General features: G+C 43.7%; 3 protein-coding genes across 12 annotated transcripts in view; all 3 read right to left on the bottom strand.

Moving 5' to 3' along the window:
• Positions 1–10982: 10982 nt before the first annotated feature.
• On the bottom strand, positions 10983–35276 carry mdfi (MyoD family inhibitor). Of its 2 annotated transcripts, none has more exons than XM_019256422.2 (5): positions 34779–35276; positions 33237–33444; positions 22384–22521; positions 13762–14133; positions 10983–13080 (listed from the first exon to the last, which is right to left on the bottom strand). In XM_019256422.2, exons 2-5 carry the CDS (start codon positions 33391–33393, stop codon positions 12827–12829), a joined length of 921 nt encoding a protein of 306 aa, XP_019111967.1. In that variant the 5' UTR covers positions 33394–33444; positions 34779–35276; the 3' UTR covers positions 10983–12826. The 2 variants fall into 2 exon arrangements, with proteins under 2 accessions (XP_019111967.1, XP_019111977.1); XM_019256432.2 differs by having other exon boundaries at positions 33237–33410.
• An 8189-nt stretch (positions 35277–43465) lies between these two features.
• Positions 43466–234837, bottom strand: foxp4 (forkhead box P4). Of its 6 annotated transcripts, none has more exons than XM_027279838.1 (18): positions 234599–234836; positions 101462–101641; positions 85272–85361; positions 74354–74476; positions 71223–71363; positions 67630–67768; positions 64834–65035; positions 64295–64393; positions 62757–62855; positions 59802–59889; positions 58543–58626; positions 56459–56684; positions 55840–55916; positions 55631–55732; positions 52093–52214; positions 51424–51490; positions 50222–50394; positions 43466–49324 (listed from the first exon to the last, which is right to left on the bottom strand). In XM_027279838.1, the coding sequence occupies exons 1-18, from the start codon at positions 234647–234649 to the stop codon at positions 49177–49179; spliced, it is 2211 nt and encodes a 736-aa protein (XP_027135639.1). In that variant the 5' UTR covers positions 234650–234836; the 3' UTR covers positions 43466–49176. The 6 variants fall into 6 exon arrangements, with proteins under 6 accessions (XP_027135639.1, XP_027135640.1, XP_027135642.1 ...); XM_027279839.1 differs by having other exon boundaries at positions 49177–49324; positions 67630–67765; positions 234599–234837; XM_027279841.1 differs by lacking the exon at positions 234599–234836 and adding an exon at positions 136120–136861 and having other exon boundaries at positions 49177–49324.
• A 12180-nt stretch (positions 234838–247017) lies between these two features.
• The window catches only part of LOC104925237 (protein FAM72A), a 9111-nt gene continuing 1662 nt past the window's right edge, over positions 247018–254466 (bottom strand). Inside the window, exons 2-6 of one of the 4 annotated variants that reach the window (XM_027279741.1) lie at positions 254303–254380; positions 253588–253712; positions 253409–253499; positions 250522–250670; positions 249854–249909 (exon numbers count right to left, since the gene is read on the bottom strand). In XM_027279741.1, the coding sequence (XP_027135542.1) occupies positions 249869–249909; positions 250522–250670; positions 253409–253499; positions 253588–253712; positions 254303–254380 (484 nt within the window). In that variant the 3' untranslated portion in view covers positions 249854–249868. Of the gene's footprint in view, positions 247269–249853; positions 249910–250521; positions 250671–251061; positions 253500–253587; positions 253713–254302; positions 254381–254466 lie in introns of those variants that run through there. The other 3 variants (XM_027279743.1, XM_027279742.1, XM_027279744.1) reach the window with 3 other exon arrangements.

Below are 254466 nucleotides of genomic sequence, written 5' to 3'. Positions count from 1 at the left end.
GGTTAGTCAAGTTTCATTTTTCACATCTACTTCCTTTAAATCTCAGGGACAGGTTTAATACTAAAGGAAGGATTTCAGTGTTTTTGAACAATTCATTTCACCTCTGCTTACTATGCTATTTTGCTCATGTATGCCCGCTACATGGGACTATGCAGCAGGAAATGCAAAACATATTTTAAATGACATTCCAGTGATCCCATAGTCTATTTGCATTGAATATTTGTGTAGTATTAATGTATCATATGTTTTTGATTCCTCCACTACAGGCAGGTCCCACCTTTGGTAGTCTGACCATATCTTGAGAAATATTAACAGGGTTATTCTATGGTGGGGCTCAGATTAAAGTCAGAATTTCAGTGTGGATACTTCCAACACACAGAGCAGCAGAGGTCCGCTACAGATGCCACACCGTGGGCTTGGGTTACATGGATGCACTGATCTTCTCTCACACGCCAAATATGAGGGAAGCAGACGTGGGCGGTCCCTACGACTTCTACAACACACACACCCACACCACACACCACACACCACACACACACACCACACACACACCACATAGGCTAGTTTACAGGTGGTCTTACTGAGTCGCGGTGGTGATGGTCCTTGCCACCACACGCCCCCTAACAATTGCGCTTGTCCTCCGTTGTCTTCCCGTCTCGCTCGTCTCCTCCCCCCACCCCCTCACGCCGCGCGTCCGTGCTCGCTCCCCCACGCCCGCCACCCCGCCACGTCGGCCCTCGGGCCCACGTCGCCTCTTTTTTTTCCCTCCCCCTGGTTTTTGCCGCCTCCGCCGCTGTTGTTGTTGTTGTCCCTGCTCCCGATACTACCCCCTCACCTCCACTGACTCAATCCCACTCCAGCTCAATCTGTGCGTCCCCCCCCTGGTAAAAAAAAAAAAAATAATAAACATTTGAAATACAATAGGGCTTCGCACGGTTTCCGTGCTCGGGCCCTAATAAAAATAAAAAAAATAATAAACATTTGAAATACAATAGGGCTTCGCACGGCTTCCGTGCTCGGGCCCTAAAAATGACTGTTCAGCTACAGACAGGGGGCAGGTTTAATACTAATAGGAAGATTGCAGTGTTTTTGAACAATTCATTTCACCTCTGCTTACTATCTTTTTGTCTTATTATGCTATTTCATGCACGCTACATGAGACTATGCAGCAAATATTTCAGGAAACTTATTTTAAATGACATTCCAGTGATCCCATAGTCTATTTGCATTGATTATTATGTAGTATTTTAATAGTATCATATGTTTTTTTAAATGAATTTATTTAATAGATTCCTCCACTACAGGGAGGTCCCACCTTTGGTAGTCCGACCATATCTTGAGAAATATTAACAGGGTTATTCTATGGTGGGGCTCAGATTAATGTCAGAATTTCAGTGTGGATACTTCTAAACACAAGAGAACAGCAGAGGCTCAGCTACAGATGCCACACAGTGGGCTACTATGGGTTACATGGATGCACTGAATCATTCTCTCACACGCAAAATAACATGAGGGAAGCAGACGTGGGCGGTCCCTACGACTTCCACACACACACACACACACACACACACACACACACACACACACACACACACAGAGCTAGTTTACAGGTGGATCTTACTGAGAATACAGCAGGTGATGAGATCAATATGACACACACAGCAACCCTAAAATAACAATGCGCATTGTCCTCAGTTGTCTTTAAACGTCTCGCTAGTCTGCAGACCACAACACACCAGCAGCAGCAGATCAAATGCAGACTACCAGCAGGCCACACAACACGCAACAAAGTCGGCACTCGGGCCACAGATCGACTCTATAATTAAAAATATATTCAAACTCACCATGTGAAGTTTTTAAAGCAGAACAATCCACCGGCTGTTGTTGTTGTTGTTGTTGATCCATGATACAGTATCCAAACTCACTCCACTGACTAAAAATAACAACATCAGCTAATCTGTGCGTCCACCAAGGTGTGCTCACGTGAGTGACGTAGTGACGTGACGTAGTGATAGAGTCCCCGCTGATCTCTGCCTCACCTGGGAGGTAATGAACGGCGGATCTGCCTCTGCAAACCAACATCTGCCTGCAGCACCACTGGACCTTTTAATATATATAATATATTAATTTATTGATAATTTATTAAATAATTTAATCGAGATTAATCATATCGATTAATCGCGATTAATTAGTTTTTTTTATCGATTAACAGCCCTAATATATATATATATATATATATATATATATATATATATATATATATGATATATATATATATATAATTTCCCCCTGGAGTATTAAATTATTCTGATTCTGAATCTGAACTCAGACCCTCATTACATTCCACTTTATTACCACGACACCTGAAACTCAAGAGGACAAAAAGTGTCGTTGCGTCAGTGGCTGCACACCTCAGTCCAACTTCTCACTGAGGTAACCAGCTCCTCACAGTGCCCTGCTGTTTTCACACTCATGTTGCGTGCTGCGTAAAAAATCAGATCATGGTTGCTCACGGATCATAGAAAAAAAAAAAAAAAAAGCCAGTAATTGCCTGACTTAACAGAAGTCTGTTTGATGCCCCTAAAACTCTGGGACCTGTAGCATTAAACAGAGATGGAAATGTTCAGACATGGAGGATCTTAATGTGCTGTAATGATTTGTTTTCATGAGACACAACTGCTTTTTTGTATTTTCAAAAAAAAAAAAAAAACCCAGCATGAATTTGACTTTGCCCAATCCCAGCTGTGATGGGCTCCAGCCCCGGCAATAAGGAATAAGTGCTTACAGAGAAAAATGGGATGAATGGATTGTTTGACAGGCAACCTAAAACAAACCTTCGCGTGACTTTAAAATCACCTGGTCCACACTGACATGGCTGACACTGAGCACTGAAATGACGGCTGACCCCAGCTGAACCGAACCAGTTGAAGCTTTGGAGCGAAATCAAAAATGCTGTCCATGATCACAGCACTCTGTGATGGATGAGCTGTTCGCTGTTTTTACTTCTTCTTCAGCTTCCTCTCAGGTTTGAAAAGCCTCCAGGAGCATGTGATCGCCCTCAAATAACTTCCTCTCTCTGTAGAATGTCACTTAACCATTTTGGCCGAGGGCTAACACCGAGTGCTACTTGGCCGAACGTGAAAACCGGCTGAGCAAATTAGCGCTGATTAATTATCCATTATTAAAATAAATTATAATGTCAGTAGCATGAGTTTTACTGTTTTTACAAGGCCTTGGGTGAGTCACCGGGCCAAAAATACAAGATTTAAAGCAGCAGCCAAAAAGCAGGAATAGCTAACGGACGGGCCAACTTTTAGGCAGTGCTTTATTGTCGTGGTGCCAGCCCTGGGTATCTGGCATGTCCCACCCACACAGATGAAAGCCAACTCTTAAGTGGCAGTGTCTGCTCTGCATGTACCTCCCCTGTCTGACACAGGAGCAAGAGCGAGGAAGGGAGCGCCAACAGCGCGATGGAGCTGATTGCATGTGTGTGTGTGTGTGTTTGCAAAAATGCCATTCATTATGTATTCAGTTAGGAGTTATATCTCCCCCCCTATTTTTCAATTTCTCCCCTTTTTTTATTGTTTGCCTTTCTCTCCCTTTATGCTGCATTCACAAGCAGCTGGGATGGATAAAGCATTTTAATGATCCCCGACTGATTTCTGCGTTCGCTTTAAACTCGCCTTCAAGTCGAGGCAAGGCTAAAGTGTGGTTTGAAATTTGCACGAGTGATTGTGGCCGGATTATTACCCCCGAAATCTTCTTCCAAAAGTTCAAGTTATGTACATCGTCCCCGCCTTGCACTCTGGAGTATGTTTCATTCAAAGCAGCCTGATTTATTATTTTCCAAAACTCAGCACTGATCATATTTATAACCCGTTAGATAAATGTTACGTGCTGCGGTCAACAATCTTTTTCATCTTGTTTCAGATACAGAAAGCAAGGGAAATGACCAAACTGACCTCAGATCAGCACTTTGCACTGACCAGGTGACGCCTACTGCAATACAAGGTATGCAGAGCCTTTAAAGATCTCACTAAACTCCGTCTCAGTGAGATCTTTCAGGTGATTCATCAGTGATTCATGATCTAACGGATGCTCTGACGGCAGAGGGATGCAGCTCACTAGATTAATCTAACTGTCATCGACGTATAAGGAAGATATATGGTCATTGTTAGCAGAGCAGGGATGAAGTAAGGGAGCGGGTTTGTATCAGCACTGGACATAGATATTTGTAATGAGAACATCACTCTGAGATCATATTGGAAGTCAGGGGCTATTGTGTTTCTGTCCTCTAAGGAGACATTTAGCACGAATCCTCCACTTTCAAAGCAGTTCTGCTGAAGCACAGCCGTGGAAAGCTGCTCCTTGTCACGTCTGTCACACCCACTGACGACAAAACGCACATCAGATGGTCTGGGATACGTTTTTTTTTTTAAGGCTCACACATGCAAATGGTCATCTATCCTCCACCCAGGCTGTGTTCCACCCACTCCTCTCACTGCTCAGGCCCACCGCTCCGCTGCTTCTGCTGCTTCCGTGAGACCGAAGCAGAAACAAATGTCTCAGCCCTGCCAACTCTGTGAGTGTGTATATGTGGGGGTTTGTGCAAGCGTCCATGTGTGTGTGTGTGTGTGTGTGTATTCCATGAAGGCCCACTGGGCTGTGGTTCCCTCAGTAGTCCTGCAGCGGCAGTAACTCGATACAGTACACACACATTTTTGTTGCTGATCCAAGCTTGTCTGCTTGCCATGATTTTGGTTCAGTTCAACTTGTTGTAAAACACTGCTGCGCGCCGTTAAAGAGGAGAACATGTAATCAGCATCTAATGAACACAGTGTGCCATGTTATGAAAGATGGTTATATGCACTTTAATGAAGTTGATTTGTTGCTGTGGGCTTTGATTTCGCATTTTAATGCTTCTTAATCGTGCTTTAATGTTTTTTCTCAGTAGTTCAGAAAAGTAAATGGTGAAAATATTATCTGAGCCCCGGATAATCTCAGCAACTCTGCTCCAAAAGTTACAGCATGCCGTATAATACGCAGTGATGACGAAGTAACGCCTTTCTCTTTAGTACTCGCTCTCTCTCTTTCTTTCTGTGTCTCTGCCCCCCCACCCTCTCCATCGCCCCTGACTCTCATGTAGGAAGAAAAGATGTTTCTTTGTAGGGACTCGCTGGCACTCGTTCCACTGACTCACACAGCTGCCCCAATAGAGCTCTCCTCCCTCTGATTTACAGTCGGCGGTGGTATTATAGATTTCTAGATGTTTTCCAGAGTTTTTTATTTACTGGCACTTTCGAGCCATCTGTCTCTGTTTCCACAATTCGTGCGGTTTTCTGTGAGATGTTTGCACTATTTCAATTCTGACATTTAAAGAAACATGTCGGCCGAGGACGTGACAGGGCGTGATTTATGGTGGTTAGGAGAAAGAATAGCATCAGAACCCTGCCCTTAAAGAGTTAAGTTGATTTCGCCATAATGTTGTTTGGCTTGAATAAAAAAAAAATAAACTTCTCTTAGAGCGGATATTCAATACCTAGTAGGAGTTCTGGAACGTAGCTCAGACTAGTTTTGTATTTTTTAATGGCCATTTAAGCTATGGCCCAATTTCTAACCAAAGGCTTATTAAAATATCTGTGGTTAAGTCTCTGCACATAGGCATGTGAGCCCGAATGCGAATGTGAATGTGAAGGTGTTGAGGTGTCACATGAATACGCATTAATTCCAGAATAAGAGGTGGAATGTGCTTCGAGCTCCGTGTATAAAGATGATCTGTTGACGTACAGTGCAAAGCTAAAACTGAACAAATATTATCTTTAAAGAACTTTCAAAGATGTGCATAACTGTGTGCAGGCGCACGAGCCGCAGAAACAGGTACTAGTCTCCACTGGGAGAAAAGTTTTTGCTGTCTGATTTTTAGGTGAGATTGAAAAAAAAACAAAGTCTATTTTATGCTCCATTGCTCCTTATGAAGGTTTAAGAACTGTACACTTCAGAAAAGATGTCCTCCCCTCTCTGCAGATCATTTCTGCTTGAATGATTATAAAAGACCTGTGTTTTAGAAAAACAGACCTTTTTGTGACAGAATTTATTCATAGAGCTCGAGAGGAGGCGACGTATTAAGTTCACAATGTAAAAATTAATCTTTTTTTTGAGAGAGAGAGAGAGAGAGAGAGGTGTTGTTTCACCTTTTTGCAGGTTGTGAGCCCGTGTGGGGTGCTCACATTTATGTGCATTTAATTAAAATAAACAATTTGCAGTCGTGAGTATGATGTGTGAGAACAATGCAATCTGACTTTGTGATTTCAATTTCGACACGGGGTGAAAGAGCGAAGGTAGAATCATATTCAAGCTCGCAGCAGAATGTTGTCTTCTTTCCTTTGTGTGTGTGTGTGTGTGTGTGTGGCAATGTCAAACTCAGCATCGGCTACGGAGCAATTCATTTTTGTAACCACAAACTGTCATTCGGAATAATCCCAAAATACTGTACGAGCGAAGGCGCTAATGAAAGGAGCAGATTTGAATGGATTACAAAGGATGCAAAATAGTCGACATTGTAATAGAGAGATCCCACGGGAACACTTTAACAATAACCCCTATAAATGTAGCCACACATGAAGGTTACATGGCTGTCGTCTCATACAATAGTCACATCAGAAAAGTATCAGGCATATTGTATGAGTTCTGTGTCTGTTGTGGCAATACTTTGACCCAAAATTAATAATAAATTGAGTATTTCCTTCTCTAGGTGTCTTTCTGACTTCAGTGGAGGAGGGTTGTGTTTGGTAGGAGCCAAGGGCGAGTGGCTTGTCATGTCAGGGGTATTAATTTATGATTTCCATCCCAGCTTCTGACCTCATCACCTCCATTAGAATGCAGCCTTTGTAATTTCATGGTTAATATTCAATAGCTACTTGTCCCCTGCGCCCGCTTTGTGCATGCAAAATTTCTAGAATTCTAGAGGGGGTGTGTATCATTTTTGATTTGTTGAATGTGTGTATGTTTTTGTGCAAGTGCATGTGCGCACGCGTGTGTGTGTGTGTGTGTGCGTACATGGAAAAGGAAATGAGGGTCGACGACAGCGTGGCTTCCTGCAAAATAGTTGCAGATGTCCAGAGATGTCCTGTCTCTCTGCTCCCACTGAGGAGCTTGAATTGCTTCTCTGTCTGACCCGAGTCATTCGCCTCCTTCATACACACACTTTTCTCTCTCTCTCTTTCTCACACACACCCACATGACTGTAGGCACACGCGCAAACATACAGTAGCCGACTTCTTTACAGGCTTGCATGCCGCGGGGCCAAATTCTGACCCTGCTATCAGTGAAGTCTGCACACAAGAAACAAGAGGCCAAACGTTTCACACCCAGTGGTCAACACTCACGTACACAAATATTAAATATGTTCGCGAGACATAACCTCTGTCCGCTTTTAAGATGCACCGAAGAAGGAAAATAAAAAGAGAGGAAAGATTAAAGCAAGCAAGAAGAAGAAGAAGAAGAAAATCTCAAACAGTAAAAGTCCCCTGCATTTCTCCACACGTTGATGTATTGGCCCGAACACACATTCCTACTGAACGACTTTGGCAAGCCTTTAAAAAAACACATTAAAAGGCTCTGTTCTGCATGAGCCCAGTTGTTGCTCTGTTTTCTCCTTTTTTTTCCTCCCCTGTTTTCTCTCTTTGCTCTTCTCAGCTCGGAGACAGCTAATCTGGGGAGGGGAGCGGGGGGCGTTATGGGAAAATCTGCACATGCTAAAAGATGATTGTGATAATATATTAATGGAGGGAAAAACTAAAACGCAGCAGGGGGGAAAAAACAAGCAACAACTCTGTGAAAAACAGGAGAAAATTGCCCTAATGTAGACCTGTGTAACTTCATTAAACGCTGCCGCACGTTGGACACGGACACTAACTGCTTCTTCTGCAACATTTTATTCTAATTCTACGTTGAACTGCATGTTGTTTACTTTGTTTTGTGTCCGTGGTTTCCTTTATATTGTCGGACGTCCCCCCACGACCCTATAGGATGAGCTTCATCATCAACCTGTCAAGCTCCAAATATCTTCTTTCTATACGATTAGAGATGTTCATGCATTTATCACCATTCGTTATATAAAAGTGGATATCTTACCAACATTTTCATATTTTCTGATAATTATTTCATCTATGCATCCAGCACTTTTACTGTAATTTAAGAAGTATTTCAACTTCATCTATCTATTTAAACTTTACTGCTTACTTCTTGTCTAGCCGTCACACACACTCACTCGCAACATGTGCGTTACTAACTCAGGCTTGTTGAAGTATGCACAGTGCAGTGAGTGTTGTACCTGGTAGCTGGTTAAAATAAAGATAAGCGTCACACCAATTTGTAATCCATTTTTTCCACATCACAAATATGGATATATTTTTTTCAAATCAAATTATAATTCCTATTTTTTCAATTAAGTTGAGCCCCTGGGGGTTCAAGTAGCCCTCGTTCTGAATCATGTAAAATATGAAAAGACAAGCAATACATGTTGTTTGTATTTAGAGCACATTCGTTTTTGACTGTTTTACCGTTGCTGAAAGCTCAACAAAGACTCTGGATGTGCTGGATAGTCGGCTTGCCTGACAATCAGCTGAAGAACGAACGCAAAGATGCGAGATGCTCGTGTATGGGGGTTAAGAAAGGACAAGAACAGCCATGTAAACTGATCCCTGTAACTCACATTTGGTAAGTACATTTAAATTTGAGCTCAGAGGAAACATAGAAAGTCGATGAATTGGAGAAGAAAGCGATGATGAGCGGCTGTTATTACCATTATTTTACATCCTCTGTAGTAGATGTATTTAGTCTTACAGAAACTCATGCAGGTGGTCAACGCTTAAATTTTGTTCTAAGGTCCAGTATGTAAGATTTTGTGGCATCTAGCGGTGAAGCATGCATACACCTCCCCTCACCTGTCCCTCCCACTAAGAAACTACGCTGGTCGTGAAACATGCAACGGCCCCACGTAGAGCCAGTGTTCAGAATAATGTGTCGAAACATGGCATTGCAACAACATGGTAGACTGTAGAAATAAAAGTAAAGAAAACACAACAACTCTTATTTTCAGGCGATTACACACTAATGAAAACACAGCTAGGAATATTATATTCCATTTCTGCCAATAGGTCCTTTTTAAATGTTACAATCTGGACCTCGTCCTGTCCACGTGTCGAATAAAAAATTCTTTGTTGCTGTATGGACATTTTTACAAGTCTAGACTACAGTCGATAATGTAATGCACGTGGAGCGTATGTGAGAATGAAGAGAGAACGATAGGTGTGTAGCCAGGAGTTCACATTGTTTATTCAGTATTAAACAAAGAGTTTTTAATGTGACTTCCAGGACAGCAATTCAAATGTGACATTAAATGGGGGTAGTGTAAACAAAATGACATTATAGTGGACTACAGTCTAGTAACAATTCAGCTGGGCTAGGCTAACTTTCAGAGTACTAGCAGAGGTGACCAGCCCTTTGAATCAATATCCAAATTCCATCTCATAATCGGATAATACATCCATAAAACAGTTAGAAATTTCTGTGGTCATTGGCAGTTCTAACAAAAAATACTGATAATAGTGAGTATGCAAAACACTGAAAGTAATCTCGAGTTCAGTATTACTGAAATAGCTTGACTGAAATATTATGAAAATGAGATGATGACCTGTCTGGTGCAGACATAACATCAAATCCATGTTTCCAAATCATCTCTAAAATCCAGAGAAATGCATGACCGATGTTCATCTAGGGACTTTCTATGTCCAGACCAACCAAATTAGATTTTTCTATCCCTCCGCACTGCCTCCATTCCCAACGAATTGTGAAGCACTACTCAGTATGGATATAAAGTAGTATTTAATGACTAAGTCATAAAATATTATTCCAACATCATTAAATTAAACTTAAATGATGTGTTCACTGTTTTCCAATCCAGGCCTTATTAAAATGTTGTTTCACATGATTTATGTTGCATAGCAAAGCCGCCTTGCTGTAGTCCTGACAGACTCACCACTCTGCGCTTCACAGTCCAACGGGGAGAATTTTGACCTCTTCAAAAGAAGCCAGGTGAAGCTACTTTTGGAACCAGACGTGTTTGTACGATCTACTGCTAAAAAAAGAGTTTCAAAGCCATGCTGTCTGTCGCAGGTAAGGTTTTGTTGACTTTATTTCTCCAGTAACACCTGCGCTGGAAGCAGGAATCTGAGCAAAATGAAATCAACTCAACATAACAGAATCTTCTTCAATCTTTCCCCTGTTATGAAAACTGCTTTTATCCTGATTTTGAAGACCTCTTCGGACTGTTTCTGAGAAGCTGCAGCAGAGTGGTAAGAATCTTGAAACTTGAGCCGAAGTTAGTGAGGCTGCGGTTATGCAAAGTCATAAATGATAGGAAACAACATGTCAATTGGGTTGGGTTAAAAAAAAAAAAAAAAAAAAAAACACTGACCCTATTGTTTTAGCAGTAAAATGAGCCAGTAGGAAACATATGATAATATGTATTCATATTCCTGCTTGCCTGAACAAAGCAGTTTGCATGAAAGCAGGGTGCTGTTTGTTTTTCTAACGGCGAACATGCAGAGTAGCCTTGCCCTTGTCAACAGCAGAGATCAGTGGAGATGGCTAACTAACATATTGGGAGTAATATATATTGTATTCCAGTTGTACATAATTATTTGTAATGATTACCCTCTGTTATTAACAAACCAGTGTTGTGAAGGAAGGAGTTTTAATCTATTCTTTTGGTATCAAGGCTTGTCTGATGACAGAGAATATCTCCGTAGATGAAGCAGCAATCTGCGATATCTTGTTAATCCAAACAACATTATTATCACCTTTATACATTACATTATATAATCCAGTTCTCCCTTCATAAATCTCTCTGTACTGTAGAATTGCATTGTTTTCCAGGGCTCTCCAGGATTTTGTCTCCGTTCAAACATATCCCCCCAACCCCCCCCTCCCAAAAAAAAAAAAGAAAATATCAAGTTGAATTAGTTGAGTCCCAAAAACTTGCATTTTCTGCTTTGGTGTTATCAGTTTGATTTACAGCCCTAGTGTTTACTTTATCAACAGTGTTATATATCAGCCCTTAAAATAGGGTTTAATCAACCACCGCCACATTAGCATAGCAAAAACCCTTCAATGTACAAGTAAGGTCCAGTAAGAGGAAAACTCTTTGGTATTTCCAAGGAAAAAAAAATAATAAAGATTGCACAAACAGTATTTGATCAGAGAGCAGAGAGATTTGTATCAAGTCATTTTTAAAATCCACAACAGATCTAGGTGACATCTCAAGAGGTATTGGGTTGGAGAAGGTATGAATCTAAGCGTATGAGAGTGCAGGCCTGTTATCAAAAGCGTACCATTCATACTGCGAGGACATGGATCTAACTTAGCATAATGTTGTGAGATTTTCATTCAAGGAATTAAATTAAATGTTGAGCAATGTCTGCTTTTACAGAGAGAGCCCGGCAAAAAACCCGATAACACAGAAATGTGATTTTCACATTGGAGGAGAAATGCAAATATCTTAACTAAGATCTACAAAACAAGGATTAATAGAGATTTGGTAAAGGCGAGGAATCTACTTGAAAAATTCAGGCCTTAAGCTAAGCCAAGGCCATTTGTTCACATAGCAAGAATGACAAAGAAAAATGAAATGTATTTTAAAAAAAAAAGAAAGAAAGATGATGCCTTCCAATCCTCTACCAGTCCTTTACCACTTCTGCCCGTTCAGACGAGGAAGAATTCACTGAACGCAGCCGAAGTCCCTCAAAATAAAAAATAAAAAAGTTAAAGTAAACAGGATGTGAAACATAAAACGAGGAGAGACGTTTGATTAGGAACTCTCTCCCTTCACATGTTAAAGTAGAGAATGCGTCCACGGTATCAACCCTTCGCTCTGTGATGTCCGTCGCTTACAGTACTCGTTTTAAAACGGGACCCATCCTCGCTCGTGAACGTTCTCCTCTGAATAAGTCTGTTAAGTGAGATGCATATTAACAAAAAAAAGGAATTGATTTTGAATATTGCCACAAGCCACCGTTAATGTTTTTTTTCTCTATCTTGTACATTGCAACAAGGACAAAGACAGCAGTGGATTCAACATCCTCCACTTAGGGTGTGTGTGTGTGTGTCGCAAAGGCCACCGTATGCAATCAAACTGGGAAGACTTTAACCTTGCCAAGGACAGGAGGACAGACGACATTTCTACTGAGATCTGAGCATCCATTTTCCCATTATGCCACTGCTCTTATCTACAGAAACACTAAAATCCGGTTAAATGGAGCCATTTTCTCATTTGCCTTTTGGAGGTCATTTTTCATGCTTGGAGAACTCCAGTCATTCCGACGGCACAAGGGGCTCCATTGTAATAATAGCTTCGTTCTGTGAAGGTCCAGAGGCCTGTTCCTGCACAAGCTGGCGGACACTCATTGACCACAGCTGGAACTCACTCTGCACTATATACCCAGCTGTGTAGCAACGGACCAACAGCAAAGACAAGGCAGGGAAGGCTACTGTCCCATCCCTTGATCAATAAAGGAAGGAAGAAATCACCAGTGACTGCTCTGAGCATTAGATCACATCTTTTGCTTGGCAAACCCTGTATGAAAAACTGGACGTACTGTAGAGCCAACTAGGCCAGCCAATATAGCGTAAACCACCGAGCCCAGGGAACAAAGACTGGAAGTAGCGCCTCTCAGCTTCTGATAAGACACCGGTCGAAGTCGTTCCCGGGGTTTGTGGGAGTGTGGACGTCTCGCTTTGCCCCTCGTGGTGGTGGCTTATAGGGGCCTCAGGAGGAGAAGCAAAGGCTGCAGCACTCCATGCAGATCTCCAGGCAGTCTGCAGACTCACAGCAGGCGTCGATGATGCCACAGTCCATGTCGCAGGGCAGGTCACAGTCACCGCACTCCTCGGACACGCAGCAGCAGCAGAAACACGAGTCGTCCCCCGCGCAGGAGCCGCAGGTGGCACAGTCCAGCACGATGTTGCACAGAGTTAGGAACTCACAAAAGAGGCAGGCCAGAATACAGTGAACACAGCAGTCTGCAGAGGAACGGAAACACAGAGTGAGGTGTGACAATGCTTTTCTCACAGTTTGTATACTAATCAACTTAAGTGGGATTAGCCATCAGGACACTTCCTCTTTAATAGGAAGCAACAAAGAAACAAAGTTCTGTTTGATAAGCCTGTCGAGTATCAGTGTCCGTCGCGTAAAAGACATTACTACCTGTACTTTTAAGTATCAGTGAAAAAAGAAAATGTCTCTTTCACCGCGTTACCTTGAGATGAACACGATAAATGCCATGCCATTTGCGGGTTGTCATTACTTTACAGGCCTGCTTTCTTCAAAAGACTCGCACAAGTTGACACAGCCACTCAAGTTATGACACGAGGTGGTGGAACAATCCTTCATTTCAGGACAGAAGACTGCTCATCAGAAGTTATTAAAAGGAACGACAAGGTTAATATGGCCGAGATATTTCCCGTGATATTCCTGATTCATCTGTTTTCAGTCGGTAAACAATGCATTAATGTGATTCACGTTCTGAGTGGGCACAAAACAAAAGTGACTTTTGTTCTTCTTCTTTTTTTTGTGTTAAGGCTTTCCATGTCTTTCTGAGAAAGTGTGCCACTCTGATCCTTTTCTCTGACCAGAAAAAAAACCCCCCTGCTATCTATCCCTCCCTCTCCTGCTGCCCCCGGCCCCTCCTCCCTGTATCTCACCGTCCTGTGCCTCTGTGGGAATCTGGGAGCTGTTGCTCTTGGAGCTGCTCTTGCTCCTCTTGCTGCTCTGGGAGGTGATGGAGGGGTTTGACTGCAATTTCTTGGTGTGCTTGGGTCCCGCCGAAGAGGACGAGGAGGTGGATGAGCCGCCTCTCGGGAGGGAGCCCAGCTTAGGGTGCTCATGAGTGCCCCCGTTCCTGACACCGTTTGACTGGAGGGCATGTGTGTGAGGCGTGTGCGTGTGATGTGGACAGTGCGTGTGAGGAGAGTGTGTGTGTGCGTGGTGCTTGGCTCCATTGCGCAGTTGGCTGCTGGGCTGTGTCCGACATGGCTGGGTGTGGTGGGCCGGTGTGGATCTGGCTGCTGGCTGAGCTGAGGAGGGACAAAAGTATTCATTTAAACACACAACGAATACACGGCTACGGACAATAAGCAATTCTTAAATTCATACAAAAGTTCATATGACTGAAACTTTATACAAGGATTATTTTATATAATCATTCCTCAAGCAGTAAATCTGTATATTCCAGGAGCTGGAAAAAGGAAATGTCGGGAATTTTTGCTCCATAATCGATTTTAAAATAATCAGTCATAATAAACGGGCTAATCAAATGCAGCAGTGGTTCTGTTTCTTACTATGCGGCTCAGCTGACCTGCTGCTGACCAGCTGTGCTGTTTCTGTTTCTGGTGAAGTTGGATCCCGAGTGTAAGATGAGTCACTTGTTATTCTGATTTTATGATGGGTTCACATTTTTTTCAAGCCTGTCTTGAAACAACATTCACATGTCCGCACCGTTAGTTGAAAGCACATTTGTTTGCTTTAATTGGCCCTCCTGTCCGTGCTGGCCACAAAGACTTTTTCTTCAAAAGAAACTTTAATGTAAGAGAGTCCAGTTCATAATTAAATAGATATCTACCAATTACAGACTCTTTGGCTTTAAGAAGGAATCTCTTTGTGGCCGGTATAGACCGATGAAACAATGACAGTGACCGACAGTGCTTTGAATTTCCATATGGACGATATACATATAGAAATATGAACCTATCATTCAAGCGTTTATATTAAATGTATTCATGAGATTGAAATACGTACATGGCGTGTGAGCAGGCTCTGCAAAATGTAGCTGATCACTATACAGCTCTGTGTGTGTGCAGACTTGTGCTGATGCAGCGTCATGGGGAGGGAGGCTCTGCGAAACCGAGCCCACCCTAAAGGCAATAGCTCACGGGGGGGAGAGAGAGCTATGTATTTACTGAACTGACCCTTGATCCTACTTGTCTAGACTCTTACACAACTCCAAAACGAGTGCAAGGGGATGAAAAAAAAAGATAGATGAAGAGTGTGTGAACGCGGAGGAGAGGGGAGGTTTTTCTGTGGAATAACCTGTCCTTTCAGAGTTTTTCGAGAGGAATGCAGATTTGATAGAACATAACGCATGCACATTTTGTTAATCTTGGCTCGATGTACAGCTCGGTATTTTTTTACCTCCAAGTGCTACCGAGTACTAACTACTCAGCTAGAGAGAGAGAGAGAGAGAGAGAGAGAGAGAGGGAGGCCTTCACCTTCGCTGCCAAACTAAACACACACCCTGAAAAGAAGAATAAAATGGAAGCCTGGCTTTTATATATTATGGTAGTATTTAATACCATCCTATTGAGGCCCTAAATATTTTCTTGACCTGAAAGCTTACGGCGCTGAGAGGTGTGGTGAGAATTAACAGGGCAGGGTAGAGTACAACAGACCCACAGAAAATCAAAGCGAAACCTCTGTGATACACACACACACACACACACACACACACACACACACACACTGCACTGAGGGACAAACAGAGTGTGGTCCCGAGCTCTTAGCTATGAAACACGACTGGTAATAAAAGCGTCCGTTCGATAACCGCTCTGAGACAGATAACCCATCCAGGCCTGTTTTGATTGGCTGATGGCCGTGGTCACACAACCAATCCAGTGTTATTAAAGATTCTTTCATTCAGCGTTTTCTAACTTTGCTCCAGATGTTTGGCAAGCTGCGCGGCCAGTGTGTGTGTGTGTGTGTGTGTGTGTGTGTGTGTGTGTGGGTGAATGCATGTGCAGGGCGAGCGAGAAGAAGCCATAGTTTCTCCACCAAAGTATGTCAAAAGTCAATACCTGCTGCTCTGCTGTGTTATGTCTCTCTCTCTCTCTTTCTCCTCTTTTTCTGTTTCCCCCTCTTTTTTTTTATCTGTTAGCCTTTTGGACACTACTGTATTTTAACACTTTGAGGTGGTCGGGATGTAGGTCAGTAAGAGAAGAAGGGGATTAGAGAGAGAGAGAGAGAGAGAGAGAGAGAGAGAGAGGGGGAGGGAAGCTGTGCACAATTTTTTCAGTATTCCCTCTGGGTCTGCATTGTCTAGAGGATTGTGAGCTGTTGAAAAATTCATACTTCTCGAGAGTTTGTGGTGCGTGCGTGTGTGTGGGTTTGTGTATGAACACGGTACATAGGCGGATTTGGCAGGCAGAGACAGACAGAGAAAAAGAGAGAGCGAGAGAGAGACAGGGAGTCAGAACTGTCTCCAAACAGAGCTTGAGGTTAGGCCCACTCAGACATACAAATATATGCATGCAAGAACACGCGCGGACACACACACACACACACACACACATACAAAAAAAACACAACGTCCCTTTGTCTGAGATCAAGAAAGTAAGGGAGAAAGATGGGGCGAGAAAGAGAGAGAACAAAGTTGAAGAAATGGGTTGCTGCTTGTGAATGTTGGGTACAGGAGGACGCATGGGCGCGACTGATGGACACAATGATTCAGCAGCGGGAGATAGTTAAAAATAACGGCCGATAAAAGATGACTAACGCCAAATGACTGCGGGATTAACATGATGGGATTGGGAAACCGCAGTGTTGATCACCGGGGGGTCCTGTGACCTCGGGTGTGTGTGTGTGTGTGAGGATGTGTCGGGGCGACTCAGCGAGCACGAGTGAGTCATCATCAGTTGAGTGCAGCCCATTCAAACACCCTCCACCTTCTTCCTTCTCTCCTGGCGTCTCGCAGCTACCCTGTACTTACACACCTCCCTCCTAGACCAGAGGACTGCTGTTCATCTCTCTCTCTCTCTCCGTCTACTGATCCACTGCTGGAATGAGTCACCAGAATGAAGGTGAAGTCTGTCTGTCTCTGTTGTTGAAGCTGCTTTATCCCACAGTCTCCTCTGGTGCAGTTTGTCTGTCTATGTAGGTTATGTTAGGTTAGAGGAAGAATGGATGATGCACGCCTCATTTACACTTTTATCGAGCACAACAGAGCAGAGGCAAACTATCTGTGCGTCCAGCTGAATATTTTCTGCTCACTCTGAACACTAAATGCCAAAACCAAGCAGCAAAACTTTTGGCAGTAAATACAAACACTGTGCCACTAATGATAAAAATAAAGAATGATGTGGGCTTGGCTTGATTGGCATAAAAAGAAGTTCTCAGAAGTCTCACAATATTGCACAACGTTTCAGAATCCGCTTAACCATTTTGAAACGCTTTCTGAAAAACATCCATTCACCCCAGTTTCCCAGAAACGTCTTACCCACTGACTCCCTCCTGGGTTTTTCTTGCATAGTTGCGTTGTTTTTAAACTGCAGGCCAAAAGCCCAAGTGACAACTGCTGAAACTGTGAGAATGACAGAAATGAGAAGTTGCTGCTGTATAATTTAATTTAAAACAGTTTTCAATGAGATTTTTTTTCCCCCTAAGCTGCTACAGAGCAGGCCAACCTTAAGACTGCAGTGTTTAATGAGGCTTGTTTAGCTGCAGACGCTCACTTGATTGGAAAAGTCGTGTGGATGCAGAGTTCAGTCAGACGCACAAGACCACACAATTAGGTACGACTGCCAGATTTCTTATTCCTTATAACAAAAATGAAGGGTCTTCATCTTCATCATCATCCCTTCTCACATGAACGTACCTCTGTTAAAATTCTCACCAGTCTCAGTTGGATCCTTTTTTTAAACTGTGCTATTGCTTCTAAACTTTCCTGTATCACTGTGTTCATGGCATAATTAAAGTGTAAAGATAATAAAGTGAAAATTGATCTCCTGTTGATCCAGCTCACGTGTTCTCCACTTGATTTGCTCACAGTATTAAAATGCCAGCAACCGCAAGGTTGTGAAGTGAATGGATACTTTCGTTTCATATAAATAAGTATGATAACTGATAGCTTTGATGGATCACTGACATCAGTGGTGCCGCTAAACAAAGCGTGCACAAAAAGACAGAGATACAGTACAGTTCAGCTGTTGGAGCTTGTTTTGGTCCTTGGGTGTGTGTGTGCGCACTTGTACTGAAGTTTCAAAGTTTTTTCTTATTAAAAATTCAGAATACAGAAAAGTGTGACATATATTCACTCGCTGTAAATTTAATTAAAAAAAAAATCAAGATATTTTATAAAATGCTAATTCTAGTGATATTCTCATTGACCTGTGAAGTCGTTACATGCAAGATCAGTATAGATCCGATCAAACTGTCTCAGCACTCAAAGGGTCGACTGATTGCAAGATGACTGATGTGTTCGTGCCTGCACACGTTTGCAGAAGAGCCTTTTCTATAGCAGGAAACAGCTGTGCATGGGCATTTTGTTTTGTAATTTGCCACGTATGTTTTGTTTTTGGTGTGTGTGTATGAAATATGATTAACAGATGAAAAAAAAACAACAACAACAAACAACTTGCCCAATGCCCAAAACCTGTGGGTTCTTTTTTTTTTTACATCCAGACATCCAGACTGTTGGAAAATCCCTTAAATTCACTTTGTGACTCATTTGTGTGAATTTCACCTGACAAATGAATGGAAACAGTGTGCAAATATTTCAAACCTATATTTGGAAGAAAAGAGGAAAAGACGACAGACTTCTAAAAAGAGAGAGAGAGAGAACACGACACACACTTCAAAACTAATCTCTGCGATATCAAGCAACCGCCTCATTCTCACTGCATGACCCCCCGACGTGACCCCTGAGGCATCACTACCCACAGCGCCGGACTTTCCAAACCTCAGCCCTGCGTCACCGTTATCTAACTGACAGTAAATGTCAAGTGTGTGTGTGTGTGTGTGTGTGTGTTTCTGACTAAATGTGACCAACAAAGAGATTCAGAGGAAGTCAGAATAAAACAACAGAGATGATAAAGAGGCAAAAGGACAGAGATGGAAAACAGTTTCAACACAGTGACTGGTCTCTAATTAAAGGCAATGTCACAGTCCTGTTAGATTTCCCACCAACACCTCCCTGCACACTCCCCCTCCTCTGATGACAGGATAATAACAAACACGCGCTTTCCCGCCCTCATTCCCTCGTTCTCGCATGCATAAAAAAAAACGACCTCCTTCTGTCTCGTTCGCCTCGTTTGGCAAAAAACAGTTTCGAAACCGATAAAAATAAACAAAGTGGAAGTGTCATAAATGCTACCGCGATGCTGTCAGTGATGAATTACACGTGTCATTGTTTCCTCATGAGTCCGAGAGTGTGCAAGCAGTTAAACATCTGCGAACATGTGTATCCTGCTGTGACTGTGACGTCAAAGACGGCAGTTGTGTTCATGACATCACTGACAGGCAGTGTGTGTGTCTCTGTGTGCAGGAACACACACTCCCATATGTTACCAGCTCTCTCTGCACATTGTTCTCAGACAGCTTGTCATAGGCCCTGGGCCAGACACATACTACAGCTCTGATGTCACCACTGCGAAACGGAGGACTCGTCTGATTCCTGCTTCTGTTTTCTCGTCTTCTCACTCGCAAACACGCATGATCCATTCGCAGATGTCACACACGGGCATGACCTCACCACAGATCTGAGTCACAGCTATTTTGTTATGTCTCCGCCACTCACATTATGAAGCAAGAGCAACACACGATGATTGATTGATTGCAGATGACACATGACTGTATTTAAACAGCGTTCGAGTTGATAACGGCCTTATGGGGCGTGCAAAAGACACACAAACCGAAAGGCAGAGACAAACATGTCATTATGCAGACACGCAGGCATAAACTGTGCCTGCTCACCTGAGAAAGGGATTAAAGTTTAGCACTGTTTAGTTTGTGGTCGAAGTCCCATGAACACATGTGTGATTGTGTGAGCTGTAGACGGAGGAAGCTATGGATGAAAGGAGGCGGATGGAAGGCCAGCGAGGACTGGCGGTGTTCATGGCGGTACATTTTGTCCAATCCGACTGAAGTTGCATAACTCTCCCTGCACAGCATATGGAGCTGGTGGGTTTCATACGTTTTTATTGGGATGTAAAATAAAGCAAAGAGAGAGAGAGAGAGAGAAAATCAAACCCAAACCTCTGAGCCTTGCAGCCTGGGCCTAAAATAGACACACACACACAGCAAATGGGACAGAGACAGAAGACTTTCACACACCTACTCAACTCAAAACACACTGCACTCACCTACTCATCCATTTCCTGACTGCTGGTTATTCAGTTACTGCAAACTAGCTATTACGACAGGGCAGGTCTGTGTGTTGGTGCATGTCACCCACGGCTGGTCTTGGATTCCAGGAGAAAATGCTCCCAGCTTTCTAACACATGCTCAGATGTCAGCTTGCTCCACTATCTTTGCACTCCTCAATCCCTCCTTTCATTCACTTTGCGCCATCCCACCTTTTCTCTTAACGACAGGAAGGACGGATTTAGACAGCTGTAGGGCCATTTAAAGGTTTTACAGTGCTTTAAGGTTAGTGGGCGAGCATTGAGACAACTTAGCTAAAGTTTTGTGGGTGTTATTATTGCGCAGCTCGGTCGTCTGAGTGAATAAATGACATGGCAGGACTAGTTTGAGAATTAGGTCGAGACTCTACTTATTTCATACTGGAGTGAAAGCAAGAAAAATACGTGTGGTCGGGTAATGACATAGCGTACTTGTGTAACCTTTGGCTTTAATACAGAGGGTTGGAGCGACTGCACATCAAGGAGAGTCCCTCTCCAGCTGAGACATAACTGTTGGACTTGTATTATAAGGGCGGTGGTGGTTAGTGATACGATAAGGAGAACCAGGAGATGTGACACTCCTCAGCAGCAGAGGCTCAGAGGCACTGCAGCATCCAGAGGGGGAGTGTAATGATTGGACAGCTGGAGATTTTTGGGACGTAGTTTAGACTTGGAGAGCTGAGTGTAAATAAAGCATGCACAATATGAGAGACACATTCATCTCTCTATTCCTGCAATTTTCTGCAATCAGTGCAGCTGCCAGCTACAGTAGCTATTTTATGTTGCAGCGATGAGAAATGTTATTGGCTCCAAAACATGTTTCACAGATGAAGGAACGGGAGAGTGCAGGTCAAATGGGAACTTCTGGAAAATCACATTGGCATTAACGCGGATTACTAAAAAGTAATCCGGTCCTGGAAGGAAGCCACGCTAAACTGTTTGTCATGTTGTTAAGTCTACGTGTATAGACAGGGATGATGGTAATATTGTTGTTTATTTAACATTTCTGTTTTAAGCAACCTTCAACAAACATCATTTCACACGAGCCGGGATTAAACATGACAAGCTTGACAAACTACAGTGGAGAGGTGAGTTCTGTGAATGGACAGAGAAGAACAAATGACATCGTCTTTATCTTTCTTTTTAAAAACGTTCCTTTATTTCGAGAAAGGAGTGGATGACATGTAATGATGGTCCCTTGAACTGGCAGTGTCATAATAAATTGGTTGCCATCTTAAAGGTCCATTGTGTCAAATTTATGGGATGGACCAAATGGACTATAATATGCATGTTTTCACCTGAAAATAGTCATTGTTATGTCGTTTGTTGGCTTGGAATGAGCCTTTTTCATCTTTCATGGAGTCCGCCATGTTGAACCACCGTGTTTCTACAGTAGCCAGAACACACAGACTGTAGACAGGACCTTCCGCTTCTTGTTTTTGCTTTTCACGACCACTCTAGTTTCTCCTACGTGCTTGGAAGTAGAAACTGAGTTTGCAATCAGCGGCTGAATTTAACAGAATCCATTAAATCCTACAAATTGGTCCTTTTTTCAAAGTGTAGGTAATCAGGATTCCAGCTAAAACATCAGAAAGGTGACATGAACACAAGAATGTGTGAGTGCATTGAGTTGAACTTGTCTAAGCAGTCCGCCTGGATGTTACATGAGACTTTTAGGGGAATTTATTTTGATCATACTGAGACCAGATTGAGAAATATATGAAAATTCCTCAGTGCCAGTCACTCTCGCCTAGTGTTGCCATAGTGATATCTTAACAATCCCAGTCTCAACAGACAGACAGACAGACAGACAGACAGACAGACAGACAGACAGACAGACAGAGTAGCAGAAGACAGTGCAAACAAGGAGGAAATGTGTTTCATTTCAAGTGTGAAGATTCGGAGCAGACTTGCTTTTCTTCAGATATCAGAAACTTAACCTACTTAGATGACAGCGTAGATATTTCTGTCCGTGTGTATGATTACTTGACCTATTTCTTGTGTGCGTGTGAAATGTATTTGTTTAAAGGTCAGTACAATGTGACTTATCAGACCAGTAATCTGTAATGGAAATAAAAGTCTCACCGACCTGTGTGTGTGTGTGTGTGTGTGTGTGTGTGTGTGTGTGTGTGTGTGTGTGTGTGCTTGTTTACTCACATGTGACACTCCTGCTGGGTGTTGTGAGCTCCGTGTGTGAGAGGCTGCTGTTCCACTTGTCTCCATCGCTGCCTTGCAACCTTTCTGGGGTGCAATTTACCCTCAATATGAGGGGCTCAGTATAGATGTGGGCCACATCTAAAAAAAAAAAAGAACAAAGAAACAATCAAAAGACGATGTCATCAACAGTTTTACGTCAGACCGTAAAGTTTTGTGCTCATGTTAAGTTTATCTTGAAGGTTTTTGAGCTTTTCTTTTCCGGATGACTAACCGCCCTCCATGTGGATATGATCAGGTATCAGCAACAAGCCGTTTTCCCACTTGTAGTAAACTTGTCTACTCCCATGTCATTTCCCATCCACTAGCACTTAATTAATTTAAACAGAGTAGTTCTGCTGACTTCAACAAAGCAGAAGATTTTGTCTGTATGTGTTGGTGTGTGTGCTCTGTCCTGAACGTGCATCTGGAAGCAGTTAAATCCAACCCCTTGGGACTGTTTAGGGGTCTATGTGCATGCTTGTGAAACCTGAAATCTGTGTGGCTCTGTGTGTGTGTGTGTGTGCTGGTGATGGTGATGGTTGTTTGTGTTCCAGGGTGGATGCATGCATGCGTGTTTTAAAATGAACACATAGGAGGATGTACATATAATATACATACAGTAAATACATGTCTAGGTGTTTTATGTGTTCACCGGTACCATGCAGTGCTCTAACGAAGCTGTTATTATGCACACGCACTCGTACATACGTACACACTGCACAGAGGCCTTCAAAGCAGGGCAGGCTTGGGCCTCTGAGAGGTGCAGACTCATTCCTGGGCAAATGGGAGCCAGCTGGGTTTGATAAACACACACACACACATACACACACGCACACACACAAACCAAACCACGTCCTGTGCGTGGACTCAACACTTCCCGGCTATGTTTATTTACTCTATCCACTCTTGCTCACTTCTCTATCTGTCCCCTGCCTCTCACACTCTTCATCTCCAGTTCACATTCCCATTCTCCACTCTTACAAATAAATGCCCTCACATATTTGGCATAACTCTATAGATTAATTCCCACTTTGTACGGCTGAACAGATTTAATGCTTATGCGAAGGTATCTCAGCTGTGGAGAGTTGAATGAAAAAAAGTAAGCAGGCTCTGAAAAGATGTAAATAATGGGAGGCAGTTTAGTTCATCAAAGGAAAAAAAGCAAAAAAAAGAAAAGTGATTTCTGAGAATCAGCTGACTAGTCGGATTCCAGTTGTCTGGTTCTGATTGCATTTTTATTGAGAGTGTTATCTTAGGAGTAATTCATTAATGTATGAGGGGAAGCAAACATGGTGCATGTGGAGGTTTGGGTAGGAACATGAATACATAAGCTGATCATCAGCTGAGCTGTGCTGCGTATTTACTTACAGCTACGATTTAAAGTTTCAAGTCATTTAACTTACTTAGAGTGAAGACTAGTTATAGTGTGTTCCTGTAATCAGACGACAAAATGACAGATCACAACAGATTCAAAACTTTTTTTTCTTAATTATTCTTCTGCAGCAATGAATCATTTGGTCAGTCAAGAGAAAATACACAAGCAGCTATTTTGACAATTGATTTATTGTCATTGTTGAGTAAAAAAAACTTTCCAATGTGAGGACTTGCATCATCTTGGATTTTGGAATAGTTCTGTTACTGTTTTTTCTATTATTAATTATTAATTTATTGATTAATAAAGGCAATAATCACCTGATTAATCCATGATGCAAATGATTGTTAGTTGCAGTCTGAAAGCATTCTGCCTTAAGCTTTATTTTGTTTTGATTATTCCATTTTGTTCCAGTAAAACATTTATACATGTTATTTTTAATACAGGAGAAAATACTAACAGATCAAACTCTGTGATGATCTTTGCAATGTTGCTTCCGTATCGACGACGACTACTTTGAAACGTAACCGTCATGTTGATAAAAGGAGCGTGTGATGACTGATGATAGCTACATATTTCGTTCATGTGCTGTAATAATGTCTGACGGAGGAAGAGCTAAAGACTCTGATACAGTGAAGCATTGCCACATGTTTTTTTAGTGAAGTCCATACGTGTCTGTTTGTGTGCATCGCGTGTCTGTGACGCAGAAAACAAAAACTCCAGCCAGTTCTGCTGATTATAGATCTTAATATGGCAAACGCTCTGGTTTGGCAAGCAGGCACTGATGGCTGTTTGCCAAGCTGAGAAATATTTCTTAAATCTCACGTCAGGTCATCTTTATACTGTCGTTTGGTAACACATTTTAATTAACATCATATTTATTTGCAGCCCTCCCAAAAAGCAAAGCGTTGACACACTAATTAAATATCATAACTAGCTTACTGAGGCTTACATACTGGAACTGTTTTTTTTTTTTTTGTTGTTGTATCTTGAAACAGTGAACCAGAACTCGTACTCTGTGTAGCTAAACAGGATGACTCCACAATATTAACCACCCGCAGAGTTCCAGGCACCTCAGCCCGCCTGAGGGAACGCTATCTTTATTTTCAAAGAAAACAAAGTGAATCAAAGCATGAATCACTTGCTTATTTAAGGTGGTCTGACCTTGATGAAGAGGAACAGTGTTTCAAGCATTGGCGAGCGTGTGTTTGCCTTTTACTTTTTTGCAGGTATTTCTGTGTGCCGTGGGATTTCTGTGCGTGTGAAGTTGGAAGAGACGTAAACAGGACCTGAAGGAATGGGAAGTGCTTCCTGCTCTTCCTCTCTGTTAGACGGTGGCACAAACACCACACACATACCAGCGCACTCAACACACACGATCACTTAAAACACGTATCCTCCAATGTTCCTGAATCTAGTACCAGCGCTCTCCACGCACCACATTTGTCTCCTACATGTGGAAGCCATTTCTAAGGCCCATGTTGTATCCATTAGTCTCAATCAGCCAGCTTCAGATATGAAAGCCACTAGTGAGAACTGTTGCCCTCGACACTGCCAAATGTCTAGTTTAGAGATATGTGTGTGTGTGTTATAGGCTGCCTATGTCACTGGCAAGAAGTCATCTGTCATTACATCCATTGAGCAATCCACCCTTATTATTATTACTTTTAATAACACAGCATTAAGTTTAGTAGAAGACAATATATCTAACTGCACACATGCATCCAGCCCTGTTAGCCAGCAAAGCTGGCCATACACGTAATATTTAAACCCCATGTTTAATATTGCCATAATCGGTTAATCGGCTATCAATTAGCCCATCAAAATCAATCATTTAACTGTAATTGTCCTTTGTTCTACACAGATGGTATCCATTTTATCAAAATATTGAGGAAGGATCATAAAAATTAATATTTCACCATGTGCTGGCGGGCAACAATTGACTTTAATGATTGCAGACAGTTGGCAGGTTTTTTGAAAATATTGAGATCTAATATAATTCAAACAAAAAGCGCTTTAGGTGGCGTTTATCGGTTCTACTCCTCCAGCTCGTGTTTTTTTTTGTTTTTGTTCTCATTCTCTGGAAGCTGCTTTCGGGGGCAATTATGTGATTATCAAAGCCACACGAAAGCCCAGCGTGAGCAAACTTTGGGGAAGGAAAGGACAGTCATCTCAAGTGGAATGGCCAACGACTCCACAACAATCATTTCAGAGGAATCCGTTATTGCCACATCTGAGAAATGCATGTTTAGCTGAACTAGCATAACAACTCCTTGGACGCGTGACAAAAGTAGTGGTAGTAGTAGTCGTCGTCGTAGTAAGGATACCAGAGTACTGATGCCACTGTTGGAAACGTGAATGTTAAAGATAAAAATAGAAGATATATTTGAACGTATACGTACAACACCTGCACATTACTACTGACACATTCTTTACTCAAGTAGAAATACAGATACTTTACAAATACTTAAATGTACTCGAAGTATAAAGGTAAAAAAAGTACTCTCTTGGTTTCTCTGAAGGATTGTTCGGCTTGTGTTATGCGCTATGTTATCTGTCTGTCATGCATGATATGCGTTGGTGTTGATGTTGGGAAGGTTTGCAAAGATGCAAAGATAAATAAATACTACTACTACTAATAATAATAATAATGAATGAATAAATTAAATAACATGTAAGGAGTAGAAAGTACAAATATTTGTGTAAAAACGTTGGACGTAAAAGTAAAAAGTTGTCAGAAAATAAAAGTATAGACACCTAAAAAAATCTACTTAAATATAGTAATGCAATATTTGCACTCTGTTATTTTCTTTCTCTGTCTACTGAGTGTCAATCATCAGGTAAGCTGAACCTCCATACTTTAGAGTAGTAGTCTCATTTGGACTCCTGCCGCCAAAGGAGTACTACGGGTTAAAAAGTGTGTAGGTCTTGTGACTCACTCAAAGCTTTCCCCTCTGTAAACGTTCAAAACCACGATTGTTGGAGCTAAACACATCCCCACCAAACTCATATAGTGCCATCCAAGCAGGCCTTCAACCAATTGTGTGCTGGCATCAGCATCAAACCACCAAACCGCGCGACCTCAGAGCCATTTCTGAGATCTGAGAAAGATGAGCCTCTAATTCAAATCAGACCAGAGCAATCAAGAGCCGCTGAGGAGCTCTGGCTGTGTGTTTACACGTGTGGGTGAGTGTGTGTGTGTGTGTGTGTGTATTTGTTTGTGAATTTGCTCGACTGTGTTTGTGTGCGTTTGTGTGTTCATGTATGTGCGTGTTCATGTGTGTGTTTGTAATTTGGTGTATGTACACGTGTCAGTGGCCCTGAAGGGGCGATTCAGAGGAATTTCTAGTTTCCTAGTAAACAAACAGTTAGCCATTAAAACAAAAAACATATGTATCATATAGGGCAACACGACACGCATGCACACACACACACACACACACACACACACACATGCATATTATATGAGCTGGCAAATGATGTGACATATCCTGGATCACCTGAAGGGGAGTGCAACCTGCTGGTCCTCTGGGTATGATCTCTGAGGGGGATTGTTGGTTCACAGAGCACAGAACAGAAGTTTACCTGCTGCCTTTTAAATTACCTCGACCCTGTTTCTACTGTTTGACTAGAAAGGCAGACTTCGGATGTGTATACGAGAAGAGGGCTCTCAGGTGTGTACAACCCTTTGGCAAAGGCATACAGAACATATGCACTGCACCAGCAGCCGCAGACGGGAGCAAACAGGCATCCAAAATACACGAGATACAAGTTAATAAAGTCAAATTTTAAACTTTAGAAATATGCACAATACCTTGACTGTATAAATAAACTGTGGCCAAAAGAAGTCTGGTGGTGCAACTCCAGCAACCATGATGTATGAACTATATGTAGTGTGCATATATATAAGTATAATTCATTATATGTACAGTAATATCAAGTTTATGTGCAGCATATGTAATATGGACACACTGACACAGTAATAAAACAATGCTGTGCATTATTTATAATAACATTAAAAGGATGCCATGATAAAACATATAAAAGCACAACATTGTACAGTTATATAGTGATATACAGAGTATAATGGAACATCAAATAAAGTTGCATTAGATATGTTACTACTTCACTGTTTTTACTGCTCTCTTTGCTATTTTCGGACATTTAACAGACAAAATAATTAAGTGGTTGAAAAAAAACCCCCCAACAATTAATCAGTAACACAAATGTCACTACGTTCGCAGCTCTACTTGAAAGTGCACCATTCAAGGCCGAAATGGGCGCACGCATTCACACACCCTGCTGACTCATCTTTAAAAACATAATGATAGAGATAAGAGTTGAGAAAATTGGAAAGAAGACACAATGGAGATGAGGTGAAGAGCAAACCGAGCAGAATAATGTTCAGCAGAGCGGAGTTAGTGGAAGACGACGCAGTAGCAGCTCTCTGGCCAGCACTAATGACTGGAACTGATTAAAACCACACACACACACACACCCGGTGCTGGGGGGTTCTGACCAGGACAAAGGATAATACAAAGAACAGATCACCGCTGCAGCAACAAATATACACATCCATACGTGCACACGCTCAAAGGAAGGGGAAAGAAGAGGCAATTGTTTAGCTGTAACCCAGCCTGCACAAGTTGAAAGCACACATACAGAAATACATACTCCCCCTCACACACACACACACAAACACACACACACACACACACATTGCACAGAGGGGCTGTGAGAGTGCAGTACTGGAATATGTCCAAAATCAGAGATTATAGCTGTTGTGAGAATGAAGCAGTGTAAGCTCATTAAAGACAAAAACTGTCTGCTGTTGAACAGGCTTAAGGGGAATTTAATTGTGTTACTTTGTCTCTGAGATTCCTCCGGTCCCTGGGAAAATATACTGCGCAGCTGCTTTGTTGCTACACTGCTGCATTCATCACTGACACCGCCAGCAGACTCGCGGCGTACAGCGCAACATATGGAAACCAGGAACAAACAGTTCTCATAAACAGTAGAAGGTAAACATGATTTCACATTCAGGAAGTCAAACGTAAACCGTAGTAACTGCGAATGTATATAACCCAGCTCGAATGCAGATATTGTTTGTATTAGATGTATAAATATGTTGCTATTAGGATGCATGTTGGCAAGCCTGCAAAACAAATACTGCAGCAATAAATGATTTAAACCTCAATTACATAATATACACAACATTTTTCAACTATAAAAACAATATCTTCACGCATGTTCCTGTCACAAAATGTTTGTTTCTGATTTGTATTATTCATATGTATCAATATCTGCCTAAAACATACCCTGACAGGTAACTATCAAGTGTACCTGTCCAGCAATAGGCCCCTGGCTAAAGTGTCTTGACGAAACAGACAGTTTCCTCACTAGTTTGCATTAGCACACCATGCTGACAATATCTGTCAACAGTATATGACATGGGTTATGAGGGTTTGGAGACTCTGCTCAAGTTAGGAGCCAGAGAGAGGAGGAGGAGAGAGGAGGAGAGAGAGGAGGAGAGAGAGACCACCGGCAGTAGCAGCAGCAACGGTTTCTCAAATGTTTGCGAGGTGGTAAAGAGGGAAGAAAAAAAAAAGAAAAAAAAGCACGCTCATTTTCGTAGTTCAAATATGCTGTAAAAATGCCTCAAATTGCTCCAAGTTTATTTCGATCTCTGTGAGAAACCAAATTAGACACAAGCCTCGACAAACCTCAGGGACTAAAAAGGAACAAGTAGGCAAATAGCAGCATCGACACACTGAAGCGATGAGAGAGAATAAACACAACATAAACACACTGTGATGTAGACAGAGGAATTATTCTATATAAGAGAACAGCAGAATGAACAAAGAGACGCCAGCAAACATCTAATATAGGCTAATGTAGTGACAGCACTGCTGAAGGAATTGATGAAAATATCTAACAGCAAATTTTTTTTCAGATATTTTCAGCATTTTCTGGGCAAACGAGGCAGCGATTTACATGATTTATATTCCATAAAGTAAACTCCAAGCATCATCACAAGCTTAGTATTTTATTTTTACATAAAGGGAATGCTTGTCGGTGAATATACTGCATCTGCAGCGATCACAAACGTCTTGACGATATAATAAGCCAAAAGTTTTTATGTCTGATGATCCACCGTAAATCAAAGCTTTGCACTTGTTGCTTGCTTCACGGCGTCACATCCTGGAGGGCCTGATCCAGGAATGATGTACCTAATATGTTTCTACTCTGTACTGTAGTTATTGAATACATATTACAAGGCATTTTTATTAGTAACATAATCGACTAGTTTATCTATCTTCATCTTTAACTAAGGAGACAGATGCAGAAAAAAATATTTTCTTTCTCTTTAAATATCTCAAAACATTTTAAACACAAATAAAATTCATTTTGCATCTTTAACATTAACAGTTACTCAACCAATCTGTGATTATTATCCAGTTTTCAGTGTTGAGGATTATTATTGTTGTTAGCATGGCTGTCCACTGACAATATGATGCCTTGGGTTGAGTCTGTCAACCCATCAGAGACATGCAACACATTGCACAATAATAATAACACGAGATTTACCCCCATTTCCCTCTAAATGTACAGACCCTAAGGGGTTAAAAGAGCAAAGATTAGAAGTATTTTAAAGATGTAATCAAAAAAGTAATCTGTTTTTCATGGTTTCAAATGTAATCTTGGATGATTACAGTCACTTATTTCTTGTAATGTGATAACATAATCCTGATTACATGTTTTCAGTTTCATCTAACACTGTTTATACTTGATTACTAAGGAGTAAACAGCACGCTAAGATAATATTATATTGTTTGACTCACTTACAATGGTGACAAAACCATCTTTATATGAGCTTAAAAAGCACAGACCAGGTCTCCAAGGATCATATTAGCCACAGCATCAGCCAATAAAAGCCTTTCACTTCCTGTGGCTTGTTGAAACACCGATAGTTGTTAGTTAGAAGCATATTTCTAGTGATCTGGAAACTGTTCTTTCAATTTTTTAAAATTTATAATAACAAATATGTTCTAATACAGAGTGAACGCAAGAAAGATAAACAGAGACAAAAGAGCAGAGGGAGAGAAAAAAAAAAGAGGAAGAGAAAAAATAGAGCGAAAGAGATGCCAGTGGTGAAGGAGAATGCGGGAATCTAGCATGTGGTGGTAAGAGGCTCCTATATAAACAGACAGCCTCATTGCATCTTCATGCCTGAGTGAGAGCAACACTCACAACAGCGAGAGGCGCACATCTGTCGACGCAAACACACACAAACCACCGTTCAATGGCCTTGTAATGACTGAGCCGAGCTTTATTCACGTAGAGTAGAAAATGGGGTGGACAAGAGGGCTGAAATTCTCGTCTGGCGCGCTTTGATTGGCTGGATCTCATCTGACGCTGCCTGGTCACTGCCATAATTAAAGCATGGCCTCAGAAACTAACCACAGACATGAATCACGACACCGCTTTGACAGAGTGTCAGCCTAAACTGTGCAGAAAGATTCACGCGGCCATAAAAAAAATTGCATTTGATTGATGTTTATGACAGGAAGCACCGAGTGTACACAAAACATATCGTGGCAATAAACGTCAATTAAAAGAGCTGCTACTTCAAGAAAGATCAGAAACCCAGAATGCATCGACAGCCAGTGTTACAGACATCTGATTTGAAGATTTGAACAGCAAACAAGAACAATTCTCTAAAAAGCAACAGCAACAGAAATAATGCCTGCAGGTGTGGACGACATTGTTGTTGAAATACGGACATGCTTCTTTGATCAATGTGAAATATCTTTCCCTCCTCTGAGCAGCTGCAGCAACTTTGATTGGAATAAATCCTGTCCATTTCTAATAATGAGAAAAATTGATTCAAGCCTGCCTGAGTCAGATCTCCACATGCCTGCAGTGTTTGTCCCAGAGGCCTGCACTCTGCAGGCTGAGGGTGAGGGGGGGGTGAAGCAGAGCACTGAAAGCCAGGCCTTGTTGCCCCAAGCCTCACCAATCTTCTCCTCCTCCCCACCCTGACTCACCTACCTACCCCTCAGCCGACACACACACACATATATGCACTCACACTGGACACAGTCAGCCAGACAGGCAGTCTAACTTTAGTGGGAGAAGCCACAGTTATACTTTGTGTTGGCTTGCTGAAAAAAGCGAGCTCAGGTAAAAGTCGGCAACAGCCGCGAGAACATGTTCAGGCACAAACCGAGCGTTTAATAAGTCTAAAACTCTTTGCAGAGGTATTATCATTATATATCCGATGCTGTACTCGCAGTCATCATGGTAAACCGCAGTGTAGCAGAGAGGGGAGGTGTGCGTGCGTGGATTCTGTATTTTTTTGCACAGTTGATACAGTAATAACCATGGATTGGGTTGAGACTCGTCTTTTTACAACACAAAGCAAACTCCATCAACCATTGAAGTTGCAGGTTCCCATGGCAACAAGCCACTTAAAATCACTGCACCCTAACTGTTTACCACACCTACCCCCCAGTTACCCCACAGGACCTGCACTCTGATCTACAAGGCTGCCGTTTTTCTCACTGGATCTTGAATCACTCCGGCTGAATCACTCTGGCTGAATCATTCTGGCTGAACCTGGGTGAGTCATTCAGGCACAATACTGCCCTGAGTCGGTCCGCGTCCCTTTGCTCCCGCCCCAGTGTCAGTCAAAACCTCACCGTGACCAATCACACAAGGGGGAAGGGTCAAGGGTTCATTCCCAAATTCCCAGGTGTCCCATTGCGGACTTTAAACGTTCCACAGCGGCGCTGAATTGGTCCTGACCCCCTAAGATCATCTAAGGCGGCATGTCCTCCCCCCTCCACACACACACACACACACACAGACAGATCTCAAATCACCTCGGTACACAACTGTTTTGTCCGTCAGTGAGAAGGCAATCGGACCTAATGAGTCACAGAACGACTTTTCTTGGACTTAGTGGCACTGACCAGAGCACAACCTCAGTCTATAACGATCACTAATTACCAGTCTTTAAGTTTTAAACAGCGACTCAACACTGCACCACTTTGGAAAAATAACACGCTTTCGTGAAGATGGATAAATCGCTCTACTCTTGTTTTGGGGGGTGAGAAGTTCTCCTGTAGCTCGTGAAGGAAGGAAAATGTGTTGCATACAGCTTTATATTTACACACACGCAGGCCAACTCCGACCATAATGAGTTCACACAAATGAAAGGGCACGGAGAGGTCTTCTGTCCCAGCAGTGATCCATGAGCTCCTCTCTCTCTCACAATAAACGTCTTGATCTCTTTATAACTACTTTTTAAACATTAGCTTATTCAAGTTCAAACCCACAAAGTGTTTGTCCAAATCTCTTGTTCTTTCTCCAACACGTATACACGCACACAATAACACTCGAGGAGTCAGGACAGCTGTTTGTTTTCTCTCTCGCTTACCTTCACCTTCACTGGGACAGGGCTTTGGGTTCGGGCAGCTGTTTGCTCTCTCTGTGGTCGAGGTTGCGTGGGAACTGGGTTGTGGCTCCGGTAGACTGGGGTCCCCATCATCAGGTGGCTCTGGGGAGATGGCAGGGGCACTCCTCTCCTCATCCATGGGCTTGGGCCTGGCTCCTATAGGAGGAGGTGGAGGGGCCAAGGAGTGAGCCTGATGCACAGAACATATTAGGACACATATTATTAGAGATGACTGCACGGGTCATGAATGATCTCTCATTTTTTCAAATTGAGCAACGAGCCAATAGTCATAATCTGACCGAGCATGAATCCCTCTTTGCTATCACGAAACACCGGTGACACAACGGAAATGCCTTAACCATAGTCTCCTCTTTTGATTAATAGTTTCAACACTTTGAATAATAAAAATAATGGTAGTCTTTATTTCTGTGTTTATTTATACAGCCCGCAGCATGTCTAAGAGTTCCAAGGTGTTTTACTGGAGCGAATCAAGATGAGTCATTCAGTCAACACTGGAGATCAACAGACACCTGAAGAGAAGCGTAAAGAAAACATTCATTAATGAAGAAAAGATCCCGAGTTTTCAACGATGGTCAGTCACGCATGAAAACTGTCACTGCAGATTAAAGTACATCACTGAGTTTAAGAGTGAAACTAATTTATTAAAAGTCCTGAAACAAGAAGACAGGCAGCAATCATGCCATGTGTGAAAGACTTGTAAAGAATAATTCTGCATGTATCCTATAGCTCTTAAATGGTTTCCAAGCTCCTGTCACCTGTTTTGTTTTATTACCTGTAATCAGGTCACAGGTGGGATCCGAGCCAGCCAATCAGAGCACCGAGCACGCGCCTATAACTCATTATGAAGAACGTGGGACAGCTTCATTGTATGTGTCACGTGCCAACGTGTGTTTGGCGCGCGCCCCTCTTACCCCAGCTTGTCTCAGCCCAGCAGACAGCTGTTTGCGCGCTCCCGCGGCTCCTCGCTCCGCACTCGCTGCCCCCCAAAAAGTTTTGACAACCTACAGCTACGTTTTTTTTTTTTTTTTTTTTTTTTTTTTTTTTTTTTTTTAATGAAAGCGCTCGATGAATTGAAGTTCACCGTGTTCATGTTCGACCCTCACAGTTTCACTCACCTTTTAATTGGCTTGTTTTTTTAAAAGGCTTTTTGAAAACGGTTTGAAAAAGTTTCGGGAAAAGAGAAAAAAAAAAGACGCACCTTTCACTTTTAACCCGTGCCAAAGATCTTAATGAGAACATTTACGCACGGTTTTACGCACAGTGAAGTCCACGTTTTAAAAGTTTAAATTTAGTTTAATAACTGAATGTCACTGTTAACTAATAACGGGCGTATTCTGTTTACCTTTATTGCATGTCTGCGCTCTACTTTCCCCCAAACGAGTCCCTGCATGCTCGGACCGAGCTCAGCTGCAGTGTGGGGATCCTTTTTCTGCCTGGATTTATGCTTCACAAACAACAACTCGCTTTCATCCACAACAACAACACAGGAAAACAACGTCTTACCTTCTCTCTGGCTGGGACACGGTGCAGCCAAAAGCTTTGCCTAATTCATTCTCTGACCGCTCCAGGTGGACTTCTCACCCTCCAAGACCTTTCCCGTCCTCTTTCCCTCCACTCGTGTCACTTTATACAACCACCAAGTCAGTTTTTTGGCTCATGTAGATGCCCCTCAGACTCCAAAATTCAATGCATTTTTCTCCAGCGAGGATAGTTTTCTCTCCGCCTCCAAAGTTTCTCTCTCTCCGGCTCGCCCCGTCCTCCAGCACACCAGATGTTGGGAAGTTTGTGTGTGTCTCTGCAGGCAGCTCCGCTGAATGCTCTTTGTCTTGCACTGAGGCTTTTCTCACCTTCTTCAAACAAAGTCCAAGCACAGCACCGTCCCAAACGTGTTTCAACTCTTAAAATGAGCAATGTGCGTCCTTGTGCACTCGGTCTCTCTTCTCTCTTTTACCCCCACTATAGTTGCTTCAGACTTCTGTGCTGCAGCTATTGGACAGGAAACTACAGTCAGCAGTGATTGTGCTTCCTCCAGGCTAGAAACTAGTTGGGCTGAACTATACTGTCATATAATTACCCCTTAACCCGAACCAGACACAGCACTAACACAGAGTGGCTTTCATCAGGATTTATGAGCCCAGAAACCATATGTTTTGTCATTAATAATAGAGCAACAGTTTGTGAATATAACTTTTTATGTACAAGAGCAATACTGCTGGTACGACTGCAAATGCTCACAGCATATCTGTGGGGCTCAGTCATTTTAACGCGTGTTGGCATTTTAGTCATATGATATTGCCCCTGATATTATTTGGAGTTATTGCTGTCATATTTCTTTCTGTTCCTTAAAATACAATAGTGCACAGGAAATGATGGTTGCTATTTTCAGCCGCTGCTGTTTTCTTTATTTCAACACAGAAGACTCTGAAAACATGTTTCAGTTGTAATTACAGCGCAGGCCGTAGTGATTTAGTATGAAAGTCTTCATGCTCGTCACATTTTGCTTGATAAGATGTCAAGTACGTGTATTGTTGCTCAGGTGGTCACTGTTTCTACTTCACACGAGCCGTGCTGACTCACTGTGGGAATTTTCTTCATTCATTTTTGGTTTGCACAAGGCCTTTTAAGACGTCCCAGTACAAGACCAAAGTAGGTAATTTAGTCAAGGATGACTCAGGATTCATGATCGTGCACCCAGATGTAATTACAAGAAACCTTCCAAAGAACGTCCCCACCTTAAACCGACACACCGCTGATATCAGATATAGTTCTTTTAAAAAGTACAAAAAAAAAAAGCAGCTGACATCTGTTGTGAGTAACCCACCCCACAAACCAACAAATGACACTAAGCCAAATACAAACGAACCAGGTTAAATGGAAGATAATATCATATTACAGGGTGAATTATATTTACTCACACACATATGAATATAAAAGAGAGATGACTGTTTCTCTGTGAAACTCTTAGATGTCAAACCTGTTCCTACGTTTCTCCAAATCAGGTGAATCAGAGTCACTTTCATTGGACAAGAATATGACTCCGGTATAACTTTGCTCTCAGTGTGCATACACAGATAAAGACACAAATTCAGCTTAAAAACAAGGAGCTCTATAGGTAAACATAATATTAAACTATGCATGAATGCAAATATGTAGAAATATATATGATGAATGTATTGGCCTTTGACAGTCTTAGCTCACTGATGAGGTTTTCAAGAAATGACACTTGGTACATAGATGAAATAATGCCAGTAGACGTGGCCGTCAAAGGATTTTTTATACAGCAAATAGATAAGAAGACTCCATAAACACAGGCTTCTCCAAAAGAGTCTAAAAAATATTTGTTTTATTTTGCAGTAAGAGCAGTTTCACAGTCAGTCCAACAACAATGACACTAGATCTACAAATTACAGCGAAAACATTTTTTTTATCTTTCTTAAAAGAGTCTTATTTTGCATTATTTTGCAATGAGGTAGGTGGATTCAAACAAATGGACCAATGCAGTTAGTTAAAAGTTAGTCGTGTTTCTTGTGTTTGGCGTACAGCACATGACAGACAGGCCCTGTCTGCTCATGCTATGTTGACATCTGGCTGATGAGAGTGTTTCCTGTGATTGACTGTTTAAAGGCGTGTCGGGCGGGGGGGCGCGAGGTAATTCACAGCAGCAAATCTTCTACGCGAGACAGGCCTCATTTTTACCAACAACTTGATAACCTCCTATTCAATTTGTGTGTACAGTCAGTCATTTTTGAAACAGCCAGGCTTTGACACTGAAGTATTTGTAGGATCTGCGCACTGTGGGGGCTTAGTGTCTGTCTGGGCACGAGGGTCAGAGCTTGTGTGGGCAATCGTAGCGTTAGAGAGAACTAGTTCCAGCAGGATTTTTTCTTTTCTTCTCTTTTTCTGCTTTGTTTTCTGGTTTTGTGAGAGCAATCCAGACATAGTGTGTGTTTTACTTTGGACAGCTTCGGTACAGTTCACCATAACCGACCCACTTTAAGATTCTTAAAGGAACAAAATGAAGATTTAGCGAGGTTGTCCTCATTTATGGTTTTAACAAAAAACCTCCCACTGGATGGATGCACAGTGGAAACAAGCAGCAGCATTTCAAAGTCTTTTTCAGTTAATTCATATCAACACATTTCAAACAGTAGCTTTCCTCCCTGCTGCTTCACATGCATAACTTACCAATTTGTCATCTTCTGCAGGGGATTTTTTAACAGGATGGGACGGGGGCACTCCCCAAATTTGTGTCGAATTAAAAATTCAACCTCGTTTCAACTCATTCACAGGATCACAGCGTGTTAAACGTGTTAATGAGTAAATTCTCATCTTTTTATCGGATCACATCATCACACCAGCCGAAAAATGAAACGGTACAATTAATGCGTAATAAAAACAGGAGACCCCGGGTAAATAAACCCCAATGAAAGCTTCAAAAGACTCTGAAGTCTGTTGACATTACAATCTGGCTACATTAAAGTCTCGGTGTGTTTATACAAGATTGAGTCCCCTCCACCTATTCCAACAATGAGCGTGGAGAAATTTTCTTGTCATCGGCTTCCTGAAAAGCTCTGTGCTCTCTATCCTCTTACTTCCGTTCATGACTCACACACTTCACCACTCACCGCACCCACAAAGCTCTCTGCAGTGCAAAAGTCTGATAGCTTTAATTTCTATTACTTACTTGGTATTTACATAATTATTTAAATGAATCACCGGTACTCGAAGGTAATTTAATTGAACCTTTATTTAATGGTCATTTAATCATTTCTGAACACATTTGTCACAGTGTGCGTGGTGCTTGCTGCACACCTTGCAGGTTAGCTGCTTCTCTTTTTGTTCTGGTTTTAACGTGGCGGCTGTGAAGGCGAACGAGAACTGTTTGGACCGTCCAGGGTCTAGTGCAGCAAGCAGACTGAATATGGCAGTGTCCTTCCACATTCCTCACCTCCCACGGTGTTATCAAATCAGCTTCCAATTATGAAACGGGAGCTGCTGATCATGCACACACACACACACACACACACACACAGACGCATGCACAAGTATTTTTGTGTGTGCAGAGGAACAGAAATAACTACAACAACAAGAGCAGATTAAAGCTGCAAGCAGCGATGGTCAAAACAAAATTTTGAAACAAAATGGACGCCGTATGCGTCGCTGTAACACCAAGAGACTTTTTTGTGTGTCTCGGTATGTTACATACTCCCTCCAAATTTCGTACACGTGGATGAAACCGTGGCGAGGGGCCCCTCCGAAAACGTACATCTAGGTGGCGCTGTAGAGCCATTTTTGTACGTCCATGTGCGAGAGCCCTAAAATACCTAATTTTACAGCCGACTTTGGAGGGGTAGGCAAATTTGCGTGAGTTTTCGATCACAGTTGTCCCTCGCTATAACGCGGTTTAATTTTCGCAGACTCGCTGTTTCACAGATTTTTTAGTGTAATTTTGCTTGCTTTTTGTTTTTACAGCGTACTGTACAGTATGAACGCGCATTGTGTTCTGCGTCCTAAATTGGCTAAGGGAGAACCGCGTCCTGAATAACTAAGGGAGTACTGTACAAAATGCGTGTAAAAAGGTGTATAAAAGTGTGTGGTTAGGGGTTTTACGGCCTTAAAACATGTATAATAATTGTAAAACTTACTTTGCGGATTTCGTTTATTGCAGGTTATTTTTAGAACGTATCCCCCGCGATAAACGAGGGACCGCTGTATATATAGGCCGTCTAAAATGCGATTTACTTTTAGGAAGATGAAGAAAATAATTTTTAAAAAAAACAAAAAAAACATTCGAAATTCAATAGGGCCTCGCACCGCGTGCTCGGACCCTAATTATATCTTGCCCCTGATCCTAACCAATGCGTGACCTTCAGAGCAACAGTTTGAAATAAAAAGAACGTGTGTATATCTCATTTGTTTAATCTGTTACCTTTTGACAAATCGAGGCTAGCTGTTTACCTGTTTCTAGTCTTTATGCTAAGCTAAGAGACGCTCTGCAAGAAAGCTTCAGTCTTATTTCCCACAATGTTTCTTGGACTATTCCTTAAAGTGAATATGACAAATTCAATTTCTTGCTACAATATTTTACCTTGCACCTTAAGTCAATGATGTCACCTTTTTTATAGAATCGAATGAATGGATGAAACGAGGTTTTTTCACTGTGAGAAGAGAACCGGTATTATATTAAACATTTTAAACCCACACCTGTGCTTCTTTTTTGTGTGAAACTAATATAAAACGTGATTTCTTCCACTTTTGGTTCACATCTTTGGCTGAAAGGTCGATTTAAGTACCAATGCATAAAGGTTCTAATTATTCTGCTACATACTGTACCAAGGGCAAGTTGTCCTCACAAAGGCAATCATGCCATGCTTCACTATGTTGAAAGCAATTCTACCTTTTGCACAGCACGTAGGCTCGTTCTTTGTTTGGCTTAGGCCTCTGAGGCTTTAGAGGCTTTCCAGTCCGCTGAGAGAAAGAGCAGGTTGCCTTCTGCAGCTCGCCAAGCGCCGGAGGACTGAGGTGAGAGCTGCTCCACCGCTCCATGTTCTTCTGACCAGAGATGCATGAGATGCCACATCCAGACCCCCGTACCCGGCATCAGATCAGCAGACAGACAGGCAGGGTGGGAGAGGAAATGTAGAGCGTCCAGACAGAGAGGCAGAGAGAGTGTGGGTAGGTGTGTGTTCACAGGAAAGTGAAACTGGAGCCACACGCACACAGTGGAGGATCTGCTGAGACCGTCTCCGTGTATTATTCTAAACTTTTGACGTTGATTGTTACAGTGGTTCTGAGCGGTGTGGTGTGACTGGGAGATAGAGAGAGAGAGAGAGAGAGAGAGAGAGAGAGAGAGAGAGAAAGAGGAGGGTGAAAATGTGAAATGTGGTTCCAATCACTCACAAAGATGCTTTTGTTCTGTAGCAGGGGCCCTCTCTCTCTCTCTCTCTCTCTCTCTCTCTCCCTCCGCCACACATCCACCTTCTCATCAGACTTCTCTCGGGAGCATAAAGCATACCTGTGAGACTCTAACAATTAGAGGCTACTTATTTAAAAACCAGGGCAATGACCCAGCATCTGTGGAAGTTTGATGTTGCTTACACTGTGTAACTTTTTTTTTTTTTTTTGGAAAAGCATTACAGAGCTCCTTCGCTCTCTCTGTCTGCCATGTTTGCTTGTGAAATGCACGAGAGTATTTCAGGACAGTTGTTAGTCTGAAGTTGGTTCAACACATGACACGTTGATTACTGCTACAGACTGATCCAGTTCAGTTATTTATTTGCGTGGAAGATGAACTGGATGAACTGATTTGTGTTAAATCAATTATTGTCATTTTTAAGACCAAACACTTGAATGTTCTGTTGCTCAACGTTTCATTATCACTTTAGTATTTCATTATGAACTGATGGCATGTTGGTGGCAGAACGCCCCCTACGAAATATGAAACATCACTTGGGTCAGTTATACCCCAAAGAGGTCAAACAAGTCTAATTGACCCAAAAAATCTGTAACATCACAACATAATGTATCATCTTCACCTTTGAAAATGAATGTATGTTTGTTTATGCGTGACATATTTGTAATATTAGTACTTACTAATCGTTTATATCATCAAAAGTGCTTACCACTTCAACATGCTTCTACATATTTAATATTAAAGAGGTCAGAAGAAAAGCTAAAAAGTTTTTAAAGGCATACAAACAGCAGTGTGGTCTGTCGAGAAATAAGAATGTAAAGCCAATCGCAACAAAAGCCAAGGTTTGATACTTTTTTAATACTTAACCGGACGTGCTTTGAATGTTATCAATAAGAAAAATAAAAAATGCACGTAGACACGAGAGAGATTCTTCAGACAGAACCAACACGTCCACGTGGATGCATGCAGCATCAGATACACAGTATGTTGTGTTGTTTTGCGTGAGTCAATAAGCTGTTTGGAGGACAGCCCGGGGGAAGACGGGCGAGAAAGACGATGACAGAGCGAGTGAACGGGGAAAAAAGAAACGAGAAGCGGGAGATGTTAGCATGGCTCTCAGTAAATTTATTTTGTGACTCATAAGGTCTGCCTGGACCTCAGTGCTCTCCATGCTGCTGGGACTAGCACACCCCTCCACACCCACCCAATCATACACACAGACACACACACACACAAACACATACTTATTGATTTAGCATTGCATGTCCATGCACATGCACAGGCAAGCAGATGCATAAACATATACAAATCCTTCTCCAGACACACAAACAGGTCTGCAAACGCACCCACTCGTGTGCACACGCCCACTGCTTACTCCGTCCAGATGAGCATTAAGAAATATATGCAGAGCTTCAGACTTTTCAGGTTCAAGCCAAACAGTGCTGCGCCACGCCAAGAATAACCTCTTTGTGTGTTGCTCTGCACCCTGGCTCACCTTCTATAAGTATATAGCCTTAAGTTTCTGCTTAGTATTCATGATGTGTGCATGCCAGCGAGTGTGTTTCTGTGTGCGAGCGTGCGTGTGTGTGAGATAGGCTTAAGATGGGGTCTCTCCCAAAACCAAATGTCACAGGGATTTAAGCGTCGAGAGTGAGTTTCCTCCCAGCTGACTAACGGCGGAGTTCACTAAAAGCACAAGATTAAACAAAGTTTCAACTTTCCAAAAAAAACAAGCAGCCGGTTTCCATTTTTTTTCTCCCTGTGGCAACACGTCCACGATAAAGATGAGCTGCAGGGCATGTGCCAGACACAGGTAAAGCAGGAGACGAGAACTTACACATAAACTAGTTTCTGCTACATACAGCATCTGTTCTTTAGTCTCATAAGAACTCCAGTCACCTGTGTTCATCACATACAGGCCCTACAGGTAGTTCACTCAGGGCTCGTTGCTCTTCTGTACTCTCTGGCCCACCCTGTTGGTCAGACCATGTCAGTGGAGCGCTGGCATGTTTGTTGCTGGGGTTTGTGTTTATGAGATGCTTGCTTTGTGTTGTCCGGTTTGTTTACTCCTCCTGGTGGCCACTCTCTGTATCACAACACCACAACCAGCCGGCCTCTCTGAAGGCCTGCAGGGCCCGACACAGGCGAACTCAAGGAAAAGTTACCATGTGAGCAGCAGTTTGTCGTCTAATGAGATTCACATTTCAAGTAGGGTTGATACTATACTGTGAGGAACACTGCAACATATTCTCCTATATGAAGACTGGGTATTAAAAGAAGTGTATTTTCTGTACAAAGGCCACAGCTGTTATAATAGCTAATGATTAGGTTGTATTGTCCTCAAGACAGCTCCATTTATAATAAGTCCTAAACAAATGACAGAGGGCGTCATTTTAAATGTTACGTATAACTCATCATACAGACTTCTGACAAGAAAACTAAGACTTTTCAGCACGTTATAAATGACTAGTTTGTTGTTTCAAGTGTCAAATGTTTGTTTTTCTCAAATGAAATGGCAGTGCAATTAAATCTGTTTTAAGTAAGCATCATTTTCACATGGACATTTGTCGCAGCGCCGATAATAAGCCGAGTTTTCTTTCTGTACAGCGAGACTTAACTGGATGACGCAAAAAAACATTCAGCGTTCCTTTTTATTATTAACAGTAGTTGCCTTGATTCGTTTCCTCTTAATTATACCAGTCAGCCGCTGAGAGAGTAAAGTGTTTATATGACAGGTAGTCTGCCAGAGGTCACAGTTAAGAATATATCTGATATTATATATTTTAGACTCAACTCGTTAGATAATACAATCATAAACACCTCTGACACGGTCTCGACAATTAAACCTTTAGTGTAGCGATCATTGTAGGGCTTCTGTATTGAAGTCTATCATTCTGCAGACGTGTTAGGTCCAATTCATGTGTGTATATATATATAAAAAACAGCTTTACTTATACATCTGAATGAATATATTTCAAGATAACTCTAAAAGGCCAGGCTGAAAAGAAAGCATATCATTGTCCTATCTTTTGGTGTTATGACCCCTTAAATGGAATTAAATGAAGCAATCTGTTTGCAGTGCCTTATCATGGGCTGCATTATGTGTAGTAGTTGTGAATCATTTTTCCTTTGCAGACCTGTATGAGGTTAAAAATCATCTAGTAATCAACAAGACAGTGAAGTCAGAAAAATAGATCTATCTTTATCTTGTGAGTCCCAACCACTGCTGAATATTACTGGAGAAGAAGAAGAAGAAGGAGGAGGAGGACACAGCGTGTGACAGTGTAATAAGTATTTTATTGCATTTTATAATGCCATTGTCAATAATTAGTACAGATTACATGCAACTAGACCTACTGTACAGATTTTTTATTGTCTGCATGAACAGACACAAGAAGATTCAGGTTACAAATACACAGATATATGTGTGTGTGTTTTATACAGCATGAAGGAAAAGGGCAGTGACTGGCATTACATGGCTACCCGGGGTGGAGGGTCAGAGGGCTGGGCTCCACTGTCTGTCTAAAGCCACCACCCAGTCCCTGTCCCCGCCTCTTCCTCGGGTCACACTTTCAAATAACAAGAAACAGAACAAAAAAACCAAAGGATAAAGAGAGGTAAACAGGTAAACTGAAACTAAGAAACAATTCAGAGAGTCACTGCTGAAAATGTACACACATTCCTAAGGTTTAACCAGAGGAGAGCTGAAGTGGTAGTTCCATCGGATTCTGGCTGTCTACTTGATAATACCATCAGGCAAAGCTCCACTTATTTGAGAGTCCCTTCCCCCTCACATGACACCTCAGAACTGTCCAATCACGCGTCAGGATTTGGGCTCCCTGTGTCCTTTCGAGTCAGTCACCAGCCAACAGGATGCAGGCCGGTCCAATAACACCATTACGTGGATGTACGAGAGATAACAGCTATCAGTAAAGGTGATCAGTGAAGTCGATGAAGAGTTTTGGAAGTAGCTTGGCTTTTGTTTGGTTAAGGTTGTGGCATTGGTTTGGTTACAGTTTGGTTACAGTTCAGGAGTTTGGACTAAGCAAATGTTTGCTTGCAATGCCTTTGGTAGTCAGAGGATGAGCCGCATCTCTGCAAGCCACTCCACATTTTGGTATTGAGACTACGCAAGAGGAGGAGTATCAAAAATGCAACAGTGTCAATCTTTGATCTGCCTCTGTGGGAGACTGGGAGATGAGGTTTGTTACTGGTCACCACCTGCCAGGTGTGTGGCTCAGTGACACCCCCATGGCACCTGCAGATGATTGACAGCTCTGTGGGTTGGAGTTCAGCACAGGAATGACAGGGGTCAGGGGTCAGAGGGAGGGGGTCACAGGGAGCTCGGACACATATTGGCACCTGAGAGGACCAACAGCAATACCTTTCTAGAGCTCCGCGTTTTTTTTTTTTTGTGTTTTTTTGTTTAAAGCAAGAGAGGGGGCTACATATTCTTACATTTTTTCCTCTTTCTCTTTTTCTTTTTCGGAGGTTTTGGTCCTGTCTTTGAGAAAAAGTCCTTCTGAGGTATCAATACATAATGAAGTAACTTTTTTTTAGTTTGTTTTCCATTTGTTTTGTTTTTTTCTTTCCTTAAAAATGCATAAATGCAGTACAGAGACAAAAAAGTATCAAAATAGACCTAGCTAAGATAAATATACAAACAGGTGTTACCTAAACCACTGATCTAACTTTTCTTTTAATTTTCATTTTTTTCTTTTTTTTGAGATAATACACTTAAAAAAATCAGCGTCCCAGACGTTTTTATGAAGAACTGAAAAAAAAAGAAGTGAAAAAACGAACGAAACGAAACTAATAAAAACCAAGATACCTGCAGCACTTAATATGATAAATACATATACTTCAGCATTAGCAGTACAGTATAGGAATCAGAGCTGAAAGCTTTACAATAGCTAAAACAGGTGCAGAAAAAAAAAGGAGGAAGAGAAGAAAAATAAACAAAGAAGAAGAGAAAAATCAAAAGGACAAAAATGAGAAAGAATGCCCTGGAGAGATAAAGTCAAGCATTAATATACAAGAATACATCATGTTATGCCAAGCTGGAGAAAGAACAGAAGTGTTACATGGCGACCTGTGAACAATCTACATCTTTATAAAACAGCTTTGTTTACAGGTGTACCTTAAAGCACAAGTCAGAGATCATCTATGTACTGTATGCAGCAGTTCCTCTTGGTTTGGATATTACTAGTAGTAGTAGTAGTAGTGATGAGTTTCTTTTTAAGTGTGTGTTAGTCCTCTCAGCGTCTCTGCGAGTGTTTTGGTGAAGCGGGTGCCGCTGTGTTTGTGGGTCTTTGGATATCTGGATGGTCAGAGCCTCCGTTGCACTAAACCATAGCCCTGCTTCTATGCTTCCTGTGTGTGTGTGTGTGTGTGTGTGTTTGTGTGTGTGGTGGCACTGATATATTCTGCCCATCGTTACGCCTGACAACCAGCTCCCTGCTTACACCAGATAGCCATTAACAGCCAGCTTCTCATTGGCTGCGATCATGAATATGCACACATACAGTCAAAAGCACACAGTCGAGAGCATTAACCGGGTGTTACGAATATGGTCAGTTTTTTTTTTACACAGCTGATAGAAAACTTTTCATATATAGTGAGCACTTCACAACACACTTTGAGACGTAGAGAGTGCTTTAGATGTGGTTTAAGGAGAGGTAGTCATTTTTAATTCCATGGAAAGTGAAAACGTCTCTATGTTTTTGGGCTTAAGCAGATGTGTTAGGGAGTCCAGATAGCCAAATATCTTCTTCTTTTCTTTTTTGTGTCAGTCATACAGTATGTGTAACAACAATTTTGGCATTCATTATTATCATCCAGGAAGAATGGAGCAAAAAAAATAAAAAATAAAATAAAATATTTAAGAGAGTTCAGTCTCGCATTGGCTATGTGTTGAACCGTTTTGAAAAGGAGGTAGTGTTATTTTTGGTTTTTTATCTCGTTTCAAGATGTCCTGTCTGCCACTTTGTACTTTGTTAGAAATCAGTCTCTAATGTGACAGGGAACAGTCCTGTTTGAACACAAAGTCATCAGAAAGGTTCTTTCATTAAATAAGAAAAATCGTCTGAAGTGCAAGAGAGTCTGAGGAAAAAGTATGAAAATATGAACCCGACTTTAAATTACATGATGTCCCTTGGTTGTTTTCCTCTTACATTGGTATATTAATATTTTTTTCTGTTGTTCCCTCTTTATTGTAATATATATGTTTTTGGAATAACTCCTCCCTGTCCAGAAATGTGACTTTTCTAACCACATTACAGTACACGTCCTCGTCCTGTAAACACCACATACAGATTGGTTCAGATGTCCATTAACGGCAGCACCAGAAAAAGTAAAGCCAGGTCGTTTTCGAGGGAGCAAAATCTTCTCGTTCTGTGTTTAACCTCAGTTTTCATTGGCATCTCAGGTTGTTAAGGGACACGCGTGTTCAAATGTCTCACTTAGAGCCTCGTTTTTTTTTCCCCAGGCCTGCTCATGTCGTAGTAAAGCCGGTCCTGGCATTGTGTTTGAAACACAGTTTTAGCCTGAGCATGGCAGAGACAGGGTTTCACCTCTAAGTGCTTTTCTCTTGTTTTTCAGAGGAACTGTGCGAGGTTGGTTAATATTTTTTTTTTTTGGCCTCATACCTAATGTGAGTCACTTGTAACCGCTTATCATGTAAAAAGCTTTGATGTCTCCAAATTCTAGTTTGCCTTACACACTTTGGTTTTTGGAATGGTCAGCACTGTAAATCATGTGTAACTTCCAACACAATAGTTATATGAATACAATAAGAACAAAAAAAATAAAAATCAAACTCCTGGTTTGTTGTCTTTTGGCCAATTCTTAAAGAAGAAGAAAGAAGAAGAAGAAGAAAAAAAAAGAAACTCAAAAAAGGGCAAAATAAACTACAGGGTTTTTGGTTTTCTACATATTTCTTTGGTTACCTGTAACAAAAATAAAATGGGAATAAGCAGATAATAGATTAAAATAAACGTTAAATTTGGTATGGCACTGTAGAGAAAAGTAATGCTTTGTTTTTTTTTCTATGCTCATGGAAAACAAACAAAAAAATAAATCTCACGTGCTATTCCTTTTAACACAAACTCACACAGTGAATTGCAGATAGCTTCTACACAGTAACTATTACAACCATAGAGCTTTGAATCCAAGCTGAGCAGAGTCGCCACATTTTGGTGTCCCACAGAAAAGAATTCCCCCTTTATTTGTTTATCAATTTGGACACAGTTCCAGGCAGAATCTTTGTGGGATGAGGTATTCTCTGACTGCAGTAATAATATATATATATTTTTTTAAAGCATTACTGATAGTTCTCAACTAAATACACAACCGAAAACAAGTGAATGAGAGAGAATTAAAAAAAAAAGAAAAATAAAAAAGGTTCAGCTGTTAAATAATCTGTCTGGATAATGGCAACTTTAAGTGCTATTTTCCAAATTTCTTGCCTGCTACACTTGGGGCAGAAAGGGGGAGAGAGGGGCAGGAGTGTGGGGGACAGGTATCACAAGTTGGGACAATACTGCGCTTTCTTCTTTTCTTTTTTTTGTTGTTGTTGTTTTGCCAATACTCATTTGGAATGGTGTGAACAGCCAGAGTAAAAATCAAACAAATCACAAATACAAAAACAAAACAAAAACAGCATCGAAACAGAACGCCACCGCGGAAATATTGATCCTCCAAAAAAAACAAAAAACAATGATAACATCAAATAAAAAAGAAAAAAGGAAATGACAAAAGCTACCACACGTTTTTTTTTCTCGTTATATTCCATAATTATCAACAGTTTTTTCTTTTCTTTTTTTTTTCTTTTTTTAGTCACAATATTTCTGTAGACGCTTCCTCCCTCGTTTCTCTCTGCTTCCCCTTCTCAAAGTGTTCCAACCTCGTCTTTCCGTCTAGCAGACGGAGAAGAGGAGGACAGCACCGAATGGTCCTATTCCTGCAGTCTTTTTGGGGTGTGGGGTGGGGAGGGATGGAGGCGGGGTAGGAAAATGTCGTCTTCTTTTTTTTTTGTCTCACTTAGAAGCAAAGAGTTTAAAAGGTGTCTGTCACTAAGTGTCTTGCTTGGGGCGAGGGATGGAGGGGAGGGCGGGGCAGAAGTTTGGACATGGACCAGGGCCACGCCGCCTGCCTCCGTGGGGGTGGTGGGGTCAGCCTCACCATGGGCTCACACAGGAGCCTGCTCTGCAAGAAGTGATGGAGCACTGTTGGAGGTAATCTTTGAAAAAGCGCTCTTCCTTCCTTCCCGTCTTGAAGGCCAACAGTTTCATTTCAATCAAATCAAAGAAAAATGAAAAAGCAGGTGATTGACTCAAAGAGGGGGGGGAAGAAAGAAGGAGAGGTATACTGCACAGCCCCTGGTGACTGCTCCAAATCTATATACACATAATCCGTGTGGGTCTCTCTCTCTTTCTTTCTGACACACACACACACACACACACACCTGTGTGTCCTCTAAACTGACGTGGAGATAAAAACGGTTAGCCCGAGACGACAGTGTGTATGCAGAGCGGTGAGGTGAGGGAGGACGGTGCGTGTCCAAACCTCTCGGAGTCTCTACACAGAGGCTGTTTCTTTTGACCAGGGAGGATGATGGAGACATGGTTTGACAAGTGAATGAGTGTGTGTGTGTGTGTAAGTGTGTGTGCGTGTGAGTGTGTATGCATTGAGTGGTGTTACACCTCTGGGCCACGTGTCGGAAAAGAAACACGTGGAGGTAAAGCAGTGCTCCATGGCCTTGTTTTTGCGTCTGAAAGTTAACGGAGTTCATCTTAACCCTGTTTGGAGTTTCTCAATGTCGTCCTTGGTTGCTTGCATTTTCTTAAAAACAAACAAAACAAAAAAAAACATTCTCTTTTTTTTCTCTCTTTTCATCTTAAGTGTACTGAAGCTATCTTTTCCTCTTCGCGCTGACGAGGGATTGATCTTTCTGTGTCTCGTCCCTCTGGTCCGTCTTGGTTCTTTGTCCTACTCCAGCTCCTCGGTGGGAAGATCCTCCTCGAGGTCGCGCTCGTCGCTCGGCAATGGCAGGCTGTGTGTGACACCGGCCAGGAGGGAAACTGGCCGACTGTCCTCCTCCAGCTCAGTGGGCTCCTCCTTCACATGCACCTGGTGGCTGGAGGACAGAGAGCAAGCGGCTGTTAGTCGAGTGAGGCGGTGAAGGTTTTATGGTAGATAACAGAATTTATTATGCCAAATATTTTTTGGGGGAAGATTCGAAGAGGTAGTTCACTAAACATTCACATAAATACAAAATAAAAAATGTTTTTTTCTCTTATCTCCACTGTTTCCCACTCTCACATTAGTGCAGTTAAAGTTGATACTTTAAACACAACGATGTCGTCATTCCGGTTGGTGATGGTGGATTTTCTGCACAACTGTGTTATTGTAATTCTTCTAAGATGAATTCTTGATTTGTGTAATATATTTTGCGGGACGGTCGGTAGCGTAGTGGGTTAAGCGTCCGCCCCGTGTGTGGAGGCTATAGTCCTCGCTGCAGCTGGCCCCGGTTCGAATCCCGCATCGGACGCCATTTACTGCGTGTCACTTCCCCTCTCTCTGCTTCCTGTCTATCTTCAGCTGTACTATCAGAATAAAGGCATAAAAAGGCCCAAACCAAAAAAAAAAAAAAAAAAAAAAAAAAAAAAAATATATATAATATTTTGCAAATTATAAACGCAAAACTAACATTCTAATTTTATTTTTATTTTGGGTAAAGATCCTAATCTGAAATCTTTTCTCATAAAAATTGCTTACATATAATAACAGAACATTAAGGTTTCCTTTTAATGTTTTCGGTAAAATTCTCCTAATATCACTATCACCATTATACCTCCATTAGGTGGACAACACTGACCCGCTCATAAAAATGTCATATTTGGTCGAATACACTGGCCTATGTGTGGACAGTAAATGTTAAAATCCTCAGTGAATTAACATGACAGCAGTTTTCATCTCCATGTTTCTGTGTATCTACATGTGTGTGTGCATACAGTATGTTGCACATGCATACCTGTACTGCTGAGGGCTGAGCGTGGGGCTGCAGCTCCCGTTGCTGTTGACCTGCTCCACGGTGGAGCTGACATCATCGTGGCCCACATGCAGCATGTTGAGGCTGGCTGCAGACGGAGGGCTCAGCAGGGAAGGGCTGTTCAGCAGGGACAGACTGCTCTCTGCCAGAGCCGCCTACACACACACACACACACACACACACACACAGAGTTGTCACTTTAAGTAGGAACTGATTTACATTAAAGTCCTTTTTTCTTCTCAAAGTTAGACGTATAAAATAAAAAAAACTCAATGATAACAGCAAAGGAGTTGTGTGACGTCATGAAACGCTGCCTGGAAATGATCCATCCACCATATATAACGTTTATATAATTGATACATAACAATATGTGAAACACAATATAATAAATGTGAGTTTTTCTTTATGCACCGTTAAGAGCTCTTCCATATGGAGCCACTAACTTGCTAGTGAACTTGACAAACCACTAGGGGGCACTTATATACAATACTTTCCCCATCGTGGCTTGTGCTTGTACATTAAAATCCCTGTCCCTAAGTGTGTGTGTGTGTTAAGTGAACCGCAAACTCAACTTAAACACACACACTCGTAAACACTGTGAAACATCAATGTCTGGCAGATGAGAAAACGACTGAATCAACGTGTGGGGGGGGCAGCTTCTGTCACTGGTCCAAACCGTTCACATCCAGTTGTTTGCAGATGAGACAGGTTGGACACTGAGTGAAAGTCTCACCCCGCCTCCCCTCTCACACAAGGAGAAAAAAAAAGACAAAAGGATGGGAATTCTCACCGGCTCAGACATGGATTTTCTGGGACAGGCGATAATTTTATGCCGTAACCTTAATTGACGACTACTTGACGCTATAAATCATCTCAGTCACAAAACTGCAAAGTGTGAGAGTGTGTGTGCACGCGAGTTCGGTCTGAGTGGGTGTGTGTGTGTGGGAGAATGGTTTCTAGTGTGCGTTTGTGCGTAGAGGTGCATGTGTAAGAAAGTGAGGTGGGAGGTGAGAGTGTGTGTTGGTGTGGGAGGAGGAGGGAGGCGGTGTGAACGTCGTTAGGGAATCTGCTAATTATAAGAGGGAATTGATATTAGTGCCCTTGATTGCGATTGGTTGCTGTGTGTGTGTGAGAGAGAGAGGGAGATGGAGAGAGATCAGGGGGGAGGAGAGGGCATTCCTTACCTGGTAGCTGGCATTTAGGGATCCAAAGCCCAGGCCTGAAATCATGTTTTTCACCAGAGTGGGACTTCTACACACACACATGGAGAGAGAGAGAGAGAGAGGGAGGCAAAGGGGGAGAGGGGTGAGAATCACAGATTGAACACACATGTGAAAAGATGTCACCTCGGCCAAAGCAGTTTGACAAATCTCACAAATATGTTTGTCACGAGTAGAAACACACACAGACTGTAAACAGATGCTAAAACACAGACACATTTGAAAGTGTCTAATATCTGGCGTGCAGGTGTGTGTGTGTGTGTGTGCGTGTGTGTGTGTGTAATTATCCCTGCTTTCTCTGGCGGTTGGAGAGAACATCTGTTTACATACGCTAACAAGGTTTTTTCCTCTCCTGCATCTCACACAGCTGCTTACTAATGGTGTCGACAAACAGGGAAAAACACACATGTACAGTACAGTACGTACACGATAAGCCCCGGCGGCCCCCCCCCACCCCTTTTCTTTTTTTTTCCTTCTTCTTCATTTGATTGCTGAGTTGGCCTCTTGGTAATAATAGAGAGTCCATTTAAGCAATCATGGTGCCAGCACCCATAAGCTCACACTCACGTCAACCTCAACTGTGCACCAAGAAAACAAATGTGTGTGTGTGTGTGTGTGTGTGTGTGCACTTACCCGGTCATCTTTGGTGGTCTCCTCTTTTGGTATTCAACTTCATCCACAGTCCACACGGCCCCCTTCACGTTCTCAACACGAACAAAACACTTGTGCAGACTCAGGTTGTGGCGAACAGCATTCTGGGAGAACAGAGAGAGAAGAGGGAGAGTTTTACTCACGGCCGGAGCTCGGTTATCAAGCATGTTTATGTTTATTTTGTTGTTTAATTCAGTTTAGTATTTAATTTGATTTCTTTTACTTTCTAGTTTTATTTTATTCTGCAGAAAACTTTGCTTAATTCTGCCTTTAAACTTGCTTTCTTCTTGGTTTTCATCCAAAGGGGCCGAACAGTTTGGCTCGTAATGGAGAAAAATATGCATTCTCACTTTTATCTGTGAAGTGACTCATAGTTTACCCACTAATATTCCCTGATGTCGCCCGTTCATTTCAGGATTTTTCCTGGCTTAAATTGTCTGAGCCTACACATCTAAAATTTAATGATATACCAGGACTTGCATAAAGCGGCAAACGTTTCCTGAAAGAGTAACTCAACACCAGCTGAAATCATTATTTTTTTTGTTCCTTTTACTTGAAGTTCTTCCCTAGCTGGAGGTAAGAACACTCATTCAGGGTGTGTTCAGTACAAACAATGCTTTCCAGCTCGGTGTTAAGTTACCTTTCAAGTAGTGTGACCCGAGGATAATAGTGCTATTTTTACCCATCGCGTTTTATACACACACATGACTGTAGCTCCATGTGCAGCGCTCATACAACGCCGCGGTACTCTAGTAGCGTTGTTTTATCTCCCAATTTTTCTAATCAGTCATCATCAGCACACACACACACACACACATCCACAGGCACTCAGACAGGCAAGCAGGCAGGCAGGCACACCGCTATCTTCGTCTCACCCCCCCAGGGACAGGCCTCCCTTTTCATCTGCTATTTGTAGTTTGTTCATGCCCAATTTCATTACCAATTTTAATTCGTCTATAATTAAATCCTGCATATTCTCTCTGACACGCTGTTCTAAGCCGAGAGGGAGGGACAGGCCAGGCATGCATCACTCCTCGCCGTAATTACACACACGCAGATACACACACACACACACACAAATGTACGCACACACATACACAAACACACACACACACGTAATTACACAAGCCATAATCAGCGGAGGAACCCTTTCTCCCCCGCATCTCCTCAACCCCCGAGCCGTGATGCTAAGTTTTGTAAATGAGTCTGACCCCAATCTGCGCCCGCCACCCTGACAGTGCAAACACACACACACACACACTAACACACACAGACACACACACACACCAGACACCAGTGCTATTGCAGTGCTATTTGCATTCGTCTCCGTGATGAAAGCCTAATTCTCCCAGTTAAAACATTAGCAGTCATTTACAGTGGGTCACAGCACATGTGCCACTCATCTCCACTCCCTCCGGCTGAGGGGGGGGGGGGACGACTGGAGGCAGAATTTGGGGAAGAAGGATTGAATTGTGTCTCACAAAAAAAAAAAAAAAAAAAAAAAGAAAGAAAAGGAAATACATTTATTTCAGAGACACAGGTGCTACTGGACATGTGAATGTCTTTGTGCTTTGTGATCAGTCCAGTTGTGTTTCAGCTGCTGGCTGGTGCATGCTGGGACAGAACATATGACTCAAGTTAAACTATATATGTATTACATATTATATTATATACTATTACATATCATACTGTCGATAAACCACATTTTGCTGCTGTAGTAGGTTGAGGTGAAGCTAATTTGAACTATTCGATGTCCTATTGTGTAGGTTAATCTATAACAACATCATATTTTATAAGATCAGTGTGTGTTTTGTACCTAAAATCTTAAATCTGCAAAGTAAAAGTACAATATTTTCCTGTGTTGTTGTAGTAGTAGTAGTAGTAGTAGTAACAGTACTAGCTCAATCTTTTTTACTTAAGATACATGACAGTAACGTCACAGTATTGGTCAAAAATAAATATTTGTAGAGTTTGGATTGCATTTTTTAATATTTATAACAGGACTCGATGACGTGCTGTTTTGCTGTCACGTTAAACAAAAATAAAAACCTTTTCTTTTAGGCCTCCCAGCTCATCATGCGACACCTTGAAACAACTCTAATTTCCCCTCCTCCCTCAATCATCCCTCTCTCTCTCCCTCTCTCGTCGCTTCCACATCCTCTGTCCCTTCGTTTTCTATGATCAATGACTTCCACTCCCTGACACCGCTGCTGTCCTCATGAAATATAACGGCTTATTAAAGGACATACATCTCTACGGCCCTATTTGACTCTCTGAGCTGCTATATAAATACATAAGGCCATGCCGAGCTATATTTAAAGGTCTGCGAGGCCAACGGCGCAGGAAGCAGACACCAGACATTAATAGTTAAAATTCATAAAAGTCAGATGAGGAGGTAAAGATATTCCTAGCTGCCCCGTCTCTTAACCTTCTCCACACCCCTCCCTCTATCCCTCCATCATCACCCCCACCCCTCCGCCCCCCCATCTTGGTTTTAGGGCTATTAGAGGAAGGCTGGGGTGTCTCCTAACCCCTCCTCCTCCTCCTCCTCCTCCTCCTCCTCCTGTCTCTGTCACTCCTTTGCTCATTCTCTCACTTTCCCTCTCTCTGGAGGAACTGACACTCAAATTAGTGTGAGCTTTCTGTAGAAATGGGTCAGCACCTACAATAGTGGGATCAGGCCAGGTGTGTGTGTGTGTGTGTGAGAGAGAGAGAGAGAGAGAGAGAGAGAGAGAAAATTCAGTGTGTGTGATCATGAGCAGTTTGTGTGTGTGTGCATCTCTGTAATGAGGCTATAGAACGGCTGGATGTGGCTCGGCCAGGCTAAGTGGGGCCGGCTCTCTATGTGCCATGCTGGAGGTGAGAGACTTGTTTGGGTCTGAGAGGGAGAAGGAGACACAGAGAGCAGTAGGAAAGTGTCTCATGAAGGACACAAACAGCCAATGTGTGTGTATGTTTATGATTCTGGGTATGAATGTTAAATTTCAGGCCTTCAAAGTGGATCCAAATGTTCTAAATAATACTGAAAAAATCTTGTTTCTCTCATTGTGGTCTAACAAAAGTCAGCAAGCATCTGCTCGGGTTAGGGGCTTCATCAGCGGGCAAAGACCACAACAACACTGCAGTCAATTAGATCTGCTTTTACCCAGTCGGAGTTGTATACCACATTTTAGTTCAGTCAAAATATTGTTGCTCTGACAGAATGGGCTTTTAACCAGTCAGAACCGCAGTCAACACTTTCATTTTCTAAATATGCCGCTGCTCATTTTCCACCAACATCTAAACAACTCCAGACTAGTTCGCGAATCGCTCCGGTCTCCATGCTCCATTAGTTGATTCTCAGTAAAGTTTTGCAGGATATTTACATTAAACTGGTTCTCAAGGTAAATATGCAAAAGAAATTCACATTTAGTTTCACCTCTCTTTATAGGTTGCATCGTTTCTAATCAAATCCAACCCATACAATGTCCAGAGAAGGACAACGAACAAGAGAGAGGGTGCATATCAGAAGCGTCTTTACCTTCCATGTGGCTGTGTTTCTCCTGAAATAGGCAAACTTTCGTGTAAACCAGTTGTAGATCTCGTTTAGAGTCAACTGTCTGTCTGGGGACTCCAGAATGGCCTGAGGACGGAGAAGGGAAGGGAAGGAGAAAATGACGAAGATTTAGACAACGACAACACGGATGAAGAGAAGTGACGAGTGAAGCGGACCACTTGAGAGAGACTTACATGACGTATAAGAGAGGCGTAGGTAAAGGGAGGCCTGACATCAGCGTTCTTGTAGAACTCACAGTTCTGAGCCAGCTCTGGGAAAAAAAAAGACAATTTCAAATTAGCTGACGTAAACTTTAATATGTGCGAATTTTGAGCGTGGAATGAATTTCAAATTTAAATGATGACACAGAAGTGGCATTTTTAAAGTAAATAAATCAGAAAAATAGTCGAGAAAAACGAATATCTTCATAGTATTCAGCTGGACACGTGATATTATTCTGTTTACCAAATATAAAGGTATATAGAATATCTCATATTTGTACATTGCTGGATGATATATACCTCTAATATGTCTCTAAATGTGGCTACAGTCATTTTATAAGGAAGCCAAAGGGATAAGAAAAGTGAGTGAAAGTGATTTGTGTATCGAGTCTTGAATTATTACTTATTTCAAACCGGTGGAGAAAAAAAAAAGCACATCTCAACACCATGCAGTTTATGTAAAACCTAAAGTAGTCATTAACACTTGATGAAACAATATATAAAATCGGAGCCCATTATAAATCTATAATTAAATAGCATTAATAATGACATAAAAAAGGCAGGTAGTGAGTCAGTGTATGTTAAAGTCTACCTGAGGCGATGGGGGTGCAGTACTTGTCGGAGTTGCGCCTACGTATGGGCCCAACGCCGTGCGAGTGGGAGTGGGAGTGTGTGTGCAGACTGGAGGAGCTGATGACCGAGGGTCCCTGGCGCAGAGGGGTGATGGGGGTGGCAGCTGAGGTGGGGGGGTGAGGAAGACCCTCTGGGTAGGCGTCGCTGTCCCGCTTTAACAGAGAGCCGCTGGAAGCCAGGTTCAGCTGGAGAGAGACACGCAGAAATTATTATTTGAGCTTCTGTGTCCGTTAAGGAGGTTTTAGAGTTATTCTACCTGTTTAATCAGCTGGGAAAGTTTCACTTTTAATAATAAATAAAAATCATGGTGGATAAGGTGCTTCTTCATTATAAATATATAAAAAATGAACAATTTCTGCACTGAGGTTGGAGAATCGTTTTATTGCCGGGACATAAAATGGATTTTCTTGATGACTAATGCTTCCCCTCGTGTTTACTTTAAAGCTTCACCATCTGCTGAGTGCTGCCGCTGTTTACAGAGATACACAAGGTAGGATCAGAGTCAGGTGACATAAAAGCATGAATGCTTTTATGTCACGCAAGAAAACAAACCTCAGCTGTTCTAGCCGTGTAAGAATATTAATGTAGTTTATAGCTTCTACTACTACTGCAGCTGTACTTTTCACATTAACTAAAAAATAAAGGCTCCAACACTACCTATGAATCTGTGCCTCTATCATTTACCAAATGCAACCTGCATTCTCGCTCAGAACCACACACACACACACACACACACACACACTGAACATGAACATATATTTACACACACAGCGCTGGCTGCAATTAACCCCGCGCTTACAAATACCAAACCACACGACAGCACGTTTGTAAGAAGGGAACACACACATGTACTCTGCGGTGGCGAAGTCTTCACGGACCAATACGGCCCAATTAGGCAGAGCCTTGCACACAGATGCACACACACACACACACACACACAGAACCAGTACTCCCAGTCTCTCTGGGACCACCATTGTTGGGCTCTTAGTTTAAGACTAATTAAAACCACTGTATCTGTTTGTGTGTGTGTGTGTGTGTTGCAAAATGTGTGAATCGTCTTCCTTTTTACTCTGCCCCGTTCTCTCTGTACCATTTAAGCTTGACTTGAGGGGGGCGGGGCTGTTTAACAGGTACTTCATTAACGCTGAAACCATGCCACATCACCACGGCAACAGTCGAACCCCGTTAATTGAGGCCAAGCTTTGTTTCCATTCCCGTCGCCCCTCCCCTGCCCCCTCCTCCTCCAATCCCTGACCCCGAGGCTCGTCTCCAGCGGTGACAGAACACGCCTCTTCCTGATTTCCCATTAGATGTTAATAGCAGCTGATCCCCCTGCGATCAACACATCACCCAGACACACACACAAGAACACACAAACACACACACACACACACACACGTTCGGCTGCACCCATTTATATCCCCTCAAATTAAGACACTCTAGCTCTAATTGACAATTAATTTCAACATCTTCATATTTTAATAAGACTCCTCGTCAATCTGAATAATGAAATATTCATTAGATACCTAATAACAACCTCACCAAGCAGTGTGGACACACACACACAGACACAGACGCACACATCAAATTTCTATCCTTTTTGTTGGAAATATTGCGAGAGACTGTTCTCTCTCTCTCAGACGGGCGGGGAGAAAACGCAATATTCAAACGCCGAATCAAACACGAAACTGAAGTTTAATTCTGGCACAGTGCGACTGGCTGGAATTTACCACTTCCCCGTGGAAGGACAACACTATCAAAGCAAAGTTCTGTCATGCACCGCGTCACGAGAGGTTTAATAAAGAGCGAGCGAAAGGGAAACAAGATAGAAAGACCAAAAGGAGTGTGGAGAAGAACAAGGCAGACAGAAAGTAAAAAAAAATAAAAAAAATAACAACACATTAACCCACGCTGGTCAACAGGGGGCGTAGATACCAAGCTAGACAGCAAGAGAGGAACGTTTAGGGATACAGAAACTGTAGAATCATGAGAAGGATTTGTAGGTGAATAAGTAAGAGTAAAGATTTTGGTGTGTGTACTTACAGGTTGGTTAAAAGGCTTTGGCTCTGAGGGGCGCATGTGCAGGTGAGCCATCATGGCCTGGAGTCGCTCGCTCTCTTTTGCCAGCTGTGAAACACACAAGGATGGAGAGGACCATGAAAAAACAACTTTGTCTCATTCTGTAAGCCCTTTAGATTGATATAATGTGGTATTGACACAGAATTACAATTACAATTACACCTCAGGCAGAGAGACTGAATAGTCAGAGTCAGCCGCCTCGGCACCCGCAGCTCTCTCACACACACTTACACTAGCCCGCAGACACACTCGTCCCCGTTTGACATTGTTAACTGCCGTTTAATGGGCGGCGTGGAAAACGCTGCATCCTGCATGCGTGTTTGTGCGTGAGAGAGCGAAGCGGAGGGGGGGTGTGTGTGTGTAGCCTCCAGAAACATCGGATCTACACTTAGACTGATGGCACCATTAACATATTCACACACTCCAGCGATGTACAAATATGAGATATTTAAACACAGTGCCTGTGTGTGTGTGTGTGTGTGTGTGTGTTGTTGGGAGTGGTGAGCCGCCTGTGGACCACTGAGGGATGAAGTGACATGTCAGGGAGAGAGAGAGGGAGAGAGAGAGAGAGAGAGACGGCCGTCCTGATGTGATGTGACACCAGCTGCCTCTCTGTCACTTTGTGTTCTCTGGCGGTGGCTTCAGGGGCTCAACTAAACGCTGTTTACCACCACCACCACCACCACCAAACACAATGTTACCCCCCCCCCAATACACATGCAGTGATGTGAAAAGGGTTTTCAGAAAACTATGACAAGGTGCCTGTGTTGAAGAGGCAGCCTTTGTGTTTGTTTTTTGTTTTTTTTTGGTGGGGGGCAACTTTCCTTATGTAGCAGCTCACTTCTTTCCCAGTGTGTTTTGCTTTTGATGGAGGATTGAGATGTTTCAAGAGCATTGTGTGCACGAACCACTTTAAGAAACAAGAGAGGCAGCCTGGTCCTCTGCTTTTCTAGCTCATGTCTCTCTCCCTCCCTCTCCTCTCTCTCTCTCTCAGCACTCGCTCTCTCTTGCTGGTGACCAGAGCAGCTTTATAATTGGAGCAGCGATGGCAGCTTCCCTGCCGACTGCTCCTTTTAAATTACAAGCTCCACTGCTCTCCATAAACTCTGCCCTGCCTCAGACAAGTTACTGCCATTGACTGGCTGAAACAGTCTCCGTGACTTTGTGTTTGCGATCCGATTTTTAAAATTAAAGTGCGCGTACAGTACGCGCCCGTGACTCACCTGTATCTCCAGCTGCTGAACCACCTGCATCTGGACTCGGCACTGAGCGGTGCTGCGGTCATCTAGGGCGTGCTCGTTGTTCAAGTGCCTAAAAGGTGACGGGGGGGAAGGGAGGAGAGGAAAAAAAGCAAGAGGGGTCCGTGTTCAATCATTCTTTGGGAAATAAGTTCACAAAAAGCATCACAATTTGGTGATGATTTTTAACACTGAGTCAACAGGACCGCTGTCAAACCAATTCACAGATCCTGAATAATGAAGTAACAAAACCCGACTTTTTCGCTTTTATTTCAACTGAGTTATGAGCTGTTTCAGCACCATGAAAATAAATCACAATCTTGGAAGTTTATTTTGTCTAGTGGAGGACGCAGCAGCTGTGTTTTGTGTGTGTATACTTCATTGGTGCTTAGCGAGCCATGATCCAAGACAACCACCTGAATATGAGCTCATCTGTTATCACACAAAGCCTTATCTAAAGACTTTCTGTTAGCTAAACTCCACGTATTAACGTGTGTGTGTGTGTGCGTGTGTGTGCGTGCATGCATGGATGTGTGTGTACACGTGAATGGTGGCGCTGTTTGTTTCCTCCACTGTGGGAGGACCCGGGACCTTCTGATCTTTCCCAGCCCACCCCTCCCTAGTCTCCCTTCCTCCATCCCTTTCTCTCTACTCTGTCATCGCCAAGGTTATTCACAGGTTGCCACTGTCTGCCTGGTGTGTGTGTGTGTGTTGTGTATGTGTGTGTGTGTGTGTGTGTGTGCTCATGCATGCGTGTGAGTTTGTGCATCAGTAAATCAGAGAGAGAATTTAGCAATATCCTGCGGTGTTAAATTATAATCTGTGTAATCTTCATAAAGCCACTTTCTCTGACTTGTTTATTATGAAAATGTATGCTACACAAGGAGGTGCGTGCGTGTGTGTGTGTGTGTGTGCGTGTGTGTGTGTGTCTTTAAGAACGCATAAAGTTAGGCAATATCAGGCAAAGACTAGAAATGAAACAAAAACAATGATGTCATGGCATGGCTAATCCAGGCAGATAGACGGCTCAACACAAGTGCACGATAATAATAACAAAAAAACATGATCTCACCCCTCTCTCTCTCTCCTTCACTCTCTATTAAGCTCTCTCTCTCTCTCTCTCCCTCTTCCTCACTCCTGTCCACTTTCCCCTTCCCACTCGTCTTCCCCCGCAACTCCCCAAATGCCTATGATTCACACTCATTCCAACCAAATCTGCCCCCCCTTCCCAAAAAAAAAAAAAAAAAAAACCCTCCCCTCTCTCTATAGCTGGGCCATAAACAGTAGCAGGGTTTTTTTTTTTTTTTCTCTTTCTCCTCGATGTGTCCCGACAATGAGGCTCTGTTTACTCCTCTGAGTGCTGGCAGACAAGGCTTTAACCCACATTACACCCAGCTCCACCGACCACAGCCAGAGTATTATACCAGAGGACTAGGAGAGGGAGGGGAGGTGGGCAGAGAGAGGAGGAGGAGAAGAGAGGAGAAGAAAGGCTTGAAATAGTGGAGTGTCTCCCTCCTCTGTTCTTCTGCTCTACCCTTTTCCCTCCTGGGGCGATGACTAAGGCTGGCTGGAAGGGAGCGCACTGTCGGACTGACGGCATTATCTGTCACTGCCTGGATTTTTTTTCCATCTCTCTCTCTCTCTCTAACACACACACACACATGCACGCACACACACACACACACAGTCTTTCACTCTATCTCTCTTTCTCCTACCATCTGCCCTGGGGCTACGTGAAATGAGACACCAAACAACAGCTTTCCTCTCCAAACTTTCCCAGCCTGCCTGCACGCTTTGATCTGACTGTCCGATGCCATCACAATCACCACGCACACTTCTGTGATTATACATATATGTGTGTGTGTGTGTGTGTGTGTGCGTATTTCATCACCCCGGCTTATTAATATCTTCGCTGTTCAAATAGCTAAAGTTCCACATAAGATAATGAGAGTGTGAGTTTGTTTAGGGCTTCATTAGGAGGCATTCGTTAGCAGCCACGGTGCCATGGGGAAGTCCTCTTGTACTGTCTCTGACAGGAGGAGGAGGAGGTAGCAGAATGTCAAGGCCAGCCACTGCATCAGCACACCCCAGTGACTCCAAAACTGGCAAATCACATAACGGACGCAGAGTGGGAGTGAGAAAGAAGTTATTTGATGCCTCCGTGTGAAAAGGAGAAGATGTGCGAGTGGACGATCTGATTATTTTCTATTTAAGCAAAGACACAAATCTGTGTGACCCTTCAGGGCAGAAGCACACAAACACACATGAGCTGACTTAGACTGACCACGTATATTAAACGCACACACACACACAGCCAATGAAAAAGTGTGCATGGAATGACAGAGGAAGAGGACGCCGTTTTAGAAAGCCCTCACACACACGTCGAGTGTATGTGTGTGTGTGTGTGTACGCGAGCGCCTCGCGGCGAACGTGATGTAACAAGGCTGCAACAGATGAATCAGTGAGGTAATGCATAAACGCCACGCTCCGAACGTTCTAGCACAAACTGTAGCTTCTCTCTGCCTCATCCTTTGTCCCCCTTCTGCTGATCTAAATCGGAGGAGGAGTCTGTTTAAGTAAAAACCGGAGGACGTTTTTAATGTGGTCTTCAATTTGGTTTGTGGTCAATAAGAGTGAAGTGTGCGACTAGAAACGTTTTTTGAACTTGGAGAAAAAAGTTTCCTTCATCCAGCAGCCGCTTTAAACAGAAGTGCTGGTCAGGACAGAACTTCTGCCACTGTCTTTTTTCCAACTCAAGTCTACAGCATGCAGGCATGTGTAGTTTGGAGCGTTCCTACTTTAACTCAATGTTCTTCAGTTTGGAAGGCAGTCATCCTTGTCGAGCATCGCCGTATGTTTCTCATTGTGCCGTGCATTATATTCATCTGTAACCTCAACCTATGCGTCGTATATCATATTTCTGCGTGGCTGTTAACTTACTTGATGAACTGTCCCATGTCCTCACACAGTGCTTCACAGCCAGGCCACTTACACTCTCCATGGCCGTAGAGAGGATGGGAGCCGGCATGCTCCTCATGACTGATGGGGTGAGAGAGAGAGAGAGACACACACACAGACACACAAAAAAAAGAGACAACAGTGAGATAGTTTTACATGTTGTTAAAATATACAGCAAAATAAAAGCAGCTACTTTTCTCAGAATAAAAAAGGCAAAGCGGTAATATGCCACACACTGAAACTCAAACACACACACGCACACACACGCAAAAACTAACTGTAGCAGCAGAAGCATCACTACAGCCATCTGAGTCTGGTTAGCAGTCATTAGTTTGTACAGTTCACGAAGCCAAGTGCAGAGAGAGGAGGATAGAGCAGAGTGGGGTCAGTTACAGAAGCCAGGCAAATAAGGGAATTGGTCCAGCAACCTCAGAGGCACATTCTTTAAGTCCATGACCTGTCTTTCTGTCCTTGGCGTATGTGTTGCGCATGTGTGTGTGTGTGTGTGTGTGTGTGTGTGTTAGTGTTGGTGTGTGTTCTTACGTTTCAGGAGTTGACACAGAGTCGGCACAGGACCAACCAGCCATGACTGATTGGCGGCGGCTGCCGTCATGTGCTGGTTGTTCTTTTGTGGTGAGCTTGTGCGTGTGTGTGTGTGTTTTCGTGTGTGTGTATCTGTGCATATTTATGAGCGTGTGTGTTTGTTGTATGTGTGTGTGGCGATGAAAGACCGGGCCAGGTTTGGTTTGGGCCCTGGGTAAAATAACTGTATCTGCGCATGTGTGCATGTGTGTGTGTGTGTGTGTGGCAGGTCCAGTAGCAGATGTGGTTCAGACCTGGACCTTCGCCGGCGACTGCTGTCTCCACATATATTTACATGACTGTGTATGTGTGTATCTGTATGTGCGTGTGTGTGTGTGTGTGGACTGGGATGGGGATTCTCCCAAATCAACATCAGAAGGTTGTCTAACAAAAACCATTTGTCTCGCAGATGGAAACATGTCTCTCCCTCTCCCCTTCGCTTTTTTTTTTCGCCTCTTTCCTGATCATATGTGCTGGCTGAGGTTGGAGGCTTGTGTGCGTGTGCGTGTCTGCACGTGTGTGTATGTGCGCCGGCTGTGGTTGAGTCAACTCAGAAGCAGCTCAGACAGCAGACATGACAAACTGCTGGCAACCACATTCCCCCTCCACATCAGCCATGCATTAGCTTAGCAGGCTAACACACACACCAATGCCACCTCCTCCACACAGCGTCTACCGAAGCCGACTCTGCAGCTGCAGCATGACAGTGTGAGGCGCATATATGATCAACTAACAGGAGCTGCTTTTAATAAATACATGCACACACACCCTGACCTGAGGTCAGAGGTCAGGGTCAACCCCTTGGAACCAGCAGTGATAAGTGCTAAAAGACACTGCAGACCACCCTCTAATAGAGTATCCTTCTGTCTCCGTCTCGTCCACCACTAATGTGTGTGTATGTTTGAGTGTGTGTGTGTGTGTGTGTGTGTGCTACTCACTGGCTGCTGGGGGGTTGGCTGCCTTTGGAGTAAAGGGGGACATGGTCATCTCCGCTGTCTGCCTTGGTGAAGGAGGATATCCACTCAAACAGTCTGGCTCTTAAAGACGAAGACAAGCCCATGAGCAGCCAATACAGCCATGGGACACACACACAGCCCTCATACGTTGTACAGCAAGAATTCATCTCCATCTCTATATGCATGACTCCAACTGAATTACATCCAATTTCAACCAGGTGGTCTGCGTGCACCGTCCCTTCCTCTCCTCTATGCCGGCATGTGGTTGACAGCATACTGACAGAACACACTGAACCCAACACACCTCCTATCAAATGAGCTGAGAGACGTTTGCACCCTGGTGATGTGTGATATGCTGCATGTGCATGTTTTGTTCATGTGTTTACGTGCGTCGGTATGGAAGAAAGGCTACAAGTTAAAAGTCCGAAAATTGACATAACAAGAATGTGCGAGTAAGAGACGCTTACGGGGTCACAGAGAAGACAGACCGTCACAATGTGGATATTTTTGACATACTGTACCTGTCTCTCTTTGGGGTGTGGCTCTGTCCGTTGACCAGGCTGTGTAGTGGGATGTGAGCGCTGGCAGCTTTGGGGAAGCCTGAGGTAGAATTGGAGCCGTTGGTGCTCAAGTCCAGGCCCTCGGCCTGTTTCAGGGCCTCCTCACTGCTCTGCACCCCCGACACCTCCTTCCACAGCTGCTGGAGGTCTGACGGACACATCGCTGCAGAGAAAAGAAAGCGGTTAGAAACTTGCACCTTAAATCAGTTAATCGCACGCTCAATGCAAATGTGATTATGAGACATTTAAGTTAAGCTCATTCAAACAGAGCTAAGAAGAAACATGGTTAATAATAAGTCGGATGAGGCAATATCTACAATGCCGCCCACATACAGGCACACTGTAAATAAACCGATGCCACAGAGAGCTTTGGCTAACTATTCTAATAGAGACAAAACACACATGCATCTAATACAGACTCCTGGGAGCAGTTAAGAAGGAAAAATAGGACAAACTAAAACAGACAAGAGGTTAATTTTTGCATGTTTTTGTTATTTTTTAACACATATCTACTATTTCCCAACTATTTACTGATCTCTGTTGGCCACAGCTACCGTCCACCAGCACCACTGCTCCTGTCACTACCACTATTTGTCTGAACAGGGTGGGTGCACACTTTGAGCTCTTTCTAGTCGCAGCTTTGTTATTTCTGCTCCAATTTCACAGTGTGAGAGACGCCTAAAATGCCACAGCCTACTCCAATGGATCTTACCACGCACGTACGCACGCACGCAGCCACACACAGACCCATGCACACACACACACACACACACACATATACAGAGAGAGAGACCTCGCAGCAATCCAAATATTATGTCTGCTTTGTCTGCATTCTTCTGTGGTCCCGCCAAAACAAAAGTTCTCACTCTGGAGGAATGAGGCGGTGTGAGCATAGATTTCTTTGCATTTGAGCACATGTGTGTGTGTGTGTGTGTGTGTGTGTGTGTGTATTATCCAAGAAACCTGACCAATCTGTGGATACGCCCTGAGAGTGAAAGTGTAAAGTTGCTAAAAGATTGTTAGATAAAGTGTTTCCTCTTTTAACTTATATCAGAGCAGCTCATATCACATCCACCCATTGTAGAAATACAAGAAATAAAAAAGGAACTTTTGGGACAAATAGTTTGTTTACCGAGCAAACTCAAGCTCAAGCTGTGAGCAGATTTGTCAACGGAAAAAAAATACAGATTGTTTTTGTGCGTTCAGGTGAATATACGTTGTTACAATGTCCTCCGGCTTGTGTTGACATGTGTACAAGTGTTTGAGAGGCTGAGAGTGCTCTCACTAACCGTTAAAAGTACACACCCATTGATGACTGTGATGTCTGCTGATAGATGAGACGTTACTTTTACTGGATTTTTGTGTGTGTGAGAGTGAAGAAGCGGTTAAATCCTTTGCACACTCTCAGAAAAAAAAGCACTCTCTCTTTCTTTCTATCTTTCTATCTAATCTATTTTTTCTGTTTTTTGCCATGAACTCTGACGTCTACAAAGTGCCTCCATTTCACCGCGGTAAAAGAAATAAACAAAAACCATAGCAGGACCCCCTTTCTTGTCAACCCCACCGCCCCCCCAACAACTCTCCACCGGACACAACGGCCCTTTGAGGCGGGGCATTAGTGTGTGCAGTTGTGTGTGTGTGTGTAGGTGTGAGTGTTTATGCATGTGTGTTTGTGTGTTTGTGTGGCATGGCTGGCCAGAGGAATGCTCTGGCTCACGCCTGGCTGAGCCGTCACAATGGACCGGCTCTTTCACACTGCAGGGAAATTCCACTCTGATACGGAGGGAGAGAGAAAGAGAAAGAGAAGGAGATGCCAAAGCCGAATGGTTGCAACTGTCTGAAAAATTTACACTCTTCAATCCGAAACTGTAGCCTCTGTCTTTTCATTTGTATTCAATTTGCATCTCCTCGTTTTTTTTTTTTTTTCATTCTCTCTGTAAACTGGTAATTCCATTTGCCCTCTGGACACACACCCCAACCCCCCCTAAGCATATAAACACACACATGCACAAATCCCACTTAAGTGTAAGTACAAGTTTTTTGGGCTTATTTGAAATGAAATAAATTGATTTGATTGAGTGTATTTTTGTGTGTGTGTGTGTGTGATTGCATGTGACTGCACACGAGAGAGAGAGAGAGAGATCAGACAGACGGAGGGAAGGAAGCTGGTCTGTTTGGTCAACTCAGTCAGCGCTTTAGCAATGTTACGGCCACTTTAGAGGCCCTAAAGCATTCTTCGTGTGTGAGATAGTGTGCATGCGTGTGTGTGTGTGCACCGACAAAAGTACAAGACAGACACACACGAATGTTCACTAAGGGCGGGCCAGTCAACAGTCAGCTTTTATCGTTCTAAAACCATGCTGACAAAATGAAGGGACTGTGGGAGAAGTTACATATAGGAACAAAAAAAAAAAAAACTCTTAGTGGGCACGGCAATAGCAAAACGATGATGTTCTTGCGTCTGGCTATTCTCAAGTACACGCACACACACAGGCGTACGCGCTCTCATGCAAGCACATACACACCCTCCAAGCAGGGGGCTTTGTGGCATATTTTACCTATTATCCAAATGAGTACCTTCCACAAACCCACCAATCAGGTTTCCTTTTATCTTTTATAGGCTGATTAACTTAACAGGCTTCACATGCGGCATCGGGTACAGGCCTGTGTGTGTGTGTGTGTCCGTGTGTGCATGCATGTTTGTTAGTATGTGTGCCTGGTTTGGGTTACGCATATGATATGTGCGCGTACACGTACCTTGCTGCAGAGACTGCATGGTGGCGGTGGGCTGCAGCGGGACCAGGCCTTGTCTCTGGAGGTTGAGGATGTGTTGCTGCTGTAGCTGCTGCATCTGGATCAGCTGCTGCTGAAAGGCCAACTGCTTACTGCCTAACTGCTGATCAGCAAGAAGACAGAAAGAGACAGAGGATAGAAAGAGTTATTATTTTTTTTAAAATCAGAATCTGAACCAGTGCAGGCCTGCAGAAATCAGTTTGGACCTGAAACAAAACTTTGACCTGCTCAGCTCATGTTTTATTTAAACTCTTTAACATTTAAGTTGAAGCTTTGTCTGTTTGTCCCGTTACATCGCTTCATAAATACCATATAAAACGAATAAAACGATTAATTTTCTGCTGCTGGGAAACAAAGTGAGGAGTGCAGCATGACGTCTGAGTGCAGAAAATTTGTTCAGTATTAAAAAAGGGACGAACAGCCTGGAGCTGAGCTGTGAGGACCCCGAGGATGAAGAGACAGTGAAGGGAACGAGGGAGTTTGAAGGGAGGGTGGGAGAGACTACACGGCGCGTGGCGATAATGTCGGTGTGTGTTACGGTGATAAATGTCCCCCCTTCCTGCTCTCCCAGTCTGGGGCAGACCTGGTCTGGTGCTAACGCTGTTTGAAGTCCCCTCTGACCAACCCCCATGAGAGATGGACTTTATCTCTCACAGATAACTAGAGGAGGGGAAAAATAAATAAATACAACTTGAGGAACTGTGCACTGTGTGCATGTGTGTGTGCGTGTGTGTGTGTGTGTGTGTGTGTGTGAGACAGAGAGTGGCAGCCTGAAACTCTTTGAACAGAGAGGATCTCACAGGAAGGGCAGAAAGGTCACTTCCTTTCAGACTTGGTGCCTGGGGAGAAGAAGTGCGATGGCAGTATGTTTGTGTGTGGGAGGAGGAGGGTTGTTAGGGAGATGCTAAAAACTATTCTTCACAAAAGAGGAACGGAGATGGATTAAAAATGGGGAAAACTCTTTTTAATCTGCAACTTGTGGGCACGGCTTGGGGTGGCACGAGCAGGAGCATCTGTCGCAGCGACGGCATTAGTTGTGATTAGTGAATTAACGAGAGAAGGAATTATTTCATGTTACAAAATACAGTTTGAATGTTGGTGAAACGTGGCCCCTGATTGTGTTTTAGTAACATAAATAGATGAGGAACAAACCCACACTGGACAAAAAGGTCGTGATTCTTTTTCCACGGTGCCCAGATTTATTTTTTATTTTTCTATCTACACCTGCAAATCCAAACAGAGCTTCCTGGTAATTCGGGTAGGACACAGCTGTCACGGGTCAGTCTATCCAGTCTATTATTTACATACAGTCACAGCTCCGGTCCACGACACGGACCTGCTGCCCTGTCTAATCCTCAAACTAGACTATAGTCAAGATCTCTTTGGCTTTGTGTGGGCGTTGTGTCATATTTACAGAGTGCAGTTCTTGTGAAGTGAATTACCTAATTCTCATTTGTCGCAATAAATGAGCAGAATGTCCTGGCCGAACCGTTTCCTCCCATCCTTCTCCTTTTCTCTCGCTTTCTATAGCCCTCCTGCCCCTCCTTCTCAACTTGCCTGTCCATTTTATTTCTTTCACCCCCCCAACCCCAACCCACTGTTCCCTCCTGAGATATGGCTATGGTTCTTTAAAACACACATTGTGTGTGTGTGTGTGTGCGTGTGTGTGTGCCTGTGTTCTGTTTACATTAGCTGTGGCTGAGTGGCCAAAGCTAGCGCAGTAACAGGCTGTCAATGTGATTTATGAGCACATCACACACTGTCTGAGCCTGCCAGTCACACGGACGCACACACACACATACATACAGAAGGACACTCACAGACAGACACACACACACACACACACATGTACTGTATAGATACAGAGGGACACACACACACACACACACGCACACATCTCTTGCGATGGTCAGAGTCACTTCATTAAGCTGACTCCTGACCAGTCCCAAAAGCGCCCGGCGGCACACACACACACACACACACACACACACACACACAAACACTGACTCAACATACACGTACGTACTCTTTCTTTCAATGCATCACTTCCACGCAGACAGGAAAGTGAAGAGGAATCGTAGTAAAGAGGGAAAAAGGGCAAAAAGTCACAGCCACTCGAGCACAGACTGTTTCACTCCCCCCTTCTTCTTCCTCCACTGTCTCCTCGGTCTCTTCCTGTTTTCTTGTTTTAAGGCCTGCTGGCTTCCAAAGCCGGTTAAAATAGTCTCACACACTTGGTCTGCTTCACTAGTAGCATCTCGGAAGGTTTTAGATGAATGTACAGTACTTTTACATAAACGAAACACACCCCCTACCTCGATATCTGACAGCGCCTGACAGAGACATTAGAATCGACTAAAAAGGTGTTTTAGTGCTGATTGATGGATGCAGCAACTGCAAAAAACACAGCCGGAAATGGCCTTAGTCATATCAGCTGTATGTAGCTCTGTAGGGAGGCATACCCACCCACCCCCAAGTGTATGTGTTTGTGCAGTGAACCGTCACACATCAAGCCCGTTCCCTTGCTGCATGTATGTGTAACTGTGTGACCAGTGTTTGCACTTGTCTAGTTGTTACAGGACAACAAACCTGAAAACTGGGACAAGCGGGCAGGAAAGAAAAAGGGAGAAAAAGGGAAAGCGATTCAGACACCCTCTCAACATGCGAGTCAACCACAACTGGTTTGCTTTGGTCACGGTCGAGTTGGTTGACCGCTGTCGGCGAGGAGTTTGGGTGGAGAGGCAGGGGGTGGGGGGGGTGGATCTGCCCACTGGGATATGGGGATGAGGGAGAAGAGGAGGAGGAGGAAGGAAGAAGGGGAGAAATCTAGGATGTGTCTTCTCATGCGTTTATCAGAAAAGTCTCATGAGGCCCCTTTTTTTCCTTTTTCTGTCTCCGGCTCGGTCCCTCTGTGTGTTCACCGTAATTTTGTTGAATGAGCATTCATGTAGCAAAAAAATGTCTCCATGATACACATGCATGCATAAACAGGCGCACACACACTCTCAATACACACACACAGGTTATGACGCTAATCTTGTCTGATCGATCGAGATCCTCTTTGTTGTGCCACGACGTGATCCTAGTTGATCCTCCGTTATCCTACTGTACCACAGCTGTGGTTAAACCGGGTACAGTGTGCGTGTTCATGTGTATTAGTGTGTGTGTGAGAGAGCGAGAGGAGGGAAGGCTCCTTGTGCTGGCGGGGTTAATTGACAATTAAAAGAGTGGCGGACCCCTCCTACAGAGAGATTTCACCTCGGGCTTTGAGCTGAAGGCATGCAAATGAATACTTTGGAAGACGAGCTTATGACTTCTTCACCGTCTCTACGTGGCGTTAAATTAAAAATCTATTTCACCTTTGTTTTGAGAGACACAAGTGCATAGAGGGAAAGGAGGATGAGGGCAGAGTAAGAAAGCATGTATCCTACATCCTATACGTTACGATTCGCTCCTTCTGCCGGCTCCCATGTCAACCGCTTTTACTGCGTTTTAAGGGTACTTGTACACTTTAGAGTGTACTCGAGCTGAGTGAGTGTGTACTTGGTGAAGTTCACCTCTTTTGCCGCTTGCTTCCCAGCCTGCTGCTGCTGCTGCTGCTGCTGCTGTTGCTGCTGCTGCTGTTGCTGCTGCTGCTGCTGCTGAGTCAGAAGCTGGAGATGCAACTGCTCCTGCTGCTTCTTGTAATACTCCTGTAACTAGAGACAGACACAGAAAGGAGAAGGGGGGGGAGAGGCGGGGTGAGGAGGAAAGGGGGGGGGGAGAGAGGAAGAAATATGAGGCGAGTGAGTCACAACACACTTTGTATCAACCTCAACAATACCACAGTCTTCCAACAGTGAAATGCCCCCGCCATGGTCTGACATCATAACTTGAATGGGAAGTCTGGAGGAATGCAGCCTTCTCAGTGAAGGCCGCAGTTTATTGTTGTGGCAGTGTGCGGTTTTATTGACAAACCACACACAACAAGCAAACACAGACCTGAGAAAGACGGCTGAGGAATATTATGGGGTTATTATGGTGTGTCAAGTGACTGTGTATGTCAAAGCTACTGTATAAGACCGATCCTGCTCGGGTTTTATTTACATCCCAGTCGAGGCGCCGCAGAAAGGGATCCGATTGTGGCACAACACAGCGAGGCAGAAGAAGGCAACAGACCTGTAATACACCTGCTCACGTGCTAAAGCGACTGGAAAATATAGAAAAAAATAAATCAAGGACTGTACAGGAGCGTTCTAAGCCTGCAGGGTGGAAACGTACGTGCGGATATTTACAGCTTTTACTGTATTTACTGTACTGCTGTCAGAAAACACCTGCTGGGGCCGCTGCGTTGTGTGTTTCCAGTCAGTAATTCTCAAATGGGCTGTTTCTATACCACATGCACATAAGAGAAGTAGCCCCGGGTTATGTGTGGTTATTTATAGGTTATCCATCCATTGCCACAGTAGCAACCAGATGGCCTTTAAGTGACTGAACTTGTTTTTTTTTTTTAACGTGTTCCTCACCTTTACAAGCGTTTTCTTTCCTGCTGTAATTACGCAGATAATATCTGGACTGCAAGTGCTAAATGCAATAATTTGAAATTACCGGATTTAGCATTGCGGTCTAATTTATGGAAACACACACACATTAATTCATGATTCGCATGTACACACACACACACACATGCACATGGTCTCCTCTGACTGGCCACAGCTTGTCTGTTTGTTTGAGTTGCTAATCACTAATTTACTCAGGAAGCTCCATTAAGATTATAATCTTGCTGAGAGGAGAGCGAGGCGGACAGGAAAACTCAAACTGACCACAGTGTGAGTTTGTGTGTGTGTGTGTGGTTATCCTCTTGAGAACAGCCTGTACATGTGTCCCGTCTGCAGTTTGTCTTTGTTTCATGGTGCGTCAAATGTTCAAAGAGGCTTTTCAGCAGGGAATGACTTCACAACGTAGCAGTTGTTTCGATCTCTCATCCGTCTGACCCCGCAGTGAGCAGACTACACACCACTGCCCGTCCTCGCCACGCCGCCCCGTGTAATGTAATAGTCTGGCTCTCTTTGTGCCAAGCTGTTTTTACATTTCCAGTTTCAATCCTATCCCAGCCATAACTTACATTTTGCATAATTCACTGTTCTTTTGTACGACGATGTTCTTTTCTTGTCCTTAATTTATTTTAAATGCAGGGCTCATTCCTTCTCGCTGCTCTTTCTTTTCCATCTGTCTTTCCTCTGTTTTATCGCTCCTTAGGCGGAGTTAATCTCTCTTTTCCGCGTCACTAGCCCTGATCGCCTCCTCATCACACAGACAAATGCATATGCAAGCACACACAAAGGCACGCACACACACACACACACACACTGTGGGGCTGGAGAGTGGTGAGTTGAGGGAATAATTAAGTGATAATTAAGGTCTTTTAATGATTTGATTCAGTGGCTCTGTGCATTAAGAGTATGTGTAAGTGAGGCACTCACCTCTCCAGCCTATTACCATGACCTTGACTTTAGTGAACACACCAAGAAAAGAAAAGCAGAGCAGCTGTAGCATAAGTAAAGGTTAGAGGAAACTTAAAGGTTAAAACACACGCACACAAACACACAACTGCTGTGTAGCAACGAGCCGGAAACCTTACTTACACACCCTTACACAACGTTGTATTGCCATGGGGATATGAAATTTAATGCTTCAGTGAGTGATATGTTGGTTGATTGTTCTCTCTGTGTGTGTGTGTGTGTGTAAAAGTGCCTGATTTGCAGATATACACTAAGAGTAAGTCCATACTGTGGTTAATTAAGTGGGAGAGCAATGTTAAACTCAGTGGTTTTAATAGTGGGAATGTAATGTGTGTGTGTGTGTGTGTGTGTGTGAGTGAGTGAGTGTGCATTATCATCAACCCCCTCCCCGTCTCCTTTTTCCTCGTTAGAGAAAAAAAAAGAGCTGGTGAAGAGGTTCTTAACCGTCTGAATGTCTGTTTCCAGAAAGCCAGCACATTTCACATTTCCATTATGATACATGTTGTCAGATCTTCCCACTGCAATTTATACTCTCGCCTGAAGCTACCGCTCCTTATTAAATCTACGGTCTGCTCTGGTCTCGCCTTGCCTGTGTATGTATGTGTTTTCTAGACACCCCCCCTCTATGCCACAATTACTCTATCTGCGCTCGGTTAATAATCCTCTTCACAGCCTTTTACAAGGTCGCCCGTGTGTTTGGCGTGTGTAGGTAGGAGGTCACAGGTCGGTGTGGTCAAGTATTTGACGGATCTGTTGCACATGAAGAGTGTTTATTGGTTTGTGTCAACATGGCAACCCCCCCCCCTCTATCACCTGCCGGGCATCGACACACACACACACTTCTGAATCACTATGATTCACGCGGTGATGCTAAAAAGCCTACGCCTGTGTGTGTGTGTGTGTGTGTGTGTGTGCACGTGTGTGTGCCTGCAGGCGGGATAATGCACATTCTCCTAGCAACAATGCTAAAGAGGAGGTACTCGAAATGACAATGTGTGTATAAGTGGATATGTGGATGTGTGTTTATCTTCAAAAGATCTCAGAGCATTGAATAAGACACATCATCACGCCCAGTGTGTGTCAGCACCTACTAAAACAGACACATCCAAACATGCCGGCCTGGGACTTTGTCCAACCAGTGTGTGTGTGTGTGTGTGTGTGTGTGTGTGTGTGTGTGTGTGTTTTACCTGCTGAAGCATTAGAGCCTGCTGTTGCTGCAGCAGAGCCTGCAGCTGAGGGGGAGACAGGATCTGTTGCATCTGCTGAGGAGTGATCATCTGTGGGCTCATCATAGCCATGGACACAGGCACCTAAAACACACACACACACACAGACATGTATTTAGATTATTTACACTTTAGATACAGGCTTGCAAAAAGTGAAGCAGCTCAATCAATGGGTTAAAAAAGGCCCAGCCAGCTCGCTGTGCATGACTGTGCCTGCAAACTGAATGAGCTCAGCTCAAAACAAACAATCTGAATCAATCTGGAGCTTGTACAGTATGCTGGTACGGACAGGTAGAGTTAGAGAGGCGTGTTGTCTATTATTCTCTGTCGTCAGTCACGGCTAAGAAAAGCTGGCAGCATCAGAGAAAGATAAATAGACATATTTGTTGACACTTTTCTACACAAGACTGGCATTGTTCGGTTAAAAGAGACAATTTCTGTGACAACAGGCAGATAAAAAAAGGATAAGATATGCAATCTCCCTGCGAGATATAACATTTTATCTGCTTCCATAAACACATGATTAGGACGCCTCCGATTCTCTTTCCACACCAGTCAAGGCTGGCCAAAAAAGAAAGGAACAACAAAGTGACTCTATCTGATGAGATGTCTATCGCATCAGATGGAGCTGCAGGCGGGCAAAGACGGAGAGAGAAAGAGAGAGAGAGAGAGAGATAGAAACGTGGTGAATCTTGCAGAATATGTTGTGAAAGCACTCTTAATGCAAGCACCCTACCCACACAGAAATGTTAATCTGATTACAAGCACTGCACAAACTGAAGACTAAACTCACCACAAAAATCATAAACTGAGTCACTCGTGCATCTGCATAAACGCAGGTGGAATATGTGAAGAAACCACGCGGCCAACCCCGCCGACTAAGCACATCAGTATTTATTAATTAAGGTTTGAGAAAACAATGAGGGGGGGTGGTAAAAAGAGACAGAGCGGTTCAGACACTGAGAGGTATTTAGAGGGAGTGATCGAGTCGGAGACTGATGCACATCAATAAACTACACTGCCTCCTCAATACAAATAATCCTGTCTGTTAAGGAGTGATGGCTCTTTTACGGAGAGATACAAGGGTGAGTTATCACCATCCGAAATTGACCATTTATCTATATTCACTCCGTGGTGGAGTATCAATCTCTCTCACGGTCGGACCGAGCGTATGCGTGGGGGGGGCTTGTGTATGTGGGCACGCACAAGTGCCGGTGTGTGTGTGTGTGTGTGTGTGTGCGGAGCTCTTGTCAGAGCCGTCTATCTACTCACCACCTGAGGGGATGGCAGGTAGGGAGGGTGATGCGAGAGTGAATTGTGTGGTCGAGAGCAAGAGAGGGGACGAGCTGTCACTGGTAAATTAAATCTGTAAAGAGCTGATTTGACTTTGTAAACAAGATTGGCCATAAATACTAACACCCTCTTTCCCCACCTGGCCCCTGTCTCCCACTTCCCACCTTCCCTCCATCCATCTCTGTCTCTTTTTCTCTGTGTGTGTGTGTGTCAGTGGCCCCCACACTCTGCCTTTTTATAAAAAAAAAAAACAGTATTCTCTATCTAAACACACTCCCAGCCACACAGCCAGTAAGGGAGGTGGAGAATAGGTTATAAAGGATGGAGGCAGATGTGTGTCTGGGCTAGGAACATAGAAGAGGAGGTGTGTTTGGGGTATGAAGATGAGTGTGTGTGTGTGTTTGAGCTGAGGGAGAAGAAGAAGAAGAAGAATTAGAAGAAAAGATGAAGTCAGTGTGTAAAGTGAGGCAGGGGAAGGGTGGCGTCGTGGCGGTTGGTAAAGGAAAAAAAGGCAAAGAGGGGATGGGGATGGCGAGCAAAGGTGGGGGGGTGGTGATGGGTGCCGCTTGGCGTCATGCCAGGTTGCCCCCGCCGCCGGGCCTTGTCAGTCTAAGCTGCCAAATGAAAAGCTGTAATTAATTGCTCTTGTGCATCCCATTCTTCCTCCCTGACAACTCATACATTCTATTTTATACACACCGCCATTGACATTTTCAAGTCACAGGCGTAATAATTACTAGAGTTATAGCACCTTTCTGTGTGTTGGCTGACGCTCTGCCGCCAGAACCAAAAGCGCGTCCATGTGTGTTGATATACTACACTGGATGTGTGTGTGTGTGTGTGTGTGTGTGTGTGGGTGGACGCGTGTTAACGCGCACGTGTGCATGTGTTTAAGGCTGAGCGTGTGTGTGTGTGTGTGTGTGTGTGGCAGGCTGAATGCTGAGTAGTTAAGGTTTGACGCCATTAATTGCCCCTATAATCTAATATCACAAAGCGTGGTGATTATGGGGCATGCGTTGCCACCGCCATACGACACCGCCAGCCTGAGAGCGCCGCCACAAAACAAAAGCCTCGCCATTAGCGATTTGACGGGCCAGGACAAAAGCACCTCACAATGCGGAATTATATTTTCATTCGGCTTTGTCTCTTCCCGGTGAATGATTTCTCCCCTTTCATTGGACTGTGAATAGGGAGAGTCTGAAAAGCCGGGCGATTTGAAGTCAGCCATTTATTAAATGCATTTAATTTTTTTTTTTCCCCCCGCTGTCGTCCCATTTTTTTTTTTTCCTCTCCGTGTTGCATGTTAATTTAAAAGAGAGAGATGCGTGGTAGATTAGTGGGAGAGAGGTGAAGCTGGGAGGAGGGAGTGAGTGGAGGGGCGAGCAGAGAGCGGGGAGGGTAGGAAGGATACTAGAAAAGAAAGAAGGGAGGGAAGAAGGAAGGAAGGAAGGAAGGGAGGGAGGGAGGGAAATTAGGAACAAGAAAGGAAATAATACAGAGATGTGTGTGAAGAGTCAGAAAGAGAAAGTAACCCTACCCAGCAGGTTTTTGGAAGGACAAATCGTGGCCTAGAGCTCGTGACGGCGGGTGAACACAATCATCACAATCCCGTGCCGGTCGGTGTTTGGTAAATATGAAAGTTGAACCGCTGACAATAGTAAGATTTCAAAGATGTCACTCATAATCATTAACATGCAAGAATCAATCATGCACACAAAGGCATATACATGCACACTGCTGAGGGGTCGGTGGCTGACAGAGGTCAACCCCTGTCTTGGAGAGAGGGAGCTGGAGGTGGGGGGGAGCGAGCTATAGGGGAGGGAAGGAGGCAGGAGAGGAGAAGCGAGAGACAGCCTTGTCGTTTACAGAGAGTGGAGGAGTAATTAGAGGGGTTGTTTGAAGAGGGAGTTTAACTGATTAACAAAGGAAGAGAGGGAGCGAGGGAGCGCCCTAAAGATGGGAAGAAGAAGGAGGAGGAGAAAGGCACGGAGTCCCAAAGGAGCTAGGAGACAGAAACAAGGGGGATGTAACTTGCATTTCAATGAGGTTCCATCCCTCTCTCCTTCCCTCCCTTGATGACTTTTCATTCTAACGAGGAGGAAAGCCCCACTTTCCATTTCAGATGAGACCTCAGGAAAAGAGGCAGGCTGGGCTATCTGATATTAAACCAGCATGCAGCCGCAGGGGGGGGATAGGCCTATTGCACCTCGGCGGCATGTTTATATAGAGAAAGGGGCCGGTTAAATGACTGCAGCTTCTCTGATTCAGGAGCGAACTTTGGATTTTACACCTTCACCTTCTTCTAATTGAGGTCTCCGACACTTTGGATTTTACACCTTCACCTTCTTCTAATTGAGGTCTCCGACTACAAAAATGCACCTAAAGACACGTCGTTTAATGACACACACCAAATTATCACATCTGAAATAAACAGAGATGATCTAAAAGAGAAAACACACACACACACACACACACACACACACACACACACACACACACACACACACACACACAGACACACAAACCATGTGACAGTTTCCCTCAACACTCCCTTGGGCTTCAACAAGCAGATAAATTTACTGCCACAGTCATTACAGTCATTCACCTCATGCTGGCTCAAAAGTGTGCGGCCGGTACGTGGTGTGTTACTGTGATGTGTGAGTGTGTGTGTGTGTGTGTGTGTGTGTGACGGCAGTGAGTGGGGAGAAGAAAGGAGGCTATAATCAGAATCTAAACAGGCTCTCAGTCTAAATGATGCGGGCCCTGCCTCTGGGTCTATGGGGACATGCAGGAGAGAGGGATAATTGAAAAAATGACAGAGGAGAAAGCAGGAGGAAGAGAGAGAAGCTGACACAGACCTCCTCCTCCTCCTCCTCCACTCCTCCCCTCCTCCTCATCCTCTTCCTCACCCCCCCTCTCTCCTGGTAGGAGCAAACCCCAGCGCTGTTTATCCTTGTCACTGAGCATTACCACCTCACCCTGGAAAGGGACGCCTGCCTTTCTGTCTCTCATCCTGTCACACACACACACACACACACACACACACACACACACACACACACACACACACACACACACCTAGATATAAAAACAGGCCTGTAACTTTGAATCTTTTGTTCGCGCCATAATAAATTGCCATAACGTTTTTTTTTCTGGCATCCTTTCTTGGAAAGCTTTAAATCTTTCTCGGATGTCACTATTGTCACAAACTTCTCCTCTTCTTATTGGACCAGTGGCAAAAGTGTGACACGTTAGCAGCAGTGGGAGAAAAAAATATCTGCTTATTCATGCACATGACCCTCCTCTGCCACTGTACAGCATCTGCCAGCAGGCTGGGGGGTAAACGAGAGCCTCCCCGTTTAAAATACAGTCAGCACTGCGTCGTTTTTCACTGTGTAACGGCTCTAATGGCGTGTGGTGAACCCACCCTACCACCTCCCTGCCTTCTTTTTTTTTTTGTTTATTCACCAGCTATCATCACAATCGCTCCTTCCCTCTTTCAGTCCCTCCAGGTAAACAGCCTGTCCGAGCTCATCACGCCAAGAAACGAGAGGAGAACACGGGGCGGGGGAAGCGAGGGGGGCTAGAAAGAGAGAAAGCGGAGGGGTGAAAAAGAGAAATAGAAGGAGCGCCTACTGTGCTGAGAGCGTTGTTTGGAGCTCAGGGCCAGGCCTCCACTGGAAGTAAAAGGGCCCCATTGTGTTTAGTGAGTACCCCTCCTCCAGCTAATCTGCAGCAGGGCCAGGGGCCACATTACTCTGGAGGAGGGGGGGACTGATGAGCGAAGCCAGGTGGGGTTGAGGATGATACAGGCGTCTTACCGCCTCAAACTTTTTTTTTTTTTGCCAAGTAATGTTTCTGTCCGAGTCTATAAACAAAAACCTCAATGTGACAAAGGTGTTTTTGTTGCTGTTACCAACGGCCTTCAAATCAAGCCACAAGTGCAGGTGTGTAGAGACTGAAGTCATTACATTTTGTGATTTTGAATTTTTGCGATATTTTTGCGAGTGTTTTCTTGTGGAATCCTCAATTTGTCAAGCTGAATAAACCATTTAAAAACCCCCAAAACAAAACAACAAAAAAAGCAATTTGAAAAGTCCAAAACAGGTTTGCTTTTCTTAGCTCATGAAAAGTTGAAATTTTTGAAATAGACTGTGCTGTTGTCACGGCACAAACATAATTCTTTCTCTTATTTGAGTGTTTCACAAACTCGTAAAATATCCATTTAAAGTTTAACTATGTTTTATCAGTTATTATTATTATTTTTTAAATTTCATTTTTCCAGTTTAAGTGATAAATAGTTGCTATAGGAAGTCATTTTAATTGTGAACTTGTACTGTAGACGTGAGTTGATGCTGCAGTTCATTACAACTTGCTCACAGCTGGCTGGCATATACTTAATGTGATAAGGTAGATTTCACATATTTACATCAAATGTGACATATCTGGCTTTATTTAACATAACACAGCAGGTTTCTAAGAACAAACCGATGGGGAGATAAGGTAAGTACAAAGGGGCTGAGATGGAGGTTTGAGGATGGATGCGTGCGTGCAGCGGTGGGTGAACAGATGAAACGATAGGTGTGTGTGAAGAAAGTGGAGGGACCTGAGCTCGCCGGAGGAACGCAGGAACTGCTGCGAGCGGTCGGGGGTCTCAAACTGGCTTGAGCCGGGCCTCGTTCTACGCTCACGTAAGCACACATACACTATGCATGTAACGCTCGGCTCGTCCCTGACAGAAGCCAGACAAATGAAAAAAAAAAAAAAACTTCAGAGAGAGGACAGTAAAAGACCAGTAAGTTCAAGTGGAAAATCCTTCTCTCTCCACCTCCCCCCACCTTCTCCCTCTTTCCCTCCCTTCTTCTCCCCTTGTCCACCCCCCCCCTCCCCTCCATCTAACGCCCCAGTGCTTCAGAATAAAAATGACAACACATTTCCAGAAACACACACACACACAGATACACACACACACGCACACACACATTCGGGGCATTTCATTGGGAAGTGTGAGAGGCCGTTATCGACCATATTTCATTACTGATTTCACTCATGTTTCAAATCACAAAATAAGAGTTTCACACTCCAGTGGCCAGACCCAAACCTCTTCTCTCCATCCTTCCCCTCTGCCTGTCCACCCTTCTGCCCAGAGCCAAACCCATTCCACTGGCTACTCAGTCTCCTCCCATACACCCTTCACAAACTGTCAGGACCCCATACTACCCCCCAACACACACACACACACTAACCTTCACACACACGTGCGTGAACACACAGCCCCAATTCCCTCCACATCAAATAAGAGAAACTGCCAACTAAGCACTTTCATTGAGTGGACAAAAGGAGTGCTTTGGGAAAAACACTTTGAAAGGAAATAAAAGAGAACGAGAGAAGGAACCGCTCCAGTACCGCAGACTCTGGGGGGCTGCACACTCATCTTTCCACATACTTTTGTTGATTAGTTAAAAGACTTTGAACCTGCCTCAGGATCCTTATGTTCAATAGTTTTTTTCCACAAATCTGTAGTGGTTCAAATAAGGCAGCTGGGGAGGGTCAGAAAACAATTTAGCGGCGTATATACAACTGGTAAATACGGCTGATTCAAAAATATTTTCATTGAAATACAGTCTCCGCTTTAAGACTGACATGACTCAGTTTCTTCCTCCAGTCTTTCCTTGCGTGGCTCCCTCTCTCTTCCTCCATCCCAGTGTGCCGGTGCCAGCCCTCTCCAGAGAGAGAGAGTAGAGAGAGGCGAGCTAATTAACATATCTCTAATGAGTCTTTTCATTTTTTTCCTAATTAAAACGAGCTCCTCAATAATACATGAAAACAGGACACCGCACTATTCAATTACATACGTATGGGCCACAGCCAAGCACGTGTGCGTTAATCTGTATGTGTGTATGCCAAGTGGCAGTGTGTTAAGTGTGCCAGGCGTGTGTCTGCCAAGTGGGTGTATATGTGTCTGCCCACCCAGTGTATGAGCGCGTGCCAAGTGTGTCCATTGTAGAGAACGTGTGGCGGGTCATGCAGGCGTGCTACGTATCATGCTGGGTAATCCGCCAATTGCCACTCTGTCTGCCAACTTGTGTGCCCACCAATTCACTCAGTGGCACGCGTGCCATGACCAATTAAGGTAACTGTGGCCAATTATGTCCAGCGCCCAGTGAAACGATCCAAATACTGCAGAGGGTGAGGACATCTCTTCGAGTGTAGTCTCTTACACGAAGGAATCCCTTGAAATTATTCAGAAAAAGACTGACGGAGCTTTCATTCACTCTTTTTTTCCATGATGCCAACAACTAATGTCGTACCTGACAGAGTTACTGCTGTTGAATTTCCAAGCCAGTGCAGGATTGAAACCATATTTTCTAACCTCTTCATTACCAACCCACAATTCCATGAAATAAAAAGACTTCTGGATTATCCATTAGACATAATACTATAGCAGGTGACACACCATAAGACCACAAGCATAACAATCTGTGTTACGTATTTATTCAAAATGACAGTTTTCTCCTTTTTCCAGACTGTCACTAAGTGTCACCATCGTCTACCAACATTATCAGGTATTATTTCTGAACTCATCAGTTATTATTCTGATTATTTTCACCAACTGTAGCTGCTATTTTTTTTTGTTGCACACCAATCCATTTTTCCTTGCAAATGCCCGTCTAGAGACTTGAGCTATTGTCGAGTTTCTCCCGAATGTGACACGTGACAGTGACACACACACACACACACACACGCACAGTGGATTGATATCATCTCACACAGCCAGCCAAACACAGAGACCATCTCCGAACAACCAATCAAAAAGCAGATATAATCTCTGAGTTTCTTTTGCTCTCAGCTCAGATCCTCCCCTCTATTATAAATAAAGAAAAGAGGAGAAATATGATGGGGAAGGGGTGGGGAGGCATGAGAGAGGGGGTGGGAGGAGGGAGGTGCGGAGGTGGGGTGCGGGCTTGTCAACGCAGACCAAGGCTTCTCCAGAGAAGTCAAGACACAAATAGAAGTCTTCCCGCTCTCTCCCTGTCTGCCTCTGTCGTTCTCCCTCAGAGAGAAGGGAAAAATCTAATTATCGAGCTCCTAAAGATCTCATTATTGGCTGAGGCTCATTTGCATGTGTGAGAGCAGCCCAGCAGGAACCCAACCTGAGGACGGCCATTTTGTGCCCGATGTGAGCCACTGTGTCACTGTACAGTTGCTTACTGCCACCTTTTTTTTTTTTTTTTTTTTAAAATGACCAGATTAAATGTCTGGCTTTGCTCACTCCATCGCTCATTCACCCTCTCTGCGGCCGACGGATGATTGCTTCAATTACAGCGACCGAGTTGAGTCGCTGCGATTTAAAAAAAAAGAAAGATCATAAAGCTGAAAATGACTGTGATTAAAAGAAAGTCTACGCACCACCTCAGTGGTAGTCCGGTTTGTTGTGAGGTCTAGTAAACAACTTTAGTGCTTGCTACACACAGGTACACAAACAACGCTCTGTGCTCTGTTTGTGTCTGTGTTTCTGACTCTGAGGTACAAACACACACACACAAATGTAAATCCAAGTGTGTGTGTGTGTGTGTGAGTTGGCAGGGTGTGTAGGGGGCCATGTGATCTGACAGCTCAGACAACAGAGATGTAGCACTGATGCCCTGGAGAGTACAGAGTGGCCAACCAGGCCAGGCACCAACAAACAAGACAAACAAGACAGAGATAGAGGAGGTGGAGTGTGTGTGTGTGTGTGTGTGTGTGTGTGTGTTCAAGACAGGCAGAGAGTGAGGCCAGGGGAATGTAATACTCCTTTCATATAAGAGATGTGCATATGCGTGAATTCAACCTGCATTTGATCTGGTCTGTGCAGAAATGCTCTCACAGGTTAACCTCTCTTCCCAGCGGCTCTGCTCACACAGACTGTAGTTTCTTCCACCTCATTGCAAAACAATGGATTTACATCGCGTGCAAACTTTCCGTTTCACTTCCCCCCCCATATGGTTGCTTCCTCTCACTTTCCCCACTCTCTATCTCTTCTCGAGATGAGTCGGGGTGAGAGAAATCAGTAAGGTTAAATTAAATTCCCATCCCGTGATAGAAACACCAAAGAAGAAGAGCGGTGTTGTGTTTGTGCTCGTGTTTAACTCGGGTCAATGTCAAAGCTAGAGACAGAGATGACTGTGCTGTAGGTCACATGTGCAGCATTTAGCTTTGATTGACATTATAAATGCTATTTTAGCAATACAGATCTGATATAAAAGAATATTCATTTCATTCTTTCACTCCTTACAAGTCACCATGTAATTTCTCCAACTGCCAGTTTCTATCCAAAGTAAATAAAGTGATTCTGATTCAGGGTTTGATTAAAGTGTAATCCGCAAGACATGTCTCCTTTTTTAAAATATTTTATTTAATTTTTTGACATCTTCTAGTAATAACTCATTAATTCTGTGGTTTTTTTTTGCACTTCCCTGAGGTCACTCGACAATTAAACTGTGTGGCCGACACTGCAAAATCCTTTTATTTGGTTCATCTGTTGATGACGTTCTATGTGATTCTTCTGCTCCCTCTCCTCTCATCTTCGTACTACACTCGGCTTTTACTGTGATTGTTCCAAACAAAACCGTTTAGCGTCTGCTGGAAATATTAAAAGTCCGTTTCTTTGCATCGCAGGAGTTGTCCTGGAAAACCACGAGCCAACATCACGTATCATTTACATGTAAATATAAGCAGCATATCCCTCTACAAACAAAAAGTTGCAAATAATTGCCTTTTATCTAAAAGGCCTGCGCGGTATTATCATCTTTAAATGTGAAATGTTTTTCCCATGAGCACCTTACTGGCTGTGCACACTGCAAATGAAATCTGACCTTATCCCTGCTTCTGACTCACATCCATCTTTCTCTCTCTTTCTTCATTTCCCATACTGTGATGGCCCAGCTGTCTGTTTTTCATGTGGCACGTTAATGAGAAGAGCAGTGCAATAGCCAGACTGCTTGCTGCTCTAGTGGACCCATGGCCCCCGCTTTATTGATATGAGGCATGGGCCACAAATCACACTTCTACATGCACTCTGCACATCACATAATTGTGAAGAAGTGCCAGAAGTAATGTCATGTGTGATATTTATCAACATACACTGAAAGTAATAATGTGTGCGAACCATGTGTGTGTGTGTGTGCGTGTGTGTGTGTGTGTGTGTGTGGAGTGTCTTTCAGTGGGGATCCTGCACTCCAGCTAACCCCACTCAGTCCGCTTACTGTGGAATTCAACTCTGAAAACAGCTCACTCGCCGAATTACTACAAAGACCTCATTCACACACGCACGCACACACACACACACACACACACATTAACAATCTCACATGCACTCACAGAAACAGAGCGAGAGACAGTGTGAGAGAGAGAGAGAGAGAGAGAGAGAGAGAGGAAAGTATGTGCCTATATCATACTGTAGTGTAGTTGACGTGGCAGGTTGGTGAAAGCAAAGCTGCAGCGGCTGGAGCCTTAATATTATACAGATTCTGACAAAGCAACACTTGGGTTGTGCATTTGTGTGTGTGTGTGTGTGTGTGTGTGTGTGTGTGTGTGTGTGACTGACCTGCACAGGGCTCTGTTTGACCTCGTTGCTGCCAGGGGAGTTGAGTCCAGAGGCTTGCTGGAGGAGGAACTGTCTGGCTGCCTGAAGCGCCTATGAGGGAGAAACAGATATGATCAGATGTTCATCACACACACACATACACAGACTGTCAGATCATTATTTATTAAACAATAGCACAAATCATCATTTAAAAAAAAAAAAAAGCAGGTTTAAGTTAAGTTTCAGACGACACACACCCCATACTATCAGACTTTTTTTTTTTTTTCAATTTAGATTTTTTAAAAAAAGCACAGAAACACTCTCATGCTGACTCTTTGTACCCTTTCTCTTTGCCAAGCTGTCAGGTCTCATTTCCTCAACCTGAGACGTCCTCCTGGCACACGAACAGCACGCTCAAGTATGTATATCTTCACTGTGTGTGTGTGTGTGTGTCTCTCTGCGTGACTGAATTCATCCCAACTCATTCAAAACCTTCTCCAAACTCTGACCATCTCTTCTTTCCATTCTTTATTCCTCTGCCCTCCCTCCCTCCCTCCCTCCCTTCCTTTCACTCACTCTTCCACATCCCTTTTCCCCCCTCCTCCTCTTCCTCCACCTCTCCATCCGAGGAAGATGCAAAGTAGGTTTTCCACATCCTCTGAGGCAGAAGTGTGTCAGCATATCTCCATGTGTGTCACTTTGCGCTAGTGTTTGTGTGTCAGAGCGACGCAAGGAACCGTTTTCCCTGTCGTGACCTAGAGAGCTGTGACTAACCACCGCCCACCTCTTCATTCTTCCTCCTCTCCCCTTTCTGCCCTCCAGTGCTGACCATTCAAACCAGTGACACCATCTCACTCTCGCTCCGTCTTCACTCCTTCGCTCGAGTTGGTTGGCGAGTCATCCTCCTGATGCTACCTCAGCCGACCCTCCCACGGTCTGCCCCTCATATCATCTTTCTCTCCCCTCTCTCACCGTAATCACAATAAAAGCTGTATCAGTGTATTTCTTTCTCTGTTTTCTTGTGTTGCTTGTGTTAAAGACTCAACCTCTCCATCATCAAGACAAATCAGCCCCAGGGGAACGGGCATTTTTGTTGGAATGTCTGAACTGCTCCTAAAACAAAACAAGAAAACACCCATCTCAAAACACAAGAGCCGCCTTGCACTTACTGTAAGCGCAGAGTCACACACCCACACACACACACACACACACACACCCACACACACACACACACAACCTCATGACAGAGGGTTAGAGAGGGGAGACAGCAGGATGCACATTTGCTTCCTCTGACTCAAAGGGGAAAGGTTCCTTAGTAAATATTGATTTATGAAAGTCTGTGTGTGTGTGTGTGTGTGTGTGTGTGTGTGTGTGTGTGTGTGTGTGTGTGTGTGTGTGTGTGTGTGTGTGGGCTGCTGTATGTGTGAGGGTGTGTGTATGTGTGGACACCGCAAATTAACGGCCAAAATGAGGGATGTTCTTTACCATGGAAGCTCTTACTCAATCGCACAGCTCCAGAAATCTGTTCTACTGCGTCATTTCATAATTTCACAACTGCAGAAAAATCGTGAAGCTGTGAAACAAAGTGCAAGCGCACACATACTGTATACTGTCGCGCGTTTAATGAATTGTCACATTAGAAGCTCGGGCACATTAAGTAATGTTTAATTACAAAAACAGAGAGGGGAGATTAGAGGGAGACAGAAAGAGAGAGAAGTTCTCTGTGCAGTCAGACTGATGAAAACCATCTGTATCGAGCACACTTGCTACTTTTGCTGAGACCGCAATTAAAACACACACACACACACACACACGGACGTGGCTTTAGCCGTGCCTATACACACACTTGCACGTGCGCGCACACACATACATTTTAACACTTTAACAAAAATCTTGGGAACCCCCCTCCCATTTACTGGTTTGACCTCAGCATTAAAGCAGGCACAGACACACACACACATAGAAACACCAAACAAAACACACAAAAAAAACACAACCGCCCAGTTTGTTGGCATGTGGTGTGAATTACTCCTTGAACACCCTGTCTGCCCGAGAGTGAGTGTGTGTGTTTGTCTGTGTGTGTGTGTGTGCGTGCGTATGCGTGTGTGTTGGCAGGAGTTGGGGAGGCATGTCTGGCAACAATAAGGGACAATTCCACCCAAATTACCACCCTGATTACCACTATATTAAAGAGCCATTTATGGCTTTCATAAACGCTACAACCAAGCAGAGGTGATGCCTGTCTCCTCTCCTATGCCTGCATTTCAAGGATGTGGGTGTATTTGATACAGCTCATAACATAAAGACATAAACTAGCAACAAAGCATGTGATTCTCTAGACTTTTAGACCAAATCTGTCCCGTTCCCAGTTCAATCAAATGTGCCACTGTACAAAACTGCTGAAATAAGACGCTATAAAGATTTTTTAAAGCGTAATTTTAGGTAATAACCAGAAGGAAAAACTATTAGCTGGTAGGTGATACAGGGGTATTGATATACGGTATATAGAAATGTTTTTTTTTAAGTTATGTTCAATGCCTTAAATCATGTTTAACAGAAGTATAACACATGATTCCAGTGAAAGTTAACCTGTTGCAACTCGCCGTTCACTTAACTAGTGCGCGAGGCAAACAAAACCGCGGGTAACCATAGCAACTGTGCATCTATTTTACTTCACGTATCAATTAGGTCAGCGGTGACACTACAAACAAACCTTAAAAAGCGGACGGCTGTTAAAACACATCCTGTTCTTTTCCTTCGGTGAGGGCAGTGGTACAGTATAAGTGCGATAACACACTCTGAAATGTTCCAATATGGAAAAATAATGCACTGGGGCTGAGGAAATGTCTACAACTCCTTCATTCTCTCACATCGAGACATCTTCATGTGCTCCTAAACTGGTTCCTTTTAACATTTAACACACATCTCAAAGCTGCAGACTTGTTGGATTCGTCTCGTGTGTTTTCAATTAGTAAACCCGTATTAAATTGTCAGTTAGTTACTGAAGCAATGTAATTTAATTGACACACAGCCGCAAACACACCCACACACACACACACACACACACACACACACACACGTGAATACACCCGGAGCCAAACTCTCTCATATCTACATTGTCAGGAAGCACTCCTCTTTTTGACCCTTCTCTTTTATTTCTCCTCTTCACACTCACTCCTCGCCTTTTTCTCTCCGTGACCTGGGTGAGCTGTAGCATTGTAAAGCATGCCCCCTCCTCCTCCTCCTCCTCCACCTCCACCTCCACCCACCAGCTCCTCCTAGACTCCCCCCCCCTCCTCTTACCCCTCCAACCCCAACTCCCCACTCCCCCTGTGGCATTCTTGGGGGCGCACTGCACCTTTAAAGAAAATATGAGGGAGGCCTAAGAGGGAGGCCCAACAACAGAGTCTTTGTGCTGCCGCGGAGCGCACACACACATACACAAACACGCACGCACACATATACACACATCAGTGGTGTCAGACAGGTTTTATTAGAGTGAGAGAGGGAGGGAGGAGGAGGAGGAAGGGGAAGGAGGGGTGAGGAGGTCACTGCTCAGCTTGGAGGCCTGAGAGCACAGTATGAGTGTGTGTGTGTGTGAGCTCGGTGTGTGAGTTCTTCTGACTTGTCATCGCTCCCCTCTGTAAATCATCGCCTCTGACACAGCCTTTAATAACGGTGCATTTTTTAATTCAGCAGGGTCACTCACACACGAACACACACGCACACACACACATAAACACACACACACACACACACACACACAATAAAGGCTAGTTTCTCTCCTTAACAGGACTCCAAAAAATGGCTGACAACTTTGTTTCTTTTGTAAGGAGGAGACTTTGTGATGAAGTTAGATGATCAAATAGAAGAAAATGATAGAAGTGTACTTTTGCTACATGTGTATGATGATTTTGCAGTATGTGTGTGTGTGTGTGTGTGTGTGTGTGTGTGTGTGTGTGTACATGCTCATGTTCATTGCTGAGTTACGAGCTGGTATTCCGGATAAGAACCAAAAAGTAACAATCAACATGTTGCAAGGCCAGACCTCCTTAACTATATATGTGTGTGTGTGTGTGTGTGTGTGTGTGTGTGTGTGTGAGTATGGGTGAGTAAGGGTGAGTGTGTGTGTGTGTGTGTGTGCCTGTGCCTGGCTTAGGTTGCTAAAGCAAACAGGTCTGTGTGTGTGATGAATCTGGCCTCTAATCCGCCCAGCATGTTTGGGTGAGACAGGGAGAGAGAACGCAGGAATAAGCAAAGAAATCTAAACAGAGAGAGAGAGAGAGAGACGTAGCAAAGAAGGAGGGGGAGGCAGGGAGGGAACGAGGGAGAGAGGGAGAGAGAGAGGGAGACAGGTGGGTACCATATGTTGGAGTAGTCCGTCAGCACAGACTGAGGTCCATTGTTGACGGCCAAAACGAAACAAACCGGTCCCCCTCTCCTCCTCATCTCCCCCCCGTAGATAAACAGCCTCCGGGGCAGACAGTGGGCTGTCCTTGAGGGAGAAGGAGAAGGAAGAGGAGGAGGAGGAGGAGGGGAGGGAGTTAGGAAGGGCAAGGGGGAGGCAGGTGGTATCAGATTTCTTTGCTCTTAGATCAAGAAGAAGCAAGCACAAAAAGAAAAGGAGCGCAAGTGAGGGCGAGAAGCTCATTGTTTCATCACACACACACACACACACAACTAAACTAGGATAGTTTCAGACGTCGGACGCAACAGATCTCTCCAGCTCCGGACAAGTATCCCCCCTTCTCCGCCTTACTAGCTCAGCAGCCTGGGAAGAGAGGCTCGTGATGTGCCGCTTTCTCCATTCCTAAAACCCCCTTTTCTCCCCCCAGGAGAGGGTGAGAGATGGCGAGAGGAGGAGGAGGAGGAGGAGGAGGTAGATACAGGGTGAAGATGTAGAAAAAAGCTTGTCACACCCAGCTGCTCCTCTGCAGGCCTGCACGCTCTCTGATTTTGGATCAGTGAGAGAGACCGGGTTCAGAAAGGAGCGGTGGATCTTCTTCTTTTTTTTTCTCCACACTTACTTCCCCACTTTCTCTCCTTTCTGGAGTGCTGTCATTGAAGCTGAAAGCCAAGCTAAAGCTGTTTTTCGATGCTACCATCCTCCTGGGTCGCCCCTGTGATCCCCTAGTATCCGTTTGCACCGTGCCTCCTTACTCTGGCACCAGGAAACACCTCCAAACTCCAATAAACCCCCCTCTCTCCTACTTTAATTTACTTTCTCCCTTCTGGCTCTGGTCTTTGCTACTTCTCTACTAGATTTTCTGCCTCTAAATCTTTCTTATCTTTGCTTCCCTCTCTCTTTCTGTGGATGCTCAGAGGGAGATCACGATCAGAGAAGAAGATGAGACGAGGCTGAACAGATGTAACACAATCTACAAAGCATGTCAATTTGTTAAAAAAGGGACGATGATACCACAGTGCCACCCACTCACCTGCGTGTTCAAAAGCTATTTACACCGACATACAGAACACACTGTACACAAAGTCAGATTACTGGGGGGGAGGTGAGAGTTTGTGGGATTGCTATATGACTTTGGGGCATATATGAGTGAAGGCTTGGTTACAGCCGCGGTGGAATCTCACGAATCAAATGCATCACTGTCACTCACCACAAAAACCAGATTGCTTTCCCAGATCACTTCTACTTTCTTTCTCTCCGTCTATATCACCCGATCTGTCTCTTGCCTTCACTCTGCCTTCCCCGCATAATGTATAACTCGCAAAAAGTTTGGCTGGCATTTCTCCAAGTGCTCTGTCTTTCTTGTGCCCTGCACCCCCCCACCCCTCTCCTCTTGAGAAATCTGTTACCCATACCCTCATTCGCCACAGTAAATTCTGAGAGCAGATATGGGTTAGACGGAAGCCTAAAATAGATCGTCCAGGCCAATGGAAACCAAGCTTTGTGAATGCAGCTGTTGGCCTTATGAGGGGGGGACCCCTTTGCCTTCTCTAGACTGTCTGACAAAGACCCACTACCGCTGTCTGCAGCTGTGGGACCGGGATAGTTAGTTTAAAAGGTAAAAGCTGCGTTTAGGATTAGCACATCAATATTCAAGATATGGTTAGATTAGATTTGTAGCATGTGGCGTTTAAATAATAAAGATAACCACTTTGTACAGTTTTGTATGTTACCGTTTAAACTGACAGCCTTGCAGCTTGTTAAGGTTGTTAACAATGCACCGTCGGGGCCAAAGTCTGGAAGTTTTTATCCCAATCAAACATTACAGCAGCTGATGCTCATGCTTTCTACCAGAAGTTAAAAACAATAGGAAATCTGCAGGATTATGTCAGGGCAGGGAGGTAAGTTTAAGGAATACGTGAAGAATTTGTGGAATGTAAAATTGCCTAATTTGTTTATATAATTTAGTTTTTTTGGCCGAAATACATTGATTCAAGACGCATTTTATTTCTTTATAGTTAGTTTGTGTATATATTTGGAGTGATCAAGGGTTTCCAGGGGGTAAACATATAGGGGTAAGGGGCAGCCTGAGCCAAAGCCTGCTAAAGCCGTTCAATTTCACGGTGGGTTACAAATAAACTATGCCCTGCCAAGACTTTGCCCCTTTCCTCAGAGTCTTCCTCACGTACTCCTTCTCTTTTTCTGGTATTAATCAGGTCTTTCCGGCCTCCCTCCACCGGCTTTCCTGGCCATTTGTTTTCGCTCATAGCAATGTGGACTTCAAACCAGTTGCACACCAATATAAAGTGAGCTTAAACGGCATTGAAATACCTCAATCTGTTTAGGCTGCCGCCGAGCTGGAACTATCTGGGACACCTTCAGAAACGCCAGCCAGCCGCGATGCCGTTCATGCTATTTAATGTAATGTTTCCGCAATATAAAGGCACCGTTCGAGAGCTGAGGTTTTAAAACGGCTGAAGCAAGCTTCTCTGGGCCCAGACTGACCATTAAAAGAGAGGAAAGACCGCGCTCAAGAGCCAACGCAATAAAAACTCACAAACTCCAAAAGAACTTCAAAATATGCCGTAATGTTTGAAAAACCCTGGCTGATTTTAGATTTTTTTTTTTCACATCCTATTTTTCACAAAAGGGACCTGTTCTAAACTCCGGAGACCCTGCCGTTTTCCAGATGGTTCTCTTCAGTTCAGAACTGTTTTGTGAAAACGAGAAAACCTCTCCCCTTCAACTATGTCCCTAAACTCATCTAATGTTTCTATTGATTCACAGGGGTATACGCATAGTCATAAAAAGGAGCTGACTGAATACCCAGGACTGCTTTATATCATGACACAATTCATCATCATACACACACATTTCGAACACACACACACACACACACTAAAGAGATGTCAGCTTTTTTCTGTTAAGTGAAGGGAAAAGGGCATCGAGAGATAGACAATTAAGGATAATGATGAGGTGAGCAGGGACAGAAAGAGAGAGAGAGGAACTCCCTTCCTGAGAATATAAAAGCAGCTCCCTCTGTATTGTTGGCCTCATCTCAGTCCAGGCCGCTAATTGATGGCAAATAGCTCTACAGCAGTTTCCTTCCACACACACACACACACACACACACACACACACACACACAAATACACGTCATATATTATATACACATATGCAGTTTCCCTGCGGTTTTCAACACAGCTCGTTTGGCAAGAGAGGAAGGTCTCACTCCAGACAGACCCAGCCCACAGCGGAAAACACACACACACACACACACACACACACACACACACACACACACCCAAACACACAGCGTACCTTGTAATATTTAGCCCTCGTCTTGTATAAGGTAGGACAGTTAAATAATTTGGTCATGCTCCCGAGAAGATGAGGCCACTTCGGTGTTAGGTGTTAGCTGGGTGACCTCCAGATGTTTATGCCGATTCTCCCTGCCCGACCCGGAGCAACTCCTGAGAGGGGAGACTGTGCGAGGGCCAGCCCATGATGAGGATAGCACTAGCCTGGCAACCAGACCTCACATATGGAAACCGTTTAACTGTTATTATTAATATCCAAAAAAAAAAAAAAATCAAACTAATAACACATGCAAGACACTGCCAAGACTCAGCTCAGGAGACAGAGGGAAAACACATACATACACAAACAGAGACTGTCTGCCATGTGCACATGCATACACAGACACATACGCACATGAAGATAAATGTACACACACAAGACGCCTATTGGTTAAACAGAAAAACACGTTCCTAGTCAGTGGCCTGTAAAAGTATTAGCCTTGCCTGCCCGCTTCGAAGGGAATAAAACTCTTTCATGTCTCTGGTTCAGAGGGTTTTTACACCTGGCTGTGGCTGTGGCGATGGAGATGGACACACCCTTACACCCACCCTTACCACACACATGCACACACACACACACACAAACACCGGAAGTGGGCAGGAACAACAAAGGCTGGCTGCTGTACAAGAAGTTAAACTTCTAAACAAGCACAAAATCTTTAACTTCCCCAAATGAGAAGCAGGGGTGGGGTGTGTTCAGAAAAAGGGGAAATGGGGAAGTGTGTGCAAGCACTGGACTATGTTATTTCCTAACAAGGTCAATCCAACCAGATGTGAACGGGCACATTTTTAAATTGAAAGTAACTCAAAGTATGGTATATTTTTATCTCTATAATCACTTTTACAAGGAGAACAAAAAGATTTGTGGAAGTACAAACAAAAATAAACAATCTTAAAGCTTAAAGAAATTGTGAGTTTTGCTGGTTCAACTTTGACCTACTGTGTCTAATGTAGCTGCGTGCACGCAAAGCTTTTCACCTCTGTTGTCACAACCAGTAATTGATTGAGATAATAGAGTTAGGGCTTAACCTAATCTGATATCAATTCTAAAGCGATAAAGAAGGTGAGTCAAAATCTCATTATATAAAACAGATTTTTCTTTTAATTGAATGAGCATGAATTCAGAGCAGCACTTATGACATCTTAATTTTAGAAAGTTGGGTTACAACAGAGGAAAAAATGCTTCTAATTAAGTTTGGAGAAATTCCCAATTATTATATTACATTATTGAGATGAAGCAGCAAGAAGAAACAAAGTGCTACCTTACTTCATCTCAAATGAAGTTTCACCATACTTAGATGTTTTTCATATGATTTTAGTGATGGAGAACTTTACTGACACGACAACAAATGCATTCTGTCTGTCAGATTGGAAAAAAAAAACAGGCCGTCACACACTAACCCCAAAAACTGGAGAAGAAAGCAAAGAAGAGCTACATTCCTCTCCTCCTCCCTGTTGACTCTAATCTCTCCTTTAAAATGTCTCACACAAAGAACCAGCGCAGACTAGCTAATTAGCAACACTTTAGGCCTGTGCAGCTATTGTGTGCGTGGTGTGTGCGTGTGTGTGTGTGTGTGTTCATTGTGTGTACCCCGGGCTCTCGACTGTTTCCAGGGTAACTACTTGCCTAGCAGCCTTGTAAGGGTTGCACATTTAGTCTTTTACTCTTTACTTTCTCTCCATCCCCTCTCTGTGTCCATCTCTGTCGACAGAGTGAGGACTTAAAGAAAAGAGAGGAGACTCGGACCAAGAGGGATTTTCTGAGGCTCTCTCTTTTTTTTTAAGTGCCTTGCCCTTAATGAACTCTAAAAACACTGCATCTGAGCACATGTCAATTAAAACCAATTACAGCTGCTGCTTTCTGATAGAGAAAGCAATAGATGGTGAGCACTGGGAACACACACACACACACACACACACACACACAGTCACACTCCAGTGTCATTGACCAGGAGTGGTAATGAGGTCGTGCAGCTTTGCTCGCTGACCTACAACCTCTTAAAAAGGCTACAGTCGCCATGGCGATACCTTCTGAAGAGCGAGAGTCAACAATCGACTTTTTCACCCTGAGAAAAAACAGAAACTTCTTCATGAGGAGTGTCCGTCCCTGCTCGTGTGTGTGTGTGTGTGTGTGCGTTATGTACCTGACAGTGCAGCTCGGCCTACCCAGTGTGAGTGCTTTCAAACACTCCCATAGCAACCAAACCCAACCTAACCCCTTCAGGTGCCCAGGGATGTGTGTATAACACAGTCTCCACAACAGAGACAGGACAAACACACACACACACACCCCGACACACACACATCGACACACACACACTTCCTTCTTCTGTTGGTATCTTGTCTATTCTTGTCTCTGAGCCTCTTGGCTGGTTCGGTCAACCAACCGTGACTGCATCCATGCTGGCTGAGCTGGCCTGGTGGACCATGTCTACTGTTCGTCTACTCTTTATCCACAAGACTTGTAGCACGCTCCTTTGTAGACAATGAACTTTATCATCAAGTAGATATTACAGTTTCAGTCGAGTTATTGCGAGAATTCTGACGTCTGTCAGCCATGACTTCATAAACTTGTAAAACCACGGCTGGGCCTCATGAACATTACTCTGTAATTAGAGAGTGGAAGTGTATATGGAGGTCATGGAGCAGAGAAATACACAATGAAAGGAATCAAAAGGACATCAATAGTGAGAACAAAAATCTGCTCTCTAACTCTTCTCCAACAGTCAATGGCCTGGCCTGGAAAAAGCAGTAAAGAAATTTTATGGGCCCTCATAAATACAACATCTCAGCATCTCAGAATTAGGTCTCAACGTGTGAAAAAAATCACTGAATGAGAAATATGAGGAAGGGGACTCATGTGAAATACATTACTCACCATGAGATCTGCAGGTGTGTGTGTGTTTACATGTCTGGAGTGCAGGAATGCAAAAAAGTGTGTGTGATTAAATGTCTCAAATCCCCCCCCAAACAACTCTCAACAGTTCAGACAATGAATGGCTGTCTCAGACATAAATATTCAGCATGTAGTACATTATATCAAGCAGATTCATATATAGAGAGTTCAGCGGCGGGAAATAAAAGTCAAAGAAGACAGATAAAGGGAGATGCTGGTGCTTTTAAGACTCCTAGAGGAAGTTGCTGTTGTATGGGTCTCTTTGTATCGCCGCGGTAACAGCAGTGGGTGTTCTGTGACGCTAGGCAACCCAACTTTGCCCCCTCCTCTGTCTCAGCATGACCTCTAGTGACCTGTGAACTATACTGACCTCAAACATAAAGAGGAAGGCCTGGCCCAGACCAAGGGAAAGCTTTTAGGGGGTGACAGCACTCAGAGAGAGGGCTGGGACTGATTTACTGGCCCGCACACACGACAGACGGACGGACACATGCACACACACACACACACACATGCGGGTTATGCATGCAGACAAGACGGCAAAATGACAGACGCAGACACATATGGACTACAACCTGTCATGCAGATGCGCCGAACACGAGGATAATGTAATTAGATGAAATCCCGCCGTGCTAACAAATGGGAAAATGGGTCTGAAAATTTCTCGAGTCACCCCTTCACCTCCATCTCCTCTGCACTTCTGACCTGAAAATGAACCCTAGAGGAGAGCTGGAGGTCAAACAGGACATAACTGTCCCAGTGACCAACATTCACCTCCCATAATTTAGCCCAAAAAGACCCCTAGCAGCCAAAGCTGTGGGATTATGTGTGCGTCTCGAAACCTCCCCACCTCCATCCATACCGCCAGCAATTACTAAGTCTCGCCAATCTAACAGGAAGCCATACGTTATCTGAATCATCCAGCAGCTCTCATTGTCCCGTAACACACACACACACACACACACACACACACATACCAATCTCATACATCTGTCCGCAAAAGCACTCCCGGCATCAATACCAAAACGCACAGCCTCGCACATACACACAAAACAGCTATCTTTCATCAGTGTTTGTGTATATCTGAGATCTGTATCGGTTCCCCCTGATCTCCAGTCATCACTGTGGCTCCTTAATTACACCCTTCATTAACTCACATCAGCTCTGTGCATGTGTGTAACTGCCTGGGAGTGTGTGTGTGTGTATATATGAGAAAAACAAAGATTGTCAGTATGTGTGAGAGCATTTGAGGGAAAAAATAGATTATGACAAATGGGATTGGGGATCGAAGCTCCAAACCAATTTCTGAAACTGCCTTTTTCTCAACCAATGTTCCCTTTAAACCCTCGGGGAAGGGAGACCGCCACAATCTGCCTCTCACTTTCTGTTTTCAGGGCAATCGAGAGAGAAAAAGACAGAAAGGGGAAAACCCTCCCTGCCTGGCTTGGCTGAGTCGAGCGATGAGCGGCACTCCTAAGAGGAAACGGCACCTTTTTGTCACCATCCCTCTCTCTTTTCCTCTCCCCCGCCCTCCTACTTTCCCTTCTCTTTTCTCTTCCCGTCATCACCAACCATGACTACTACTGTAGCTGCTGGAACACCAGAAGCGATTAATTGATGGCGAGGGGGGGAAAAAAAAAGAAAAAAGGAGGAGACAGAACTGGGTGAGAATAGAGGCGAGAGGGGGAAATGACGGCGCTCAAAGTGTGGATTCACATCTGCAAAAAAAAACAAGGGGGGTTTGAGAGACGTAAAGAAAAGGAAAGAAATGAAGACACCTGGTTCTCGTCAGAGCACCCTCCACCCAGCCACACACACACACACACACACACTTTGAGGTTTGTTAGGATTTATCCTGCTTACATTTCTCCTCTGCTATGCATCATTTCATGTCTACACCCGTGCCCGGCACCTCAACAAAGTGCCATACACTCTCCACTGCACTCTCACTTTTCCACCTCTCCTTCCTCTGGTCCTATAACTCCGCTCTTTGTTTTCCCTCCCTCCCCGCTTCCTCCCTCTCTCCCTCCTCGATGATGGGGCAGTACTGGTGTTCGCCCCCTCTTCCCTTTCTTCCCTCTCTCTTCCCTCTCTCCTGCTCTGTTCTTTCTGGGGAGGCAGACAGGCCACATTCCACAGGGAGGCCCAGGCGCCCTTTTCTGACACGTCTCAGCGTTACACCCCTCCCTCATCCCTCTATTTCTCCTCTCCACCCCGCCACCACCCCCCCCCTCCAATGTGCTGCCTCTTTGCCCCTCCTTTTACCTCAATTCTCTCTCTGGCTGCATGTCCCATCTCCAACCCCAATCCCTCCTCACCGTTCACCCACTTCCTCATTTAGCTGCTGACCATCTACAGCATCTACCTGTGATCTATTTATGAGAGAGACAAAGATGGAGACAGACAGAAGACAGAGAGAAAGAGGCCAGTGGAGGGTTTTTTTTTTTTGACGGCTGGAGATGGCTGTGATTTCTCTCAGGTTCCCAAGGGGCCCAAGGAAAAGACGGCTTTGTGTTCTGACAACACCGTGCTGTCAGGAGTTCTGTGTGTGTGTCTTTTCTGCTCCGGTGCACACTGGCACTGGTGTTTAAGCACCAACACTAGTCTGCACTACACCTTCAGGTGAGATACTGAAGCGTGGAGGAGAAAGGAACAAGAGGAGGAGGAGGAGGAGGAGGAAGTATATTCAAGACTTTCAGGTTGAAGCAAGGGAGCAGGTTCTTATACAATGTTGTCAGGTAAGCAGTGTCAGTATAGGGGCTGTCTGTAACAGACAATATCGATTTCATGAGTGGTGGGTGCGAGCTAAAAATACAGTCTCACGGCATTACTTCAACAAAACTGGATTCAGTCGAGCGGCGTCACGGAACGAGGGACAAAAAAAAAAAAGTTTGAAATAATCCCTGATATTAAAGTTAAGACAAAATGAAATAAAGCGGGCAGAACCGGTCAACACGAAGACAAGAAAGACAATCTGTGTTACGAGGTGGATCATACTTCGCATATTTTAAAACTTTCAAGGCCTTGAATTTCAAGATGAATAAACGTAGATAGCCTTTCTTTCTTTTTTTTTTTTTGAATGAGATTAAACAAGTGAGAAAAGAAAGAGATGAATGAAGGAGAATCAGCTGGTTGTGATATGATAGCAGCCACTCTCCAGTGCTCACTGGCACAGAACTCCCATCTTATCCAAGCCGGGTGAGGGGGTAGAGGGACAGAGAGAGTGTGACGGCAACCAAAGGCTTGTAATACTGAGGAGAGATCACACACACACACACACACACATATATATATATATATAGAGAGAGAGAGACAGAGAGACAGACAGAGAGAGTAACTACCCTACTTTCACCATGGGGATGTAGAAAAAAGAAGACTACACTATTAAATTCATAAATTCTGCCGTCTTATTCTACAATGGATACTCCTCTATAATATACTACGATATACAGTACGTGTCAGTACAGAGGAAATCTATGGAGGAAATGAGCACAACACAAGAATCAATCATGTTGACTTTATCATACGCTTACTTACCACTCAACTGTACAGTAAAACTGCCAGGAACCAGCAAAAGGCCGCGGCGGCAGAAAGCACAACCAGAGCCAGAGTTGCAGAAAAATATCCGTAGTACAGGAAGGACACACCTCTGCCTCGTGACAACTCCAATCATTTCAATCTGCGCAAATTGAACTGAACAGAAAGCCCTAAATAGAGAATTGCTTCAATAAAACGTCCGTGTTATTTACCGCTAACGTGTGTGTGTGTGGATGTAACAGTTCTTGTGAGGTGAGGGTTGGGATCTGGAGGAAAGGTTGCGCTCGCCCTTTCATGGTCCACAGCGGGAAAAACAGAGGGAGAGAGAAGTACAGTGAGAGAGAGAGAGAGGAAGAGAAAAAGATGGAAAGAGAGAAGGGAGGTATGTTTGTGGTTGGTAACCCGCTCAAGAGAGGAAATACCAGTGTGTGAGCACACACATACACACACATATATATACACACACACACACACACACACACAGGTGCAAAAACATAGAGAGCGTCCGAGAGAATAAAGACCTGCTTTGTATGGACTACAGGTTTGGTGTTTATGCATGTGCATTTGTGCATGGCTGTGTGTGTGTGTGTGTCCTCGCATGAAGGTTGCTGAGGAAGCAGGGTGAGGATGCAGTCAGAGAAAGGAGGAGGGAGAGCAGAACAGGAGTGAAGGGCCCTGAGTGTTCTTCATTCACCTAAGGCTCCATCATTATAATTAGGGGGAATAATTTTAGCAGCGGGGAGGAAACCCTGATTTTTTTACATTTTTTTCCCCTCTGGGTTTCCTCGACTAGAAACTCAGCTGGTGTCGGAGAGCCTAGAACCCACACTGACCCTCTGTGATGGAGCAGACACAACACACACACACATACAGAATGAGAATTATAAATATTGGCTGCATGCTTGAACAGCCGGTAGATAAATAATAATTCCTTGTCTCCTAATCTCTTCATCAATTGTAGCAAATGCCACATCAGAGGCTGAAAAAACACGAGCCAGTTTCCACCGTTAGATGACAACACTCGGCGGACATTCTGCTGTGGTTATGGACAAATAATGACTAATGTTAGAGACCTCTGGTTGAAAAAAACAAAACAACATTTTGATAAAATGCTGTGTGTGTGTGTGTGTGTGTGTGTCTGTGTAAAAGTCCGGGTCCTTCAGAGAGTAATCAGAAAAGAGCTATGCGGATTTTTTTTTTTTGAGGGGAATGAGAAATAAAAATGTAGAATTTCATCCAAGAAGTTCCGGGAAGTTTGGAAATTCCATTTGACACAGTGGCCTACGTGTGTGTGTGTGTGTGTGTGTGTGTGTGTGCGTATGGAGAGATGAGGGTGTGTGTGTGGAAGGGGTGGGGGGCGGACTGACGCACAGGAGGCAAGATAAATAGCATAACTGGAGACACTGCACGCTGACGTGTCAAACACACACTAACACCACTTCATGGATCAGTGAAAAAATAAAACATTCTCTCCCACACACACACACACACACACACACACCGAGCGTCCCCGAGTCATATATTGAGTTGCTGGAATATGTGAGTGTATGTCTCACCACTACAACAGGAGAAAATGTCTCCTCTCACCTAGGCAGAGCTTGACCCGGCAGGTATGTCTCCTAATTTTTTTATCCCAGCCAGTAACGTGTAACAATATATCAGTGGGAACCCGGTGTGTATGAATTATTATGGTGAACTTTGTCCCAGTGGAATTAGCTGGCACATTATGAACGGTGGATAATTAAAGCACCGACGAGCCAACCTGTCAGAGCTTTTCACCGTTCGCACATGCAAGGCTGACAATTACCAGAGTCTGGGCCGACTGAGCGTTGTCACATCTGTACATTATGTAACGGCCTGGTGTGTACATGCTGTTCTAAGACAATGTACCGTGCATATGCACACGGGCTGCACAAGTGGGAGATGTTGCAAAACAAGTCTCACGAGCACATAGGTAGATCAGTAAACACGATGTCAATCATACACACACACACACACACACACACACACACACCTGTTGCTGTTGCAGGTGCAGTAAGTCGACGGGGCTGATCTCTCCGTTGGTGTCTCCGTTCGACCCGCCCTCTCTACCTCCCCCTCCATCTGACTGGCTGCTGAGGCTGCTGACTCCGTTCTGGTTGGACGGTGTCGTTCGAATGGTCTCAGAGGCTGATTCCACCATCATCACTGGCACCTGAGGGTGGAGGAAGAGGAGGTGGAGGGGAGGTTGGAGGGGGGCAAGACAACACACAGATTTAACAAAAAGTGACCTGTGCGGTTTGAGCAGAAAAGTCTGCTCCCATCGAAGTGAACAAACAAGGCAGGAAACTAAAGCAAACACACGCAGAGATAGAGGAGTGAATTGTGTGTGTTCATGTGCACGCGTGTGTGTGTGTGTGCTTTGTGAAAAGCTCTTTTGGCCATGAACCACCCACACACAAACATGCCCAAGTGGCCACAAAGGCACAACACCTGAAGCAGGCACCTTTTTTTTTTTTTTTTTTTGTGTCTGCATGTAAATGTGTCTAGGAGCGTACGCATGGATTAGGATCAGACGTGCAGCAAATCTGAACTGACAAGGCTGTTAATACTCTGCTATATAGTTAAATAACACAGACATTTCTCCAATAATCAGAGGTGGCATGTGTGCGCTGTGCGGAAAACCATGAGCAGGTTGGGTCTTTGACAACGATCTGTTTGATGCACCTTCATAGGGCCTCTCTAATTAGAGCGTGTTCCTTCCACAAAACCCCCGACAAAACGAGCCGTTCCTGGATGTGTTGTTGTTTTTTTTTTGAGAAACAACGCCTCGCAAACACGCGGGCGCATTTGCCATCGTTAGGGAGCCAGAAGCGTGGGAGAGAGAGGAGACACACACACACACACACACACACACACACACATCCTCGTGCAAGAACACACAAAACAAAACAAACCTTCATACAAGCACGCACGGCTGTGAACTCCTAATGACAAGCTCAATCTCGTCTTTCTGCCTCATCCAGTTTTAGAAATTAACACACACACACACACACACACACACACACACACACACACACAGGCGCGTATGGTTTTTAAGAGGGAAAGTTCTGATGCTTTTTATTTCAAGCAAGCTGGAGTGGGTACACAAAACGCCATCGAGGCATTGTACATGCTTGTCTGTGAGTGTGTGTGTGTGTGTGTGTGTGCAGGCGTTTTTCAGAGGCGTACAAGCCATGCCTTCTGGGGAAACAATAAAAGGCATTTCATGAGAGAATCTAACTTTCTTTTCCTCTGAGGCGAGAGCAGGTGAACCTCTGTGTGTGTGTGTGTGTGTGTGTGTGTGTGCATGTTTCTATGTACAGAGCGCTGGTGGCTCTGTTAATGGAATGCTGCCAGATGCTTGTTGAGGGACAGGGACCTGAGCATGTGTGTGTGCGAGTGTGTGCAGGTGGATGATCTGTGCTATGTAAAAGGGTCATTGCACCCAAATCTTTTCTCACAAGTGGTGCCTAACTGTGCAGATAGTTTTGCTTTATTTTTCAAGGTTTTTCGAGATACCTGCCCAACACAATGGAGGCAAATAGAGTTTTATTTGTGTGGCTCAATGCACTGAGAAATTACACTTTCTGCAGCTATTCGCCTTTTTCACAAAAACCCACTTACCCTGAAATCTGAGAGTTGTATGCTAAAGAAATGTTTTTGTGTGTTTCAGGGGGGGAAAAGAAAAAACACACGATGCTGTCGAGTTTTTAAAATGATTGGAGCCGCACAAACAAAAAGTTTCAAAGTTGGATTTCTCAAGGCCTGGACGCACAAAACAAAAAAAAGAATAGCTAGCTGGATGTGAAATGAGAAGTTCGTTCTCGACCTCGTGAACAGTTGGTGGGGGGAGTGATGCTTTTTGATTTAGGTGAAATAAACCTTTAAAAGCACGCGGGTGCTTACGGACAGGTTTCGCCAATTTAAGACGTCTCCCCCTAACAAGCAGCACCATTTCAAAAAACCACAAATCACGCCGCGGTAGTTTTCCTCCTCACTCGCTCTCTCTCTCTTCTTTCTCGCTCCTGGCACCCATCCGCCTATGGAGTTAAGACTCCGAAGTAGAAGAGTGTTATTGTGACATTTAAAGCCAGTCACTTAATCTCCAACCTCATTCCTCTTCCCAACACTTTCTCCCCTCTTCATTCTCCCTCCTGTCCTGTCCTGTCCTGTCCTGTCCTGTCCTCCCCGCCTTCGTCCAGACCCCCGGCTCGTCCAAACTGCTCCCTGAGGTAATATTACGAAGCGAGGCATCACGCAGAGCGATCAACAGATCCCGTCGTACACAGTCCGATGACTTTGCAGTGCAGTAGAAAACTCACTCACATCATCATCACTACGTCTCGCTAAGCATGAATCACCAGCCCACACTATAGTGCGCCGTGTGCCGTAATGTACTGTACACCCATCTGCTTCTTAACTCTTCCTCATTGACCTTATTAGCAACGAGGGGAAGAGAGATAAAGACAGACGGAGAGATAGAGCTCGCAGGTGGACAGGGACCTAATGGGAAAGAGGGGAGTGTGTGAGGATGGGAGCGCATGCCCTCTGTTTCACACACAGGCGGTGTGGTATGCTCGTCTAAAGGGTGTGTACTCTGTCATATCCTGTAATGGGTGTATATAAGCTGGTGTAATGGAGGTCGGGAAAAAGGCAGAGGCATAAATCTACCCTGAAGTCTCTGATTAGCGCTATGATACACACACACACACACACACACACACACACACACACACACACACACACACACACACCTTTAAGTTTAAGTGTTTCTGGCAACGCATAGAAGCTGCCCGCGCCGAGGCCTGCCTCAACCCGCTACTCGCTCTGTCTGTGTGTGTGTGTGTGTGTCTCTTTCTCGCTCGCTCTACATGCTCAGACCCCCTCCACCTGAACCCCTGACCTGACAGTGTGTTTCGGGAGAGACATTCCCACTACCCCGAGGGGACCGAGCGAGGGAGGGAGGGAGGGAGGGAGGAGCGCAGATCAGAGAGATAAAGAATGTGTTTGGAGGAGCGGGAAATAAAAGGCCTCCTTTGCCTTTTAATTGGGATGGAGAAGAAGAAGAAGGGAAATGGGACTGAACATGTTTCTGATGACTCTGAGTGTGTGTGTGTGTGTGTACATGTGTGTGTGTGTGTGTGTTTCTAAGAGGCTGACACCTACCTTTGTACTGTAATGGATTAGCTCACAGCAAACGCTTGTTGCATGTGTTTATGTGTGCGTCTGGTGTGATTGATGAGTGGAGAGGAGCTGGGATGAGTTCCTGTTTCGACATGTCAGTTTGTTCAGATGTTCCCAAAATTTTTTTTTTGCAAAATTTGCACCCCCCACCACCACCACCACCACCCTTTTCTGTTCCTTCCCACTGCTCTGGGTGTGTGTGTGTGTGTGTGTGTGTGTGTGTGTGTGTGTGTGGAGTTCAAACAAGCCGAGGCCAAATGCCCAGTGAGCTGGCTCACAACTGCTGACTCTCAGGCTTTGTTGGAAGGGATTGGCTCTGTCAGATTCCTCCTGGTCACAGCTCGTCAGAACCGTAAAGCCGGACCAGTTTCACTTTCTGTGAATGTGTGTGTGTGTGTGTGTGGGAGAGAGAGAGAGAGCTGTGTACAGTGTGTATTTATGTGTGCATCTGTGTTTACAGCAGCTTAGTGAGATAATAAGTCTTTATCATGTTATGCCTCATGTGGGAATATTTCCAGCAGTCCCAGAACGCCTGTTCTGTTTCCTCCGCCTTGCATCAGCTCGCAGGAACGCTGCTTATTAGGCAAAGAACTGAGGGAATAAGGGTGGGAGGGAGGAGAGGGAGAAGGAGGGAGGGGGTAAGGGAAAAAAAAAAAATGTCTGTACCAGTATCTACACTCCATCATCTATCTACTTTCATCTGACTCTTGAATTATCTTTCTCCTACTCTTTGCTCACGCGTCTTTCTCCCTCTGGTTACGCCTGGTAACTAGTGGCAGGTTCAACCCTGGAACACATTAAAGTTTTTTTCTCCCTGAAATAGAATCCACATAGGTTATTTCTATGATCTTTGATAGTTCAATCAATATTTGTGAGCAAGAGAAACATTCTTCCCGGAGAGAGAAATCTGAGGAATTGGAGGAACTGAACCTGTTTTGTAATCAGGAAACAGAATTTGGAAGAGCCCCTTTGTTGACAGTGAGTGGCTGTGTGGATTCATAAAATATTTGGTTTAGCTGTTACACCCAAAGGGGCTTTATTTCATTATAATTGACAGTCACGAACTTAGAAAACACACATGAAAAAAATTACCAGGGGGTTGCTGTCACTGTGTCCACAAAATGTCCTATTTGCTGTCAGTGGAGCAGCTCCAGGGTTTGTGTCTCTTAAAAGCATGACAAAGGGTGTAAGCTGTTTTATTCCTATGCTTTGACAGGGACATGAACACTGACATAAAAAGACAGATTAGAACTTAGTAAACACTTACACACCCATATTCTCACACTCTCACACCCTTGCGAGCTGGCAAACGCTTCTCGACTAAATAAACTGTGACACAGGCCCCGAGGGAATCTTCTTTAACTCCAAAACCCCAAGAACAAACCCACTCATCAGGTCTGAACTCTTGCGTCTCCATTAATCACTCTTTAGGGTTTGCGTGTGAGAGATGCAACACCGAGCAAAATAAGAGCAATAAGAAAAGAAAAAAATCGAGAGTGAGAAATGAGTAAACATGGGTTGTTCTATTAATGTTCCAGTAGTGATACTGCAGCGGTGACAAAGTGTTCTTATATTATCATAGTTTCAGGGCAGAGTTTCCAACACAGCACTGCGCCTTCCATACATCCTGCTACTAAAGCAGCTTTCTCTTTATCTTTCCATGCGAGTCGATATTTAAATATTTAACTACCGAGGCTTTCTTGTGCGTGTCAAGGCATGTTAACTCAAAGAACGTCATCACCCTACAGTAAATGCAATTACGGGAATAACTGACAGCTTTTTTTTTCTTTCTTTCTTTCTTTTCTTTCCCAAAGTGACTACACGCTGTTGCGTCACCGCAATTTAGCCGTTGTTGAAAAGAGTTTTTGCCACTTTCAAATTTTTCAGTTTCTTAATTGAGACGCATTTCTTTTAAGATTATTTTTTATGCCTTTAATGATAGGACAGCTAAAGATAGACAGGAAGCAGAGAGAGGGGGAGTGACACGCAGTAAATGGCGTCCGATGCGGGATTCGAACTACAGTCGCCCCTCGCTATATCGCGGACTCGCTGTTTCGTGGAGTTTTTTAGTGTAATTTTGCATGCTTTTTTTTACAGTGTACTGTACAGTATGAACGTGCATTGTGTTCTGCTCCTGATTAACTAAGGGCAGGCACGGACTGATAATCTGGCTACCGTGCATTTGCCCGGTGGGCGACGTGCTATTTGGGCCGACAAGTCCATATATATAATATATATATATATATATATTATTATATATAATATATATATATATATCTATATATATAACAGTAGATCCACAGCCCAAACCACATGTTGGGCCGGTTTTAGCTATGGGCAATGCGGGCGGCTGCCCAGGGCGCACGGCGCATCTAGGGCGCACGAGAAAAAAATTCGCCTGGTTGTGGGCTGGGCTGGTCCAAAATGCTGGTCCAGTGCCGATTTTTTGTCCCAGTCCGCCCCTGACTAAGGGAGTACTGTACAAAATGCATGTAAAAAGGTGTATAAAAGTGTGTGGTTAGGAGTTTTACGGCCTTAAAACATGTATAACAATTGTAAAACATACTTCGTGGATTTCATTTATTGCGGGTTATTTTTAGAACGTATCCCCCGCGATAAACGAGGGACCACTGTATACCGAGGACTATAGCCTCCACACACGGGGCGGCCGCTTAACCCACTACGCTACCGACCGCCCCTATTGAGACGCACTTCTTCACGAACTCCCTCCGCAGACTTTGAGACGGCAACATTTCGTGTACTTAAAAATGCTGAAATGTTGCGTGTAGTACAGCCGACGACTATAGCTCGCTCCGTATGTTTCACGTATCTTTTTTACTCTCCCGACTCTAGGAGAATGACAGAAGGGAGAGAGGGCGGGAGAGGAAGAGGGATATCTGCGTGGCATTTCTGAGCTGACGTGTATTCGCTTCAATAAAAAGAGAATGAGGTCAGAGGAAAGCTGAAGAAATAACACACATTCTCTCTCTCTCTCACACACACACACACATAAAAAACATACTGCAGAAATTCTTTTTTCCATCACTTCCCTATCCAAGTTTGGTTGTTTCCTCAGCAGCTGGTCACTGCTGCTAGTCCTGGATTTGCAGCAGGATACCTGTCCCTCTTCCACACACACACACACACACACACACACACACACACACACACACAGAAAAAAAGCTGGAGCTAGCAGCTAACAGCAGCGCTCCAGGCTACCCTGGCTGCCAGCCAGCGCTAACAGGTTGGCTAACAGTAAAGGGCCAATGCTAGATGTCTGTGGCTGCCCTGGCCCTGCTCCAGTGCTAACAGGTGAACTCCATTATCCCACAGACAGATAGTCAGTCAGATGTGGGCCAATATCTACTACTGGCTGGCTGGCTGGCTTCAAAGAGCACCAGAGAGAGCGAGAGGGGGGAAGCTTGCAGCTCTGGCCTTATAGTCTGACCTCCAGCCGGCTAATGAAGAAGCCAGTGCTCTTTGTTGGGGAGTGGAGAGAAGACAAGAGGGGCACAGAATGCAGATGATAAGAAGATCCCCTGCTGCATAAACATGGGGAACGCTTCCATACTCCTGCAGGACTGTCTGCCATATGCTGCTCAGTGTGCACGTGCATGGCTTTCCTGTGTACAGTGTGTAACCTGCCATATACGCGACGCCCCGCCTCCTTTCCGGCACGCACATCTGCGCGGGTGCGCGTGTGTGAATTGTGTGCGTCTGCGCGCCCGCCTGCAGCCCTCTGAAGACAAAGTCCCTGTTTACAGAGCCCATAAAGATTAGCCTCCCTCGGTCAGGTGGGTTCTGGAGCCATAGGTAAACACACAGCGCATTCCGCACCGATGAGATCGCTCCGTATGTGTGTATGACCGGGGCAAACATACACTCCTGCCTTCACCTCGACCCTTCCTTTAGAGCGCAGTAAGTGATTTACCAGCTTGCAGACTGCTGTCTGTTCGAAAATACTGGAGACAGACACAAAGATACACACATACACACACATATTGCACACACACACACACACACTGCACACACAAATATTTGTAGAAGGAGCGGACTTCATGCACACCTCATTTATCTGCGCCTAAAATCACGGGTTGTACATTCCTAAAGAGGTAAAACTCGGGAGCGTGCACGAGGAGGCGAGCGTGCCCGTGTGCCAGTTGGAAATCATCCTGTGATCATGAGGATGAAAAATCCTCTGCCTTCCCCTTCATCTCTCCTCTCTGTCCTGAGAGGTAACGGAGGCTGAGGTCAGGTTATGACAGTCCACAACGGCTAATACTCAGATTGTATTTAACATGGTGGAACAGAAGGTGAAGAGGGGAGGCGGTGGAGGAATGGAGGGCAAGGAGAAGGAGAGAAGCTCGGGAAAAAAAAAAAAAGGCAACGTGCCTTTATTTGGATCTGAAACCGGCTAGAGCGCCGCGAAGCAATTAGCAGCTCCGTCCTACGAGAGCTCTTTATTAGAATGACCTTCACTGTGAGGGTGGGTGGGTGGAGGGGGGGAGATAGTGAGAGAGATGGGAGAAGATTTTTAAGAGAGACAGATGAAAAGGTGTCAGTAGGGAAATGGACAAATGACATGAAGGTGAAGCAGATGAGTAAACTGAGACTTACGTAAATAGAGATTTAATTTTTCGTATTTGCGCGACATGTGGAGAATTTGATCCGTCTGACTCTGAGTCCACCGCGTATCAAAAAACCACATTGACACGGGCAACGAACCTGGAGTGTGCAGGTGGACGTGACCCGTCAAGAATACATGAATGCTCAGTCCTATTAACCACATAAAAATGGGACTATCCTTCAATTCATATTAAGAGGAGCTTCCATTTTAACGAGAAATTGCTCCTGATATTCCACCTGCACCAAATAAAAGAACAACTCCCTAACTTTAATTACAAGGGACAATTTACATTTTATTGCGTGAAAAAGACAAAATTGTGCAAGAAATAGAAAAGAGAAATATATTTTTACGGATAGGTAAATTTGTTGCAGTTGCCTTAAGGTAAGACATAATTTCATTTATAATCAGAATTTGCATTATAAGGAAGATAAAGTGGGCAGATTTAATAATACCTGAAAATGAGCAACAGCAACTTCCAAAAATAAAGGGTTACAATGGGTGGAAAAAACTGGTGTTGTAAAAATATAAATAAATATATATCAAAGTGGACATGATATAATTTTATACATCGGCTTTCAAGTCGGGCACTTTGCATTTCCTAGTTAATTAATAGATTGGATCAGAGCGAGTTTAATCAAATATAATTGAATAAGTCCACAGTAAAAAACAGGCCAGACTTTAAAGGAGACATGCGGAGAAAATGATAGCATGTCCACTTTTCAAATTAATTGAATTTTAGTACTTTTGAACTTGGTCCAAGCTGTTACAGAGATAATTAATTCACATCCTATCCAAAAGTGCTAAAACAAGATGATATCCCTGAGCATTCAGTATGGGTGCACACACACACACACACACACATTTTTCTGTTCAAAAGAGCTAAATAAAAATCAACACTGTTGCACACCAATGACACATCCATAATGGATTCCATGTAATTGTTAGTTTTCCGTTCTTCTTGCTCTTTTCTCCTTACTTTTGTCTTACAGGCCACAACTTAAAATATTAATAATTTCTAAGGCGGTTCTCATTGTATTAAAAAATGTCTCCTTTATAATTTATCAGAGAAAGAAAAATCTTTGTTATAGTGACAAGCATGCTAATTAATAGAAGCAGAAGGAACATTGAGAGAAGTCATACTAATTTGGAACATGCTAATATTAATAGAATAATTTATGGCGCAGTATAAATAAATTAATAGAATATTTCGTTTGAAAAAGGGGATGCCTTCAATTCAATTTAGGAGGAAAAAAAAGTCTGCCTCTTGGACAAGGACATTAATAACAGTGCTCTATCACCAGAAGAGAGAAGGAAGACACAAACTAAAGATGCACTGTTCACTTTTAAAACGCATCAATATTTCACTCCGCTAATGAAAATTGGATGAGCAACACTTGTATTTCCCGCCTTGTTATTTTCATTTGCATTTTCTGACCGGTAAATTTGTGCAGAATCCACGAGAGGCAGATCTTTTTTTTCTTTAAATGAGACGCCTCTTACTCTTCCCATTGGTTTCATGTAAACTAACAGCAGCGGGTGAGAGAGGCAGACATGGAGTGAGAAAGAGAGAGTAACAAAGACAGAGAGAGAGAGAGAAGTGGACTGGGTCATTACCATCCTTATTACTCCTCATTAAAATACACCCATCACAAAGACATTCTGCTCTGTATGTGTGTGTGTGTGTGTGTGCGCCTGCATGCATATGCATGTGACCGAGCGAGTGCACGCGTGTTTCTGGTGTTCCCGATGTGCACATGTGCGTCCTTATGCAAAAGTGACAAAAAAAAAAAAAGAACAATATAATTGGAGAAATGTACGCAGTAATAATAGGTATTCAGAAAATGATAATTCATATTAAACAGGGTGCACAAAGTCAGCCTCATTTGCATGTTTTAGATTATATGCATTTCAAAAGTAATTTCCGCAGGGCATATGAATGACATTAATTCCCGGGCGGGTTCTGCTATAGACCTCAAACTATCAAACACTCAAACATTTAACAGATGAAAAAAAGAGGGAGCCGGTGCCTTGGCAAGGGGAGATTTCAAGGTTAAAGTATTTGAATGTGAATTTTTTAAACTTCTGTCTTGGTTTGTTTAAAGTTGCTCCACAGCTAGACTAAGAGTTCCATTAATTTGGAGATTCAGTGAACCACAGATGTGTGTTTTTTTTCTTTTCTTTTCTTTTTCTTACTCAGCTGTATGCGTGCATATGTGTGTGTGTGTTCCTGTACCAGTCCGAGAAAGACACCTCTCCTACCTAATCCACCACCATTTCCTCAGCAATAAGCCCTGAATTGGTCTGACTCACTTTTTTTGTGAGTCATGTGCTCGTGTCACTCCAAGAAGCAGACTCTGGAGCGACGCAACAAAGAGAAAAGAAAGAAAAGACAAGAGCTCCGATAAGCCCGCATTATAACTAGACCATAAGTGATGGAGGGAGGGAGAGGGGGGGGGGAGAAAAAGTGATGAAAAAGGATGAGAAAGAGCATGTGGCGAGGGAGGGAGGGAGGGCAGGGACGGGGACAATGGGAAGAGCTGGGAGAAGGAGAGAGAGAGACAGAGGGTTCCCTCTCCTCGTCTGTTCATGCCGAGAGGAAGACCCAGGGGCAGGAAACAGGCTGGATGAATGTGTGATTCCAGTGGAAAACTGGATGCCATGGACAACATTCTTCTCTTATTAGGGAATCTGGTCAGCAGCCACATTATAGCGCCTGACTCATTACTGCTTATGTGTGTCTATCAGACAGACACATATTGCACACACACACACACACACACACACACAGCATCAAGATGTTCCCCACCTGTTATTCTCTCTAAGTTTTGGCCGGCGCACAAAGTCATAGCTGGAGAAAGAGGAGGAGGAAAAAATAGCGAGAAGAAAGCGCATGGGACGGACGGAGGGGCGGGGGGGACGGGACTAAAGAGCGAGGCATGTCTGTGTCTTGTTTGTGGTTTTGTCTTCGTCTGTAAACAGAGCTGCTGCTGTGAGTATGTTAGCGTGTCATTATCTCATTAAGAATTGATGGCTTCCGCGCGGAAGGGTTTCTAACCGTTTTGTTTGTGAGCGTTCGGCGACTGATGTTGTACAAACACGACAACCACAAAACACACATATCGTATCGGAGTGCGGCCGACACACACGCCGACGACGACGCGAAGAGGAAGATGGTAGTCGCATTCACGCAGAATCCCCGTCAGTGTGTGTTTAAAAGAAAAACACACACACAGATTTTTAAGAAAATACACTGATGGACAAAAGTGGCACTTCTCCCTCTTCATCCCCGTCTCCCCTGGCCACCTTTTTTTTTTTATGCCACTGATGTTTAAGCACTCTCAATGATGTGAAGCGTTCTGTGGAAGCAGACTTCAGAGAGTGAAAAAGGGGAGAGAGAGTGAGGCGGAGTGGGGGAGCATATCTAGGGGCAATAAAAGTGGGCTAATTGGGGCCTGGGAAGCATGTTTGTTTTCTCGCTTGTTCTTTTTTTTCCCCCCACCACTTTCATTTTTCCTTTTTTCCCAGCCAGTCACAGCAGATCTGTTCATCTGAGAAAGACGAGTGGAGAAAGCAAAGAGGATTAGATTCCAGTAAGACACAAATCGTTGCACACACACACAGACACACACACACTCGGGTATGGACGTGCAACTGTGCTCACACCAAAGCACACACACACACTCATGGACTAGATTTAACGCCATAAGGCATCCGTGGGGTGTGTGTTATTGAACAAGATCTGTCTGTCTTAACCAAATGACCAACAGGGTGCAGGACCCTCTATTGGTCTACTCACGCCTTATCAATACACTGGTGCACGGCCTATTCAGCAGCAAAGAGCTTTCCTATGGCTGCAGCTCAACACTGGATCAATGCTATGAGCAATGCGGACAAACTGCTGCTAAACAGACCGGCCCCTGCCTCGAAAGGCCCGGCTCCCCCAGGCTCGGATCGTTCGCCTAATGGAGGTCTCCGCCAGGGCCCCCGAGGGCCCCCTTACTACCAAACAGGCCCCCAAGGATTCAACCCCCCTTCTCTTCTCAATCTCTCTCGCTGTCCACCCCCCCCACTTCTCCCTCAATCGTTTCTCCATCCGCACGGTCGTATCGACCTCCGCCTCTTTAATCTGGAGCGCGGACTTATATCCTCATGTGTGCGTTTGAGTGTGATCACAACATCCATACTAATGTGTGAGTGTTTCAACCGCTGACTGTAGAAGTCCAGCTTGACTGGTTTAGGTAGTGAAAAGGGGAGAGAAAAAAATCTCTCTCTCTCTTTCTCTCTGTTGCTCTCTCTCTCACCCTCCCCCTGAACGTTGCTGGGATCCCTCACCACATGACTCCCGACTAGTCACTCTCCTCGCCCCTGCATTTGTCTACTTTAATAACAGTGAAAATAGCAAGAGATGAAGAAAAGGAAAAAAAAGCGATGGAAAGAACCTGCATATTTGTCATTTCCGATTGTTTACCTTTTTCACGGCAAATTGATTTTTACATCTCCTGTTACTGGAAGCTCTCTGGGCTCGACTGCCAGGCCTGTCTGGCTCTGGCCTCAGCTGCCAAGCCCGTTTCTGGGCTTTATGACCTGGCTCTGGGGAGGACTTTTAAGGCTTTCAACTCACAAGTCATTTCAATGATACAATACGGCTTTTGTCCTAACCACCTTTGTTGTTTTCTTTCTTTCTCCATGCCGCCTCTCACTCGCTCTCTATCTTTTCCTCTCTTTTCATCTCTCATTCCCAAATCCTTTTTCACTCGCTGCAAGTGTGAGCCGCAAAGACTCAAAGGACTTAGTCTTGTCCCTACCCGTTTTATTAGCAGGAAAGGTGGACTTGTTGCATCACGACGGGTTGACAATCAAACAGAAGACACACACACACACACACACATCAAAATCCTCCAGCTGACATTTAAGTCTCGCTGTGGGGCGAGCCTGGTTGAAGCAGGCTAGAGTTTCTCTGTGGTGGCTGGGCGGTGCGCTGTGGTTCGGATCTTCCTGGGTTCTGGTAGGACTGAGGTTTGCCTGCAGGGACCTCCAGTGAGCCAGGCAGCAGGCCTGAGCTAAACTGAGGCCAGAGCCAGGAATAGTCCTCAATGCAGAGGGCAGGCCTAATGGTGTGTTTGTAAGGGCGAACCCAAACAAACAACCTGCAGTTTGACTTGAAGGACTGAGTGAAGCTCCGGCCAGATGCTGTCAAATGGGAGAAACACACACAAACACACAGCGTGTATGTATACAGAGAAGCTGGGGCTGAAATAGACTTGTGGCAAAAGAAGTGCACCACGTACCTCCAGACTAAAGTCATGGCATCAGCCTCAGCACCGCGCACATGTCTGGACTTCTGCCTTGCACACAGCCTCTGTGTGTGTTTTGTGTGTGTGTGTGTGTGTGTGTGTGTGTGTACTCATGCTAACTCCACCATTTCTCTCCATATTCACACTAATGAGAGAAAAGGGCCAGAAAACCTCTTCTGTAATTACTCCCTAAGGAGCGAGGTTTCAGCATGGCCATGGTGCATAAACAAATACTTGCTCACACACACACACCATGCACACACACACACACACACACACAGATATCCAGTATGCCGATACGTCTCGAACAGGCTGACATTTAAATGTGTTCACCTGTTGAAAAGTGCGTGCATCAGAGCATGTGTGAAAGTGACAGGGAGGATAATACCAGTAATAATATCATATCATTATGGCAGGTAAGTACATCTGCTAATTAGAACTTAACCAAGTAAGTGTGTGTGTGTGTGTGTGTGTGTGTGTGTGTGTGTGTGTGGTAAAGGGCATTTCATAAACAAACATTAACACCATTCACCTCACAATTAGACCTTTCTTAACTTCGCCTACAGAGTGGTTGAACTCCGTCCAGTCTCTTGTAATGACAAATCTAAATGGAGCTTTGCCATAAAAAGACACTAGTCTCGCTTTACTTGGGTGTGTGTGTGTGTGTGTGTGTGTGTGTGTCAGATCGGGAGAGGAGGCGACGGAAAGAAGAGATAATAGGGCAAACATAAGGTCAATGTTTTTATAAAATCGCTGTCTTTGTCACACTGAATCAGTTAGGACTTCTCTGCATTTAATAGCGCCTTTAATTCGGCCAGTATTAGCCCGCAGCAACTTTTAACAACTACAATAGTCTCATTCAGTGCGCGCACGCACACACGCACACACACACACGTGCGCACAAACCACATTTGAAAACCTGCTCACACACAGACAAAGAAGCAGAGATATACGACAAAATCAAGCAATCATTTTTTTTTCTTCTCCTGTCTGAGAGTGAATAGTTGGGAAGGGAGTCTTTGAGGCGCGCGTGCGCACACACACGCACGCACACGCGCACGCACACACTCCCCTGCCCAGTGTTTGTGGTGGCGGCGCACAGCTGGTAACATCTGGATGTATTTTAGAAGTGTTTACATTTCCAAAATGCTGAAAAACTACACAGAGAAGGAGAAAGAGGGAGACAGAATTCTGAAAAACACTGCAGGTGCCAGATGTGTAATAAAGAAAGGAGCAAGTCCCAAAAGAAGATTGTTTAAAATCTATCACAGTGGAGTTAGTTCACTTTACACACACAGACACACACAGACACACACACGCGCGCGCGCTCATAACCGTTGGCCAATTGCTGTTATTGCCATAATCCTAGTCCAACAATAACTGACATCTGGTGCACTAATTGGCAGACTACAGCTTCTCCGTCTGAGTTTTGTCCCATCAAGCTTCCCTTACTGGAGCTGCTCGGATGAAAACCGAGACTTCAGCTTCACAACGCGGCGTGCCTTTACTGCTTACCAGCTGACAACCACTCTTACGCACTCACCGCCACACACACAACACAACACAGCAATTTCTGCCGACATGCATGCACGCACACACACATTCATGAGTACAGAGAGAGAGAGAGACACACACACACTCACACACAGAAAACAGCTGCATTTCCATTTTACTTCCCCTAAATGACGAAAACACAAAAACAGTTGGACTTCATTCAGTCTAATCAAAGCTGACATTGAGTACATCTCTGCGAGATGATGTCAACAATGAATTAATGCACGTGCAAGCAAACACACACACACACACACACAGACACACACACACACACACACACACAGTCTATAGGAAGCAATTTTAGTGATTGGGTGTAATTTACTGGTGTAAGGTGAAACCAGACAAGGCAACTAGAGTTATTCCTGCTAGATCAAAAACAAACCATACACACTGAGGTGGTGGGGGACAGCACACACACACACACACACACACACACACACACACACACACACACAGTACTGAAAGGCTCAGGATGTGTAAGGTGTTACAAAATGGCAAAGTGCTTGAATTTACAAGAAATGAATATTTGAATATTGTCCCACGCAAAGTGTCCTTGGGAATCACTCTAATCCTCTCAGGTATGCCACTTTCCCATGGTCCAACCTAACCTCAGCACACACACACACACACACACACACACACAGGGGAGATTATTAAAGCGACCTCGTGGCACATGGAGGTTCCTGATGGATTTAACATCAGGAACGATTGTTAACTTTTAGGACTAAAAAGACTTGGAGTGACTCCTGAGAAAAAAAAAAAAGCGGAGCTCTTAGCCAGACACATGGATCACATGACAAGTGGGCCGCAGCAGCAGCAGCAGGGACCCCTGGGAAAACGGCACAGTGCCATCTCTCAGATCACACGGACTCAGGAGCCTGGCGGTAATGACGCCGCGCAGCTCTATCATATTTAGGTAGGAATATGTACCATTCACATGTGCGGGAGGTTGAAGTGGTTTTTGACGTGGATATGTGCATCACGGACAAGTGGTTAACACAAAAAAAGAAGAAGAAGAAAAAAAAAAAGATAATCACCGTGAAATAAATTAAACCTATTAAGAGGAACATATGCTCAAGGTGACAGAAGAAATTAATTTGGCTCAACTATTGAGACCCATACCTCCACCCCGCTATAGGATTTCCACCAAACTAATTATCACGCTCCACTTTCAGAAATAATAAGGAAAGTACTTAATAGGTTAGGATTCAACCCTGCATTCATGTGTCCATTTAACATCCCTGCTTTCATGCCCACACACTCCTGCCTTAATGCAATTTCACATCCATGATTTAAAATAGGGGAAGGAATTATATTTCAAGTGGTGTCAGGATTAGAATACACAAACAGTGATATTAAAACACTGTACGGTCGCCTGTGCGCGCGTCAAGCCTTTTCTGAGTGGCTGCAAAGGAGGTAAAGATGTTAAATAATGTTTTTGTCACATGTTTAGGTCGGGCAGAGGAATTACAACGAAACCACAGATCTCTGATTAGTCGTCTCTCGCTGTATATTAATTTTGTTCCCTCCCTGCTTTATGCCGGTTAGCAGTTTAATTTTTAAACAGAGCGCAGATATGAAAAGACCCCCAAGTGTGTGCTCCTACGCCAGCAACCAGAGTCTGTTTATCTAGTCAGCCGGTTCGTTCCAATTATAACAACATCCAAATGCAACTATTGTTTCATTTTGAATATTCTCTAAAAATTAAAACTCACTTTTTTTGTGTTTTTATCCTCCCTTACTTACTTACGCACCACTGAATTAGCATTTTGGCGCCCCAGGCTGTGGAAAAAGTGCAAAGTCAAAATGCAGGTTAGGCCAGTTTGGTTCATTATCCGTGCAACAAAAGTTAAGCATAAAATAAATGCATAAAAAGATTGTGCAAGATGATCAAATTCATGTTTCTCATTACAAGAATTTAAATGCAACAAACGTGAACGAAGCACCTTTCTTTTTCTGTTCCCCCCTCTCTAACATATACCCTTCTGTCCTTTGCTTATTTCTCCCTGTGCGATCACCGAGCTCTCTCTGTCTCTGTAATTTTGTCCTCTGTGAAAAGTAACAGGGCAGAAAAAAGCAGTCGATATCCAAGTCTGAGAGGATTACTGCATGTCACTCCATCCGAGCACGGCTCACGCCACCACGACAGGCATGACTACAAACATCTCGTGTCCCATCGGGCATCAGCTGAGCTGCTGTCAGAGACATCAAAACAGAATTTAAAAAAAATAAAAGAATTATATAAAACAAAAACTAAAAAAAATAACAGACTGAGAGGGAGAGGTCTATTAAGTGCTGTGGTTTTCTATTAAACTCTAGTGGAGGCGGTGGAGAAAAGGGGAAGAGGAGTTCACATTATCTAAGAGAATTCCAATTAACACTCTCCCCCTCAGTAATTAGCTACTAAAATAGCAAGCGAACAAACCCAAAATCCCAACCCTGACGCCACCGCGCTGCCTAATTAATTCTCGAATCAGGAGCATCCGATGCAGAAAAGAACCTGATAGTGTAGATGACAGACAGACTGGTCAGGATAAACCACGAGGACGATTTATTAAAGTGTAAAATTGAAAGTTAAAAAAAAATATTTAAAAAAAATGTTTTTCCATTTTTGTTCTTGGTCTGTTTTGCTCTGGAACTTTTCTTTTGGACTTTTTAAAAAGAGAAAAAAAAACTTTGTAGTAGGACTTACTGTAGCAGAACTAGAGTGGAGCTTATTAATAGATACGTTTAGTTAGAGAGAAAAGGCAAATACCATTTATCTCCATGAGGAATAAACGTGATATAAAATAAAAAAAAGAAGAAGAAGGAGCTCGCTGAGCAATCTAGGCCGAACAGAAACGAAGCGAACGAGGGAGGGGGGGGGGGGGGGAGAGAGAAGTGGAAGCGAGCGCCATAAGCCAGAAAAGCAGATATCTTTTAGCCGTCTGCCGCTCATTTGCTCCCTCACTGGTCAGTTCTTCCACTGTTTAATGCAAACAGATGAGGCCTTTTCTCGCTCTTTTTCCAAATCCTTTCTTTTTTAACGGTGGCTTCTTGGCCTCTGCAGTAACGTCAGCACAGCGTCTATTAAAACAGCATGTGTCCCAGACTGCTACACACACACACACACACACATTCTGCATGGATATGTTTTTTTGTTTTGTTTTTTTGCGGCTGAACTTTTAACCTCTTTCCATGAAGTGACATCTGCGGCGCGGGGCAAGGTGCGGCGAAACTTTTTTTTTTTTACACAGATGACATGTAGATAAAAACCTACACAATCAGTGTAAGTTGTATTAAGATGTCATATATCTGCAGCTCCTATCAGTGCCCGGCATTGATCGATAACGAGGCAGAGATAAACTCAATCAGCCAACAACCCACCTGGACACAAGGTGGGCTAGAAGATCCCACTTTAATAAAAGCAGCCTAATTCATCTGCTTTTCAATATGCACACAGCCGTCTGTTTCAAATTAGAGGTCTAACACACACACACACACATGCACACTGACACACACACAGTTTATGGACTATACAGTAGCTCCAGCAATAGCTTTTAATATATTGAGATACCCATCAGGTAGATTTTACACTGATTTCTGCAGCCCACACACACAAACACATGAAAATGAAGTCCGACACACACACACACGCCGTAGACACAGTGGCACATTATAAAAAAACACATGCTGTCACACGCTGATCTGTATCTGGACAAGTCAAACTGTGATAAAGTCACTCTTCAACTACAGCAATCGATGGAAGTAATTTATTTACCTCACCAGGCAATTTCTGCTCTGTCTTCAGGGAGAAGGAGAGAGAGAGAGAGAGACGGAGGGAGATTTGGCAAGCATGTGTGAGTGGTGTGTAAATTAATCTAGCAGCAGTGAGATCCAGAGCCATGTATAAGTCCATAAAACAAGAGGAGGTTAAAGCAGCTCACATCATACATACACACATCAGGCAAAGGTCCAACACCAAAACCACTTCTTCCAGAGAGAGAAGAGACATGAAACGTCATCTAGGTTCCATTAATGTGATGTGCTATCCCTGGATGCCACTAAAAAGAGAGGGGGGGGAAAGAACAGTTAAGAGTTCTTTCTCTTTCTTTCTTTCTCTGTCTTTCTTTTCCCTCCATTCAAAACCAACACGCACTGGAGAGAGAGAGGCCTGTCCACGGCCCTTAACTTTAACTCAATGAAATAAAAGGCACTTAACTAAGCCTCAATGATCGATACAAACACTGCTGCCGGCCGGTGTTCGCACACATACGCACGCACATGCACGCACACACGCACACACTTATCCCACCTCCTCAGATGCTCATGCATATGCATGTCCATTGTGATTTATGCATCCTGGCGGGGGTGTGAGCCTATCTGAGAGCAAGGCCAACACACAGGTCAGCTCATTTGTAAATCAGTTGCCTATTTATGGATGTGTATGTGAGTGTTTGTGTGTGTGTGTGTGTGTGCATATCGCTGCATGTTTGTGGCTATAAATTTGGGTATATGTGAGTATGGGTAGAGGTCAGCGTTGGAAACAGGCTCATAATCACCGCAGCGCCTTCATTCATTATATTTATTGAATTCTCTCCAGCTTCTGCTCTTGGTTGCGTGTAAATCACACAAGTTCTACACTCCGGGTTATCGTCCGTTCAGCGCGTGTGTGTGTTTGTATGTGTGTGTGTGTGTGTTGCGAGCCATGTCCGCTGAGTGCTGACTGCTTCTGCCAACCGGCGCTCTGACCCTGCCCTTTGCAGCAGGAAGTCGCCCAACTTTCTGACCTCTCTTATTATTCCCAGAGAAGGTTTTTAGAAAAATGCCTTCCCATCAGAGCGGCTGTCAGTTAATAGGGTCCCAATGGTCTCTTCTGTCCTTTTGCACGGGATTATGGGTAAAAAAAAAACAAGATCTGAACCCAAAGAGGTGTTATGGGGGTTAAACGTACGTTCATTTGTGGCATAATCGGAGAATATAGCCTTCTTTGCACACAAAGTGAGGAAAACAGTGTGTGCTTTCCTTTGTGGAAATTCAGTGGTGTTGCTCCACCCTCCTCCCACCTCTTCTGAACAACAGATTTGGGCTAATAGGGCAGCTGCTTGTCCCCCCCACACCACACCACACCCCTTCCCTAAAACCCCGCTATGCTGCTCCCCCTGCAACCCTTCCACCCTATCTCTCTTCCCCAAAAAAAAAAAAAAAAAAGCCCAGGAGGAAGCCTGTTGTTTTCAACTTGTTTTTGACATGGCTGTGAATGGAAAAGTTCCAACTGGAACGCTCATCCAAGAAACAGTTGTATTTATTTTGCGCGCTTTATTTTCCTTGAGCGCCGTTCAGGATATTTCTCCAAAATCATTTAAGAAGATATGAAATGAAAAAGAATAAAAACACAGCGCACCACGGGGCTGTCTGTTTATCCATCTATCCATCTATCTAAGCTTTTTTTTTCTGTTTTGCTACGTTGTCAACCGTATCCCAGAAATAAACCCACGCATTAGGTCGGCCAGCAACTATGGTTTGTAACGTCATCACTCAAACACAACAAAGTTTATACACCCCAAGATGCAAAAAAAATATAGAATCTGGAAAGACTACAGCAAGTGCCTGGATAGACAAAAAAGGAAATATGAAAATATTGCGAGCTCTTGCAGCACAAAAAAAATAAATAATAATAATACCAGGAGAAATGCTATCATCAAAATAAAAAAAACCCTCAAACGCACAATCAATCCCTCGTGGTATGTGTAAGCGAGCTCATAGAGATGTTTCAATGGACTGAAAACTACTGCGCCCAAACACATAAGACAGCCGGGTCTGACCCTGTGTGTGTTCATCTGTGTGCCAGTGTTTGTTTGTGTGTATGTAGGGGGGGGGGGGTACCCATGTGTGTAACTGGAGCCCAACTGTAAGCCATATGCCACTGCCCCCCCCAAAACCAGACACACACACACACACACACATGCAAAGAGGCTTCCATGTAAAAAAAAAAAAAAAAAAAAAAGCCCCTCCACTTCATTAGGAAAGTAAACACAAGTGCTGTCTGAAGTGGCTAATTAGAGACTAATTACTCCCTGCTCGTTACTAATGCAAATTAGATTATGCTGCTTAACTTCCTCGTGTCCACAACGCTGCCGTTAATTGAGGCCTTTTGAAATTAAATTACCCGCTAATTAGCATATCAAAACCATTAATTCTGAGCGAGGAGGGGGGGGAAAAAAAACAACAACAAATGCCAAGTTTTTGCTAATGCGTTTTGCTAATTGAATATGTAACGCTCAATACGAGGGGGGGGGGGGTCGGGTTCTATGCACAGAAGAACCTATTCACACGGTGTGTGTGTGTGTGTGTGTGTGTGTGTGTGTGTGTGTGTGTGGAGGAAGCAGCCAGACAGAAACACCATGCATCATAAGAGCAGCATATAATTAAAGGAACCGTTCTATCCCTCCAAACGCTTTGTCAATATTTCCCTCTGAACGCACGACTCCACTGATGTTCGGCGTGCGGGGAGCGAGGGATACAGCAGAGACACAGAGAGAGAGAGAGAGAGAGAGGAGTGTGAGAGGGGATGGATATTCATCTCATGAGAGGCAAAAGAGCCACTGTGTGTGAATGTGGAGTGTGTGGTTTTGCAGAGGTATGCGAGCGGGGTTAGCGTTTGTCCACTCGGTAAGCCTTCTTTGAAGTAAGGAACTACTGCTCTCCTAAAGCCCCGGACCCCCTGCCAGCTCTTTCTCCGTGCCCCCCTCCCTCCTCTCTCTCTCTCTTCAACTGGCCCCTCTTCACCTCCACTACAATACCTGTCCAATTAGGGAAACGCACGCACACACACATGCACATAGGTACCCACATACATACACATCTTATGGCCACTAGAAGGTGAACGGCACGATCTTTCCTTCAATCAAAGCTGAATCTCTCTCTCTCTCTCTCTTCAGACTGAATAGATGATTTCAAACTTTTTCGGATTAGAAATGGGGCGAGCATATTCACGGCCAGGCCTACCTGCTTATGAATAAGAGAGGAGACGCACACACACGGAAGCCAGGAGCTATTAGCTACTTTAATCTGCTGACGAAAGAAAAGAATCATACATCTAAAAAGATCCATCTCAGCTCTGCATGTAAAACCAGCAGAAATAATGTCATTCTGAACAACTCCCCTTTCCCTTCTCCTAAATATCTATCTAATCAGGGTGCGTGAAAAGCCCCATTCAGGTCGGCCCCTTATAAAAGTTTCATCTTATTACACTTTCCAACTTCTCGTTTCATTATCCCTGTAATGGCAGATGAAAAAAACGAATGGTAAAATTGAGAGGTAGCCATACAAAAAAATTAAATAACCATGATAATTAGATGTAAAGATATTATAATTCCTTTAACAGGATGCATAGAAACTGCTGCTCGACAATATTTGCCCTAATTGCTAGAATTATCATATTAACCAGTTACCATTTGAGTAAGTTGATTAAAAAATTGATTATTCGTCTATTTCTTTTAGGAGTTTCTTAATCAAAATCTTACATCCTTGAAAAATTAATTTGAAGCCGTTTCTTATCAGTTAATTAAATCGGGTTGGAAGTCATTTTTTCTGTGCGGCATGATTAGAACGGTTCTGTTCTCTTCTGTTCAGACACCATGACGTTAGAGGGGGAACTTTTCACTGTCTCATCAAACATTCACAACCACAAGAATAGGACTTCTTTGAAGGGCCCGCCGCCTTTTTTTTTTTTCTTTCCAAACCTCTGCCTTTCTGATAAATTGTGCTATACCCAATAGATCTTTCTTTCTCGTTAACACATTCTCATTAACGGACAGAGAAAGCGAAAGGAGAGGGGAGGGGAAGAGGGGAAGAGAAAAGGAGAGCGGCAAAGAGGAGGGGGGAGGCGGAGTGGAGAGGAGAGGGGGAGAGCTTAAGGGGAGGAAACAAGAGGTGGGAAAAACAGGGCAGAAAAACAGCACCGAGGCAGAGATAAAGTCAAAAGGAGAAATGAATACAGTGACAATTCTTCACGACACAATAAAGAGAATGAAATAATATAAGGACAACACGGGCGCACGCATGTAACGTTGCCTGGGTGACAGCCTTGGGGCGGCCTGTGTTGAGACTAAACAACTAAAGGCAGAAACTAAAACAAGTCGGCGTTAGTACAGAGACAAAATGTCTCAGTCAGTTCATTTAGCAACCTTAAAGATTTTTTATTTTGTAAAAATTAACAGGCACCAGTAAGTGGCACAACGCGGGGAAAATTGATTTTCACGATTATATATATATATATATATATATATATATATATATATATATATATAATAGATTTTACTCTGCTCTGTATCAATTCGAATTTGCAGCTTTAAAGACTACACATCAGAGAGTGACTTCACCTCAGAAAACTAGTTTTCTATTTCTGGAAGGAGACTAATTATAAAGCTCTGCCCCTGGGAAAGAAAAGCCCCTCTTGAAGGAGAGAGGGAGGCAGAGAGTCCATTCAGCGCCGGCATCGGTGGAATATAAGTTTGTCTCTCTCTACTTCAGCGAGCAGCAGAGCAGAACCAAACAGATACAGTGCGCTCCACTCATCTGTCCATCCCTGGCTCCTCTGGGAGGTATGGGAGGATTGGAGAGGGAGGGAAGGGGGGGGTTCAAAAGGAGAATTAAAAAAAGGAGAATCAGTGAGGATACGGAGCGCTGTGCTGAGTCTTTCTGATTGGATAATGAATTGAATGATTATTAGAGCCCCGGCTAGTAAAGTTACGCAGAGATCTCGGCTCATCATCGACCAATCAACGCGCTCTCTCATCAACCAATCAGACCCCCGCGCAGAGGGGGTGAAGGAGGAGGAGGGGGGGGGGCTCTATTTGCTCTTCCATCTGCCTCTCTCTCCCCAGATTTCTCCCTCTCTTTCTCTTACAACACGTCATCCTGTCTTTTGGTACAGCTGCTCTCATCTTTCTCCGTGGGAGACAGAGAATTCTCAAAGCCACAATTACCACACAGAACTATCAATTTCCCCTTCTATTAACCCTGTGGGAAGAGAGGGGACAAGGGAGAGGAAGGAGAGAGCGGAGAAGGGGATGAGAGATTCAAATTTGGGATGAAGAGGGGGCCACCTCGGTGCACTCCTCCTCCTCCTCCTCCTCCTCCTTCCGACATCCTCCCCCCACGGTGCAGTCATGTGTTTAGGCTGAAGGTGGGTGGTGGTGGGGGGTTACACCTCCTCAGGATGAACTTGACCCCGCCACTAGAGGTCAAACAAGTTACTATACAGCACGGCCCCCCCCCCCTCCCATCCTCATTACCAGCAAATAGGTCTAGCCACTGTTCCACTAATGCAAACTGTATGTTAATAACCAGCGCTCGCTCGAACCGCAGCGCAGAGCTGTCGAAAGCCAAGAGAGAGAGAGAGAGAGAGAGAGAGAGACAGACAGCAAGAGGCCGAGCGGCGAGGAGGGAGGATGGAGGGAAAAAGGGCGGAGAAGAGAAAGAGAGCGGGGAGGGATAAGGAGGGGGCGTGAGCCAGGAGTTGTGTTTCTTAGATCAGCGACTAAGGGCCTGTGCGCCGTTACAACGGACAACTGTGACGGCATGCCTGGTCTCTGTTGCTCTGCTCCCCTCTCCTCCTCCTCCTCCTCCTCTTCTTTGCTTTCTCACTTCCCTTCCCACCTCCTCCTCCTCCTCCTCCTCCTCCTCCTCCCTCCACCCACTCTCCGAGCGAACCCCTGGGGGAGCCTGCTCAAAAAACCAAACCCAGCCTTCAGCAAAAGTTTCACAGGCAAACTTTTCACAAAGCCCCCAAGAAGCCCGAACGCCTGCCTGACACCACGAAGCATGCCAGGGTTTTCATTGCCACTCACCCTCCCTCCTGTCCTCTTTTTTTGTACTTTAGTCCTTCGTTCCTCCCTCAGTCCCCTCCCTCGTTTATGCTCACTACTTTCCAAGGCTAATGCACTGTTCCTGACTGACCTTTAGACAATGGAAACCTGCAGCAGCAGAAGTCACCGATTAGAGCTACAGGTTGCATACAGCAGCTCTGACCTTCACTGGGCAAGTCGGCATTGTGGTGTCTGCTAATCCAACAACCCAAACGGCCATACTTTCAACCTGATAATAAAACGCCCTCAGTCCTTGAAGAAATAAACATACGCCTGTGTAACTTGCTGATTATAAAAACATCAAAGCTACGAAATAATGAGTAAAATAAAAAGTTCCATTTCGTGTGATTTGTTGTTTTCGTCGGAGAAGTTTCGCATTGTGAGTCCAATGTTTTTGTCCAGGGACACATCGCACTCGATAATCACAACAAAAAAAATGAACTAAGCAAAATGTATCAACATAGTTCGACGCATTATTCCTGCTCTGAATATAATTCTGTGAGAGCAAGTTTACAGATCAGTATTATTATTATGAATCTGTTCCCTGCTTGCATTCAAAGCCGGCAAAAATATTTTTCTGCTTCACAAACAGATTTAAAGAAGAAAATCTTTAGTTTAGTTTCTTTTTGAACGATGTTTTCAATTTGCTGTTGGAAAAAAAATAATAATTCAAAAAAGCAGCTTGTCGAGAGAGAGAGAGAGGGCTATTGATCGACCTTGCATCGAGTCTTGTCGTTTCACTCGTACAGAATAAATGATTCCTATTGAAACGGGGCCTGAGGAGAGGTTTGCAAATGTTGGAGGTAAACTGTGATGACAGCCTGGATGTAATGAAGAGGCTGAGGGAACACAGAGTCGTGATAATTAGAGACAACAGGCATGACGGGGAGAGGAGGAGAGGAGGAGAGAGGGAGAGCATGGACGGGAGGGGAGTGGATGGACAGGAGAAAGTGCAACAGAATAAGAGGCGAGGAGGAGAAAAGAGAGAGACAGCGAGAGTGACTATCGGAGCTCCGACAGGGAAAAGAACACTTTCCGACCAACCACGGACCAGAAATGAAGGCAGCCCTGGCAACTGCAGGCACTCATGCTGTGTGTGTGTGTGTGTGTGTGTGTGTGTGTGTGTGTGCAGCCTCACGACTGACACACAAACATCTTTCACCGATACAAAAAAAAAATAAAATTAAAAATCCGTGTAGGAAAAAAGCACTGATAAAATTGTCTTTTTCAGTTTACGTGTGTCATTGTGAGTCGTCAGGAAACAGGGGGAGTGCCTGTTTTTCTGTTGTGCCTTTGTAGATACAGTGAAGCAGTGAGTATGTGCTGCGTCTGAATGATGTTTTCCCCCTCTCTTTTAATCCGGGAAAAAATGGTTTTAATTAATTGTTAAAAGAAGAAAAAAATAGCGGACATTTTTTCTTTTCTTTTTTTGGGGCAATTTTAAAACTTAAATTGATGCATTGAAGTTGAAAAAGAAAAACTACGGCACATGGAAGAAAAAAACAACTAGAAAACTTTTTCTTTTAATTAACACGACATCTGATAACAGTGAATATATTTGAGCAGTATCATATGCGGCCTGTTTAAGAGTCATTTGAAAATTACCTTGGCTACAACAGCGAGCTCATCCAGACACTACTTTCCCCACTTTGAGCTGGTCTCCTCTTCTTGTTTTGCAGTGCTTTCTATCTGCTTCTCCTTCCCTCTCACCCCCTGACCAACATTCGGGCCGGTAACACAGCTAACACTGCTTCAAAAGCCAAACACACACACACACACACACACACACACACACTCTCTGCCTTCTCTCTCCTCAGGAACATGAGAGCTGGCTCTAATTCACAGGCTGGTAAAGCTGTGGTGGACAGCAATCTTGATCTGGCAGGATTAGGCTACTTTTATTTCCCCGAGAGCCACGGGGAGGGAGGGAGGGATGGAGGGGAGGAGAAGCGGAGGGAGGTGAGTGTGCATGTGCAGGAGGGGGGAGACGGGTAGGGGAGGTAGGACTGAAATCCTTCTACAAATGTCAGACAACGACCGGTGACCAGGGGCTGCGGAGATACACACTCGCTCACACACACACACACGCCAAGCTCACACACTCGTAAACACTCGTGAAAGTGCCAAACAGAAAAGAGACTCATCACTCGCCGTCTCATCAGTGTGAGGAAGAAGGGATGTGGTGGTGGTGGGGTGGGGGGCAAGAAGGGGAGCGAAGGAGGAGAAGGAGGAGAGAGGGAGGGAAAGAAGGAGGGAGTAAAAGAGAGGGAGGGAGGGAGCGAGGGGAGTGGGGGAGGGGGGGATTACACAATTATTCAGATAACAGCTGGGTATAATCTAGTGGCAGATGTCTCTCGGTCAACAATGCCCACCACACACAGACGTGCATGTGCATGTGCACACACACACACACACACACACACACACACTCACAGAGCTTCAATGCCCAGCGAGCAGCCGCCACAGAGCAGGACAAAAAAAACAAAAAAAACAGCCGCGGATGAAGCGGCAGCGCTCAGCTAAACACAAGAAGAAGTTTTCTGTCTGTGATTCAGATAAAACAATCTATAAAAATAATAACAGAGAGCAGTGTGTTTTCTCCAGAACTGTGAAATGACTAAAGAAAATACACACGCAAGTTGGGAAAGTGACGACCTGTTTGCTTTTTCTTCTTCCCCCTCTGACAGCCGTCTGAAAAACAAGAACCTAAAACCTGAGGAATTCTGTCCGAGGAGGAGAGAGGTGGAGGGGTCAGCCGGTGATTGACAGTTAATTGTGGTCGCGCACGCACGCACACATGCACGCACACAATAAGTACACACACACACACACACACAGGCAGAACAGCATCCTTCTTGTCTGTGAGCAATCTCCAAGACGCCCGATAGCGGCTGCAGCAGCCACCATCCTCTCCTCCTGCCTCCCCTCCCTTCTCCTCTCTGAAAGGGCATTATAGAAGCCATAGTGTCTGCTCCCCACTGGGCAAAGCCTGTGCAGCCTCTTCACCTTGAGGGCAGGAGGAAGCACAGACACAGGGAGAGTGTGTTTGCTACGGGCGGAATCACATTCATCATATTTACAGTAGACGTTATCGCTCAGTAATTCTTCTTGGAAGTTTTTTAGGAAAACAAAATTCCCCCCAAAGCTCTTGTCGCTCTGACACGAACGAATCTTCAGCAGCAGCAGAGGAGGAAGGAGGAGGAAGGAGGAGGAAGGACCGAGCGAGCGGTGAGAGCGAGCTCTGTCAATCTGTCAACCCAGGCAGCCTATTGTGATTTGGTTTAACACTGGTTAACAGCTCGTCCTGTCAGGGGATGGATCATCCCACGGCGCCTCACATGCTAATAGCTTAAGTAGGCATCCCATGTCCCCCGGAACTAATACCATAAATACTAATACCATAAAAGAGCAAGAGTGCGCCAACGCTCCAGACTCACTTTTGCCTGCGTTAGCCAACATCCCTGATACTTTACGGATTAGAAAACATAATGAGATGCATTTAAATGGTTATTACCTCCCCGGTCCAGGATCGCAATGAACATGAGGACGAGGGAGGAGGGGGGGGTGGAGAAATACTGCATCGCTAATTTCCCATCATGATATGTTAATGTTAAAGTCATGAAGAAATTCAAATATTCTAATGCAAATTTTAAAATAAAGAAAAAAGAGAGAAATGCTCAAATAAATCAGATTAATGGTAGATCTGATGTCTGATCAAATCTGAATTGGAGGTGTTTACATCAGAGGGTAAGAAAGTGATTTCAAATCAGATCCGAGCTGAGTTTATGGACCCCCCCCCCCCGAGCGCTCCTCCTCCTCCTCCTCCTCCTCCTCCTCTTCTTCGTCTTCTTCTTCTTCTGTGAACCTCAGCGTTTTATCGGAGCGTTCATTTGTCCGCTCGGCAGATTTTTACCGCCGCAGCACCACGGACAAACGAGCACTCAAGAGCTGCGTAACGCTTCTTTACAGTCAGACGCTTTATGAAATGTGCAAAATGTGTGTGTGTGTGTGTGTGTGTGCACGTGTGTGCGCCTCTGTGTGTGCATATCCATAACATTGTGAGTCTGGCGCTTCACAGCTGTCACCTACCCTTCACAGCCATCCCTTTTTCCCCAACACACACTAAAGCGGCGCTGCAGAAAGTTTAGTCACATTGTTGTTTCTGAGCGAAGCTTTTCCAACTGATCTGCTCCCTCGGTTCTCCCCCCCACCCGCTCGATTGACGGCTGCCCTGTCAGTTTGTCGCGGCGCTTTAGAAAACACCAACGGCTCTCTGATGAAGTGCTTACAAAAGGTCATAAGGGTGGAGGCGACGGAGGGGAAGGGGAGCTGACTACTGAGAGAGAGAGAGAGAGAGAGAGAGAGGGAGGCAGGGGAGAAGGAAAGGGAGACGGGACAGAGTGAAGGAAAATCCATAACACAAATACAGCTGTCAGAAGCAATGCGGAGTTAGCAGGGGACACAACGACCGATGAGAGCTTTTTCATGAAGATGCTCTGCTTGAACACGACGGGCGTTCTCTTAGGGTTTTTCTTTTTTTTTTTTTTTTTCTGCTTCGGCTCGAAACCATCTTTCGCCTTGCTCCACCTGCCCCTGCGCCACTGACCTAATGATCCCGTGTGACTCTCTTTTCTTTTCAGTCTGTGAAATCAAACTTGATCGCTCCAACTGCCTGACTTCAACGCTCTGCTCTCATTCCCCCAGACTCGGCGGCCACAGCCCTTTTCTCCTTCAGCTGCAGCCGTGGCCTCAGGTGCCAAGCGCACTCTGGAGAGGCTGATCTAATGCTTCCTCAGCTATAATGACCCACGCCTAAAACCCCATCGCGCTGTCGTTTCCCCCCTCCCTCGCTCCTACCAGCCTTTCACTCATATGTTCTATCTCTGTGTGTGTGTGTGTGTGTGTGTGTGTTTCCCTTTCCCCTCCCTGCCCATAGGAAACAGTCTCTTCCGCTCTGAGCTGTTGGGTCACTCCTTCCCACATCCATCAGCTGTTAATGGGCCGGTGCTCTGTGGAGCTGGAGGAACATCTCTGAGAGTCGGCCTGCCTTCCAGCCAACCTCCTCATGCACACACACACACACACACACACATAGAAAAACTCATCTGAAGAGCACGGACATGTTAATGACCACAGGCTAAACCACTGTGTCAGGCAAAATGATTACCTTATCAATCAGAGGGAGAGGAGTGCGTACGTTTTTAAAGAATGAAGTTGGGGCTGCGAGGGTTTGCTGTCGCCACATACGCGATGACAGCTCCGTTCAAAAAGACACAAAAGGGGCGAAAGAAAAAAGGCAACAACCGCCTCCTCTCTCCGTCTCACAGGTGGTCAGCTTCCTAAAGACCGCTGAAGGCATCTCCCCGCTTTGCTTCTCGTCTGTCCTGCAGACTTTCCTGCATGACACAGCCTCCTGACCCGTCATAAAAACACATCTCATCTTTGAAAAATGTGCAGGATTTATTATACGCACACAGAGACCCACACACACACACACGCACACACACACACACACACCCGTATTCAGCCCTCAACCTCTGCTAAATAACAGGTTCAATTAGAACCACATGTATAATCAGGCCTCAGTCTAAAGCAATGTGGCGGCAGTTTCACCGTGCAGTCAATCACTTCAATACACAAGCAGAACATTGCCCCACTTGCTGGCAACCCATGAAGAATAACACCTTCGTTTAATCCATTAATTTGTCGATTATATTTCATTAACATATTTTAAAGAGGAACCAGCCTGTAATTGCTATTAGAACGCGACTCATTGATTACATAAGGCGACGTGTAGGTTTGTATTTTCCATCTCTTTAGATCACTAAGAGAAAAAAAAGGAGCCATTTCATTCCATAAAAATCAATGATACAGTACGTTAAAATGTGTTGCAACTCAACACATAATTACACAGTCCTTACAACCTGTAGAATATCTGCTCCTGCAGTGTTTCCACTTTGAAAAAGCCCAGAGCAGATTACAGTTTGCGCACACATCTTGCAATAAACGGCAGCTTCAGGACCAACACTTGAAATTATTCCATTTAAAAAACACGCTCTCGCTCCCTGCGCGGCAATATTTTTTTGCTTTTTCCTCAAAGCCCATCTAAAGGATATTGAAAATTTAACTATTTCAGCTTTTTAAAGCAGGTAATGCACTAAGTGCCGCAATAGAAGTAAACCCCGTGAGTATCTATCACGGGGTCAAACCCTTACATGTATAGCAGAGTCGTATACGGGCGCTCTTCAACATCACTTTAGAGCCAAAAGCCCACTCAGACTTGTGGGTTTTGGGATAGCAGGAGGGCTTTAATGAAGAGAGAGCGCCAGAGATGGAGAGACGGACAGGCAAGCCATCAACACTACCGACGCACAGGACATTTAAAAACTTCAAATACCGGCCATTTTCACTCGAGCAGGACAGGTGAATTGAGAAAAAAGCACTCCTGCAGACACACACACTCCCGCACTCAGATATATACACTCCCTGCACACATACATTCTCACGCGCTCACGCTGGAGGTAAGGACTCTCTGAGTGAGTTTATGGACTAACACAATCATATTGGTGGCTTTTAATCCTGCTGAAGGGGGTTTTTCAAAGCGCATGAGGATTCATAGCCATTATTGCCCGTCTCTAGACGAGTCACACACACCGGCAAAGAGAGAGAGAAAAAAAAAAACAGCAGTCACTATACACAAGGCCCGAGCTGAAAACCATCTTTTAAGTAATGTGTCAGTAAGCATAACAGAAAAACAATAGTCTGTCGGAGAACAGGGTCTGAAACTGATAAAAATCAGCAGTACACGAGCAATTCTTACAAACAGTGAAACAAAACAGGACATGGAAAAGACACAGCTGTCGAGAGGAGAGGAGGAGAGGAGGAGAGGAGAGGAGGGGGGGAGAAAAAAGCAAAGGAAAGGAAAAGTGTTGAAGCAAGTCAGATGAAAAAAGGTGGCAACGCTGAGGCAAACACACAGACACGGACGCACAATAGCCGACAGAGAGCAGAGAGAGTCAATCTGTCTCTGACACCTCTGGCTTCCTGCACACGTACTCTCCTTTTTTTTTTCTGTTTTTTTTACCCAAATAACTACTTCTGCCTCTCAAATCCTCTTTTGTTCAATGTCTCCTATTATATTTCGATGAAAAGCCTGTCACCGATGTGATAGCCTATCAACGAGCAAAGCACTACACAGAAATGAGAACTTTACACCGAGTCCACACTCATGGCAAATGCTGAAATAGAAGCAACATTTAAAAAATAGAAAAAGAAAAAAGAGATTTTCTCCATCCCTAATCTCGCTCTTCTCTTCTTCCCTGAGTTTTCTTTTGGAGGTTTGCGTGTGATTATCATGCATGTGAGGTCATTTTAATTAAAACCGTAGAAATGACTAAATTGTGGTGACCTGTGCTTCGTTGGAAACTCCAAACATCACTTGTTTTAACAGAGACGTGCTCCGGAGAGGAATTATAAGCAGCTGAAAAAACATGCAGCAAACAAGGATCTTCATTTTTTTAAATTAAATTTTAATAATCTGAACTGACTGAAGTATATATATTTATATATTTTTTTTTACAGATTTCTAAAAAACCTTTTCAGCACATTTATCATATCAGCTGCAGAAGAGAGTTGGATGCACTGAGGGTTGCTGCCAGCACACTTGTCAATTATTTCCACCCTCATAAATTGCTCCAGGTGTGCTGATATGCAAATAAAAAAAATAATCAGACAGTTTCTAATGTCTTAGATAAAAATAACAAATTAAACATCCTTAAATTCTGATTTGATTTTTGCTGATTTAAATATTTAAATAAAACCTCGACATGAAGCTGTGAGGACATTAAAAAAAACATTAATATGCAGCTTGTTATGAAGCTCATTGTGCAGGTGAAATAAAAGTTTTTTTGTTTTTTTTTAATGGTTTTTAATTCTGCATACACTTTACACCTGGGGGTGGGGGGGCTCCGAGCCCACCACAAAATACCTGCTTTCCTGTCTGACACCAGAAAACGTGACAAGGTCATAAAACGTGATGAAGAGCTTTTTCATTCCCGCTGGATCTTCTATTAAAGTGCAATTAAAAGTGTGTCATCGCGTCGCGGAAATGCCACCACAGAGAAGGACAGGAGGAGGGGTGGGGTAAGGTGGAGGGAGGTGAGGGAGAGAGGGGGGGTGGGACACACACACACACACACACACACACACACACAACAGGAGAGAGAGGACACAGTAAATAAAATTAATTATGCCAAATGCCCCAGCGCCCATCAATCACGGGGCAATAATGCCCGTGTCAGGGTGTGCACCCACACGGCCTGTATGCTTTTCTCTCAATGACAGACAACTAACAGCAATTAATTGTCATTTCATCTCTCACTCTTTTTTTTTTTTTTTTTGTCTGCTGCTTTTCCATCATGCGGGACCTGAAGCCTCCTGACATGCGGGGATGTTCAGGCTGTTTGATATTTGATGAGTTTGATTTTAAAGAGAGAGAGAACAGCGAGTTCAGGTTTCACAGCTTATTCTGGTGTTAGGCGAATTAAAAGGCGAGTTTGTCTTTACGGAAAAAAATAAAATATATATATAGTGCCGATTATAAGTTTCTCCTTCTTTTTTTCTCGAAGGAGGTAAAGATGATTTTCCTTTGCGGTGCAGGCCTACTTTCAGGCGGTTTATGACTGCAAAAAGAAAAAGGGAAAACATGGGTCATGCAGAGGTTCTGCTGCAGGATTCAACCCCCTCAATTTCTAAATTTATAATAATGCCCGAGTCAACTCGAAATATGAGGGAATATTTCTATATTTCAGCGGCAAAAAAGTGCGTTTTTGTTCTCATGCAAACGCTCTCATTTGAGAATTATGAAAAAGAGAAAAACGCATCAGCGTCACAATGCGACTAAATGATCTGACAAACCCTGCGAGCTCCGATCCGTTGGAATAAAGTGGAATTAAACTTTTTTACAACTCCCCTCGCCGTCCCTGCTGTCCGCACACTCAGCTGCACATTGTCATTTATGTTGAATCCAAAAGAGATTGTACAGAAAAGAAAAAAAACTCAAAGAGGTCACACAACGCGGTTCCAATTTCAAAAGTCAAAATCGTTTGAAAAGAAACTATTGTCTCCTGACCTATTGACTATGTCCACAAGAAAGCTTTTTTTTGTGTGTCTGTCTTAAGACAAGGAGTCCTTTCTCCTCGCTGAGGGATGTATGGACGCTTTTTGTGGCATTTTAAAGGCTTTTGTTTAATTATCAAAAAAACTTAAAAAAGGGAATTTTAAAGAGTGTTTAACGGCTGGGAGTTAAACAGGTATGACAAAGCGTTCAGACGGCTGTGGTGAAATTATCAGCACATAACTTAAGGTCGGTGTTTATTATCAAATCCCTGAACAAGAGTTATCAACAGGGACGCAAAGTTCATGTTTTGTTGCGTCCATTCCCGACATCTTAGTTAGTCCTAACCTGTGAGAGGGCTGGAAAAAAAAAAAAACTTGTGTGTTGTGTCATGAGCGTTAAGACTTCGGACAATGACACTTTTCCATGAGCAGTCCTCTCTAGTCTATGATTTCTACAGGTCTGAATAAATGAACGTCCCTTTACGCAAATAAATAAATGCGCACTGGACATAAAGCACTTTTTTTTCTTTCTTTGCCTGCGTGCGTAAAACACGTGTGAAAGTGTCGAAGCGCTCGAATTAAACTTATTCCACCGTCCATTTTTCTTTTTTTACTCAAACACTTCAAAGAGGATTTTGTTTCCTTTCTTTCTTTCTTTCTTTCTTTCTTTCTTTCTTTCAGAAACGTGCCTGATAAGTTTCAACACTCCAGCGAGAAAAGAAAAAGTTAAAGTGAAACATGGACGGAGGAAAAGTCTGAAAGAGGAAAACTCCGTGTGTGCCCCGCTCTGTAATACTCTCTAATACCCTATTATGTTATTAGGCAGACTTTGTGGGAGTTTCGCCGACAATGTGCGAGGAAAAGTTCCTTTTTTTTTTTGGTTCTCTAACGTGTGTGTGAGATGGAAGCACAGAGCGAAGGAAAGACTGAAAAGATTTTAAAGAAGAAGAAGAAGAAGGTGGTGTTGTGGAGAGAGAGAGAGAGGAGGGGGGGTTAAGAAGGAAAGTGTAGATAATGCATCAACCTGTTCTCTTGTTTTCTGAAGAAGTCAACTTTCACGCCAGTGGTTGGACCATGTGGACAGCCCCGCTTCTTGCTCCTCGAAGCCCCCCGGCGCGTCCACTCTCTCTCGCGGCGACAAAAAGAGGGGGACACCACAAACCGACGGGACGAAAAAATTCACACAAAAAAAAAAAAAAAAAAAAAAAAAAAATTGGAAAGAAACAGAGAGGAGAGAGAGAAGGAGAGAGAGACAGAGAGATCTAGGATCTAAGACCGCAGCAGCATTACTTTAAAACGACAAAGCGTGCTCGTTAGTCCTTTCCTTTTCCCTTTTGTGTGCGTCCTCGCTCCTCGGAGTGGCCCCTCTGGAGTGAAGTCAGAACAATACTGCCGCTAAAAAACTCTGGGCACTGTGCGCAAGTTGCCGCGGAGAAAGAGCGCAGCTTTCTCGCCTTGTTTTGGTTTCGCCTCTGCCCTCCTCCGCTATCTCTTCAAGAGGCTGAATTCAGCGCGAACAACCTCTCCACCGGTCCTCACTTTTTGGCATCCCGTCTGTTGCTTGCTCGTTCGCTGGAAATCAGGGGGTTGAATCACCAGCGCTGTGGTGTGTGTGTGTACACGAGTGTGGAGTGTGAGTGTGTGTGTGTGTGTTGCGAGGGGGACAGTTTGCTGCGCTACCGTAATGCCTCTAAAGCAGGTGCGCGTTTTCATCGCTGCCCCTATACTCGCAAAGCCCTGGCGCACAATAGGAAAACAGCAGCCGGTGAGAGGTATCTCTCTCTCTCTCTGTGTGTCTCCCTCCCTCCCTCTCTCTCTCTCTCTCAGTGAGTGTGTGTGTGTGTGTGTGTGTGTGTGTGTGTGTGTGTGTGTGTGTGTGAGGGGAAGGCACTGATCTTTTGACCTCTCTTTGCATCCCGGCTGAGTTGTGCTATTGTGGAGGCAGAGAGGAACAGATGTTTGCCTGCACAGAGTTTGAGCTTCAGAAACCGTCAGAAACAAAAGCATGAACCAGTCCACTATTAAACATTTGGATTCCATACACTCTCAGATGTATTTACATTGTTTCCCCATGTGTTGTATTGGTAAATAAATAAATGCCCCTCTATGATAAAAGTTAAAACGTATGAATAACTTGTGTTTTGCTCCTGACAGACTTCCTTAAGATACAATTTTCATCTTTTTTTTTTTCCTGAATCGATTGATGCCAAAAAAAAAAAAAAAAAAGATTTACACTTACAACTTAAGAAATGCTGTATTCCACAAATAAAAAAATATGTGCAAAATCAGTTTAAGTGGGTTCACTCTTTCCTTGCAAATAGACAGTTATATTGTGATTGGACAATTTTTACTGTCTGCCTCCCCCTCACTATGTCCTTTATGTATTTTGGAAGCTTGACAACTCCTTTTGCAGAGTTATTACCACCACCTCCCCCCTCCTCCTCACCCTCACCACCACCAGCACCAGCAGCAGCAGCACCACATTCATTTACTAATTGACAGCATAATCAGTGTTGAGATTACGGTCTTTGATGAAATTTGGAAATTACATCATACCTGTCGCAGCAGGAAAAAAAAAAGTGAGTAAAAAAAAAAGAGGCTGCTATAACTCATGAGAAGATCTTGGAATAATTGGAATAATGCCCTCCTGCCTCTTCTCTATCGAAGCTTTTACCATTGGAAAATGATGGCAGTCCATCACAGCGCCACCCAACAATGGGCCATGACTGCAGTAAATCACAACACGTTCATTAGCACGATCAATACCACTAAAAATACATGTGTGTGTGTGTGTGTGTCTACATGCGTGCAAATGTTTGTGTGTGTGTGTTCGGGCAAGCCGTATATTCTCTCACTTGCTCGCCTCTTCCTCCTAAACCTGCCACGATTTTGCCAGGAACACTTTGTAAAATGTCTCCAATAAATCTGAGAGGGAGAACTGACGGGCGTTAATATGAGCGGCCGGATGGTGAGGAGTGATGCTTTTTTTTTTAAAGTGGCTGCTGCACTTTCAAGTTTGATCGACAAAAAAACAAAAAAAGAAGACGGTATATTGTGCAGGAGAAAGTTCAGAAGTGGAGCTGACAGCAGGTGTGTGTGTGTGTGTGTGTGTGTGTGTGTGTGTGTGCACGGTTACCTCGAAACAAGCTGGATCCTGGAAAACCAGAAGCACGACAAGAAAAGAAGAAGAGAGACTGAATCATCCCTCTGCTTGTTGTTGTGTAACTGTTGACATTTTTGCTAAAGATATCAATCACCGCCTTCGCCTGTTTGGGGAACCATGATTTGTTGGTTGTTGTTTGTCTTTTTTGGCCGAATGGCTGCATAAAAAAAAAAAAATTAAAAAAAAATCAGAGCACTGGAAACTCAGTAGGACTTGTGTGTGTTGTGGTCTGCACGGCCCAAATAAATCCAATCCAGGCCCGGGATGAAGCAGTCCAAGTATGAAACCGGATCAAAATAGAGCTGGTTTTGGACCTCTTAAGTCAACACCTTCATTCTTGTTCTTGGTGAAAGGAGAAAAACGCCGTTTGGCCCTCTCACCCCTTCTTCTATTCCCATTTAGGAACCCTTCTCTCCCTGTTAATCAGGGGGAATAATTATCAAAGTGGACAGGTAATTAAATTAAAACATAAGTGGCTACATGAGCTGGGTTGGCTGTACTACAAGGTTTTCCCTGGCTTAATTAAAGAGAAATATGGGAGAGCTCACCCACAGTGTCACAGAGCCGGTGAAAGAGAGAAAAAAGCTCCTGCCACTAAACTTGAATAACTCAATCTGATCCTTTAAACGCAGGATTTGGGATTGATTAAAAAATGAGGCTATTTCCGCCCAATGCATGTGTGTGTGTGTGTGTGTGTGTGTGTGTGCTCATTCCTGAGCGCATCAGTTCCACACAGCGTGTTGTTTGTTTGCGTACGAGAGCAAAAGCACATGTGGCGCGGTGAGGGAGCGCAGAATGTGTGGTAGGCGCATTAAAAAAAAAAAAAAGCTGCCATCTGGGAATAATGTCGTAAAATAAAGATACAATAAAATAAAACTTACTGCTGTTGATGTTTACAAACAACCCCCACAGAAATCCCACAATGCCTTGAGAGCGAAAACCCAAAGACACACACACACACACACACACACACACACACACACACACGTATACAAATAAACAGAGGAAGAGTGGGAAAGCAGCACACAAACCGAGCTATACAAACATTCACGAACGTGCCCACGCCTTCTTTAGTGCACATATGAGTGTGCATGTTTACAAATAAAGACAAAGTGGGAAGGCTTGCATACACACACTCGCATAAACAAACACACACACACATACACACACACACACACATACCGCTGCAGCCTATGTGGTTATGCAAAGACAACAAGAAGACTGTGGCTTCAAAAAAAAAACACCACTGCTATCTCAGGGCTGGTTGTATTTCAATAATATCTCTTGTACCTGTGAACAACACACATATGTGTGTGTGTGTGTGTGTGTGTGTGTGTGTGTGTGTGGCCTCAGAGCATACAGTGGCATCTGTGTTAGGCTCGGAATATACACTGATTGCTGGGAGGATCACAGCCAATCAACACCTGCTTTCTATTAGCAGATGTTTCATAAACATGTTTACTATTACAGCTGCTCCGCATCACACAATCATACGCACACACACACACACACACACACACACACACACACACACACGCTAAAGTGAAACAGAGAGAGACAGACAGACTAAGAAAATGTGTTTATCACTACTCTCCCTCCTCATCTTGGCCTTTGGGTTGGAAGGGAATAATTAGGGAGTCCCAGCCAAGGCGGTGGCGTACGTGTTAACAAGCTGTTTTAACACACACTCACACACTTCTTCCCACATGCAGGGACAGCTGGAGCGAGCGAGAGAGAGAGAGAGAGAGGATCTTATTCTACACCTCGAGGACTCCATTTAAAGCGACTTGTGACCCAGCAGTCAAGTCCTGGAAGAAAAGTCTCTAACCTGGTGAGGTGAGTGTGAATCTGAACAAAACAAAGAGTAAAGGTTCTCTGTGAGGAGGGGAAACGTCTCGTCTTCCACAATGATAACGCGCCATCGAATGATTTGAACTTTAGGAGGAAAGTCAATGTTGCTACCTTACCGAGTTTTAAAGATTTTTCTTGAGTTAGAGTTGGGGAGATAATATTAGATGCACACAGATCATCCGTAATGATGCATCAAAGAGAAATGGAAATTTATGTCTAAATTTTCAGATGCTTTGGCAAGAAAGTTATTTTATTCTAACCACATATTTGGGGGCAGCACATGCATGCATTCCCACACACACTCCATCATAGATTAGACACTGATATGTGGAGGAGGAAAGGGAAGGAAGGAAGGAAGGAAGGAAGGAAGGAAGGAAGGAAACTTGTCTTGTGTGTGGGTTAAGGAGCAGGTAAAAACACATTTCACTCAGGTGTGTAGAGAAGCACTCAGTACAACAGGTTGTTCTGTTTGTTTTATGCCACTGCTGGATAAAAACACAAAATATGACACGCAATAAAATATGGCAGAGCGCGATATCAAAGAGCACACAGTGTCTGACTAGTATTATATTACTGTTGGGTAAACACAGCAAAAACAAAACATGTTTAACTCTGCTTTTTATTGTTATTGTACGTTATAATCGAGCTATTTTTAAACTTACATGTCGCTTTTTGTTACAGATTATGCCGTCAATGCAGTTTTTTTTATTTCAATTCATTATTATTTGCAGACTAAACAATTCCCACCATGATCAAGTACTTAGTAAGTAAAGTAAAAGCGACAGTGGCAAGGAAAAACTCCCTTTTAAAGATACCTTGAGAAGATCCCAGACATCTGCCACAGCTAACAAGACATTTGTGACACTTTATTGTGTTTAACACTGGGTTAAAATAACCACATTTTAGTTATAAAAAATGAAAAGGACATTAACATTAGGCCAAAACAACCTCAGCACCCAGAGTTTCATTTGTACTCTATCTATCCAAACTGGGTCACTTGTAATTTTCAGTGTCCTGTGACACGGCCTCTCTGAAGATGCTGGTCCTTGAGCTCCCAAAACCAGACACGGCCAAATGTGTGTTTGTCTGTCTGGGTGTAACTTAATAGGATACATTTAGGAAATCTCCCCCCCGAAACCCTATCCCTTCATCTGCTCACGTGCAGGACATACAAACATACACGCACTCTGAGAGCCTCCCAGTCTTCTCCCCTCGGTGCGATCTTGTATCAAAGCAAACAAATGACATGCTGTCTTCTCCTCCGTCCCCCGTCCCCCCCCCACTGTCTTTTTTGATGTGTGGTTGTGTAAAATGACACGCCATATCTCTCGAGTTGACATTATCACTCGCCGGCGCGCTCACGTCTTCCGGCCGCACACACCTTTCCCACAGGACTCCCTACAGCAGGGGTCTTTGTCTCGGAGAGCATCACACACACACACACACACACACACACACACACTGAAAGATGTGGAAAAGCTTCTATGATTCTACCTCTGCATTGTGTGCCGTCGGTGACTGGTTCAAGGAATGAGAGAAAGAGAGGCTACAGGATGGAGGGATGGAGAGGAAGGTTAGGATAGGACTGGCTTTTCTTCAGCAACCTTTTTGGCGTCTGTGCGTTTCTTTTTTTTTGGAACATGTGATGTGTGGCATTTCTCTGCTGAAGATTTTTTTTAATGCAGGAAAGAGAGATGTAACCCGGAGAGCTCTGTCACATTAGTGTGGCCGTCAGTGTTAAGCTGACATACGTAACAGCCCCGATACAATAACCAGCTCGAGACTCTATCACGCATGCGGTGATAGGTTAATAGATGTCAGGAGAAAAAAAAAGTGTCAAAAGCGAAAAAGAAGAAAGAAAAGGAGAAATTCTGAAGAGAGAGAGAAAAAAAAATATTTTAATTTATCTGTATACTGTAAAGAGAGATGACATACCAGAAGGGAACAGAAATGAATAAGCGCCAAAGTGCAAAACAACAAAATAAGAGAAAATGAATGATCACCAGCGGGTCAATGGGTTAGGATTAGATACAACAGTAAAATAAAATAAAAAATGAAAAGATTTAACGTCCTTAAGTTTTCACAACCTTGGAGTCTTCACATCATTGAATGCGATTAGTGTGTGTGTGTGTTTTTCCTCTATATAAGTTTTGATCTAGAATTCTCTGTAATTTGTTATTGACATTTACAGCATTTGTTTGTGTATGCGAAACACGGCTGTGAAAGACTCGATGCTTTTCTTTTGACCTACACTTCTCAGTCTCCCCCAAGACCATTCAAAGCTCAAAGAATACACACAGAGACAAGACGTGATGTCAGTGGTTGTGCTGAAAAAGGATGCAGCGGGGGAACTGTTTATGAATATGTCTTTTTTGTAAGAACGTCCTTGTAATTTGCTGTAAAATATAGAACAGAAAACATGCCATAGACGGACAAAAAAAAACACATTTCTCCAGCCTTTTCAAATATTCATGCGTTTATTCAGCTTTTCTTTCTGCTTGTATTTTTAATGCGTGGTAGAAATTTATTGGACATAAAGGAATGTCTAATTTATGCACTGACATGGTAGTTAACCTGTAAAGGCCTTGGAGTCTTCGCAGTTAGTATATTTTATGTTAGGAGGCTTCGGGTGCCCACAGGTTAAGATAAGCTGGAGACCTTGTGGATGTTCTGTTGTCCCCCTGAAAATATTCAACGAGAAACCGTCATGAGTGTGTATGTTATGTTTTTTTGTTTTTTTTTGGTATGAACTGTGTCCATTTAAAGGAGCCTGAACCTGTGACATCGGATTTGTGTTGTAATGAACTCCACAAGTCAAGTAAGAAGGCTCATTGAGTTATATGTAGTTATTAGAAGATTGCTGCAATCGGGCATAAAACTGGAATTGTAATAATAGAAAAAAGGAATCACGTGAATTAAAAAAAAAAAAATACTGGTGTAAATTCTTTAATCAAATATAGAAACGCGAACGCTTTTCTTTTTTTTGACACGTCTGTTAAGGTTTTTCAACAATTACCATTACAGCATGTGGAGAAAAAAAAATTCCATATTAGATTCTATCAGTCTTTTATCATTACAGGTCAGTGTGTGTGTGTGTGTGTGTGTGCACTGTAGAGTGAAAAGAAAAAGAGAGACAGTGAAGGGCATCGGAGGTCATCAAATTGCCACGGTGCTTTTTGTCCTGTCAAACGCTCACGTGAGCCAGACTTGAGTGAATTTCAATAATCATCCTGAAGGACTTTTCTTCTCGGGCCCCATTCTGCTAAATGTATCTCTCTCCTTCTAATTCCCCTTCACAATACGTCTGGCTCAGGCTACTCATCATGTCATTGGTCCCTTTTCTATTCCCCTGTGTTTGATTCTGACAAATACATGGATTATCAGCCAGGGGGATTTTTTAAATATATGGCTAATGTGAGCTTTCATGCCTGTGCTTTAATCTGCTGAGTATTTAAAACCAATCTTAAGGACGGGAGGGGGGGGAAAACGCAGAGGTCAGGCTTTTTCTGCGCCCGGCAGTCGGAGAAAAGAGAGGGAGCGAGATTGGGGAGTGAAAATGGAAGTGGGGAAAAAGGGAAAGTAAGAGAAAGACAATGATTTCCAATTCTATTTAAATTCTAGCCGGGATTAACTGTGGAATCGCAGGTATCAAACCTCATCTGGCAGCGCGGGACGAGAAAAGTTGGTCCGCTCGCTGTAGTTGTGTGTGTGTGACAGAAAGACAGAGAGAAAGACTCGGGGGGTTTGGGGTGTCTCCCTCTGCTTTTTCACTTATCGTGTGCCCTCCTATGCTGGGGAAATTGGACGTAAAATGACAAAATAGATCTCAGAGTCTCTCTTTTACGGGGCAATGACACTGTACGGCGAGGGATGAAAGCTCCATCATGTGTCTGTCCAGTTGCTCCGCCATCGGTGACATTTACTCATTTACAATTCAGACACTCTCCCTGCTCCTTATTACCGTCTTTCCTCCACCTTTTCTTTCATCTTTCCTCCTGTCTCTGGTTCCTCCCTCGTCCTCTCGTCTCCCGTCCTTTCTCCTCTCGTGTCATTTTTGCGTACAAGGCGAGGCAGAGCCTTTGGCAAGCCGAGTGTCTGTCTGTTGTTGGTGCGTGTCGGGCTAAAGAGCAGCGGGTGATTTGTGGCATTACCTCTACAGCTTTAAACTGCATCAAGCAACTTACAGACCTTTTTTTTTTTTTTACGACTGTAATATGAGGTACTTAACATATCGCTGCCATAAAGTTCAGCAGACGCAGGTTCACAGAACTCGCACGCATACGTATGTTACTAGGAGCTGATGGCGGAGTTGGAGACAGATGTATGTATAAGCTGAGTGAAGTTTTTATGGTACAGACTCACCCAGGATAGTAAAGTGGGCCAAGGCTGATATCATCTGATACACTTGTTTGCTCGCCAACCATACAATCACAGTCTTTCCCCGCTGAGGAAGCGTTCAAACTGCTATTTGAACATCAATGCAGGCATGCAAATAACATTCACCACCCCTCTTCACATCAGATAAGATAACCCACAATGCCTAGTCTGCCAGCACGGAGATGTGTTTTGCATCCTAAGGCGACGCTGCTGTTACAAAACATCATGAATCGAGCCCTCTCAGCAAGTTCCCCTCGGAAAAAAAAAAAAAAAAGCAGAAGAGGAAGAAGTCAGCAGATGAGTGTGTATGTATGTACAGTAATGTGAGCGTGCACGTATGTGTGTGAAAGCACGCTTAAGACTTAATGGTAAGAGAGAGAGAGAGAAGGGGGGAGATGGAGAGAGGATTAGAGGGGGGGAGGAGGGGTGAGGTGGCGCTTTAATTTGGAAAGTTTGATGTGAATGACGCACGTCTGGCACGCCGAGATGACGGATCCTGCTACACATGCAATATGGGAAAGTGATCCATCCTTCTTTTTTTTTTTTTTTTGCTTTCTTCTATCTTCTCCTTCCCTCTGCATCCCCAGCCTCTTACCTCACCCCCCCAGCTCGTCAACGCACCTCCCCCTTCTGCCTCTCGCTCACGCCACTTCCTCCTTCCTGCTTCCTGCTGGTTTTTACGGTGCACCGAGCCGCGGCGCAAAACGTGCGGACGGACACCTTCCTCTGTTGCGCGAGAGAAAAATCACAGCTCCGTCCGGCACACTTTTATTGGGCATGATTTTTTTCCACAAAGATTTGAAAATGACTTCCACCAGCGTGAACCTTCAGGGTCCAGCAGTGCCTGCAGCATGTGTGTCAGGACTTCATAACACTAGCACTACATGTTTCTTTACATTTGTCTTCTGGTTGAAGTGACAATGCCTCCGGTAAATTGAGCACAACCGCCTATAGGGTGCCCTTGGTTTGTGCAATTCAATTCATTCAAGTTGCTTTTGTGTATTTGTGTTGCGGTGGAACCGGCGCTGCGTTCAGGTGAATTTGCTCACATCTGATGGAAAAAAAAAGGGTTAAATCGTCGCTTTTGACGTTGATTTATTGTACGCAAGGTTGCGTGTCGCAGTGCCAGGTGGGAGCACGTGTCTCAGTGTGATGGTTTCAGGTGACAGGTCAGATTTTGGCTTTATGTACTGCTGGGTAGCTTCAGAATCCCTCCACCCTACAATAAATAAAATCTTATCTTAAAATAACATAATCATTTATATGTTAATTGTGTCTTCTATTGTTAATCTGACTCTTTAAAGTAACTACTTACTAATGTTAGATGAATGAATGAACTGTAGAGGTGTAGATGTAATATACAGGAGTACAAGTACCTCAAAATTGTACTCCACTACTGTACTACACTACTACTTGCTATTCCATGCTGATTGCTTTGTAATTTAACTTTATAAAAGATGTTGACAGTGGCCTGTGTGCTGGTAATTGCTATGCATACATATTTCTTTTTCGTAATAGCTATTGTTATCAGTTAATCATCTCGAGAGAAGTAAACAGGGTTACACGTGTTGAGATGTACGTTTAATTTGTGTGTGTGTGCACAGACTTCTGAGCAACCTTCCCATGTCGACCAATTCATCTGACATTTTTCCTCTACGCTGTTCAAATAAATTGTCACGTTTTAAGTACTGCAATTAGGAGCACATGTTACACACTCGTACCGGGAGTTTGACTCATTAGGTTGGTTGCCAAAAGAATTCTCAAAAGTAATTTGTCTATCAAAGAGCTTTGTTCATCCAAGTTTCAGACATTGTTTTGCAATTGTTTGGCTACTAAATGTGAGTTGTGAAATGTGTATTGTTTCATGAGATTATGAATTCATCATACTTCAAATGGCAATGAAAGACTTGTACAGTGTTGAGTAAAGTACTATCTTCTAAACACTCTACTGTGAGTATAAAATAAATATTCTTTGGGGATTTGACCCCACAGCCCTTCTTGGTCCTGCTGGAAGGTTCAGGATGGGACCCCTGGCCGGCTTCAGTGTGTCTGATCAGCCTTGCGTCCAAAAAAAACAACTAATTATTGATCTTTCAACTCCCAACGGTTCTCCAGCATCAGCATCAGCATCGGTCTCATTCCCAGTGCAGATGTTTCCATGCATTACATGATAATCAATCATGCCTCTAACCTCATGAGCTAGAGCAGATATGATGAGCACCATCAGACTTTCAACACATCCAAACTACTGCTGGAACATTTACTTCATTTCTTATTCCATCGTCTTATCTTTGACTGGAACAGCAGCCCCGAAATGCATCAAACTCTCTCAAGCTTTCTACTTCACACTGAACACAAAACATGTACCACTTCTCAGGATACTCATTTCTCTCCTCTGTCCTTACTTTGGTTTCCCGATGAGCACAATACAACACAGCTGGAATCTAAAACTGATTTAAATTCGATAATAGGATCGGATACATTTGACTTCTTTATGAAATGTGAGTGAGTATATTATTTCCAGTAACTTTGGTTTCAACAAAACACTGTATTCTACTACTACACCCTATACTGTGATACATGTGCCATGCATATGAATCAAACAACAATAAATAAACAATAAATGCTATACGGCCTCACTGTAAATAAAATATGCTTCAGTAATTGCCTTCAATGGGCAGAAGCTCAGGGCCAGTGTGGTTTGGAAGTTACCGCTGTAGCTTTTTCTACAGATGTATCCATTTTGTGGCGAATTTCACCCAAAAAAAAAAGTGTGTTTGCATTTGTGGTCGTGTGTCGATGTACGCCAGACGGATGGCAAAACACCACCGAATCATGCAAGAAGTAAAGACGGCTGCAGAGTATCGCTCGGGGATATTTATAAAGTATCTGATAACGGATGGGACGGTATTAAAATGTGAACATTTGAATAGTAGTTGCCATAACAGCAACTCATATTCGCGTAATACTGGCCCATTTTGTACGGATATGAAAGACACACATTTCTGGAGAATTTTGCTTAAAAAAAAAAAAAACTGTTATGTGACCTGTCAAAAGCAGCCTATTGTCACATTTGTAACAGAATACACAATGGCAATGGAAAGGCGTTCAACCTTCACAAAATGTCTGCATAAGAAAGTTCCAATCAATAAATGTGCCATGACCCTCCAGCCCTGGAAGAGCTTTTCAATCTTGGCCACAATGATGGGCAACACACAAATATGCACACAGTACATCTATGTTCAAACACATACTCAAATTCTCTCACACACATACACACACACAAAAAACTGGCCTCCAACCCTGAAGTACATGTTAGAGCGTGTTAGATTTATTATGACTCCACACTTTAGTATCCTCCAAACCTCATGAAAGACAGTGTTGTGTATGATGTGTAGAGGGTGTACTTGGCAGCTAAATGTTTTTTTTGAAATGCATCGTATGTACAGCATCGTTCATTCAAACTTCTCTTCACGGTTGGTTCTCAGCTGGTGGGTGTACTCGACTTGAAACCAAGCTGACGCTCACAAACACACACACACACACAAGCTTTGTATGCATGCAAGTAGAGGATGCTGTTCTGCTAAACCAAGGAGAACCTGTGAGGACTTGTGAGTTTTGTTATGTGTGACTGAATCAACTAAAACCAATCACCAAGGATCCACTTAAAACATCACATGAAGAAGCGCTGCTCTTTGTCTCCAAAGACAGGGCTTTGACAAAATTCACCCACTGAGCTCCAGTTTTAAAAGCTCACCGTAGCGAGGATATGTGCCTCGGCATGTTAATATCAGTGTGTAACTGTATTTCATGGAATAATACGTCCCGAGATAAGTTTTTTGGAGTAACAACAAATCGGTTAATTTGTGAATACATTAAACCATACAGATATACAGAAACATATAGCTTTAGCAGGTCATTACTTAAGAATGGTACAGAGTTCAAACCCACCTGCTGAACCCAGATCCGATAATCAGCTGATCATTGTTGTGAGCATGATGTTCCTTACCGCAATTAAGCACAATCAAATATACATTTCCTTCCAGCTATCATCTGAAGATTGAAGTTGGAAATGCCTCCAATCCTGCCTAAAATGTGAGATTGGGTATCGGCCAGTGCAGACATGTATCTGTACACTGATGACTGACTGCACTGATATTCTCACCTTGACCCTAACCAATCTAACCAGTCCTAACCAACGAAGGCAACCAATCCTAGCCAATCAGAGACAAAGCAGCAAGGCAGGGGTCCCCAAACTTTTTTCGGTGCGGGCCACATCAACTTGCCTTACTGTGATGGGAGGCCAGGGTCAGTCTGTAACCGGAAATGATATCAGTCCCACCAGGATTTCACAGGCCTTTTTTGAAATAGTTGCGGCCTAAAATCCCTGATGTTGCATGAGGTTTTCAAAAAAATTGCGGTGAAAGTTGCGGTGCTTTTTACATTTTTGTTGCCGGAGGAAGTGAAAGTTGCGATAAGTTGCGATTCGACAAGAGCGGAGAGGGTGCAGCGAGCACTAAGTCCACGGCCCCGGGAAGCGGTGAGGTCCAGGCAGGAAGGCGCTGTAAAGCTCGCCACCTTCACCCCTGAGCCTTTTCTAAGCCGACCCAGAGCCAGTCGTGGTGCACTGCCGCGGAGGAAATGCGCCCGCGGAGGCCAGCCAGCGCCGGGGAGAGATCCCACGAGGGGATCATACCGCACTGTGTGGCCGTCCCTGACCCGCCGAGTTGAATGAATTAAGTGTGGATATTTTATAATAGGAAAATGCAATTTTGAAAAATAGGCCATGTTTAGAGGAATTGTTTGGGATCGTTAAGTGGGCCACTCCAATTGTTTAGACGGGCTGGATGTGGCCAGGGGGCCGTAGTTTGGAGACCCCTGCAGCAAGGCTTCACGTGCACTGTGCTGCCACTGGTAGCTTCTGTTTTAGAGCCATGAAGTAGAACTGACTTCTTGGGAGTGCGATGTTAAACAGAACCAGCTAAAAAGACGGCGATTTCACTGACTACTTCAATTAGAAGATGAAAGAAAGATCAGCAGATCAGTATGCAAACTTCAGGTATCAGAATCAGGGAAAACGGTGTCAAAGCATCTCTAAGACTGAGCACTACTCTGAGGTCAGGTTCAAAAGACACTGGAGTGGGAAGTGAAGATTTCTTTTTTAAACTGTATAAACTGAATATCTTTGGGTCTGGGCAGCATTTTGAAGATGTCATCTTGGCTTTTTAAAAACATTTTTAATCAAAAATATTAATTGGCACATTGATGGTGACAGTTGCAGCTCTATAGGACACACACGGCCTATTGTCCTTCCTAACGGTCTGCCAATAATCTGTCGCATAAAATAGTTAAAAAGAAGCTTCATCAAGGATTCTGTGGCTCTAAAAAGGAGACCGTTTGAATATTTCCTTGTTAACAAATGAACATGAACTCTCCAATTAGCTCCACAACCTGCTGGAAGAAGTGAATATAAAACCTTCACAATGAACACTTGGTATTTTCGGAAAAGTTCAAAAATGATATAACAGTTACTGTAACCAGATATTATTTTTCTGCTTGTCGTAAAATAGTTTAGTATTTTTTAATAAACGTTTGATTTTTATAACCATCCCTGATTGACCCATGACAGGAATAAAGGGGGAGCATCACATGGTGAATGAGCATCAGTTTAAAGTTTTGTTTCTATTAAATTGATTTCAACAGGTTTTTCTTGTATCTATTTTTTCGGCAAGTCTTCATCTAACTCCACTAATGATGACATGCGCCACACCTGCTGACATCGTGAATGATTTTTTCACATGTTTAGAAATGATTTTCCATCATGTCCACTGTAACCTCTTGTCCCTCTCCTCACCACTGCAGGAGATTGTGTGATGTCCGTCAGATTCTCTGTCAATCTTCAGATGCCTGGCCTCAAAGTCCATTTGGCATTTGGTGTCCACACTGATGGATTTGTAAACATTAGGACCAACATTGTCCGTGTACTCGTCTACACACACATATGATTTCTCTCTTTCACACTCGCTCCCTCCAGCACCTAGCGTCCAGATGATTATGGGGCCATAAGGTGCCCTCTGACTCCATCAGCACAAAGGTAATCCCGTTGCTCCACAGAAGAATCAGCGGAGCTTCTTCTGCTTTCTTACTCAAACATAATTCTCCCCATTTGGCATTTTGACATCATATCTTCTGTCCCCTCCTCAGTCACCCCTACCACAGTTTTCTTTCTTTCTACCTGGCCAAAACACGGCCATAATAACTTTATTTTATTTTTCTCCCTCGCTCCAATGCACAACATTCAACCCTTACCTCTCTATTCTCTTTTTAATGTCTTTTTTGTCCTCCTCTGCCTTTCTTCTTTCTCTTTTCTGACTTCCAAGGTCAGACAGGACAAACAATGCCACTGGTGTCTGTCTGAATGTGGCTCGCTACCCCACCGCCACTGCCGCAGTCGCCTTGGCAACGCACTAACCATTAATTTTCAATTAAAGCAGACAAAGAGATGACAGCTCAGGGTCCATGGAAGATGTCAAGAAGCAGTATTAATATACGACAAGTGAGCATAATTGTGTGTCCATTTTCCTCAGCTCTCATCTATGCTATCAGTGAAATGTGAAAGCGGCAGATAATTTGAAGGTGTGGGAGACGCCGGCCACTGTTTTCTTTTAACCAAGACGCCTCTGATGTATCTCTCGGAGAAATATGGCATTCATCATTACCTTTATGAATATTTTGTCAGGGATGTTATTATTTTCATTATCACTCTATCACAAAGATGTTATTTCACTTGCGATTCAAATCCTGACATGCGCACACACACACACACACACACACACACCTGTAAGCTGTATGTGGCACGAGGACACAGCACCGACTGTATTTCAGTTGTTATTTGATTTCCATTATCCAGGTCCGTTATGATGAGACCTCCAACTAATGCAAATGTGTGAGCTGCTCTCCGTCTCTTTGTCTGGTTCCGCAGAACCAATAGTATACACGCATGTGCACGTGTGTGCATACACACTTGTACACACATGCAAGGCCAATGCAGTCTGTGGACTTCAGACACAGATTGGGGCCTTGGAGAATTCAGAGGGGGGAAAAAAAAACATGCACAACAATTAAACGTTCAGCCTTACAAAATATGGGATAATATTTTATCAGCGATAAGGTGAGGGAGTCAGAGATAGCTGGCGAAGAAAAAGAACATCAAATATTTGAGGACACAAACAAAAAAACAATGAAGACCACACGTATTGTGTAGCGGAGCGAGCACAGAGCGAGAGAAGTCAGGTTTTAGAAACAAAAAATGTCTCCAGGGAACTTCTTTTTAGATTCTGAGTTGCAACCAAATAACGTTTGTGTGTGTTTTTCTGCACTGCGGCCTGCAGGGTTTACCTGGTTCTCACACAAAACCACAAACACACACTTGTGAAACGAATCGTACGGTATCTGAACAGACCACCACACTGGCACTGGTTCACACAGTGCAGTGTGTGTGTGTGTGTGTGTGTGTGTGTGTGTGTGTGTGTGTGTGTGTGTGTGGCGGGGTACAAATAGGCTAGAGAGGAAGTATGTCTGCCATAGTAGGGTTGAGTAATCTGTCATATGCCATGTCTGATAAGGCCCAGCATAAAACATGGATTGTTTTCTGTGTGTGTGTGTGTGTGTGTGTGTGTGTGTGTGTGTGTGTGTTCTCGGTGGGTGTTTAGCTCTGTGTGAGGAAAGTATATTCGGAGATAAGGTGAAAACAAAAGTCGCCAACAGGAGAAGGGAAAACAAAGAGAACTGAAGCCACCTTGTTGGCCTGATCTCTGGAAGAACTTTTTTTTTTTGTCCCACAGTCACTCTCCCCCTCACTCTCCCCCTCACTCTCCCCCTCCCCTCACCTCTGTCTATCTTCCCCCTCGTTTTTATCCTCGCTCACCTCCACTTTTCGGTCTGTCTCCCTCCCTCTCTCCCTCTCTCTCTCTCACTGCTGAGTGTGCCCCTTAAATCACACAGTCCCTAAACTGCCCCATAAAAGATGGCAGGTTCTCTCCCCTGAACCCCCCCCCCCCCTCCTCCTCCCCCCCTCTCTCCTCCCTCCTCCTGCCTCCACACATTACTGCTTTAATTAAGGTAATTACTTTCAGAGTAGTACTAATCGGATCCTCTCCTCTCCTGGCACACGTGCACGCTCGTGCACACGCCCGTACACAAACACATTTTACTCATACTCTCTCTCTGCGTTGTATGTGCACTTCCATAGGCGGCGAATGCCTGTGTAAACTGAACCCTGAACCTAATTTTAAAGTCCAAACCTGGACCGTAACGAATGGCAAAAAGTCTAAGAAGGTGCCTATCATCCACACCTGTGATTTAGCAGAAGCACACCAAGCAGAAAATGTTCCACCGTCGACGAAAAAACCCCCGAGCAGAAACGCCATCCCTCAGGTCTGCTGATCAATTGCACTCTTTCTTAAATACTATGAATTATTAAACACCTATTAGCTCCTTCACACTGTACGTCTAATTAAAGCAGCCCTGACTAGGCCGTTCCTTTAATTTTAATGTAACATTATTTGACTTTAAGAGCTCTCCTTTCCTGCTTTATTTCTTTTTCAGCCATCAGACGTCGCGTGTTCGGTTATTCACGGCAGATTTTTTTGTTTAAATTGTTATTAACTTCAGCACGTGGAACCAGCTGAAATCCGGTAACGTAATCGCGCAGAACAAAAACAGCCAATCAAAAGTCATTGCTCATTATGACGAAAAAAAACATTCAAAGGGAAAAAGAATGTCAGCAGACCAGCTGATAAGTTTTACACAAAGGTCAGACTCTACAACGTGTACCTACTTGCACTTTGGAATATTTGTGTTTATTGCTGTGACACCAACAGAAATGAAATATTATTTCTGCAGCTCATGAGGCTGCCTTCATGATCTAGCTGTTACAATATGAGCAATGAATTTCCAAATATTTGCAAAATTAAAGAGCTTTTTATGCACTCAATCTCGGTCACATTTAAGTTTGAAAGACAGACTAATGGCAGAGGGAGGCCTCGACTATCAATCCGAGCACATACTGAACACGTACAGATTCACAGATCCACATGTTTTGCTCCAGGCATATTTTTTTCCGCTGGTGGAAGAGAAAGCAGGTACCAACTGGCTGCTAAGTTTAATTCAGTCAGATATGTGAATGTACAACTGGCCTGTCACAGGAGACTCGAGAGTCCTCTTCTTCTGCCACCATCCCCCCCTCCTTCTCTCTTCTTCCCCCCAAAGGCACCTTGACTGATAATGAGAGAGGGAATGCAGGTACGGCTAGGACTCAGGGGGGTTTCAATTAACGCCCTGCAGATTAATAAAGAGTAATAAGGTGTACTGCCTTTATGTGTGCGTGTGTGCATGTGTTTTTCGCATGGGTTCATGCGTATGTGTGTCCGCGTGTGGTGAAAAGACCCCATGTCGCTCAGTGTGATGGAGAGAACGGAAAGGGAAAGAGGTTGTGAAAAAGCAGTGGCAGACCGTGGCGTGGAGGACTCTCAGAGCACAGCTCTGATTGGGTACTCGCCCGAGGATTTTTAATTGGTCATCTGCTTCTTGTCATCACAGTACGATTAGCAGCAGGTGATCTTCGGGTCATTTTAACACCATCTACACAAAGACACAAACACGTATGTACATAGCTAAAACATAAATGCATAAAATCTGCAATCGTCTGATAACAATTTACTACTCTGTCCGATATCTGCGGATGAATGAAGATAACTTAGATAACTAAAAAAAGAAAGATAATAAAAAGCTAAATCATTGTCTAAGATTGCATTTTGGCCCATTTGAAACGTGATTGGTCGATACTACTCAGGCTACGAAAGGAAAGCAGGACGCCAAAATCTCGGTCCCCTACATTCATATTCAGATATCCATTTAAAGAGATTCATAAAGTTACAACTCTTTCAGTTTTTAATGGTTTCAAATGCAAATTTGGATACTGTTACAAGTCATCATTTCAGTCATTAGCCCTTCAGTCTGTTTACATTCAATAATTACTTCTCTATAGAGCCGTTTCATTGTTCGTGGCAGGGTCCGCCTTCGTTGCCGGATTCAAAATACCTAATCTAAACCGGGATGCTTATATTAATTAATAATAATTAAATAATTACTGTTTGTAATTTTCTCATTCATGTCCGCCTCACTGTTTGTTATTTGCTCTTCCATATTACAGCCGTATTAAGTTACAGCTAATGCGAGCCGAGCATTACTACTTGACGACGGCGTCATATTAAAAGAACACGCTCGGTGAGAAAACAGCGTGTTTTTCTTGTGAAGCAGGTTTTGAGACTGACTACAATTGTTCATCCACAAAACAAGAATAATCTGCAGACGGAGCTTTTCAAATATTAGTAACAGAGCAAGAAGGAGCGGCAAGATGGAGGTGACAGGTCGCACACCTCTGACCAACATCGGATTGTTTGGCTGTGCTGTGAACACACACATCAGTTTTGCATGATTCACATACCTCACTGCACCTAGCTGGAAACAATTAGGGGACAATTTATTTATGAAATGCTTTAAAAAAAAACTGTTCACACAGTAAACTCAGACATTGTTTTTGTGGAGACCGCCGATTTAAAATGAACGGCGCATTCGCCTCCTTTATGTTTGGTGTTTGTGGTCAATTTATCTCAAAAGGCTCGGCAAATAAATAGCAAAAACTTTCTGCATGGCTTAATACAATTAAGAACATATGTTGTTTTTGTAATTAGTGTGAACTGACCCATTAAATAGAGGCCCGTTGGAGAGCTAGGTTATGATGTTTGTCTGGTGACACTCCCTGTTGCGTTTCCCATGGTGCCTAAATAAATACCCTCACAAACAAAACCCGCACACACCCTGATCCCTGTCACAAAACACTGTTTGTTTTACAGTTGATTAATCTGAGCTCTACCAGTCTTACACCGCAGGCTGTGCTCTGTGTGTGTGTGTGTGTGTGTGTACAGTGCAGTACAGTAAAGGAATGCACCTACAGCTATCTCTGTCTGTATTAACCTTTCCTTGTCGTATGCATGACTTAGAGGCTAAAAGTTAAGACGCTCAACCCTTTTTTTTTTCTTCTTCTTCTTTTCGCAATCCTTGATGGTGTTTGCAAAAGCAGAAAAAAACAAACAGGCTTCGTTCATTCAACGCTCACCGAGATTGACTATGCCCCGTCAAACCTGCGAGCTTTTGTCTCGGCCACGTAGGCGACTGCAACGCATATCTGAAACATGCAGGATAAATATTTACACAAGCAAGAACTGGATGTGAGGTATGTTGTTCTTGGTACACGAGAAGGCATTTGTTGTATTTACTGTATATGGCTTTGGGTATGAGTGCATTGATGTGTGTGTTTAGTGCAGAGAAACTATACACAGTGTGTACATGCCTGCGGATCTGAAACACAGATAACACCTGACATGTGGTGTATGCGTGAGAAGGGCTTGTCTGTGTATGACTTTGGCGTGTTCTAACCTTGATTTATGGTGTAGTGTGTTTTTTGCTGTGAGTGAGTGTTTAGGGGTGAAAAGGACGCTTTCAGGTACCCTGCGGCTCGTATACATATATATATCTATAGATATATATATCTATATATGTGTAAAAACAAAAGTGCCGGGCCCCTGGGACGAGCAGCTGCAAGAATGATTGAGTGACACATGACTCCACCCTGATGCATACAGGCACATATAGGAAAAAGGAATGTATCGAGGGCTGTTCAAATGTCAACAAACACCACAGAGCATTTGAACGGGAGAAAACTCGCGAGGAAGATTAAAATAATAACGCCTGCGACTGACAGACGAGCCGACAGTTGGGAACGGAGTCGTTCAAACAGAGAGCGGATTACCCAACGCAGGGGGAAACTCGCCTCACCTTTGGTGACGTCGTAAATCACCGCATTCACAGAAATCTAGGACAATCCTGCAAAGAAAGAAACAAAGAGTGGGGAAAGAAAGTGGTGCAATGGTGGAGGAAAAAAAACAAAAAAAAAAAAGATAGAAGATTTAACAACAAGGAGGACGAAGCATGATAGGCCACAGCGTGGAGGAGAGAGAATCAATCAGTCTTCAAGGGCCTGTTGATTAGACATTCTACAGCCTTCTCCATCTTCGTTAGGCTTTAATTAATTCATAATACTGAAACAAATTACCTTTGCATGGATGAAAATTACACCTAAATGTGGCGTGGCAGTTTGGCATTTGGTGATTAAATTATCTCTGGAGATTGTGGGAGTTTGATAGAGCAGCGTCGTCTTGATGGAGTCGTGTAACATTATTAAGTTTGAAATAACAATCCTCTCATTTCCTACGCGGGGGCCATTTGTAACAGAGGGGGAGGCGGAGAGGAGAGGAGAGGAGAGGAGAGGAGAGGAGAGGTCTTACAACAACACAGAGAAAGAATCACTTTGAGTTTTTCTATCAGAAGTCTGTCTGTATTTAAACTTGTTGCCTTTAGAAACCTTTTCATATTACCTTTTAAAGACTTTATGGTATTTGGCCTTTATTCTGCTGTCTGCAACTTTGTGAGGCGTAATAGATTGTGTGTTTTTTTTAATACACTTTTCACTGAAAACTGACTTATCACACAGACACGGCAGATAGTGCCCCATCAAACTCATTGTGTGTCTTTATCAAGTCCACCTCATTGGCTCTGTTCACCAGACCACCAGTGTGGGGGGGAGTTCTCCACGGACAATGAAATATAATAAAACATACATACAATAAGAATACTTCTCAACAATACAATAAAACAGCCTTGGAGCAGGAAAGAAAGCAAGGAGAGCTCAGCTTTGAAGAATGATAACAGAGTTAAGGAATAGAATGGCCAGGAGTCCTTTCTTCTCTTTTTATAGGTTATAGATTATGGTAAGCAGATAGCCACACAGCTTTATCTTTGTCTGAGCTACTCTGTTGCTACTCCAGTTGGAAGCTTAAAAAGAAGAAACGCAACACGCTCCTGTACGGTCTCATCCTGCCTTTGTCCAGGCGTCTGTGCCAAGAAAACAGGCAGGTGTATGAGAGAAAGTAACAATGAATTCAACTAAGTTTTATTTATATAGCACCAAATCGTAACAGAAGTTACCTCAGGACAGCAGGTCTGAACCACACCATAATATTATTCATAGGGACCCAACAATTCCCACCATGAGCAAGCACTTGGTAACAGCGGCAAGGAAAAACTTCAAGTCAGGTGATCATCTGCTGCTGTAGAGAGGGCTACATTTATCCAATATCATAAGATGACAGCCCGACTTTAAGGCTTTATTCTCAGCCTTTATTTTATTTTAAAAATAAAATAACCTTAAAGTTATAATCTATAATCAATCTACGTAAATAATCGAGGTAAGAATAAAATCTCATGTCACCAGGCTCCTTAATAGGCGTCAGTTTCATTTACAAGGCCTGGAGCCGAACAGCGCGATTCAGTAAATCACACTACAGCGCACAAACAGAACAGCAAACTCTTTTCTGTTTGTGTGTGTTTGTGTGTGTGTGTGAAGGTACAGTACATGTGTTTGCAAGCCTGTGTGTGTTTGAGCACAATGTCTTGTTTGCTCTCTCACTAAAGGCATCGTAGAGAAGAAGAAAAAAAAAACCCTCCTCCGCAGGCAATAGGAGCCTCCGTGTCAATTATCCTGCCCTGAACCTGCGATCTCGTCTCTTCTCTCCCCCTCTCCTCCCTGCCTCCCATCATCCTCAGCTCCTCTAATAGGCCCCTCTCTCAGGATGATGAGAGGACATGCTCTCCTCTGATGGCAGCGCAGCACAGCTCACAATGCTCTGTGTCAGGGCAAGATTAAGACAGGGCACGGGGAAAAACATTCCCATCAGACGTGGAGAGGCTGTGTGTGTGTGTGTGTGTGTGCTGACAGGTATTAGACTATCAGGTATTGTTGCTTCCTCAAAAGGGGGAACATGCCAAACACGGGGGGTGAGACACTAATAAACACAGACATGAATACAAGCCTCTTTACTACAAAGTGAGCATGCACACACACACACAGGAAGGATGAGCGGGAGGAAGCGAAAGGGGGAACACATGAGAGGGAGAGAGAGAGAGAGACATAGAAAAGGAGGGGAGAGAAAGAGGGAGAGAGATGTATAAACTGTCAACACTGTCACGGAAAATGGCCCTCAAATTAAGCCGAGCGTGTGGTTCTACAAGGGACTCTGGGAAATTGCCTTTTATCGCTTCCCAAACAATGGGCCGTCTGACAGCGTTGCGTACGATAACACACACACACACACACACACACGCATGACAGTGCTATGCCCGATAACTCAGCCAGCCGCTATTTACATTATTCCTCCACCGAGCCTCCCTCTCTCTCTCTCTCTCTCTCTCTCACACCCTCCCTCTGTCTTCTTCAGCGACTTTTACTGTCCTCGGCAGGCGCACGCTTTCATGTGGTTAATATCATGCAAAATAACAGCTTCTTATTTTCCTGCCGCCTCCACAACTCCCCTCCCCACCCCTGCGCATCCCATCTTTAATGGGGGCTAAGCGCTGTAAGCTGGCTGAGCGCGAGGGCCTCTTATACACACACTACTGTGGTTATCTCCCCGCTCTCTGTTTATCATTGTTATTATTATTAATGCTCTCTGCTGTAACCGCAGAGCCCGGGAAGAAAGCAGCAGAGGAGAGGAGAGGAGGGAAGAGAGGATGAAGGATGGAGTTAGAGAGAAGAAGGAGGAGAGGAAGGAGAGACGGGGCAGCGGAGGGTGGAGGCGCTCCTGTGATGTGATGCTTGTTAAATAAACTGCTATTTACCACCGTGACGGAGAGATTATTTACAAACACAAGCCATTACGCAACCCCCGCCGCCGCCGCCGCCTCTCCTCCACCTCCTCCTCCTCGTCCCTGGCTCCCTCATCCTTCTCTTCTCCTCTGTTTTCATGCGTTTGATGCTCCGTGAGGGCCATACTGGTCGGAGGATTACGACTAGTGGCTGGTGTAATGAAATGCTCCTCTGCCTGTACTGTACTGTGCGAGGATGACAGAGGCCTGCAACACGTTGTTATCTGAAGGGATTTGTAATGCACTGAAGTTAAGGGATAATGAGGGAAGCCGCTCATCACAGCCAAAAAGCCACTGTAAACTGTAATCTCATACACGCGCCGCTGCAATAAAGCAAGCTTGACTCAGTCCTATTGATTTCTCAATCAAACCATGAGCCCACTGCAGCCTTTTCAGCTTTAATTATGCTTACAAACACTTGTCTTCTCTAGAGAAATATAAATGAACCATCTGATGCTATGGAAGGTTGACTCGTAACTGAGCAGCGCGACACAGGACAAAGGCTGAGGTTACAGGCAAAGTGAACGCAAATGAGAGTGTATAGATGCACAGCTTCAAGCTGAAAGTCAGTTTGAAACCTGCGGAAGCAAAAGCACGGCTGACACGGCGGCTCGTTTTTTTGTTTTTTTTTTGTCATAACGAGGAAATGTGTGTGTGAGTGTGTCTGCTTTTGTGTTACCTTGTCATCTGTTCATGAGGCTGAACATTTAAAGGTTTTGCAGAGCCTTCACTGGCACTGGAGTAATACTGAGACGTTCGAAAATGCAAAATTCTGTATTTTTTTAAAACAAAATTCAGCGCACAGTTAAAACACATCAGCCTATACATCCATCCATCATCTGCAACCGCTTATCATCATCAAGAGTCACGGGCGGTGGGGCTGGAACCCGTCCCGGCTGACTTTGGGCGAGAGGCGGGGTACACCCCGGACAGGTCGCCAGCGGCACAACCATTCACACTGACATCGACACCTACGGACAATTAAGTGTCACCAATTAACCTGTTGCGTGCATGTCTTTACACACAGTACACAGAGAGGCCCCAGCCAGCCCAGGTTGGGACCAGGAACCTTCTTGCTGTGAGGCTACAGTGCTCAGATCAGCCTAGTCATAAAATAAAGTTTAAGTTAAGTTAGAGGTTTGTCCTCTATTGAGATATCTATCAGGTAGTCAGTGCAATTACATTCACAATATGAAGTCAATTCAACAGTTTCTGCCAGACGACCCTGTGTTTTTGTGCAGGAGCCCTCTGCGTTGGCAACCTACACAAACACACACACAAAAGAGGCGGCATTTTTTTTGTTCGAAAACGGCCTTAGCTGGAATTATGTCTAAGAAAACAGCTTTTCTATAGTCGCGTAGTTGTCTGACAAACACAAGAACACGGCGTCACTGGCATCATCTGTGCTGTGTCAAGGCGCCACAGTTTGTCAGTCAGTTTAAAAATCCTTCTCCTGTTGTGTGTGCGGTCGGTTCGGGGCTCCTCGTCTCTTGACCACTGCTTGGCCGACCCGCTGCTCCCTCTGGTTGCCTCCCTTTACAACCTAGTTCAGCTGGAGCCAGCCAGTTACAGCTGGACTAAAACTTCTAACTGGTCACCGACTGCGTGAGGCGATTTAACCGCTGTCTTGCTCTAGCAGGCTGGGCGTACCGGAGAGAGCTCAAGCCGGGTCAGTGGGCAGGAGTGGGGTGAGTCCTCTCGGCTGCTCCACGCTCGTTTCAGCTACTTTTACAGATTTTATCCAGTGGTTTTAAAACTTTTATCCAGTCACTCATGACTATGTCGCCGCACAACTGTCCAGCAAACACCCGAAAGGTGATGCAGCAGCTTGGCTTCTTACTGATTTTAACAGACGACAGCACATGACACTGATTTCAGCCTCTCTTCACTGGCTTCCTGTTAGTTTTAGAAATGATTTTAAGATTTTACTGAGGCCAGTCCGCAGCCTTAGGTCCTCAGGCGGGTCCGTTCCGTCTGTTTAAAAGTCGAGGCCCAAAACTAAAGGTGACCGGACATAAGGCTGGCAGAATCAGTGAATTCTTTTAAATCACTTTATGTGATGTCTTCTTTTTTAAACGTTTTTAATTCAAATTTTTTACATTTATTTTATATTTCTTATGCACGAGCATTCCGTAGCATTTCTATTTTTGACATGAGCCGCTTTTAAACCTCGTAATTTTCAACAAAGCACTGCGCACCAGACAGGAAATCAGACACAGAATCAACATAATAAACTTCCACCCCCTTTCAAAATAAAACACAATACACAGTTCATGTATCACAACTTCACATCAATGTTACGTCATGACCGGTGGCACCAGGTGAGCAGTCAATCGATCAAAGTGTCTCAACATGGACGATGAGAGACTAATTGTTGAAGTGGAACAACACACAATAATTTATGACACAACAGATGCTTTTTATAATCTCCTCCACGTCAGAGAAGCAAAGTCAGCTGTTTGTTGTTGTTGTTTTCTTTATACACAGTTTTTCGCGGGGTCTCGCGTACGTCCAGGATTCTCGCGTGATTGCGTGAATACGGCCGACCCGCTACGCTGCCAACACGCGCCCAGTGTGAGTTAACGCGGGGCAAAGGACGGAGCTAAAACACGGTGCAGGCGTTACGCGGCGCTTACGGAATTTTCTAGTCATTATTATTATTATTATTATTATTATTATTAGTATAGTATTATCAATCATCTTCTTTGTGCGAGGAAGAAGCCACAGTGGCAGCAGACTTGCTACAACCACGCTGGCTGTAGGTTTGATTCAAACTCTTTTTTGTTTTTTTAGCATGACATGATTATTAAAAATAAAGTTTGTTGGGTTTTTGTTTGACTGCAGAAGTAATGTGTTTGTGCTGCGCCTTGTTGGTTATCAAATACTGGTCCAGCGAGGCATTTTAAACAGGTGGCGGTGGAAGCTTTATTAGCTGGGCCAACAAATACTCACATACATCACTTACTTTCAAGTTCTGATTTGCATAAATATTCATGTTTAAAAATGTAATTCCATATTTTGGCTACCAGCCTTTACTTAGCCCCACATACTGACAGAATCACAATCATCTCATAATCTTTTCAAAGTGTTATTTTGCTCGAATAATTCCAATCAAATCACGGACATAAACTATTGCTTTGCTAAAACTAATTGAGGGTAAAAAAGAATTGTGCATTGTTTGCTCCCGTGTAATAAAAGGGAACATTTTCATTATGAAATGATTATATGAGACACGTTTTTAGCGTTTATACATGTGAAGAATATTATATGCACTGAAAATTAGACGACGTCAACTTTTCCAACTATCAACCTTTAACGATGAATAACAGTCGTGCTTCTGGGCTCGCGACACGCTACATGCCGACGGCTGCCTCCGTCAGTCATGTGACCCTTGTCCTCTATGTCATAGCAATCCCTCGAGTCTCCTGGGGAGAGGAGAGGAGGTGGATGTTAGCCATTACACCTTACTTAATATTCATCACCCCCTTCACTCACACCCATCCGCCCATTCAGACGATGGAGAGAGAGGCTCCATTCAGATGTTTCTGTTTGAAAACTCCACCCTAACAATATGCCTCCCATCCCTCCAAACTGCTCTGATGGTCTTCTCCCTTAGGGGTCCTTTTAGAAGAGGATGTGTGTGTGTGTGTGTGTGTGTGTGTGTGTGTGCGTGTGCATGTGTATTACGTAGGAAAGAGAGAGCAATACAGCCTCAAGGGCCTTTTCTTGACACTGGAGGGGATGAAATGAAGAGAGTGAAAGGGAGTGAAGGGAGGGGGGTAAAGGCCAGTATGAAAAAAAAAAATAAACTGGGTGATTGGATGATGCTGACAGTTTTATGTGACCTCCTGGGTCTGTGTGTTGCGTACACACACACACACACACGTCTTACAGTACACACACATAAAAGCACAGATCTAATATGTAAAGCACTTGCTGCACGGAAATGTTTTTTTTTTTGTTCCTGAAGAATCAAAAGTGTGTGTGTGTGTGTGTGTGTGTGTGTGTCTGCTTGCAATATGAATCCTATAGGCTAACGGGACTATTCATATAGCCGGTGGCTCGTAACCCACACCTTGCGTGTAACCTGACGCTCAAGGGTTAAGGTGAAAGGAGAGAAGTCTGATCTCCAAATCACTACACCCAAAAACCTCTGTAAAGAGACACACACAGACACGCACAATGGCTCATTATCTTATGCGTGTGTCACCGTGGTTTTATGAGCTCCACAGAGGTCGTATTCAGAGTATTGAAAGGAAAGCCTGAAGCAGACTGGTGTACAGTTCTTTACACTTCTTTGCTCTCCCCTCCCTCCCCTCCCTCCCCTCCCAGTCCATTAAAGACCTGCAAGTTTATCAGACCTAATGTAGCGTTATAGCATATACAGCTTCTGCCCGTACCGCACTCCTTTTCCTCCCTATCTCTCACCGCTCGCTGTGCATAAACCTCACTAATGCTATCTCTCGCCATTCACGGCGGATGGGGCCCCGCTAACGATGCTAATTAGCAGGCGAACACAATGCACGCTTCATCTCTCCTCCCACCTGTCAGAAGTACACGAGGCACAGCCTCAAAAAAAAAAAAAAAGCAGAGAAAATAACTTCCCTCTCTTCTCCTCCTCCTCCTCCTCCTCCTCTTCCCCTTCCTCACCCTTTTTTTTTTTTTTTTTTGTGCGTTTGTGCGAACGTTTTATGTTTTGTGTTTCCGCTGTGAAAACTCCGGGAGAAAACTTTGCCTACCTGCGCCTTTGTGCGTCTGTGCGTGCGCGCTCCCCCCCTTCAGTGCCATTTTGTTTGATAAGAAAAATGGAGAGAGAGAGAGAGAGAGAGAGGTGGAGGAGTGTGGAGGGTAGAGGAGGAGAGAAAACAAGAGAGAGAGACCAAACAAACCAGGGACATGACAGGCGCCGGGAAGAATATGAAAAGATCCCCTACTGTTTACAGTTGTAAACCTCTGTTCTCTGCCATCGCGTGAGTCTCCCCCGACAGAGGACGGAAAGATTTACTGTAGAAGAGAGGAGAGAGAGAGAAACACAACACCAAAGGTAGACACTGCCGGCCACCTAAACCCTACACCACACCCCTGCAAGCATCTTTATCCCTCGGTCCACACACCTTGAGGGCATTCCTCAGTTCACCTCTCAGATGAAAAGAGTGAATGTCGCCTTTCTGATGCTAAACAGAGTGGTGTGTTTCTGCTCCCAGAGGATGCAGAATCCCGTTTCATCAATTCAGCCAGCTGCCCACACACACAAGTGCTTGTTGAGTGTACGTGCGTGGGCTAATACGTGTGTGTGTGTGTGTGTGTGTGTGAGCAGAACGTATTGTGAAAGTAGTAGTTAGAATGCGACAGCAAAAGCTGCTCTCTAAAATGGTACTCATATTCTGAAGGGCCTACAGGGTTTCAGTGGGGCTTGCTAACGAGGCATTCATACTGATCCATTACAGAGTGCCACACACACACACACACACACACACACACACACACACAGACAGACAATATTAAACCCACCCATGAATGATATCCTCACAGCAAAACAGATGCAAATTTGATATAATGTAAACGATGTCACACTCAGTCATGGCTCGTCAGAGAGTTTTAAAAAATGGAAATTTAAAATATAATGGAACGATAAGTATATATATAATATTTCCATAAATGTGTAACCGCTATGTGCGCGTTCACTCTCTCCCTTTGAGCCACACAGCTGCTAGTGGTCAACAGTGGTGGAATGTAACTAAATACATTTCCTCAAGTACTGCTCTTAAGTACAAACATGAGGTACTTGTACTTTAATGGAGTATTTCCACTTTGTGCTACTTTATCCTGCTCCACAACATTGCAGAGGGAAATATTGTACTTTATTTTTATTGTATTTTCATATAAAATTTCATTTTTCCAGCTTCACAAATATAAGAAGATTTGCATCTTTTACTTTAATTATTTTGTGAATTTTCATTTATTTTTAAGATTTTGACTATTCGTCAGACAAAACAAACATTGTTAAAGTGTTATGCGTCTTATAACAAACATTGTTATAAAGTGCTATGACCTCTGGGAAACTCCAAACAATCAGTGATTTATCTATGATGGAAATAATCATGACCTGCAGTCCTATACAAAATAGTTTACCCCAAATCCTGCTTTTACATTAACGCATGAATAAAAATAACGTGATGATTTAATATATCATTAATGTATCAGAGTATCTTTACAGTGTGGCATTAGTACTTTTACTTAAACAAAGGATCTGAGTACTTCCTCACACCACTGCTGGCCAATAGGAGGCATCATAATGTGAAAGTGATAGTGCATTATTAAAAAGTCCTCCAGCAGATTCAACAGGTAAAATACAAAAGTTTCACATTTTGCTATACTACCAAAGCTCTTTCTTCTTCTTCTCTTCCTCTCTGCTCTCAGCTGCATAGAGACTGAAAATGTACCACACGTGATAAAAATCAGCTTGTTTGTGGTTGATCAATCAATGTCATAAATGCTATTTAACTGCCTAAATGACTACTACAGAGAGAGCTCTGAAAAAAAGTCGAACCTGGTTAAATTCAAAGTGATGTGTGATGTGCAATAAAAACATGCAAGCACTTATTTTAGTTTAATATGTTGCATAAACAGTGTTACCTGCTGATGAGAGTGACTAAAAATAAAAGAATTGCGTGATAACTTTCCAGAGTGATAAAATCCTGTCTCACGGTATTATAGTAAACCTCATGTCTCTTTAATTTCTCTTTACTGTAGCATCAAAGGGTTCAAACTGGTACGGAGGTTCATCAGATCCCACCCCAGATTTGGGGCATCAACAACATTTATAACTGAAGAACCAACAACAACAACAATTTCTGTTGTTGTTGTTTTGCTTATTGTTTGTTGAAAGCACTGCATACCAGACATCCACAGCTCCTTGTCAGCACTTAAACAAAACACACTCAGGCATACAGACACAAAGTTTTTCCACACCGAGACATTTTAACATCCACCCATTAAGTTTCTTCCACTTATCCAGAACCAGGTCATGGTGGCAGCAGGCTGCACAAGGCTCCTCATGGGGGATCCCTGAAGCATGTGCTGGGTCTTCCTCTGGATATCCTTCTCATTGGACATGTCTAGAAAATCTCCAAAGTGAGTCAGCCAGTAGGCATCCTCAACTGGCTCTTCAGTAGAAAGGTTCAATACTTTATTTCAGTCTGCTACACCATTGGAACTATTCTCTTTGGAGAGATATATTAAAGTACCTGATATATATTTTATTATATATATTATATGATACGGTAATAAGTGGTGGAATGTTTTCTTCAGTGACCTCTAGTCCAGGCTAAGTTGAAGCTGGCTGCAAGGGCCCTTCAAAGATGTTCTGTTTGAGGAGCAGCCAGGTTAAAGGATTACTCAAGCAGCTATTCAGTGTAGAGCCAGACGACTGGTGTCTGTATTCTTCAGTTTCTATGCTCCTTGTGGCATTTGGCTATGGACTATATGAACTATATTACCGTTATGATGAAACCATCTAGACATTTTGGCTTTTTCTTTCCCATGGTCACAGAAAAGTGTTGAACTAGATACAGCACAGTACAAACAGTAAGTAAATGCTAACCCTCTAATTGACTGGAAGCAATGGAGGGTGTACTTCAGAAATCATTTACATAATATGCAACTTATAATCCAATAACCACCTGTAGCTGTACATCAGAGGTCCATTAAACAGACACAAAACATGAAGGACACCGAGTAAAGGCATAAAAGTATTCAAACGTGTTGCCCATGAGCACTTTGCTCAACTGTTTTACAACGGATAACCAGCAATCAGCAACGGCAGCAATACATTGGCATGCATTGGTATGAATCAAACAGACTGTGTTTTCTTTGTGCATCTGAAATCCGTACACGGCGTCAGAGGAGACAAAACAGACGTTAAACTTGGCCGAGCACTTATGCGCTGCAGCTGTTGTATCCTCTGTTATTCACGCTGAATATTAAGGAAGACAAATTAGCTTTCTCTCAGGTTTGGCATAGATCTATCCTCCAACCCCGCCGACGTTATGCAGCTGGTTGTTTGGAGGGACCTATTTTCCTGTGTTTCTACAGCACACTGCCAGCCATATAACCCATCTACAGTACATACATGCACAATGCGTTCCAAGTGCTAACTGTAATTAACCTGTGGATTAGCCGCTGTAATTACAAGCACACGCTGCAAATCAGACGCTGTGCGAGTTGAACATTACTCAGAACTTGGCGAGCTTCATAAATTCCACAGCATGAAATATAAGCCGGAGAAATATAGATTCTGTCACACACACAGTAGAACAAACAATTTGTAAAGCCTCATCTTAACACCACTGTAAATAAAGACGTCTAGGAGCTGTTTGACTGAATTCTACTGATGCTTTCTTTTGCTTTTGGGAAAATAACTTCAGTTTCTTTATAAAAGTTTAATGTCACCCCTTCCCTGTATTTGTGGGGTTTTGTTTTTACAGTCTGTGGGGGTTGACAGGAGGGAAATAGTGAGCTGTCTTCACAGTCCTGTGACTGGAAGGATTTCCACATTAAATATATAACTTTTAAATCGTTTATCAAAAATAACGGGGTCGAGCAAAACACAAGTGACTTATTTCAAACATCCTAAAAAAACAAAGCACTACTGTTGCAGACGAATATTGGCTAATAATATATTGATGATTTGTCTTCTTGTGTCATAAACTGAAATGAAAACAAAAGAAATCTTATTAATTGAAATAAAAACAACCTAAAGTTTGTAATTCACATGAAAGATCATGGACCTGGTCACCCAACTGGTTGAAAACTACAAAAATGGAATCAAAGTTTACAATTATTGTTGCCAATACACCTTAACTGTATAAAAATATCTATTTTTTTTTACTATAGCTGTAATTCTGATCTGCCATGTGCTTACAGTCACTTACAGTCTGGCTATATCACGCCTTGAGCAGCTGTTTCTTATAGCGCCCAAAAAGCAGAATACAGAGGTAAAGCTTGCCAATATAACCACTAAGTAAAACCGCAGCAGTTGTTATGTTGTGTACAGACAGTCTGGAGTAAGACCGAAAAACAAAAACTCATCAAGTAATAAAAGCGTGGACAATGAGACAATCCCATTTTCGAGTTTCTAAATGAAGCACTGCAAAAAAATCGTTCCGTTCCCTTCATCACAAGGTCAAGTACTTTGAGTACAAACAATGGCTACAGCCTCACAGCAAACTCAGAAAGTACCGCCGCGCACACATTCTCTCTCTTTCTACTTCGTTGGTGTGAGAGAGAGAGAGAGACTGTGCTCTTTGTGTCTGTATCTTTGTGTCTCTCTCGATCCTTTTAAGACATTGATTTCTCCTTACGACGGACAGAAGGCTCTAAAAAAGGGGGGGACAAAGATGGAGTGATGAATGGCCGCTGTCCTCAAGAGGGATGCTTGTTTTCTCATCTCTCTTTGATGAGGTCACAGAAAAGACGTTAGATCACAGGTCATGGAGCCATATGGGAAGAAAACTCACTGTAATGTTCGGTAGGTTTGCAGCTACAGTCGGTTATAGATTGTCGCCAACAACCTCGTCAACTTTTAGATAAACCTTATAGCAAACATATATGATCGTGCATCTACATACAGAGACACACACACAGGAGAGAAAAAAAACTGGCATCGAGCCTAGTTCCACAGGACAATGTACTGTCTGACTGTGCATAAAGTTGTATACTGTATATCCTAGAAATCCCCACATATCAATGTGTGTGTGTGCATGTGTTTGTGTGTGTCCATCCCAAGTGTCAGAGGTCAGCGAGCGAGGGGCTGGGGAATGCTCATGGAGCACACAAGCAAATTCCAGGCAAACAAAGATGCATCTGTGTATCGTACAACAAGAAGGCTTTGGGAAACACACTGAAAGGTGAAAACACTGGCCTCTCTTCTTGATGACTGCATGTCGGATGCATGTTCCTCTTTCCCTTCTTCTCCGAACCACTCTTTTCTTTTTTTGCTTTTTCAAAATGTTTCTTGGCATGCCGCTGTTCCAAAAACACACAGTCCTTTCCTCTTCCTCTTCCACTGGAGAGAAGTATTTAATTTTTATCCTCTTTTTTCTGTGTCAACCCTTTTCCCTCTTTCCCTTCACTCCTCTCCGTCTACGTCTCGTTTCAGGCTTGTTAGTATTAAAGCAGGAGGGTGTTTACGAGCCGGGGGTGTGCGTGTGTGTCTAGATTCACTCGCAATTTTTTTTTTGTGTGTGTGCACTGCATGTTTGTGTGTGAAGTGTTTTGGGTGCATGTGTGTGTGTGTGTGTGTGTGTGTGTGTGTGTGTGTGTGTGGCCTTGCTGTGGAACGCAGAGGTCAAGAGGAGCTGACCTCCCCCTGAGGCCTGAATCTGGCGAGAAGGGGGGAGGAGAGAGGTGAGATCCTTAGACACACACACACACACACACAAACAAAAACACACACACACTCAAACATTAAAGGATATCTTTCTCTTCTTTTTGTAGTCTAGATAATGATTGCTAATTGTAGTTTCGACACCATCTTAATTATCAGGATAATTAGTATAGTCGCTGTGTACTTGTATCTACGCTAATTATCCTGATGAGAGCAGCAGTCGGACAGGTTAGGCTGACTTTATTCTTTTGGAAATTCACCTCATATAATTATTACCCATGCTGTCACAGAAAATAGTTGCTGAAAAATATGTCTGACCTGTTTTGAAGAGGTGGTCACTACAGTACATCTCCGGATCTCAGCAAAGAAATTGGGGATTAGTTATGAAAGTAATTTTAGTTACATTCGACATGTTGTGCAGGCACAAACACACACACACACACACACACACACACACACACACCTGCTCAGCCCCTTCTTTCCCTGTTATTGAACTGGCTTTTACATTTTTTCCTGCCCCCTCTGCTCCCCTACACTCACGTCTCTCAGACTAAACAAATGTAACTTGGCTGGGAAACAGCTCCAGATCCAGATGCTGTCTCTCTCTCTCACTCCCTCATCCTTCACTTACCCGTCCCGTACACCCTCCTCCGCCCCCCCCTCCCTTCGCTGACCTTTGCCCCCGCCACCCTCCCGCCCTCTCTGTCTGTGGCAGACTGTAGGAGTGCTGCAGCACCTCTCTCCCCTCTCCCATTCAGCAACACTCATTCATCTCCCTCCACGCCGTGAAAAGTTGAGAGTTGCTCTTCTTCTCCGGTCAATACACTCTTCTCTTTCAGGGGGGCTGGCCGTTGCTTAACCGCTGCACAGTTTTGATAACTCCGTTGTCCTTTTACTTTTAACAAAACGTCGACAGGACAACAGACGAGGGAGTAACCACTAAGTGACCCCGTCAGGCTGGCACACCTCTCCCATCCTTCTGCCCTTTATCACCCTAAATGAAATACTTCGCTTGATGATGTGGAGAAAACAAAAACCCACATTACTATGACCTGAATATGATATTCTGGATCACATACCAACAGATCAGGCTAAGCAGACATATTCTAACTTCCAGACTGTACTGGACACACACAGAGGATTAGTGATGACAAGGCCCACCGTGAGGGTATATGTGAGGGATCTAACGTTTGTTTCTGACTGGGAAGAGAGAGAGAGAGAGAGAGAGAGAGAGAGAGAGAGAGAGATGCAGACAGAACTTTTTAAGCCCTGTGGTTATATTTCCCTGGAGCCTACCCCAGCTTTACAACTCCATTAACTGCTCTAGTGCAGATTTTAGCCCGCTTCGGCCCAGATTTGTTCTGAAATAAATCAGAAATAGAGGAAAGGAAAATCCAAAATTTGGGTCCCTGAGCACCTTTGGTATAATTCCTTCCACTGGCCAAAGGGAGGCAGCCAAATATTAGTACGACTACATCCTACTCCCCACAGTCCAAGCCGGGCCACCCCAAGAAGGAGGGCTGCCCGGCTGACCTTCTCATTTAAAGACCTTAACTTCTTCCTCTTTACCCACTCCTTGAATTTTTGCAGCAGCGGCTTGTGTGTATGGTTTCTGTGTGTTCTGTATATGTGTGTGTGTGTGTGTGTGCGTGCGTGTAGGGGTCTCCAGTGATTCCCTCAACCCCACAGCCAGTCTCATTTCAGCGCTTTTCTAAACATCACCTCTCAAAGCTCATTCCCGAATAAAAGACAACATGGAAAGAAAAACAGGACAGCAGCAGAAAAAGGAGGAAATGTTATTTAAAAGGTACCAGACCGCAGCATTTTCCACTGATATTATATACTCCCTGCCCAATCCAAAATATATATGGGCCGCAGGCCAAGAATGTAAAAATAAAACACATAGACTCAACATCTGGAGCAAACTGAACAAAACCTTCATTTAATCTGCCCTGAATACTGCATTCTACTATTCTACCTCTGGCCTGTCTCATACACGGACACACACACTCAGTCATATTCATGCACACGCACACATTCTTGGCCACATTATGCACACCTACTGTCCACGGGGCCTGTAGAGTGCAAACGCATGCATGAATACAGAGTCTAAAACCAGATTTTAACGTCTCCGTAATCTTCCAACAAACATGATTGTAATGATCAGGATAACAAGTTGAATGAGTTCAGAAGAAAGTACACAAATATGTCAGAACTGTTTCGCGCTCTTGGCTGACTGAATCTATAAACAGGAGATGCAATAAACGGGTGATGGAAACACATTTTCAAGCCAAACACAAACTCTTATTCTTGCTAATGAAACATAACTGATTATTGTTTCCAGAAGTAGCATCGGGCTTGCTGTAACACAGGTTTAATATTTGCAGTTTTAAAACAGTGGCAGAGCAGACTAATTAATTCATGAAAATAACATAAATGCCATATTGGGTGGAAAGTGGCAATGAAACGCCCTGTCCGGTCCCACCGGAGGTTCTGGTGCTTTTTTTTTTTAATTACATGCCCCTGTTACACCCTATTGAAAATATTAAACCGCACTAGTTGATATATTGTTTTGGAAATTTGCTTAATTTTGCACAATAGTTGGTTGGAGACCTACCTACTGACAAGGGAGAGAAAAAGGCACCGGAGAGAAAGGAGAACCAGAGTGCATGGGTGTGCAACTGTGCTTATTTTTCTTTATTTATCAGGATCAAATGTCCTCACTGTGATATTTTGCCACTCCTTATTAATTCGGGGTTAAGATTTCAGTTAAGTGTCAAGATAAAGATTAGTTTAAGGTTTGGTTTATGGAGTGACTGGAGTCGGGGAAAGTCATTCCTAAGTGTAAATGTGTATTTATACGTGCCCGTTTGTGTGCAGGTCAGCGTCCTCCCTGGAGTTCCTGCTGCCGGTCGAGCTGGCAGTAACTGTCTGAGCTGAAGAGCAGGCTAAGAGCTGTGTAAGTTGTGGGTTTGATTCCTGCCCAGGCCAGGTGGAGGTTGCCAGGCACAGCAAACCGCTGGGTACTGCACCTCTGCCAACAGCAGGGACCACTCTCATAAAATGCATGAACTTCTTCTTCATCTCCACGGGCCTTTCACCGGGTCCATCTTTACAAATGCATCCTGTGTAGCTGAGCTTTATTTAAACCTACAGAGCCTCAGTTTTATATTCAGGTCAAACTTAACGTTCCCAAAGATACAAGCTGAGTTAAACACTGTCAGGGGGTGTAAAATGATGCAACAGAAACTAGCTCAAAAGAATCCCGCTGTGGGTTTGATAATTTCTCTAAATAATGTGCTGTGAAGCAGAAGCAGTTACATGTGGCATTATTGTACTGTGGAGTGATAGCAGAAGTATATTTTGCAATCCCGACAAATGATTTAGGAGTAAAATCTTTAAGTATAAAATCTTTTCTCAGATGAATAAATCAAATGTCTGAGCACCTTTGTCAGTCAGATGTTACGCACCCATTCCAGATCACCGGTGGAGGAGGAGGAGGAGGAGGGAAAAAATTAATAATGAAATTGTTCATAAAGGCATCTGCTATGTGATATCCAGTCTATCAGAGCAGGGAATGGAAATTGTTTTAACAAACAATCTTTTTTTGAATTTATTCTATTTATTCATTTATTATTATTTATTGACTTATTTATTCCTGATTGCCCTCATACAGGACAGTATACACAAACATTAAGGTACACGAGAACAATCATGGCAAGAGAGCCTGAGTCTGCTCGCACAGATAGAACGGTCAGCCTTGATCAGGTTTACAAGCACAAAGAGGTGTGTGCGTATGTGCATATGAGTCTGTGTAAGTGTGTGTGTGTGTGTGTGTGTGTGTTTTGACTCTGTGATCATCTGATAACCTATAACCTGCAAACTCAATCCAGTCCTGCAGTGACAGCAGGACACAGAAACACATCAAAACCAAACCTCACTGACAGCTGTTTGCTCCGCCTCCTATCAGGCACCGCACACACACACACACACACACACACACACACACACACACACTTTGTCACTCAGACGGCTTGTACTGTATCATATTTTCCTGATCTATGCAAAACACCCTTCTCTCTTTGCAGCACACTGTACGCCTGTTGTCATCTCTGTGTGTGTATGAGGGACTTACGAATGTTTGATCAGTTACATAACAATGGACGTTTTCCGTTTCCGTTTTCAGACGATATTTGAAAGTCCTGTGAAATAACGTAAGCTCCAGGAGGAAATCTTTTAATCTGCCAGGTTTGCTTTAGGGCTGCAAGTTAAATTAATTCATATTTTAGTTTTTATTTGATTAACCATTACATATAAAAAAGAGAAACACATGCTACATTACTACAGCATTTGTGAGACTGGAAACTAACTAGTTATTAATAGATAGTTGCAGGGAATTCAAGGATGAGGTATGGATCATATTTGTTTCCAGCTCATGTAATTAAATTTGCAACACGAAGGGAAAAGATGCTGCAGTTTTGTTGGTATTTGCTAAACCTTTACGTCTGATCTTTCTCAAACTGCTGGCCTGTTGGTTCTTTGTTTACAACAAGTACATAAAAAGCACAACGTGCACGCGATGTGTTTGAAATACAGTTTATTACTGCAATATTCACAAGTGGTGTCGTGGGTTGAGCTTTTAAACTAACACTGCAAGGCTTTCACTTGTTTTTAAAAGACTCACTGTCTTTATGTTCCATACAGGGCTGCTTTGCCTCTTTCTCTTCCTTCATATCTATTTCATTGGATCTTCACAATCTGTGTGTGTGTGTGTGTGTGTGTGTGTGTGTGTGTCTTTTTTACCTCCTTCACGCTCTCTCCTGTCCACCCCTCCTCCTCCTCCGGCTTCAGTTAATTCATGAACAGCATCATGATTGAATATTAATAATTCACATCAGCTCTCCCTGATGACTCATTACAACCCTTCAAATGGAGAAGGAGAGGGGAGGAAGAGTCGGGCATTCACAGATGAAAATATGAAAGCACACACACACACACACGCACGCACACACTCACTAAACTAATAGTATCATCCAAACAAAAGTTTTCTTTTTCTCCGCTCAATAACTTCCATTTAAAAGTGCCCCAGACAAACATGAACACACACACACACACACACACACACACACACACACACATGATAATTGCTTATTTGAACCAGCCAAGGTGGGTGTGTTGGTGTGAGGGCCATGGCAGCATGCAATGGAGAGAAATGCAAAACCGACTAAAGCAGAATTATTAAATTATGCCTTTAAAGGCATTTTATTTATTTATTTTGACAGTTTAACAAAAAAGCAGAAGAGGAGCACATCAAATTTAATCTTTCCCTTCAGAGTGAAATTTTTTATTTTTTTTAAATAAAAAACCATTTCATCAGCACGTCTGTCTGTGAGAGCGTGCGCAGGCTTGTATATGCACACGTAAAAGTGTGAGGATGACATCCTGACGGTGTCAAGGTAAACTCGGCGAGTATTGGTCACTGAATAACAAGCGTGTTATTAAGCCAATTATTAAGTATGCAAGCGGAATATTCACATTAAATCAAGCAACCTTTGAGACCTTGAGTTGTCATGGCAGTGACTGACTGAAGAGGACTCAATAGAAAAATGTAGGTCTGGTTTGAGTAATGATCATTTATTTTTTTTCTCTTCCCCCCCCTCCAAAGAATTTTCATGTTCTCCTATAAAGTGGAGGTCAAAATGAATAGAGCTGTGCACGTATGTTTGTGAAACACATCATATATCACCCAATGTCAACAAGCATGTCGATCAAACGGCTCCCTTTATTATCCTCTTCCTCATTTTACAGGCAAAGGAAAGCTACGCAGGATGTTTGGAGTCACACACACACACACACACACACACACACAGTTGCACAACCATTTAGCCCCATTAGAGAAAAAGCAGAGTTGAACACCTTGCAGACTGCGAGGTGTGTGTCGATCGATGGGGGTTAAACCCAGGGTTCAAATATAAACAGCTGGATAAGTCACAATCAATAGCTCCTATCCCTTGGCAACTGGTCAATACTTCCACACCCCGACCCAGTCAAAGGAGAGAGAGAGAGAGGCACACAGAGCCAGGCGAGGTTTCTATGTGCCTGTTTTGCGATAAGGATGTTAATGAATATACACGCAGTCGCACACACACATCTCCCTGAGTTGATAACCTGTTAGCGGAGCTGCGGTAACTCAATAGACAGCCACTCGGATAAAAAAACAACAAAAAAAACACAACGGTTCTTATTGATTTTCCTGCCGTGCCAGAATACCTCACACTGCTTACACTTTAACAGACATCTATTCTCAATCACACCTGTAGGTCTACGTTCAGGGTTACTTAAGGCAGTTTCTGTTTATGATATGAATCCTCAAAGTGTTTCTAATTTGTCGCATACGTTCCTCGTCTTTCCACCTTTTTTTTGTTTTTTGCTCCGTGCCAAACCAGAAACCGTACCTCTACAGTAGCAGGCTCAAAGTGCTAGGAAAAGATTCCTTGTGTGAGTGTGCACGTGTTGATGCTGAGTGAGTGTGTGTGTGTGTGTGTGTTCGTCTCAGTGCTAAGCCATAGAGGAGATGGACTCCATATGCAGAGTGTTTTCACAGCCCTGAAGGAAATCATGACCATAGCAGAAAACCCACCAGCTATTTCACTAAGGTCTCATTTGTCTGTGTCTTTGTGTGCGTGCATCTGTGAGGGTACGGTGTGTGTGTGTGTGTGTGGGCGTGTATGCGTTATTTGTGTAAGCCTGTGTGTGTTCCTTGTGTGATTTTTTGTCTCTGCGCTGGCACACACAGCGGATCACACCCACCTCTCTGTGACCAGCGCAAAATTAAAAATATACCTTACTTCCTCTTTGCATGCCAGTCTGAGAGTTGGGGTGGGTGTGTGTGCTAGCATCTGTGTGTGTGTGTGTGTGTGTGTGTTTGTGTATATGCTTCCAAGGGTGATGAGTGTGTGTCGGCAGTGTGTGTCTTCGGTGTGTAACGGCTTTAAAAATAAGGGCTCTCCACTTCAGCAGAAGGCCATTAGGGGTGCTGTAGTGCAGTGGTCACACACACACACACCCACAGACACTCAACAAGTATTAATCTGTGTTCATATATTTTAAAGGCTGAATTCATTGAGTGATGATGTGGATTCAGGTTTTTAAAACGCACGTCAGTCAGGCTGAGAAGAGGAAGAGAGACGAACACTTGTTGGTTCATCTCTCTTATCGTGGGAGAGCGTTCTCGCTCGGTTCTCAGCGTCGGAAAAAAAAAACGCAATCTACTGCCATTCCCACCTAGACACGAGACCAGAGGAGATGGCTTGATTGTTTCTAATGCAGGCTCTAGAGGGGCTTTATCACTGCAATAAAGTTAGGGAGCCAGGAGCTATCAGTGACGGCAGGTCCCCGCTAATACAGCTCAGCCTGAGCCACGATAATCATTTACAGCAGCGGTCTAAAGCAGGGCACATGGCTCTATTAGCCCGGTGGCATCATAAGCCTGATTAGTGAGCCACGTCTGTCTGTTTGCTTGCTTGTCCGTCCGTCGGCTGACAATGAGGCTTTGGGGGGAAGAAGGTTTCTGAGGGATACAGACAGAGAAGGCAGCCGTGAAGACAAAGTGGATGAGACATGAGACACTAGAGGAGAAAGGGGGCAGTGTGCCAACGTCGGGAGAGAGATTTAAGATGCAGGTCTGTTGGGGGGGTGCGATGAGTTTAAAAAGTGTCCAGATGTGGAGGACAGGTGTAAGTTATGAACTTGTCGGAGTGCCAGAAGGGAAAAAAAAAAAAAAAAACAGGCATCAGTGATTACCTAAAGAGCCATAGACTCAGGAGACAGCCGGTCTTTATGATAGAATCAATAACCATTCATGGTCGGCTGCTCTGGAACCAGCAGTTTTTCCTCTAACGCACACGGATCGATACAGGTGATTATCAGAGTTAACCCTTCACTCCCTGACTCTGATCTTTAGTCTCCAGACAGCAAAGACATTTAGCTCAATAACCTCAGATAACGAGACGAAGATTAAAACACATACGGCCCGAGCGAAGCATCGACACTGCGACCAAAAGATGGTCTGTCGGATACTGCTGCACTCATAAAGCGTGGAATGAGAGAATCAAATTGAAAATACCTTTCGCACAATGGCCCTCGCCGAAATTGATTTCGCTCACTGCTGCACTTTTATTTTCTCCTTTGGAATTGTTAAGAATGGTACAGAGTGATAAAATAATGAGGAATTCCTTCGCTGTTTTGGCACCTTGTCTGCAACTTTCGCGCGCGGCATTGTGCGTCGTCGCGTACGACGATGCCCTCCTTGCCCTAAGTCGACTCCGTGTCTGAGGTCGAACGCTCTCGCTCTCATTATTTCTGACCCTCTGCAACCTCCTCTCATCTCTGGTGACGCGCGGGTCAAACAAAACGCGCCAATTACGGAGAATCGGCGGTGGAGAGCGTCTGTGTTTATGAGCTACAAAGAGAGCAAACAATAATTAACGCCAGGGTCTCATAATTAAGATTTTCTCACCTAATATGCAGCATGATGCCGGATGCCACGAGAGGCCCTGTCTCAGGTGGGGGAGGGAGGGGGGCTCTGAATACTTTAACAACCAGGTGAGCAGGGGTGTGACACTTAATTGGCTTTAATTCAGGTGAAAACAAACAGCAGAACACAAAACACACACACACGATCGCATGCACATCCACAGCCCTCATGCTGAATATGTGTACACACAAACAGACACATGCACGCACAAGCCAACCCAAGACTGCCAAGTATCTAATTCCCCATGCAAACTGTTCACCCTGTCTCGGCCTTATGGACATTTATATGTCTTCACAGCCAGACACACACACACACACACACACATACATAGAAAACATCTGATTCTCTTTATCGCCACTGCTTCTATTTCACACGGATCCAAAATAGACATACTTGGGAGAAATACAAACAGATGCACACACACACACACACACACACACACACACACACAATCTACCTCTGATCCAAAATACCTCCAGAACAAACACAAAACAATTCCAGGCATTTCTCATTTCTGTCAAAGAGCGAGCCCAGCCACCAGCAGAAACAGCGGGTAGGACGAGGTTACATGGCAGCATGAAGTTAAAGTAACAGCAACAGGCCTAATCTAATATTAGAACCACACTGACACACACACACACACACACACACACACACTCTTATACAGTACATGCGTGTGCACAAATATGGACATTCCTGCCTATTCAATAAGCTAAACCCCCGATGGCATAATATTGAGTGACATGCAGAGAAACAGAAATGCGAGGGGGGAAAAAAAATAATGGAGAACGACAGAAGTGTTTTGCAATTCAAAGTCACTCAAAAACAATGTATATTCTCGAACAGTGTGGTGCCACTAAACAAAAGCGTATGGTCGGCGGCAGAGAGAGAGAGAGACAGAGAGAGAGAGAGAGGGAGGAAAAAAAGGAAGACGGAGAGGGGCTAAGATAACGAACCATTAAACTTGGCACTGCTGTCCAAAATCCTGAGGAGAGAGAGATAGAGCATCTTTAAACACTGTCATTTGACTTTGAACAAAGTGACTTTTGAAGTGAAAGAAGCCGTTTCCCCCCTTTCTCCTTTTTTTTTTCTTTCCTTTTTTCCTTTCCCTCCACATTTTAATGCTCCCTGCTCTATCATGTAAATCCCCATTCAAATTAGTTGGGCATTAGAGCCCTCAGCAGTAATGTCAGAGAGACTGAATGAGATGGGGGACTTAAGCACCTAACGAACAATGAAATTCCCAAGCCTTGGGACAGGACAATTAAGAAGCAGGCTTAGCCAATGATGAAAATTTATTGCTATCTAATACATATTTCTATTTTCTGAACACTAACCAATTTGAATGTGATTAAGGGGGGTGGGGCGCTTCATTAAAGAGACGCTGGCTCTCAGAGGTCGCTGGGAGAGGAGCCTTTTGATGTTAAATTACAAATACGCTGGAGAAAGGCACTGCCATTGTCTTTTTGGGGTCCAAGTATTGTTTTCTGTGGTTCCCCTTAAACGGGTTAGTTAACCCCTCGCTGTCCAGGAGAGATGCTAATATGACGGGCCTGGGGGAACAAGAGGAGGGAGGCGGGAATGGAGAGGGCTTTTTAGTGGGATAATAGACAAAATAAATGCCTTAGCGTTTATTCCTTTCATCAGAATGAAAGCATCCATCCATTCATTGTTTCCTCCTTTTTTCCTCGTGCGTCAGTCTGTCTGCTGGCTGCACTCACAGTGGGTTGTCTCCGTTCTCTGTTCGAAAGCCGCTTGCACAGGAAGCTCGAATGAAAGGGAAAAGCAAAGAAGGAGTAAAACTAACAAGCCCATTAGAAAACAAGACAGTCCGCCGCAGATTCACATTCATGCTGCCAATAAATTTTAAGTGTTATTCGCTCATTCAACTTGCCAATCTTTTTTTTTCCCATTTCAGATCCTCAGATGTGATACAGAGTCACAGATATCTTATTTTATTCATTAATTGTTTCGCCAGAACTCATCACGAGTCTGTGGTCTTGTGATTGACTGTACTGTATCTCGCTGCTTCGGTGTTGACACCTGTCCATTAAAACAATCTTTGTCCTGATATTGAAACAGAGAGAGCTTTGGCCCACACTGCACACACGGAGCGTTTTCTATCCAAATCAGTGACAGGTCACTGATGGTGGTCCGTATACAGGCCAGCAGGAGTAAGAGGAGAACCCTCAGGACAGAAACCTCCAAGCTGAGAGCCAAGGCATCATCGTCACGTTGTTTTCAGCCAGATATGGGAACGAGAGCTCTGGGAATGGCTTAGCAGAACACTCCGAAGGAGCAGAACAACGCATCTTTTGTTATTTAACTGTCCTGCTCGGGGAGACGGACCATAATTCGGGTCGAAGAGGAGAGCAGCAAACTGTGCATATATCTTCTCCCCTGCAACACGCACCAGGGCCAGATTAATTTGCGTTAATGGATGCGTTCTCAGGCCTAGTTTGGAGGGGATAAAGGACATTTTCATTAACTTTCTTTATATTTAATGTTCAATTAGTTGCGGGTATAACCGGACCATAATCAGATGGAAATATGGGCAGGAATTAATGCCCCGGCAGGAAGAAAGAAAGACCAAGGGATTGGTATGCAACCAATGCAAGCTATGTGTAGATGTGTGTGTGTGTTTGAGAGTATATGTGCACGCTTGTCTTCATGAGGGTGTAAAACCCCGGTGCACAGCACGCATAGTATTACAGTACAAAAGGTATTAAATCTCATAAATATATTTATAGAGATTAGTTGAGATATTTACATGAATACACAAATATGTGCTGTTGTGTCAGGAGCAACGCCGGCGGGGGGAAAAGAGAGAGAGAGAGAGAGAGAGCGAAGAAGAGGTTTACAACAGCATGAAGAGAAAATGAATGACACGGAAAATAGAAAAATCAAACGCTTTATTGTGTGGGCGAGGCGTGCTTTTATCATCCTGATAGGCGGTGTTTAGTGTCGTGTGTGTGTGTGTGCGTCTGTGACTGATGCGGCGTGTTGTGTTGCATGTCACGCTGAATGATAGGATTACTCATTTTCCCCTTAGCGGAACACAAATCACTCTTTTATCCGCCATCATTGAATCTTTCCAGGGTTAAGTGTTTATGTTCACAGCTTCCCACCGCGCTCGGTGTGCATGCGTTTGTCTCTTTTGCGCATTCTGTTTGTGTGTTCGGCAGAATATTACTTCAACCGTCAACAGCAGATCGAGACGGCAAGAAACTAAAACGCCGTGACGTCTTGTCTTACTTGTCTGCCGTGTTTATGTGCCTGTGTATGAATTCCTGTCCCACACACGCTCACGAACACCAAGAAGTTTACCGACCGAGATGTGGAAAGAAACAGGAAAAAAAAAAGAAGAAGAAATGAAATACAGAAAAGGAATATGTGTGTGGGTGGATCGACTGTTTGTGTGTGTGTGTGTGTTTGGAGGTTAAGGAGGGGGGTGAGATATGAGGTCACTGTCTGGGGATTCATGGCCTGGAGTCCTGCATAGCACACTATGAAGACAATGATGACAACTTCTTTTGAAAAAAATCATGGAAAGGATTTCAGTCCTTCAGTCTGTTTCCTGCCAAGCCCGCTGGTGACTAAACAGGCCGAGCGTTGACTTGCAGATTTTTTATTCCACCTTGTGCACTCTCAAACACTCTAATTCCTGTCTAGAGGTGGTTTAAGTGGAGGTTGTGACAGGGGGCATCGCCTTTTTAATACCACTTTGTGTCCCGCGCTGCCCTTTTTTTACGGTCTCAATCCACTTTGCTGGTCTCAGCCCACCCCGCCACCAGTCACACCCGCGCACAAACATGAACGCATTCACAGAAGAAGCCGGCTCTGGAAGTCGGCAGTGGGTTATAAAGATATGTGACTGAGAAATAAATGTTTGAAGTGAAGGCGCAGCTACCGGTTAATTCAGACGTTATGCGTGACCACAGAATGTACATGTTTGGGTCTTTGTACACAGTGAGAGAAAGATGAGAAGAAGAAACTAAACAGTCGGAGGTCAAAGGGGTCACGGGAACATCAAGGAATCGCCTGTCAAGGTTATGCTTGATCCTTTTTTCTGTCAGATCTCAGACGTATAAATGCATTCATAATTTCATGAATAATAACAGCAGTGATGAGAATCATTTGAGGAGAATCATCCTCCACAATCCATCAACATCATTTCTATAACCCATTCAGTGGGTTCAATAGTCAATACACTCTAATTGGACAAGGATAGACGTAGGATGGTTTACCTTTGAGAAAGACGCTGCTTCTATGCAACGTGCTCCACTTTTGAATTGATCGAATCAATAGAATTAATTGAATCAATATACTGAAGAAAAAAACAACCTCTGATTGTGCTGTGCGCATTTCGTTAGTCCTTCGTGTCTGCGCCGCAGTAAACTAGTTCAAGTTCAATTAATCTTTAGTCATAGTCAATGAAATTTCTAGCCTAAGTGAATGATGTAAACTTACAAAAATCCAAACTCCCCTTCCGCTTTTCATTGGCGTCAGTGTTTGTGCGCTCCCGTCCAAGCGAATTCCTTTTCCTACTTTCAAACAATTTCATGCTCCAATTCCAAAGCCTACTACTTAAAAGATAACAAGGAACACGGAGGAAATTCTGATCATTTAGCCGAGATTCCCTCCGAGTTCATTAGCCGCCCACATTAATTAAAAAACAAACAGGATAAATTGACCACAAATGGAATTTTGGGTGAAATCTTGTCAGCGATCCAATAATGGTGTGAAAAAAAAAACAATATCATTTCAATTACAGTGTAAGCTGTCTAAAGCTGAGGGTCAGATCTGCCCCTCTCCATTGAACTTCAGGGCTTCCCAGGCTCTGTCTTGGTGAGAGCATCCAGCAGGGACTTGAATACAGACGATTACTGAGGTAATTTGGCTGAAAGCCCACTTGAATTGGCCCAGACCCTCGATACTATCAGCTTCACAATTAACCAACAAAAACAGATAACCTCCAAATCTCTGCAAGCCGCTGCAGCTATAATAGCTCACCGGTTCTGTCCAACACACACACACACATGCACGCACACATACTGTACATATACAGATACAGTACAGACGCACGCGCTCGTGAAGTCGCACACAAAACGCTTGTGCAAAAAAACCCAAATACACTGCAGGGATTTCTGTCCAATTAATATGCATGCAAAGCAATTTAGAACCCAACAAGATGTTTTTGTCTGACTGCTCCAGGGTAATTTAGCACTTCTGTTTCCACACAAGCCTGCCACGGAGGGAGGGGAGCGAAGAAGCGAAGAGGGGTTAGAAAAGTGGAATGGATTTCTTGATTAAAACTGGCCCTTTTCCCCCCTCTCTCTCCCCGCATACGGAGGCACGAGGCTGCGGCTACGCACACGCAGCAAACATGCAGAGAATCCATATGCCCTAATACAGAGGCAGCATCATTGTTAATTTCCTTTGTTAGCCGTCTGCTCCCCCGGCCGATTTAATTTGTGGTGGTGTTTTAGTGAGCGGCGGGTAGGAACTGAATTAACAGACATTCGTTCACTGGTACATTCCTCTGTCTCGGGCCCCTGACGCGTGTGTCAGTTTTACGTATTGTTCAATAATTGGGACTTAGATTACTGTTGATGCGAATGCATGATCACACTGATGTCTCCCTGAAACAGACAGTACCGGTAGATGGTTAGCGGGGCCTGACGTGGTTTCTGCAACAGCTTGGCATTCATAAGTGAATTATTTCTCAGTGTGAGAGATGAGCCTGGAGAGATGTTTACGACAATAAGCAATAAGCTTTGTTTGATGCTTTTATCTCATATTCGGCATCGCTGTCACTCACTCAAAGGCCCCCAGTCAGCCTCTGTATCTCTCCAACAGTCCTATCAGGTAGGAGTTTGGGGTTTTCACGGTAAGGTAATAGTTAACGAGAGAGGAGAGTGAACTGACAGGTGAGATGTGATGTAAGATCAGAGCGGTGAGATAATGAGCGAGAACCTATAAGACAATCGCCGTGAAAGAAAGAAAAAAAAAAAGAACAACAGATCCGCGCCTCCCACCGCCTCCTCGCCCCTTTCTTCACGTAATTAAACCTATAGTCACTTTCAATTAGCTCGCCTTTCTCCCCGTGCACGCCTTTATGCAAAAATTAATTAGTCAATTAGCCAATTAACATGTGAGCAGGTCTTTGTGTTAACGAGGCTTTTACAAGCTGCGGCAACCTTGCAGTAATGGCAGAGAGGCAATAGACGCCATGGGACTAGTTTACACCACGCAGATTCTGCACAACCTGGCTGCTGGCACGCGGTCCTGGATGGAGCACACACACACACACACACACACACACTGACACTTTTATTTACTCTGCTGCAAACCCTTAACTCATACTCCACACAGCAGATGGACTCGTGCTTATTTTACCCCATCACGGTGATTAGATGTCTTTCATTAGGTGAATCAAGTATGTTGGGACCGGACTGGAGTGAAGCCAGCAGTCCCTGCAGACTCCTAATGTTGCTGCGCTGAGGCCCCATCGCTGCACACTGTTCCCGCTAAAAAAAAAAGTGCCGGCCCTTCCTCTATTAGGCCCAGACCACAAATCACAGCAGTTTATTTTTACTGTGCATTGTACACAGACACACATTTCCCCTCCCGAGTCACATAATATGCATGCCCTTTCTTTCCCCCCCCCCGACACGCAAATGCGCACAGACAGAAACACGCGCGGCAGTCCGGTTGTATCAGCGCGCGTCTGTTCTGTGTCTGTGTATAAATATGGCCCAGAGACAGCAGTAATGGCTCCTGCTTCAAATAAACAGAGAGCAGAGAAGCCTCCCATCCCTGCTTCCCTCTGACCTAAATCACGGCTGGACGGACACCCCACTTCCTCACGCTGGACGTTCTCAAGGAGACTCAGCGCGCCGCTACCAGATCTAGTACTAGTGTGTGTGTGTGTGTGTGTGTGCACGGGGTATGTGTGAATAAAGTGAGAGGGCGAGCAAGACAGAGAGGGTTTTGATATATTCCACATGTTGCTCGCGATTCCAGACACAACAACCTCCTCGGCATAAGGAGGAGTGTTATGAAGAAAAAAAAAGAGGAGAGGAGACGGGGGAGAAGTTTCTGCTGGTGAGGAGAGGAGAGTTATCATGGGGTATGAACCGGTGGGGGTGGGGTAGAAACAACACCCATGCTTTTAGAGAGAGAGAGAGAGGGAAAAAATCGGAAAAGTGTGAGCTGCTGAGAGTTTGAGTGTGCCGAGGTAGAGAGCTGGATTAGTGAGTGAGGAGGGCACAGGAGGAGGAGGAGGAGAAAGGTCATGGAGGGTTCACGTAAAAAAACTCTGATCACCAAAACAGCAGCCAAAAAAAGAACCTGTCATTTTAGGCTCAGCTCACACACACACACACACACACACACACACACACACACACACGCATACACACTTTGTGCTGGTAGCGCAGATCTCTCTGTCAGTAAAGAGCGCCGGCCTCCTTGAGAACGTTTATTTTCCCGTTCCGTCAATCTAAACAATCCCTTAAAAGGGATCGCAGATGTTTATAGGCCTTCACAGAACAAATGCTGCCTTTCTGACCTGCACACACACACACACACACACACACACACACACAAGCTCACTCTCTCTCACAAGCATGCAAATATAGAAACACACACACTCCCCCCAGCGGAAGAAACAGAGGCAAGTGCCTGTAATGAAGACACACACTATGAAGGGGAGCAGCAGCAGCAGCAGCAGCAGCAGCAGCTGACGCTTCACGTGCTCTTTGACGCGTCCTGTGCTGGGACACAAACACACAGGTTATGATTTATACCTACGGGCATAAGATGCATGATTATCAGGACTGTGTCATGTCGCAGCCTGATTACAGATAAACGAGAGCGTGCAGAGGACTCTTCACAGAGGAGAGGAGGAAGGGAAGGCTGTGTGTGTGTGTGTGTGTGTGTGTGTGTGTGTTTGCCTGTTTTTCCTTGTTAAAAAGGCTGCCCGCTCTGCCTGGGCTCTAAAGCCACTCAGACAAGCAGTGTTTTAGTGTAAACACACACAGCGGTTTTCCCCTTACATGGCCATGTGCTGCCAAACTGTGTTTGTGTGTGTGTGTGTGTGTGTGTGTGTGTGTGTGTTGGGGATGGGTGATTATGGTCATTATTAACCTGCTCGGTGTTTGTGTGTGTGTGTGTGTGTGTGTGTACTGGACTGAGCTCATGTTCTAGAACAATGTTGTTTATACAGTGCCAGGTATTTTATGTCACTGACAGTGCACGGAGCGGATCTTTCATCTCACACACACACACACACACACACACACACACACACACACACTGCTGAGGTTTTAAGTTTGTTCACACTCAAAATATCTATTTAGGAAAAAGAAAAGAAGAGTAAACAGTGTGTATGAATGCGACGCGCTGCGTCTCTCACACACACACACACACACTTTGCGCCAGTGGTCAAATCATTTTCAAATTGGCGACTTTAAAAATTCTTTTTTTTATCCGGGATTCTTTTTGATTGCTCTGACACTTTCTCCCCGTTAGTTCATTAGTTCTATCAGTGGCCATATATGGCAAATAAATGAAGTTGGAGTGTTTTTATAGCCTTAAGACGGTGCGGTCCTATCAGAGGATAATGTGTCTTTATGATAGTGACTGTTATAACTTTGGGCAGTCAGGCAGGGACACAGGGGAGTGTGAGGGGTTGGGGTGTGTGTGTGGGGGGGGTTTGGTTCCCTAAGTCTTGGTAATGAAGCGCGATCCATCTCTCTTCCTTCACACACACACACACACACACACATATATACATATGCACACACTCAAATTGGCCAACTCTAAAGACTCTAAGGGCACCGAACATTGTGATTACGACCGGCTGGCCATGAAAAATTAACACGTTTATCTCTTCCCCCTCTCTCTCTCTCTCTCTCTCTTTATAGTAGTTACTCTTTGCCCACCCCCCCCCCACCCCCCCACCCCCCCCCCCTCTGTTCTGTCCATCTCCACTCGTCTCTACCTCCAGCCCAGTGATACTTTTCCAATTTTCCTTCAGTGTCTCCCACTGAGCCCAGGGGAGGACTGAGGGAGAATGGAGCTGTGATTAAGTTGATACATTCCAGATAATAAAAGCAGAATGGCTATCATTCTCTCCTCTCTCTTGTACGCAAGAGCGCTTAAAGCCCCCGTTCCACCGCACCACACCCCGCACGGCCCTCTTCTGTCTGCGCTCTGCACTGCTTTGGACTTGCTGATATAGACGAGCCATGTGTAAGGAAAGAAGAGAAGGAGATACAGAAGGTTTTCCTCCTCGTCTGTTTGCTTGATATCATTCATTGCTGTGGCGGCGTTCCACTTGGCGGCGTAACACACGTTAGAGTCTGGACAAGTTATGAGCCACAAGCTCGTGTCTGTTTTATTCTTTGTCTGCGTCTATAGCAATGCAATACTCTGTGCTTGTGTGTTTGTCACCAGTTGTTGACACCGTTAACCTGTCTAATGGCAGCAGTCAGTGGTGTTTTTTGTCCAGCTCTTTGGGAACAGTAAGTGTCTTGTTGACACTGCGCTGACTGTGAGTCCAAACAGGCTTTAAAGGACGAAAAAGGGGGAAATTAGGACAGTGACACGCATGTTAAATAACAGAACAGGTCTTGCACATGTTAAAAGTAATGCTGGGTATCATTTTCCATACGATATCTGACTGTCTGCACCGACACAAAACGCATTATCGCAGAGATATCACTGTCAGTGTGTATATTCTTTGTTCATCATGCAGAAAAGCAGCTTTCATGATGTCAACGTGTTAATATATAAAATGATTTAACACGTTCAGCAATAGATATCCCTTAAATAAAGTTAAAAATAGTTTAGGAAAAGCGTTTAGTACATACTCAAAGAGTGTTTTGGTTTAATATCTCGTCCTTGGTATCAGTGTTTTAAAGCAGTGCTAAAAAATAACCTCAGTATTTACCAGATCAGATTTACATAAACACTGTTTAAAGTGTGCTTTTTTGGAACATATACAGACATCGGACACCAGCAGAAAGCACGAGGACCTCTTGAATTTCACCCCGGATATCCTCAAACCTCCAGAATATACAGTAAATACTCTCTCTCCTTTGTAGTACGCAGACACCTACCTCTACACACATAGTGTACAGTGGGCCCACAATTACAGCACAGTCAAAGAAAAGCTGTGTGCCACATATAATAGAATATATTATAATATAATCATTTGTGGTGGTTTCAGTCTGCAAAGACAGAAAGTGTAGCCACCATTCTTCATGTTAATACCTGAATTTCACTATCAGCCCATCTACTGTCCACTAGAGGAAGAATGAAATGTTGACAAGCTTTAATGGCACAAGAGTTGGCCATGACACTGCTGTAAAACACACACACACACACACACACACACACACGCACACACACACACACACACACAAAAGGGTCCGGTAAAAAACAGTCCAAGGGGAAACGGACAGTCGAGTGCTCTTCTGCCAACGGAACACTTTGTTCCTCCAGAACGTAAACATACTGATTTATCTCAACAGCTCTCTTCAAACACGGCCGCTTCTCTTCCTCTCCTCCTCCTCCTCCTCCTCTCCTCCTCCTCCTCTCCTCTCCTCCTGCAACCTCTCTTTCTCTCCAGCTCAATGCCCCGCTGCACCCCGCTGCCCTCTCTCACTTTGGGAAACTTGTGATGTCTGTGTTAACGCTCACAATCACAAGCGGCCCTGAACGCCTCGTCCTCTCTCTCTCTACCTTTTCCCATGCAAAAAAAAAAGAGCTTGCCCTCAAACACTCAAAGACCCATCACACCAGCCCCTGCACAAGGTGGAGAGATGCTGAGAGCAGCTTTGGAATAATAAAAAAAAAAGACAAATCAAGCCCTGACAAACTAAAGATGACCAGCCTCTTTACGGAGCATGGACTCACTCATGCTGCCCTTTCTCCCCCCTTGTTCCTTTGGGCTAAATACACGCCGCCCTCTCTTTCTGTTTCCCCCCCTCCTCATTCTCTTCCTCCTCTCTCTCAGGATAGAAGTTTGATGGCTTACACTGATTCCCAATGTCACAGCCAGACTGACAGTTGACATTCTCTCTTCTTTAAAAACCTGTCCTGCTCCTTTATTTCCCCTCGCTCTGCTCAGATTGCCAGACTATTGTCAGAGGTATAGCACCGGTGGGTGGGTGAGGGAAGGGGAGAGGAGGGGGAGAGTGAGAGAGAGATAGCAGCTTTCATAGTCTTCTGATTGTGCGATTTTTCCGGGTGTTGGGGTGAGTGGAAGCAAAACAAGAGAAGCAGGAAATATATAAAGAATGAAAGAGACAAAAAAAGAGGTGGATAACAGGACTGATCATTCATTCATTTATCTAAGTCTTCTCTGTGCACGTTGTTTACGTCTCTTCTGACTTCCTCTGCTCTCTTTTTTTTTTTTTTGTCTTCCACCTCTCACATCCCCACAGCAAAAAAGACACGGCTCTCGTAATTGAGTTTGTCCATGTGGAAACAACAATACAAGCCAGAAAAATACTTAATGCCTGCTATTTTGTATACATGTCAGATCGCATGAGTGTAAGTTTAAATTGGGACCGTTTGTGTGTGAAAGAGTGGAGAGAGAGAAGAGAAGAGGAGAGGAGACAGAGATGAAGTGGCACGGCGCTTTTAAACGCTCGACTCGTGGACGGAGGAAGCTTCAGTTTTTATCTTCAGCACCAAACAGATGAAAGACTATCTATGACTATATTATCTGTAATAATCTATGAGCACCGGTGGAAAGTACATTACTCAAGTACTGTACTTCATTTTTTAAATGCATCTTCTATATTTTATACCCCTTATTTTATTTTTATTTCTATACTAGTTTATCTTCTCTTTTCCATATATGTGTGTTCTGTGTATGCTTAATCCTGCCACAGTAAATTCTGTGTTGGTGTAAACTTGCATAGCGAATAAAATTGATTCTGATTCTGATTCTGATACCGCTTTGTGTAGTGTAGTAGCTTTAGTTAACAGTTATTTTTTGCAGATTTTTTACATTGAAGACATAAGATTATCTAAATTATTGTTATTATAGCTCATCATATTATCTAAAAATACCATGCTTTATCATAGGTTCAAGTACCTAACAGTAGAGACGTGTGCAATTAGTCCAGGCGTCTAAATGTTGCTAAACTCGCTAGTCAATGCCGTAAATACTAGTTTGTTGTGCTGGTTGTGCATCATCATCATCATCATCATCCCATTTTAGAAGTGAAGTTATAGTCAGAACATTTCATAAGTGTGGTCACTCTCTACATATCTAACGTCACACAGCTTATCGGTTTAAGGTGGCAAGTAAATGAACGTATTATTCATGTTCATGCAAACAGTGAGCACCACCACTGTTGTGGTTCTGGAGCACCGGGTCAGATGTCCTGTTTGTAATATAGATAATCCAGTATAATGTACATAAAAAGTAGCTTTATATTGACCACCTACATCATTAAATCCAGGCTTTCATGTTAATGCCTCAGCAATAGAAATCTAATTATATACATGAATACATGAAAGGTCACTACCAAACATTTCAGAAGCGTCAAACAAAAAACCGCCAAGCTCTTGAAGCTTTATCTGATAAAATACGCAACATTAAAAGGTTGGACAATGTGAGACGAGTGGATGGGTAATAAAAAGAAAAGGTTTGTCCACTACAGTTCTTCTTCATCATCCGGTTGGTAATAGGATTGAACCCTAAATAAAGGGGGGCAAGGTTATGTTTAAATATCTGACGCAGTTGGAAGATTAATGAATATTATTTTGGATAAATAAAAACATGCACAGTGGAGGTTGAAGGTGCAAACCAATGGCAGCAGAAAAACCTCTTCTTTCTTTCTGAAGAGGCGTCTCCCCTCTCAAGCCCTCGCCCCCGCTTTCCCTCTCTCTCTCTCTGCCACTCGTCCGTCTGTGTGATGTGTTTAAGCCAATCCCATAATAAAGGATGCGGCCATACATATTCATGATAGAAATCTAGTAATTAGTAAACCCCCCCACCCCACCCCCCCCCCCCATGCACACACATACACACATGCACGCACACAGGCTTCATGCATATGTATGTCCTTGGTGAACAAAGGCAGTGGCAGCGTGGGGCATTCTCTATTAACACGCACATCCACGTGTGATGGCACAGATAGCAGCCCTGCCACTCACACACACACACACGCACATGTGCAAACACATCTATGTGCATGTACAGAGGCACACACACACACACACACACACACACACACACACACACTGAGAGATGGCAAGGTTGAGAGGGGAGGGGTTTCCCTCTCTCATCAATAGAGAACCTATAATTTCCTCCGGGTTGAAAAACAGCCTTAAACATAGACTGACATCAGCACTGACTCGCAACTCACTCATTCATTGTTTGATACACACACGCACACACACACACACACACAGCCCTGCATCACTATTGCATCACATTTAACAAAAGACAGTGAGGCATATTTAAGAATCCAAACCCTGGTGGGATGCTGCCTCCTCAGCTCCCATCTCTCTGCAAACACTCTTTTAAACACACACACACACACACACACACACACACACACACACACACACACACACTCCTTGAATGTTATCTCTCTCCCAGAACAAAAACAGCTGAATGCAACCGAGAGTTGGAACAATCAATGCAAAACTGATTGCGTCATGTGAAGTGCGTCTGTTGCTTTGAACCTGAAGGGTTGGTGGGTTTAGTTTTTGTGGAACAGAGGTTTTATGCCATCTGACATCCTGAGCCTTCCAGCTGAGAAGTTTCCAATCCACTTTTGTTGAATCGTATTATTACAAAGATGAGAAAGGCGAGGTGAGGTGAAGAATGAGTTATAGGTGACACCGAGCTTTGTGCAACTTTTTTTTATTACACTATTTGTTACTCCACTATCCCAATGTCAGCATTTGACTTGCTGTTGTGCTCGAGGGCATCGCCATACCTTTGTTTGTCACTTAAACATACTTATGTGCATCTCTCATGGTCAGACAAGACCAAGAGAATGAGAGACTGCACGATATACCTGCAAATCTTAGAAATAATCAGAGATAAGTGGAAATATAAGAGAAGTCTTGCTAGTGTAATCTGAAAACAAAATGAAATATTTCTAAGTACTACAACATCTGCACTTTATACTTTAGTTAAAGTTAAAATCAGCTTGTTCTTACAATTACTTGAAACCATTGTTGGTTTACCTGATCGAACCACTCGAGCTATTTCAGGTGGAGACACATTTTTGGCCACAGTTGAGGTAAACACACTCACACAAAGTAACAAATCCACCCAGGATGTTTGGTTCGGTTTTACCGACCTGGTGACAGAGAGGCCACTGGGCAAAAACAATGCCAAACTTATTCCATCATCGCTGAAGAAAGAAGATGGCAGCAGGGAGCGGAAAAAGAAAAGGAAAAGTAGGTCAGAAGGACTGCAGTGCTGCACACCAGAGACAAATGGATTATTTCTTCACTTTGCAGAGGAAAAAAAGCCAGGACAGTGATGAATGAATTACAGTAAATTAATTAAAACATCTGGTATGGACTCTTCTCTAAATTTTGAAATGTGACAGCTTTTTTTCTCTCTCTCTCTCTCTGTAGGAGTACAAAGACATTTCAGGCGTTCTCTAAACTTGGTGGAGCACAGCAGAGTATACATGGAATTAATATAGAGCTGAAACCTGGAAAAATAAAACTGATTTCACCAAAAGAAATGTCTGTCACTCACAATGCTTCTTTTATTCTCGGGCGGAAAATCTGTAGCAAAACACACCGCGGTACTCAGGTGTACTTTATACATTTAGAACTTTCTGCAATTTTCATTTCTTTACTGTGAAAGTCATAAAATCAGCTCTCCTCGGGAGGGACGGAGCCGTGACTAAGACTATAAAACATAAAAGCCACTTTTTCTTTTTTGCAGGGTTTTGTCAGGGCACAGACAATAGAAGTATCTGTGCTTAGGTAGCCACAGTCCAGTGAAACTATTTGAACAGAACCACCAGCTGAGAGTGCTCTCTGTCCTTATTATCACATCCTCAAATGTACGCACACATACACACGCGCGCCTCGTTCGCACATAGAGCGCGGCCTAACGCTTTCTGAACAGGCTCATCTGAAGTTGTAATGGGTCAGGTATAAAGGGCTTTTTTGTGTGCATGTCAATCAGAGAAGTATGAAAGCCTATGAGCATGCAGAGAAAATGAGAGGTTTGCCACAAAGAAACATTCAGCCGCCTAAAATAATACCGCTCAACAGCCATTCAGAGACTCTCTCACGTTAGCATATGAATAATCAAGTTTCGACCAGCGGAAAGGCCTTTAAATTAGACGGCGGCAGCATTGAGAGGTGAAAAACAGAATAAATAAGTAGTGATAAAGATCTGATGTTGGCGTGTTCGAGTATTTGCTGGGGTTTTTTTTTATTATGTCCAATGTGGTTCATAAAATGTTAATACACCTGCTGCCAGACCAGGGGTCAGAAAACCCCACTCCTCACACCGGACACACAATGACACACCCCTGTGGGGTTAAGTTTTTTTGGTTTGTGAGGTAAACAACGCCGGATGAAGACCAGAGTGGGAGAGAGAAAGAGAGGTGTGAGAAGAGGAGGTGGAGGAGGTGGAGGAGGAGGAGGAGCAGGAAACGAACTAAACTCTGGTAAACTGCACCTGCAGGGATCTCCTCCTGTGTATAATGAGAGTGTTTAATGAGTGCACACTGCTTAACGCCTCCGTCTGCGTGTGTGTGTGCGTGCATGTGACTGAGTGTGATAATTGAATAGAGACACAGTCTTCATTCCAGCCTCCAGCATCCACACGGGAGGGGGAAAAAAAAAAATAACTCATGAATACATTTTGTGTGTCCGTTGCACATTCCTGTTGTTCAAGTTGCTCTCTCCTGTTCCTGGCGATGGCCATATAGAGTGCCCATTGACAAACGGCGGGAATAATATTGCAGTTAAGTGGGCTAATAAAACCAGGAAATATGAATAATTAAAACATATTACTTAATCTAAATGCAGGTGGAGTGTAGCCGTGCGGCATGGAAGGCCTAAATAAGCCACTCAGGCTGAGTGAGAATAAGCCTGGGAGTACTAAGGGGCCTCCTGTAGGCTTAAACACAGGACGCTGCGTGTGTGGGAACATGCAATGATGCAAAACAAAAGACGCGGCAAGACAAGACGACGCAAAACAGGAACACGACAGACGACGAACAAATACAATTAAAAGTCGGACGATGTAATGAGTTGTTTATTGCACAGGAGAGACCAGGACATGGAGGAAAAAAAAAAGGGGGGAAGTGAGAGAGGGATAAAATGTGAGAGAGGGGAAACGGAGAAAGACGGAGGGAGGTGGAGAGGAGATGAGCAGCTCAATTTATCAAACCCCTTTGCTGGGGGAGACTAATTAATTTGTTTGTGAGATTGGTTTTCCTCACATAGCGCACACAAACGCGCACACACCACCGTCATCTAACCAACCTGACAGCCCTCTGCGCGCACGCTGACAAAGTCTACACCTTCTCTCTCTTTTTAAATATCTGTTTTCTCTTCACTTTTCCCCCGTCTTGTGTTTTGTTTTTCCGCGCTAATGCCCACATCTCCGCGTCAAATTAAAGCTTCAAAAAAATGATCCCTCTCTGTCTCTCGCGCTCCCTCGCTGTGCTCCAGAACTTTGTTGGGTGTATGGAGGTGATTTTTTTTTTTCCACCGAGCCTCACGACAAAAAGGCAAGAGTAGATCAAAACAGCAACCTTGAACTATTCCCTTGCAGAATATCTGAAGGCAGAAAGAAAGAGATGGGAATAACAATTGGTGCCATCCGTCAGTGTTTACAGTACATGAACAAAAGTAATCATTTCTGCGACCAGCTGGAAAAGCAAATAAAATAGTTCACTGGAAGCAAAAGACTTGTGTGTGAGTGTGAGTGAGTGAGTTGCTTGACAAAGTTAAATGTCCAAAGAAATGTAGTAGCCTATAGGCGTGTAAGAAAAGCATTTTGTTTCAGGTTACTTATAATATTAACGATTTTATTCAAGTGTCCTAGTGAGACATGACAGTGAATCAGCATGTACCACACCTGCACACATTTTGCTACCTGTTTACAAGCTGTTTATCCATTACAGTATTTGCTGCATATAATGCATACCATGTAATTTTTCTTTATACATTTTTTTTTATACATACATGTAAGAGCGCTGTTGGAGGGATTCTGAGATCTAAGAGTTAAATTGCCAGCCAGTGCTTCACCGTAATTGTACTGTAATGCCATGTGATCGTCAAAATAATGGTGATGTTGTGAAATAAAGAAATAAAAAAACACAATACAAAAAAAAAAGAAACAAATAATGGAAAATTATGAAATGTATTAAACAATAGAGGAGACAAACCTCATCATTGCCAACAGCGTCTTATTCAAAGTCAGAACAGAGCCACGAGTTGTGACTTGCGAATATGAAATTGAAATACTGCCCTATATTGATGGTTCTGTATGAAAACAAACACAGCTGTGGAGTGCTGAAGATGATGTCTATGAAAGGATGAGCATAAAACCAACTAGCTTGAGCAACAGAGAGAGAGTCAGAGTCAGCCAGGTCAAGGTTTCAATAGAGACTAACTATGTAGGTCGCCGAACACCCACCAGGCACCACCCAACCACCCGTCAAGCACACGGACACACAAATAACGATAACACACACACACAATAACCAGCAACCCGCCACCTCCACGCCCCCTTAATCCTTTGCAGGTGACTGCTGTGTCTGTCGGGCAGGGAGGAAGAACTGCAGGGAGGAAGCTTATTTGAAACAGGAGAGGGTGAGAAGCTGACACACAGATTTTGAATATTTCTACTTTGTAATACTTTGAAACGAGTGCCATGCAGTGACATAATATGTGTATCACTTTGTACTGGCATGTGGTTTAATAACTTAGATGTCATATAGAATATTTTTTAGGATGTGGAACCCAGCAAGTGTTTGTGTGCTTTGTGATGACCTAATGAATTAATGTTAATGGATAATTAAAAAAATATTCTGCTTTAGCAGGTGTGCCAAGCGGTGCTGTTTATGGCGACCGGTGCCGGCGGTTTTGATTCAGACCATGACTTCTTTCTCTGCCCTGACCCGTTAAATCAGAACTTCATGCGTTCCAGGGACTAGAAAATTCCAGCAGAAATTTTGAGAGTGCCAAGTGGGCTGTTGCCGGGGGTCTTAGCATGTTAGCGTTATCATGTTAGCATTAGCATGTATTTAATTCTTAGTGGCTAGCACTAACGTGCTAGTGCCAATAACTGCTAAAATGCCGGCCCTAATCAGCAGAGCAGTTACTGCACCTGTTGGAATGTCAGTTGGAAATGCTGACAGAGAGAGAGAGAAAATGCTGAGACCACCCCTCGAACAGGAAGGATTTCTGGCCAAACCGTATTTCCAATCATTGAACCGAAATCACTGGGAGCATCCTGAGCCCTTCCTGAACGTCTACATAGTTATTTTGTGTTGATAAAGTGAAGAAATGTGACCTTTAGAGCGATTCAAAGAAGCGTTACTTCTGCTTTCCTCCAGAAATGTTCCCGCCTTTTTAACATGGCAGTCTATGAGGCTGTGGATGGGGGTTGCTGGCGCATCTTTGTGTGTTACGCCAAAACTATAAGGCTGACAGCTTTAGCAGACGAATGTGAGTGAGAAGACAAATTTTCCTACGTTCCTATGTATAAATCATGTCTGTAGTGGGGCATTTGAGGCCACGTTAGTCGAATACGTTTTATTTTTTCACTGATTTTTCTCTCTGCTCCTCACTCTAGCTGATGATGTCATCCACTCTAGCACAAACATTCCACGCAATACACACCCATTATAAACCCAGAAATCTGAGTAAAAACCTGCTCAACTTTAAGCCTTAATAGTTTAAAAATGGCAAAAGCTGTCAATGAGTGAAGTGAATCACTAAGGAGAAGGCAAGAGTACCTACATTTTAAAGTTTAAATGAAGTCTCTCGGTGAAAGTATGCCAGAGCAGTTCATTGTTGTTGAAAATGTCTTTCCCATTCATTCCTATAAGAAATCTCTTAGAATAGTAATAGCACTCGATTCGGAATGAAAACGCACATTTTGATATATAATTTGTTGGGGTCCTCTCACCACTGTGGGCCGCATTAATGTTCGAAAAAGGGCAGAAAATGAATAATGAAACTAAGAAGAAACACGCAGAAGATTAATAGTTGCCTCGTGTCTTGGGCACTCAGCTCTAATTCTCTGGATCTGGATCTTCTTCTTTAGTCCTATATGACATGTAAACTGAATATATTTGGATTGTGTGCTTTGAGAGACAGTGATAACTTTTTTTTTTTTTTACAATTTTCTGGTGCGCACAACTAATCAATCAGTCGAGAAAATGATCAGCGGATTAGTTTCAGCACCCCTGAAGATATGTTTGTAGGTAATACACAGAGAATACTTTTGGCAAGCCCGGGCAATGTTGCAAACACTAAAAGACGGAGAACACAAATATGCACATATATACGCTTGCACCTGTCTGGACTCACCCTGGTGGATTGATGTGCTTTGGCCTCTGGTCACAGTTTAATTAAACTGCACATCACTATGTTGCACGCACAGTATAATACAGAAGAGAAAAACTGTGTTTCTCTCTAGTTTTTACTCTCCCTCTCTATAATAATAAGCTTCTCTACTCTGTTCTGTACTAACATGCTAAATCACGCAACCTAAACTGCAAGGTGCAAAAGTTCCTCCTCGCACTCGCCTTCTTTTCCGGTGTTATTAGGATTTCCTGCAGAGCAGAGCAGTGTGTCTTCCACTGCTGGGTTGGAACTGCAGGGTCACACTGTAAAAGCTAAAGCCTCCAGCCTGCCTGCACTCCACTCTACTCTTTCCATGGACCACTTTTTATCCTGACCTTCAGGATGCTCAGAGAGGGATAGGTCACAGCTCACAGAGGGCTGAGAAACTAGTCAATCTGAAACAAGTCACTGTATGTATGTCTATTTACGATGCCAAAAACACAGTGCCAAGACCGCAGTGCCCATCAGATGGGGGAAGAGTGTGCTTTAATGGAAGCAGAGGCTTTATCTCACATCACACAAACACACACGCACACAACTTGTTATCTCTTAACTAGTCAGACAAGCAAAAAAAGGTGCCTGGATCAATTGGCTCAGAGCCACAAACAAACTGAGCGTTAACACACACAATCAACATCGCACACCTCTGGCCACTGGTGCCTGGGTGAACCAGAGAGGCAATAATTGAAAGTTGGCTCGCTTCAGAGAGCATGACACAAAACCAAGAGGGGAACCAAGAGCATTTTTTGCTCTGTTTTTATGTGGGAGTTAGTAGGTAGTTGGGATAGGTCAGAGGGGGTGTCTGGCCCTGCCCAGTGGCCCGGGCTCAGAGGTGGGGTAAAGGCAGAGAGGGGGCAGGGAGAGGGTTAAGTCCTGGCTGCCATGGCTAATGCCTCAATCTTCTTGCTCCCCTTGCTACAACAACACGGGATCAACAAAGACAGGATCAACAAAGCTCCAGCCAAAATCCTCCGACGCACTGACACAGAAAATTCCCAGTCCTCCCCAGGCCGCACAGGGAACAGCAAACACACACACACACACACACACTCACATACACATATCTCCGACTGCTTAGGGAACAACAAACAAAGGCGGTAAATACAGCTGCAGACGGCTGGGCAGATAACAGCCAATCCCTATCCCCAACTTGTTCCGTGGCTCAGTGGCTACTGACTGCCCTCTGCAGCTCGCTGCCTTGGCCATGCCTTCTACACAGCACAAACACCTGCTGCTTAATGCTTCAACTCACTCAATTACAGCATCCCTTGTCAAACAGCAAACTTTCTCCTCTCCTGGTTGTGTTAAACTTTTCTACCTTTGTAGCTATTCCCCCTCCCAGAATGTTTTATGTTCATAATTTATTAGCAGCTGTATACTTTTATTCTCCTTTATCCAGTTTGGAATGAAGTCCTAATCATTTTTTTTTTTGCTGACAGACAAGCACAACCGAGCACACGTTCACAAGTGCATGCATCCACTTCACTTCACGTGCACACAGCACAGTGTGTGTGTGTGTGTGTGCACAGCAAAGTCTGGATGGAGAGGTAGACTCCCTGCAAAGGAAGAGACAGAGAAAAAGAGAGAGGCAGAGAGTGACAGAGAAGGAGAGGGAGGAGGTGGGAGGTTCGGCAGCCCTGCATGCAGAGGGGGTGTTTGATGTAATCCAGGAAGTTAGTTCAGTAACTCCATCCCTCCGTCCCTCCGTCTTAGTGAAGGACAGGAGAAGGAGGGATGAAGGAGGCCCTTGTCTGCAGAGCCAGGGGTTTTCCACATCTGTCCTCCGCATTGTAGCCAGCCTCTCTAAACAGCCCAGGAGTCTGTTATGGCTGGGGGAGGCACACACACACACACACACACACACACACACAGCAGCTATGTCTGAGTGAGCCTTGTGGAACGCTTTAACACTGATTGCAGTTAAGCGTTAAATCATCCATACTAAAGTTACCAGTGAGAGAAAACACATCAGGGTAGAATTCATAGCTGGGCGATGTCTGTTTGGTGCATGCGTGTGTGTGTGTGTGTGTGTGTGTGTGTGTGTGTGTGTTTATGAAACGCCAGTCACGCAACACTGCCCTGCCTGCTGAAGGGATCCTTGTCTTTCTTTTTTCTCCCTTTTTTTTCTCCTCTGGAATGTTCTCTAACACGCACTTGCCTTTTCTTTCTTCGGGATATATGACAGGTTGACCCACGCCTCCCCCCACCTCCTAAACACCTCCACTCCACACACAGTCCCCACAAACCCACCCCGTGCCCTCTCTCCCAAGCTGTAACCTCTTGCAACTCTTTCATACTTTGAGCGGGTAGGCGCTGCATAAACGGAGATGAGCGCGCTCACCGACGCGTCCTCCAACATAAGTCACACGATGCATGGACTACAGTGACGCCTCAGGGCATGCAGCTGCAGGACTCATTCGTGCGTGCTCGTTGGTGCCCCTCGTGGTTGCAAAGGAGAATGACGATAAAGGGGATTAGGTTCGGGGCAAGACATTCTTCAAATTTTCACAATTCGGTGTCTTTAAACATAGTAGATGGGTAGTTCTCAGCCAAGGAAAGCAATCACACAATGAGCAGCGTTCCGCAATCAGGAAACTTCTGCAATTTCGACACAAAGTTACAAGGTTGCATTTAGGTTGTCATAACCAAAGGTTATTAAATGGTCAAGTACCTTGCACAATGCGGGGCCTTTTATTTCCTGACTAGAATTTCCTCTGTCACTTTCTTAGCAAAGCAGTCACTCAACATTATATTTCTTTCATTCTCTCCATTTCAACCATTTTTATGCTCATCTCAGCAGGCTGACATGTCATTGTAGTGGGCGTTTGACAGTCAAACACATTTCAATGTAATTGCCACCTCATAACGTCATAATTACCATAGACGCTACAGCACTCACTTCTGAGAGGCTTGACAATAATGGGAAAGCTGTAATGATAGGTGTGTATCATGGAGCACACACACACACACACACACACACACACACACATAGACACGTACACGCACAGGCCAAAACAGCATTGTTCCCACATGTCTACCCTGGCCCTGGCCCTGCTTTTCTTTCTTTTTCTTTTTTTTTTTTTGCCATTTCTCTTCATGGAGATATCTCCCATTTAATTCAATTAAAATTTTTAAACAACCTAATTGGAAACAACTGCCTGGAAAAATTAAATTACATAAACAAAACTATTCTGACAGATTACGTCTAATATTAGGCATCTGGGCCTTATTAGGCTCCAGTAATAACAGCACCAGCACATGGGGCGGACAGGGGAGCAAGCCATTTTCTGCTGTATTAGCTTTGACTGGCCAACGCAACTAGAAGGTGGGTTGTGTGTGTGTGTGTGTCCATAGGAGCTACGCACCCCCACAACAGAGCAGTGTTTATTTATCCTCTATTAGAGCAGGGGCAGACATTAAACCAAACACGGCCTGAGTAGTGCCCCCCCCCCTTTTCCCTGCCTCGTCAATTCTTTCTTCCCTCCCTCTGGCCCGATTAAGAACATATGGAAATGGGGCACACTAAAGGTGAAAGAGAGGGAACGCCTGTGAAGTACACGTATGTGAAGTGAAGTGTCCGCAACTATGTCTTCCCTGCAGGGCTTTAGAGCAGAGCTTTGTAAATATTAAAAAAATCTGGGTTCCTTCGCTCTTATAGCTGTCATTGAATGTATTCTCTAAGAGGCTAATGCATTTACACAGCACACACCACCTGTATATCATCAGCTCTGTCCGCTCCCTGCCATACAAGGTGTTCCTGTACGCTGACTTTCAGTAAATGGGTGGGCTGCGAGCTTTACAGTGGCAGGTAGTGACTTGTATGTTGTAACCATCACGGCTGCGGCCCGGCGTCGGCCCCGCACTTTTTAAGAGCTGCAGCAGCAGCAGCTGTTGTCAAGGTCAACTCTCTCTCTCTTAAACTCTCTCTCTCTCTCTCTGCTTCTCAAACTTTCACTCTGATCTCCAACTGACCCCCAAACTGCCTATCGGTGTCTGTCTCTCCCTCTCTCTCTCTCTCTCCCCCGCTGTGGTTTCAGCCCATGTCATCACATCAGAGTCGACAGCTCTAATCACTGTGCAGAGCGGACGGGCTGTAAAACATGGCAGGGACTGACAGCAGGGCTCAACACACACACCTTTCATCTTCCTTTACCAGCACACAGACTCTCATACACACATATAAATGCACATGAGCAAACACACATACACACACATGTGCTTGGATACACAGTGCAATAATTTACACAAAAACACACACACAGACACACACGGTGCACAAATTCAAAGAGACCTCATGTTTCAGGAGTCCGTCTCGGGTGTGTTGTAGTCATGGTTTCCCGCCTGTGTTCTTCTGTAACCCCAAACACGACGTTCCTCTCAGGAGAAGGTAGGAGGGGGGAAAAAGGGAGGATCTGTCAATCAATGTCTGATCCACCTAATCCTCAGGTAAGACAGGAGCTTTACGACGGAAGACTGTCGCAGGCAAGACAGAGAAAAACACACACGCGCACGAACATCTGACCCTAGACGGCGACTCACATCTTCTTTGCGATCTGAATTAATTTCATGTGTCACTGGTGGAGACAGGCAAGGGTGTCATTCATCAGAAAACAAAACGTGAGAGCCAAAGTAAATATAAAATAAAGACTTACAAAGATATCTACATTTAAGAAAAAAAGAAAAAAAAATCACTTATTGACTTCTATGTCAATTTTCAATCTTCAAGTGGATGCTGGATTACTGTTAGTGTATCCTCTGTGGCTCTTCTTCCACCTTTGTTCCCTGTTAAAGGTTTTTTGTGGGCAAGTTTTCCTCACTTGAACCGAGGGTCTAAGGACAGAGGGTGTCACTCCCTGTACAGATTGTAAAGCCTCCGAGGCAAATGTACTTTGTGACTTTGGGCTATACAAATAAAATCTGATTTGATTTGATTTGATATTAGCGTGCCTATGTGCCTGTATGCATGTCCAAAATTTGAGTAATAAAGCAGCGAGTCCTTTGTCAGGTCGCACAATTGGTTTTTTCGTAGGGGGTTGGTTTAAACAGCTTCAATTTGTTGCTGTAAAATAAGTCAAAAAAAAAAAAACCTTTTCAATGTTTATCTTTAGAGACAAGGTTTTAAAGGAGTGCAATCAAAAATGTTTGGGTATTTATGAGTTTTGCCATTCAAAGCAAGCAAATTTCCGTGTTATATAGGTATTCAAATTATTTTTTAAGCTTGGTTGAGGAGAAAGGACCAGTGCCTCTCAAGGTTGGTCTGATTGTAGTTGAAGTGGGTTGGTGTCCTTGCACTGTCCAGTCCTTGTATTCCCTCTAGTGTTTGTGAAGCTGTATGTGTGCGCGTGTGCACGAGTTTGTGTCTGTGTGTGTGTGTGTGTGTGTGTGTGTGTGTGTATATATGGCCATGCGTGTGCTTGCATGCATGTACACATTAATAAAAATTTATTGACAGCCACTGTGCTCCAGACACAAAAGAAGTCTAAATTCAATGTTTGGAATTCATTAAGGACACTTTGGCATTCAGCAAGACAACAAGATCAAATACTGAATACAGGTTGAACGCTTGAAAAGTTTTACTCACCCAAACTCAGTTCAGCACATAATAAAATTATTCAAGCGGACGCAAATAAGTCCTAATTAAAAGGGGGCCGCTATTATCTTGTCCCAACCAAAACACATCCCTGTAACAGTATTCAAAAATACTTTTTTAGAAATATATAAAAAAATAACTGTTGACAAAGAATAGAACTGGTTAAAGCACCTTAAATTGTTTGTCCTTGAGCATTATTGGAGTACAGAATAACATCGATACATTCCCTCCAAAATTTAGCCATGAGGAAAGATTGAGATCTTTAAACCACCTGAGCACCAGACACAATTTCACCAGCCTTTAGTCAATTCATCACAACCTCTATTCAATGGCTATAATGTTTGAAAAGTATCTCTGGTGCTCAGAAGGAGGAGCAAGGCTTTTTTCCGAACTGTTAAAATGACATTAACCGGCAGCAGAAGCGTGTTTTACTTCACCAGGAGCGGCCATTATCCAATTAAAACCTATCGATTAAGAGGAAAGGATAATGGTGAGAGTGAGTTTTATATCTCGGGTTCAAAGGAAAAAAAAAACTTTTAATATGGCCAGAGAAGGAAAAAAAAAGAAGAAACATCTAAGCTACCTCCAGTGAGTCACAACCATAACATCTCTCCTGTAATATAATGCACATAGGGGACAGTTTAAGTGATGCACGTATCCTTTTCAATGTCGCCCTAAGGGTTCAGTGGGTAAGAGGGAGTGAGTGGGTGGAGCTATGTGTGTGTGTGTGTGTGTGTGTGTGTGTGTGTGTGTGTGTGTGTGTGTGTGTGTGTGTGTGTGTGTGTGTGTGTGTGTCAGGAAACAGGATGGCTTCAGAAGATTTATCACTGCTTGATCAGGTTGCGAGTGAGTTACTGCTGTTACCCCCCTCCTCCTCTGCCCAGGGGCCAGGGTGGTATATCAGCCTCTATATGACATATGCACACACACACATGCACACGCATGTACACACACACACATAGCAGCGTAGCAGTATATCAGCTTGTCCGTGACAGGCTCTGTGTGTGTCTCTCTCCCATCATCTGGCCATTAGACAGTAATGGCTGGGAGAGGAGAGTAGGGTTTCCCTGTGGGCTCAATACAACAGCATTTATTACACACAACAGAAGCACCATCCTGGCCCTGCCACTCACTGCAGAGACAGAGGAGAAGGAGGAGAAGGAGGAGGGAAGGAGATATATAAAAAAAAAAACAGGCAGCGATAAAGGGGAGGGAGTGTAGGGGATAGGTAACGTGTCAGGAGTTCAGAGGAACTTTGTGTACTCTCTCTGAAGCAAGAAATCTCACTTTTTTTGACAGAAGATATAACACAAACAAAAAGTTGACTCTTAACCAATAAAACATTCCTTTGCACAGCAGCAGGTGTTACAAATAACATTAACAATGTCTCGGTTCTATTCAAGAGCTCCAGTAAGCCATGACAGTGTGAGAGCGGGCCAACATGAACAATACCAGGACCCTGAAAACCGAAACAGCTAAATGGAATTTTACCATCATTCATTTTATTATTTACACCTGTGCTTTTCCTATTATGACATACAGTATGTCAAAATGTCCTCCATGAAATAGGTGGGGGGGGGGGTTTTTCTGCTCCAGACCAGGAAACTTATGATGGCTAATGTTGCAAACTTAAGATATATTAGATAAATATTGATGCGTTACTGACTTAACCGAGAGAGTTTATGCACTCTCTGATCCGTCCTTTGTGCTCGCACTGAGCTCTGACGCGCCACAGACGTATGTTTCAGCGATTTATCGCAAAATCAGACGTTAGGTTGGAAGTTTAAACGCACTACACCTCACCAGGAGACTTCTTGTGGTCGGGTCACTCAACTCTGAGGTTTTTACCTTTTCGGATGGAAATATTCTTCTTTGCAAGATAAAGAGTTTTATCATTCTGTGCAGGAAAAAAACAGCAAGACTGCTTCTCAAACTTTACCCAGTGTATCCTATATTTTTCAGTTTGAACAGTGCTAGCCGCTTCCCCCTGCAGTCCTTATGCCGAGAAATAGGCTGACAACATCAACAACTGTCTCCAGCCCCACACTAAACAAGCAGATGATCTTCTCATCTCACTTTTTTGTAAGACAACGAGGCAACGTGACAATCGCCATACCGGCCACTGTGCAGAAAAGTTGCACAGCTCAGCAACGGGGATTGAGGATGACGACCAAAGAAGACACAAAACTATTTGGAATAAAAAAAAGAACGAATTCGATGACGGATAATAAATTCCTTCCCGTGTTCCTGAAAGCGCTCAGGTTCCCATGAGCGAGTCTCCTCTGCAACCCCCGACAGCAGGATTAAGAGGCGTGAAAAAGCAGGGGTTTCACACGCAGGGACACTGGGATGTTCATCGTGTTAGCGTCGCACAAAAACATGTGCGAATGGGCTGTAATTCCCCAGTTTAAGTCCCTTATTTCCATTTTGTCATGTCTGAGCGCCTGTCATGCTTTTGAACAAACATTGACATAATTAAAATGCAAATGCAGTTTGGTGGTGGAGAAGACGGAGCAAGATTTCTGAGCTGATATGCGCACACACACACACACAAACAGATATAAACCATTACAGAAAGCAGAAATATAGAAAATGACGATAAAGGTTTAGAACAAATTCCCTGTTTGAGCAGAAAACTATTGAGGACCGTGTAAGTGGGCTTTGTGCTGATGAGTGCACTGTTGTGTACGTACATACACACACACACATACAGGGCTCCATGGGCTTCAGGCTCCCCAGCCCCTGGCCTTTATTAAGAGCAGTTGTTTGATGAGAAAAGAAGCCGGCCTTCACTCCAGGGCCTGGCAGAAGCCTGGGGAGTGGGTAAGTGGGTTAACCCAGAGGCCCAGACAAAGCCTGAGGAATGGATAAGTGGGTCACCCGCCCTCAACTCAACACTCAAAGGATCCACTCTGACTCCTCTCCCTTTTATTATTAGAGCTGGTCTAATGTGTGAAGGGACCTCAGGAAGGAACACAGCACTCATCTCTGCATGAGCGAGGTAGCTTGTGTGTACGGGTGTGTGCATGCATGTGTGTGTATGTGTGTGTGTGTGTGTGTGTGTTCTTGCAGCTAAAGCAGAGAAAACGCACTGGTCCTTGAAGACACTGAGAAATTAGAAGTACCAAGTTCAAGGCTGCTGCATGGGAACACGTAGTGCTGCTATGGTGTGAAGAACACAGGAGAAACCGATACAGAGGAAAAGTGGCATCTTATGTGAAGGATGCTCGCACCTTGGCCACCGTGGGTCTCCGGCATGTTGGGGAAAATTGTATTAAGGGAAGACGATTATGTCATTGAGTCCACACACAGCTTCTTCATACTTCTAATATTTGTTCTAGTGGGATAAGTCCAATAAATTCCTGCCATTTATTAGAAGTGCTTTCTTGACTGCAGGTCAGATGGACAGATAAAATTGGCTTTCTAGGTTGATGTACACATATATACATGTGGTTGTTGATACCTCTTAACTCACCTGTTATCTCACCTACTGATGGTTGGGGGGCTTCTCACTTTAATTCTGAGTGACGACCTCAGCTGCATGTAATGCTCCTCCCAACATTTCCTTCTGTATCTTCAAAATCAACTGACTAATAAAAAGGCAAACGACAAATTTGACTGATCCCAAACATTTTAAGATTCGTAATAATGAAACTGAATGTGCATCCTTTCTTTAAAGCAGCTCCTTAATATTTTTCTCATATCGAAACGAGCTTATAACATTATTTCTAATGAGAAACTATTCGTGCCTCTTCCGCGGTCCTCATAACTTTGTAATGACGCCGAGTTTCAAATGTTTCAAATGTTGCATCTGAATACAGACTGTGTTTCTGAGTGATGTCACGTTTAAAACTGTAACAGATGAGCTTATGTCATTTTTACTTGTTGTGATGTTATGAGCTTTAACAGACAGTGATTCATCACAAAGTGATCTTTGGGTTAGGGTAGTACTCCCTTGGTAAATCTTACTTCACACCATCTCTCTCTCTCTCTCTCTCACCATCTGTAAACATATACGTCTCATTAATACATGTACAACTAAACTTCTTCCCCGGAGTTTCTGTGCTCTGTCGTCCAGCAGCTTCTCGTGGATCGTGGCTGCTGCTGTGATCCTGCACGACGTCCACTACACATATTATTACTGTCATTATTGTTACCATAGCTACATTACAGTTTATAGTTAGTTTATAATTTGCTGCTGCTGTGCATCTGTGTCTCTCTATCTCTATCACAGGTTCCACTGCTACTGTAATCATTTTATCATTCATTGTAATTCATTGTCATTTTGTCAGTCATATTTTGTACAATATGTTTGTGTTGATTTGTTCTGTACACGTCCTGGGAGAGGGATCCCTCCTCTGTGGCTCTTCCTGAGGTTTCTTCCACCTTTTTTTCTCCTCACTCGAACCGAGGGTCTAAGGACAGAGGGTGTCACTCCCTGTACAGATTGTAAAGCCCTCTGAGGCTAAATGTACTTTGAGACTTTGGGCTATACAAATAAAATTTGATTTGATTTGATTTGATTTGATTTGAGTTCCACCTATGAGTCAAATATGTATGTATCGGGGCGGTCGGTAGCATAGTGGGTTAAGCGGCCTCCCCGTGTGTAGAGGCTGTAGTCCTCGCTGCAGCTGGCCCCGGTTCGAATCCCGCATTGGACGGCTAATTTACTGCGTGTCATTCCCCCTCTCTCTGCTTCCTGTCTATCTTCAGCTGTACTATCAATGAAGGCATAAAAGGCCAACAAAAATTATCTAAAATATATATATATTTAAGATCAAATGCAGCGGACACTATAGCGCTCGTATTGTACTACGTATAACACATCCAGGAAGTAAACCTTACGGACTACGGTGCAAAGACTGCACCACAACATGATGCAGCATGGCAATGCACACAAACACACACACTTACACACATGCACTTCAGTGGGGAGATCAGCAGGAGGATCAAGTGTAAAGTCTCTAGTGTCATGGAAAGGCCTTTGAAGAAGAACACAAACAGTAAAACCACACCAACATAACACACACACACCAATTCACTAATTTCCTCCTAAGTGTAATTATGTTCTCACCACAGTATTGATAAAGATTTACTTTTATCCATCTGGTTATTCATTTACTCATCTAGTAGCATCTAGTTTCCTGTCATTTGTGAGGCGCTGCAAGATTAATGAATGACTTTTACTCCACTAATTTTGAGGGATATCCAACGTGCGTGCACACACACACACAAATACACACACACACACACACACACACACACACACGCATAGACAGAGTTCCCATATAAACAAACAGAGCGGGTCTTTGTATTCTGCTGCACATCACCACAACACAGATCAACAGTCCCTGAGGTAACGGCCAAAATAAAGATCTCATTACTTTACTCTCTCACTCCCTCTTTCCCTTTCTCTCGTCTCTCCCTTCCTCTCTCTCTCACTCTCTCTCTCTCTCTCCCTCTCCAAGCTTGTCAGCTGCCAGACCCTGACGTCTCCTTTCATGTTGGCCAGGCCTCTGAGAGGAGCTGAGAGATGCTGAGAGGCGCGGAGAGCCTCCCAGGGCTTTGAGCAGCGTTTGATTCCTGCTAGATAATAGCTGGTTCACTGTCAGCCCCGGGATGATCAGTTAAATCCTTAATCACTGCCTGTCCACTTGCATGACAGTTATTTTAGGGCTCTTTTCTGGACCTTCTCTTCTCTCTTTCCAGCTCTCCACCTCTCTCCCTCCCTCTGTGAAAAGTAATCCCAGAAACAGAAGCAACACACACACACACAAAAAAAAAAGAAGCACGCTGTGGATGGGTTAGAGGATGGAGGGATAGGAGGACAGAAGGCAGAGAGCGCATAGTTGGCTGCATGTAACCGAGAAGGATGGAAAGGGCTCAAAATGTGCTCGCATGTTGTGTGACTGTAGCTCATCCTTTTTGGCATGAAGAGGCTCAAAGAAAGACAAAGTGAAACAGAGACAGACGAAAAGGGGATTGGCACCAAAAGGGGGAAAGGAAAGTGCAAAGACCAAACTGAGAGGAACTCGTCTTTGACCTGTCAACATGAAGACAAAAAAAAAAAAAGAAGGACGACCGGCTCTCCGTCTCCTCCACTCTCCTGTACCTGCCTATTTTTTAAAAAGGACATTCAAAGTCGGGCAGGGAGACAGTCAAGGCGTTGTCTGTCAGCCTGTCCTGTAACAGTGTCACGGGCTGAGCGGTACGTTCTATGTTCATGTCCAATCCAGGTCCTTGATCAAGGCTGCTCCACAGCCAGGTGCTGCCACTGCTGACAGCCTCACCTCCACCCCACACCCCCACCCGCCTCCATCTTCCAGACGGAGAGCATTTCACTTTGACAAAGACAGAGGTTTGGGGGTCGGGGGGTGGGGTGGAATTAGTGGGGGGATATCTGAAGTTTAGTTTGACTACAGAGGAATCACAGAAAAGTTTTGGACAGCCTGGACATTGACGTCGGTGAATGTGTGATAAGTTATTAAATCTTTGAAGTTCTCATAACCTCAAAGGCTTTTCGGGGGTTACAGTTCAGCTGCGTTTGAAGTAAAGTCAATGGTGCAGGATTAAATCACAGAGACAAGCATGAAGAATTTTATTTACTGGTCACTACAGATTCATGCAGAGAGTTATTTAAATATGACTTGGGTTTTTCATTTTATTAACATGTTACGTTGCCTTGCCAAGTGTATTAAATTAATTCTAACTTAACAGTAATATAAATTTAATTTGACCTTGACTGACGTATACATTTAGATTCATACTTACAGTTTATTCTTGTAGCAGTTATTACCACAGTTTATGCACTGAGATCTCTTTGCTAGAACCAAACGATCAGATATTCATATATCTTTTAGGTTATTTTACAGAGAAGACAGATGACCGGTGAAATGATTCCAGAGTAATGAGAGTTTATTCTGAACTCACTTGATATTTATAGATAATGCAGCTAATCGATGGTCTGACTGCTTGTGTTTCTTGCCTTGATGGACTTGATTGTAACGACGTCGCCTCACTGAGATCTTTGCAATAAACATGTTGAGTACATTCACGATAATTCACACAATTTCCCTGCGGGGATTAATAAAGTTATTCTGATTCTGATATTTCTGATTCATGATAACCGTTAGAGACGATGGATAAAATTACCAAAAAAAAAAAGATTGGGGAGTTTCAAATCTGAAAAATCCTCCAGACCTGAGACACGAGAAAAGCCGACATCTCACGGTCATGTCGCTGTGCAGCCTGCAAAACATCCTGATGAAATAGTTTGAAGTCTTCTGCTTCTCTTTCTCTTAAATTCTCTCTTCTGTCACTCTCTTTTCTTTCTCCCTCTTTTCTTTCTCGTGTCCACCACTGCGCGCACAGAATGACGGCATTGTGGCCGCGCTGTAAAGAGGCACACCATACTCCATTGCCTCATTTCCACGAGTCTCGACCTTTGACCCCTTGATTCTGACTGGCGGCACTTTGCTGTAAGGCACAGGGAGCCTTTCAGCCAATAGAATCAGAGCGCAGCTGGAGGTCGGCGGGTCACAGACGCACCATGTATGGAATTCCATAGAGCCGGAGAGGTCGGAGGTCACTCTCAATCACAGTCAACACGGAGCAAAGAGTCAGGAGGCTCGTACAGCCACAACAACGACGGAGGGGAAAGAGACACAGAGGAGAACAAATGGAGGAGGGGGGTGGGTGTTTTGAAGCACGACGAGATGAGATGCGTTTATATATGTGTGTGTGCAGTGTTTGCATTATCTGAAGTGGCTGCAGGACAGGATCTGTTTCAGCTCGAATGCTTTGTGTTTGTGTGTTAGGTGGCGCCAATAATAAAGTCAGTTTTGGGATATTTCAACAATATTCTAACACTGATGTGACTCAGAAATCACTTGGCTGTGCGATATGATGATATATAGTGTGTGACAAAAGAAAAATGTCACACAGGACGGGGAAATTCCAAACAGAAGGACCGGGCTTTGCTTCTGTCGCATGGATGTGGTTTGGATATGACCACCGCCCACAACAGACTCATACACCACTGACCTCTTTTACCACCTACACAAGAATCATGTCAAATCATATACGGAGAGAGCGTCCAGAGTAACACAAGTACAGTCGACTGCTCAGAACAGACCCCAGACTTGGATGTTGCAGGAGGCTCCCGCCTGCAGCATATCGTATGGTGAAGAAGCACAAAGACGGTTGTAAGTGTAAAATATTATAAGAAATAAGAAAAAGCCTGGCATAAATAAATAAATGTGGTCATTGTACATAAACTTTTTTAAAGAGAAAATAGACTTAATTGTCCCAAAGGGAAAATTTGGCTCGGGTAATAGTTCTACACACAGCTGTAATCAATTTAAATACAATACGTAGCCAGAAAAACAGTACAGCAGTACACCGAGGAACAGATTACACTGCAAATATTGCACAGTCCTTGTGAGATACATGCATAAATATTATAAAAACGAGGGATGACACACAGCCTGGTGGAAGACAGTGGAAGAGGACGGCTTCCTTCTCAGTTTGTGGCCCTTTCACACCATGTTGATCACATCTGAAATCCTCACTGGGTAAAATTCATACTTTTGTGGCCATAAGTCATTCAGATCCGTGAGATCCGACACTCAGCCAGTGGTGGTTGTGTCGCACGGTGACATGAATTAGCAGGTGTGCTCAGCATAGCATCACTTACGACGATGATGATGCATTCAGGGTCAGTAGATGTTGTCCAGTTGTCCCTCCGCGATCCCAATACACAAATTAAGCACTTTGCGCCTGACAAAGTGATGTTTGAGTTCGGTGTGTGTGTGTGTGTGTGTGTGTGTGTGTGTGTGTGTGTGTATGTGTATACACACATGTGTCTCAGTCTGTGAAGAGTCCCAGAGGTGCCCTAGCTGCCTAAGCCACTTCTGCAGATCTGCTGAAAGATCAACAGGAGACTTTTTTCTCAATCTATGGGTGTAAGAGTTTGCGTGCGTGCCTATATGTGTGTGTGTGTGTGTGTGTGTTGTCGTCTCTGTGGGAGCATGTTGGCTGCGTCTGCAGCTTAACACTCACTTTCATCACGCACACGCTCAGAAGTGACAGTCCCTGTCTCTACAAAGGGATTTAGAATATCACCAAGAGACCTGCCATCTCTTTCTCTTTCTCACACACAAACACACACTCATGCACACACACACACACACACACACACGCAAACATGCAGAAATACCAGCACGAAGCTTGCTACAAAGGGATTCATGATGTCACCCAGAGACGTAACTTAGTTTCCCATAATTTCCCATTATTCCTCCTAATGAATCTTAAAACAAGATAGTGGCTGTTCAATTACTCCTCCATCTCCCCCCTCTCTCTCTCTCTCTCTCTCTCTCTCCTCACCTCTCCTCATCTTCATTTCCTGTCATCCCTGCCAAATCTCCCCCCTTTTACATCCCCGCTCCCTATCGACAAGTATCCCCAGAACGCACAAGGCGAACACCAGGCACCACAAAGGCGTAAGCGCCTAAAGCTAACAACCGATACACAAAAACACAACAACAAAGCAGTTGTTGTCAGGTTGTTAAGTCCCTGCCACTGTTTCCAAGGGTCGGAGAGACGGCAAGCAGACAGAAGAGAGGGGAGAACAGGATGAGATGGGCTTTGGAGAATAAAAGACGGCTAATCCCTGCATTTGGATATGAGAAACGCAGGCCCGCAGGAGAACGCATCAAAGCCGGAGCTAAATTAGCCTACATACAGAGAGCGAGAGGACGAGCGAGAGAGAGAGAGAGAGAGAGGGGCCGCTGATTTGAGACAGTGTGAGAGGAGCAAGGAGAGGTAGTCTCCTAGGGCCCAGATTAACAACACACACTCATTATTCTCCAGCGTTGCCGTGCCGCACACAAACACACATGCACACCCACAAGCCGTGCACACAGATTAGAAACATACACTCATTATTCTGTCTCAGTGGGACGCTAAACCCTAAAAAAAAATCCAGCACGCTTGCTGGGAGCACTTGCACAGAGAACAGGACTAACGGACTAACGGGGGCCCAACACTGCCTTTGTAGCTGTGCATCGTTAGCCACACCGGGCGCTAGCACCTCATAGGAGGCAGCGTGCAAGAGTGTGTGTGTGTGTGTGTGTGTGTGTGTGTCAGGGAAGGGCCGACGAAAGCAGGCAATTAGGACTAAAGGAGTGTGCTAGTTCATTCAGCTCCACAAGTGGAACCATCCAAAGTGCATTAAATAAGGAAGAGAGACACTGTAGGTTAGGATGCCTCTTTGTGTGTGTGTGTGTGTGTGTGTGTGTGTGTGTGTGTGTGCGTCCAGAGAGCCGTAGCCAAAGAAGAAGATGAACAGACAGGGGTAGGAGTAGAGCTAAAAAAGGATTGATGATTTTCAAATGAATCATGCAGGGGTCATGGACACAAATTTTCAAGATAACATTTGAGCTACATGCGGCCAAATATCGTATTTCTCTTGCCAGAATTGTCAGTTCATTACGCTCCGTTTAAATCTGCTGTCTGACACCGCTGGAAAGGGGGGGGGAGGGGAAACTCAACTTTCCCTAACCTATTGCATTTTAATTTGGCCATGCGAGCGTACTGCTTTTGGAAAGTAAAAACAATATCTGGAGATACTGAGAAAACATCGATGAATAACCTCCATGGCAGCGTCTATCTCGCCTGTCACCGTTGTTGTTATTACTCCTCCTTGGTCGCGGCGCACAGCTTGACAACCTTTGACAACAGCTTGACAGCGGCGTTAGTCCAGCCAGTAGCACTGTCTGGACTAGCTGTTAGTCCCCCTCCGCCTCCACGGCACTCATCGGATCGATACTTTTTCATCTGAGAAAGCGCTGTTTCATGTCATGACGGCAGACCACAATCGGTCAACTCGGTGGAATGGGGTGGCCTGAACCCAGACGAGTATTTGCCAATATCTGAATGCAAATATTTCTGCTTACTGGGGTGTCGTTTAACTCGGTTGGTACAGCATCTGCCCCATGTATGAAGGCTCGGTCTTTGCCGCAGCGGCTCAGGGTTTAAATTAGGGCTGCACGATATGGCCTATAACCAATATCTCGATATTTTTTAAGCTATATCGCGATACACGATATATATCTCGATATTTTTATTTCTCCTGTAAATCACTATGAATGTTAAATTCAACCCTTTGATGCAAAAAAATAACATCAGTATGATGATTCAAGTAGACCCTTCTATTAGATTAATAACGCTGCGACGCGTTTTAGCTGCGTCCTCTGCCCTGCATCAACAGCGAGCCGGCCGTGTTCATGTGAGATCACGAGATCACGCGAGAATCCTGGACGTACGCGAGAGCCCGCGATAAACTTAGGTTCTCCGACGTGGAGGAGATTATAAAAAGCATCTGTTGTGTCATAAATGATTGTGTGTTGTTCCACTTCAACAATCAATAAACAGTCTCTCATCGTTCATGTTGAGACCCTTTGATCGATCTTTGATCACCTGGTGCCACCGGTCATGATGTAATGTTGATGTGAAGTTGTGATACATGAACTGCGTATTGTGTTTTATTTTGAAAGGGGGCGGAAGTTTATTATGTTGATTCTGTGTAGATTTCCTATCTGGTGCGATCTGCTCTGTTGAAAATTACGAGGTTCAGCAGCGGCTTGCGTCAAAAATAGAAATGCTACGGTTTTCTGGGTGGGTGGGTAAGTGTGCTGCGTGCTGTGAGCAGCACCAGGCAAAACTCCGAAGAATTAAATGCCGAAGGCTTAAAACATTTACGTGACAAGTACTCGATGGTCGTTTCATACATTTCACGTAGAACAAGCCGCGATATATCGAGTATATTCGATATATCGCCCACCCCTAGCTCAAATCCGAACCTGTGGCTCTTTCTCCCCACATTCATGTCACTCTTCAAGCTGTTTCTGTCAAATAATGCTCAAAAATCATAAAAACTGCTTACTGATGAATGAAAGTTAATTTAAAAGGAATCTCTCAAAGAGCTGCGTAACTTCTTCGGCCCCCCTTGTCTTAAAGTGACATGGAACAGGGCTTAGCCGGCTAGACTACAGGATACGGAGAGGTCACACAACAGCTGATTCCATCAGCACCCAATTACATCAGTGTGGAAAACCCCTGTGCAGAAATGATTCTGCTGTGTAGACCACAACTTAATGCAGCCTATTTCACTTTAATAAGCACGCTAGCCTTGGGGTTTATTAGCACGAATGTGTGACTGACAATAATGTTTTTGTCGTGATTACTCTCCGTCTGAATCCTTATATCTTAGCTCCTCTCCGGTTTAAAATAAGACTGGAATGCACTTAATGATTATTGTACCGTGGCATGGTGCCACATGTCGATTATAAGAGCTATTTTTGATCAATCACATTCACCTGAGTTCTGTTTGTACAGTTCATTTGTCATCCGACACATATTTCATATGTTTCTTCTTCTTATCGATCAAGTGCCTGCTGAACTCTTTACAAATTCATTTGCAATATTTGGAAAATAAATATTATTCTTAAGTGTAAAGTAAAATCAAGTTAAAAGTGTGCCCAGTGCGTTAATCCTGAACGCTTTCTGGCCTCATAATATCATCGAGTTGTCTGTATTTGTGCCTTGATCATTTTATTCCTATAAAAAAATGCCAATTAAAATGTGGTTTAAAATTAATTTTGCTTATCCGTAACACATTCAAAAACATCTCTCGTTTATTTGAGGAAAAAAACAAAAGAGCGCAGATTTGTTTCCGATCATCGCTTCATCACATGAACATTTTTATGTGAAAGTTTTTATTGTTTATTGTGAATTTTCTGTGTAACTCTATGATCTATGATAATTTTAATCCCCTCCTTTATCGCTCTCCTCCTCCTCCTCCTTCCTCGTCTCCTTTATCTTCTTCTTCTTCTTCTCCTCAGAGGGTAGTGGTCCATGCTGAAAGCTGCCATGTTACCGAGCAGGTTGTTCAGCCTCTCTCTCTCACTCAGAGTGCACACACACACACACACACACACACACACACACACACACACACACACAGTAGCAATTATGGCAATCAGCAAGCCGACCCAATTAGTGTTTCCTGCTTGTTAAGCCCTAGGGGTTGGCTGCCCGACCACCTCACTTTGCATAACTTAATCTGCAATGACAGGGTGTGACACCCAGACTTCTGACCCTACCAGCAACCTGTGTGTGCCTGTGTGTGTGTGTGTGTGTGTTGTGTGTGTGTGTGTGTGTGACACCCTAGTTGTCCAACCCATGTGTGGTTACAATTTACATTCACCAAATTGCTCCCAGGCTGATCGAGCCTCGGCCAGGCCCTGTGAGTTCTGGGTCCAGGGGAGGAGCACTGTATCTGGGTGTGATTCAGGGATCTGCCTCCTTTCTCCTGTGGGTTTCTCTTCTGTCTGAGCTGGTTAAAGGCTGATGGACAACTCAGTTAATATGCAGCTTCTGAGGAGAGGCAAAACATGGTCTTTCCTGCGGTCTGTGATACACATCAGGTGCACACACACACACACACGTATACAAACACACCGTGCTCACACTCATCCGCTGTGTGTAGGTAGAGACTAAAAAAAAACTCCTACTGCCATGTTCAAACTCCTCTAAGCAAGTGCCACGATAGTAAAATTTGTTTCATGGTCAAACACTTGTGCTGTTATGAAGTGTACCAGAGGCCCTCCCCTTCTCGGTGAGTGGTTGCCCCGTGACACATGTTGCTAGGCATTAAACCTGACAGAAACCATGGTTACTGAACACAAAAGAACTATTGTGGAGGTGTGTTTGATCTCGGTTTGTGTGCATGTGTGCGCGCGCACGTCTGTGTGTGTGTGTGTGTGTGTGTGTTTGAACCCAGTGTGAACTGCATGGAGTCTGCGGAAGCTTTCTGCGAGGGGAACAAAAGCACAGCGGCGTGCGCGAGTGTGGTCATCACCCTGATTGCCGAGAGAGGAAGCAAAACAACAACTTATATCTCCTTCAGCTCTCCGAGTTCCTCTCCCTCTTTTTTTTAATTTTCTGTTTTGCTTTCCTTGACTAATTGTTTTTTGTTGAGGTTTTTTTTTTTTCTCCTCCTTCTTGAGTTCAAAACTGGCAGAAGCGAGGAAAGCGTAGCGGGGTGTGTTTTGTACGAGTATCTCTCTGGTGCCTATTCCATTAAAGGCAGACTGATAAACAGGCTAGGATAATTAAAGGGGAGTGATAAATAGTGCTGCCTTAATTAAAGGGGAGTGATGAGGACACGTGTCGAAATGTTTTGTTAGCGGGCCGACGGACAGATGAAGGAGGAGAGTAATTGCTTTGGATTAATTATTTGGATACGGGCGGCGAGAGGGTACACACATCTCTTGAGGGCTCTTTCAGGATGGAGGGATGGAGAGGAGGGGGTGATGAGGAAGAGTGAAGAGAGCAGAAGGCTGGTTTCAAGAAAAGATTTACCGACATCCATCTCTCTTCAAGCCAAGAACAGCACAAACACGAACATCATCCACAATGGAGAGCCAGGGCAGCAACTCTTTTGGTATTTTTCATCTTTATTCATCAGGGCAAAGTTGACTAAGTGTGCCTCTTCCAGTAACACACTTATAAAAAGGAGCCATTTCCACACCTGGGAGCTGCCCAGTACAACCACAAGCTTCAACTGGTATCTACAGAGCAGCATTCAGAGGCCGATCGCCTCGACACAGGAGCTGTTATTGACAGAGAAAGGGCATTATTCTTTCACTTTTCTCTTCCAAGTTTCCACAGGATTTGGAAAATCTTACAAAGTGCTCGTGTCTGCAGTCTGAGTTAAAGCCTTAATCGAAATTGCTGCGATCAAGTTCAGTAGAATGTGTCCAGGAAATAGTCTGGGTAACTGTAGTGGACTGAAATGACACTAAATAGACAACATTTAAAGCATGCAGGCAAAAGCTGTAATCGGACAATAACAGGATTTTTAAGGTCAATACCAATATGCATATTTGATGGGAGTGCTTTGGGAGCCACGTGACTGCTGACCTTTGTTGCATGTCACACACCTCTCTCTGTACCCCGCTTCCTGTCTGCCTCTGCTGTCAAAAGCTGGAAAAATGTCACATGATCTTTAAACTTTCCTTACCAACCACAGCGGCCACAGGTTCAAGTCCGTTGCTGCATGTCATTCACTCCCTCTACCCCCTGTCCTGTCTCTCAAGGTGTCACTCTCTAACATAGACCAAAAAGCACTAATTACTATAACATTTCATAGCCTAATTCAGTGGTTCTTAATCTTGTTGGAGGTACCGAACCCCACCAGTTTCATATGCTCATTCACCGAACCCTTCTTTAGTAAAAAATAAAATATGATTTTTTTACTGGTGCACAAAATGAACCGTGCATTAACATCACCTTGTTCAAATAACAAAACCAACACAGTGCATGAACTCACAACAACTTACCTCAGTGTGACTTCTGCTGTTGCCTTTGAGAGACCAGTTCAGATATGCGTGGCTTCACCTTGGCAAGTGCCAGTCTCATGTCATTTTCACAGCAAAGTCTGTTCCTTTTCTTAGTTTTTATGTCCAGCATCCTCAAAAAACGATTGCTCACAAAGATATGTTGTAACAAATGGTATAAAAAATTCCAGGGCGGAGGCTCCACCGAACCCCTGAGACCGACTCACAGAACCCCTAGGGTTCGATCGAACCCAGGTTAAGAACCACTGGCCTAATTATTCTATTTTTATATTATTTCCAGTCTTGTCATCGGTATATAAATGTGTAAATGTGATCCAGCTTCCTAGAGAATCTCCAGAGTTTGTTTTTCAGCTATGTGGAATGTGAACTAATGACAGCTGACAGCCATCACATCCTCAAGTAAACCAGTGTTATCGACTTACCTAAGAGGTCATTACAAAACTAAACACAGTGCTGCTGTGCTCCTTTTCTTACAATTATATCAGGAAAATATTGTATTCCGTAAAATGACAGTCCTCTAATCAGGATACTGCGTTATTGCTTATGATATTACCGCGTATTTTTCACCCTACAATCACCAGCCATGCCATGCCCTGTACGATTCACACTGTTTACGGTTATCACTATTTGTCATTGCAGAGTTTCGGAGCAGGACATAACAACGAGGCGAACGCCAGCATCCACCTGAAAAGCGTTTCCCAAACCAAACCAAAGAAAGATTATAAACCATCTCTAAATTGTGTTTTCAAAATTATTCCGGAACCTTTTACTAAATAAATAAAGTCGTGGCACAAAACAAATTGGACTGCACTATGAGGGGCCAACTCGACGAAGACCTGAGACCCAAAACAAAAATGAAAACGCTTTCAATGATGATAATAATGATGATAGGAGTGACAATAATTCTTCCACGCATAATGATGTAAAACAATATAACTGTCCCGTCAAAAGAACTTCATGAGACACATCTATAGTCATTTACAGATCATAAAGTATACAAACTACATAACTGAATACATGTTTCTTCACTTATAGCTGAAAATCAAGAATTATAATGGATATGTGCAGCTTGTTTTGTTAGAGTTCATTGTGCACACTGTTCTCTGTCTGCATGTTTTTCACGGCTGGTTAACCTGTTTTTTGTTCTCTTTTCTTCATTTTCTTTGGAAGGAGATATACTACATGAAGAATGATTTCGGAAAGGTTATTCCTAAAAACCTGTTGGGGTTTTTTTTTTTTTTTTTAAATGTGTAATTTGTCCATGTGCACACTCAAAGCTCTGGTTCTCCTAACCAAGCCCAGAAGTCAAGCATGCGTGACCTCCTCTCCGAGCGGTGTGTACGTGCATCCCATTGAAAGGCTTGACTTCACCGTTTCCTTTTTAGCAGCAGCAGCAGTCGGGCACTAAAGCTTACAAAACTAAAAAGGACACACACACACATACACAGTTTCACCACGCATACACTCACACACACACAAAACGTCTCACCTCTCCACCTCCAGACTTTGTGTGTGTCTGTGTGTGTGTGTGCGGCTATTGTGTGAGCAGGTAGAACCATCTGGGGTGTAGATCACAGCCAGATGTCCCGGGCTCCGCCACCAGCCAGATCACCTTACATAAATACTTTACCATGTGAGGGAATCATTTAGCCATATTAATTGACGGTAAACTGGAACGAAGGCCCCAGACTCCTGCAGACACCCACACACACACACATGCACGCACACACACACACACTAACACAAAATCCTGCATCACAGGTGGGTTCCTTCACTCACAGGAGCAGCGAGTGGGTAACCGGTGGTAACCGGACTCTGATCAAAAGGAAGATTGACATAAATAAAGAGCCTGCAGGAATGCATTGTGCAAACAAAATATGAGCTGGGCCCCAAAACATTCCCTGGAGGGGAGGGCTGAGGAGGGAGGAGGAGGAGGAGGAGGAGGAGGTAAGGGGTGAGAGGAGAGGGGGGGGGCAGTTGAGTAGTTTTCGTTTTTATTCCCTCTCTCGGCACTTAAGCCTCCTGTCTTTCACTTTGGTACATCCAGACATGTGTCTGAGTATTCAAAGTCACATAAAAAGCCCAAGTGAAAATAGTAGGAACAGCGAAAAGAGGTGGTGGAAGTTCATTTTTGACAGCAGCAGGCCATTCAGATTTAAACTGCCGAGATTAAAAATCATGTACTTGGGGGCATAGCGGACTGGGTTTCGCCCCTCTAGTGACAGTCTAATGTTTTGCCACCTATTGTTGTCACTTCTAAACAGGACCAAACCTTCTTTAGCGGAGGGGGAGTGATATTTAATCCCCCTGCTTACTGAACCTTTGATATGGTAGCCTTCACCCATGGGCCTCTCTAAAGGTTTATGTACACACTGACACAGGATGACACACACACACACATACACACATGCTGTACATGCGCACAACAAAAAACCTGTCTGGGGAAGTTCCATGTAGCTTCTGGTGTCTGTTTGTCTCCATGTAAGGCTTTAAATCCGGAGGGGAAAACAAAGTGGCACAGCCCGCGTAGACGTACACAGACGGTACCATACACATGGCCCGTGACACTACCATAAGAGGAGTTTACAGCTGGCACCGCGGGGTCACTTCAACCAGCAACTGGGACATTTTTAGGGTTTTCTTTCCAAAACAGAACCAGAGACTGTATCACTAAAAAGAGTGTTGCTAAAACCGGCCGCCTACGCACACAAACAGAAACACACACAGAGAGAGAGATTACGGTTGACTTTAAACAAAACTCTGTGCAACTATTCTCTCCTGGGCTTGTGTCACAAGATAATGAGTATTAAAATAAACTTTTTTGGTTTACAATTGCTATGTGCACGTCTCAGTGAGCACTTGTGTGTTTTTGTGTGTTTCCACAGCACAAAAGCATCCAGGACCAGTTGATGACGAGACAAAATGGAAGGAGGGAGCGGATGAAAGTTAGAACAACAATAGAGAGATCACAACATCTCCCAAGGTTGCAACCTCAGCTCCGCGGGGAAAAAACACACTGTTTTAACTGTGCATAGAGATATTGCACTCTCAGTAGGGATTGAAGGGGGACCCATCGAGTGCCTGCTCAGCCTAAAATGTAACTGTTGGTTTGTGTTTTGGGGATTTGCGTGCATGTGTGTGCCCCACAGCAAGGTATCCCATCCCTCCAGGCGAGGTGACGGAGGTGAGGAGCAGAGGGGGGAGACAGCAGGGGATCCCTGCTGGCAACGCTCTGGGAGGAACCGCAGGGTGCTGCTCTTCCCACAGAAATCAAGGAGGCGGAGGACAGGTGACAGAGTCATGGAAGAGAGGAGTAAACAGAATGAGATGTAAGCAAAGAAAAGGAGGCAGAGGTCGGATCCTCCTCTCCTGCTTACCTTCACCCCCTTTTCCCTTTGCAGAGGCCGCTCGTGGAAGAAAAACAGAACGCAAGAGGCAGGAAAGGGCTGAATGAAAGGAAAGAAAAACAAGGAAAGGTAAATCTAATTACAGAGGCCAGATATGGCAGCAACGTTAGTTAACACTGAGACAATAAACACCGCTCCCATGCAACCACACTGTGTGTGTGTGTGTGTGTGTGTGTGTGTGTGTGTGTGTGTGAGTGATAGGGACCAGAGGAGGGCAACAGGGAAAGACGAGCCGATGTTTGTTTGTACATGGCTGTTTCTCAGGCCCTTGACACTGGCATTCCAGAGCAACACACACACACACACACACACACACACACACACACACACACACACACGTTGACATTTCATAACCAATGGAGGTCAGATCCCAGCACACACCCTGTGGCTAAACTTAAGTCCTCACTGCTGCACATAGGCCCCAAACAGACACACAAATACGTGTATCAATAAGACGCACACACACACACACACACTCACACACAAATACTTATTTCTTAAATGGCCAACATGCCCACCATGACGTGCAGCAAGGAGCATCAGTGGAGAATGTTTGAAGGGCTGACTTTGTCTTTACCGGGATGTAGCAACCAACCAAAACACACCGATGCACCGAAATACACTTTATACACATCTCGGGATTTGTGTGTTACAAAAACTGTAATCAGCATCGCTTTGAAACACCGTCCGTGCCCACTAACACACAATGCCATGTGTCATCTCTCCCCTCTCCTGCCTCACACTCATTCCTCCGTCGAATGCTTGGATGTGTTCGCAGCAGGTCTTACTCAGTGACACCTGCCTGCTTTCTTAGTGTGTGTGTGTGTGTGTGCATAGTGTGTGCAATGTGTATGTGTGTCAGGCACAGAGACCCCCAGTCTAACCTAAACACTTGTGAGAGGAGATTTTTATACAGCCAGACATTCAAAACAAACCTCTGCCTCAGCCACTATCTGTCTTTGTGGACGTGAGACATTTTAAAAAAGGAGCTTTTACCACACATCAGAAATTGAATGCTCCGGGGAGACTTGGTGAGCCAGTATGTACACACACACACACACACACACACACACGGAGACACACATGGAGACACACACAAACATGCACACAGTCCACCCACCCCTGGTACCCCATCCGGGAGGTCAGAACAAGGAGGGGGGAGGTGGGTAACATACCGTTGTATTAGTGCACTTTTACCGTGGATAAAGAATGGCCATAAAAGGTAAAACCATCCTGCTCGGATCTGCTTACTGTAAACAAGCAGAGAGGAAAGTGGAGCGGGTGAGAGATGCCGTCTGGAGAGGTGCAGAAAATGAAGAAAGCAGCAAGGAGAGGAGGAGGAGGAGGAGGAGGAGGAGGAGGGTGAAGGGTGGCAGAGGACAGGAGAGGCCAGAGTTTCATATTTTGCTCACTTCGCAGTTGAAGGATATCGCTTGACAGGTTACGTACTAGATCCAAATATCCAAGGTTTTTGCACAAATGTGCTATTTCTAAATCGATCAAGATATAGATCTACAAAAACATTAAACAAATAAACCCTGTAAAAAGGAAGAAAAATAAACATTTCATCTCTTGCAAACATGACAAACTTCATGCAGAACCCCTGTATTAATATAACATATATATTGCAATGGGTGTTGTTTTTTTCACGGCTGTATTAATAGGCTCTCAATCTGTATGTTTTCCATTCATCTGCAGCGTGCCATCTGTTCAATCTCGGCACTAACGCCTGTCTGTTATTTCTTCACTTCAAGGCAATAAGACCCTTTGTTTTAAACACACACATGTCGATCATATCAAAAGGTCTTCTGCACCTTGAGTTCCAGGGAAACTCAAGCTTCAAGGATTAAGGTTCAAATATCAGAGAGAGTGAGTGCTATTAGTTAATTATATCATTCTGAAGCTACCTGATAACATTAACATTAATCATCATTAGATTTTTTTTTATTTTTTTGGAAGGCCTATGAAGACTCTTCTCTCTGGGAACTCTTTGGGAGTTTTTCGATGTTTAATATTACTCAGTACTTAATGCAACAAAAATCCCGTCCTCTAAACATTCCTTGAAGATTGCTCTTTTCTCTGCAGGTGTGTGTGTGTGTGTGTGTGTGTGTGTGTGTGCGCGCATATGAGCGCTGATTAAACGTGTCTGGTGTGCAGGGCGTTAGCTGCAAGCTTCAGGTTACTACGACAACACCTTCAAGTTATCGTCCGCAGCCAAAATCACGGAGAAAAAACGAAAAGTAAAAGATGTGTCCGCCTCTATTATTTGTTCACTCAGAAATGTACACAGACTCTCTCACACACACACAATGAAAGGAATTTAAATATTTTATGTCTTATGATGTAACAAATGCCTGAACTAGTCAGGGACAGGCCTTGGAGGCAGGAGGTGCACTCAAATCTAAATACTGAACACAATGTATGATAATATTTTAACTCCACTACATCGACTTTTTTAAAACTGTTTTCAAGAATTCAGCAACGCCTGCATAGGATTCTTCCCCAGACTACGTTTCTCCAGAGACAGAAATACAGGTTGACTCAGGGTGATGTGGGGCTGTGGGGTATTAATGTGTGTGTTCTTCTCCTAATTCACTTCACCGGTACAATTTCACCAATTTCTCCTCTCTCAATACAAATGAATATATAGAAAGATAAATAAATAACTCACACTTCTAATAGTTAAATTGCATTGAACCAAAAGCATTACATTTTTAGAGGAGTAATAGCTTTTAGTTTTCTCCTTTTTTTATTCTTATTTTTTTTGTGGTTGAAAAGGCCTGGACAAGAAATGTGTATATGCACATACACACACACACACACACACACAAACACGGGTTGGCCGGGGGCAACGTAACAATGCAAAGTGGGAAAAACATGAGTCGGGCTGTTGAGCGTGAAAAAAGATGTCTTCAAATGAATAGAGTAAACCAGAGCAAATGAAGAGATGCATCAAGGTGGAGGAGGATGAATGAGAGATGAATGGAAGCACAGGGGTGAAACACGGAGAGGCTGATTTGCGTAATCCCATCGTGGAAATTGACTTTTAAATGCAATATTCAATTTCTGCACTCCTGGAAGCGTGCGACAGCGAGGGAGCCCGGCTTTTTTGGTTAATAATAATAACAAAATAATGTACTTGAGACATAAAAGCAAATAGAGAAATGAGAAGAGGCAAGCTTCGGGAAGAGCGTAGAGACACATTTCTGCGGCAAACAAAAGTGCGGCAGCCTTCGCTAACAAGGCTGAGAGAATTAGTTCCACCTTGGCCTCTCAGGTTTCACAATCAGAAGCAAAAAAAAAAAAAAACACTCTGAATTTCAATAGGGGTACAACAGTCACGGCACATATGCAAAAATGGACAATGGTCTATGAATGTAACCGATTCATAAAGAAGTTGCTGTGTGCTACGGCTCTGCCAACATCAGCAAACAGGAAGACGTGTGCCATAAACTTATTCAAGGTGATATAAAGGTTCGGGTGGATGAATCCAGAAATGTCTCTGAGCTGACCAATAACTGCTTATAGAACATAATCAGCTACTGAAAGTTAAACATAATCAGTTTCAGATTACTAACGCACTTTCCTAAACACTCGGTGAACACTGATTATTGTTTGAATAGCGCGTGTATAGCAAAGTATAGTTCCTGGTGTTAGACAGTTGTACAGTTTGATAATTCAGTCGCTCGTTCATGTTTATTTATACGATCCGTCGTCATACGCAAAGGCCACAAAATGACGGGGTGTCAGTGGTGATGTGGTGCTACAACAGAGGAGAGGAAACGAAGCGCAAGGTCTTCACTGCACATGTGTAAAACTGACCTTGTGTTAGTGTCTGCGCAGACGAAAATGCTCAGAGTTCATGCAAACAGTTAGTGAAGGCGATAGATAGATAGATAGATAGATAGATAGATAGATAGATAGATAGATAGATAGATAGATAGATAGATAGATAGATAGATAGATAGATAGATATGTAACAAGATCAAAGATGGTAACAGAGGTCAGTACACAATTGTTCCTTTGGGGCTCGATTCAGAAGGACATGACAATAATTTCTATACACTGTGAATGAATGTTGTTCAGTTGCACAATAGTGATACACCTTTACCACATCTTTCTACACCTGCAGTGTTGGACAGGTGTTGTGTCACACAAGATGTATGTGTGTGGGTTTTTTTTATATTTCCAACAGTCTGTGTAGAATGAACTGAAGAACTGGGGGGACTGGTTTAGTTTAAGGACAAAACGTGGCAACTAAAAAACAAAAAAACAAAAAGCAGGAAATGAAAAATATATTTAACTTTCTTCCAAAAAAGAGAATTAAAAAAATAAAATGACTTGTGGCTTAGCAGCAACAATCAAAAGCAAAATTAACACCAAACACAGCATGCAGACACATTCTCACCTGTTGACTGGAGGGACGATCTGGATGAGGGAACATTAACCTCTGCCTGAGAGAAGAAGCTTACAGTATATCGCTTGTTATATTGCTTACATTCTCATGCAGTTAAATGCAGGTCCTTCATTGCATGGCGATTCAATAAACTTGATTTTTAAACTTGGCATTGGTCTCAAGATCTTCAAACCACGTTGGATGATGTGCGATATATCACTAAAGACTCTGGCACATTATTTGATAAATATATCTATTAAATGTGAGTTGAACTGACCTGACAGACAGCCTGTTGCACATACAACAGAAACTTGATCAGTGAAGTGTGCGAGGTCGACAGAGTCAAAAACCTTCTCTGCAAACATTCCCGCTGTTTGCATTCATCATTCAATGAATTCAGTTCAGAGATAGTAAACCTGACCTCGGAGTTTCTGGAAATAAAGTTTTTGAGGTGGTGTGCATGTAATTCATCAGGTGAGTATGGACATACAGTATGTTTAATGCTGTACGAACTACATAGTATGAGCTACTTGAGTGATAATAATAATAATATGAAATCCTCAGCACAGCACGAGTTCGTTTTCTGAGAGAAACATTCGATTCACTAGTTTTGATTAAGTTGAAAGAATGTTTCAGTATGCGCTTATCCAATGCATGTCCCAAGGGCATGTGTCGGTTCAATTCAATCTAGACAGTAATGGATATCAAAGGGTGCTACGTCGGTGGGTGTATTTTTTTTTTTAATGCGGTCTTATGTTGGTTAATTAGACATTCTTGGAATTTAACTTGGAAGAAATGTGTATCTGTGCGCATAAGCTGTTTGGAAACGAATAGATGGCCTGCTGAAAGATGTTGCTGCAGAGTTAACACTTAAACACAGGTGCACACTAGGCATCAGTCTCCCTCACACACACACACACACACACACACACACACACACACACACAGGTCCCATAGCTCTAGCTGTAATCAGCGTGTTTATATGGAGTGTCAAGAAACCTGGGTCGCTCTGACAAAAAGCACTGGGCGAAATGAGGAATGCCAAGACGACGCGGTAAATAGCGCAGACCTCATCATCCGTCTCTAATCCACGCACACACACACACACACACTCTTGCCTGCGCACACGCAGTTGTGTCCGCTGCCGGTCAAGTGACGAGGACCGATAGAGTGAACGGAGACGGGGACAGAGGAGTCAAACAAAGGAGTGAAATATGAAGACAGGAGGAAACAGAGAGCCAAAATAAGAGAGGAGGAAGCAGAGGGATGGAGCACAGGATGAAGCTGACAGATATTAAAACAGCCAGAACACACCGAGAGAGCTTTCCCCTTCCTGAGAGCTAATATACAGAGATTAGTGGGGGGGCGGGAGAGAGAGAGACAGGGAGAGAGAACGCCTTTCTTAAAAGCTGGAAGAAAAAAAAAAACTGCACAAAAAAAGAGAAACTTCTTTAAACCCGTACCTCTCCCGTCTCCTTTTTCAAATTTTCAAATCTAATTTCTAATTCTGATATTAAAAAAACTTCTCACGTAACACCCCGGAACGATTAAAGTGGCATTCAACGGTGAGAGCGTACGACGTGCTCGCTGTTAAGTACATTTTTTAGGATGATGCTGCTGCTATTAAAGCAGAAAAAATATAAATCATTGCACTCCTATCGCAGTAAAAAAAAAAATCCCTTTTTAAGCTGCTGTGAAAATAAGGCCCCCTTTCCTACTTTTACCTCCAGCCAACAAATAAAGGTGTAATTGATGTGCAGTGAGTTGCCAGTTAGAGGTTGTTTTATGTCTCGGCGGGACGGTCATGGCAGTGGAATCTCACCGACTATTTTTTCGCCTGTTGTATAAGCCTCGCGGGGGACTCGAGGTAAATTTGAGACAAGCTGAAAATGTTTCTCTTTTTTCCACTGTCTAGCTCGCTGCACACTGTCACACACACACACACACACACAGAGGCTAAAACGCAGCCACAAAAACACATACGCAACTCTTCAGCCTCCTCCAGTATGTGTGGGTGGGGGAAGTAAGGTGGGGGAAACTAATATTTCTCTTGAGAGAGATTGATGTGATCTGTTCAGCACTTCATTGTTTGAGGACGATTTGAGCGAACAGGCTGTTCTCAGCAGACCTGGCCGTCTGCGTGTGTGTGTGTGTGTGTGTGAGTCAACAGCAGACCATGAGCATTAAGGAAAGAAATTGCTCTATTATTTTAGTGACTGCAACAAATCAGTTGGTTCACCTTTGTCCCTCTCAATTGTTGGAGCGAACATGGACAAACTCAGCCAGCACACGCGGGACCGGCTGCTTGTTCGTGCACTGCATAAGCCCAGCCGAGTGAATAGACCCTTTTCACATCGACAGATAAAGGGATGAAGGGTAATAAAACGTGTATACTTTATTCGCTAATACACTTGAGCTGTCCTTTCATGCGATTCACCAGAGCCCGTCTCCGAAGGGAAACAGCAAACGCGCCCGCGCTCGCAATGTATTGCCAAGGCGAAAAACTTTACTCCAAAGTGTTGCTTGAAATGTTTACTTGAGTGCTGTCCATTATGTAACCATAAGAGAAGTCCTCCATCTGATCAGAATTGGCCACTTACCCCGAGCAATGGGCACAGCAGAGCTTTGCTTTGAAGCAATGTGTCCTCATACTCTGTGTATCAGGTCTTATAGAGCTCAGCAGTGCCTTGGATGCAATGACACTGTGGCTATTAATCAAAATCCTCGATTCAGAATATTTATAGTCTCGCTCTTGAACTCTATCTGCAATGTCTCGCAAAATGCACATTTGCGATATAAAACGAGTTCATTTCAACAATGTGTAGAGTTCTGGTGCGCTGATGGAGCGCTAAAGTGTTTAAGAAAATAACGGTTTGAGTTAAGATAATTACAGAACACACGGATACTTAAGCTCGGGGCGCAGAGCTGGCAGGTTCAGCTCTTAAGTCTCTGAAAGAAAACGGTGGCGCGAGTGGCGTACGGCCTCTTCTCTGCTGTGTCATTCAAGTGGCAATGTTCAACGAAAAATGAAAGCAGCTTCATCAATAGGCATCAAGGGAGTAGAGGTGGAGGAGGAGAGAGAGAGCACACGTCCCTGTGCAGAGAGGATGGGTCATACCTGCACAAACCAGGGAGCAGCCACACTAACACCAATTTCTGTGAATGGGGGCCCCGGCGTCTCATTCACTTTCGATTGAGATCTGAGCGAGATTCAATTGAAATTAATTTATTTCCGAGTGATAACGACGTTTCTTGTCCTCTTTTTCTAACGGCGAACACATTTCTATAGAGTGTAAAGGTTTTTTCAACGAGTAACCTTGTGAGATTATAGCACTGCGCCATCATCATCCTATTCTGTACAGGCTAATACTGTGGAGGCAGATCACTACAAATGCAGCTGCTGGTTCACATTAGGGAAGCATGATTTCAGATCACATGACAAATACTTGTCTCTTGAGATATATATATATATTATATATATATATATATTTTTGCTACATCCCTCCACAACTAAAGCTTCAAAGACGTGGTGTGACATCTGTTTTGCTGTGAATAAAGTCAGTTGGCCTGAATTCAAATGGGACAGATGTTCGGGCAGAGTTGAACATGATTCTGGTTTGGCAATCAAGAGTGTTTAGCTGTTCACAGATAAGTGGAGATAAAGTGCGCGGGCGTGCTTATGCACACTGCATAATTCAAACAGCGCGTTGGATGCGACCGCGTGGCGTTTGCGAGGCATGTTTGAAGATAGACACCGCCGGCCTGTTGATTTTATGTGCCGAGTCAAAGACGTCACAAATCAAGAAAGGCGATAACAACAAAGACGTTTCACGGAGAGGAATGACAAAATTCAACGAGTAGATAGAGTAAAATGACAAAGTAGAACAATAAATAGTGGAGGTAAGAGATAGTGACCCTCTTCCCAGGGCCAAACGTCCCCAGGATAAAAACGAGCGCTGCCTTGTATAGGTTGTATTAGTTTGTTGTTTCTTTTATCCCATTCTCTCTCTCTTTCCTTTCTCTGTGTAACAAAGGCCTCTCTTTATGTGTCTTTTATTTCATCACTTCTCATTGTGCGCGATCGCAGAGGCGCAGCAGTCAAACTTGCGGGAAACAAAAAAAAAAACCAGCTCGTTCTCGCGTCTCTGTGGCACAAAAACCAACCGACCGACCAACAACAACATATCAAATTCTTCATTAATGAACAGCGAAGAACACAAGAGAGCGCTGTGGTTTTTTACAAATCAAAGTCACCGAGGCGTGTGAACCGGATAAAGAGTGTGTTTTCAAGGTGTGTGTGCAAAGAGGAGAACTTTGCAAAGGAAAACAAGAGCACCAGATTTGGCTGTTAGTAGTCGAGATGTTTCTCCACGGAGGAGAAGAGGAGCTGCTGTAATTGTTTTCTGTCTCTGTTTTGACATCAAGACGAGGGGTCGGTGATTGATTTTTTATTCCGTTACAGCTGTTGCCAAAGACCATCTATGAATCAACGATGTATGTTTTAACTGGTCTCTTCTGTTTATAGATGCTGTTGTTGATAGAAGTACCTGGCACCGACACTGTTTTCAAAGTCAGATCTAATTAAAATGCACTATTTTTTAACTATTATTTCACTCTCTTCTGAAGAACTTTAACATCCCCGAGTCTAAATCATGAAATATACGTCATTTTTTTCCCTGCACTAAATAGAAGTGACACCAGATTTGTTAGAGCTTTGAAAGATTTTTAAAATGCGATGTGTCACTTTCCGTCAACATCTTGAGCGAAATGTGCTTCAGGACGCCTCATGGAGCCTCATGAGCTTCCACTTCAGGCCAGAGCGTCGGCCGCTTTGTTCTTTTCTCAGACGCGTCACGATAATGAGAAGCGTCAGGTTCCATCAAGCAGAAGAGGACAGGTCCACATTACAGATGCATACATCACTGCTCTCATTTCAATGTAATAACACCTGTCGGGCCTGATGAGGGGGGTGCAGTGATGGCTTAGTCTGAGAGCAATGGACACACACACACACACACACACACACACACACACACACATGCACGAACAAACACACAGGAAATAATCAAATCAACAAAACACATGCAATAAGCAGGAGTGACTGAATAACACGTAGCACACATGTTTTGTTTAAGCTTACTAGTCTGTGCTGCATGCATACACACACACACATGCATTAGAGATTTAAGAGGATGCCTTTCAGTATATGAAGCTTCTTCTATATCAGGAAGAAAACGTACTATTAGGGATGTAACGATGCATCGTGACACGATTAAAAATCGGTACAGATGCGTGACGATTCGCACCGGTTGACAGAAAAAATGAATCGCAATTCTTGTCGAATGCGAGAGAAGTAGGATATGTTCTTTTTCGTCTTTTTTTAAAATTAGAAATAGGTTACGTCATCTTAAAAAAAGTCACTGGTCGGTGGATTCATTTGTTCAACGTCAGGCGTCAAGTCACGTACGGAGCACAGAGCGAGGGAAGACATGGCGACGGTAGAAAATATCTTTGAAATAGAGGACGCACCGAGCAATTTGAAATCACCTGTGTGGCGGCTTCTTGGATTTCCTATATACACAAATATGTATGTAAATGTTGCAAGAGACTGCAACATATAGCAGCAACACGAGCAACGTGCAGCAGCATATCAGCCGCCACCACAGTGAGAAGCAAAGTAACAGCAGCAGTTTACTGTGAGAGTGTTTCTAAAGAAAGCAGATATTTGTCATGTACTTTGTTGTTTAAGATGTAAGTTGCACTTTTTATAAGAGAACACAAACTGTTTGAGAGTTTCTGTAAAGAAAGATTTTTTTTCCTACAAATAAAAAGATCATTTTATTTGGTCAAAATTTGTCTATAGCTCATTTTGATAAAAACGAAATCGTGAAAAAAATCGTATTGTGAACAAAAACATCGTGACTCGAATCGAGTCGTGAGTTGAGTGTATCGTTACATCTCTACTTACTATGTCTGTTTTATCCTGCAATAACCACGATATCTACGAGTTCTAACAATACAGATACTCTCACGTGTTTAATTCTCTGACCCTCTCGTTGCCAGTGCCTTTCAAATCAGGAGACATAAATACATTTCCTGATGTTAGATTCAGACAAAAAAAAGAGATCGTGATTCTAAGCCCACGTTGAACCACGTGCAGCGGACCGGGGTCAGCTTCTTCTTTTAGAGGGGCAAGTTATATTAACTCTGAAACTAAAGGCTCATTTCAGCAGCAGAGAGGTTCAGAAGCCGAGTCACACGGGTCAGCTAAAGAAATAAGGTAGAAAGTAGGACAATGGGTCACTTGGCCAACAAAAGACCGACAGAGCAATGCAACAAAGCACATTAACAGCTGAGAGTTTATTAGATACAGTTAGGCAAAACTAAGCCAGCCATTAAATAAATCCTAACTTCATGAAGGTTATACTTTTGAGTTTGTGTTGAAACTGTTTAAGAGTGCTGTTGACTCAACTCCAGGGTCGATTTACAGTGCTGTCGAACTGTACTGCTTTACGCTGAGAGACTCTCCCTCCCCCTGATATAAATAGTTTTGACATAATATTAGAAACAGCTGTCAATATGATGCATCATACTTTACAGTGAGGGCACCGCAAAACCACAGCTGCCAAAATAACCTCCGAACGTTGAATCAACACCTCTTTCAAAAGGGTCCAAACAAAAAACTGATCATTATAATCTTTATTAAGAGAGGATTTATTGCAGGGCTGTTGTATTAGTGTGTCTGATGGACTGGAAACAGTTCACATATCACACACACACACACACAGGTGTCCTGCTTATTCTCTTACTGTAGTACAAAGCTTGTACTCGGATACACGAGTGTATTTCTGTTCAAAAGTAGCATTGCATGTATCAGATACATGACTTACACCAGGGGTCTCCAAACTACGGCCCGCGGGCCACATCCGGCCCGCCTAAACACTTGGAGTGGCCCACTTAATGATCCCAAACAATCCTAATCTAAACATGGCCTATTTTTCAAAATTGCATTTTCCTATTATAAAATATCCACACTTAATGATTAAGCTTGGCATTCTAATTAAAATCTACCTTATTTACGAACTATTTGCAGTACTAGCTAATTTTCATCCCTTCACACAATGGTATATTCTGACGTGACTTTGCTCGTGATCAACTTCTGCGCAGTCTGCCCGGGGGATTCAACTCGGCGGGTCAGGGACGGCTGTACAGTGCGGGAGGATCCCCTCGTGGGACCTCTCCCCGGCACTGGCTGGCCTCCGCCAGGAGCATTTCTTCCGCTGCGGTGCACCACGACCGGCTCTGGGTCGGCTTGGAAAGGCTCGGGGGCAAAGGTGGCTCACGGCTCCGGCTGCGAGCTTTACAGCGCCCTCCTGCCCGGACCTCGCCGCTTCCCGGGGCCATGGACCTCTCCGCAACTGTCAAATCGCAACTTAACGCAACTTTCACTTCCTCCCGCAACAAAATAGCAACAAAAATGTAAAAAGCACGGCAACACTAACCTCATGCAACATCAGGCATTTAGGCCGCAACTATTTCAAAAAAGGCCCGCGAAATCCTGGTGGGACTGATATCATTTCCGGTTATCGACTGACCCCGGCCCCCCATCACAGTAAGGCATGTTGATGTGGCCCGCACTGAAAAAAGTTTGGGGACCCCTGACTAACACACAAAAACAGCCTACACAGTCTTAAACTCAATGTGCAGCACAGCTTAAAAACAAAGACAGACTCAGGAGGGACTCAGCTGCAGACAAATCACACACCACCAACAGGTAAGTGAGCAAGCAGTGAATCCAAAACGTGTGTGTGTGTGTGTGTGTGTGTGTGTGTGTGTGTGTGTCTGGCAGACAGTCTGCTGTGGGCTGCATGACACGGCCTGAGGTTTGCACACAGCAGTAAACACATCAGCAAACAACGAGACAAACAGACGGAGGGTTTTTTTTGACTCACATTATTTGACGCCTTGGTCTGTTCTCTTCCTTTTTCATGCAGATGAATCATCCATAACGCGTTTTTCTTTTTGTTGTTGTTGTTGTTGCTGACAGAGCTCCAGCTGCTGCTGGTCAAACCCCGGTGATCATGTCATCAGCAGCACTGGAAATCAAGCCAACTCTTCCGGTTGTTTAATTGTTTAATTGTGAGGCTGCACGGTTCACCTGTTTCACACAGGTTGACGCCTTGATACTAAACGTTTGATACTCCGTGACCCCCAGGGGGTCTGCGGAGGTACTGCAGGGGATCCGCCAATCTTCAGCAAAATAAAAAGTGAGAATTAAAAAAAATATAACAAAAATGATATGATGATACTGTAACATGACCAGCAGCTATGGGAAAAGAAAAAAAAAGGTGAGGAAAGGTGTTGGGTGGAACAACAAAGCAGTTCTTTGTGAAATGAACATAAATTAATAACTTAACTAGTTATATATGTTGATGAAGTGAAGCAGAATGGATACATTTGTCACAGTTAATAAGGTGAATATAGTAAATATAAAAGTTATTGTAGGCCAGGCTTAAAAACAAAAAATATATGAGGGTCCCTGTTCTGTTTGTCTCTCATTCAAGGGGTCCTTGGGCTGGAAAAGAAAAAGCTGAAGAACCCTGTACTAAACTATAAATCAAATAAAGCTTTTTCCTCTGCTAAAGGTGAAATATCATGATTGATATTTGACATTGTGCTGACATTTACCGGCTGTGGTAACCCAGAGGGCGGCTGTTTCGCTCATTTAAGGACACGTAAGGAAAGTATTTTTTATTAAACCTGCGACATGCGAAATGTCATTGTCATTTACACATCCAGCATCGTTCACCTGGAGCTGTGTTTGTGACCTCAGATAGTCCAGTGTTTAATATCTCGCCTTCACTTAGCTCTGTTTTTTGGTCTTTACCAAAAACCTGAAGGAAATATCTGACTTTTTATCTCGCTAGAAGTTCCACGATTTAGTGTTTTTGTGTCTCCAACTCCAAGGTCTACTACTTCATAGCTTTTTTTTCCACATCTTTCACCTTCTTGTGGTCTTAATCAGCAAATGGATCAGGCTCAAGTGTCATCATTTGACCTAAGAGCTGCCAACTGCTAGGAGACACCAAAGTTTAAAAAAAACAAAAAAACAAACACTGTGAAATATGTGTCTGAAAAAATAAAACATGTCATTTCACAACAACTCACAACAGATTTAGTGGAATATGAAGATGTCAGCTCACCTGGTTGGAGGTTCAGGCCTTGCTGCAGCAGCCCAGGGCTGGGTCCTATGGGTACATGCAAAAACCTGCAACCACGAGCAGCTCCTCGAGGGTTGGCTGCAGAAACCTTCCTGGATTCTGACCTGCGGCCCTTCACTGAATGTCCTCTCTCCTTTCTCTCCCTGTTTTTTTTAATCAAATTTGGTCTCAAAAGGCCAGAAATGAGTCGATGAAGATGAAGCTGCAACAAGATCGGCCAGCTAAGCTGAAATCTTTGGAGCTACTCTGGAAATAATGTGTTTTTCTTTGTGCCAAATATGGTATGATTTCCCAGCGTTACACGAGTATACAGTTCAATGGGATGATTATGAGTTTATACTGGAACACTTAAGTCACAGTTGCATTTCGAAATGCAGCATAATAGACCGAATGACATTGTGAAAGGCAAATAAAAAGCAGTCCAGTCACCACCACTTATCCAGTGAGTAATACTTTTTGGTTTGCTCTTGAAGGTATTTCCAACACTGGAAATTAAGTTTAACGTCTGTGTTATTTTTTACAAACAAGTAAATGTGGTGAAATAAGACTCCTCAACAAGTTAATGGCAAGTTTAATAACGTGCACACATTTCCAGTGGCAGCGGCTGTCTGCGCCGCGCGTTTAAAAAGTCATCAAAGTCAGAATCGATGGAACAAACTTCTGCAAAGATATAACACATACGCGTCATTATTAAGAGATCAAATCTGGAGTGTGGCGACTTCGAAGCGAGGTGAATGGAATAAAACAGGGTCGGTTTTTTGCTAATGGACTTCGTACTGTGGCACGTTGGCTCATGTCAGTCAGTCGCTGCTCGCTGCTGTCACAGGTTTTAAGCTTTTAACCAGGCTGTTCGCACCGGGAAATAAAACTCCACTCCAGAAACATCAGAAAGCAGCGAGAGTGTGTGTGCAGCTCTCTTTAGCAGAGTAATACATGCACACTCACACCTTACACACATGAGCAGTCGCACACACACACACACACACACACACACACGTACACAGCAGAAGCAGTAGAACAAGGCATTACCATAAATTCATTAGAGTGGTCGGGCAGTATTTATAAACATGTAGAGATGTTGTTTACAATGTCTGACTGGATGGATTACATTTCTACACAGACAAGTGAAGGAAACACTCCCAATATACACACTGTTTACACTAGGAGGGAGGGAGGGAGGGAGAGAGGGAGGGAGGGAGGAGTGAGAGAAAAAGGGGTTTGAGTACATCGCTCCACAAGGTCCCTGAGTGGCATGTTTTACAGAGCGAAATAAACATCCAATAAAATAAACACCACTCGGCTGTGCTCTGCTGCCATGTTCTGTGCCGGGACAGCACAGAGAGACTTCTGTGTGCGTCCGCCAGCACAACGCATGTGGGCATGTGTGTCCACAGGTGTGAGAGGAGAGGGGAGGAGAGGAGGAGAGAGGAAGAGAGAGGAAGAGAGGAGAGGAGAGGGGAGGAGAGGAGAGGGGAGGAGAGGGGAGGAGAGGAGGAGGGGAGAGGAGAGAGGAAGAGAGGAGAGGAGAGGGGGGGGGAGGGGAGGGGAGGAGAGGAGAGAGAAGGAAGAGAGGAGAGGAGAGAAAATGAAAGAAGAGAGGAGGGGAGAGGAGAGGAGATGAGAGGAGAGGAAAGGAGAGGAGAGAGGAAGAGAGGAGAGGGGAGGAGAGGAGAGAGGAGGGGAGGAGAGGAGAGGGGAGGAGAGAGGGGAGGAGAGGAGAGAGGAGGAAAGGAAAGAAGAGAGGAGAGGGGAGGAGAAGAGAGGAGAGGAGAGAGGAAGGGAGGAGAGGAGAGGAGAGAGGAGAGGAAAGAAGAGAGGAGAGGAGAGGAGAGGAAAGGATAGAGGAAAGGGGAGGGGGAGGGAGGAGGAGAAGGGAGGAAGAGAGAGTAGAGGAAAGAAGAGAGGAGAGGAGAGGAAAGGAAAGAAGAGAGGAGAGTAGAGGGCAGGAGAGAGGAAAGAAGAGAGGAGAGGGGAGGGGAGGAGAGGAAAGGAAAGAAGAGAGGAGAGGAGAGGGGAGGAGACGAGAGGAGACGGGAGGGGAGGAGAGGAAAATAGACCTCGTTTTTTTTTTGTTGCCACTGAATGTGTCACAAAAAAATATAAAGTAAAATAAAAACAATCTTTTTTTTCTATTTATTTATTCATCTAAAAGTTTACAAATATTAAAGGAGCCGTTCATCAGTTTGGGGAAATCAGTGGGTTTACAGTAATGACAGTATGACCAGTTATCTCAGTTTAGCATTATTACAGATGAATGAAGCCAAAAAAAAAAAAAAAAAGTTCATTTTCCGGGATTAAAATAATCCAGATCTTCTCCAGGTTAAGACGCTAACTTCGTCAGCCCCCCACTGTCATGGAGATCTTCCCATGGAACCACGATTTTGTTTCTATATGAGCAGATATATATATATATATTTATATATATTTTCATGAAAGCAGACTGTGTCACCGTTGGATGGAGCCAAAGCTGTTTCAGTCTTTGTCTTGAGCTAAGCTAACATACATACTGCACAGACACAGTGTTCAGTATCTCCTCGTGTGACACGAGAAGAGAATAATCTTTGAATCATTCCTTCAAACTCATTCCTGAAACAAAGCGTCTGTTAATTATACATCGTTATGACAAATACGTCCTGGTTTGTTGATCTGCAGTTTCATGCTGACTCATTCATCCGTTCAGGGTTACATAAATAGTACGAAACGTCTACTATGGCTGGTATTTCCCCTTTTTGAGCCACAACAACACTGAAACACAACTGTTTGATTCGAATCACTGGTGGCACTGGCCTCGATACGGGGGTGTAATAAACCACACCGGTGCAAAGGTGGGCAGAGAGGATTTGTAGAAAAAAAAAGTGATAAGGGCGTTGATGGAGGGGAAAAAAGACAAAGAGATTTTGGAGATTTAGAGAAGAGAGGATGAATTTATTGCTCTGCGGAGAAGCGTATATATATATATATAGAGAGAGAGAGGAGATGTGAGGAGGAGGGACAGGGGGTTAGGGATGGAGGAGAGGGAAATCAGACAGGTTGGACTATGAGAGCACACACAGACGCACTCTGTTTAATGTCTCGCTGACATTTCTGTTCTCTATCTCCTCCCCAACCGACCCGCTCTCTCTCTCTCTCTCTCTCTTGCTGGAGACGAATGGGCAGAAGAGAGGAAAAGCCAGAAAGAGAGAGAGAGAGAGGGAGAGCACAGACGAGAGTCTGGGAGGAGACGCAACGCTTCGCCTGTACTTCACTCAAGGTCACAAGCCCCAGACAAAGTCAAGGGTCAGGGTTCATGGGAGGGCCAGCCAATCAGGAAATGGGCATGTACGGGAGGAGCTTCCACGTCTTCCTCATTACCGTCTTTTTGTCTTCCTCGCTCTTTGATTTCTCCGGCACACGGTTTCTCTCATCCTCGCATAAGTCGCGGCCCTTGTTAAGAAGTTATAAATGCTGTTAAGAGTGTGGAAAAAAACAAGAAGCGAGCAGAGCTCTTGGAGTTTCTGCGGGGCAGTTTAGAGGCTACCTAACAGTTCACTCCCCGAGTCCTTGAGTGGATTCCTTCTGGATTCCGTCACTCCATTAACCCGTGCAGTCAGGGCTACGCGTATATGTGTGTGTGTGTGTGTGTGTGTACATGCATCATTGAGGCGTTCGTTCACTGTCACTGCTCGGCGTCTGGTGCTCATTTCATCGCTCTAAACCAAACCATCTGTGTGTTCAATGGCTGGAATGTTCTGCACACACACACACACACACACACCAGTGCTGCCTCCACACCTCCCATTCATTGACCCAGCCCTAAATGGTGGTGTCCATATCAACAGATGAAAGATGTTAGCTACCAGCTTCCTTGCTGACCCCCTTCATATTTACACATTAGCTCAGTCAGCTACTTGGGTTTTTTCGCACCGCAGCAAAGGAGAAAGCTGGCGGCGTTCGGGTTCCACAGTGAGACGGTACCAGACGAGAATCATGACTTCTTTGTCTCCTCTTTATTGCGCCTTTTTCTCCCTCCCTGGCGATGTGAGCATTTCTCCCTGCTTACTATGCTGCTGTTTAGACAGTCCTGGAGCAGTCTGGAGCGGGCCAGTTGGCTGGAGTCGTGCAGTGCAGTTGAGCTGCAGGGACAACAGGCAGCAGTGTGTAGACTCCTGGCCAGGCCTGAGAACACTTCACTAACCTGATCAGCACCAAGACAAATAGAGGGGTGATTGCTTCCCCGTGGCACATCTGGCTTCTCTTAAAGCAACTGGAGGGGGGAGAGAAACAGGGGTGGGCGTATATATATATATATATATATGTGTGTGTGTGTGTGTGTGTTTGTGAGCGAGTGTGTGCGTGCTTTTTTAAAAGGCTGCCACTTTACATAGGGTATTTCAAACACACCGCTGACTTGCCGACCAATTACAGCCAATCGGCTGCTGTCGGCCCAGCTGCTTTCGCCCGTCAATAAAAACATTTTGGTTGGGACTGCTCAGGCCTCTCTGGACCGCAGCCCGGGCCCAAACAAAACGGCTCACTCGGAGTTCTGACAGTCCAAAACGGAAGCGGCAGAATTCCAGCACCGGGGAATAAAGATCTCTGTAATTTAACAGAGGAAACCAGAGGGGTGAGTTTAGTCCCGGAGAAGGCGAAAAGAGGAAAAACGAGCCCGAGTATGAAGGTGTGAGTGGGTGTGTATGGTCACAGGTGGGAATGGTTTCCATTCGGTAGGTGTGTGGCTCCCGTATGTCCTTGTAGTTATTTTAAAGTGTTGGGCTGCGGTCCCAGTGCAGAGTGATAACCTGTGGCAGCCACCTCAAACCTAAGACCAAACCACCCAGGACCACCTTAGTTCCAGTGTGTGTGTGTGTGTGAACTAAACCGAACTATGAACCTTAACGCTTCAGCCTTAAGGCCAACGTGGGGTCAAAGTTGGAGCAGGACTAACTGCTGCCCACAACCCCATCTGGTGGCCGCCAAAAGAACAACAGCACAAAATATCCAACTCTATCCCAGACAGTTCCAGACCATTAGCTAAAATACATGTTTATTCTAATATAAGTCGCTTTTTGTATCCGCTCGGCGAGCATCTGCTGCTCAATTTCTCTCTGTCTCTGGTTTCTGTCTCCTTCTTTCTGTTTTCTCTTCCTTTAAGCTAATAGTAAACAGAGATGCTGCGGCCTGGGAGCTGTCCAAACAGCAGGACAATAATAACTGTTTGTTGTCACCACGGATACACACCAACACACACTGGAGCATCTGGATTCTGTTAACTGTATCCAAGCATCTCGCAAACTTATAATATGTCAGCGTGTGTGTGCATGTGTGTGTGTGTGTGGTGTACACTGCAATTAAATTGATTGCCGGCTGATAAAATCACTTCCACCTTCCTCACACACACACAGACAGTGACACATGTCCTATAGCAGAGGGAGACAGACCTTCACGCTCTTACCGCTTGCAAATTACGACGCAGCACTTGAAGAGTTAAGATTGCATTTTAGTTCAGTGTGTGTGTGTGTGTGTGTGTGTGTGAGAGAGAGAGAGAGAGAGAGAGTGTGTGTGAGTTTGCGTATGCACACGCGTGTGCATAGGCTGAGGAATGCCCTTCCCAGTTAGGGAGCAGGGGCCCAGGCTAGGGGCTTTAGAGAGGGGCCCAGTGTGTGTGTGTGTGTGTGTGTGTGTGTGTGTGTGTGAGCCAGTGGGAGCTTAGCAAGGGGCCCTGTGTTTTGTTCTGTTCCACATCAATGGGACGTCAAGCCGGGTTTGGGCCTGACAGCACCCGGATTAAAGGTTTTCTACCAGACTCTCTCTACCCCTCCCCCGACACACACACACACACACACACACACTCTCACAAACACACAAACACACACATACAATGGCCTGAAAGAACACAGTCTTAACTCTTGGAGTACTAAATTGTAATTTGCAGGTGGCTACAGGCAGTAGGACAGGCCCTCCCAATAATGAGAGAAGGGGGTTAAGAAAAGTGTGTGTGTGTGTGTTTGAGAATGTGTGTGTGTGCATGTGTGTGTGTGAGCGCCACAACAAATGGGCACAAGTAAATGTATTAAAATTTAATCAAAAAATCTTTATCAAACACTTTTTTTACAAACTTTATTTTTATTAGTTTTCCGAGCAGTATAAATGATGCATAACTATATCAATACACAAACATACACAAGACAAATAAAAAATCTAATCAAATAAAAACATCACAGCAACATTTTGTTTAAACTGTTCTTAATAATCTCCCAGATGACTCGCTCCAGAAGCTGCTCATTCATACATAATCTGCTTTAGGATGCAACAAGGCTGCATCTGTAGCCGTGCTCTCATTAATATAACAAAGACTGGGGGATTCGAATCAGATAAACATGCTCGAATAGAGAAACAAGCGACGGCGTACGTGGAAGCAACTTTCCCCTTTTTCGATCCTGGACATCGTTGTTGGACAGGCTGACAGGTGAGGCCATCGCAGAGGTTCAGATCAGGTGAAAATATAAAAACATGCAGCAGGAAGGCGAACAAATCTAAGGAATACTTATAGAACAATAGAAGAAATACTAAAGAGTGATGGAGAAAGTACAAGAAATTATAAAGGCTGGCGCTCACACAAGGACACGAGTGTGTGTGTGTGGCCAGTCACTGCCGTCATGTGTGACAAGGACATTGCACCAACTGGTGCATATTCTGTTCTGTTTAAGATATACACGTGACAAAGTCATCATCAGAAAATCACACACGTTTAATACACACACTCAAATACTAAGCATCCTTAAATCGCACACACACATACACACAAAGTTCAGTCTCCTCAGTGTCAAATTCATAAAACAAACAATAGTGAAGATGCTTCAGTCGTGGCTTGACGGTTAGACAAGCAACAAGCTGACAATGACCCGGAAGACTTTGAGATTTGTCTGATTGTACATTGGATATTAAAACTATAAAGAGAAAAAAAATAAAAATACACCCAGTTAAATCAGATTTTATTTTTCATGGTTACCCAAAATGTTGAGGTTAAACTAGAGGTTAAAATACAACACTTCTGAATTTTTCATTTTCTGTTTCATTATATTAACACGTTTTTTTTTTTTTCTTTCGTATAGACCTACTTATGGCTCACCTCTTGGCTGAGATACTTCACACCACTTCTGTGAACACAGGGCAACATAAAAAAAAATAAAGAGAAAAGAAAAGCGAAACACTGGCTGATTTGAGACAGCGGCTGTGTTTGCTTCAGACAATGATGGCATTGGGAGCAACTTTTCTAAGCTCTGCTAGGGGCAGTGGAATGGAGGGAAGAGAAAAGCGGGGATAGACAAGCCTATCAGGCTTCTGCTTTTTTCCCTCTCTCTGTCTCCCAGGTGGCTTTGCAGATCCAGCGGTTCATGCCTCCACCGGACATTCAGCTGACAATAAACACGTTTGATGCTGAGTGCTGTTGGGCTCTGAAAAGTTCCCACTAAACCCCCATGGTCTGGGTGCTGGGGAACACATCCATGCCGACCGCCTCGGATCCCCCATGACTTAATTAGTGCTCTGTGATTCTCCGCATTAGTTTACTGTATAGGAACAACTTTTATCCTTAACTGTAATCAGCTTGCCCAGAAGAATAGAACACAATAAAAAGCCTGTTTGAAGTTTTCTTTGTGTTATTTCGAGCACTTCAACAAAAGCCCAGTGCAGCTTGCCTCAGAGTATAATGCTGGGCCAGTAGGCAGCCCAGTTGTTGAAAACCTGCACTGTTGCACACTGTATGGCACCTGCAGTTCTGTTTCCCCCAGACTAAGCATGAAAAAGCTATTGTTTTTCTTATGCCTTAATTATCAGGCTAGTGTTTTCAAGCTCTTGGGCTTATTGGTTCCTAAAGGTTTTGTTGTTTTTTTGTGGTTAAGTGATCATATTGCATATAAAATTGATTTAGTAAAATTATTTAAGAATTCAAGCAGCCTGGCATACCAGTCTCCTGACAGTTCCCTCTCCTGATTAAAGGGATTAAATTAAAGTGAATAAATTCAACCATTTATTACCGTTTGCCCTCCTCACCCACAGAAAAAAGATTTTTGTGATGAATTCTTGAGGTGTCATTAATATGCATAATCAAGGCAAAGCTGGACATTAGCCTAGCCTTTTAGGTCTATTATCAGGAGATGACCATGACGGACTGCAGAGCTTTTATGAACCTCTTTATATTTCTTATAAGATATTCAGTTCCCTCTGATGATCAAGGTGACCGCTAATTTGATGACAATCCTTGCTCATCCATCTCAGCAAAGTATAATAATGACAGCGACCGGGAGTATTTAAATGCAGAATTTATTTATACCGTGCAAAAGAGAAAGTTCAGTGTTATAAAATGACGTGCTGGGTCATGATGTGGTTTTTGTGCTCAGTGAAAGCTTTAAAAAAAAATCTGTCCAGACACACCACACAACTTGGATTATCCAGATGTTGTTCGATTTTAATTTTAGTCAGCACAGAAAGAGAGAAATTCATCTTTTGGGGTTTTCTGTCGTTCCAGAAATAAAGTACTACTGACAGTGGCATGGCAAATATAGAAATATATATATATATACTTCAGAGTAAATGAGTTTATTTATACATTTCTTTCTTTGGTGTAGTGTGTAGCTGCCACTCTACCCAGATTCTCTCATGCCGGCTTCCATTCATGATACAACTGCACCATCTAGTGTCGAGGAGACATTTGAACATCTGAAGAAATTGAAGAAAACACTATTAGTATCTCTTTGTAAGAGGAAACCAGTTGTTTTCATTATGCCACACCGATAACCAATCTCTTATTAATTTGTATGGAAACCAGATTTTTGCTCAGTGGGCCTTAAAAGTCCACAGTCCAAAAAAATGAAAGCAAAAAATTAATTGGGCTTTTATTACAAGGACTAACATGAGACAAAGCCAAATTGAGGTTATTAATGTTTCCTGTTCGTATCACTGGTTTGTTTGAATCTGTAATTTTGTCAGCACTTCAGCAAAGCAGCATGTTTTTAATTACGTTCAACTGGAAAACACACAAATGGTTTATTTATTTATTTATTTTAATATCTGTGATCAAATGTGTAATTTATGCGGTCTAAGGACTGGACCTTCACGGTGGCAGTGCTGACACATTCAGGCCTGTCATTCTGTTTCTATCCTTTCATTTAGTAGCTATCAGGTATTTTGTTGTTGGTGTTCTCATTCAAGCTTAGTGGAGCCAGTAGTGAATGTTTTCTTGACAAGAGAATATTGCTGTTGTTTATTAAATGATATTTGGCTTTCATAAAGTTGGATTTACATATTTCAAGATATCTTTGTAGAGACCTGACAGAAAATCGAGCTTCTGTTTGTCTCTGACATTTTTCTTGAACTTGAAGGCCTTTTTCCACCATCATCTTGTTGCTTTTTCTATAATTAATAATAATAATGATAATAATAATAATAATAATAATATCATCACCGCTGATATCATGGCTGTATCATAACCGCTAAATCACAAGTCCATTTTACAGTTTCATCTTTCAAATGAACAAATAACCAGATTACTCATCTAATGACTGAAGATCTTCACCTCTTACCACTGATGGGATGAGTTGCTGCATTTTTATCTATATATTATATCATACTGCTTTTATTCATTTCATAATTGACTTACTCCTCTCCTCATTTATCTCAGTATTCATTTAATTCTTGCTCTACAATGTCTATCGGTTGCGATCTCATTATTATTTTAGGTGTTTATTTGCTCGAGGGACACAAATGGTTCTCTATATTTTACATGTTTTTTTTATGATTTAATACTTAGATTGCTTCATTTCTAATCATGGAAAAAAATAAATTTTCCACTCTTGACCATCTGGAGTGAAGGATCAAGATGTTTGTGTAACCATGACAACCTGAGTTTCCACCATAATCACTGGGCATCAAAGGCTGACGTGATTTAACTCCAATTATTTAATCATAAATCTCTCACAGATCACCATAGAAATAACAAGAACCTACAGACGCTGAATGTGTGTGTTGTCTAAACCCAGCTGTGTATACATTTATACATTCATGCAAATGCATACAAGTCAAAATGTCACTTAAATGTCACACAGCCAGTCCGCTGCTTCCTTTTATGTTTGTGTAACTAATCATTCGGTGTGAAGTGTGTGTCATTGCACCTCTCATCCAACAGAGTGTGCCAGAGCGTTCTTACTGAGAGTTTCCAGCACAAGTATCAAGAGGTCGACTGGCATTTAAATTTGTAATGAACTGGTTGCTCCAGTTATGCAATTAAAGGCCGTGCACATCAGGGTCACGGCCATAAATAAATCTACCTACATTCTTTGACATATTTGACCTCTTCTCAGGACTGTGTGAGCACGTACACTGACGCCGTCTTCACTCCCTGTGCTAGTTTTGTGTCACCTGTAAGGGCAGCTCACCTTTATCTTTCTCATTTGTGCATGCAGTCTTTGTGTAATTGTGGCAAGAGCTCCATCCAGCTTCAATCTGAGGAGAATCAGTCAGTATTGAAAACACCTGTGGCAGATGTGCAGCGGGTGAAACTGTTAGTGATTATTCTCTGAAGCCTGTTTCTATTTTTCCCTAAAAAGTCATTTAAAAAAAAAAGTTCTTCTTATATTAGCCATTTTGATTTCATTTAGTTTAAAGTGGATCTCCCACTTGACATGAATAAATGTGGTCATGTTATTCTAACTCAGCGTCCCCAAAGGTGAAGGATTTATTATTCGCCAGGCAAAATATTTTTAATTGTGTTTAATCAGTTACAGTCTCCAGTGTTTTTGATTTAGCGATGTGTCATAGCAGGAAAAGCACAGGTGTAATGAAAAACATGAATTCAACTCAATGCTGGCTGAATGGTGTGGTTTACAAGGGCATTTAAACAGAACAGAGTCATTAACGTTATCACTTACATAATGACCAGTCACGGCTCTAATCAGCTTTTTGTTCGTTTGAAGTAATTTTTGCTTTTGCTGCCTTTTCTTTTCATTATAGGTTACGTTTAATGTGTGGAGTCGTCACTAACATCTTTTTTCTTTCTTTTTTTTTTGCAGTTTCTTCTTATTATGTGATTTTTTAAAATGATTGTCTTATTATTGTTCAATATGTTCAATATTTGCGTCTATGAACATACTGCCATTTTAGAAAGTAATGTTGACTATAGCCCTCCTTTATTGTAGCAAGCAAGTGAGGCCAGCTGAATGATATACTCCAAACACCTTATCCTCACCCTGTGTCTCCTCACCTGGCAGCTGTTCATGTGAAAGAGTTGTGCACCTGCCTCCCGTGTAGCTGCTATGCAACATTTTCCACACACCTGTCCACCGTTTACACATAGGTCACTCAAACAGCTGCCGTATTAGCTCCATATACCCGTCTGCCAGGTTTTCCTGCTCAGCTCAGAACCGATCTGTGCTAACACAAAGACGTTTTAAGACATTTCTTTTATTATGGAAAAATGCAATTCGATCAAAAGCAGAACAAACTAGAAAATTCCTGCAGAAATTTTGAGAGTGACGAGTGGGCTGTTGCCGGGGGTCTTAACATGTTAGCATTAGCATGTTAGCAATTAGCATGTATTTAATTCTTAGTGGCTAATGATAATTTAAGCATTTAAGCTATTACAAATGCCTCATAAACACCACAGAAACATTCAACTAAAAACTTCAAACTTAAGGAAGTCTACTGAATCATTGAGTATAAAAAATCATGTATTTAATTCTTAGAGCATGTTAGCATTAGCATGTATTTAATTTAAGTTCTTTGCTCTGCTGTCTCTGTTGTTTTAGACAGACGAGTTCAAATTAAGTGCCAATATCTGCTAAAATGGCCGCCGCTGGGCTTCTGCCTGCCGGCCCTAATCAGCAGAGCAGTTACTGCACCTGTTAGAATGTCAGTTGGAAATGCTGACAGAGAGTGGGAGAAAATGCTGAGACCACCCCTCGAACAGGAAGGATTTCTGGCCAAACCGTATTTCCAATCATTGAACTGAAATCACTGGGAGCATCCTGAGCCCTTCCTGAACGTCTACATAGTTATTTTGTGTCGATAACTGAAGAAACGTGACCTTTAGAGCGATTCAAAGAAGCGTTACTTCTGCTTTCCTCCAGAAATGTTCCTGCCTTTTTAACATGGCAGTCTATGAGGCTGTGGATGGGTGTTGCTCGCGCATCTTTGTGTGTTACGCCAAAACTATAAGGCTGACAGCTTCAGCAGATGAAAGTGAGTGAGAAGACAAATTTTCCTACGTTTCTATGTATAAATCATGTCTGTAGTGGGGCATTTGAGGCCACGGTAGTCGAATACGTTTTATTTTTTCACTGATTTTTCTTTCTGCTCCTCACTCTAGCTGATGATGTCATCCACTCTAGCTCAAACATTCCGCGCCATACACATCCATTATGAACCCAGAAATTTGAGTAAAAACCTGCTCAACTTTAAGCCTTGATAGTTGTAAAAGCTGTCGATGAGTGTAGTGAATCCCCGAAGAGAAGGCAAGAGTACCTACATTTTAAAGTTTAAATGAAGTCTCTCTGTGAAAATATGCCAGAGCAGTTCATTGTTGTTGTTTTTTTTCGGGGTTTCCCATGGGAATAGTTGACTCATGTCGTGGGCACTCGTCACTAATAATAAAAACAATGTGGTTAAAGGACCTTATTCTCACAGGTTGCATGATTGTGTCTATGAATGTCAAGCAGTTCAACCAAAAAGTGATGTTCTCCACTTAAGATGTTTCATTTGAATATGTTTAAAAGCCTGAAAAGGGGGTAACTATTGAATATTTGATTTGAGAAAAGTCCAGAAAAAACAGTTAGTGTAGCAGAATATATTTATTTTGTTTCTTCTATTTCCAGTCTTGTTTAGCTAACAGCCCCTGAGATTTATCATGCAGCCCTTGGGACGACCCCAATCTGGAAAGGGGACACTGCTCAACTAAGGAAAAGTACAAGTTGTTTATGATACCGTTGTGTAATTTAAAAGGGGGAAAAAAACACATTCAACTAAAAGCTTTAAACTTAAGGTCTTGGGTAGCATTTCATTGTTCATCCTCGGAAGTCCACTGAGTCATAGAGTATAAAAACCACACAGTAATTCCAAACAATGATCTGAGGTCCTAACTGGAGGCTGACATGTGATTCCATCTTGATCGTGTGTTTTCTGCTCTTAGTACTTGGTAATGTGTCATGCGCTGTAAAAACAGCAGATTATTCATCACCAGAATGTCACGTCCTTTTGTTTACCATACCTAGCAACTAGATATTGCTTTGCTGTGTTGTTTTTTTCTCCTGCAGCCCAGGGTTGCTGTTACACAGTGTGATCTGTTAGACTTGTATTAACATGTTGTTCTACTGTATAAGCAAAGCTAGCCTGATTAACCATCTTGACGGCCACTGGAGCAGAGAGGCAGCATGTTGGATTTATGTATCCTTTATTTGTCTAGCGAATGCAACCATGCAGAGTGCTATGCATACATTGTGTTCATTCAATGTCTTTGCAAGCACACACCTGGCAGCTGCCTGAAACATCCAGTCTTGTCCTGTTGACCACTGGGTACCTTAAAGGCACAATGACAGGTATTTGGAGTGTTTCTGCTCTGGATTCTTGTTCCCTTTCATGTGAAGGTGTGACTTTAAGTGAAAGAACATCCAAACCACGTTTTTGTTTTTGTTTTTTTCCTGACCATGACCTTTGGATCTCTGTGAGGAAGTCTGTGGGGAAGTTATTGAATTGCACAGAAAACAACAGGCTGATACAGCTCATGAGGTGGTGTCAGATAAAGCACAAACAGAGCTGATGTTGTGAGAACAGGATTTGTAATTCGGGCGGATGCTACAAAAAAACATGTGAAAACAGGGCAAGCCACAACTATTTGTTTCTGATTTTTTCTTTGCCATCACTACCTAAAGTGCCTCGTGCATGTCCCGACAGCAGCAGAGAATGCTCGAGAAGGTTGAGAAGGAGGTATGCAAAAACAAATTACCAGTTCCATTGGATCATTCCAAAAAAGGATTAGTTTTCTTGGTGCACATGTGGAAGTTCACAGTCACACACTGCAAAGAACATAGAACTCAGATCAGGTAATGTTTCCAAAATTAGTAGATTAGTAGCTTTTTTTTCCACCCCATGACTCTACATCTATTTTAGTCATCTCCCCCTTGAATGCAAGTCAAAATCCATCTCAGCCCTGACATTATGGAACCCACAACCTCCAAAAACAAAAGTGTCTTCCCTAACCTGTGTCTAAGTGTAGGAGGCCTCATAATTATACATGCATATCTGCAATTATATCTGCAGAGCGTGAATGAAAAGTTACATTTTCAATGCGCTGGCAGAAGTGATAAAGAAGTAAACACCAGTCATTGGAGGTCTCGAGGGATATCAATCATGAAACCGTGACATTCCCAAACACCCACCCGTATACAGCACAGACACATGGATCCTGCATGTGGGCTCCATAGTACAGGCTGTGAAATCCAGATAACGGCAAAACATCATTTGCAGGACGAGGATTCTTTGGTTCATTGATTGAATGTTTCAACCCTTCACCTGTTGCTGTGTGCTTCAAGGATCATATGAGACTTCATTGACTTAAACCCTTTGATTTATTACAATTAACATCAGTTTAGTGTTATAACTAACATCAGTTTAGTGTTATAACTCACCTATGTCACCTGTTACTCGTCTGTCCGTCCTGGAAGAGGGACCCTGATTTGTATTTTTCCTCTTCCGTTGCAACAGGACAGAGTATGATTTACGTCGTACAAACTGAAGTCCTCTGGGACAAACTTGTGATCTGCAGCTATAAATAAAACTGACAGTTTTGATAAATTCGTTATCAGTCTTGGCAGTCATCCGTACAGAGTAAATTAGAAAAGGACTCCGCGGTCATGTGCCGACGAACAAAGCACAATAAACTGCTTCACGACGGCGACGTTTCGAACTGAAATGTTCTTTCTCGTTCACGTAACGGGGTCGCGTGTGATGAGGAGTAATTACACGAGATAAAAGCAGACAAATATTATTTGTGAAAACTTAATAATGTGGGTCATGTAATGTCAATTCTGTGCATAATTACTTTTCTGTGGAGCCCGGGATGTGCAGCAGATATGGGGGACGTAGCAAATGTGGATATAAATAGTCAGAAATAATAAAACATTTAAAAAAAAAAAGACAATAGAACCTGAGTGCATTTAAAATATTTTGAAAAAAAAAAAAAAGTTTATTAATTTAACAAGCATACAAAACAACAAATCATGTTTCCAAACTACCAATGCAGTTTCAGTGCAATTCCAAAATATACATTTTTCAGCAGGGCATGTTAATCAAAGTTATCCACGTCAGAAACAACCATTTAAATAATTCTTTTGATTATCATTTGACAATTGTCCTAGCCAGAGGAAGCTCTCAAGTGATACCTTCTTGAGGTAAAACTGTACACATCCAACCTTCGGCGTACAAAACAAAAAACGCTACGTCACAAATGAAATATTAAATACATGAACAAAAGAAAAACATAAGTACTATAGCACGATACAGTACAAACCAATGCATTTGTAAACAAAGCTTGTAAACAAAAAAGGATGTATGTGGTTATAGATATTTGGTTTGTGGGTTTAATAAATACATAGCTGATGCACTGTATCCTATCAAGTTTACCACATAGACAGTATTTGGTGTGCAAGTGTAGCAGGCCGTCAGTTATAACTTTAATTTGAAGGACGTGAAATTCTGGACAAAGTTTTAGTCGTCTGTGTGTATTATCTACAGGCTACAGCGGAGATAAACACAGAGACCAAGTTTAAAAAAAGGACCTACTTTATCCTTCTCCTTCAGGTAGGAAGTCACATTTTATGTTCGCTTCCTTTCACAATGTTTTACCCACAATACAGGCAAATCTCATTCACTCGTGGAAAGACTGTTAACCTTAAGACAGGATCGTAGTACCAGCAGGGCACAGCAGTGAAACAACAACAAGAGCAGAAAAGGATGGCACTGCCAAACAAGGACCGACTCGAGTTAAGTCCCCTCGTGACTGGAGAATGTTGCAGCTTGTGTCTGGCAAAAAAAACAGGCTGGTCAGTTGGTGATGACCAACTAACATACGGCGTTAACTTCAAGGCGTCCGCAGCTCAACAAAAAGGTTCATTGTCAGCGATCACAGCATCGGTAAAGCCGACAGAATACTGAGGGTTGACAGCTATGGTCAGCTCCATCGAACTTTAAAAAGAACAATCCAATAAAAAGTGGCTTAAAAATGACATAACTTCTCTTTTTGTTTAGAGGGGTCCATAAATCTATAAATATTGATATGTTCCATGATTCTTTGGAGTCGACTTCAGGCGCTACAATTATGCTGCTACATAAAACTGAATAGTAACGTAACAAAAACAGAGCATGGACACAGAAATCCATTCAGAACTCGTGTTTCCTGCTCAATGATCCACACTGAAGAGTTACGGAGCGCTACAAAAGTGCACCTTTTGTCAATTCACATTCTGTCTTACCCTATATCATCAATCTGGGAATATCCTCACTTGATTTGAGCTCCTGACAAATACTTAAAAAAAAAAATCCAGCTGCTCCGGGCCTCTGTGGAAGCACACCCTATGCATATGTTAGTATGTTAGTATCAGATACTGCTACGGTCGGATTCGTCCGGGTGTTAAACGCATACTGCTGCTGTCGGGTGTGTAACAAACACTGTGTTAGCATATCAAAAACATATCACTGATAGAACGTCAAGATTGTAACCTAAATGAAATATGCCCTTTAAAAAGCAAGAAACTTGTAGATATAGATATATATATCATTCAATAATTGTGCTTTTTCTCCAATACATGAGATTCAAAAAAAGCACTCCAGCTTTCACTCAGCACCCAGCCACACAAAGAGCGTAGAAGCCTTTCAGACATGACCGTTAATGGGAGTGTTTGCTTATTACAGCGTATCCAATGTACAGATTATTAAAAAAAAGAAAAAGAAATAAGGTAGGTGAACCGTGGTCTTCTTATCAGAAAACTGGACTTAACGGAAACGGTGTGGGAAAAGCACAGCATTCACTGGTAAGTTCCACTGACTTTATCACACCACCACCACCACACTGCCAACTTCGCGAGAGGTTGATCAAAACAATGAGCTCGGTGGAGGTGACTCTGTGACGGAGCGTAGAATGCACTAGATCATGGAGTCTAGTTTTGAAATAGCCCACGCTGATGCACAAAAAGAAAAGAGAGAAAAGAATGTGTGTGACTTTGAGTGTGTGTGTGTGCTTTTAACAGTGAAAAGGTGATGGGGAAAGGCATGGTCACAGCTTAAAGAGTAAGTGAATGCCAAATTACGTAGGGCCGTTTTTGCTGCACTGTGCTCCGTGGATTCAACAGTCCAGAGGCGTACCGTGGTTTAAGCTTTGCACTTTTCTGCCCTATTTAATTCAGAATTAAGAAACACTTTAAGGCTCCTCTTTTCTCTCTTATGGTTTGTACACTCTTTTAGCTCCACCTCTCCAACGTCAGCGTTCCAGGTCTCATATTGTCCGTTTTCCCACTCTACCTAATGCACTCCTCCTCTGACGGGCTTTCTGATTCTTCGTTCTCGCTGTCATCCAACTCGGGAAGATCTCCCCACAGGAGCAGATTCAGGCCTGCGGACACGTTGGGGAGGTGACAAAAGGCTCATGAGACGCAAAGTTGCAAAGGATTTTTAAATTTCACCTAACCTTTTATACTGACCTGTGCCATCCAGTCTGTTGAGAGTAGATACGGCGTCACTATTGAACATCCAGAAATGGCCGTTGTTACAGGACAGCAGGCAGGGTTTACAGGGGGCCACAACATGATAACCCACAACATTACCACTGGGAGAGGGAGGGAGAGAGAATAAAGAAGAAACGTCTGTCAGCACTTTACTGGAGGCACTTCTGAAAAGTGCTAACTCCACTAGTGGGTGTCCATTATCTAACAGATGTTTGTTTTTGCCCTGTGTACAACAACAAAAGGCCTGGGGACACAAAGGAGGCTCCATAAACCCTCACTGTAACATTAAACTCAGAAATACATGCCAAATGTGATTTCATTCTAACAATAGTCAACAGTCATTTGGTCATTATCAGCTATTTTGATAATATAAATATCCTCTGATTCCAACTTCTCAAATGTTCTCTCTCTCATTTTATATGATTGTAAACATAATATCGTTGGATTTTGGATCATTGGCCAGACGGAATAAATTTCATTTCTTAGGGTCTAATAGACCAAATGATAGATCATAAAATAAAACAACAATCAGTTCAAATATCGTGTTAGTTGCAGGGCTACAGGTGCACACCATTAAAGGGCAGCTATACATACAGCTGGGATCTACTTGTTTGCTTTTTTTCAGAAACACTGCGCACCAGCAGATGGTCTTAAGCAAACCCTGCAGGCCAGTAGAAGCTGCTGTACATACCACTTGAGACATGCGATGTCCCTCAGTTTGCATTTGCAGCTTTCAGTGGAGTAGCAGCTGGCCACAAAGTCAACAGTTCTAGGAGGAGGAGAGGAGGAGGAGGAGAGGGGGCAGGGGAGGGTGTGTGTAAAGAGAAACAAACACAGCCATTAAAAAAAAAAAGG

This window comes from Larimichthys crocea, chromosome VI, assembly GCF_000972845.2.
Source record: "Larimichthys crocea isolate SSNF chromosome VI, L_crocea_2.0, whole genome shotgun sequence".
NCBI classification, from domain to species: domain Eukaryota; kingdom Metazoa; phylum Chordata; class Actinopteri; family Sciaenidae; genus Larimichthys; species Larimichthys crocea.
This window is presented reverse-complemented; position numbering and strand designations above follow the sequence as displayed.

What these genes read in the sequence shown, in the direction of transcription:
- mdfi (XM_019256422.2), bottom strand. Translation starts at nt 33,393, where the DNA reads ATGGATGAGGAGAGGAGTGCCCCTGCCATCTCCCCAGAGCCACCTGAT. An exon ending in CTGTCCCAGTGAAGGTGAAG is followed by an intron (nt 22,522 to 33,236) that starts GTAAGCGAGAGA and finishes TTTTTTTTTTAG; the next exon opens with ATGTGGCCCACATCTATACT. An exon ending in TCCCACAGAGGCACAGGACG is followed by an intron (nt 13,081 to 13,761) that starts GTGAGATACAGG and finishes GTTCCTCTGCAG; the next exon opens with ACTGCTGTGTTCACTGTATT.
- foxp4 (XM_027279838.1), bottom strand. Translation starts at nt 234,649, where the DNA reads ATGATTCATCTGCATGAAAAAGGAAGAGAACAGACCAAGGCGTCAAAT. An exon ending in TCAAACAGAGCCCTGTGCAG is followed by an intron (nt 74,477 to 85,271) that starts GTCAGTCACACA and finishes TGTGTGTTTTAG; the next exon opens with GTGCCTGTGTCCATGGCTAT. An exon ending in CTCAGCCCTCAGCAGTACAG is followed by an intron (nt 49,325 to 50,221) that starts GTATGCATGTGC and finishes TCTGTCCTCCAG; the next exon opens with CCACCAGGTGCATGTGAAGG.